This window comes from Moschus berezovskii, chromosome 11, assembly GCF_049115385.1.
Source record: "Moschus berezovskii isolate FMDL1 chromosome 11, NW_MosBer_1.0, whole genome shotgun sequence".
Taxonomy (NCBI): Eukaryota; Metazoa; Chordata; class Mammalia; order Artiodactyla; family Moschidae; genus Moschus; species Moschus berezovskii.
Genome location: NC_142470.1, coordinates 6,122,207 through 6,403,169, shown reverse-complemented (window position 1 = coordinate 6,403,169; position 280,963 = coordinate 6,122,207). Strand labels below are relative to the sequence as shown.

The 280,963-nt window shown below is 53.3% G+C and overlaps 2 protein-coding genes across 6 annotated transcripts; both read left to right on the top strand.

The window, feature by feature from the left end:
• Positions 1–11,179: 11,179 nt before the first annotated feature.
• On the top strand, positions 11,180–66,415 carry NCS1 (neuronal calcium sensor 1). Of its 2 annotated transcripts, none has more exons than XM_055399821.2 (8): positions 11,180–11,532; positions 37,591–37,615; positions 47,557–47,695; positions 48,060–48,138; positions 51,517–51,605; positions 52,080–52,157; positions 54,650–54,767; positions 61,861–65,611. In XM_055399821.2, the coding sequence occupies exons 1-7, from the start codon at positions 11,469–11,471 to the stop codon at positions 54,746–54,748; spliced, it is 573 nt and encodes a 190-aa protein (XP_055255796.1). In that variant the 5' UTR covers positions 11,180–11,468; the 3' UTR covers positions 54,749–54,767; positions 61,861–65,611. The 2 variants fall into 2 exon arrangements, with proteins under 2 accessions (XP_055255796.1, XP_055255795.1); XM_055399820.2 differs by lacking the exon at positions 11,180–11,532 and adding an exon at positions 11,893–12,942 and having other exon boundaries at positions 61,861–66,415.
• A 31,903-nt stretch (positions 66,416–98,318) lies between these two features.
• Positions 98,319–272,216, top strand: HMCN2 (hemicentin 2). 4 transcript variants are annotated; one of them, XM_055399540.2, is made up of 98 exons: positions 98,319–98,639; positions 121,314–121,384; positions 122,986–123,144; positions 123,971–124,093; positions 133,217–133,388; positions 134,017–134,123; positions 135,217–135,337; positions 137,770–138,033; positions 141,101–141,245; positions 141,780–141,901; positions 143,827–144,099; positions 144,991–145,132; positions 145,576–145,703; positions 146,782–146,895; positions 150,567–150,716; positions 160,432–160,620; positions 161,413–161,508; positions 161,799–161,926; positions 163,755–163,899; positions 167,394–167,506; positions 167,630–167,789; positions 168,814–168,979; positions 179,599–179,726; positions 182,128–182,382; positions 183,085–183,171; positions 187,983–188,177; positions 189,133–189,263; positions 189,600–189,747; positions 190,090–190,216; positions 191,198–191,352; positions 192,300–192,578; positions 194,269–194,550; positions 195,204–195,312; positions 195,541–195,710; positions 197,009–197,163; positions 197,615–197,711; positions 198,775–198,870; positions 200,400–200,576; positions 201,568–201,725; positions 202,734–202,857; positions 203,499–203,674; positions 204,924–205,020; positions 205,223–205,342; positions 207,789–207,950; positions 208,756–209,037; positions 210,446–210,613; positions 212,197–212,310; positions 212,727–212,813; positions 216,604–216,795; positions 218,555–218,728; positions 218,841–218,954; positions 219,461–219,603; positions 219,969–220,119; positions 220,703–220,912; positions 223,322–223,435; positions 224,041–224,228; positions 225,442–225,538; positions 226,284–226,445; positions 226,632–226,745; positions 227,483–227,685; positions 228,381–228,462; positions 230,189–230,320; positions 233,260–233,403; positions 233,496–233,655; positions 233,745–233,869; positions 234,731–234,914; positions 237,773–237,870; positions 238,409–238,675; positions 239,429–239,619; positions 240,077–240,158; positions 240,254–240,390; positions 240,993–241,134; positions 241,221–241,365; positions 242,156–242,283; positions 243,108–243,264; positions 244,032–244,153; positions 244,978–245,142; positions 246,428–246,535; positions 246,752–246,886; positions 247,249–247,383; positions 247,936–248,126; positions 249,758–249,971; positions 251,156–251,290; positions 252,485–252,675; positions 254,239–254,320; positions 257,810–258,079; positions 261,074–261,223; positions 263,309–263,446; positions 263,563–263,684; positions 264,029–264,266; positions 264,400–264,462; positions 264,586–264,708; positions 265,361–265,495; positions 266,984–267,112; positions 267,657–267,974; positions 269,126–269,245; positions 270,076–270,202; positions 271,425–272,216. In XM_055399540.2, the coding sequence occupies exons 1-98, from the start codon at positions 98,384–98,386 to the stop codon at positions 271,768–271,770; spliced, it is 15,216 nt and encodes a 5,071-aa protein (XP_055255515.2). In that variant the 5' UTR covers positions 98,319–98,383; the 3' UTR covers positions 271,771–272,216. The 4 variants fall into 4 exon arrangements, with proteins under 4 accessions (XP_055255515.2, XP_055255516.2, XP_055255514.2 ...); XM_055399541.2 differs by having other exon boundaries at positions 218,838–218,954; positions 251,159–251,290; XM_055399539.2 differs by having other exon boundaries at positions 218,838–218,954.
• The last annotated feature ends 8,747 nt before the right edge of the window (positions 272,217–280,963 follow it).

The following is a 280,963-nucleotide window of genomic DNA, read 5'->3' as shown; positions in this document are numbered from 1 at the left end:
ACTCTTAGCACAGAGCATCCAGAGGCTGTGCCAGGTGATTCAGACAGAATTATTAACAAGGCTTTATTTACTCTTCCAGAGTGGCCTGCCGGGAAACCCAGCCACGCAGCAGACCAGGGAAACCCCCGGGCCACATGGGCAGTCAGGGGCCAAGTCCTTACAGGGCCTCCCCCGCCACCCCTTAGACTGCACTGACTTCCACGGTCTTCTCGCCCTTGGAGACAAGTGAGCCCCAGGCCAGCAGCCCATTTGGACGGAGCCGAAAGTGACACCTCCCTTTCCCTCTGCTTTGCTGCCTTCAGTCTGGCCCCAGGCCCCAGGCTCCAGGGGCACTCTGACTCCGGCAGGGCCCTGCCGTCAGCTGGGTGTTCGCAGGTGTCCTTCAAGTAGAGAGAAGGAGGAGAACCACAAGAAGCAGGGGCTGCTGGGCTAGGCCGGAGGTGAGAGAGGCCACGTCCATGGACCTGCGGCCCTCCCGCCCCCAGCCTGGGAGCCAGCTGGCTGCCAGCAATGTGGCGCTTGGGTGGGTATGTTGCTCGGAGTGGGGTGGGGGGAGGAGGGATGTCCCCAGCCCATGTTTAACCCACTGGGGCTTGGCGGGGGTGGGGTGGATGTCAGCCCTAGAAGCAGTTCAGAGTCAGGAGGAGCAGAGGCCATTCTCTTGTAAATGAAGGTGCAGAGAGATGGGGCTGGGGAGTCCGGGAAAGACAGTTCTAGAACTCCACCTCCAAGCTCTCAGCTCTGTGCCCCCCGCCTCCCAGAGTGGCTGGTTCTACATCCTAATGTATGGCATTCTGCTGCTCTGTTCCCAGAATCCAAAGACCTCCTGTGACCCCACCTGCCCTGCTCAGTGGGTTGGGCTTCAAAGGGCAGGCAAGGATCCCATGCTGGGAACAGAGCCCTGGGTCAGGCATCCTCGGCCAGTAGTCAGTGAGGGAATGTGCTTGTCCCTGGGCAGGGGGAGAGGGCGTGTGGTCTGCCCATTGACATATTAGTGATGGCCCAGCGGCCGCGGAAACCGAGGGCTCTCAAGATGCACATCTGATGATTGCCCACTGCTTGCTGGACCCCAAGGAGTGATATCAGGCTGCCTCCCCAAAATGTCAGAGGCCAAACAGATGCAGCCCTCCTGGCCCCCCAGAGGTTTTGGAGGAAGAGGCTTTGCAGAGGTGGAGGTGCTCACTTATTCATGCCTCAGTGTGTGTGTGCATGCCAAGTCGCTTCAGTCATATTGGACTCTTTGTGACCCCATGGACTGCAGCCCCCCAGGCTCCTCTGTCCATGGGATTCTCCAGGCAAGAATACTGGAGTGGGTTGCCATTCTGTTCTCCAGGGATCTTCTCAACCCAGAGGTCGAACCCGGGTCTCCTGCATTGCAGGCAGATTCTTTACCATTAGAGCTACAGGGATTACCTACCGTGCCTTAGTAGGTAGTCCCAAATTGTGTGGATGCCCTGCCTTCTGCCGGCATTGGTGAGCCCTAAAGCCAAGCAGTTACAGAAGATGGGTCTCAGCAGAGCACACACGTCTTTGTACTCAGATTTTGGGATTTTTTAAATTTTTATTTATTTAAAAATATATTTATTTTTAATTGAAGGATAATTGCTTATGTCCTTATCCTTATTGCTTTTATCTTATATCCAACACAATTATCCAGGATTGTGTTCGTTTCTGCCTAGCATCAACATGAATCGGCCATAGATGTACCTACGCCCCTTCTCTCTCAAACCTCCATCCCGCCTCCCCCTCCATCCCGCCGCTCTGACTTGTTTCAGAGCCCCCTGGTTGAGTTCCCAGATTTCAGGATGTTTCTGTACCACACAGTGAACTCACAGGCCAGGGATCAGACAAGCTTGACTAGAATCCCTATGGCCGGTCAGCAGCTGTGTGACTGAGACCCAGCTCCTCAACCTCTCTGGGCCTGGCTGCCTAACCTGCAGGATTTGCCGAGGCCCATGAGTTGGCACTCCGGAAGCACCTGGCGCATGGCCTGGCACACAGCAGCAGTGCAGTGAGCGGTAGCTGCCACTGTTACCGCAGGACTTGCTCTTCACCAAGTTCAAGAGACGCTGAAGGACTCTGAGATGGCCAGGTGTCCCGCTTGCACGCTGGTCAGCTCCGATGCTTCAGGACCGAGCCCCAGCTTGGAACTGTTACACCACCCGGTGTCACAGCTGGAAGGGACAGTGAAGCCCCTCACTGTACAGGTGGGAAAACTGAGATCCGGAGAGCGAGAGCGATTGTCCAAATCTGAACCAGAAGGAGCTTAGTGGGCCTGGAGCCCAGGATAGAGGCCTGGGCTTTATTGTATTCAGTGCGTGGTCAACCTCAAGGAGACAGGTGGATCTAACGTCATGGCCGAAGGGGCATCAAGGGGCTGAAGAGTCACCACCCCCATTCATCAGCGTGTTCTGAGCTTTTGCTGGATTGGGCCCTGGCCAGGCAGCAGTGACAAGACACAAGCAGTGATGCTCTCAGGCGGCTGCTGGGTTGGAGCAGAGATAACTGCTGCATGGGGGCTGGGACCCTGGGAGAGTTGAGCCAGGCCCCAGCGACTGTCAGGCCCTCTCCCAGGAAGCGTCTCTTGGATCTGCCCACAGGAGTCATGGCTCCTGACACTGGCTTTGGCACTCCCAAGGACAAGGAGCAGCTGGGCCTGGCTCGGAAACCAACAGGCATCTCACTGATGTGCTGGGGGTGGGCCAGGGGGTGGACAGCTCGCTGGCACCCAGGGTGGTCACGGGCTCGAGGATTTGTGCCTCCAGGATAGCTATCCCTCTTCTCACTCCTGCTCTGAGCATGTCTGAGCTTGACCCCGGAGAGCCCGCTGGTGTCTGGAGGCTTTACCATGCCCAGCAGAAGCCTCAGGACCCAGCTCCTGCCCCGCAGAGAGAAGCAAACCTCTGTCTGCCTTTCTCCCATCCGCAAGGTGGGCACATTGGACCTGGTGGGCTTCAAATAGAGGCTCCCAGTTTTGAGGATTCTCCAACGCAGTGGTCGCAGGCATTCGGGATGTCTGTCCAGCTCCTCTTTCTGGAGGGTGGACCTCTGAAGCTGGAACTATGGGACCTAACCTCTCTGGCCAGGGCTGATTGGACCAGGCAAACACTTGACTCATGCAAGCCCATCAGATCCTCTCCCGGGATTGGGCTTTGTGACTCAGCCTGGTGGGCAGGAGGGAATAGAAGGCGTAACTGGGCAGCAGGCACAGGGGAATACTGTCTGCAGAGGCAGAAATATCCCCCTGAGAAGTAGGGTCCCGGTCATCAACTGCTAACCTGAACCCCATTCTTCTGGAAAACACATCCAGTTTACTTTGGAGGGAGACCCTCCCTCCTGGAGTGGGAGCAGCCCTGGGGGAGCTGTCCGACCAGCTGCCCTGCCCATCCCCCATCCAGTGTGGTCCCCAGAACCTCCTTGTGACCAGCACACAGTCTCTCTCGGGACTGGAGGTTGCACAAAGGGCTGCAGAGCAGGAGGAAGAGGCCAGAGGACACCCCAGCCTGGAGACAGGGCTTCCTTGTCTCTGCTGCTAAATCCCGCACCCTGGAGAACTCTGGCTCCTGCCTCTCCGCAGCCGGGTCTCTGGTTGTTCCCTTAGTTTCTTGAGCGCTTCTGTGTGTAGACATTGCCAGTTCTGCTACCATCAATGGGCTTCCGTCTCTGGGATCTGGGAGCTCGGGATGTCAGGAATGAACCAGCACTGCCCCAAGGCTGCCCTTACCATGAGGTGCCCCAAGTGCCCGTTTTGCTTCAGCTGGGCTGGGGGCAAGCATGGATTTCTGACCCTCCCCTGACCCCGAGCCTCAGTGCGGTTGGCAAGGGCGGGGAGCATCAGCCAGCAGACTGGTCCCCTTTGCCTGGGTGTGAGGCTCACAGCGGGACAGTAGGAGTGTGCGTGTGTGTATGTGTGAGTGTGTGTGTCTAGCTGCCCACTTATAAGAAGCACCTCACTCGAGACCCTTCCAGAAAGCTTTCCTGGGGAGGTGAGGTTCAGAGAAGGTATGTCTCCCAAGCTCACGGGGCAGAGACTCTGAGGACTACAACACTGCCTGTTAATGGCGAGCAGGAGCGACAGTCATTGCAGGAGCAAAGAGCTACTTTCTCACTTCCCCGGGCGCCCATGATAACTGGAGAGAGGCCTCCATTCCCAGGCCGGTGAGCTCTGCACCCTCTTCTTGTTCACAGACCCACTCATTCAGCTGCTCCTGTGACAGACAGCCTCGCCTTCTGCCCCGGGGAAGCCCCATTGCAAGGCCCATAAGCAGCCCTGAGGGGCAGTGGCCTCCCCAGGGCACCACCATCCCAACTTACCAGTGAGGAGACCAAGCTCAGAGGGGCCCCGGGCCAGACCCTACGGCTGGCATTCACACTCGGTTCAGGGTCCTTTCCACCAATAGTGGCATTAAATGATTTCTCTTTTCCTTTGTCAATAATAATAATTATAATATTATTAAAACATGTATTATTACACATCAATATCAATAATGGCTTCCCAAGTGGCTCAGTGGTAAAGAATCCACCTGCCAATGCAAGTGACACAGGAGACACAGGTTCACTCCCTGGGTCAAGAAGATCTCCTAGAGGAGGAAATGGCAACCCACTCCAGTATTCTTGCCTGAGAAATCCCATGGACAGAGGAGCCTGGTGGGTTACAGTCGATGAGCTCAAAAAGAGTTGGACACAACTTAGAGACTCACGCACATAATAACAATAGCCAGTCTTTACTAAGGAGTGCTAAGTATCTCCATACATCACTTAATTCTCCCAACGATTCTGTGGGGAGGTGGTATTTTCATTATGCCCACTTTCCAGATATGGAAACTGAGGTTTAAAGAGTTTAAGTGGGCTTCCCTCATAGCTCAGCTGGTAAAGAATCTGCCTGCAACGCAGGAGATGCAGGTGTGATTCCTGGGTTGGGAAGATCCCCTGGAGAAAGAAATGGCAACCCATCCGTCTCACCTCTTCATGACATCATTTCTCCCATGGGAGTCAGAACTTGTAAAACAATGGGCTCTTCATGGCCCTTTATTCCATGGGACTTAAGGGAAAAAATAAGCATGAAAATGCTGAAATAAAACAAATGTCTTTTCCTGTAGGCCTTCTCAGAGCCTTTAGTATGCTAATATGCCCTGTTAGATGGGAAGCCCCACGCAAAGCACTGGACTAGGGAACCCTTTTCCCCACTGAGACTAGTTTTTCTGCAGGAGATCCTGGATTATATATTTTTGACAATTATTTTTAAATTTGGAGAAAATCTATGATTAAAAACTACTTAATTAAGAAACCCAGGGGCTTCCCTGGTGGTCCAGTGGTTAAGCTTCCATACTTCCACTGCAGGGGCGGTGGGTTGGCTCCCTGGTCAGGGACCTAAGTTACCACCAGCCACATGACATGAGGAACACTTTTTTTTCAATCTTACAATTGGCATCATCCTAGGATTTTTGAAACTTTTTGTGCTGTTAAATGATCTGTCTCATGTAAGCAGATTCCCTTTCATGCTAGAATTTAGTATCGTTGGACAGGATTCCATGGTATGGATAAATGAATGCCTCGTTTTTTCCGATTTGCACGTTGTTTCCATTTTGTTGTTGTTGTTGTTAGAAATGCCGCTACAGTAGCGTCTTTGCAGCTAAACACTTGTACAGAGCTCTAATTGTTGACTTCGGATAATTTCCTAGAAGTGGAATTGCTGAGTCAGAGAATACGGTGATTTACTGCCAAAATGTTCTTCAGAAAGGTTGTACCAGCTCACACCCTGCCTGGCAGTGTCTGGATGCCCACTTTCTCACTTCTTTGCCAACACTGGGTTATGGGCACTGACTCCTTTTTTTTTTTTTTTGGTTTTGTGTTCCTCTGAAGAGTTGTCAGGGACAACTTTCGTGCTGACAGGAGACGTGCATTCACTCTCCTGTTTCCTCTTTGAACCCTTTCCCCAATTTCTTTATTTTTTATTACTTTTTAATTGGAGGATAATTACTTTACAATATAGTGATGCTTCTTGCCATACATCACCATGAACCGGCCATAGGTATATACCCTCTCCCTCTTGAACCCCATCCCTCTTCCCTGCCCACCCGATCCCGAGCACCGGCTTTGGGCTCCCTGTATCAGGCTCCCACTGGCTATCTATTTAACATATGCTAATGGTATGCTTCAGTGCTATTCTCTCAAATCATTCCACCTCTTTCCTGACCTGTGTCCAAAGATGTGTTCTTTCTGTTCTCATCTCCTTTGCTGCCCTGCATGTAGAATCATCCGTACTCTTTCTAGATTCCATATATATGCAGTCTCAATTTCTATGGAGGTTTTGAGGGCTCATCTTTTTCTTATTAGCTTGAAAGTTCTTTTTCTTTTTTTGGCCTCCATACCTCTCGGCATGTGGGGTCTTAGTTCCCTGACCAGAGATTGAAACTGTGCCCCCTGCTCTGGAATCTCAGCCACTGGATCACCAGGGAAGTTATGAAAGTTCTTTTTTAAAAAATTTATTTATTTTTGGCTGTGCTGGGTCTTTGTTGCTCCGAGGGCTTTTATCTAGTTGTGGCAAGTGGGGGCTACTCTCTAGTTGAGGTGCTTGGGCTTCTCATTTCAGCGGCTTCTCTTATGGCAGAGCACAGGCTCTAGGGCGGGAGGACTTCCGCAGTTGCAGTTACCATGCTTTAGAGCACAGGTTCAGTAGGTGTAGGGCTCGGACTTAGTTGCTTTGTGGCACGTGGGATCTTCCCAGACCAGGGATTGAACCCTGTCCCCCACATTGGCAGGAAGACTGTTTGCACTGAGTCGCCAGGGAAGCCCCTGAAAGTTCTTAGTAGGTTAGAGGTATTAACTCTGTTGTGAGCCCGTACAAAGCATTTTTGATGCTTGCAAATACTTCTCCTGTGAGAAGATCTGCTTCATCTATGATATGGGAAATGATTTGCAAAAGTCACAGTATGTGGGGCTTCCCTGGTGGCTCAGATGGTAAAGAATCTGCCTACAATGTGGGAGACCTGGGTTCAATCCCTGGGTCAGGAAGATCACCTGGAGGAGGAAATGGCAACCCACTCCAGTATTCTTGCCTGGAGAATTCCATGGACAGGGGAGCCTGGCGGGCTAGAGTCTATGGGGTTGCAAAGAGTCGGACATGACTGAACAACTAACATTTACACAACACTTTTACATGGTGCATAAGGGACGTGTTCAGGCCTGAACCTGGGCCTCAGGATGCCTGCTCCAGGCTGGGGGTTCAGTGGGTCCCCTTCCCCTCCTTCCACTCCCCCTCCACTGGGCCAGATTCCAGCATACCCCTGCTCCTAGCAGCTGGCTGTACCTGGGCAGCCCTTGCTGGCCTCCACCTGACTGATGGAATTGGACGGACTTTCTCCGGACACACACACCTCCTTATACGCTTCAGACTGCTTTCTACATGGATATATGGAGCTAATTTGATTATTCTGTATGTGCTGGTTTATGACCTGCTCCTTGCCAGGCTCCCCCTCCCCCAGGGCTCCATCGTGTCCCTTCCCCTCTCTCACTCCCAACCCCCATCTAATCAGTAGGCCTGATTCCCTGGCTCCTCACTGGCCTCTGTCCCTCACTGGCCCCCTCCAATCCACAGCAGCAGAGAGGAACCTCTGAGGTGGAAATCTGGTCGTGAAATCCTGGTTTGAAGCCCAGCTACACATTTTTCTTCACCTTAAACACCCAATTCCTGTAGCAGAAAGAACTGGAACCAGTGCTCTCGCGAGAACGACCAGTACCTCAGAGAGTGGATCTGAGTGCTGAGTCCAGCATGGTTCGGGGGAAGGCCTTTGGGTGTGTGTGGGGACCCTTTGGGCCCAAATCCAGGTCAGGAAAGAGGGGAAGGCTGGCCCCAAGACCCAGCACCTCCCCTCGTGTGTTCCCGCATCATGAGGACCCAGAACGCCCTGCCCAGCCTCGGCCCAGACCAGCTCCTGTGTGTCTCTCTTTCTCTTCCTAATATGTGTTCTTCCCTCTTTCTGGTGACTTGTAGGACACCCCAGCCTCCTGGTGTTCTTCCTACCCCACTGCCCACATCTCCTGTCCCCCCAGCCTGTGCCCCTGGGGCTCAGTTCTCTGACGACACTAGCTCCCTTACTGACCATCCTGTCACAGAACTTTAACTTGTGTCTCTGCCAGCAGGACTCCTCAGGCACTCCCTGCAGCCTGGGAATGCCCGTGAACTCCAGGTGCCTGTATCACTTGCTTCTACAGCATCTCTGCTTGGGCATCTAACAAGCATCTCATACCTCTCACACCCAGAACTGGACTCCTGCTCTTCTCACCTGCAAACCTGACCACTCCCCCACTCCTCAGATCAAATACCAAGCCTTGACCTTGACTCCCTTCTCTCTGTCTCACATCCCCACCCAATCTATTCAGCTATCCCGCCATCTCTGCCTCCAAAATATGACCGAGTCTAACCAGTCCTCTCCATATCCTCCCCGCCACGCTGGGCCCGCCCACCCCCCCCCCCCCACTGATGACTGTGACCTCCCAAAGGCCCCGTTTTCACCCTGCCTGCCTGGCGTCAGTGCTCAGCAGCCCAGGGGGCCAGGTGAGTATCAGCAGAGCCCTGAGTCCGACCTCATCTCCTGCCTCTTCTATACTCTCCCAGCCTTGCCTCGCTGCACCCCTGCCAGGCCACCCAGAGGCCGACTGGGCTCCACTTCAGGGCGACCCCTCCTTCAGGTCCTTGTTCAAACAGCGCATCCTCCCTGCTAGTGAACACCCCACCACCCCCACTTCACACTCCAGCACTTACCACCTCCCTTCTCTGCCTATGTTTTCACCTCTGACATTATATATTTTACTCATGGATTTTATGTTGATTTCACTCTCTGGCACGGCAACCCACTCCAGTATTCTTGCCTGGAGAATCCCAAGGACAGAAGAGCCTGGTGGGCTGTGGTCCATAGGGTCGCAAAGGGTCAGACATGACTGAAGCGACTTAGCACAGTACAGTACTCGTTAACTGTGTGCTCCCCAATAGGAAGAGCTTTGTCTCTATCCTGTGGGGCCTGGCACATAATAGGGGCTCAGGAAAAGTTTGCTGAATGACCCTTCGTGAATCTGGGAAGCCCCCAGGAGCTCCAGGCATTTCTGTGCCTGGTTCATGTCCTTTCATGGCGTTGATTATGAGTGTGATCTGCGGACCACTGCGGGGCAGGCAGGGGAGGAGGGGGTCCCTGAGCTCCCTGAGGAAATGGACCACAGGTTTCCCTGGAATTGAGTTCTCCACCACCACCCCCCCCAGTAAAGTGACATCTTTTTAACACTTACTTACATGTAGTTACTTGGCTGCACCAGGTCTCAGCTGCGGCACGTGGGAATTTTGGTTGCTGCGTGCGAACTCGTAGTTGCAGCATGTGGGATTGAGTTCCCTGGCCAGTCATGGAACCCTAGCCTCCTGCACTAGAAGCACAGAGTCTCGGCCACTGGACCCCCAGGGGAAGCCCTTTAATTGCTACAGCTGTCACTGCCGTCCTTATCTGGCCTCGGTTCGCTTAGTGGCTGCCCCTCCTCCCAGACAGGACACTCAGGCCGGGCTGGTCAGCTCCGAGCCCCTCCCTGGGGTCCATTCTGAGCCAGTCCTTGCAGTTGAGACATCCTGCTCCCAAGTCTAACCCAGGTGACTTCAACGGTGGGCCCAGATCTTGGGGTCCATGCTTTCCCCACTTTCTTGACAGAATGAACTCCAGGAGGCCAGCGATTCCTCCTGGGCCAGAGACCCAGGCAAAGCCTTCAGGGGAAAAGCTGGATTGAACGTGTCTGGAGGGAGGAGGAGGCAACTGGAGCTGCTGGGCAGCAGGATTTCTCTGTCTCCCAGGTTCCTCTGGGCTTCCCGGACCCCCTGAGGTCTGAACACTGTGCCAACATGGGGCTGAGAAGAGACCAAGCCCACCGCCTCATCCCCCCGGGCCTAAGGCAGGGCCACCCTTCCTGCGTCGCTCTGTCCGCCCCCAGGTCTCCAGCACTGGTGTCCCTCCTCTGTCGGCCCTTCGCTCCTTCATAGAGGTTTGCTGAATGGCCACTGCAAGTCAGGGGCCTTCAAGGTGTTGGAGATGCAACTACAGGTAAGACAAGAATCCCTGGGGCCTGGCGGGGTAGCGGGGGCGGGGATAGTACTCTAGCGGAGGGGACAGCAAACCATGATGAAAACAATCTGCTAATGAAATCTGTGACAGTGGCTAAAGAGAAAACAGATGAAGCTGGGGAAGGGCGAGGAAGGATCCCATCACATTGACATTGGAGATGGGGTGGCTGGGGAAGGCCCTGTAGACACTCCCTCACCATTCACTGCCCCACACTGCACCTGTGGCCTCTGTCCAGGCAGGTGGAGCCCTGGCTACTGGTCTGGGCCTCAGGTTAGGCCCAGAGCGCCCCTCCACACTGAGGCCGGAGATGCAGAGAAGGCAGATTTGACCCTGTTAAATCGCGGAGGCCCAGCTCCTTGGGGAGAGGGCAGGCCAGTCCCCACCGGCCCTGGCCCTTCTCGCTCATCACCCCCCGGGATGTGTATGTGCGTGAGAGGCGCTCTCCCTGGGGCTCAGGCCTCCTTCCCTCCTCCAGGTTTTCGGGGCCTTGGACACGTTCCCAGCCGCCCTGCCCCCCTCTCTTCCTCCGGGCTTGGAGGTCACCTTCCCCGAGCCGGTAGGCGCCCCCCGCCACCACACGTGCCATCCTGCGGAGCCCTGTGGTCCCCTCTCCCGCCCCTCGCCCGGTGAGGGCTGGGACCGCGCCGGTCCTGTTCCACGGCATCCCCAGCGCCCCACAAATCCGTGTCGAATGAATGAATGTCTCCGGGCCCGAGCCTCGGCCTCATTCACGTCAGATCTTCCGGGCCCTCCCCGGCCCGGCTCCGCCCTGGGTGGGGCTGGGTGCGGGGGCCGGAGCGCCGCGGACCGCCGCCAGGGAGGTGACGGGGGCGGGAGGGTGACCTCGCCCTCCCGGCCCGGAGACCGATGAAGCCGGGGGTAGGGCGGCGCCCCTCCGCGGGCCCGGCTCGGCGCTGCCCGGGGCCGCCGATCCGCCGGCGCAGGCCCGGCCTGGCGGGCGGGTGCGGAGCGGGAGGTGGCGCCGGGCGCTGAGTGGCGGCTCCGGGTCCACCCCCGGCGCGCCGGTGCGGGCGGGAGGCGGGGAGCGCAGGGGCGGCGGCGAGAGCGCAGCGCAGCAGCGAGCATGTGCCGCGGAGCTCAGTAACCAGGGACGACCGCGGCCACAGCGCGGCCGCGTCGGCGCCCAGCCCAGCGCAGCTCCGCGCCGCGGCGCCCGGAGAGGGCGGCGGCCGGACGGCCCGGGCCTGCCGAGCGGTGCCCCCGCGCCCCGGCCCCGCCGGCCCGGCGCAGACAAAGGCGCGGCCCCGGCCCGGCCCGCCGGCCCCGCCGCGCGCCCGCCCCGGCCCAGCCGCTCCAGCTGGGTGCCCCGACGGGGTCCGGCCCGGGGCGCGGGGGCCGCGGCCGCCGAGGATGGGGAAATCCAACAGCAAGTTGAAGCCTGAAGTTGTGGAGGAGCTGACCAGGAAAACCTACTGTGAGTGCGCGCTCCGGGACCCCCGCCCCGCGCCCCGGGCGCTGCCTCAGCCGGCCCGCGCCCCTCCCCCCCGCGCGCCCCCCGCCCGCGGCCGCTCCGCGCCCCCCGCGCCCGCCCCCGAGGGGCCAGCTCCCCGCCAGGCAGCCACCCCGCCTCGGCCGTTCCCTGCTCTGCCCCCCGCGCCCCGGGGCCCTCGCAAGCTCGCGGCCGCTCCCCCAGCCTCACACCTGGCCCTATTGTTCTAGGGCACCCCCCTACCCCGTCTCCACGCGCGCCCCGAACGTCTGCCGCCTGTCAGCGTGCACGGGGCCACCCCTGGGCCGGGAGGGCAGGCCCAGGCCCCTTCGCGGCCCCCTCCGAGCAGAGCTGTCCAAAAAGGCAGGGATGGGCACGAGCGAGGGGTGGTGGGCGCGGAGGGGGCGCCCGCTAGCGAGGCGGCTCCGGCTGCGCGGAGCCGACTGGCGGCGGGGCGGGTGATTCATGCATCACGATGCCGCTGCTGCTACTGCTGCGAGGTTGGCCTGTCGCCCCCTCCCTGGCCCTGATCGTGTGTTAGGAGGGTGTTGGGAGGGGGGCGAGACTTGCCAGAGAGCTGGCGGCAGCGAAGGGTCCCGGGCGCCCTCTTGGCTGCGGGACTTCCAGGCTGATCTCTCCTCTGGCCCTGATCTCACTTTCCTGGCTGCCATCTCTACTTGCCAGACTGGGAAGTGGGTTTCTGCAGTCCCAGGTGATCTGGCCCGAGGAATCCTGTAACCAGCCATCTGGGGCACCCCTGAGAGGAGGTTCTGCCCATCTCAGATTGTTGCTAGGTCTGTCCCAGTGTGTCTGTCTCCACTCGCCCAACTCCACACCTCTCCAGTTCACTCGCATCTCCAGTTTCTCCATCCCAGACTTCTCCCTTCCCTGCAAGCCTCTGGGAGATGCCCCTGGCACGCCAAGGGTTAATGGTGCTGGATCCTGACCCACAGAGGGTCTCTTTTGGGGGATTTCAAGAAAGACTGCTGAGGGGTGGGGAAGGGCTTCTGCCTGGGGGATCTGACTGGGAAGGGGGCAGAGATTCTGGGCTTGGGTTGGAATTCAGAACCCGTACCTGGGCAGCTGTGCAGATCCGGCAGCTCTGCGCCCTCCCTGGAGGTGGCAGACTGACCACCAGCTGCACCGTTGATGGTGGCTCGGCTTCTGGTGGCGCATTGCACAACCTCTACGCCCCCCACCCCGTTTCATTGATCTTCTGAGCACGTTTGCAGGTCTGCCTGAGCCCACACTTCCACTCCGTGCCCCTTGGTCCCCATGTGCTTGGAATGAAGGGGGCTTTCCTGAGTGGGTGCTCGTCCGCTAGAGGTACTGGCTCTTCTCCAGTGGAATTCTGCAGCACGGCACTCACATCCCAGCAGCTGCTCCTCGAAGGGGGTGAGGCTTGGAGCACTCCATCCTTGTTGCTGTCACCCTCTTTCCGAGCTGGGCAGGTGGTCCTTTCCAGTTTGGCTGCGGTTTTGTGAGGTTTGCTGGGCCTTCCTGCAGGCTCCGTCTGGATGTGACCCGTAGCTGTCGCAGGCTGCGCAGTGGGGCGGGGGTGTCTTTCTGGGCAGAGAGCACGGTGGGCTTCAAAGGAGGGGTGGGCTTGGGTACTCCAGGGTGTCTCCATCATGGGGGGAGCAGGGGAGGTACCTGTGAGCTGAGTGAAGCCCAGGTTCCTGCTCCTGGAGCACATCACGCATCAAGCCTTCACAGTGGTCCCAGGACCCAAGATCCCACAGCACCCCCGTCACCAGGCGATGCCAGGACTTGAACCCAGGCCTGTCCAGCTCCCAAGTTATGTATGTCCTTTGAGAGACCTCAGAACTCATCCTGAGAAATCCAGAGAAGCTTTTCCACTTTCTGGTTTCTAAGCTCATGTTGGTAGACTTGGATGGGAAGGTTCCTGAGGAGGTCATTTTGTCCACTCCCCTTTCTCTGGGCAGATCTAGCAACTTCGGGAGAAGTTGAGTCAACAAGGCCTTGTTGGGAACCAGCCCCGTGGTGCTGGGCCAGGCTGGGCTATTTTTAAAGGCCTTTGGAGACCTGGGACAGTTTCGCTGAGGGAACGAACGTGCCGGGTACTTTTTCTCAGGAGCTCTTACTGGGTTTGGGCTGATGGAGATGGTGGCGGGCTCACGGGCCTTCTGTCTGTCTCCCTTGCCGGTGTCCGCTCCCCCAGGGCAGGCCCTTCCTTCTCTGATTGTGCTGGCACTTAGTAGGGCCACAGGTCTCTATTGAATGAAGAAGCTCCCAGCAGGAACAGTAGAGAAAGCCTCCAGCTGTTTCTAAAGCCCCAGCTGGGCCTCCTGGTGATAGGGCGTGGAGCCATCTGCTCTTTGTTCAAGAGATTCTGTGTTTTGTACAGGGTCCAAAGAGGAGCGCTTAGGGAGGACTCTCAAAGGTCAGAATCTCCTGGAGAGCCCCAGTTAAATACCAAGGTGCCCGGGTCTGGTTGCCTCCCAGATTTCCAATTCTCAGAGTCTGAGCTGGGCCCAGGCATTCGTCTCCTTGATGAGTATCTCTCATGCAGACCTTGGTTCCGAGGATTTCCTGGCTCAAGACCCACAGCTGGTTCTGGGGGTCCCAGCATGTGTCAGCATCACCTGGTGGCCGAGGCCACCACCTCGGGTGACCCACAACCTGCTGCCAAGCCTACAGGGGACCCCCAGGGGACCCCCAGAGGTTCTCGCCTCGGTCAGTGCCAGCTGCCGTCCTTGGTGGGGAGTCTCCTGTTTTAGGAAGAGACGATCTCGGTGGGGGGGGGTGTGTGTGTGTGTAAGCAGGGGCAGTCTTGAAGCCCCCACGCGTGGCCCTCCCTAGGAGCATCTGGATTCAGCCTAGCTGAACCGCTTCATCATTCATTCTTGACACTGCAAAGCAGACTTTTTTCCTCCCCTGCAGATGAGACTTTGTAAGTCATCAGCACCCCGTAACCCAATCCTCACCCCTTTCCGGCACAGTTCACATCCAGGGGCAGCAGGAGGTTTGCAGGAGGTGCAGGCCCTGCCCAGCTGGGACTCAACGAACAGTGCTCAGTGTGGCCAACGGCCTGGTTTCTATCAGGTCTGGCCCGCTTGTGTCCAGCTTGTTGTTGAGGCTGCTGTCAACCCTGTGTGCCCAGGCTATGGGATAGGCCAGCTCTTCACCTAACTGAGCCTCAGTTTCCTCATCTGCAAAATGGGTGTGCTGATTCCGAGGGTATGTGACAAGGCAACAAGATAATTTGCACACAACATGATACAAGGTGAATGGTTGTTGCTATTTAATCGCTCAGTTGTGTCTGACTGTTTTGTGACCCCATGGACTGTAGCCCGCTAGGCTTCTCTGTCCATCGGATTTCCCAGGCAAGAATACTGGAGTGGGTTGCCATTTCCTTCTCCAGGGGATCTTCCTGACCCAGGGATCAAACCCGCGTCTTTTATGTCTCCTGCATTGGCAGGTGGATTCTTTAACTCTGAGCCACCTGGCTCCCTAATGTATGACACACACTTGTCAAGGATTTAAGGATACAAGTTAGTTATCATAATTAACGCATTGTTTTGACTATACAGTTCAGCTTCATCCTGAACTGGTCGCACATATATCTTGCGGGCAAAGTACATCTCATCTCTCTGCAGAGGAATCTTCCATGGCCCTGGTCTTCGTGCCTGGCACTCAGGAGACATAGAATGGTGAGACTTTTGGTTGGCCCGAGTCTTAGCGGCTTCTCCCTGCCCCCTTCCCCCCCTATTTGTTAATTTTGAGGCTTCCCTGATCTACCATTCCCTGAATGCTCACTCTGTGCCGGGCCCAAGGGTGGAGATGTGAGTGAGAGAGAGGTAATTCCTGCCCTCAGGTGGAAACCAGGCAGGTCATCTGGAAAACCAAGCTTGTGGGGCTCAAGCCATTTGTTGTGGTCTGAGCTGCCTCCATTTAAAGGCTTCTGGACGCAAGCCAGCCGTTTCGAGAGGCAGAAAGCTCCACCCCTCTCCCCCTTCCTTCTCTCCTCACGGTCCTCACTGCTCTCCCCGTGGACCCTCTTTCCAAGACTCAGCGGAGGTCGCCTCTCCCTGCCATTCTTGGTCAGCCCGGGCTCTGCCTTGCCCTGGCTCGCCAGCCTTGAGTCTCTTTGGCCTTTTCCCTGATGCCCAGAATGTGAAGGGAGGAGCAACTGGCTGGGTTTTTTTGGGAGCCAGCAGCTAAGGCCTCTGTGACCCAGAGCAAAGAAGGGGATCCCAGGAGTCTGGTTGAGAGATGCTGGTTGTCACCAGTCTCTCTGGCTTTGGGAAGGGTCCAGGAGGGTCCCTTTCTACAGGGTAAGGGATACTCTCTGAGGGCCACTTCCCCATACCAATCTGCTTGGCCAGAGAGGGCAAGATATTGCCTTGGGGGAGGCAGGATCTAAGCACTCATCTTAAGATAAATGAGCGAGTCGGGGTGTGGAGGGCCCCACCACCGGGCAAAGGAGAAGCCACTCAGGAGAAGGAAGGGCCTTGGGAAGGAAGGTGGCTTCTGCAAACCCTCTGCATCCCATGTGCATGCAGGTAAGACCCAGGAGGCTGCTCCCTGACTCCACTGAAAACTGAACAGAGCACCAGCAGGAGGAATTGAGGTTAGACTCAATGCTGTGCTGGGCCTTTGGGCAAGAATTATCAAGTCTGCTGTAAACTCCATATCCTGGAGGATGGGGCTGGGTCCTCATTCACGCTCTCTGACCTTGGGCGAGTCGCTCACCTTCCCTGAGCCCCAGTTTGCTCATCTGCAGTACCTGCCCAAGTGACTCTGCGGGTCTAAAGGGGAGAGGGCTTTGAGGTCCAAGCGTGGGCTGGAGGGGAGCAGGGTTGTTTAGCCACAGAGACTCCGAGAGGGCCGTAGAACCCGGGGGCTGGATGTACTGGGGTTCTGGCCCTTTCCTTGGGCAAGCCTCGTCTCCTGGAGCCTCACTTTCCTCTGGATAAGAGACATCACAGGGGCCCCAGAGTCAGAGGATTTAGCACGCTGCCTGGTTCTGGTGGGGACCCTTTAAACCTCTCCCGGAGGCAGTTGGTCCTTGGAGGCAAGTCCTCCGCCCTCCTGAGCGGGATATTCTCACTGGTTTGCGTTCTGCCCCTTGATGAGAGGAACAGAGGCCAGGGAGGGGCAGGGACTCCCCCAGGGCCCAGGCCCCTCCAAACACCTCTTCCGGCTTTCTGCCTCCTCCAGCTCCATCGGTCACCGCCCCCACCCCAGAGAGTTCTAGCATCTCACATCTCGCAGTGTCAGGGAAAGCTCTTTCTCCTGGTGGCAGCCTCGGGATTGGACGCAGCCTCCTCTGCTCCCAAGGCCATGCCTGAGCCCCTCTGGGGCCGACACAGCTGTCTGGTGCATGGGGCTCGTGCCATCCCTCACCCGAAGACCATCGGAAGGGACTTGGACATTTTCTGAGATGGGTGGGATCGGGGTCCATGGATGGAGGTGGTGGAGACATTAGATTTGGGTTTAGATATCATTTTAGCACATGGTCCAATGAACGGAGGGCTTCCCAGGTGGCTCAGTGGTAAAGAATCCACCTTCTAATGCAGAAGATGCAAGAGACAAGGGTTCGATCTCTGGGTCGGTAAGACCTGCTAGAAAGGAGATGGCAACCCACTCCACTACTCTTGCCTGGAAAATGGACAGAGGAGCCTGGTGGGCTACAGTCCATGAGATCACAGAGTCGGACGCTCCTGAGCATGCATCTTTACCTTTTATCAGTGAGTGGATTGGAGAAGAGGGCTGCAGTCAAAGTCATGTGATCATGGCGATGAACTGGGGGCTCATCAGTAGGGGTGATGTTAAGAACAGATCCTGCATATATTTAGGAGAAAGACTCAATAGGACGTGGTAGGTTTCATTACCTTGTGAATTTGAAATTATATACTCTTTAACTTTAAAAAATCTGACAATTGTGAATGTTTGCCCACATCATTAACTGTTCTTCTAAAACATGATTTTTAAATGATGCATCATATAAGTGCAACATATTTTATTTAATCCCTGGCCGCTGGACAGGTAGATTGCTTTTTTCTCCCCAGTGTAAACAGTGCCATGACAGGCATCTTTGTGCCAAATCTTGGCATAAACATCCCTGTAGTAAATTTTTGCACATGTCTCTTCTTGAAGATAAATTTCCCCAAATGAAGTTGTGGCATTACAGGCTGGGAACATCTTAAAAGGCTTTTGATTGAAAAATTGTTCAGTTGCTCTCCACAAAGTATCAATATGTTCCCATTTATATTTTCAGCAAAAGTGGATGAGGGAGTGCCTATTTCCCTGTATCCTTGCCAGCACCGAGTATTATTGTTTTCTTAATAATTGCCAACTTGATGAAGAAGAAAAAAGTAGCTCGCTATTTCAATATTCATTTCTTTGATTACTATAAAATAAAATCCTAGAATCTTTGAGCTAGAGGAGACTTTGGGGTCATGTAGTTCAATGTCCTCATTTTACTAACGAACAAGTCTAGTACCTGAGAGGTGAAATATCTCTCCCAAGGCCACATGGCAAATACACAGGGCAGGAACCTAGGATGGCTCATTCCCATCGGGTGCCTCCCATGGTGCCATGATGAGTTGACTTTTGGGGTGGAGATGAGGATGTCATTGAAGTTGATAGGGTTCATCTTGTCCTAAATCTCTCGCTGTCAGGTAAGGAAAAACAAACAAATGGAAGTTAAAAAGAGATTCCTTCTTACTGTCATTATGAGATGAAATAATTTGCATTGCATATGGCCTGTCTACCAGGGCAGAAAGTGAGACTGTTAGTCGCTCAGTTGTGTCTGACTCTTTGTGACCCCATGGACTGTAACATCCTGCCAGGCTCCTCTGTCCGTGAAATTCTTCAGGTATGAATATTGGAGTGGATTACCATTCCCTTCTCTATGGGATCTTCCCGACCAAGGGATCAAGCCTGGGTCTCCTGCCTTGCAGGCAGATTCTTTACCATCTGAGCCACAAGGGAAGCCAGGGCAGAGATCATCACAAATTAACATGCCAAGTTTCCAGATAATGTGAAATTGGGGTCAGATCCCAGCCAGGAGTGGGACAGCAGAGTGGTGAGGGCTCAAGGGTAAGTGTGTTGGCTGTGTATCCCTGGGGAGACCCCCGCTTCTCTGAGCTCTGGGTGCCTGGTGTGTGCCCGTCAGCAGGCACAGGAACCGATGCCAGTAAGTGCCAGTAATTGACCTCACGGGATGGAGGCTGATTGGCCATCAGAATCAGGGGACGGTTCATGGCCACCCCCTGGGAGGTCACAGGGTGGAGTGTCACAGGCCCTTGACTGAATTGGGAGCGAGTGGCACATGCAGAAGACTTCCGTGTTTGGCCTGGCGGGTTGGTGGCTAGGTTGTTCTGGGAGGTGGGGAGGGTGGGCCGGCTCCTGAAGGCTAGGTTTTAGGATCCTGCATGGACGTGGGCCTGGGGGAATGGAGACACACCTGCCTGGGGTTCTGTCCCAGAACCACTGCAGCCTGGACAGTGACTGGAATCGCCAGCCCCTTCTGGGCCTCGGTTTCCCTTTCTGTTTGGTGTTCAGATTGCCGGATGGTGAGACTTCCTTCAGGGAAGGCCCTCACCCCCATCCTGGGCCCCAGGGATGGGACGTGCTTGGGCTCCGGCATCCGATGACTCGGCTCGGCCACAGGCACATCCTTCCTCTCCTGAGGCCTCCATTTTCTCATCTGTGAGCGGGGATCATAAGCCCCCCATAGCACAGGGTGTTGTGTGTGAGGTCAGACACGGCGGAGACACTGAATTCGGTGGCTCGCTGGGCGCTCCCTCTGAGCGCATCACTGGTGACGGGGGACGCGTGAGCAGTGACTCGTGAGGATCAGAGGCTGTCGCCACGGCGGGAGTTGGGCCTTAAATCACGTCTGTGGGATGCAGGGCCAGCTTAGGGTTCATGTGTTCGCACCCACTCCTCCCGGGAGCTCTGCATGGCCCCCGCTTTACAGATGAGGAAACTGAGGCTCAGAGGGGACCGCAGCTGGCCCAGGGCACACACCTGGTGAGTGATGTGGTGGGCGGGGAATTGACTCTGGGCCTGGAGGAGGGTCTTGTGCGGCTGGAGGTGGGGGTGCGCCGAGACGCTAAGGGCACGGCTGTGGGTGAGCGTGAGTGAGCGTGGGCGCCGAGAGTGGGTGTTCAGCCCTGGCTTACGGGGGCACGCGCCGAGTGTGAGTGATGGGGTCGCGGCGTGTGTCAGGAGTGGGTGGGCGGCCCGTCGGTGTGTGTGAGGGCAGGTCTGAGCAGGTTGCGATGTAGGTGTGCAAGGGAGAGGGGGCGGGGGCACTTGGGTGGGAGGCAGAAACAGGCCGGGGCTGGGCCAGAACTCACTGCTCAACTGCCTGCCCTGGGGCCAGGTGATGTGGCTGCCACATCTCTCCCTTTCTGCCCTGGCCTCGAGGCTTCGGTCTCTGGGAGCCCCCTGCCCTCGAGCCGTGGAGGAATGAGCAAGGATGCATCCTGTTTACCAAGTGGGCACTTGGTGCTAAGCATGCTGAGTACAGACTTCCTTGCTGTGTTCTCACTGCAGCCTGGGGAGTAGGGACTATTGTGTCCATTTTACAGATGAGGGAAAGAAGGCCCAGGCAGGTTCAGAGACATGCCTAAGATTGCCCAGCCAGTCAGCGGCCAAGATGGGGCTCAGGCTTAGACTTAGACCTTTGTCTTGCCAAAGCCATGCCCTTCCCACCCTGTGCCAACATCCTATCTCTGTGAACCTTAAAACCTTGGAGCTGCTGCTGAAGGTAGTCAGTGTCCCATCAGTGGAGGCATTCAAGCAGCTGCCAGAGTGTCAGACAGTGCCAGGTAGTCTTGGATGCCTGGGCCGGATGGGAGGTTGGATGGTGGGGTGGTGGCAGGACCCTTCCAGCTGGAAACACACACACAGCCCTACTGATCTTATTTATTTTGGGCGGTGCCATGTGGCTTGCAGGATCTTAGTTTCTCCACCAGGGATTGAACCCATGCCCTTGGCAGTGTAAGTGTGGAGTCCAAAGTACTGGACCACCAGGGAATTCCCAGCCCTACTGTTCTTGCTGTTCTGATTTCTGCAGTGGACTGAAGGCAGTTGCATTTGGCTTCCTCTGGGGCAGAGCTGAGGGCTGCAGGAAGGTGGCAGGAGAAGGGCTGGGACCAGTCCAGGGAGCCCTACCAGGAGCGTGCAGTGGGCTGGGCCGCACCCCTGTCTCTGAGCTCTGCCCCATCCATGGGTGGCCTTGGGTTCTGATCTTGTGTGGATCCTGTGCTGACCTCAGGGAAGCCTCCCAGCCTGTGAGCTCTGGAGCAGAGCACCCTATTGTGCAGTGTTCCCTGTTTTGGGGGAGCCCGCAGACTGGGGGCTAGGAAGCTAATCAGGGGCAGCCTGAGGAGGGGCAGCCCAAGGGTGAGGCCGTGGAGGCCCAGAGCGCCCCGGCCATCCTGCCCTGCCCTGCCCCTGCCTGGCATGGGAAGTATCTGTTGGACCAAGGAAGGTGCGGAGTCCTCACGGGGGCTCAGAGACACAGTGACACAGGGAACCGCGGGGTCTGGAGGCCAGGTCGCAGGGCTCTGGGTCACCGTCCACGACTTGAGGGCTGGGACACGTTTGGTGGATATAGGGGTTTGTTCAGTGCCTCTGGGGAAAGCTTGGTTTTCCCACTGTGCTTGTCCACATGTTGCTTTGTTTCGCTTCTCTGATGACCGGGTCGGTGCCCCTGCCCCGCCATCTGCCCAGGAGTCGGAGTCTGGACCCCCCGCTCCAGCCCATGACTCGCTATGGCCTTTGGCGGCCTTTCAGTGTTTCCGTTCCCCATCCATCGCACTCATAAGATGCGGCGTTGCCTTTTCCCAGCCCCCGGGAAGCCTGACCGACAGGGCCCCCAAGGAGGCCGTGCTGCCCATCTCGGGAGCCCGGCAGGGTGCTTGGGATGGGTGCAGGCCAGCTGCTGGCTGACACTCCTGCTCTCACGAGGGGGCCCCGGAAGCTGGCGTGGCATCCAGGCCACACTGAGCTCTGGATTCCCTGGCAGGGGAGGAGGAGGAGGGCAGAGGAATGTGGCTTTGAGCAATGTTTAACCCAAGGCAGAAATAGCACTCTGCTTTTATTTTTTTCATTCCAGGCTTGGGTTTTCAGCTAGGAAGTGGGCTCAGAGTGCCATTCTCTTTCTTCAGCCTTCTCTGGCTCCCCTACTGCTCTCGCCTTCTGGGGGCAGGAAGTGGCCTCTTTTTTATTTTTTTAAACTAGGAAGCTGCTGTGGGAACCAGAAAGGACCCTGGATTTGGAGGAAGGCAGGGTTGGTTGGGTTTACATCCCCAGTTCTCTACTTCCACTGGAAAAGACCCTGGTGCTGGGGAAGATTGAGAGCAGGAGGAGAAGGGGATGACAGAGGATGAGATGGTTGGATGGCACCACTGACTCAGTGGACATGAGTTTGGGCCAACTCTGGGCGGTAGTGAAGGACAGGGAAGCCTGGTGTGCTGTAGTCCATGGGGTCACAAAGACTTTAGACACGACTGAGCGACTGGACAACAACAGCTCCATTTCCCAGGCCTGTGATCACTTCTAATCACCCCTGCTTTCTCTTCCAGGGGTGGGGTAGGAAATAGGATCTGAGATCGAGGGACCTGGTGGGGGTTGGGGAGGGGACAGGATTTGAGACGGCTTGTCAGTAGTGTTGGGAGTTCCCCCTCAGGGACCAGCCGGGCCTGGGTACAACACCCAGCTCCTCTCATCAGCTCTGTGATCTTGGCCAAGCCCTTTCTTATGGAGCCTCCACACTTCATCTGTAAAATGGGCTGGTGATGATAGCCCCATCTCCCGGGGTGGTGGATGGAATGAAGGTGGAAAACATTGGCAAGAGGGCCTGGACATCCTAGACTCGAAAACCCTTTCTCTGAGTCCTGGGGGCCTCATGCATAAAATAGGAAAACGCCCCCTGCTGCGGGCCTGCAGCCGGGTGACATGAGGGTCCTCGCCAGGGATGAGTGGCCACTAGGCCAGCTTTCCATCTGACCCTTCCGTTTGCCTTGTTCCTCTGACCCCGGGGCCCCCAACCCCCGCCCACACTCGGCTTACACAGGCGCCCAAGTCCCCTCCACAGAGGTGCCCGGGGCCCAGCCAGTGCCTGCCCCAGACCTAGCGGTGAGGATACATGTAACCCTCCCTGCTTCCATCCGGCTGTGGGCACCGTGTAGATGGGACCGCATCTGGTCTCACGGTTCACTGCTCCATCCCTGGTCCTTGGATGGAGACGAACACGTTTGTCAGAAGGAAGGAAACAAATCCATCAACGCACACACTAATGGATGAAGGATGTTTCTTCTCATCCATCTTGGGCCTTTGCTGTTTCTTGGCCTGGCCTCCTCCCGCCTCCTGGCCTGGGTGATGAGGGGCTTGCCACATCTGGGGGAGAGGGGCGGACCTCAGAAGGCAGGGGCTGGGAGGCTGGGCCTCCTGCAGGTCAGGCCTAGCGAGGACCCCAGCTCTTCTCTCCTGCTGGGGCTGGGGAGACGAGGAGGGGGTCCAGCCAATCAGCTCGGTCCCTCCTTTGAGGCCCCTCCTGCCCCTGTCTCTTTGTAGGAACCACAAGATTCCTGTTCAAAGGCAGGAGATGGGGCTATTTTTGGCACTGTGGGGGAAAAAAAACGAATGCTTCCCTTCTGTTCAAAAATATATGGTGTGTGTGCTGGGCAGGCGGAGAGCTTGGTGGAGCTCAAAGCCTCTGTTGGCAGGGAGGGGGTCCTGCCCCGGGCCCCTGTGGCCCTGCCACTCTCCATGGCTTGCGCGCCCACACGGCCACGTTGGGCAGTTATTGTTTCCGTGCTAGGCCTGAGCGGAATGGGATCTTAATTAAAACCAACAGTAGTCACCAAAATAAAGGAGAGGAACCTGCCAGCTGCTCCCACCTTGACGTGTGTTTCCTCCGCCCTGGCTCCGTGGAGGGGGCTGGGTGGTCATGAGAAGCGTTCTGGGCATATCTCCGGGAAGGAGGGCCAGCCTGCCATGCGAGAACGGGTGGAGGTCCTGGGTGCCCCTGTGGGCGAGTCTGGCCGAGGGCATCCTGGGGCCACTATGCTACCCTTCACTCCCCAATCCAGAAAGTGTTTGTTTAACAGCCTTCTCATGTCGGGTCATGGGAGTGCCAAGACACAGGGTAGATTGGATGGATGGATTTCTGGCCCTCCTGGTATTCAGTTTAGCAGGGAAACAAGATAGAGTGTTGTGCAATGCAGCGCGAGTCCACCTGGTCTGGGGTGCACCTCTGAGGGCTTCCTGGAGGAGGCAGTGTTTTGGGAGAGAACTCTTTCGGTTGTCACATACGGATGTGAGAGTTGGACCATGAAGAAGGCTGAGCACTGAAGAACTGATGCTTTCGAACTGTGGTGTTGGAGAAGACGCTTGAGAGTCCCTTGGACAGCAAGAGCAAACCAGTCAATCCTATAGGAAATCAACCCTGCATATTCATTGGAAGGATGGATGCTGAAGCTCCAGTACTTTGGCCACCTGATGTGAAGAACATTGGAAAAGACCCTGATGCTGGGAAAGATTGAGGGCAGGAGGAGAAGGGGCCACAGAGGATGAGGTGGCTAGACGGCATCACCGACTCAGTGGACGTGAATCTGAGCGAACTCCGGGAGATGGTGAAGGACAGAGAAGCCTGGCGTGCTGCAGTCTGTGGGGTCGCAAAGAGTCAGACAGGACTTAGCACCTGGACAACAACAAGGGTAGTGTTGCCAGATATGCTAAACAGTTATTCGTTGTTCATGTGAAATCTGAATTTTTATTTGCTCACTTTGGCAGCGTGACCTGAGGGAGATGTAGGAGCTGAGAAGCCATGGGGAGATTTGGGGGGAAGGGTGGTTTATGGGAGATGCTGAGAGTGTTTCACGGAGAAGGAACAGTGCGTTCTGGGTCTGGAGGCATCAAGCTGTGGCAACTCTGAGGCCCTGGAAACCCAGAGGAACAGGGGTGGGAGTGTAGAGGGGGTGCCCCCGGAGCTAGAGGCTGATCGGGGAGCCCCTCGGGGGGCAGCTGACCATCAGGGCAGGGCTCCACCCACAGGCCACACTGGTGGGGCCAGCCTTGGGAGACATGTGTGGACACGGGGCACCGTGAGGGAGAAGGGGGCCCTCCTTGGCCGGAGGAGACGGCCGCGGGTGGTCAGGGTCACAGTCCAGCCTCTGGTGGGTTCTGGTCAGTCTGGCGGGTGTGACTTTCTCAGAGTTCCAGTGCCAGAGTCCAGGACAGTGAATGACCCAACTCATAGCTCTTAAAGGGCCAGAGCTGGAGTCGGAGCCCTCAGAGCCACAAACCCTGGGCTCCTGGGGCTTCATCCTCGCAGGCCCTGGGATGTGTGCCCCGGAACCCTTGGGGGACCCTGAGATGAAGGCCAGCCTGGCGTGTTCCTCCCCTTCCCAGGACAAGGGACAAAGCAAGGAAGTGGGGGCTGTGGGTCAGAGGAGGCAGAAACCGTGTGCCCCGGGACAGGGTGGGTGGGAGGAGGGCGGCTCCGCGGCTTCTCGTCGCCCCCTCCCCTCCCAGGCACTCACGTTAATGGCCCTGGTTGCCTGGCCCTGCCTTTGCGTGCTGTGACACCTGTGTTAATAATAGTAGCGATTGCCAGCTTTTTGGCGTCTTTGCTGTGCTCCATCTGCCTGGATCATAGGCTGCTTCTTCTAAATATTTACTTGGCTGCACTGTCTTAGTAGCGGCATGTGGGATCTTCAGTTTTAGTTGCGGCACGTGGGATCTAGTTCCCTGACCGGGGATTGAACCTGGGCCCTCTGCATTGGGCTTGCAGAGTGTTCGCCACTGGACCACCAGGGATGTCCCGTGGCGCTTCTTCTGGCTTAATGCTTTGTTCCTCTTGAATGTTCCCTGGCCCCTTCTGGTGGTCCCCAGATCTCACCATGCTCTGAACTTTGGACATCAGCAGCCCCAGTGTTGGCAAGCCCTTTCTCTCTGCCTGCTGAGGTCTGATCGCCTTTATAGGTCAGTATAAGCGCCCTATCCTTGGGGAGCATAGAGCATACCCTGACCCCTACTTGGGTCAGTTTCCTGCTTTACATGACAGATAATTAGACAGCCCTGAGGTCCCCTGCTGTAGGTCCGAATCTACAGTTCCATCAGGGCCTTGGAGGACAAAGACTGGTGTCTAGGTCACTGTCGTGTTCCCCGGCTCGTATGAGTGCTCAGAAATTAATTGCTGGATGAACGAAGAGGTGAAAAATCCTGTTCATTCCTTCTAACCACCCTGGAAGAAAGGTTTTGGCACCACCACCACTATCCCCATTTTACAGGTGAGGAGACTGAGGCTCAGAGAGGGGAACTCAGTTTCTGAAGGTCACATAGGAGCTAAAGAATGAATTACTTGACTCAGAAATAGACCCTTCCTGTTGGCCAGGTGCCTCAGTCCCTCCCACAGCCTCTGACCTTGAACCCAGGTCTCCCGCACTGCAGGCGAATTCTTTACCAGCTGAGCCACAAGGGAAGCCCCTGACCTTGGCAGGTGCTTGGAAAATATTCGTGAAATTGGGCTGCACCAAATCCCTGAGCACTCCACTCCATTCTGAAATGTTTGAGAGGTTCTCCCCCAGGAGTCCTGAGAAAATCTTGAATGTCAGCCTTTCCCCAAGGTCTCAAAGGAAGCAGAAGGTGTGGTTCGCATCCTTCAGGAACTACCACTCTTCTGGAAGATTCAGAGTCTGTCAGTAGAGAGGGCTTGAACCAGGGGGTCACTGGAGTCTGTCCTTGGTGTGTGTGTGCACGTGTGTGAATGCATGTGTGAGTGAGTGAACACATGTGTAGTCACCAAGGCCAGTCCATTTATTAGCCAGAAGTAACTGAGTTTCAGACAGTAAAGGTAGGCATGTCTACTTTCCAACTTACCTACCTAAATCAAGCATAACACAAGAACGAATGCGCGCAGAGCGCCTACTCTGTGTTGGATGCTGTTCTATGATTGTGATGTAGGTGGACCCAGATCCTGCCCGCAGATTCAGCCACTGGGGAAGGACAAAATTGGAAGATACAGGCATTCCTTGTACCGTTTCTTTGACATCACTGTTGTGAACATTTTTGCCAGTTCCTTCTAGTCTCTTCGCTATGTATATTGGTTTTAACATGCTCAGTTTTCAGATGAGGTTCAGAGAGGTTAACTGACTCATTTAAGGATGCACAGCTGGAGTGTGGGAGAGCCGGGATTTGAACCTGTGTCAGTGTATCTTGGTCTGGTTCCCTCATCAAAGCAAGTCATTAACAGATCATCAGATACTGTGGACTTCTGCTTCCCAGCCCTGGTGGCCCTTTTCTGGGGATTCAGAGAAGCCAGAGATTCAGGGGTACAGATGGTGAAGTGCAGGAATCAGGCAGAATGTTAAGCAAGGTTATTCTCAGAATACATTTGTGTAATGTTTAAACATCGCACTTCCGGACAAGCTCTGCTGTCACTCAGACCCTGGTTCTGGCTCCAGCTCCACTGCAGACTAACTTTGGTCCTTGGGCAAATGGCTTTACCCCTGGGGTCTCAGTTTCCTGATCTGTATAATGGGGATAATCAAAATCCTTGCCTCACAGCATCATTTGGGCACTGAATGAGCTTCAGGCATGAGACTCGCCTTGTCTAGGACACACACACAGTCATGCCTAATATATGGCAGCTCTTTCGTCTTGCTATTCCTGGAAGCCACGAGACAGATGACATCTTCCTGCAGTTTGACTTGAGAACATTTTGGGAACAGTTATTCAACTTACATAGAAATTAAAATCAATGCATTTTGAAACTTTAATTTTAAAGCAAAACAAACATCTGTAAATGACGAAATAGACTGCAAAATCTATTTGAACTAAGAAAAATTTGAACTAAAACACATGCCTTGAACTACACCTTTTTTCGGTGATTTCCTGGACTCTGCCCCTCTCTCCTGGGGTGGGGAGCCCTGGCCCTGTTCCCTCAGGGGATCTGGGGAGGGCACCTTTGGGGAGACCTTGGAATCCTCCTCCAGGGACAAAGCACTTTCACCTACCTGTGAGTGGGTCAGAGTGAACATTCCTATCCCATTTGTCAGAGGGGAAAACTGAGGCTTGGAGTGGGAAATGAATCACAAAGATTCAAGCTCTGTTTGGGAAATCTGAAAGCCAGAAAGGTCACAGCATTCTGGAGAAAGAAGGGGTCCAGGGGGCCTTACTCTCAGGGGAGGTGCCACCAAGGGACACTTTGATGGACAGGAGCTGCTGCTCCCCAAGTCTCATGCACCCCAGTGCCTGGCCTGCAATAGGTGCTTGGCAGGGGCTTGCTGTGGCCTGGGGGCATGGGGTGGGTGGCCCTCTTCTTGGGGATGACCATCTCCAGGCTAAAGCCTTTCTAACTTTGGGCTCTGGAGTCATGTTGACCTGACCTCCCAAGCCTCGGTTTCTTCACCAGTGAAGTGTGTTGGGGACCCTTCAGCTCTCAGCATAAGGGCTGGTGCAGCCCCAGAACTCAGCCAATGGAGTGGTCTGGGGCTCAGGGAGGAACCTGAGGGGCCACGTGGGATCAGGGGCCTCTGAACTGGGATTTGAGTGTGCTGAGCAGCCTCTCAGGCCTGAGTTCCCTTGAGGGCCTCTCCTCTCTGCATCCAGTCTTAGCCCGGGCCCCACCGCCTGACTCCGCTAGCTACTTGTCCCATCCTGCCACAACGGTGGTGAGACCCCTGATGTTTTCTGCCGATACCGTGACTGTTGGCATGCGAGTCCACGGCTCCATGTGGAGCACTCATCACCTGCGGGGCCCAGCGCCTTCAACCCCTTCTTGTTGGCTGCAGCAGCAGCCCTGTGATGGATGAGGAAGCCACGGCTCAGAGAGGGGACTGCACTGACCGGGGTCACACAGCGACCGCAGAGTGGGTGGACCCGTCTCCGCAGTGGGAGAGAGCCTAGCTTCTTTGGGGCCACGGTCAGGTCCTCCAGGTCTGAGTTCAGGGTAGCGAAGAGCAGGTCTGGGAGCCTGAGGCCTGACTGGCACCCTCCCCACCCAAACCCACCCTCTGTAGTCAGGGAACCGACATCCATCTGGGTTCCTGAGGTCAGGGGGGCCCCAGTGCTCTCCCCAGACCCCCAGTGGGCTCTTCTGCAGACGAAGCAGCCCCAGGACTGCTCAGTTATCTTGCCACCCGGCGCCCTGGCCCCTCTTATTGTGGAGGATGCGGGCGCCGTGATTGGGTAAGGAGCAGGGGCCAGGAGCAGTCAGAGCTGGGTCAGCTCAGGGGTGACTATAAACGTGGCTTCCTGCAAACCCCAGGAGCCTGGGGCTCTGAGGGTCTCTGGAGTCCCGCGTGGAGGGCGGGGTGCAGGGCTGGCGGCTGTAATAGTGGCTCATGGCTCTGGTCTTTATCTCCCCAGGGCTGGCAGTCTGAGGCCCTGGGTCCTCCCCTTCGGTGAGCCTGCACAGAGGGTACAGTGTGGCGAGGCAGGCTGGGGGGGCCCTGCAGGCGGCCGTGGGCCCCCACCAGCTGGAGCTCAGCCAACGAGGGTGGAAATAGCCATGGGGGCCAGGCCGCTGCCCCCCACCCTGGGGGAGGCCTGAGCAGGCTGGGCTCTGGGAGACTGGCTCCTTCTGGGTGAGGGTGAGGGGCTCCCGGAGCGCCCGGGAGTGCTGGGCTGGAGGCCAGGCCTCCTTCCTGATGAAACTCAGGCCAGCCCTGGAGCCCAGCTCCCCCGCAGCTGGGCATTTATGGAAAATAGGCGCAGGGCGGGCTGGAGGGCGCCGGGTCCGCTCTGTGCCCGACCTGGCGGAGGCACGGACCGATCTCATCGCAGGGCAGTGGCCGTGGGAGGCATGCCTTACCTCTCCTCTAGCGGCGGCTCTGCTGGAGGGTCCGTGTCAAGGATGAGCCTGCCTGCCGTCCCTGGCCAAGGTCACCAGGCTGTCTGCTCCAGGGCGGGCACTCACCCTGCAGTCTCCTCTCAGCCTCCTCCTGGTGTTCCCCCTTGGGGCCTCCTGCCTGGGGGCCTGTGAGCCTCCATGGTCATTGACTTGTGGGGGCGTGGAGGTCTCAGGAGCCCCCTGCCCATCCCCCCCGAGGGGAAGCCACAGGTGGCCCCAGGTGAGGGGCAGCCAGGACTCGCCTGCTTCTCCCTGGAGCACCGGTATGTGTCCATGAGGTCTATGCGGGCTCACCCCAGGGCCTGTATGTGACCCATGGGTCTGGGACAGCTTGGGTGGGGAGTGATCAGGGCTTGGGGAGCTTGTGGCTCCTAGGGGATCAGAGAGAGGGCAGCTCACACAGCTCTCAGGCGGCTGGCCCCTACTGGTGGGAAACCTCGGAGGCCTTATTGAACGCTCTTTCTTGTCTTCCCATCCCCCTGGTGCCACTCTTCACACTTGGCACAGCAGGTGATACTTGCCGTGAGCAGCAGGAGGGGCAGGGAAACTGAGGCCCAGACCTGGGAAGTGACAGGTCATGCAGGAAGGGAGCCGTGGAGCCCTGAAATCCACAATGTCCCAAGACCACCATCCTCCCTACGGGCAACTGCCCCTTGGGGGAGGGCGAGGATCCTGCCCCTGGACTGGGGGGGCCAGGCCGCTGCGGTGCAGGGGGCTGTGTCCTGGCCCACTAGCACGTTCCCTCGCTTCTCTGAAGAAGCTTTGCTGGGAGGGGAGGGATGTAGCCAAATTAGGGCCGCTGGCCGCTGCCAGGTGGGGCCCATTTGGGAGGATGGGAAGAGGTTGGTACAGCCCTGGGCTGGGGTTGGGGGGCTCCGGGCTGGCCCTGGATGGTGGCGGTTCTTGTGTTCTTCAGGGAGCCAGGATGGGTGGGACTACCTGGTAAGGCGAGAAGAAGGGGTGCTCACAGGTTGGGGACCCAGGAGGGGAGGTCTGGTCTGGGATGGGGGTGCATTTGGGCCATGAGGTCCATGAGGGGTCCCTGAGCTGTCAAGAGGACCTAGAAGTCTCGAGGGAGGGGTGTGGGGTGCACGTGCTGCCCCCCCAGCCAGAGAGCCCATGAGGAGGGCTCTGGGTGGGGACTCGGAGAACCCCAGTATTTGGAAGCCAAGCAAAGACGGAGAGGCCCAGGGCCTGGGGGGGAAGCTTTGGGGCAGGGTGCACTTCTGGAAGGAGCAGGATCCATGATGTCAGAGGGTGGGATTCTGTGATGAGGGGTTGCGGGTGGCCAGGTCCAAACGGCCCCCATGTTCTCTTTTTGTGTGAATCAGACCGGAGGTTCTCTTTTTGTGTGAATCAAACCGGAGGTTCTCTTTTTGTGTGAATCAAACCCGAGGCGCCTTTGCTGATGGGTTTTCCTTCAGCTGCCGTGGGGCCGGGGGAGGCATGACCAACATTCTTGCAGCCTTTGTCCCTGGAGATGGAAAGGGACCCCTGCAGAACGGCCCCAGAAGCTGCCCACAGGGGGTCCTCCAAGCGCCTCTGTGGGGGCTGCAGCCCCTGCTGTCTGTTCCCACCATGTTTGAGCTGAGCTTCCATCAGGAAAGAGGTATTTTGCTTTAGGGAAATCAAAATCAGACTCAACATTTATGCTGGGCTCCAGGGACCAGCTCTCGTGTTCTTTCCCGGCAGACAGAGCTGTGGGCAAGGGAGGAGGAATACCCGGGAACATGGCTCTGGGTGTGGGAGGGGAGCAGACCCCCACCACAGCCAGGGGTGAAGACGGGGTTGGGGGGCAGGGGCTAGGCCCCGCCTTCCACGCTGAGCCCCCAGCAGGCCTGCTCTAGCTCCGCTGCCCCCTCCGCGCCCCCCCGCCCCCCCCCCGCCCATGCTCAGGGCAGGTCAGCGGGAGGGAGTCCAGTGGACGCCTAGCTGTCCTCTAAGCTGGGAATTTTCTATCCAGCCCTCAAGAAACCCTCCTGATGGCTCTGCCTGCTAGGCATCATCCTTCAGATGAGGACCCTGAGGCACAGAGGATAAGTCGCTTGTTTTGGAGCAAGCCAGTCTACCAGTGGTGGAGACAGGCTGCTGACCCAGAGCCTCTCCCAGTTTGGGCCTTGTGGTCTTAAATACCAGTTTCCCTAATGAGCCTGGGCGCCTGGAGGCAGGAGTGAGCTGGAGAAAGGCAGCTTGTTTTTAAAACTGGCCGGAGCCAGTCATAATGGTGAAGGTAAACAGGCTGTGGGAAATGTGTTTTAGGACGCGTTCCCACCCCAGCCAAGGGGTTTGGTGACGATGTGGGAATCAACAGGGTCTGTTCCGTGCCTCCCACGTCGGGACACTGGGGCTGGGCTTTGAGCGTGATGCTAGGAGAAGCATTTGACCACTGGGGACTTAGCATCCATCTGGGGAAAATGAGGGGGAAAGGGCTTCTAATGAGCCCTCTCTGGGTGCCAGACGTCGCACCGAACACTCTAACTTCATCCCCCTTCTCTCAGAGAGAGGCTGTTATTTGTCCTATCGGTGGCTCAGACTGCCACCTGCAATGCAGGAGACCCGGGTTTGATCCCTGGGTCAGGAAGACCCCCAGAGAAGGGAATGGCTACCCACTCCCGTATTCTTGCTTGGAAAATTTCAAGGATAGAGGAGCCTGGCAGGCGACAGTCTGTGGGGTTGCAGAGTCAGACACGAGTCAGCAACTACCACTTTATCGTTCACAGATGAGCAAGCCAAGGCTCAGAGATGTGAGTTCATTCACCCAGGGGCACACGGCCAGAGCCCTCTCTGTGGTCTGCCCTATTTTTCCAAAGTCCTGTAACCCCTTCTCCCTGGCTTGGCCCTGCAGGCAGCGCCCTGTCTGACCCTCTGTTGTATAGTTGATGGGAAGACAAGACTTCATTTAAACCACGCTTCCCACACACGAAGGGGGTTCCCAAAGAGGGGGCTTCCCAGAAAGGGGACATCCCAGCTGGGACTTGAAAAGTGTTGTAGGGGTTACCCAGGTGACAGGTGAGGGCAAGGGTTCCGGGCAGAAGGAGCAGCTGGTGCAAAGGCCTGGAGGTGGGACTGATTAGAGAAGCTTGAGGGCGTCACAGGACTGGGGTGGGCTGGGAACCGGGGGTTGGTTGCCCTGAAAATGACCTTCATGCATCCCAGGCCCTGAGGCCTGAGCACGGACCTGCCGAGTCCGGGACGCGTGTTAATTTCACACTTGAATGGAGACTCAGAGGGATGGGGGAATGGGACCAAGCGGGGAGCCTGAGCCTGGGAATGTCACTCTAGTGTCTAGGTAGCGGGCGAAGACGGAGGGACCCCATAACTGTCCCTTGCCCCCTTCTCCCTCCTAGCGCCTGTGGTCCTTGGAGCTGCTGGGGGCGTGTCCCCAGCAGGACCCTCAGCTCTTCTGGCGCTGTGAGGGGGTCCCCACCGGCGGTGAGCTGATGAGGCCAAAGCTTCCCCCCAGCATTTTATCGCGAAAGCTCAAGAGCTGCTCTGGGGCCCTGAGCACCGTGTGTCCGTCGTCTCAAAGCGCCAGCTGTCAGCATTTTGCCACGTTTGCTTCCTGTCTCTTTCTAAATACGTGCGTGTATATTTCTGAGCCTCTCGAGGGAGGCTGCAGGCATCCTGATTGTCACCCCTAAATACTTCAGGGCACGTCCCAAGGAAAGAGGACGTGGTCCCACGTCACCTCCGTACCGTAGCTGTTCCTAACGAAATAAGCAGTGAGTCCACCTGGGCGTCTGAGTGCCTGCCTGTGGGCAGCTTCCCCACCACCCTCATCGTATCTCTCACACCCATAGTTGTACTGGTTCAGTTGCTCAGTTGTGTCCGACTTGGTGACCCCGTGCACTTCAGTGTGCCAAGGTTCCTTGTCCTTCACTATCTCCTGGAGTTTGCTCAGACTCAGGTTCGTTGAGTCAGTGATGCCATCCAACCATCTCATCCTCTGATGCCCCCTCCTCCTCCTGCCCTCAGTCTTTCCCAGCATCTTTTCTAATGAGTCAGCTCTTCGCATCAGGTGGCCAAAGTATTGGAGCTTCAGCTTCAGCATCAGTCCTTCAAATGAATATTCAGGACTGATCTCCTTTAGGATGGACTGGTTGGATTTCCTTGCAGTCCAAGGGACTCTCAAGAGTCTTCTCCAACACCACAGTTGGAAAGCATCAATTAGCTTTCTTTATGTTCCAACTCTCACATTTATACATGACCACTGGAAAAACCACAGCTCTGACTAGACGGACCTTTGTTGGCAAAGTGATGTCTCCACTTTTTAATATACTGTCTAGGTTTGTCATAGCTTTTCTTCCAAGGAGCAAGCGTCTTTTAATTTCATGGCTGCAGTCACCGTATGCAGTGATTTTGGAGCCCAAGAAAAGAAAATCTGCCAGTTTCCACTTTTTCCCCATCTATTTGCCATGAAGTGATGGGACCAGATGCCATGATCTTCCTTTTTTGAATGTTGAGTTTTAAGCCAACTTTTTCACTCTCCTCTTTCACCTTCATCAAGAGGCTCTTTAGTTCCTCTTTGCTTTCTGCCACAAGGGTGGTGTCATCTGCACTCATGGTAGCTGGTCTTTCCCTCCAGATTCGGGGCCCAAGCCGGGCATTTCGATGCGACTGATGGCCTTGTCTCTTTAGTTTTTTTTTTTTTTAATCTGAAACAATCCCGTCTCGTTTTCTACCTTTTCGCACCGACATTTAAGTATCCTGGACAGTTGTCTTGTCAAATGTCCCACGTTCTGCATCTGTCTGGTTGTATCTTCATGATTAGACTGGGAGCTGGAATTTGGAGGCAGGCCTGCCTGACCTCTGTGAAGCGGGGGCAGGTGGCCAAGCCCCTCCGAGACCTGCCTGCTGCTCACGCCCCCCCCAACAGACCCCAGGGCTATAGGCAGTGAGGCAGTGGCAGCTGCTGGGCCTGGCATGGGGCCAGGGGATACCTGTTTCCTGCTTAATTAGCTGCGTAAAGCAGGGGCAGGGCCTGTCTCCCCCTTCCCAGCTCATAGCCCGAAGAGCTTGGCCACCTGCTGATCACTCTGTGCTCTGTTGTGGGGGCCCTTGTAATGGGGAAGGGGCAGTCAACTGTGTCTGTGTCTTGAGGGCTTATTGGGTACGGGGGCTGGTGAAGGGCATGGGGGAGGAGGTGGAGGCTGAGAGGGCCTGGGGAGGGGTGCTGCTCGGGGATGGGGCAGGGGCCATGGTCAGGCGAGAGTCGGGCCTTCTGAGCTGGGAGATTCCAGGGAAGCCTCCTCCTTTGACCTTGAAGGGGGCCTGGCCTAAGGGCAGCAGTGGGCCAGCACCCCAGCGCTTGCTACCCTGCTCCTCCTGTTTATATCATATGATACCAAGGTTACACAAGGTCACACAGCTCATTGGATGACTTGAAGTGGGGGTGGTCCACTTGGGCATCCGTCCTGTGCTCTGAAGGCACAGTCCTGGCCCCTGGCCCCACCCAGCCACCTCAGGTAACTCAGCCAAGTAAGTAGGCCTGCCTGAGCCTCAGTCTTCTCATTGGGAAAACAGGATCACACCTATCTATGGGGTTTTATGCTTATGAAGAGCACCAATCATTTTAATCTTCACAACTAGCCCATTTGACAGATGAGGAAACTGAGGCTTAGAGGGAGGAAGTACTTCACCTGGGGACACACAGCTAGTAAGCTGCGGAGCTAGGTTTAAACTCAGGCTGTCCATTCTGGCTCCAGAGTATGAGCCCCTGAGCTCCTGGCTACACTATGATGGATCTCCTGTGTCTCCAGGTTGAATATTTAAGGATCAGTCCCTTGGCTCCTGCTGCCCTTCTCTACCAAGTATGGGTGGTTAGTGTAGGGCTGCCCAGTTTCTGTTAGGCCAGGGAAGATTTCCCTCGCCACGCTCCTGCCTGATTCCCTTCCCACTCTCTTGTTCAGTTGCTCCGTCATGTCAGACTCTTTGCGACCCCATGGACTGCAGCACTCCAGGCCTCCCTGTCCTTCACTATCTCCTGGAGTTTACCCAAACTCATGTTCACTGAGTCGGTGATGCCATCCAACCGTCTCATCCTCTGTTGTCCCTTTCTCTTCCTGCCGTCAATCTTTCCCAGCATCAGGGTCTTTTCTAATGAGTCAGCTCTTCGCATCAGGTGGCCAAAGTATTGGAGCTTCCGCTTCAGCATCAGTCCTTCCAGTGAACATTCGGGACTGATTTCCTTTAGGACGGACTGGTTTGATCTCCTTTCAGTCCAAGGGACTCTCTACCCTCTGCCAAAACTCTCTTGGAAGATTGCATTCTTTTACACCAGGTCTGACTGTTCCTGGTAACCTGCAGCTCTCACTGTTGCCTTGCTGTCTCTCCCTTTTTAAATTGGAGTGTAATTGCTTTACAATGCTGTGTTGGTTTCTGCTGTACAACGTCGAGAATCAGCTATTTGTGTCCATATATCGCCTCCTCCTTGAGCCTCCCGCCCCCACCCATCCCGTCCCTCTAGGTCGTCACAGAGCCTTGAGCTGAGCTCCCTGCTATGTAGGCAGCAGCTTCACTAGCTGTTTCACACACGGTCGTGTATACGTGTTAACGCTGCTCTCTCGGTTCGTCCCTCCCTTTCCTTCCTGCTGTGTCCACAAGTCCGTTCTCTACTGTCTGCGTCTCTATTCCTGCCCTGTGAGTAGGCTCGCCAGTACCGTTTCTCTGGATTCCACACGTGTGTGTTAATATGCGACATTCGTTGTCCCGACCCTGTATGACAGACTCGGCGTTGTGTCCGTGGACAGGGCATCTCCGCCAGCCTCTGTGGGAGGAGAGTGCTGACAAGCGGGGCCTGGTCCCAGGAGCCTGACCACCAGGGCCCGGCTGCGGCGGGGTGGCTGAGCCACAGACTCGAGTGCAGACCCTCGCGCTCCCGCTGCGCGTCCTGCCGCCCTTTGTGCCTCAGTTTCCCCATCTGCAGCCAGGCAGAGTGGCGGCTCCCCTGGGAGCATTGTCAGGGCAGCTGAGCCGAAGCACAGAGGCCCGTCCCGCTCCAGATCGAGGCTCGGGGTGGGCGCTCGGGACTTGGCCCTGTTACGAGCTTGCCCTGAACAGTTTCTTGGACTGTGGCCTCGAGTCTGATCAGACACACGTGGTGAGGTGGATCCCCTTGGGCCTCACTCCCCACTCTGCTGGGAAGGGATTTCAGTCCTTTCACTCAGCTGACTCGCACCCAGCACCCACCTTCCTGTCTGTCCACTCGCCCATTCATTCTTCTCGTCTGTATTGAGCACATCCGAGTGCCAGGCCCTGTGCTGGGGACTCAGGAGTAGTCACACCTGTTCTGACTGGAGTCCCAGGACAGCTGGTGTGGCAGGCACAGTAACTGTTATTCCCGTTTTACAAACAGAACTGAGGCACAGTGCTGGAGGTGCTCTCGCAAGGTCAACCCCCACCCTGTGAATGAGTGAGGCCTTAGAGCTGGTTAGATGTTCTTGTTCAGTGACTTTAGAGAAACTACTGGTTTTGTTCCAACCCAAACTGATTCAGTACTTTTCAGAAAAAAGCTTTTTTTTTTGTTTATTTCACGGTTCAGTAAAGAATGACTATTTGGGCTCGGCTGGAGGTTCTGCTACTTTATATGGCTCGTTCTAGCTTTTGGTTCATGGCTCCGTTCTTACCTTGCCTGTAAGAAGAACCTGGGGCTGAATGCTTTGAGGGGCTGGAGGGCTGAGTGGAGGAAGGGAGGGTGCTGGGTGCTTCCAGGGCGGAGGAGGGGATTCAGCCTTTCTGCCCTGGCCCTCCCTGTGCTGGCAGGGTGGCTGAGTGCCTGGGGACGCCAGTGACTTCTTTGACCATCCTGTCCCCAGGGATGCCAGATGGGGACGACTGATCCTCCGAGTTGGCCCGGGCACACGGTCTTGCCTGCCCTGCCCAGGACAACAGGGAGAGGCCAGCCCCTGCCTGCAAGAGGCTGATCTTGGCAGTCCTCCCAGCAGCGCAGTGGACATCTGGAGGGGATGGGCCGTGGTCGTGCCCTGGGGTCAGGATGGTCAGACTGAGACAGCTCACCAGCTGGGGGTAGGGGAATGCAGGCGTCTTCTTGTTCAGAGCTGGCTGGTGTCCAGAATGTCCAGACATGGGCAGAATGGCTGTGGGTGGGGGCGGGGAGGGCAGGAAGGAGGCTCCCCTGTGTCTGTCTGTCCCCTAGGACACCTCTGTGAGCTAAAAGGCCACTTTTCTCTTTTCTCTTGCAGTTACGGAGAAGGAAGTCCAGCAGTGGTGAGTAGCCGCGTTTTCCCAAAACTGTTGGGTGGGTCGGGGGTGTTGGCTTTGTGCTGATGGGCCGGCAGCCCAGCTGCCCAGGACAGGGGCACGTGGAGGGCCCTCTGAGAGGGGCTTATCCACAAACAGGTTCAGGCAGCCTTGGGTTCAGATCCCTTTGTTCACAAGCAACTGACGTAGATGCGGTTGAACTGTGGTTGGGGGTGGTGGTGGGTTGGTGGTGACCCCATGCTTCAGATGGCATCTCTGAGGACCACCAGTGTTAACTTCAGACCCTGCTCACCCAAGGGAGGGGTTTGAACCAGAAACAAGTCAGGAGACTGGATCCCAGGCCCAGCCTTGTCACTAGATTATCACATGGTCTTGAGAAGTCTCTTACCGTCTCTGGGGTTCAGCCACTCTCTCTATAAAGCGATTGAATAGATCGGATCAAGGATGGTAGATAGTTTTCTTCTTGGATGCCAGCTCTGATCAGTCCATAGTAGCTGCCTGGAGTGCTGTGCTAAGGAGGATTCTGAGGCCGTAAGTCATGGAGCAAACGGAAAGTATAGCAGTGAGGCATCAGTGAGGTCTGTGATGGATTAGTGATGCCTGCCCTGGAGCGGGCAGGGGAGAGTGGTGTACTGTCTGTCATTGCGGAATGTGGAGCCCCCACGGGAGGCTCACTGTTAGGTGAACCTGAGTTGGGGTGGATAGGTGAGCAAGGAGGGGAGCTTGGAGACCTTCTAGAAAGTTTGGTGGCTTCAAAACGGACTCTAGAGCCGCAGCCTTGCCTCTTCCCATCTCTTTGGCCGCTGAGCCTCCATTTCCCCATGTAGGAATGATGAGAGATCGAAGTGGTAATCCCTGTAAAGGTCACAGCACAGGACCCAGGGGCTGACAGCCGTTGACGGTGGTCTTCCCTCCACTGTTCAGACATGTACTCCGTCACAGCAGGCCGCGGAGGCCACGTCTGGGAAGGTTGCAGGCCACGAGACTCCTGGGGGAGCCCTGCCTACACCTCCCTGACCCTGAGTCCAGGCGGCAGAGGCGGAGAGCTGTGGCTGCCCTGCCCAGCTCGGCTGACCGCTTGCCAGAGACCGCGGCCAGGTGGGCAGCACCCGGGTGGTGAGCTGGCCGCAGGCATGGAGGGTGGGCGGGAGCAACGCCTCCCCTCCCTCCTTTCTCCCCCTCCCTCCTTCCTCGCCCACCTCATTTCCCGCCTCGCTGCCCCCCAGGGGGGCATTCCAGAAGTCCTCCTGCTGCTCGGCCTTTGTCCTGCAGACTCACCCGCCTGGACCCGGCCGGCCGCACTCCCGCCTGCCTGCTGTGTTTCTCTTCTGCTTAAAGCCCCTTTGTGGGGACTTCCCTGGTGGTCCAGTGGCTGAGACTCCGTGCTCCCAAGGCAGGGGGTTCCATCCTTGGTCAAGGAACTAGATCCCACACGCGACAATGAAGAGCAAAGATCCTGCACGCCTCCACTAAGACCCGGCGCAGCCAAACAAACAAACAAATGAATATATATGTATATGTTAAAAAGCCCCTCATGGCTTCTTACTGCACTTAGCATGAAGGCCTGACCCCTTGCCTGGCCCTCAAGGCTCCCCGAAGTCTCTGGCCTCACCTGCTGGCTCACTGGGCACCAGCCATACCCGGCTCCTTCCTGCCTCAGGGCCTCCGTTCCGGCTGTTCCCTCAGCCCCAGATCTTGGCATCTTTGCTGCGGCGTCACCTCGTGGGAGAGGTCACACTGACCACCCTCCCAGTCTCTCCAGCGCGGTCCAGGGTGATCTTGTCTGGGGCTGACTTTCACTAGTTTTCACAGAAGGGGAGCCAGGCCCAGGGGTCTTCTGTGACTCTGTGACTGGTCCTGGACCATGCAGTGAGCAGAAGCAGAGCTGGGCAGGTGCCAGGTCCCCCCCGGCGGGCCCAGGTCCCAGGTGGTCAGGAGCGCAAACCAGGCCACAGTGATACGAGGCTGGGCCAGGCCACGTGGGCTCTCACCGCCCACCTGGCTTCATGCTGGTCACCGCCTCGGCTGTCCCCAGCTCTGTATCCGCAAACGGAGAAGGCTGGGGGCTCAGGGAGGTGGGGCCAGTGTCAGGTCCGGGTCCACAGCCATCCCCTTGACCATCTTGACCATCTTATTTCCTGCCCTGAGCACCATTCACCACAATGGAAGATTGAAGACCCCCGATGGGGGCTGAGTAGGAAACCGCAAACAAGACCTTTTTGGCCCCAGGGACCCATTTCATGGGAGACAGTTTTCCCATGGACCAGGAAGCAGGGGGATGGTTTGGGGATGATTTGAGCACATTACATTTATCGTGTGCTTTATTTCTAACCTGATGCTGTCGCTAATCAGACCAGAGGTATAGGTCTGCAGCCCAGAGGTTGGGGACCCCTGCCATAGCAGGTCCCAGGCCCTTACAATCGATTGTGACATTGTGATCACCTGGAGAGTGAAGGGAACATGATCCCGAATGGGAGTAACAGGGCGTAAATAGTGCCCCCAACACAGTTTTGTGATGAAAAATGTGCGGAGGGAACAGAAGATGGGAAGGAAACTGGCCAGAGGCTGGAAGTGGGTGTGTTGGAGGTGGTGGCCTTATGGGTATTTTCTTTCTCTCACATTTTCTATAAGTTTTCCATAATGCTTTTTATTATGTTTATAATAACCAAATAGCCTGATGGCATTGTGACAGAGACAGTGGGCGAGGCGGGAAGAATTCTGCAGCTGCCTCGACAGGGCCAGCTGTCAATCCTGGATCCTTGTCCGCAGTCGCAGCCCTGGGTCAGGAGGCTGCCTCTCCTTAACATCGGCGGCTGCCTCCTGTGGGCCAGGTGCTTAGAACAATGCCGTGGGGTCAGTCTAGGAGCAGCCCATTTTACAGATGAAGAAACTGAGGCTCTGAGACACTTGCCTGGGTCACCCAGCTCTGTGTGTATGTGTGTGTGTGGAGTCTGGGTCCAGCTTGCTGGCCTCCGTGGCCAGGGGTACAGGGGCTCAGCCCTGCCCGCTGTGGCTTTGGGAAATCCTACAAAGCTGAGGGCTGTGGAGGGTGAGAGGTGGGAGGAGTGAGAAGGGGGAGGGGAGAGGTGCAGGGAAGAGGCCCCAACTCAGGGATGTGTTTGAGCCCCTCCTCCGGATCGTCTGAAGGCTGGTCTCCAGGGAGCTGGGAGGGGAATGCCATGGGAAAGGAGGTGTTTGAAAAGATAATGGGGAACAGTTTGCCAGGGCCGCTGCGGCAGGCAGTCCCAGCTGCGTTTGGCTGATTGCAGCTGGGGGTTATGCTTCCTTCTCTATCCACCTATTTATTTGCCACTTTTCACGCTGCAGAAAGCAGCATCCGCCACACTTAACCCTTGGCAGGGAGGTGGGTGGGCATGGAGGGCTCTGCAGGGCTCGCTTCAGGCTGGGTCCCAGGGGACAAGGCCCCATGGGATCCAAGAGCAGCAGGTCCCAGGGAGGCCTGGAAGGCTGGGCCCCTGGGGAATGAGGCCCTGGTGGCCTTGGGGCCACGGGGCCTGCAGAGAACAGGAGCCTGAGCTGGAATCAGACCCACGGGCCACGGCTGGTGTTCATTCCTTCAGGCATCACCCACTCATTCATTAATTCACCCAGTCATTCATTCGTTCATTCGCCGACTCACTCATTCATTCATTCACACCCTCACTCACTCACTCATTCATTCATTCATTCACACCCTCACTCACTCACTCATTCATTCGCCGACTCATTCATTCATTCGTTCACACCCTCACTCATTCACTCATTCATTCCTTCACTCACCCACTCATTCACTCATTCATTTCCTGGTCCATTCATTCAGTAAATCTTTGCTGAGCACCTACTCTGTGCCAGGCACCTTCCCGGCGCTGGGGGCAGTAGGGACTGGGGGAGACGAGGCGCTGGAGTCCCCCAGGGGACCCAGGCTGGCGCAGTGGGGGGCAGACACAGGCCGGTGCCACGGTGGGAGGCGTACAGGAAGGAGTGTTTTGTAAGTGGCATTCAGCCTGCAGTGTTTTTATGAAACGACAGATTTCTTTTCCTTCCCTTTCCCTCTCAAAGAGGCGTCAGAGGCAGCTGTCGCATCTTGGCTTTTCTTCTCTCGTCTCCACCTTGTCGTGGAGAGCTGACTCTCAGGTACAGTCAGCCTCGTCAGACGCCTGTGCTCTGGTGGCTGGAAACCGCGTGTGCGGAGCTCCGGGGCAGGGCTGTGTCCCGGATTCGGTTCCATGGCTTCTCCTCCAATTCCTAAAGAGAGTTAAGACCCCTGCTTCAAAACAAGGTTGTGTGAGGACGCTTCGTGCCTCTCCCCTTCCCCGGCCTGACCTTCGCCAGCATCAATGCCAGGACTTCTGTCGCTTTCACCGTTGGGCTGGAACCAGGCAGAAGGCGCCCAGGAAAATGGGCCGTGGAGGTTTCGGGCCACGGCTGGTGACTGGCCGCACATAGAGGTGGTGGTGGGGCTCCACCTCGGGGCCGCCGTTTGCCGCCGCGACTCGATAGGCATTTACTGAGCCCCTGCTGTGTGGGCTTCCTGCGTAGCTGATCTGTCTGCAATACGGAAGATCTGGGTCAATTCCTGGGTTGGAAAGATCCCCTGGAGAAGGAAATGGCAACCCACTCCAATCTTCTTGCCTGGAGAATCCCATGGACAGAGGAGCCTGACGGGCTGCAGTTTGTGGGATCGCAAGAGTCAGACATGACTTGGCGCTGTATTTACTTTTTGCTGTGTGTCAGAACACCCTGCAGATTCATGGTGAACTAGAAGGTGTGGGGTTCCTACCTCGATAGACGCTGCGATGCTGTCACTGGCCTGTCATCACAGAGGCTACGGGCACCGCTGCGAGGCCCAGGCCAGGGACAGGGTGCTGTGAGTGTGCTCTGGAGCCTGGCTCTGTCTGGGGTGGGCAGAGGGGGCTTCTCTGGGGGAGATGCACTGAAGCGAAGAACAGAAGGGGGAAGGAGGAGGGAAGGAGTGTGCTGGGCTGAAGAAATGCCATGTGGCGGCCCTGAGCCAAGAGGAAATGTAACAGCTCCCAGCCTCAGTTTCTCCATCTGTACAGTGGGTGTAATAATCCCCACTTCCTGGGTTTGTTGGGACGATTTGGTGAAATGGTGCCTGGAAATCACATAGCCCCATGTCTGTGCGTGTGTGCTAAGTCACTTCAGTCATGTCCAACACTTTGCCGCCCCATGGACTGTAACCTGCCAGGCTCCTCTGTCATGGGACTCCGCATGCAAGAATACTGGAATGGGTTGTCATGCCCTCCTCCAGGAGATCTTCCCGACCCAGGGATCGAACCTGCATCTCCTGTGGTTCCTGCATTGCAGGCAGATTCTTTTACTGCTGAGCCACCTGGGAAGCCCAGGTACGTGTTGTTAGGAATCCTGGCCCACTGGAAGGCAGACACTGGGGAAGACCCTCTCTCTGCTCTGTGGGGCGCCCTGGAGACCATCTAGTCCTATGGTCCTCCACTGGAGTGGCTCTGACCCGGGGGGGCGGATATTGACATTGTCTGGAGACACTTTGGGTTGTCATAATTTGGGGTGGGGATGCTTCTGGCATCTAGCAGGGAGAGGCCAGGGAGGCTGTCAAATATTCCATCTCACTGGACAGGCCCCCATGACCAAGAATCATCTGACTCCAGATGTCAGTAGTGCTGGTAGAAAACCCTGATCTAGTCTAAGCCATTTATTTTACCAACAGAAAAACTGTGGGACATTGCGGGGAAGGGCTTTACTTGGGCCCCTCTTACAGTGAGACATGATGAGCCAGGACTGGAGCACAGGGCGGGCTCTGGAGCAGGTTTCCAGGCAGCTGTGTGTCTGAAGCAGAGAGGGAGGTGTGGTGAGGGGAGAGGGAGGAGGCCCCGGGCCTGTTGGAACCTGAGCCAGGGCCGAGGATGGGGGTGCAGTCACGTCCGTCTCTCGTTATCCTGGGATGGAATTCCTGGGCAGGAACTCAGTTAGTAAGCAGCAGCTCCCTTGCGTGCCCGCAGTGGGGAGGGGGTGTGTGCCTGGCGTGTGTCCCGGCTCTGCCAGCCAGGGGATGCTGAGCTGCACCTCGGAACTGGACCTTGGCACGAAGTCCTGGTCTCAGAGCCGTGAGGGCTTGAGGAGCAAATTCAGGGCCCTGGGGGCCCCTGGGGTGTCTGGGACCCGACCTCCTCTCTGCTTCAGCAAGATGGGGTGCCCCCACCTTCTGATGATGGGGTTACAGTGTTTGGAGAGCAAGTCCCTGCCTTTCCATGCAGCTTGGCTCGCAGGAGAGGCAGATGAAGAGAGAGCCTGGGAGGCAGGAGTCCTGGACCGGGCCCTGTGTCTGCTGTGTGACCTTGGGCCCGTCTCTCTCCCTCTCTAGGCCCCTAGTTTCCCATCGATCCATGGCGGGGTGGGAGTGTCCCCGTGGCTCTCTAACCATCTGCCTGGAGTTCTCAGCTTCCAGGCAGGGTCTCCAGGGCTCGGGAAGAATGCCTGCGACACCTCAGCTCTTTTTATTTGTTTATTTTATTTGTTTGTTCATTAATTCATTCATCCAGCTCATTCATTGAGCTCAGTGGACATTTACTGAGCTCCCGTTACGTGCAGGCCCTGGGCCAGGCATGGGGGCACTGTGGTGTCAGGGAGTTGACAGTCGGATGGGGGACACAGCCTGAAGGTATGCGTGGTACAGTGTGGTTCCTGCTGCCCTGGGGCCTTTCCAGGGCTGGGGGAGAGATGAGCAGTGCAGCCCCTGGTAGGGGGGCGGCTGGGCAGACTTCCTGGAGGGAAGCTGGGACCCGGTGGATGAGTGCGTTAGCCAGGTGACGAGGAGGAGAAGGGGGACCCGCAGGTCTGAAGGCTGGGAGGGTGGCTGGCATGGCCAACTCTGGAAAGTGCTGCAGGGTGTGGAATATGGGCCAGGTGGGGGGACAGTGGGCAGGGGAGGCTGGGCCATCGGGCCAGGGTGGGGCTGCTGCTGGTGGCACCAAGGGGGCTGGACCCCACAGGGACAGGGACAGTCTCTGCCAGGGAAACTATACACCCACCCCCAAGCCCAAGGTTCCCCACTGAGACCAACCTCCCTGCAACCCCCAGGAAAGCTGCAGGGCCCCCACTGCCAGCACCCCCTGCAGGCTCACACAGCACTGCCAGCTCCCCGCCCACTGCCCTGCCTTCCCCTCTCGGGGGCCAGGCAGCCACAGGTACCCAGCCAGGAGAGGGCTTTGGGCACCTTTGGGTCTCCCTCTAGTGTTTTTAATAATTGTTTAGAATCACTCAAGTAACACACCGCCCCCTGGGGGGAAATGGGAAGCGCTGGGGGACACCAGGGTAAGTGTGGCCCCCATCTGGGTCTCCAGGGCCTGCTGTGCCCCCACGTGGGTCATCATGTCCTGGCGCCAGGCCTGCTCCCTCCTTGTGCCCAGGGACCCGTCCTGACCTGGGGCCGGGGGTCACAGACCAGGTCTTGGCTCCGAAATACTCCTCCCTGGCTCTTCATCCTGCCCAAGCGTGGAGATTTGCACCTGGAACACGCACCTGGGAAGGATGCTTTGTCGGGGGAACTGGCCTTTTCCTGGTCCCTGCTGTGGGAGGAGCCCTGGCCTCAGTCCATCTGTGAAATGGGGTCACTGAACCCACTGAGCGGGGCTGAGTGGCGATTGCAGGACGAACTACCCACGAGGGCTTAGCCCAGCGCCCAGCATGGGGCTGTTGTCAAAGGTAATGAGACAGGGCAACTGAGCCTGGACCGCCTCCCTGGGCCTCTGGCCCCTCCAGGCGCCCCATGGGTGGGCGGGAGGGCACTTGGAGGCCCAGCCTCCTATATGACCCCTTGCTTGTGAGGGGCACTGCCAATGGTGAGAACTCACACCAGCTGGACCCCGAGCCCCGATGTATCTCCTGGCTTCCTTCCGGTCTCTCCCTCACTCCTAAGAGAACACTGACATGTTAGCAAGAGTATTGTCTTGCTTTCTTTCTGATGTCTGACCTCAATCAGTTAGGCTTCCCAGGCTTCCCTGGTGGCTCAGATGGTAAGGAATCTGCCTGCAAAGCAGGAGACCCAGGTTCTGTCACTGGGTGGGGAAGACCCCTGAAGAAGGGAATGGCTACCTACTCCGGTTCTCTTGCCTGGAGACCCCCAAGGACAGAGGAGCCTGGCGGGCTCCATGGGGTCACAAAGAGTCAGACACACCTGAGCGACTAACACGTTCACGATCGCCGAGGCCCCCTCCTTCCGGTGCCTTGCACGCCTCTTCCCCCAGCCCAGGCCCCTCAGATTGTTCTCCGAGGGTGGGGGCACTGTGGCTTCCCCACAGGCTCCCTGTTGGCCCCCAGTCACGCGTCTCCAGTAGCTTTCCCAGGACCTGATCGGAGAGCGGCCCCAGGTAGACTGGCGAGTGGTGGGGCAGCTGGGGACGTCTTCAGGGCCGGTGTCCCTGAGCATCTGACCCTCTCAGTGGGTGCTTCATACCCTGCCTCAGCTCCAGTCTGGGCTGCGAGGACTTGCAAATCTCTCCATGATGGAGCCTCAGTTTCCTCATCTTTAAAATGGGCATGGGAATTCCTTGGCAGCCCAGGGGTTAGGACTGTACTCTCACTGCCAAGGGCTGGGATTCAATCCCTGGTCGGGAAACTGAAATCCTACATAGTGAAGTTGCTCAGTCGTGTCCGACTCTGCGACTCTGTGAACTGTAGCCCACCAGGCTCCTCTGTCCATGGGATTCTCCAGGCAAGAATACTGGAGTGGGTTGCCTTTTCCTTCTCCAGGGGGTCTTCTGGACCCAGGGATCAAACCCAGGTCTCCTGCATTGCAGGCAGACGCTTTAACCTCTGAGCCACCAGGGCAGACCCCATGCCACACCATAAAAAAAAAAAAAAATGGTGGGATGGCCATCCTCATAATACCTTATTCGTGGGCCTGTTTGGGTGTCCCAAGAGAATCAGGTTTGCAAAGCTACCAGCAGACAGTGGCTGAGCGGAGGTAACAGCTGGTAGCCGATAACAGCTGATCCGTCTCTCTACCCCCATTTGTGCTGGGAATCCTTCTCAGAGGAAGGTATGTTCTGGCTGGAGTTGCCAAGCTCCATGCAGGAGCCAGCTGGTGAACTGATTTAAAAGAGCACTGAGGTCATGATACTAAAGATCATGCCATCGATTATTTTTTATGTCCAGCCCTGTGCCAAGGATGCTTCGTCAGCATCTTGCACAGTCCCCGCATGACGGATGTGACAGCTGTCCCTGTTCATAGAGGAGGCGAGTCAGGCTCAGAGAGGTGAAGGTGGTTGCCCGAGGATGCACAGCCCGCAAATGGCAGAACCGGGATGTGGGCTGCGAAGCCACGTTGCCATCAGCTGGCCGGCTGTCTGGAGGGTCCCATGCTGGGCCCTGGGAATGCAGGGTGGACAGGTCCAGTTGGAACCCCCTGAGGTGTCCTGGGAGATTGCTGGGCTCCTCCTGTGTTGTTTACCCAGTTCCCTGGGAACAGAGGCAGGGGAGCAAGTGTGTGCACACCAGAGGGGGTGCAGGCATGTGGGAGAAGCCAGCTGCCAGGCCCCAGATGGTGGATCTGCCCACCAGCACCACCAGCCTGCCCGGCTCCAGGAGGGGCTCAGTGGAGAAGGTGGGGGAGGCGGGAGTGCCTTGCGCAAGAGCGAGGCTTCGAGGAGGTTGTTTGTGTGGGTTTTGTGTTAGGCGCTTGTGTGGAACAGGGGGCTGAGTGGCCACGTGACTCTTACCCGCTGGGAGAGATGAGGCTCAGAGAGGTGTGGCCACCTTTTGCCAGTCACACAGCTAACAAGAGGCAGGGGTGGGGTGAGCCCAGGCCTGTGATGTCCAGGTCTGTGCTCACGACCCGGTGTGACAGTTTCCCAGGACAGGGCCTCCGGCTTCCCGGGCGCTGGGCGGGAGCTCCCAGCAGGTGGTGATGCTGGAGTCTCTTTCACTGCCCCTCGCCTGGTCTCTACCTCCAGGTACAAGGGCTTCATCAAGGACTGCCCCAGTGGGCAGCTGGACGCGGCAGGCTTCCAGAAGATCTACAAGCAGTTCTTCCCATTTGGGGACCCCACCAAGTTCGCCACGTTTGTTTTCAATGTCTTTGATGAGAACAAGGTGAGCTGGGGATTGATGGGTCCCGCACCAGCCTGGAGTCCCCCCCACCCACCGAAACCAGCCCGGAGTCCCTTCCACCCTCCACAACCAGCCCAGAGCCCCTCCTTCCTGAGGTGTCTCCACACCCATGCTTGCCCTCTGATGTTCCCTTCGGAGAAGGAACACACATATACATATACACAAATGCATGTCCCATTTCTAGTCCTACCCTCCTCCTTCCCATCTTCTCTGAACCTCATCCCTTCCCTCCCATGCTCTGCACTTGGACGTCTGGTACCTGCTGCCGTCCGTCCATCACCACCCGTCGGATGAGGGGCCTGACCAGCACTAACCGAGACCTCACCTGCCCCTCTCTCTCCTGCAGGATGGGCGAATCGAGTTCTCCGAGTTCATCCAGGCTCTGTCGGTGACCTCAAGGGGAACCCTGGATGAGAAGCTGCGGTGTAAGTCCTGCTCCCTGGCGGTCCCAGCCTGGAGGGAGGCCAAACACCCAGGCCCAGGCCGTCTGTCAGGGGCTGACAGTGGCACAGATGTCCTGTCTTTCCAGTTCAGAGGCGGTTTCCCAAGGGTGCCCAGGCAGGAGGAATATGGCTTCTTTAGGTGGGTGGACAGATGGGGCAGGAGCAGAGGGACATTTGAGCAGGTGCAGACATGGGAGGTTCAGAGGTAAAGGAATCTGCCTGCAACCTGACCCAGGTTTGATCCCTGGGTTGGGAAGGCCCCTTGGAGGAGGAAATGGCAACCCACTCTAGTGTTCTTGCCTGGAGAATTCCATGGACAGAGGAGCCTGGCAGTCTATAGTCCATGGGGTCGCAAAGAGACGGACACGACTGAGTGGCTAACACACACAGACGTGGGACCTCAGGCAGGACAGTGTGGAGCTAAAAACTCTGCTTCCAGGGCTGGACCCACGGCTTCGGAGGCTGTTTTGATGACTGATCTCATTCATTCACTTATGTACTGGTTCAGCCAACAGATACTGACCAAACATGGCCATGTGTCCGTGCTAGACAGAGGCCGGGACCCACTGGAGCCAGATAGACAGGCACCTGCCTTCGTGGCTGTCAGCCTAGCATGGGGACATTATCCATAAGATCCCAGAAAACAGCAGCCAAGGCAGGAAGCAGGAGGTGTGAGCTGACTGGACAGGAACTGACCCTGTTGTGTGTTGGGAGCTGAGCTGGGAAGGGGGAAGCTGGCTGGGAGAGGGAGGAGGGACGAGGGCTTGTGGTAACAGCACGTGTGAGGCTCCGAAGAGAGTCAAGAGAAGGATTCAGAGGGGAGAGTGAGGGGATCTGGAGAGAAGATGAAGACCGTGGGCTAGAACTCACTTCTCCCTGAATGCAGAGTTCCAGAGAATAGCAAGGAGAGATAAGAAAGCCTTCCTCAGTGATCAGTGCAAAGAGATAGAGGAAAACTAGAGAGCTCTTCAAGAAAATGAGAGCTACCAAGGGTACATTTCATGCAAAGATGGGCTCGATAAAGGACAGAAATGGTAGGGACCTAACAGAAACAGAAGATGTTAAGAAGAGGTGGCAAGAATACACAGAAGAACTACAAAAAAGGTCTTCATGACCCAGATAACCACGATGGTGTGATCACTCACCTAGAACCAGACATCCTGGAGTGTGAAGTCAAGTGGGCCTAGGAAGCATCACTATGAACAAAGCTAGTGGAGGTGATGGAATTCTAGCTGAGTTATTTCAAATCTGAAAAGATGATGTTATGAAAGTGCTGCACTCAGTATGCCAGCACATTTGGAAAACTCAGCAGCGGCCACAGGACTGGAAAATGTCAGTTTTCATTCCAGTCTCAAAGAAAGGCAATGCCAAGAATGCTCAAACTACCGCACAATTGCACTCATCTCACACGCTTTCTCCAAGCTAGGCTTCAACAGTACGTGAATCAAGAACTTCCAGATGTTCAAGCTGGATTTAGAAAAGGCAGAGGAACCAGAGATCAAACTGTCAACATCCGTTGGATCGTAGAAAAAAGCAAGAGAATTCCAGGAAAACATCTACTTCTGCTTCACTGACTACACGAAAGCCTTTGACTCTGTGGATCACAAAAAAATGTGGAAAATTCTTAAAGAGATGGAAATACCAGACCACCTTACCTGCCTCCTGAGAAACCTGTATTCTAGTCAAGAAGCAACAGTTAGAACTGGACATGGAACAACACACTGGCTCCAAATTGGGAAAGGAGTATGTTAAGGCTATCTATTGTCATCCTGCTTATTTAACTTATATGCAGAGTACATCATGTGAAATGCCGGGCTGGAAGAAGCACAAGCTGGGATCAAGATTGCTGGGAGAAATGTCAATAACCTCAGATATGCAGATGACACCACCCTTATGGTACCATCCTTATGAAGAGGAACTAAAGAACCTCTTGAAGAAAGTGAAAGAAGAAAGTAAAAAAGCTGGCTTAAAACTCAACATTCAAAAAACGAAGATAATGGCATCGGCTCCCAGCACTTCACGGCAGATAGATGGGGAAACAATGAAACAGTGGCTGACTTTATTTTCTTGGGATCCAAAATCACTGCAGACAGTGACTGCAGCCATGAAACTAAAAGATGCTTGCTCTTTGGAAGAAAAACTATGACCAACCTTGACAGCGTATTAGAAAAGTAGAGGCATTACTTTACCAACAAAGGTCTGTCTAGTCAAAGGTATGGTTTTTCCAGTAGTCATGTATGGATGTGAGAGGTAGATCATAAAGAAGGCAGAGTGCCAAAGAATTGATGCTTTTGAACTGTGGTGTTCAAAGAAGACTCTCTGAGAGTCCCTTGGGCTGCACGGAGATCAAACCAGTGAAGCCTAAAGGAAATCAGTCCTGACTATTCATTGGAAAGACTGATGCTGAAGCTGAAGCTCCAATACTTTGGCCACCTAATGCCAAGAGCCAACTCATTAGAAAAGACCCTGATGCTGGGAAAGATTGAAGGCAGGAGGGGAAGGGGATGACAGAAGACGAGATGGTTGGATGGCATCACCAACTCAATGGATATGACTGAGCAAGCTCTGGGAGATGGTGAAGGACAGAGAAGCCTGGCGTGCTGCAGTCCATGAGGTCACAGAGAGTCGGACACAACTGAGCGACTGAACAGCACCACTTCCCACTGAGACATCTTCGCTGATTTGCATCGGCACCAAGGAAGTGCAGCGGTTTCTTTTAGGAATAAGAGAGGGTTTTATTGATGCAGAAGCTCGTCTCCCTTTCCCAGGCATGTGATTTTCTTTTCTAAGGGGACCCTAGCAGGACACAGCATCCGTGTGGAAAAGGAGTGACTGAGAGCAGGCAGAGGCTGGCAGGTGGGGAGGGAGAGCGGTGGCTTGGGAGATCCTCCTGGGGCCTCGGCTCTTGCAGACCTGGCGTCCCCTTTGCATATATATATCTTCAGTAACTCGAGTTGAAATGGTGCCTGTGTCCCTTCTGTGTGTGAGTGTGTCTGTCTCCTCCCGCCTGTGTTGATGTAAATATTCACTGGGCTTCCCAGGTGGCTCAGTGGTAAAGCGTCCGCCTGCTAATGCTGGAGATGTGAGATTGATCCCTGGGTGGGGAAGAGCCCCTGGAGTAGGAAATGGCAACCCACTCCAGTATTCTTGTCTGGGAAATCGCATGGGCAGAGGAGCCTGGTGGGGGCTACAGTCCATGGGGTTGCACAGTCGGAGATGGCTGAGCGACTAGACAACAACAGATATTCATTGACTGGATGAGTGATGGGGCTCTTGGCCGGACTGCATGCTGAGATGCAGGGTGGGACGGCTCCCCTGCCCTGGGCCAGGGGTGACTCCGTCCTGGCTGGCTGATTGCAGGGGCTTTCAAGCTCTACGACTTGGACAACGACGGCTACATCACCAGGAATGAGATGCTGGACATTGTGGACGCCATTTACCAGATGGTGGTAAGAAACTTGGGTTGTATGGGGTGGGAGGAGGCTGTAGGGACATGAAATTTAGTGACTGGGCCTGGCCCAGAGGAAGCACCCTCTGGGGCGGCTCTCCTGCCTGGGGTAAGAGATGGCCAGATGAGGGTCACTGCCCGGGGTTGCTCTGTGCAGATGGGGGCTGGGGTGGATGGGATGTTGTGGAACAAAATTACAGATGGTGAGGGCATTGTAGGGAGTCGGAGGGAGGGAAAGGCAGGCCTCATCTTGGAATTACCCCGGTCTGGGGGGCATATTTTCTGTTTGGCTGTGCCCCAGGTCATGTGGGATCTTAGTTCCCTGACTAGGCCTCACCCTCTGCATTGGAAGTGTGGAGTCTTAACACTGGACCATGTGGGAAGTCCTGGGGTGGGGGAGAGGGCATATTTTTGAGCAAAGGGCCCAAAGTCAGGTGTGGCAGGGGCCAGTCCCTACCTCATCTGTCCCTGGCAGGGGAACACCGTGGAGCTCCCTGAGGAGGAGAACACCCCGGAGAAGAGGGTGGACCGGATCTTCGCCATGATGGACAAGGTGAGACCCCTCGCATAGGCTCCACTGACCACCTGGGGGTCTGGCTCCAGGTAGGCATCATGACTGGTGTGATGTCCACTGGTCTGGCTGGCAGCCATCCCCTTTGAACATCAAGGGCTTTAAATAGATTTGTCCAGCTCTTTCTCTTTGATCCACTAAGATTCTCAGCCTTGTAAATTTTTTGCCATGGACCAGAGATGTTGGTATTCTGGACAGGTTGGCTGTGGACTCCTCAGAATAATGATTTTTAAGTGCATCAGATAAAATCCACAGGGTTAAGAAATGAATTTGTGATGTGAGCTTCTTTATGAATGCGTTGGAAATAATAGAGGTGGGTTCAAGAATCCCGCGGTACCGAAGTGCAGCGGTATGTACGGGTGGTCCTACAGCAGCTGTGACATGTCATGAAAATGCCGAGATCCCCACAGTTGGCAAAGTCACAGGTACTTCCAGTCCCGTGGGGGATTGTCACCTAGATTCATTATGGAAGGAAGGGCTCAATTTTAGTTAGCAGCTAGCAAAAAGGACGACCTCATTTTTTCCCATTTTAGTTCACAGAGCTGCTGAATTCTGTCCGCAGACCCCAGTTTAAGAAACTCTTCTTTCTAAAATGAGTTTGTTATTTTTATTATTATTTTTTTACAGTAGGCCCTTGTTGGTTATTTATTTTAAATATAGCAGTGTGTCCTCGGCAATCCCAAACTCCCAGTCTAGCCCTCCCCGTACCCACCCCTGCCGCCTGGAACCGGGGGAATAATTCATTCTCTCAGTCTGTGAATCTGTTTTGTAAATAAGTATATTCTTATCATTTCTTTTTAAACTTTTTATTTTGTATTGGGGTATAGCCGATTGACAAACGATGTTGGGATGGTTTCAGGTGGACAGCAAAGGGACTCAGCCATACATATAACACGTGTCCATTCTCCCCCAAACTCCCCTCCCATCCAGGCTGCCACATGACACTGAGCAGAGTCCCCTGGGCTATGCAGTAGGGCCTTGTTGGTTACTCATTCTAAGTGGAGCAGTGTATAGGTGTCAGTTCCAAACTCCCAAGCTATTGCTCCCCTGACCCTTCCCCTGCTGGTAACCATACATTCCTTCTCTAAGTCTGTGGGTCTGTTTCTGTTGCATAAATAAGTTCATCTGTATCAATTTTTTAAGCTTTTGCATATAAGCAATATCATATAAGAAACCCTTCTTTATACCAAAGTTTTAAAAGTGTAAATAGCATTGTTTTTAAATAGTAATTGGATAGCAGGATGGTACGGAAACTCAGTATTGCTTGCCTTCAAAAAAGAATACGAATGAGAGTGACCTTGGACTTATTATTGCATCCTGGTTGGGTGCAGGTGCTTGTCCTGAAAGCTTTGAGCCTGAGGCCTGACTTCCTTAATTAAAAAGTGAGATCAGCTCATGTCAGAGAGGCTCAGACACAGAGGCTCAGTCGGCACTGGGCTCCTGGTGACAATCAAAAGGCACGTCCACAGAGTGTGGGCTGAGAATCCTCGATTCTTGCAGAGAGGTTCAGTGTTATTCAACAGCAGGTGTTAAATCCCCCTCCCCGGCCCCTAATCAGACCTCCCTTATTTTGGGAAGCAAAGCACACACTGGGGTCAGATTGCGTGCAAACCCAACTTCCCCAGTTAGCAGCCGGGGGACCCTGGGCCAGGTGACTGAGCTTTGGCATCCTCACCAGTAAAATGTTCATAAGACCAGCCCCTCTTCTTAGACCAGGCACCCGTGTAGCATGAGTGGGGCCCACAGTGGACACCCTCGAGGTTTGCCTGCTGAGTTTGTGGAACCCTCATCACACCATCCCTCTCGGGTGTGGGACGTGGTAGGGGGGGTGGGTGGCCTCCAAGGCCTTTTTCTTTTGCTGTCATGCATTTCCTTGAAAGATGCTCCAGGGGAAGGAATTCTGGCCCAAATCATTTCCTCCCACAAGAGATCCACCAAAGCCCCCTTACATGGGTTCTGCCCAGCCTCCTTGCCGATCTCTGGGGTCCAGTGTATGCTGTCCAGGAATGGCTTAAACATCCTTCCAAGGGTGACCCCAGAGACACGCATCAGGCCCTCAGCCTTGTGGGATTAACACCCTTTGTGGGGACAAACAGCAGCGAGGATGATAACTATGGCCCTTAAGGGCGCTGCCAGTTGGCCAAGCCCTTTACAACAGCTTGAGCTCAAGGAGAGCTCACCCAGTGCCCCAAAGAAGCTGGGCAGTTCTCTCCAGTCCCCAGATGTGAAAACAGGAGCCCTGAGAGGTGGGTCGCCCACCCAAGGTGAGCCAGCCAGGAAGTGCCCGGGTCTGTCTGTGCCCGGCTCCTCCCACCTAATGAGTGGCGTTGCCTCCCTCCTGACCTAACTTTGGAAGCTCTCTGGGGACTAGCCCTGGGCTGGGTTTGGGGAGGGCGTGTCCAGGGTCCAGGCCAGAGGCCCCTGTCCTAGGAGGCTGGCCACCCGCTCCCTTCTACCCACCTCTCTGCTTACAGAACGCCGATGGGAAGCTGACGCTGCAGGAGTTCCAGGAAGGATCCAAGGCGGACCCGTCCATCGTGCAGGCGCTGTCCCTCTATGATGGGCTTGTATAGTCCAAGGCCCAGAGCTGGGGTGAGTGGAGGGGGCCTGGGGGGTGGGGAGGGGGCAAGGGGGCACACCCAGCCAGAGGACACCTGGGTTTGGCAGATAAGTACCTGGGTTTACCAGGGGCCCTTGGGGTCTGCCCAGGTGATACCCAGCTAGCAGGGGGAGGCCCAGGAGGCAGGGCCTTCAGATCAGCCAGGGCTCCTCTGTTTTTGTCGTTTTTATATACCTAGATTCAGCCAGAGACTTGACTTGAATAGAAGTTTCCCTGGGTTGAAAACACTTTGGAAGAACGTCCCAGTTATCAGGCAGGGCCAAGGCCTGGGAGAATAGAAGTTTCTCATCCCTTCTCGGTCAGGGTGGCTGAAGACCTCAGCTACTGACTCTCTTGATCAATAGCTCAAACATGGTTTCTTATTTTTTTTAATCCATAAGCTTTTGGTTTGTTTCTCTTAGTCCAGGATGATAGCCTACAGAGGCTCCTGTTGCTGGCAGAGAACTGACCCCCTCGGTCTTGTCCAGCTGTTAACATTCTCGTACGTGTCTCCTGGATGATGCGTTCTGTTGGCACAGGCCCAAGAGTGGACTTGCTGGAATACAGAACGTGTGTAGTGTATTTAGCTTTAGTCGGTGCTACCGGACAGTTTTCCAGCGTGGTTGCACCATCCCCTACTCCCACTCGTGATGCATGGGTGCTCCCAGTGCTCCGCTTCCTGGCCAGCGCTGGATCTTTTCTGCTTCTTAAACTTCAGCCGTTTTGGTGAGCCTGTGGTGGTAGCTCGTTGTAATCTCTATTTGCATGTTTCTGGCGTGCGCTGAAGTGGGCACATTGGCATATATGAAAGTGAAAGTGAAAATCGCTCAGTCGTGTCAGACTCCTTTGTGATCCTATGGACTGGGCCTGCCAGGCTCCCACTTCTAAGCTCACTCATTTGGCTTGGCAGCCTCACCATGTGCCCCTCTGCACAAGGCTGTCTAACAGCATGGTGACTGGCTTCCTTGGAATTCTCCCGGAAAGAGTACTGGAGTGGGTTGCTGTTCCCTTCTCCAGGGGATCTTCCCAATCCAGGGATCGAACCCAGGTCTCCCACATCGCAGGCGGCTTCTTTACCATCTGAGCAGGGAGGCCCAAGAATACTGGAGTGGGTAGCTTATCCCTTCTCCAGGGATCTTCCCGATCCAGGAATCAAACCAGCGTCTCCTGCATTACAGGCAGATTCTTTACCAGCTGAGCCACCCGGGAAGCTCATGTGTGCATACTCAATTTTGCCATCACCCTATGTGCAGTGCTGTCTGAGTCGTCTGTTGCTGCATACTGATATCTATATCAGGAATTTGGATACAGCTTTTTTTGATGCCTTCGGCTTAAAGTGTGTCATGAGGATACAGCCAAGCTGTCAGGAGGGTGATAAACCATCCCAGTTGCCCCAAGAGTATCCTGGATTTAGCACTGAAAGTCCTATGTGCTGGGAAACCCCTCTGTGTTAGGTAAACTGGGGTGATCACTCACTGTTGGCCAGGGCTGTGGTCTCATCTGAAGGTGTGGCTGGGGGTGACCCACTTCTAAGCTCACTCATTTGGCTTGGCAGCCTCACCATGTGCCCCTCTGCACAAGGCTGTCTAACAGCATGGTGACTGGCTTCCCTGAGGGTGAGATTTCTGGGAGGGAGAGAACCCAGGGTGAAAGCAGTCTTTTTATAACCCGATCTTGAGAAGCAAGATCCCATTGCTTCTTCCTCAAGAATGCCTTCACTACTTTAAGCTATTTGTATTTCTATATACTTTTTAGAATCAACTTATAATTGCCTGTGTGCACACACACACACACACACACACACATACTTGGATTTTGATTTGGATTGAGTTGACTCTCAGCTTCCCAGGTTTTCCGAGTGGTAAAGAACCTGCCTGCCAATGCAGGAGATGTAAGAGACTTGGGTTCAATCCCTGGGTTGGGAAGATCCCCTGGAGGAGGGCATGGCAACCCGCTCCAATATTCTTGCCTGGAGAATCCCATGGACAGAGGAGCCTGGCGGGCTACATCCATAGGGTCGCAGAGTTGGACACGACTGAAGTCACTTAGCATGCATACAAGAGTTGAATCTACTGTCTAACTAGGGGGGAGATTGGCAACTTTATAATGATGGGTGTTTCAATCCATGAAGATGGTATATCTTTCTGGTTCAGTGCAGTTCAGTTCAGTTGCTCAGTCGTGTCCAACTCTTTGCAGCCCCATGGACTGCAGCACGCTAGGCCTCCCTGTCCTTCACCAGCTCCCGGATTTTACTCAAACTCATGTCCATTGAGCCATCCTTTGAATTTTTGTCTTGGTAACATTTTGCTATTTTTAGCTAAAAGGCCTTTCACATCTTTTAATAGATTTATTCCTAGGTATTTGATGTTTTTGATGGTGTTTTAAGTAGTAATTTTAATTGTATTTTCCATTTGTTTCTGGTTTATAGAAATTCAGGTGGTTTTTTTTAACTGATCCTATAACCATGGTCCTGCCAACTTCATTTAGGAAATCTTAGATTCCGCCTCAGATTCTTTTGGGTTGTCTGCACTGTTTCTTCCTTTCCTGTCTCTCTGCCTTTGTTCCTTTCTCCTGCTTCCTTGCTGGTTGGGCCCTCCAGTCTCACAGGAGTGATGAAGGTCTAACTCTCGGGGGAAAGCTTTCAATAGTTTCCCATTAGTTAGGTTATTTGTTATTAGGGTTTGTATTAGTTAGGTTGTTAGATTTGATCAGATTTAGAAAGTTTTCTTCTTTTCTAGTTTTCTAGGAGTTATTTGGTTTTTTTTAATCATTAGTGGTGTTGAATTTTATCAAAAATTCCTGCATTTATCAATATCCTTATATGACTTCTCTCTCTTTCTTTGTTGTTGAGATGATGAACTACACCAGGTGATTTGTGTGTGTGTGAATACACTGTATGGCTCATCCATGGAGTCCTGCCCATTTAAATATTCTATGTTTTTTTTTTCTTCTGTTCTTTTTCAAATTCTTTTCCCATTTAGGTTGCTATATAATATTGAGCAGAGTTCCCTGTGCTATACAGTGGGTCTTTTTGGTTACCTGTTTTAAATATAGCAATGTGTACATGTCAACCCCAAACTCCCTCACTGTCCCTCCCTTCCAGCCTTACCCCCAGGTAACCAAAAGTTCATTCTCTAAGTCTCTGAGTCTGTTTCTGTTTTGTAAATAAATTCATCTGTAATTTTTTTTCCAGTTTTACACAGAAGTGATGCCACATGATATGTGTCTTCCTCTGACTGACTTTCTTCTCTCAGTCAATCTCTGGGTTCATTCATGTTGCCGCAAATGGCGTTATTTCATTGTTTTTATGGCTGAGTAATGTTTCATTGTGTGTGTGCACCACATCTTCTTTATCCATTTATTTGTTGATGGATATTTAGGTTGCTTCCATGTCTTGGCTACTGTAAACAGTGCTGCAGTGAACACTGGGGTGCATATATCCCTTTCTCTGGATATATGCCCAGGAGTGGAATTGTAGGATCATATGGTAGCTCTGTTTTTAGTTTTTTAAGGGACCTCCATACTGTCCTTCATAACAGCTGTACCAATTTACTTTCCCACCAACAGCGTAGGAGGGTTCCCTTTTCTCCATGCCCTCTCCAGCATTTATTACTTGTGGATTTTGTGACGATGGCCCTTCTGACTTACACAAATCGATTTTTGAATGCTAAGCCACTCATGATAAGCTTTTATGTATCATCAGATTTGATTTGCTGATATTTTGTTTAGGAGGCCTGTTTTGAAGCTTCTAGTATTATTTTGCATACTAAATCCTTTTTCATTGAAGGGACATTAGAAAATATGTTTAAAAAGAAAACCTCCATTAAAAATTAGTATTAAAAAAAAGAAACCCTTCATGTATAACCCCGATGGCTCAGTGGGTGGGGGCTCCACCTGCAATGCAGAAGACATAGGGCATGCAGGTTTGCTCCCTGGGAGAGAAGATTCCCCTGGAGGAGGAAATGGCAGCCCACTCCAGCATTCTTGCCTGAAAAGTCCCATGGACAGTGGAGCCTAGTGGGCTATAGTCCAAAGGGTCGCAAAGAGTTGGACACGACTGAATGACTGAACACACACACATATAGCCCAGAAATAACCACTGTGAACATTTTGTGTCTAGAATGATTCAGAAAGAATTGAACACTTACAGAAACTTAATGCTCAGTAACTAGGTCACATAGGAACATAATAATCAAACCAATTTGTAAAGGAACTGTGACAGATATTTCTATAATCTTAGAGATGCTCAGTATGCCGCTCTGAGTCCTGGAGCACATCCTGATCTGTTGTCTAATTTTCAAGGTCCCCTTTTTGTGAATTACCACCAGCGACCTCCTTGGCAACTGTCACCTAACAACTGCTTCATTTCCCCCAGGCCATGGAAAAGTGGTGCAATCATGAGTTTTGATGTATTCCGGGCCAAGGAAAAGTTGTACAGTGTAATTCAGTTCTTTAAAGCATATGATTATTTTTGAATTACCTTATTTGCTTTTGTCTCACAGTTTTCTATGAATATATATGTATACATATTTCCTCAACAACAATGAGTTCATAACCATATGCTGTTGGCTATTTTTCTCTTTTTGTTTTGTTTTTTCAAAGAACAACTTGTAGGAAATACTTATGTTTTCTTTTGGAGACTCAACACTAAGAGGTTTATAACGTGTTTTATCCAACTTGGCTTCACATTCTTTGTGTCTGCACTGGCTTTCCTTTACACAATTTATGTAGCCGTATATCTTACCCTCACCCTCACACGTCGGCCAAGACGGTATAATTTTATTTCCATGACAAGCTTTTCAGGGTGACAAGATTCACTTTTCTAAAGCTCTTCCCGAAAATTGCCCCTTCCCATTTTTTCTCAGACTTTCCCAGATCCTGTCTGATTGTAATCACATCCAACTTGTGTTCCATCATTTTTGTGATTTATTTGCCTTCTGAGATTCCTGATGTATTCTTAGATAAATTATTGTTATATAATTCACTGAATTATTCAGGAACTGAGATCATGCATATTTTCTACATCACTAAATCTTGCTTGAGATCATCCTTTTTAATAGCGGCATGGTGTTCCATTTATGGCTGGACCATACTTTAACCAGTCTTGTGGTATGGGACACTTGGTTGTTGGAAATTTGAGGATGGATTAAAACCATTTTAATTATGGAAACATTCTCAGGCATTAGTAGAGAATACGTAACTCCATGTGCCTATCACCCAGCTTCAGAATCACCGATTCATAGCAATCTTGAACCATTTATACCCTCCCCCACACACCACTCAAACTGGGTTGTTTTGAAGAAACTTCAAGACATCTTATCATTTCATACATAAACATTTCAAAATGTATTTCTAAAACATGATGATTCTTTAAAAAAAATCCATAATACCAAGGATAAAGTGATTCCTTAATGCGCTCCCATCAGCATTTAAATTCCAGTTTCCCATTGTCTCACGGTTTTTTTCTCACTTTGTTTATTGGAATCAGAATTGGAATAAAGGCCACAGATGGCAATTGGTTGGTAGGTCTCTATCTTACTTATCGTTTTTATTAAAGTTTTTTTTGTGTGGACCATCTTAAAATTCTTTATTGAATTTGTTACAGTATCGCTTCTGTTTCACGGGTTTTGTTTTTGTCTGTTTGTTTTGGCTGAGAGGCGTGTGGGATCTTGGCTCCCTGACCAGGGACTGAACCTGCACCGTCTGCACTGGAAGGCAAAGTCTTAACCACTGGGCCACCAGGGAGCCCACTCTTAAGATTACTTTCCTCCCTAAGTTTTCCCCCTTCCCTTTCCGTCTCACTGCTGAGAAGCGCACTCTGTAGGGTTCCCGACAGTACGGGGTTTGCAAACGGCGCCCCCGGGTGCTGTTTACAGACTCCTGTTTCTTGTCCTTCCTGGAAATGGCAGTTGATCTTGCCACTGGATTTGGTCCACTTTTGGTGAGACCGTCTCGTGGCTGGGGGTGTCCGGCAGGCACACGTGATGTCAGTGACATCAGCAGCTCTGATTGCCATCCCCATCCACTCATCAGGTCGTGCAAAATGGTGACGTCCTACAGTTGTCTTTCCTTCATGGCTGGGTGCATCACTTTTATAAAGGGAGACATTCCCTCATCCACTCGTGGGTTATCCCCAGGGTATAGCGTTCACAGGGAGGGCAGGATGGATACTCGATTCTTTATCAGTTTTCAAAACAAGTTGGATTTCCCACATCCTTTAGAGGTGACCAATGATGTTTTATAAAAACAATATGTATAATTATGAATTTAGGGATTTAAATGCATTTGATGAGCTTATTTTGGGGTGGGGGGGAACTGCCAAACTTTTCCACAGTATCTGCATCATTTTATGTTCTTGCCAGCGATGATCAAGGGTTCCACTTTTTCTGTACCCTCACCAACACTTGCTAGTTTTCGGTTTTACCCTAGCATTTGTGAAGTGGTCTTCTTTCTCTCTCTTCTTTTTTGCCTCGCCTCAAGGCGTGGGGATCTTAGTTCCCCGATCAGGGATCAAAGCTGTGGCCCCCTGCCTTGGAAACCCAGAGTCTTAACCACTGGTCCACCAGGGCGGTTCCTCCTTGTGGTCTTGGTTTGCTCTCCCTGGTGACTGATCCTGTCCAGCAGCTTTTCCTGTGCTTGTTGGCCTCTGCTCACTTTGTTCTTAGCGGTTGCACATTCTTCTGTCGCGTGGTTTCTTCCTTATTGATCTGACCCGTCCCTTTCTCGTGGACACTCAGTTTGTTCTCTTCTGTTTAATTTTGCTGTTACAGATGATACTGTCATACGCATCGCATTTATTTCTTACACATACATACTTAAGCACCAAATGTGTGGATCCGAGGGTGTGCACGTTTTTAGGACGTGTTACCTCGTCCTCTAGTTCCAGGGTCCCCAGTCCCCGGGCCATGGACTGGCACTGGTCGGTGGCGTGTTAGGAACCGGGCTGCACAGCATGTAGTGAGCACTTGTTTTCCACGAAACCAGCTCCTGGTGCTGGCAGGGTTCGGGCCTGCAGCTCCAGTTGACTCCCGCCTGCTCTGCCCCTGGCAGCCAGCGCTGAGCCCGCCCCCGCTCCGTGTCTTCCAGATGCCTGGGAACCACTCACCTCCTCCTGTGCCATGAGGCCACCTCCGCCCGACTCCCCCGCCCCCGGCTCCCGTGTCCACCGAGCCTTCCTCCGCATCCACGCCCAGCCGAGCTGCCCGGGAACCGCGAGGCCGGCTCCCCCCTGCCCCGCACCCACCCGCCGCCTGAAGCCACCGGCTCCGATCGCCAACAACCTCTGCTTGTCCCGAAAACGACCACACGGATGGGAAAGGCTCCGGCCCTCTGCAGAGCCCGGGACTCCTCTGCTTTGCAGGAGGGGCCTCTCGGTCTCTGCTGCTCTCCTTGTGTGTGTGCTTTTCTTCGTTTTTGTTTTTATTTCAAACAGACATTGAAAAAGAAAACAAAACAAAACTACCTTCTGTTCTAGAAGATTCCGACTGACAGATGGGGAGAAGGCCTCGGAGAACCCTGCCTCCCACCTTGACCTTTGCAGCCAGAGAGGCCCTGGGAGTCCCGGCCTCGGCTGCGGGGGCTCCGGCATGGGGGGTAATGTGATGTTGCCGCCCTACTCTCCTCGGGCAGCAAAACCGCCTGCTTGGCTAGGATGATTAATTACGATGATGCTGATTTTCTGTGATAACAGTATTGTGCTTTTGGTGGGGAAAGTGAGGTTTTTTTTATATATATATATATATACATATATAATTGATATCTTTTATTTATTGGTTGTTAACTGTTGCTGCTGCCTCCGTGTGTCCAACGGTCCCAGGGATGCGTGGCCCATGGTTTACATGTGCACGCCCCTCGCCCACCTGCCCACACGCTTTGGAGGATGGTGGCCTGCAGTGGCCGAGAAGCCAAAAATTTTTTTTTTTTTTAATTTTAAAAGTTTAGATACTGTGCTTGCTTGATGCTTGGAGAGGGGAAAGGTGGGCTTCTTCAATGGCTAATGCGCTGTTCCCTCTGCCCGAGTGCCTCCTCTCTGGATCTCTGTTCTCTGCTCCCGGTTCATACCTCTCTTCTGTCCTGTATCCTCCTCGGGGTCCATCCCGTCTTTTCTGAGGACAGACAGTGGACAGCTTTGAGCTTCTCGGTTCTCACTTTGGTGTTTGCTGCCGCGAGGTTTGTGCTGAGACTGGGAGCCAGGAAGGTGGGCCGGGGGTGGGGTAGACCGAGAAGCTAGGAGAGGTGACGAGGGAGTGAGCCAACGTTTAAGGGCTGCTACTCTGTCTCCTCGGTGGGCTTTGAGAATTGCTGATCACTCTGCTTTCCTGCCTTCCTGTCTGCCTCGTCCAGAGGACACGGTACCCTTCCCTCCTTTAGCTGAAAAGCCAGGAAGGATGGAGGAGGGCAGGGAGAGATGAGCTGCAGGCAGTCCCATTCAGGTGGCATCTCCAGCTGTGACCTGCCTGTGCTCACGGAAGTTTCGAGCTCTGCCTGCCCCTGAGACAGAGCAGCCCCAGAGTCAGATGACCTTGGAGCAGAGGCTGGAAGCCCAAGGCTGGCCCTTGCTCTTTGATCGTGGGCACCCCCTTGCCCTCTCTGGGCCCCAGCTTCTGCTGCCGCTGCAGACCCAGGGGGACCTGGGCTGGAGGATCTGAAGGCTCTTCTCCATCCCTTCTGATGCAATCTAATTTTAAGCCCGGGTCTCCGGCTGTTGGTGACTCTGTGGTCTGCGGCTAAGTTTCCAGATCCCAGCAGACACGGGGACCATCTGAGCTACCATCTCATCTCTTGGCACATGTCTTCAGGGACACGGCAGCCCCTGGTGGCGTTGTGTGGGGTCAGATGACACACCTTGTCCCTCCCCGCAGAGTTTCCTGGTCCCTCCTGGACTCTGGAGCCAGCTTCCAGGCTCAGAATTTGTCCTCCCCCAGGGAAGGCTTTGGGGGCCAGAAGCAGCCTCCTAGCCTGTGGTAGGGCCAGGCTGGAGTCTAGAATCCCAACTTCTTTTTTGCACAGTCAGCAGCCGACCCCATCCCTGCTTATCCCGGCCCCAGGAGCTGGCGCTCATCCCCCACTGGGAATCGCCCGTGCCATCTACTTTGCACTTTCCCAGGAGGCCAGAGATTCCTTTGGTCCTTAGCCCTCAGCCACCAGATGCTCTGCCAGAGAGCAGCTCTGCCAGTGTGGGCCTTGAGCGTCCACTCCTTAGGCTAAACCACTTAGCCAGCTCCCACCTCTCCTTCCTGACGTTCGCAGACCCTCCACGTCCCCTGGAAGCCCCCCAGACAGACCCTGCATGAGTGGGATCGGTAGTTCCATTTTCATGGGGGACTTTGAAACCTGGGCTCTTTGGGGCCCCTACAGTCCCCTTCCTGCTCAGGCCACTGGCCCAGGAGGCCCGGGACCCATCACCAAATCCTGCAGTTCTTCCTCCTGGCTCTGCCCTGGGGGCCTAGGGTGGGAGGTGAGCTTGGTGACTTGCGACTGGAGGTCAGATGACTTCTGAGACTAGATCTGTGTCTCTGGCCCCGGGGTCAGGAGCGGTTGTGCAGCTGTCCCAGGGGCATCACGGAAAGGGCTTGTGGCTGAGAATTCTCCAGGGTTCAGCATGTAGGTCCCACCAGCTGAGGCATTGATTCCCAGGTGTCCGGGGAGACATGAGTGCCAGGCTTTCCTGCCACCTTCTCGCCTTTGGCCTTTTGATTTGGAGCCACAGGTGTGGCTTAGCAGGAGGTACTGTGGACCCGTGCCCTAGGGACACCTTGGGTTCTTGTCCAGAGACTGTCCAGAGAGTGCTGGATACTGGCTGTTTTTGCCCAAGGTTGTGGACAGCGACAAGCCTGTCCCCTCCTCTAACCAGGCCTCCAGCCTCGGCACCCTGGAACCCTGAGCAGTCTGTGGGCCTCTCTCCCTGCCGCCCTTTCCCACCCGAGGCCCAGCCCCATCAGCTGCTGCTCTCTGGGGCTTCCAGACCTGCCGGAAGCCAGGCTCTTCGCCTCCCCCCGCCCCCGCCATCCCCGCTCCCAGCCCAGGAGCAGGAATCAGCCTCGGGCAGTGCATCTGCAGCAGGCCTGGCTCCTTCCTCATGGTGTCTGCTCCCACTCCGCATTGATGGTCCTTAGGAGAACGTCATGCATTTCCAGTATTCAACCAAGCAATGTTTAGAGTAACATCAAGGCAAACGCATGTCCTCTCCATCCCCTGAAATGCTTTTCATTTTGACAGACACTTCCTAGAGACAGATGCACCTGGGCTTTCGGGGACATTGTCTCTTCTCTCGGGGTTTGGGGGTGGTGGTGGGTGGGAGTCCTGGGTCTCCTGGGAAGTGGCAGCTTCACTGTTAAAGGTGAAAGCTAGGGGTTCCCAGTGGCTTCAGCTTCTAAGTATTGAGGAGAAGGCTGGGAGCGCCCCCTGGTGGTGGTGAGCAGTAAAGACATGTGGGGGACTTGCTCAGCCAAATAGATGGTTTGAGAAGGCTGCAGATGGGGATTTGAGGAGCGGGAGCCCACATCTCACCCAGGCCCTGGGCTTCCAGCCCCAGCTCATTGGCAGCATGTGTCCCACACACCCCTCTTCTAGGTCCACCGCAGGGGTAGCAAGTGAATCAGCATAAGGGCACTGTGATGGGAAGCCTTGCCCCCCACCCCCTTCTTTTTTAATATCTGCGGAATAAACCCAATGGTTGATTTTTGAATGAATAAAAAGGCTTTTGATGAATAAACAGCTGGTCCCAGCTTCTGTCTTAGCATCTAGGCATCTCAGGCCTTATCTGCTCCCTGGGATTGGGACGAACTCAGAATCCTTTCCACCCACCCACCCCGACCCCCACCCTCTGCCCAGGCTGTACATTTCTGTGTTCCCTGTGTCTTTGCCCAGGGAGGGCCACAGGCTCCCAGTCTGACTCAGTGACTGGCTTTCTCCAGGACTCTGGGCAAGTCTCTGCTGCTCCATCTGTCAGATGGGAGTGAGTCTCTGTTCAACCCCTATCATGGGGCTGTTGTGGGGAGCAGCCATGAGTGGAACCATTAGAGCCTTTGGTCAAGGTGAAAGGCCAGTGGAGATGTGAATGGTCATGGTGCCCACCACCCAGAGCCAGTGACTTTGGAAAGGAATTTGGGCAACACTTACCAAAAAAAAAAAGCAGTGTTTCCTGGGTGGTGATTTCCTTTGTCTGCCTCCCCAGTCCCTCTGCACTTCTTTCGGGGTGCTGTCCTGTCTGAATCTGCTGGTGGGTGTCTCAGGGAGGGGCAGGCCCTTGCCCTGGTGGTGCACCTGGCGGGGGGGTGGGACCCCGGGGTGGACAGAAGCGTGTAGCATGCCCAGGCCTCCTCTCGTGCTCCCGTGTATGTCGTCCGTGTCGCGCCAATTAAACGCGCTTCCTGGCTTGTCTTTGCTTCCCTCGTGTGGACTGTTGCTTTGTCTGTTTCTGTCTCGTTTCACTGTAGCTTCTTCTTCCTCCCCTGACACCCTTTCTCTTGCTCAGGGTGTTGTCCGTCTAGTTGCCGGAGGAAGAATGTGCAGAGTGAGAACCTTGGGTGTAGTGAGCAAACCAGAGCGTTTCCAGGAGAGTTTCTGTGGAAGCTGTGGGTTCAGCAGCGTGAACCTCAAGCCCACCCCACGAGGCACTCCCAGCCTTTCCGTTCCCGCCTGTTTCCTCTCTTGCGGGTCTTGACAGGGTTTGAAAACGTGGGCCTGACTGAGTATTGTCAGAATCACCCAGGAGCTTGTGGAAACCCAGGATGCCAGCCTCACCGCCAGAGTTTCTGGTTAACAGAGTTTGAGCTGGGGCTTAGGAATGTACGTTTCTGACAAGTTCCCAGGCCCTGCTGATGCTGCTGGTCTGGGATCACACGCTGCAACCCCTGGGGAGCTATTGACACTGGGGGACAACCAGCTGGGTTCTCAGTTTTATTTTTTTGGCCATGTTATGCGGCTCGTGGGATCCTAGTTCTCCGACCAGGGATTGAACCCAGGCTCTTGATAGTGAAAGCGCTGAGTCCTAACCACTGGACCACCAGGGAATTCCCCAACTGGGTTCTAAAGAGGTGTCCACCCTCTGTTTGCTGGGGATTCAAGCTAAATATTCACCTGCATGTAACTTTTGCACCTGTCATGTGTCAGGCACAAGGGCCCGGAGACTTGTCACTTATTGAGCGGAGGAGTGTTCTGGGAGGGGAGGTGGGTAGCTAAGTAGCCCTGATGGGGGCTCTCAGAAAGGCACCCCAGGGTTTGGCAGTCAGCATGGCTGCCCTCTGCCCCGGAACCTGGGATCTTGGAGGGACCCCCCTCTTTCCCCTCTAGATAAGTGACCAAATGTTTGCTGGACACGCACAGGGTGTTTGGGGGAGGAGGGATCGGAGGAGGGGACAGTCTTTGCTTCTGGAGTTTGCTTCAGAAGCATTAATTAGGAGGACGATAAAAGGCAATGTCACATTAAGAGCATAACTGCTGGTTAGAAATACATTATCGCTCTGGGCCCAAGGCTCCTGAAAGACATGCTCACGTGTAGGCTGGTGAGATCAAGCTAATCTAACGCCAGCATTAGAATGAGCCACCTCCTGCAAAAACAGGCTGTGGTTCAGAGCTGGCTTTGTGAAAGGACTCGTCAGACTACCATGGGAGACAAACCTGGGAGACAAAGCTGCAGGAGGGCCCAGCACAGCTCCCACTTCGGGGTGAAGCAGCCACAGCGAAGAGGGTACAAAGAGGACACGCTCCATGGCCACACCAAGCACCCAGCATCCAGCCTTGCTCAAGACACTAGAACTCCTTCAGACACATACCAAGTCGCTTCAGTCGTGTCCGACTCTTTACAAACCCATGGACTGTAGCCCTCCAGGCTCCTCTGTCCACGGGACTCTCCAGGTAAGAATACTGGAGTGGGTTGCCATGCCCTCCTCCAGGGCATCTTTCCCAACCCAGGGATTGAACCCCCATCTCTTATGTCTCCTGCATTGGCAGATGGGTCCTTTACCACTAGTGCCACCTGGGAAGCCCTCCTCCAGACCTAGGGAAGTGAATCAAAGGCAAATGTGAAGGCAGTGTGGGATGGTAGTTAGGGTGTAGGTTCTAGAATTAGACCCGGTTCTCAGCCAGCCTCCACCACTTGACCTTGGGCACAAGTTGTAACTGACAGGGTCTTCTGGTAAAAATATGGGCTCTAATTAGAGGTAGGTGATGACCCCACAGCCCTTTCCCAGCAATCTTCCCACCAGATGAAATGTTACAACAAAAACAAGTTTTAGGTCAAATTCTGCCAAATGTCCAAATATGTACTAGCATGCAGGTGCGAAAGGTTAAAAACATTTGTCTGTCCAGGGAGTTGGGGGACTCAGGACCCCAGTGACCCCAGAGCACAGTCTCTGGCTTTGGGTTCTCTTCCCAGTTGGTACAGAGATGCTGACTGAGTTCTGGGGCTCTTTCTATCAATCATTAATTTCTATCACCTCACACTTCTATGAAAAATGATTTCTAGCATCCTTTTGTTAATGAATCAACTCTGGGGTGTAGGTTTTAATAGTAACGCATATTTAAAATGTTAATATGACCCCTTCTGGATTCTTAAGCGGGGTGTTTCAAATCCTAAGGGACTGTCTTTGAAGTGGGGACTGGAGGTAATTGACACCTGCACACGTGCTCCAATTCCACGATTCCACTGAAGCACGAGAGCACCCTCTCTCAGGGAAGCCCAGTTCAAAGGCCTGGTGTGAAAGTAGCTGGGGCAGTGATGCCAGAGTATGGTGAGCTCTCAGTGAGTGTAAGCTGTCGCTGGAGGTGGCTCTGGTCTTTTCCAGGTAACCTTAGAAAGTGTCTACAGGGATAAGGTTCAGAGCCTCTGCTTTTGAAGACATGTTGTGGGTCATCATCTCTTGTTCTGGGTCAGGTTGAAGTCTGCACTGACTTCCCCTGGCCCAGCCTACCTTGGGCAACTTCCTGTGGGTTGAGGCCCAAAAGAGGCCCTGCTGCTGCTAAGTCACTTCAGTCGTGTCCGACTCTGTGTGACCCCATAGACAGAAGCCCACCAGGCTCCCCCATCCCTGGGATTCTCCAGGCAAGAACACTGGAGTGGGTTGCCATTCCTTCCTATCTAGGCCACCTGGTTTACCAGTATGGCTCAGACTAGCATAGATGAACCCCCCAATGTGGGCTGATTTCCCTCACCCCATCCCCCATGCCCTCCCCAAACCCCAAACTTATATCTTCAAGACAGAAATGAGTCATCTCCCTAAATCTTACTTCCCAGAGCTGAGCTCAGGGCATCACTAGGCATCAAGAGGAGAGAACAAGAGCAGGCGGTGGGAGGGAGGGTGTGAAGTGCAATGCAGACCCCTGCCCTGATGTGGCCGTCCCTCCTGGCCCTCCTCCTGGGGAGGGCGCCCCCTGCAGTCTGCTTGTCGCTGGTACACGCCCCACTATGGCAGTGCCTGCCTCACATCCAGGCTTCCCTGGTTGCTCAACTGGTGCAGAATCCTCCTGCAATGTGGGAGACTTGGGTTCAATCCCTGGGTCAGGAAGATTCCCTGAAGGAAGGCATGGCAACCCAGTCCAGTATTCTTGGGCTTCCCTGGTAGCTCAGCTGGTAAAGACTCCATCTGTAATGTGGGAGACCTGGGTTTGATCCCTGGGTTGGGAATATGCCCTGGAGAAGGGCGTGGCAACCCACTCCAGTATTCTGGCTTGGCATATGAGCCATCCTGGTAGGCAGGTGGCCCAGATAGGAACTTCCACAGAACCGGGGAAACAGACTCTTGGAGGGCACAAACAAAACCTTGTGCACGTGAGAGCTCGGGAGAAAGGAGCAACGACCCCATAAGACTGAGCCAGACTTGCCTGTGAGTGACTCACATCCAGGAACAGACACTGTGTATCCTCTAGTCCCTTGATCTAGGGGAGCCTGGTCAGGGAGGTGGCATGGAAAAGGGTTTTGAAGGCCTCCTGAGTTTAGGAAAAGTGAGCTCGCATAGGTACGGTAGAGAATTCTGCTTATTCCTGTAGGCTTTACCCCTGCCCTCCCCTCCCCCACCTACGTTTAGCTGTGCCCTGGGCTGCATGGACAAAAGAACTGCATGTCCCAGCTTCTCTTGGAGCTGAATGTGACCATGTGACTCAGTTCTGACCAGTGGAAAGAAAGCAATGAATACAACCTCCGTTCCTTCCCCCTCCTTACCTCTGGCTGGCCCTTGAATTCCAAAACAGATTTCCTGGTGCCTGGCCCCTGATCCCATGGAGGGGCTGCACCAGCCCTGGATCATTTACACTGGAATTGTTAGGAGTGAAATAAACACACTTCCAACATGATTAAGCCATCCGGGGTCTTTGTGTCAACAACCACATTTTAACGTTTTAATTCAACCTTCATACACTGAGTGATTCTCTGGGTCATTTTAAATGAGCTGATGCCACCTACAAATGTTTGCATCTAAACTCTCAATGTTTGCCAAAGTGATTTAGTAAAAAACCAACAGTGCGACATGTTCCCCATGTGGGCTCTTCTGACTCATGCCTTCCCAGTCCCCTCTTCCTTTTTCTTCTTCCTTTCCTGCTGTGTCCCCCTCCACAAGTTCAGGAGGCTGGGGGTCCCAGTGGGAAGGACTCTTGGGGGAAGGGTCTTCTTTGGCTGAAGGGGTAGGGAGTTTGGGGGTGGGGCAGAGCCCTGCCTGGGCCAGCAGGCCCTGTAAGACTTCGTTAGTTGGGTTTTCCCTGGGAAACCACAGTAAGGGTGGGTACTATGCAGGCTGGCCTCACACTGGGCACTGGAAGGACCTTGCCAGGGGTTTCAAGATGGGGGGGACACCAGAGCTCCTCACAGTCCATTTAAAACCCCACCTCCCTTTCCCCAGAGACCTGAAATAAAGCCATCACATAAGCAGATCTTAGAGGTAACAGATGTAATGAAAACAGCTTTAGGGAATTCCCTGGCGGTTCAGTGGTTAGGATTCTGCCCTTTCAAAGCCGGGGCCTGGGTTTAGTACCCTGTCAGGGAACTAAGATCCCAAAAGCCAGTGAGGTGCAGACAAAAAGAAAAACCAAACTAAAACAGCTTTGTTTAGAGACCAGGGAGGAATAGTGGAGAATTGCCATCTGGCTGAGGGTGTCTCATTTCAATCTTTGGAATGTTGGTTGCCCCAGAGGTGAGGGAAGGTCTCTGCCATATTGTGGAAGGAATGCTTCAATTTTTGAGGATCCTGAGGACTCAATTAACATGTTAAGCATCCAAAAACCTTCATGCTTTAAAAGGAGATTTGTGCAACGTCAGAGGCCAGAGCCGGGACCTGGGGTGAAGGGGCAATGGACTGGCCTGGGAGGAGAAGGCAGAGGCTCTCCATCACCAGGCAGGAACCATCTTCATTGTGAGGGAAAACCTCCAGTCCACTCTGAGATCTGAATTCTACACCAAAGCGCATGCCTCAAACCAGCTCACCCAGTGCTGGGTGTTTTCTGAGTGATTTCCAGGCAGCAGCCTTTAGCTGACTGAAGTCCTTGCCTGGCTTCTGCAGGGATGAACTGAGGGTCATATGTGTATACTGTCCAGCCACAAGGTCAGGCCTCAAAAGCAGGACACACCCCAGAGGGTCGTGAACTTCAGCTGCAGATGGGTGATGTCAACCAAGAACCTCACATGGGGTGGGGTTGAGCCCGTCTCCCCACTTGCAGTCACCCGGGGCCTCCTGCAGGAGGAGGGGCAGGGCTGGCCTTCGGGAACGGCAGAATCTAGATGGGGAAACTGCAAGGAGATCCAACCAGTCCATCCTGAAGGAAATCAGTCCTGAATATTCATTGGAAGGACTGATGCTGAAGCTGAAGCTCAGATATTTTCGCCATCTGACGTGGAGAACCTGACTCATTGGAAAGACCCTGATGCTGCGAAAGATTGAAGGCGGGAGGAGAAGGGGACGACAGAGGATGAGATGGTTGGGTGGCATCACCGACCTGACAGACATGAGTTTGGGTGGGCTCTGGGAGCTGGTGATGGACGGGGGGCCTGGCGCGGCTGCGGTCCACGGGGTCGCAGAGAGTCGGACCCGACTGAGCGGCTGTGCTGAGATGGGGAGGTGAGGGAAGGGTGCCCCAGGCCGGAAGCAGCAGCTGCACAGAGGCAGAGGTAGGGTCACAGGGGATAGCCACGCGGGGGAGGGAAGAATGCACCTAGGGGCCACCTCTCCTGTCAGTGAAGCGTCAGATTTTTCCGGGATATGAATCTCTACAGAAAGAAGGGACACAGGCCACCTTCCAGGAGTCGGTACCAGCCCAGACCTGGGCAGTCTGAGCTTACAGCCCTCTTTCTGTGCTTCTTGGGAAGCCTGGCCTCATGGCTCGTCTCTGTAACTCACCCATTCTATCAACTGATTCTAGCACAATAGATCTGGGTAAAGCTAACACCGCACTGAACTGTGTGCTAGGTTCTCAGCCATCATCTTGTTTACTCCTTACAGCAGTGCCCCCTTGAGGCCAATTCTAGCATTACACCCCAACTGATGCTTTCAAACTCGTGTTGGAGAAGACTCTTAAGAGTCCCTTGAACTGCAAGGAAATCAAACCAGTCAATATCGAAGGAAAGAAAGAAAAGAAAGATACCGCTAAGTTGTGTCCGACTCTTGCAGTCCCATGAACTGCAGCCTGCCAGGCTCCTCTGTCCATCTGATTCTCCAGGCAAGCATATTGGCAAGGAGGTCAAACCAGTCAAAATTAAGGAAAATCAACCTTGAATATTCACTGGAAGGACTGATGGCTGAAGCTGAAGTTCCAGTACTTTGGCCACCTGATTTGAAGCCCCAAATTATTGGAAAAGACCCTGATGCTGGGAAAGATTAAGGGCAGAAGGAGAAGGGGGTGACGGAGAATGAGATGGTTGGATTGCATTACCAACTCAATGGACAATGAGTTTGCACAATCTCTGGGAGACGGTGAAAGACAGGGAAGCCTGGCGTGCTGCAGTCCATGAGACTGCAGAGTCAGACACAACTTAACAACTGAACAACAGCAAATGGAGGCCCAGAGAGACGCGGCAGGTCCCTGTCTTACAGTCTGTAAAGGGCCTCCAGGCTGCAATCAAACTCCCTTTGGCCAGACGCCGGGTGTGGGCAGGTAGCTTCTGTTAGGTCCAGATCTGGGCATGGATGGCCGCCTCTGGTCTCTTCCAGATGCTGCTGCTTGGGGAGGTGAGGTGTGCGAGGGAAGGGGGCTTGCCCAGATGGGGTCCATGGAGGTGGGGTGAGGACCGCTCGCCTGGACGGAGAAGCAGCTCAGAGGCAGATTGGGGGAGACAAGGGGAGGGAGGCAGGAGCTGGACCCAGGGAGGAAGGTCCCGCTCACAACCTGCTGGGTGCTGGGGACGGAGGACCCTGAGAATATCCGAGCCCGAGAGCCCATTCCTGCTCAGGGAAGCCAGTCGGGCATGAACTGCAGGAGCAGGTGGGAGGGGTTGGGATGGGCTGCAGGAATGATGGGGTCAGCCAGATAGGGTTCCCAGGTGCCACCTGGACAGGACTGGAGCTGTCAGATGGGGTTGATCATGGGACTCAGCTTGCAGGATGCTGTTGTGAGCATCATGTGACCATAGCAGGGAGAGCTTAGGTGGGGCTGGGCAATCAGGAAGTGCCCACATACAGCTGCTGCCCCCTCCCCTACTCCAGCCACTCCACAGCTACTGTTCTCATCCCCATTTTCAGAAGAGGAAACCGAGCCTCAGAGAGGGTCAGTGACCTCCCTAGAGTCACACAGCAAGTACGTGGAAGAGCAGAGATTTGAGGCCAGGCCTTCCAAATGCAAAGCCAGAGCCACCACTGTGATCCATCAGTTTTGGCCGGGTGCCCTCTCTCTCAGGGTGCCTGGAACCAGCACTTCCCAGAGTCTGGAATTTTCCACCAGGCAGCGGGCTAAGTCTGAATGTGGAGAGATCTCACTTTCTTGACACAAAGGCAGATCTGACCCTGGGCTCCCGGGAGCTGCTGGCTCCCAACCGGGCGTCCTTGGCTGGCCACTCCTTGCCCTGGATGCTCTAGGAAGAAAAAGAGGCGACAAGCCAGCCACTCCCTTGACCCTCACCCTCAGCCTCCTGGCTGGTCTTGGGACAAGGCAGGCGAAGGGTTTCTTCCACAGGGAGGGGTCGGATGGACCATCGCGTGGCTCAGGGAGGCCTGGGATTCCAGGGGCAGGGTGGGGCCTGGGAAAGCCCGCTCTATTCAGCATTTTTTGGCTAGTCTCAAGACATTTTTGAGCCACCCCACTTGCTGTACCATCTGGCTGTAAATTAAACACTGTGGGGAGGCGAAGGGTGAGGGACGATTATTCTCTTCTCCCAAAGTTTTCAGTCTCATAATATAGCTATGTTTCTTTCCCTGGGTTCCAGTCCTGGCTACACCCCTACCAGCTGTGGGTTCTGGGCTAATATGGAATCATGAACCTATCTGAGCCTTAGTTTCCTCATCTGTCGTGTAAGGTTGATAAAAGCTAGAAATCCATTTCTCACAGGGCCATGGGTGAGAATCGATAAAAATGATGTGTCTGAACTCCTTTGTAAATGGAAGCAGTTAATGTTATTGTTGTTATTATCCAGTTCTCCCTGCCCCAAAGTTGCTGCCCTTTCTTTAGTCCAGTTTTGGTCCAGAAATATGGCTCCTAGCTTCTGTTTCTGGCTGCCCCGACCCCTGGAGAAACTGCAGTCCAGATTTCTACCCAGGTCTGAGTCCGAGAGGAAAGTACCTTGAGTCAGGAGCGCCAGCTGAGCCAAGCAGTAGCAGAGGTAGGCTCCCGCTGTGCTAACATCTGCCTTGCTCCAGGTGTCCCCACACCTGCCCAGGGAGCATCCCAGGACCCCAAAATCCTTGCTGTGCAAAAGGGGCGCTTTGTGCACACAGCAGGGAGGAAGCCCCTGCCTCCCGCCAGCAGGGTCCCAGGTGCCCACAGTCTCTGCCTCGCAGGCAAAGCTGCCCTGTGCCTCTAAGGAGGGATTGAGACCTGACCTTGCCCTGAGGCTTCCCGCACCCCCACCCCCACTTTTCTGGAGCCGGAGGATTCAGAGGGGAAGCTGGCCCCAGGGCCTGTGTTGAGTTTGCCTCAGATTCAGCCCTGCTGTCTGGCAGCCTCTGTTAGGAGAATCAATTCTTGGAAATTCCCAGATCAATACCCACTGCAAAGAGGGCTGAGCATCACTCGGACAAGAGGGAAACTTGAGAGCTTCGAAAGACTGCAGGGGATGGAAGAAGGATGACAAAATGCTTCCCATAAAGTGAAATGAAATGATTTGTAACATGTCTCTATGTCTTTACAAGTGGAAGGATCTTCTCCAGGGAACACCAGCCAGGAGGACACACAGCGTCTTACTTCCAGAGCCCTGGTTCCTGCGGTCCACCGCAAGCGGGGTATCCTCGTAACCACACCCTGGCCTCGTGTCAACCAGACGAGGCTCAGATGCAGCGGGAGCACCAGTTGGTGACTCTGAGCAGCTTCTGTCCCTCATCTTTGTGTATGTGTTGTGTGTGTTACAGTAGAAAAAAAATCATATATTTAACACTGTGGTGCAGTGAAGGCGCTACAAAGGTGAAAGACCAAACTAACTGATGTTGATGGAATGGATGGGCTTCAAAGGTCTTACAGATCCATAACAAAAACTCAGGACAGAAGATCATTTTATTCCGTGAAGTCTGAGTGTTGCCTCCTGATACTATGTATTGTTGACTGCCCATCCGCAGTCGTTAACTGAGTGTAAACTCTGAGTTAGACATCAGGCAGCAAAGTTGTTCCTCTCCTGAGCCATTAAAATACTATTTATTTATCTGGCTGTGCAGGATCTTAGTTGCAGTAGGTGGAGCTTAGTTCCCTGACCGGGGATGGAACCCGGGCCCCCTGCTCGAGAGCGTGGAGTTTTAACCACTGGACCCCCAGGGAAGTCCCCGGAGTCACCTTTTATGGAGGTAAATTTCCTATCACACAAAGTTGATCATGAGCCATTTTAATGCATGCAGTTAGGAGGCATTTAGTACCTTCACGTCGTCATGTAGCCATCACCTCTTGTCTGGTTCCAAGATGCTTTCATCACCCTAGGAAGAAGCCCTGTTCCTACTGCAGTCACTCTCCTCGTCCCCCGTCCCCAGCCCTTGGCAGCCACCAGCCCACTTTCTGGCTCCATGTTATCTGCCTCTTCTGGATGTCTCACATAAACAGAATCATGCAGTAGTTGTTCCTTTGTGTTTGGCTCCTTCCACTCAGCATGATGTTCCTGAGGTTCATCCACGCTGTAGCAGGTATCAGGACGCCCTTCCTTTTTAAGTGCTCCCTAAGCTTTGAGATGGGGTTCACCAAGCCCATAGAGGGCTTCCCTGGTGGCTCAGGGGTTCGATCCCTGGGTCGGGGAGATCCCCTGGAGAAGGAAATGGCAACCCACTCCAGTACTCTCACCTGGAAAATTCTATGGATGGAGGATCCTGGTGGGCTACAGTCCATGGGGGTCGCAAAGAGTGGGACATGACTGAGTGACTTCACTTCAAGCCCACAGAGATCCCTGGGAGGGAGGGAAACTCCACTCCAGCGTGGGTTTGATAAAGGACAGAGCCTCCAAGTGGCTCCTGGGATCTGTCAGTGTAAGACCTACACGGATGATGTGCAGAAACTTTGCATGTGGAAAACACCCAACATCCTTTCTTTCTTATTATTATGTTTTATTTTGGCTGCCCTGGGTCTTCCTTGCAGCCCGTGGGCTTTCTCTAATTGGGGTGCGCATTGGCTTCTCTGGCGGCATTTGCGCTCTAGAGCATGTGGGCTCAGTAGCTGAGACACGTGGGCTTTCTCTAGTTGTGGTGCAAGGGCTTAGTTTCCCTGTGGCTTGTGGGATCTTAGTTTCTCGACCAGGGATCGAACCTGCGTCCCTTATAGTGAGAGGCAGAGCCTTAACCACTGGGCCTCCAGCGAAGTCTCCCAACACCCTTTACTTTTGTATCTATATGAGATGATGGATGTTCGCTGAACTTATTATGGTCATCATTTCAGGATGTGTGTAAGTCAAATCATGAAGCTGTCGCCTTAAACTTACACAGTGCTGTGTGTCAATTACACCTCAATAAAACTGGAAGAAAAAAAGAAAGAAAGAAAACACTCAACAAATGATCTCCATTGCCATTCCTCCTCCAGGCAGACCTCCATAGGAAGCTTCACTGTGGTCAGAAGGGCTTTTGTTAAGATAAACTCTAAGAACCAGAGGCTAAAGTCCTGTCCAAGGGACTTTACCTTCAGGGCCTAGGAATTTTAAAGATCTAAAGGTGAAATTTTCTCTCTGCACTGTGCTGGGTGTCACGGCTCACTTGTGCTTTAGTCCCTGTCTTAATTTCAAATGCCCCAGAAAAAAGTTGTGAGTTAAGAATTTGAGGGCAAGGATTTTGGGGGGAGATGATTCGAGGCAACTGATGGCAACAGACTTGGAGGTCAGCATTACTATCACCCTTTTACAGATGAGAAAAGAGAGGCTCAGAGAGGCTGAGTAAAAGGATATTAACATTATAATAGCTGGATTTTTAAATTGTATTTTCTTTTATAAAGATATCTATTTATTTAAGGCACCAGGTCTTAGCTGCAGTATAGCGGATCTAGTTCCCTGACCAAGGATTGAACACTGGCCCTCGTCACTGGGAGCACAGGGTCTTAACTGCTGAACCACCAGGGAAGTCCAAAGTTGTATTTTCTTCAAAGCACTATTTTCCTGGCCAGTATGCACATTGAAAATGTTCAACTTTATTAGTAAGTCAAGAAGTATAGATAAAAATAAGTCTGATACATTTTCATCTACCATATTGGTACAGATTTTTTTTTTGGTACAGATTTTAAGAATAACTTTCAATATTGGGATGGCGGAGGAGAGTAAAGACTTCCTCCCACTGCAGACGGAAGGCTATTTCAGACAATTTACAATATGTATCAGAAGCCATAAATACATACTGTCTTCAACTCAGAAACCTGCTTGTGGAAAATTATCCATTGAAAATTTTGTAAAAATTCAGCTACAGTGTGCTCACTGAATGTGAATAAAAATAATAGAAATTATTATGGTTGCCTTGTGTTGAGAAAAACAATTTAAAAAATGGAAATAATTCTCCAGGCCAGAATAATGGAGTTGATAGCTGTTCCCTTTTCCAGGGGATCTTCCCAACCCAGGGATTGAACCCAGGTCTCCTGCATTGCAGGTTGATTCTTTACCATCTGAGCCATGGGAGAAGCCCCTTATTAACCCTGCCACCTACCAGTCTAGAATGACCTGCCTCTTAGGCCTCTCCTGCCCTCCATGAAGAGGTCAGTTTCCGACTTCATCTGGGAAGCTCTGGAGGGTGTGAACCAAGATGCTGCCTGTAAACTTGCTGCCTCCATTCTCTCAGCCTAATGGCTTTAAGCTCCAGGCAAGTTGCTGCTTATTTGTATTAATTGTTCATCCCTCTTCGCTGCAGAATGGTATGGATGAATATGTGGGGCTTATTTATCCATTCACCCACTGAAGAATATTTGGGTCATTTCTGAGATTTGGTGTTTATGAATAGAGCTGCTATAAGCATTCATGTATGTTTCTGTATGAAGATAAACTTTCATTTCTCTAGAGTCAATACCTCAGAGTGGGACAGTTGGGTCACACAGCAAGTGGATGTTCAATTTCGTGAAAACTGTTAAAACTGTTTTCCGGAGTGCCTGTGCTGTTTTGCTTTTCCACCTGCAGTGAACTAGCATTTAGTGTTGTTGGTTTTTTTTTTTTTTTTAAGTCTTGCTGTTCTACTGGACTTCCCAGATGGCACTGTTGGTAAAGAATCCACCTGCAATGCAGGATACACAAGAGACACAGGTTTGATCCCTGCGTTGGGAAGATTCTCTGGAGAAGGAAATAGCAACCCATCCAGTATTCTTGCCTGGGAAATCCCATGGACAGAGGAGCCTGGTGGGTACCGTCCACAGGGCTTCAGAGTCAGACAGGACTGAGCATGCACGCACTATTCTAGTAGGTGTGTAGTTCATCTCACCATGGCTTTAATGTGCCTTTCCCTGATGTCTAATGATATTGAATGTATTGAACATATGCCTTTCATATGCCCTCTTGGGTTGTTTGCTTTTTTACTGCTGGGTTGTGAGAGTTCTTTATACATTCTGCAGTCAAATCCTCTGCTTCCGAGCTGTACCCCCGAGAGCTCTCTACACATTCTGGATATCAGTCTTTTGATAGGTGTGCAATTTGCCAGTACTTTCTCCAAGTCTGCAGCTTGTCTTTCCATCCTCTCTCATTCAAAAACAAATTTATTTATTTGGCTACCTTGGGTCTTAGTTGCAGCACGTGGGATCTTCATTGCATCATGTGGGAACTTTCATTAGGCACGTGGACTCTCTAGCTTGATGTGGGCTTAGTTGCTGTGACAGGAGGGATCTTAGCTCCAAGACTGGGAATTGAACCCACATACTCTGCATTGCAAGGCAGATTTTTAACCAGCAAGCCACCAGGGAAATTCCTGTCTTTTCATTCTCTTAACCGTCTTTCACAGACTGAATATTTTTTTATTTCTTAGAAACTTTTTATTTTGTATAAAAAGGGGGCTTCCCTGGAAGCTTAGACAGTAAAGAATCTGCCTGCAGTGTAGGAGACCCAGGTTCGATCCCTGGGTTGGGAAGATCCCCTGGAGAAGGGAATGGCAACCCACTCCAGTATTCTCGCCTGGAAAATTCCATGGACAAAAGAGCCTGGTGGACTACAGTCCATGGGATTGCAGAGTCAGACACGACTGAGCTACTAACACTTATTTTGTATTGGAGTATATCCGATTAACAATGCTGTGATAGTTTCAGGTGAACAGCGAAGGGACTCAGCCACATATATATATATACATGTATCCATTACCCCCTAACTCCCCTCCCATCCAGGCTGCCACGTGACATTGAGCAGAGTTCCCTGTGCTCTGCAGTACGTCCTTGTTGGTTATCTGTCTTAAACATAGCAGTGTGTACATGTCCATCCCAAACTCCCTAAGGATCCCTTCCCTCCACATTTCCCCACTAGTAACAGTGAGTTCATTCTCTAAGTATGGAAGTCTGTTTCTATTTTGTAAATAAGTTCATTTGGCTAGTTTCTTTTTTAGATTCTGCATGTAAGCAACATCATAGGATGTTTCTCTTTGTCTGACTTACTTCACTCAGGATGGCAATCTCTAGGTCCATCCATGCTGCTGCAAATGACATTGTATCATTCTTGTTAATGGCTGAGCATTATTTCATTATATATTTGTAACACATCTTCTTTATCCATTCTTCTGACTATGGACATTTAGATTTAGCTAAATGTCTTGGTTATTGTAAGCAGTGTTGCAATGAACATGGGGGTGTATGTATCCTTTCGGGCATTTTTTTCCTCTCTGGATATATGTCCAGAAGTGGGATTATGGGGCCATTTGTTGTTCGGTTGCTAAGTCACGTCTGACTCCTTGTGACCCCATGGACTGCAGCACGCCAGGCTTCCCTGTCCTTGACTATCTCCTGGAGCTTGCTCAAACTCACGTCCATTGCGTCAGTGATGCCATCCAACCATCTCACCCTCTGTCGTCCCCTTTTCCTGCCTTCAATCTTTCCCAGCATCAGTGTCTCTTCCCAGTATCAGGGTCTTTTCTTCAGCTTCAACATTAGTCCTTCCAATGAATACGCAAGGTTGGTTTCCTTTAGGAATGACTGGTTTGATCTTGTTGTCCAAGGGACTCTCAAGAGTCTTCACCAGCACCACAGTTGACTTCTTTATAGGATCCTAAGTAACTCTATTTTTAGTTTGTTAAGGAAGCTCCATTCTGTTCAAAGCCATCCTGACTGGTGTGAGGTGATATCTCATTGTAGTTTTGATTTGCATTTCTCTCATAGTCAGGGACGGTGCATGTCTTTCCGTGTGCCTCTTGGCCATCTGTATGTTTTCTTTGGAGAAATGTCTCTTTAGGTCTTCTGCCCACTTTTTGATTGGATTGTTTATTTTGATGATATTAAGCTTCATGAGCTGTTTGTAGATTTTGGAGACTAATCCCTTGTCAGTCACATCATCTATAAATATTTTCTTTCTGTCTGTGGGTTGTCTTTTTGTTTTGTTTATGGTCTCCTTCGCTGCGCAAAAGCTTTTGAGTTTAATTAGGTCCCCATTTGTTTATTTTTGTTTTTATTTCCATTACTCTGGGAGACGGATCGAAAAAGATACTGCTGCAATTTATGTCAGAGTGTGTTCTGCCTATGTTTTACTCTAGAAGTTTTGTAGTGTCTGGTCTTGTATTAGGTCTCTAATCCATTTTGAGCTTATTTTTTGTGTGTGGTGTTGAAAAATGATCTGGTTTAATTTTTTTTATATGTAGCTGTTTAGTATTCCCAGCACCATTTGTTCCACCATTGTATAATTTTGCTTCGTTTGTTGCAGATTAATTGACCAGAGGTGCTTGGGTTTATTTCTGGGCCTTCTATCCTGTTACATTAATCTATATTTCTGTTTTTGTGCCAGGACCAACCATACTGTCTTGATGACTATAGCTTTGTCAAATTTTAAGATTTTTTGTTCTAGTTCTGTAAAAAAAATGCCATTGGTAATTTGATAGGGATTGCATTGAATTATCTGTCGAGTGTCTTGGGTAGTATAGTCATTTTGATAATATTGATTCTTCTAATCCAGGAACATGGAATATCTTTCCATCTGTTTGTGTTTTCTTCAACACAGAAGAAGCCCCAGATCATGAATATATTATCTTCTATGTTTTTTTTTTAAGTTTTATAGTTTTATGGTTTTTTTTTTATATTTAGATCTACAACTCATTTGAGTTAATTTCTGTATAAAGTGTGAAGTTTAGGTCAAGGATTTGTCGAGTTTTTGCATATGGATATCCAATTGTTCCAAGACTGTCTATTGAATTGCCTTTTCACCTTTGTCAAAAACCCACTGGCCATGATTATGTGTGTCTGTATCTGGACCTTCTATTCTGCTCCACTGATGTATGTAGCTATTCCTTTAGCAGTACCACACTGACTTGATTGATAATTTGCGTGTAGTAAGTCTTAAAACTGACTATCATGAGTCTTTCCATGGTAGCTTTCTTTTTCAAAATAGTTTTGGCTCTTATTTCCCTGTCTTTCAGTATAAGTTTTAGAATTGGTTTGTTTCTATCTTAGAGACTGCTAAGATCTGTGTTGGAATGGCATTAGGTTTACAGATCAATTTGTGCCAAATTGACATCATGGCTATACTGAGTCTTCTAATCCATTAAGACAAGCTGTCTTTTCATTTCTTTTATTTTTTAAACAATTATTCATTTTTGACTGTGCTGGGTCTTCACTGCTGCACGGGCTTCCTCTAGGTGCAGAGAGCAGGGGTTACCGGTTTGTGGTGTGTGGGCTTCTCATTGCAGGGGCTTCCCCTGTTGTGGAGCACTGGCTCTGGGCACACGGGCTTCAGTAGTTGTGGCACATGTACTTAGCAGCTGTGGCCCAAGGGCTTAGCTGCACTGCAGCATGTGGCATCTTCCTGGACCAGCGGTTTAACCAGCGTCCCTTGCATTGCAAGGCAGATCCTGCATCACTGGACCACCAGGGAAGCCCCTGTCCCTTCATGTCTTTAGATTTACTTTGCTTCCTTTCACCCACACTTCATAGTTTTCAGTGTGTGGATCCTATAGCTGTTTTGTCAGATTTATATCTAATTATCACAGTGGTCTAAGTCTATGCCCCAACCAGTAATGCTGAAGAAGCCGAAGTTGAACGGTTCTATGAAGACCTACAGGACCTTTTAGAACTAACAACCAAAAAAGATGTCCTTTTCATTATACGGGACTGGAATGCAAAAGTAGGAAGTCAAGAAACCCCTGGAGTAATAGGCAAATTTGGCCTTGGAGCACGAAATGAAGCAGGGCAAAGGCTAATAGAGTTTTGCCAAGAGAACACACTGGTCATAGCAAACACCCTCTTCCAACAACACAAGAGAAGACTCTACACATGGACATCACCAGATGGTCAACACCGAAATCAGATTGATTATATCCTTTGCAGCCAAAGATGGAGAAGCTCTATACAGTTAGCAAAAACAAGACCAGGAGCTGACTGTGGCTCAGATCATGAACTCCTTATTGCCAAATTCAGACTTAAATTGAAGAAAGTAGGGAAAACCACTAGACCATTCAGATATGACCTAGATCAAATCCCTTATGATTATACAGTGGAAGTAAGAAATAGATTTAAGGGTCTAGATCTGATAGATAGAGTGCCTGGTGAACTCTGGATGGTGGTTCGTGACATTGTACAGGAGACAGGGACCAAGACCATCCCCATGGAAAAGAAATGCAAAAAAGCAAAATGGCTGTCTGAGGAGGCCTTACAAATAGCTGTGAAAAGAAGAGAAGTGAAAAGCAAAGGAGGAAAGGAAAGATATAAGCATCTGAATGCAGAGTTCCAAAGAATAGCAAGGAGAGATAAGAAAGCCTTCCTCAGTGATCAATGCAAAGAAATAGAGGAAAACAACAGAATAGGAAAAACAAGAGATCTTTTCAAGAAAATTAGGGATATCAAGGGAACATTTCATGCAAAGATGGGCTCGATAAAGGACAGAAATGGTATGGACCTAACAGAAGCAGAAGATATTAAGAAGAGGTGGCAAGAATACACAGAAGAACTGTACAAAAAAGATCTTCACGACGAAGATAATCACGATGGCGTGATCACTCACCTGGAACCAGACATCTTGGAATGTGAAGTCAAGTGGGCCTTAGAAAGCATCACTATGAACAAAGCTAGTGGAGGTGATGGAATTCCAATTGAGCTATTTCAAATCCTGAAAGATGATGCAGTGAAAGTGCTGCACTCAATATGCCAGCAAATTTGGAAAACTCAGCAATGGCCACAGGACTGGAAAAGGTCAGTCTTCATTCCAATCCCAAAGAAAGGGAATGCCAAAGAATGCTCGAACTACCACACAATTGCACTCATCTCACACGCTAGTAAAGTCATGCTCAAAATTCTCCAAGCTAGGCTTCAGCAATATGTGAATTGTGAACTTCCAGATGTTCAAGCAGGTTTTAGAAAAGGCAGAGGCACCAGAGATCAAATTGCCAACATCTGCTGGATCATGCAGAAAGCAAGAGAGTTCCAGAAAAACATCTATTTCTGCTTCATTGACTATGCCAAGGCCTTTGACTGTGTGGATCACAATAAACTGTGGAACATTCTGAAAGAGATGGGAATCCCAGACCACCTGACCTGCCTCTTGAGAAACCTGTATGCAGGTCAGGAAGCAACAGTTAGAACTGGTCATGGAACAACAGACTGGTTCCAAATAGGAAAAGGAGTACGTCAAGGTTGTATATTGTCACCCTGCTTATTTAACTTATATGCAGAGTACATCATGAGGAACGCTGGGCTGGAAGAAGCACAAGCTGGAATCAAGATTGCCAGGAGAAATAGCAATAACCTCAGATATGCAGATGACACCACCCTTATGGCAGAAAGTGAAGAGGAATTCAAAGGCCTCTTGATGAAAGTAAAAGAGGAGAGTGAAAAAGTTGGCTTGAAGCTCAACATTCAGAAAACGAAGATCATGGCATCTGGTCCCATCACTTCTTGGGAAATAGATGGGGAAACAGTGGAAACAGTGTCAGACTTCATTTTTTTGGGCTCCAAAATCACTGCAGATGCTGATTGCAGCCATGAAATTAAAAGACGCTTACTCCTTGGAAGGAAAGTTATGACCAGTCTAGATAGCATATTAAAAAGCAGAGACATTACTTTGCCAACCAAGGTCCATCTAGTCAGGGCTATGGTTTTTCCCGTGGTCATGTATGGATGTGAGAGGTGGACTGTGAAGAAAGCTGATCGCCGAAGAATTGATGTTTTTGAACTGTGGTGCTGGAGAAGACTCTTGAGAGTCCCTTGGACTGCAAGGAAATCCAACCAGTCCATTCTAGAGGAGATCAATCCTGGGTGTTCATTGGAAGGACTTATGCTAAAGCTGAAACTCCAATACTTTGGCCACCTCATGCGAAGAGTTGACTCACTGGAAAAGACTCTGATGCTGGGAGTGACTGGGGGTAGGAGGAGACGGGGACGACAGAGAATGAGGTGGCTGGATGGCATCACCGACTCAATGGACATGAGTCTGAGTGAACTCCGGGAGTTGGTGATGGACAGGGAGGCCTTTTGTGTTGTAGTTCATGGGGTCGCTAAGAGTCGGACACGACTGAGCGACTGAACTGAATTGAACTGATCTCATTTTGAGGCACTATTGTAAAACAGCATTTAAAATTTTTAATTTCTAATTGTTCATTCCTAGTACTCTTGCCTGGAAAATCCCATGGACAGAGGAACCTGGTAGACTGCAGTCCGTGGGGTTGCTAAGGGTCGGGCAACTTCACTTTCACTTTTCACCTTCATGCATTGGAGAGGGAAATGGCAACCCACTCCAGTATTCTTACCTGGAGAATCCCAGGGACAGAGGAGCCTAGTGGGCTGCTGTCTCTGGGGTCGCACAGAGTCGGACACGACTGAAGCAACTTAGCAGCAGTAGCAGCGGTATATATAAACAAGATGAATTTTTCTGTGTTGATCTTGACCCTGCCACCTAGGTAAACTCACTTCTTAGTTCTGGGGTTTAGGGGGTTGGGAGTGGGGGTTAAAAAATTCCTTGGAATTTTCTGACAATGTCATCTCAAAAGAAGAGCAGTTTTATTTCTTGCTTTCCAGTCTATAGCTAGCCCCCTCTCCCACTTTTCTTGCCTTATTATGCTGACTAGGACTTCTATTCGGAGAAGGCAATGGCAAGCCACTCCAGTACTCTTGCCTAGAAAATCCCATGGATGGAGCAGCCTGGTAGGCTGCAGTCTGTGGGGTTGCTAAGGGTCGGACACGACTGAGTGACTTCACTTTCACTTTTCACTTTCACACATTGGAGAAGGAAATGGCAACCCACTCCAGTGTTCTTGCCTGGAGAATCCCAGGGACGGGGGAGCCTGGTGGGCTGCTGTCTATGGGGTCACACAGAGTCGGACACGACTGAAGCGACTTAGCAGCAGCAGCAGCAGGACTTCTAACACGATGCTGATAAAGAGTGTGAGAGTGACACTGTTTCCTTGCTCCCAGTCAGAGGGGGAGGGTGTTCAATCTCTCAGCAGTAACTCTGATGCTAACTGTAAGGTGTTTTTTTTTTTTTTTTTTTGTAGATTCCATTTATCAGGGTGGACCAATTCATTTCTGTTTCTATTGCTGAGAGCTTTTTCAAGAATGGATACCACATTTTCTCAAATTCTTTCTCTGAATCAACTGACACAATCACGTGGCTTTTCTTTTTCAGGCTGACCATATGGTGGCTTACTCTGATTGCTTTTGAACACTGAACTAGTCTTACATTTCTGGGATAAACCCAACTTGATATTGGAATATTATTCCCTTTATGTATTTCTGAATTTGTTTGCTGATATTTTGTTGAAGAGTTTTGCATCTCTGCCCATGAGAAATACTGGTCTTTGATTGTATGTCTTTATCCAGTTTTGGTATCAGATGGTGTCATAAAATTAGTTACAAAGTGTTCCTTTCTCTTTTATTGGATAGAATTTCTTTGAATATTTGGTATGATTTACCAGTAAACTATCTGGACAAGGAGGCTTCCTTTTTGGAAGGGTTTTAAATTATAAATTCAATTTCTTTATTAGTTGTAGGATGAGTCAGGTTATCTAATTCTACTTGGGAATGAGCTTTTGTAAAAATTTTTTATTTTTGAGGAATTTGTCCATTTCATCTAAATTATTTGGCTCATGTGTGCAGAATTGTTCTATTATCTATTATTCTTTTAATATCTGTGTGCCTGTAGTGATCTCTTATCTCTCATTCCTGATATTGATAATTTTTTTCCTTTGTCAGTTTTGATTGCAGTTTATCCGTTTTATTGATCTTTGTCAAGAAACAACCTTTGGTTTCACTGATTATCTATCATTTTTCTGATTTCAACTTCACTGATGTCAGCTCTTATCTTTGTTTCTTTCTTTATGCTTTAGATTTATTCTTAAGTCTTTTTCTAGTTTTTTTAAGTGGAAGCCCAGATTATTGATCTGAGATCTTTTTTTTTTCCCAATATGAACATTTAATGCTATAAATGTTCTCCTATACACTTCTTTACCTGCATCCCAAATATTCTGGCACATTGTCTTTTCATTTTTCTTATTGATTTCTAGTTTAATTCCACTATGGGCAGAGAACATACTTTATATATTTTCAGGTTTGTTATGACCCAGGATCTGGTCTCTCTTGGTGCCTGTCCGGGTTGCAATCAAAAGGACAGTGTGTTCTGACGTTGCTGGGCGGAGTGTTCTGTAAATGTCAGTTGGATGCAGGTTCAATTTTTCTGCATTCTTGCTAGTTCTATGAATTAATTACATATGCTGAGTGACCACACAGAGGATTTGTTCAAAGAGGGGACAAAGTTGAGGGACAAGGAGCCTTGGTCATCAAGAGGCAGTCCTCACAGCTGCATTGGTGTCGTTCGTTGCTCTGTCTTGGGAGGCAGACACATATTTGTCTGAATCACCCCAGTCCCTCTGCTTCCTAAAGGGGAGCTCATGGCTAGCAGAGGAGTTTCGGATGTCACCTATGGACATCCAAACACACATATGCCTAAAATCTTATTTTCCATCTCTCCTGACATTGAAAGAATCTGTTTATTTATTCATAGCTGCGCCGGGTCTAGGTACAGCGAGCAGGGATTACTCCCTAGTTGCGGCGCGCAGACTTCTCAGTGCGGTGGCTTCTCTCGTTGCAGAGCACAGGCTCCAGGTGTGTGGGCTCCGTAGTTGCGGCACAAAGGCTTAATTGCCCCATGGCATGTTGGCGTCTCCCCAGACCAGGGAGCGAACCTCTGTCCCCTGCACTGGCAGGTGCATTCGTAACCACTGGACCAGCAAGGAACTCCTCTCATGGCATCTTTGAGGACGGGAACCTGAAACAGTCTGCATCTTCACTTCCTTTCCCCCATGACCTCCTAAGGAACATTCTGCTGTTTTCTCCGAGACTCTGGGCTGATAAAACGTAATGGGTAGAGAAGTTGAGATAAGTCAAAGGGGCTAAATTAAGTTGCGTTTTAAAAAGAGTTCATTGCTATGAAGGAGAAAATACTCGATGTGGGAGGGTGTGGAGAGGAGAAATTTAGAGCTACAGCTGTGAGGATGAAATGACTTCAGGGGAGAAGTGTTGACAGCAGACTTTTACGGAGTTAGGCAAGATGTCAGGAGGTGTAATTCCCCTTCTACCGATACTCCAAGAACCTTCAGTAAAGGCTGACTTGACTCTTTGATGCCTTTGAGTCACACTTGTACTTCTTCGGGCTATGACACCTTGCCGAGTTGGACCTGCAGGTCAGGCAGAGGCCAAGCTGTCATTCAAGGCGTTAATTTAGGGGACACCCTACAGGAGTTTGGGAGAGTAGGGTTTCTTTCTTTCCAGGCCCAGAAGGCACAGAACTACGCTCCCTACGCCAGCAGGGGAGAATTGGCAAGAAGGTTACATGCTGGAATTCAGAGAACTCCTTAATTTTGAAAGTACTGTATTTAAAGTGGATCACTTCCTCCAAAAGCAGGTCATCAACTCCCTCAGCGCACAGTTGTCTGGTTACATCAAAAAATATATTTTCCCCTTTGTCAAGTTCACAGAACTAGGAGGAATCACTTGGTGGGGGGAGGGCTTTAATTAGAAGTGTTTGAGGGAAAAAAGGGGAAACTACCCATCCTAAATCCTGAACCCACCTCCTCCCATCCCTCTCCGCCAGCTCTCTGAATTGTAAATGGGAAGGGGAGAATTAGAACCAATGATAATAATAGCTTGCTGTATCCAACAATTATTGAGTGCTTGCTGAATGCCAGACCATTTCACATGGAGTGAAAGCACCTAGGCCAGGACCTGACATTACGAAGATGCTCAAAACCTGTTTGCTGACTGACTAACACCAGCCAGGTCTACCAAAGTTGCTTCAGTGCTCAGGAATTTCGCTCCTTTTAACGGTAAGTCAGTTGCCATTTCAAGAGAAAGATAAGCCCGTGAAGCCATCTCCTGAATAAAGCAACATTTCTCCACCTTCAGTATTTCAGACTTTCGTTATAAATGGCGGAAGCCCAGCCCAAACAAGCCTAAACAAGAAAAGAGAACTTATCAATTCTTATGATCACACCACAGAAAGTAGGGGGTGGGGAGCAAGGACTCAAAGGGTGATACGCTTCCTTCTCTTCCTCTTTCTGCTTCTTGTCTCTCCTGGCTTCTTTCTCCTACTTCAGGTGGTCTCTCCACCCCCAGAAGTGCAGAATATGACTGCTGGTGTCCCTCCTACTCACAGCCTTCGAGCCCTGTCAGCCCAGAAGCAAGATTCTTCCCCAGTAGAAATATCCCAGGGAAGGATGTTGGTTGGCTCCACGTGGGTCACATGCTCATCTCTAGACCAACCCCAGAAAAGTATTTTGATTGGCTTCACTTGGCTCACATGACCATCTCTAGATCAATCCCTCTAGCTGGAGAGATGGGACAATATGATTAGTTCAGCCTGGGTCATGTGACCTTCTTTGTTGGGGGGCCGTCTGCTGAAATACATTTCCTGAAGCAATGGAGCCCTGCTGTCAATTGTAGGCAACAGAGGCGAACTTTTGCTGATCTCAGCAGTGTAGTTGGGCACTCACACATAAGCCAGGGAGTCATACTTGGTGCTAACCAGGTGGAAACAAGCCCTTCCAGTCCCAGTCGGATGACTAAAGGCTGTGGCTAGTACCACTGCCCCTGCCACACCAGGAACTTGATCTTGCTGCCACTGCCACCAAGGAGCCAGCAGATTTTTTGTGTCTGGCTCTGGACCCAAAGGCCAGCAGAGGGTATCTGATGGGTACAGCTCGTAGTACCTGTGCTTCAACTGCAGGGGAGGGCCGGAGATCAGGTAACGGTATTTTAACATTGTGGCTGGCCGAAACTCAAGGCAAATGTCCACCGCAGGGTATATATCGAGCATTCATGCAACAGCCACTAACCACTTTGTTCCTAAAGCTTCTGCTCCTGCAACGTAAGCCTGTGTCTACTAAATGTCAAATGAGATGTCACCAGATTGCCTTTTGTAGTGGAGTTCACCCCATAAATCTTGGTGCTTGGCACACAGCTCCTCTTCATGCTGAGAAGGTCATGACTTGATGTCTGGGCTGGCAAGTATCATTTCTCTCTTTCAGATTTTCCAAGTGGGGTTTCTTAGGAGACAGTTCCAGGCGCCATTAATTTAAACATCTTTAATCTGATTTATTTTGCAATTCCCTGCTTTAATCAAAGGTCAGCTGTCCCAGCTCAGTTGTTAGGATGAATCTGTTTCCTCGATGGACAGCATCTTCCCGACACTGTGGACCTTTTGCTGGAAATCTCAGGAAGTGAAAGGAGACTTGGGAGCAGGGGTCCTGGGTGGTGGTGAATCCATCATCCTCCCCCAGAGGTTGAGCTCAGCTTTACCCAGAGGCAGAGGAAGGCCCTGGCTGCCCTCCCTAGATCCCCTAATCCTTGTGCGTGCGTGCGTGCAGGCATGTGTGCATGTGTGTGCACTCAGTTGTGTCCGACTCTTCGCAACCTCATGGACTGTAGCCTGCCAGGCTCCTCTGTCCATGGAATTTTCCAGGCAAGAATATTGGAGCGGGTTGCCATTTCCTTCTCCAGGAGATTTTCCTGACCCAGGGATCGAACCTACATCTCTTGTGTCTCCTGCGTTGGCAGGTGGATTCTTTACCAGTTGAGCCACTGGAGAATGCCTTACTCTGTTTTTCCACTTACCCTCCTCAGACAGCCAAGTCCTGCCTTAAAAAAATATTTTTATTGTGGTGAAATACACATACCATAAAATTCACCATGTCAGTTATTTGAAAGCATACAGTTCAGCGACAGTTCATATATTTGTGTTGTACAACCATCGCTGCTATCCAGTTGCAGAACGTTTTCATCACCCCAGAAGGAAACCCCCTTAGCCACTAAGCAGTGGCTCCCCCAGGCCTCCACCCCCAGCCCTGGGCTACCACCGCTGGATAGCCCTGGGCTACCAGTCTGCTTTCCGTCACCATGGATTTGCCTAGTTTACATTCTGGATTTTTCCAGATTCCAGAGATGTGTTCCATATAAATGGAGTCATACCATTATATGGCCTTTTGTGTCTGGCGTCTTTCACAATGTTTTTGAGGTTCATCCACATTGTAGCATGTGTCAGAACTCCTTTCCTTCTCATTGTTGAACAATATGCCATATTTTGGGTTCCCCTGGTAGCTCAACTGCTAAAGAATCCACCTGCAATGCAGGAAACCCAGGTTTGATTTCTGGGAAGTTCCCCTGGAGGAGAGATAGGCTACCCACTTCAGTATTCTTGGGCTTCCCTGGTGGCTCAGACAGTAAAGAATCTGCCTATGGTGCGGGAGACCTGGGTTTTATTCCTAGGCTTGGAAGATCCCTTGGAGGAGGGCATGGCAACCCACTCCAGTATTCTTGCCTGGAGAATCCCCATGGACAGAGGAGCCTGGCGGGCTACAGTCCCTGGGGTCGCAGTCAAACATGACTAAGCACAGGACATGCCGTATTTTGCTTGTCCATTTGTCTGTGATGGACGTTTGGGTTGTTTTCTCCTTTGGGCTGTGTGAATAGTGCCGCTATGAGTGTCCGTGCTGAAGGACAGGCGTGTCTCAGTGAGAAGCTTTTGGCTGCAAGTAACAAAGAATGCAATGTGATTGGCTTAACTCTGAAGGAAAATGCATCATTGCCTATGATGGAAAGGCACACCTAGGGCAGCTCCAAAGAGCCCTTCTCTTTGCTCATTTCTTCCCCACAGGCTGGCTTTCCTCATGGTTTCAGGCTGCAGAGTTACAGGGGGCCTAAGCGGACACGACATCACTGAGTGGAAGGAGAGGGGCTCTTTCTTCCTTGTGCCTCTTTTTCTAGAAGTTTTATAGTTTAACTTTTACACTTTGGCCTACTGATCATCCTAACTTCATTTTTGTGTATGGTGTGAGGTTGGGTCCAGGTTCATAATTTTTTTCCATACAGATATGGGCTGTCTAGTTGATTCAACACTGTTAGCTCGGAAGACTTCCCTTTCCCATCGGCACCTCTGTCAAAAATCAGTTGCTGGGCTTGGGGGAGAATGCAGCTGTTGCTGCTAAGTCGCTTCAATCGTGTCCGACTCTGTGCGACCCCATAGACGGCAGCCCACCAGGCTACCCCATCCCTGGGATTCTCCAGGCAAGAACACTGGAGTGGGTTGCCATTTCCTCCTCCAATGTGTGAAAGTGAAAAGTGAAAGTGAAGTTGCTTAGTTGTGTCCGACTCTCAGCGACCCCATGGACTTCAGTCTACTAGGCTCCTCCGTCCATGGGATTTTCCAGGCAAGAGTACTGGAGTGGGGTGCCATTGCCTTCTCCATTGGGGGAGAATAGATACATGTATATGTATGGCTGAGTCCCTTCGCTGTTCACCTGAAACTACCACAACCTTGTTAATCAGCTACACCCCAATACAAAACAAGAAGTTTAAAGTTTGAAAAAAAAAACCAGTTGCCCATGGATATGCAGATCTATTGCAGGACTCTCTTCTGTTCTATGGGCTGATCCCCTTTTCTTTTTTATAAATTTGAGGATAATTGCTTTACAATGTTGTGTCGGTTTATGTCATAGAGTGGCGTGAATCAGCCAGAAGGATATCATCTTTCATTTTGCCCACACCACTCTGTCTTAACTACTGTTGCTTTCAAATAAGCCTTCAAATCAGACAGTGACCTTGTTCTTTTGTATGTCTCTTCTGAAAACACCCTAGCAGGATACCCTTCACATCCCACTGGCCAGAACTGCATCAACTCCCAATCCCATCACAACCACTGGCCAGGGGACTGGGGACCACATGAGTGAGCTAGCCCATCAGAATTTCACTTGGAGAGGGGAATGATGAGTAGACACCTGAACCCAAAAGTCACAGGTGAAAGCCAAGCTTTCCAGGAGGAAGTGGGGGAAACTTTAGGGTGAAAAGCCAACAGTTTCTGCCCAAATGCACAAAGCAGTTCAGTGGAATTTTTAGTTAGGGGGGAGAGAGAGAGAACAAAAGAATAAAAGGGACAGACAGGAAACCTCAACTCATCCTGGATATTCTTCCCAGCCACTGATGACAATGACAAGGGGACATCATGGCTATAAGTGACAACAAGGCTTGGCATACAGTACAGTGGGCAATGACCCCTTGCCCGTGAGGCGGGCTCCTTCCTCCCTGATGACAGCATCAGCGGCTCGGTGACACTTGAGCTGTATCTGGGGGACGACGGTCGGGTCTGGGTGGTGGGGAGCAGGTCTTGGGGCTCTTGGTGTGGTTTAGCTCCTTTCATTGCTCAGTCTTGGAGGCATGGGTATGAGTAACAGTTCCTGTAACTCTTAAGCTGATCAAATATTTCTTGTGACCACCTCAAACCATTCCTTAGGGCACATGTGACTTGGAGGCTGGTCCCACAGAGGGATGGATTCGGCAGTAAATCACTCAAGTGCCTGGCTGCCTGGAGCCCGCACACCGCTATGATGATTCTGGCTCCCCGGCTCCTCCTTCTTATCCTCAGTAGCTCCATCTTCCTGACTTGTTTGTCAGTTCCTTCAACTCCTCTCTAGTTCTGTCCTCCAGGGCCCTCACTCAATTCTTCAATTCCTTGTAGAAGAGAGAAGCAAGGCTGTGAGATGGTTCCTACCTCTCTGGCCTTGGGTGTGCGATCACACAAGGATGGGCAGACTTATGTACATGATCGCTCCTCTCTCTCCTCTCATTTTCCCCAGGCAGTTTGGTGAAACATGGTAAGCTATGACTTTACAGCATTTCAAAGGTGCTGAGGGTCTGAAACATAAGTCCGAGTCCAGCCCAAGGGCTGCCCACCAGGGTCCACAGTAGCTCTGGAAGTTCTGCTTGTTGGGACTCCTGTACAAGTCATCCGCCCACGTTTCTGGCGCAGGGTGATCAAAGGTCTTAGACAAAGGTGGGCGTGGATGCCAAGTCCAGCCTGGACACGTGACTTTGCCTCTCAGATCCTCAGTTTCCCCATATGTCACATGAAGGGTAAGTATTGATCTCCGTGGTTGTTAGAGGAGATCTAAGGAGGCGTGATGCAGCCTGGCACTCAATAAGGATAGGGCAAATGATCTCCATCATCAGTATTTTTACTCTTTCAGAGGAAAAGAGCAGTTTCCTTCAGGGAGAAGACTGGGGTGGGACAAGGTGAGAGGCAGGTTTTAGAATCACAGAGGCTTGGGACTTCCCTGGTGGTCCAGTGGTTAAGACCTCACCTTCCAACATGTGGGTTTGATCCCTGGTCAGGGAGTTGAGATCCACATGCCTTCTGGCCAAAAAAAACCCAAAACATAAAACAGAAGCAATATTGTAATAAATTCAATAAAAACTTTAAAAATGATCCACAATAAAAAAAAAAAAAAGAATGAGGGAGGCTCTAATACAGCTGAGACTAGGATGCATTTAGGGAGTAGGATGTGAGGAGGGTAAGGAAGGCCCATGGGTGGGGAAGGGGCCACTTTTCTTGGACCAGCCAAGTGTCTAGAGCCCCAGGTTTTGATCCAGCCCCTCAGCTGGTCTTGGATCCCAATGTGGACACAGTAGACAGGCCTGGATTCCCAAGCCAAGGCTGAGAGTGGTGGGAGGAACCATAAGAGTGCATGCCTTCTTCGAGTGGATGGGCCAGACCCACGATGCTCTGCATAGCAAACATGTGGTATGCAAGGAAACAAATAACCCCACTGAGACCGCTCCTTCTGGAAACAGGGGAAAAATGTGGATTATCTGGAGTTCAAAAATGTGGGCTCCCAGGCGGCCAATAAAGTCAAGGTAGTGGGATAGACGCTGATTGATGAGTTTGGTTCTGTTTTCTCTGGCCTTGCTGTGCTCACACTTGGTGCTGTAAGGCCTTTTCACTTGGGTGACCATGGTTACATTTTTGGGAGCACTGAGCACCCAGAGGGGCTCAGTGGGGCCATCCTGGATGCTGGGTGCCTGCCAAAGGCTCCTTTCCATGGCAAGGGGAAGGGAGAGAGAAGCTTTGCTGTGTTGAGGCAAGTTCCCTTGCTTTCTTCCTCTGACTCCAAGGGCCCCTGGAAGTGGTTCTAGATCTCGGGGGGCTGCAAGAACCACTGGAGGTCATCTTGTCGGCCCCCTTCCACCTTGAAGAATCCTACAAATGGGGAAACGAGCCAGAGAAGGCGAGGCTACCAGGCTGTCTGAGGACTCAGAGTCATGGTCCCATGGTTCTGGCAATCTGCCTGAGAAGCATCTTGCTTTCTGTGGGTCCTGTCTTCTCTCGGCTCCTCTGGGGAGAAGGCTTATGGCTTCTTGGCATCTGCAAGCTTGACGCTCTGAACTTGGGCTGCTGTGACCTTTCTGAAAGGCAGACTGGAGCAGGTTGCTTCCCAAAGGGCCGTCTTCAACAGCTCCCAGGGCCTCTGCAGAGACCCCCACGTGTGCCCTTTGTAAGACACGTGAGGCCCTTCAAGAGCCAGCCTCTGTCCTCCCCTCTGCCATTGCTCTCCAGTCGATGGGCTAGCAGTGGGTCTCTCGTGTCCTCCTGCCTTTGCACATGCTGTTCCTGCTTCTCAAATGCCCTTCCCTCTTGTTCTTGAAGGTTTCTCAGGCTCTCCCTGTGGCCTCCTCTGACCCCCTAGGCTCAGCCACTCCTTCCTCTGAGCTCCCAGAGCTCTCGATCATTCCTCTATTAGCACTTATCTCATTGACTCAGAATGATTTGTTTACATGGCTCTTCTCCCCAGGGTAGGAGGCATGCCTTCCACATCTGCATGTCTTCCCTCCCCCAGCAGTGCCTAGCAGAGCGCCGGAAGCCCAGCCTGGGCTCAGCCAGCATACGTGGAGTGAATGGCCAAGGGACGTGTGTGTCCTCAAAGGTCCCCCTGCACGTGGCCTGGAACGTCAGCGCCTGTGAGCCATGCCTGGCTCCTGGTTCCTGTCCCCCTTTGCCTTCTCACAGCTGGGGCCTCTCTTCTCCTTCCAACAGCTGGCCCAGCCCTGCCCAGACTCAGGGGCCAGCCACAGCCTAGCCCAGGGAGATTTAAAGAGCCCGTGTTCAGAAGTGCAGGTGACTCAACCTTCCATGAGCTTGAACGCAAGTTCTGTTGTCACCTGGGTCTAGATTCTTGGTTCCCACCACATCCCATGAGACAGGCAGCTCCCCAGAGACCATTTTCCCCAGATCTTAGTCCTTCTTATGAAAGAGTCTAGAACTAAGTCCTCCTGCTCTAGCCCTAGTCTAGAACTGAGTCCTCCTACTCTAGCCCTAGTCTAGAACTGAGTCCTCCTGGTCTAGCCCTAGTCTAGAACTGAGTCCCTAAGGATATGTGTTGCTTCCGTCCCCATGGCCAGCGCCCAGCCACTGGCCCTCTCTGATACCCGCTGACCCATTTAGGTGGCAAACCTTCCCTGGGAGCCTAGCATGTGCAGGTGAGGGTCTCTGCTGCCACGGAACTCACAGAAGGGGTGGGAGGAGCAGAGATGACACTGGTGATACAGGTGGGCAGGGCTAGGACAAGAGGCCAGATGGGGCTCTGCAGTTGCAGGCAAGGTGCTGCAGTAACCTCAGAGGCGGGGTCTGAGCTGAGATGGAGGGGGCAGGGAGACATTATGAGGAGAAGTGGGGAGGGGGTCTTTTTCCTGGTTGAGGGCTCTGAAAGAGCAGGGTCTGGAGTAATCTACCACCATGCCCCACATACAGACCAGAACCTTCCGTCAGGTCCATGGGGCTGCCTGTGCCTGTCCTGGGAGCAGGGTGTTCCTGGGGAAGGGCTGAAAAGTGAGAGGACTATGGCTGCCTCCCATGGTGCTCCACCCCAGGCAGGCCCATGAAAGCTGTTTCTTCTTTATTTTATTGTTTAGTTGCTAAGTTGGAGAAGGCAATGGCAACCCATTCCAGTATTCTTGCCTGGAGAATCCCATGGACAGAGGAGCCTGGTAAGCTGCAGTCCATGGGGTCGCTAAGAGTCGGGCACGACTGAGCAACTTCACTTTCACTTTTCACTTTCACACATTGGAGAAGGAAATGGCAACCCACTCCAGTGTTCTTGCCTGGAGAATCCCAGGAATGGGGGAGCCTGGTGGGCTGCCATCTATGGGGTTGCACAGAGTCGGACACGAATGAAATGACTTAGCAGCAGCTGCTAAGTCGTGTTCAACTCTTTTATGACCCCATGGACTGTAGCCCACCAGGGTCCTCTGTCCATGGGATTTCCCAGGGAAGGATACTGGAGTGGGTGGCTGTTTCCTTCTCCAGGGAATCTTCCTGACCCAAGGATGGAATCCGCATCTCCTGCATTGGCAGGCAGATTCTCTACCACTGAGCCACCTGGGAAGTCCCTCTTCTTTATTTAATCAGTCGATATTGAGTGGGTCCCCACCATGAGCCAGGGACTGGGCTGGGCACTGGAGGTGGGGGGCGCTGATCTGGGGAACCAAGATGCATTCCTGCCCTCAGAGGACTCACGGGCCAGTCAGGAGAGAGGCATAGGGAGAAGCCACGAGAGCACAGCGTGGGGTTAGCAGTGGTGGGGCCCCAACTCTCTCCAGGTGGTGGGAGGGAGCCCCGTCTGGGAAAGGATGGCCACAGGGGCCCAGATAGCACCACGAGCATCTCACCTGTGTCCCAGAGCCCTCACGTGGGAGCCAGCAAGACCGGTGGGCAGAGGGATAGCCCTGCCGCCTGGGGTCATCAGATGACCTACGGACAAAGTCATAACTCTTAGCAGAGGCAGCAGAACCCAGAGGGTTTGGGATCGTTCTAGTTGAGTCTCTGCTATTTGAGAGCCGAGTGATTTTGGGGCAAATGACTGAGCTTCCCTTTACTCATCTGTAAAATGGGTTGTGTTAACGCCTCCCTCTAGGGTTGCAGCCAGCCCCTGAGGAAACAGTAACTGTGATAAGGCTCAGCAACGTAGTCGCTGCTCAGCTTCTGTGGCTCGATTGTATTAACCGTCCGAAGAGACAATAGCTGCAAAGCACACATCCCTGTGGAAAGAAAGGGAGTTGCATTTTGTGCGTGTGTGTGCGTGTCTGTGTTTGCGTGTGCGTCTGCCTGTCGGAGAGTTTTTAGGGGGTTGGGTGCAGGGAGCCACAAAAGCTAGGGCCGTGGGCAGACCTCCAGGGCAGGGGACGCGCGGTCCCCCTCTCCTGCCCTCGCAGCGGGGCGCGGTCGGCGGGAGGCGCAGGTGTCCAGTGGGTCCCGCGCGTCCCCATCCCTCGCCGCCTTGGCCGGGGCCCCAGCTCCCTTCTGCCGTCCGCCCCGCGTCCTCCTCTAACCTCGGGTCTGGACGGCCGAGCAGTGGGGCCGGGAAAGTTTGAGTCACCGTGGGGGGAGCGGAGGAGGCGGGCCCGTGACCCTGAACGGGGTGGGCTCTAGGACCCGCCTCGGGCTCCCAGCAGGGGGACCCCGCCGCAAACGCAGGTCCCGCGCGCACCGGCCGCGGCGGGACGGAGCGAGAGGCCGGCTGCAGCGCTCCTCGGGTGGCCGCTGGGTGCGAGAGGGCGGTCGCGGTCCCCAGGCCCCGCGCGCCTCCTCCGCGGCAGCCGCAGCCCCTCGGCCGCGCTCAGCATGAGGCCCCGGGCGCCGCTCCTGCGGCTGCTGCTGGCGGTCTCCGCGGCCGCCGCGGCGGCGGTCGGCGAGCCCGGGACGGCGCTGTCCCCTGCCACGGGGGGCGCCACCCTGGCCATCGTCTTCGACGTCACCGGCTCCATGTGGGACGACCTGATGCAGGTGATGGACGGCGCCTCGCGCATTCTGGAGCGCAGCCTGAGCCGCGGCAGCCGGGTCATCGCCAACTACGCGCTGGTGCCCTTCCACGACCCAGGTAGCGCCCCCCGCGCCCCCGGCCTGGCGCCCTGGCGCCGTGCGCTCACCCGCCCGCTCTGCGCCCGGGGCGCACTGAACGCCCGCCGGCGGCACCGCGGCCCGGCAGGGGCGCCTTCCCCACGCGTCGGCTCTGCGCGAGCCCCGGCACCTGGGGCAGGCCTCGCAGCCGCCCCGTCCTCCCCACCGCGCCCCTGCAGCCCCGAACCTGCTCGCCTCTTCTCCCGCGCCTCCCCGCCCGGGTCGTCAGGCGGGTGACGGAGAGGCGGGCGCACTGCCTTCAAAAGCCGCGAGGTCACCTCCCGGCTGTGCGACTTCGGCAAATGACCAGTCTCCGGGAGCCTCCCGGAGCATCACCTTCCCCGCCTTCCCCTCCCGGAGCATCGAAGGGTGAGAACCGCCTCCCAGGCTCGCTGAGATGTTGAGCTGGGGCCTTGGTGTCCAGGGCCTGGCACGTGCGCGCCTCCACTGGGTTTGCCGGTTTGCCCTGTTAGTTCTTAGACTTTGCTCCCATAGTGGGATTCGGGGGCCAAACGCTTCATATTGCCCTTCACCTGTTCTCGAGAGAAAAACAGCAGCCAGGTGTTTTCCTCCACCCAGCTTATTCTCACTGCCAGCCCCCCCCCACCTCAACCCTCTCTCCCCTGCAGGCAGCACCTCGCCCCCTTCAGCAACCCTACCCCGCCCCCTACCTTTGAGCTCAGTGTGAAGGCCATGCCCTTGAAAAGGCTCCTGGGAGACCCCGCTGTGGGGAGTTTCAAGGAAGACAGCTGTGCAGCGGTGGGCTCAGGCTCCCAACCTTGGGAGTGGCAGGACTGCTTGTTCTCCGACATTTTTATTGAAAAACTTCAGACTTACAGCAACATAGGCAGAAAAAAAACACATGAACACCTGTCTGCCCACCACTCAGATCCCGTGATTAATTTTACAACGTTTTGTCATGTCTACATTAGGCACCTCCCTGTTCAGAAGGATAGCTTTCTAAAGCCAAAAATTAAACTAAAAATGGCAGAGTTTTTTGCATAATTGTACTACAAAGTGTTCTTGTTCAGAGGAAATGCACCCAAGGCTAGATAAGCTAGGAAGCCCTGTTAGGAGCGTTTTCCTTCCTTAATCACAGCATCACTAGAGATTTTTGAAAAGTCGGGTATGGGTGGGTGTGACATAATCCCTTACAGCCCTCAGGCTGAGTGTGGAGTCCCTCTGCCTCCAGGAGCTCTGGGCTATGCAAGGCTCTGTAGCTCACAGCCCAGAAGCCAGGGGCCTAGAAAGATTTCTGGGAGCAGCAGAAGCTTGGCTCCCACTTGGAGGTCAGGAAAGAGCGAGGGTAGGGGAATTGTGATATTGTGGGGTGTGCGGTGTGTCCTGGGGGCTTCAGCTCAAACACAGCTCATCCTCTGTCCCCGTAACTTTCTCACTCCCTTTCTAGGTCATTCTTGGGCTTCCAAAGATGATGCATTGAAAGGGCTTAGAGATCATTTAATCCACCCCTACTCTTACAATTGGAGAGACTGAGGCTCTGGACATGGACGGGACTTCCCCAAGGCCACCTTCCAGGCTGACATACTTTCTGACTGATAGTTTGAGCAGACTCAGGGAGATGTTGAGGAACAGGGAAGCCTGGTGTGCTGCAGTTCCATGGGGTCACAAGGAGTCGGACACGACGAGCGGCTGAACAACAGCAATGCGTATTTGTCTCTAAAATGCTTGGCTCTGTTGGCGGGCAGGGGAGCAGCCTGTTGGAAGCAGATACAGTGTCCCGGGATCCATAGTGTCCTCACTGTCCCCTCTCTGGCCGTCATCTTCTTGAAGCCCTCGTACCACCCGCAAGATGTCCTCTCCTCTCTGGATGCTGAGCACATGCGTGACCCTCTAGCCTTCACTTCATCTTCTGCAAAACAAAAAAATCCCACCCCCCTTTCCCATCTCTGCTTCCCAAACCATGCTGGCTACAGACACCCCAGGTCCGGTGGAGGGGGAACCTCAGTGTTCATTGAGTCCTTGCTGTGTGCTCAGTCTTGTGAGGCTCTCAGTGTGAAGCAGGCAGGGTTCACGCCAAGGAGCCAGCAGCCTGCTGGCAACAAGATGGGCGGAGGGTAGCAGGTATCCCTCCTGACGGTTCCTGATGGTTGGTTAGTGTGGGAGGGGACTCATCAAAGGCTCTCTGAGGAATCAGCATTGGAATGGGACCTGAGGAAGATAAAGGGAAATTGATCAGTTTTTGACCCCCTGCCGGGGGATGCTAGGTGCCAAGGATACAGAGGGACGGAGGTCTTCCTAAACACATGGAGCTCGCTGAGTTGTGGTTGACATGTTGGGGCAGGTGTCTGTGGATGTGGAACCTGGGTGCAGGAGGGGTGAGATGGGGCAGCTGGGAGAGGCGAGATTGGTCCAGGCTGTCGTTAGCGAAAGGTAGGGTCTGGCTGCTTGCTGCTCAAAAGCCAATAAACAGGCTGGGTTGGTGGAAAGGAAAGTTTGCTTTATTTCAGATAGCGGCAACTGGGTGGGGGAGGGTGGATGTCCATCCAGTGGTCGACACCCCTCCACCCCCAACCACCACACTGACAGTCACTGGGGAAGAGCTTTTGTAGACGGAGGGAGGGGTTACATGCAGAAATAGCACAGTCGGCTCTGACAGTCATCTTGAAACTGATAGTCGGTGGCCTGACCAGCATCATCTTGGTTGTTTTGGGGGGCGGGAGGAGACGGGGACGACAGAGAATGAGATGGCTGGATGGCATCACCGACTCGATGGACGTGAGTTTGAGTGAACTCCAGGAGTTGGTGATGGACAGGGAGGCCTGGCGTGCTGTGATTCATGGGGTCGCAAAGAGTCGGACACGACTGAGCGACTGAACTGAACTGAGCTGAATCTTCAGTTCCAGGGTCGGTCTGTTTCCATTTCTTTGAGGCACATTCTCAGAACTGGGACAGCTTGTGTCATGGCTACAGTCTGGTCATCATGTAGTTAACTTCTCCACCTGGTGGGGGTTTCAATATCTACAAGGTGGCTCACAGGATATGACTCAGAAAATTATCTAGAGACCTCGAGAAGGAACCAAAGATCTTCGACTACCCTTGATGAGTACATTGTTAATATTTGGTCTCCTTTGACTGTTTCCCCTTATTTCTGCATATTCACACTTCTCTGATTAAACTTAATCTTTGACTGATGTTTTTCCACAGAAAACAGGCAGGCAGAGGACATAGGCGGGGGGCGGTTGGCAAGGGCCATGGTGTCCTGCTCCATTTCACATGACCACGGTCCGAGGGCTCTTAGACCTCCTTCTGTGGGTTTTGAGCGACCCTGAGTGTTTCTGAGCAAGGATTAGAGCTGTGGTTGAGGTTGGGCTATGTCTTTTGACTTGGCCAGTGGAATTCCCTTTGGTGGAAGTGGGGCTGAGAGATTGGGGTTTTAGCTGACAGTTCAGGGCTTTCCTGGTAGCTCAGACAGTAAAGAATCTGCCTGCAAAGCGGGAGACCTGGGTTTGATCCCTGGGTTGGGAAGATTCCCTTGGAGAAGGGAGTGGCAGCGCACTCCAGTGTTCTGGCCTGGAGGATTCCATGGACAGAGGAGCTTGACAGGCTACAGCCCATGGGGTTGCAGAGTCAGAAGCGACTGAGTGACTTTCACTCACTCACTCAGGTCCCAGGGCTGTGTACTGGGAGGATCTTCCTAAAGGAAACCCCTACATTAAACCCCAGAGACCACACTTTGCAAGGCAAGTTTCAAGTGGTTCTGGGTGGCACATGCTTCAAGATAAACCACAACCTGCGCTTTGGAAATGTTTTTTTTTTTCTTTTTTTTTAATGAAAAAAAAAAAAAGGTGTGTTCCCAAATGGCAGAGTTAGAATTTTGCTAATGGTTTTATTTTGGCTGAAATTTAGGTTGTTTTCAGTTTTTCTCTATTAAAATGTCGCGAAAAGCACTCTGGTGTGTAAATCTTTGTCTGCATCTTTGATTGGTCTTTTCGTTGGATTAAAGTCTTGGAAGCAGAATTCCTAGGTCATTATATAAACACACTGAATGGGGGGAGGCAACTCTTCACATTGTTTTCCAAAATGTTTTGGAAGTTTAAACTTCTACCAGAAGCATCTGAGGGGACCGTTTCAGAGCAGCTACCCTCACCCTAGTGTGCTGCGTGTGTGCTCAGATGCTCAGTCTTGTCTGACTCTTTGCGACCCTATGGACTGTAACCCGCCAGGCTCCTCTGTCCATGGGATTTCCCAGGCAAGAATACTGGAGTGGGTTGCCATTTCCTTCTCCAGGGGATCTTCGTGACCCAGGGATCAAACCCATGTCTCCAGCGTTGGCAAGCAAATTCTTTACCGCTGAGCCCTGGGGAAGCCTGAACAGCTAATAAACTGGAAAGAGGCATTGTGTTTTTGTTTTTTTTGTGTGTGTTCAGTTGCATCTGACTCTTTTTGGCCCCGCCAGGCTCTTCTGTTCATTAAATTTTCTAAGCAAGAACACTAGAGTGGGTTGCCATTTCCTATTCCAGAGGATCTTCCAAACCCAGGGATTGAACCCCAGTCTCTTTCATTTCCTCCACTGACAGGCAGATTCTTTACCTCTAGTGCCACCTGGGAATCCCCAGCCCTAGCGATTAGGATAATAATATTCCCCCCAATTCAAAAGATGAAAAGTGATCTTTACTGATTTCAGTTGCTAGTGAGTTTCAGTAAGTTCCTAAGTGTTCACTAGATTTTGTGTGTGTGTGTGAATTTCTTCTTTTGTAAATTGTCATTTCCTTTACTCATTTTTTAGTGGTTTTCTTATCAGTCAGTATGAGGACTTTATATTGATGATATTATTGCTTTTCGTTGTAGGGTTTTGTATGTTGTAGCATTTTTCCTGATTGTTTGCCTCTTAATATTTGTGGTTCTTAATGTTCTGAAGTTTTAAATGTTTATGTAGCAAATCTAGTGACTTTTTCCCTTTGTAAATTTCTTCACTTTCATTCTTAGAAAGATATGATTTTTTCTTATCACAAAATCAGTTAGGTAAATGTTCTGAGTTTTTTCATTTGCTCTCTTTTTTTCTCTTTATGTTTACTTTTTAAACCTGGGATTAAAAAAAATCGGCATATGGTATTAAAAATAACTTGATGTGATTCTTCTAGAACAGGATAATGGTTAGGGTACATTGTATCAGATATTCCTTTCTTTTTCATTCATTTGGATCCTGTCTTTATCCCAAATTACTTTATCTTTCCATTCTGTCCTATTGTATGACAGTTCTTGTGCCAGGGGCACAATACATTCATTATTTGGGTTTATAATGGGGCAAATCCTCCCTCCTATTCTTTAAAAAAATTTTTACCCCCAGCCTTATTGAAGCACAATTGACACATAATATTGTGTTAGTTTAAAATGTCCAGTGTATTGATTTGATACATTTATATATTGCAAAATGATTACCACCATAGCATTGGCTAATGCTTCCATCTTGTCACATAATTGCCATTTCATTTTTATCCTGAGAACATTTGTGATCTACTTTCTTGGCAATATTCAAGGACATAATACAGTATTATTAGTGATAATTACTATGTCCTTCATTCAATTCCCAGAACATATTCATCTCATAACTGGAAGTTTGTACCCTTTGACTAACATCTTATTTCTGCTACTCCCTGACTCCTGGAAACCACCACTTTTCTCTGTTTCTATGAATTTTGATGGTTTTATTTTTTTTTTACATTCTATATATAAATGAGATCATACAGTATTTGCCTTTATCTGACTCATTTCACTTAGCATAATGCCCTCAAGGTCCATCCAAGTTGTCCCAAACAGCAGGATTTCTTTCTTTCTTGTGGTCAAATAATTTTCCGTTGTGTATGTATGCTGTATCATCTTTATTCATTCACAGTTGACCACTTTAATTTTTATCTTTTTTGCCACAGTGTGCAGAAGGATCTTAATTCCCTGACCGGGGATGAAACCAATGACCCCTGCAGTGGAAGTGCAGAGTCTTAACCAGTAGACCACCAGGGAAATCCCAACAGTTTAAAATTTTTAATGAGCTTTTAATTTCAGAACAGTTTTAAATTTACAGTTCCCATATACCCAACATCCAGTTGTCTCTATTATTACCATCTTCCATTATGATGGTGCATTTATCTCAACTGATGCTAGGAAAATTGAAGGCAGGAGGAAAAGGGGATGACAGAGGGTGAGATGGTTGGATGGCATCACCGACTCAAAGGACATGAGTTTGAATAACCTCTGGGAGTTGGTGATGGACAGGGAAGCCTGGCCTGCTGCAGTCCATGGAGTCGCAAAGAGTTGGACATGACTGAGCGACTGAACTGAACAACCCAATATTGAAATATTACTAACTAAAGTCCGTTCTTTATTCAGATTCCCTCAAATTTCCCCTAGTCTGTTTCAGGATCCCATCCAGGATCCTGTGTTACATGTACCTGCCATGTCCCTTAGGCTTCTTTTGGTTGTGATGGTTTTTCAACCTTTCTTTCTGATGATCCTGACAGTTTCAATGTGTATTGCCCATATGTTTTGTCCCTCTGTCGTAATTTGCTGGGTGTTTTTCTCCAGTTAGACTGGGTAATGGGGGGAAGATCACAGAGGAACAGGGCTGTTCTCATCACATCATGTCAAGGGTACATGCTATCGTTGTGACTTATCATTGCTGACGCTGACCTTGATCACCTGGCCGAGGTTGTCACCTGTCTTCACAGAAGCTTACTTTTTTCTTTCTCCGTTTCTGTTCTATCCTCTTTGGAAGAAAGTCATTACATGCAGCCCACACTTAAGAAGTAGGGAGTTGTAATCCACCTCCGTGAATGTGGAGTATTTACAAAAATTGTTTGGAAATCTTCTGCAGGAGAGAGTTGACTCCTCTCCATTTATTTGTTTATTCGATCGTTTGTATGTATCAGTATGGACTCATTGTTTTATTCTTTGGGTTGTATCCAGTACTGCTGGGTTTATTTTGTTGCTCAGGTTTTTCCAACTTTAATCATTGGAAGCACTTTCATTTGGCCTCTATGTACCTTTGACATACACTTACTGTTGTGAGCTATTTTTTAAAGCACTTTCTTACTTTCTGGCACTACAAGCTATTCCAGACTCATGTATTTCCTGCCCCAGTTCTAGAATTAGCTGTTTCTTCAAGGAACATTGGTTCTGTTTATTAAAAGATGGTATTTGATGCCAGCATTAGACACCAGCACCCAAGTGCTTCCCAGGTGGCACAGTGGTAAAGAATTCGCCTGCCAATGCAGGAGACACAGGAGATGTAGTTTTGACCCCTGGGTTGGGAAAATTCCCTGGAGTAGAAAATGGTAACCCACTCCAGTATTCTTGCCTGGAGAATTCCATGGGCAGAGGAGCCTGGCAGGCTGCAGCCCACGGGGTCGCAGAGTTGGACACGACTGAACACACACGTCTCACTTCCCCGAGTGCGAGGTGTGCTTGTTGCTACCGGGTTGTCACTGCCTCTGTATCTTTGGCTGACAAAGCAGGAGATACATGCTGTATGTGTAACTTGTGTATGTACCTATAACTATTTCTGTATTTACCATCTGTATCTAGATTAAGCTGAACGAGTTCATTCTGCAGCCTCCAGCTCTCTTTCATTGCCACGTGTATCCCCCTAACCTCCTACTCTTGCTCATCCGTAACCTCCCCCGCCAACAGTGACTAACCTGGCTCTCTTCACCCACCACCCACTATCACTGACACAACTGTTCAGTGTCAGTGCGCGTTTATGGTGGTTTTAGCACTGCTAACTTGCACCCCGTGGAAAGCAACTTTGTTAACAGGAGTTCTGTCCTTTTCCGTTTAGTCTTGTAGATGCCACTCATTTCCAGAGTTACTTGGCCTGGGACCTTCTTCATGTTCCTTTTTATTCATCTTCATTTTCAAAATATTCTTAAACATGATTCTTTTCAGATGAAAAGTAGAAAAACTTAGTCAACTCCCCCTCCCCCAATTTCCTGCTGTGATTTTGCTCAGAATTGTGTTAAATTTTGATTTGGGGAAGAATTATCATTTAAAAAATTTAATTTTTTCCATGTAGGAGTGCTGTGTGTGTGCTGTGTTAGGTTGCTCAGTCGAGTCTGACTCTTTGTGACCCCATGGGCTGCAGCCCGCCAGGCTACTCTGTCCATGGGATTTCCAGGCAAGAATGCTGGAGTGGGTTGCTATTTCCTTCTCCAGGGGATCTTCCCCACCCAGGGATTAAGCCCACGACTCTTGTGTCTCCTGCACTGGCAGGTGGATTCTTTATCTCTGTTCCACCGTGTTGGAGACCTCTTCCTTTTTTTTTTTTTTTTGCATATTTATTTCCTTTATTGAAAATTTGTAGTCTTTTCCCCTTATAGGTTCCACCCATTTCTTTTTAAGATCATCTGTAAATATTTGGGGTTTTGTATGACTATTTTGACCAGGACTTTTTTTCATTACATTTTTTGCAAATGAGTATTGCTAGTATGTTGGAAAGCAATTTATTTTCATATATTTATTTTGTTTCCAACTTTCTTACTAAAGGGTTTTTAAAAGACTAGTTCTAATTTTTTTTTGAAGGAGTAATGTCTTGAGTTGTCTAGATTGACAACCACAGCCTGTCCAAATTATAATATTGTTTCCTTTTTTCGAATCAAATTTTTCACTCATTTGGAATGTTTTGTAGTATTTAGCAGCTAGAGCTTTCAGAACAGTGTTAAGTAATAGTGATGGCGGAAGTGGGTCTTGTCTTTATTGTATTCTTTTTTGTTGGTTCTTGATTTGAAGTTTTCTTCATCAGATGGAGGAAGATACTCTCATTCTTAATTTACCAAGGGTAGGAAAAACACTCCCAAACAAATAAACCCCAATAGCTCAGTGGGTCTGAGTCTGCGGTGCAAGAGACACAGGACATGTGGGTTTGATTCCTGGGTCAGGAAGATCCCCTGGAGGAGGAAATGGCAACCACTCCAGTATTCCTTACCTGAAAAATTCCATGGACGGAGGAGCCTAGTGGGCTATAATTCAAAGGGTCGCAGAGTCAGATACAACTGAGCACTGAATTGAAATCTGACAAACAATCAAACAAAAAAAGCCAAATGAGGGTGGGTGCTCAATATTAGCCAGTGACTTTCTGGCTTTGCTGAGATGTTTGTGAGATCTTTCGCCTGTTGACCTCTTGATGTGATTCTTTCCTTCTTAACCATTTCCACATTCCTTGCTTAATAATCCACCATGACCAAGCAAGGATTATTCTTTGGTATACAGCTGGATTCTATTTGCCAGTGTCTTGTTTGGGACTTCTCCACTCATTTCAATATGTGTGATCAGTAAGTGATATTCTTTCTTTGTGCTCTTTGTCAAATTTTGGCATCAAGGCTTAGCTCTTTCAGTGAATAAAATTATTGTTTCCTCAAAAAATTACAAATTTAACACATGCTTGTTAAATGTTCTAACACTACTCTCAAGAAATGCAAACACTTTTAATAATTTTGTGTGCTTCTAGACTCTGTGTGTGTGTGTCGTTCACTTATATACATACGTAAACTTCATTTTTTTATTACACAAAAATAAGATGATATTATGCATACTGTTTTGCAACCTGCTTTTCTGCCCCACATAATACATCATGGGTATCTTTTCATGTTAGGAAATATCAATCCACCCTATTGTTTTCATGACTACAGAAGGTGTTACAGGAAGGATCTTAATTTTTTAAATTAATGATTAATTATTTTAAAATTGGGGTTTGGTTGCTTTACATGCTGTGTCAGTTTCTGCTGCACAATGAAGTGAATAAGCTGCGAATATACATATATCCTCTCCCTCATAGACCTCCCTCCCACACCCATTCCCCCAGCCCACCCCTCCAGGTCACCACAGGGCAGGAAGCCGCGCCCCTTGCTCTGTGCAGGAGGTTCCCGCTCCTGTCGGTTTTATGCATGGCAGTGCACTATGTCGGTACCGGTCTCCAGTTCATTCCATCCCTCCTCCCTGCACCGTGTCCACATGGAGAGATCTTCATGTATCTTCTCTTGACTTATCCAGCCATTCTCATGTTGTGGAATAGGTTGCTTTGGGTTTCTTTACAACACACACACACATGTGCAAAAGCATAGCTAGTGGATAGGTTCTCAGAACTGCAGTTGCCATTGTTAAAGCACATGAGCGTTTTTAACTTTAATAGATATCAGCAAACTGTCCTACAAAAGTGCTATACCATCTTGCCCTCTCACCTAGAGAGTATGATACTGTTTTTCCCAACCTTGTTGGCATCCAGGGACATTACTCTTCCTGTTTTTGCTAATCCAAAGTGGTGACCTGTTTTAATTTGTGTATGTCTGATTGAGGGCGAGTTTGAGCATCTTCTCTGGATCACCAGGTGTCCTGCCAGCCTTCCGCAGGGAAGAGGTGGTTTTAGCTGGTCAGCAGCCAGGATTCTTGTCATTGTTTAGTCACTCAGTCATGTCTGACTCTTTCGCAACCCGTGGACTATAGCTCACCAGGCTCCCCTCTGTCCATGGGATTTCCCAGGCAAGAATACTGGAGTGGGTTGCCAATTCTTTCTCCAGGAGATCTTCCCGACCCAGGGATTGAACCTGTGTCTCCTGCATTGGCAGGTGGATTCTTTACCACTGATCCACCAGGGCAGGAGCCAGGATATAGGCAGGCGAAGTGAATGTGTTCAGTAGGCAGAACTGCCCATGAGGTGGGGTGACTCGACTTCTTGCCACATGCTCCAATGTGTTCGTGTGTGTGTGTGTGTGTACCGGTATATACTGTCACCCTGGAGTAACACTGCTATTAACAAACTCCTCATCATGAAACAGATAAATCAGTCTTTGCTCTGAGCAGAAAATCCAGCCCTTTGACCTGCCCCATGGTGCATCTCTCCTTGGACAGGCTTGTCCCTATCACGAGGGCACCTCATCAAAGTGCAGTGTCCCTGTCTGAGCTTTCCAGCATGACTGTGCAGGGCAGGGGTGTGGGGATAGGAGCGGGCTGGGCATGCCTCCGAGGGGAGAAGCAGGAGGATGGGGACACAGTGAGTCTGAGAGTGGGAAGGCTGCCTGCCCGGCAGGCCTGGGGTAGCTAAATGCATTTGGTCCACCCGGTCCCCAGGGATCCCTGACAGACTAACAATTCACTCACTCCATATGTGATTCTCAGGGGATTGCCCGGGAAGGATGGGCCAAGCAGGATGCCAGTTTGGGCTGTGGCACCTTTAGTCAGTCCTGCCAGGCTCCCAGAGAGGGGCCCAAGTCCATTAACCACTGGGTGGTGCCTGTAACAAAAAGGCCTGGGCTTTGAGAGGTGGGGAGACAGGAGTGACCTTTGAGTTGAGATGGGGAAGGGCTGGGTGTGTGGGCGGTGGTGGTGGTTTAATCACCAAGTCGTGTCTGGTTCTTTGTTACCCCGTGGACTGTAGCCCACCAGGCTCCTCTGTCCATGGGATTTCCCAAGCAAGAATACTGAATTGGGTTGTCATTTCCTTCTCCAGGGGATCTTCCCGACCCATAGGTCAAACCTGGGTCTCCTGCCTTGCAGGCAGATTCTTTACCAACTGAGTCACCAGGGAAGCCCTGGGTGTAGGTGGCAGGGGGGTCCATGTAGGACTGGGGGTAGCACAGTGGGCAGAGGGAACAGCACAAACGATGGCTCTGAGGCTGGCAGGAGTGTAGATCTGAACATCTCCCATCTCCCTGAACACGGGGGTCTGGCAGATGTGGATGCTCAAGGCAGAGCCTGAATCCATCATGTGATCAGGGCCCAGGAGACTCTCAGGAGACACGGATTCTAGATTCCTGGATGCCAAGGAGGAAGCCGAGGAAGGTTCTGAGGTTCTGGGGCTATTTTAGCTCTTTGGACAGAACCACAGTTGCTTCCTGCCCTGCCTCATCTGCCTTCAGCGGTGTCTTCAAGGGAGTCCATTCAGCCAGCCCTGGGCTCAGGAACTGTTGTAATCTTAGCAGGCCAGACTTCCTTTTCTCTAGCCCCTGCTTTTTAGACATGGGAGGACTGAGTCCCGGAGTGGGGACACAATTTGCCAACCATGGTGGCAGATGGTGGGACTCTGCGTGGGGCCCCTGCAGTTGGAGGAGGGGGCAATATGATTTTTTTTCTGAGCAAATGTATATTAAGTGCCTAGAACAGAATTGGGTGCTTAATAAATATCAAAACAATGGTAGCTGTCCTTGTCATCATCACCATCATTCTGGGACTCAGTATAACCAATCATGTGGCTTTGAAGCCAATTATGTGGCTTGGGACATTATTCCAGATGGAATTCTAGACATTATTCTAGACTCAGGGAAGAGTCCTGGACGTGAGGTCTTTCTGCGATCAGACTTCTGGTGCCTGACTGTGGCCTTGACCACTGGGACACACAGAGTGGGTGAGGGGCTGGACCATCCATCACCCACATGAAGGACTGGGTGATTCTTCTTGTGCATGATCCTCATGTCCTAGAGGCTCCACACCCTCCTCTTGTCGAGTGGAAAAACTTCCCTATGGAGAGATGGTTCTGGGCCAGGCTCCTGGGACTTGCGTGCTCCAGGACAGCACAAGGAGAACCAAGGTCGTGGGTTTAATATCCTTGGGGCCAGCAAGCCCTGCTCGGAGAGACTGCACACCACATCTGCCCAGCTGTTTGGCAAGTGCCCACCTTCAGTCACGAACCTCCCTCCCCCTCCAGGAACAGGAATTTGGGGCTGGGGAACAAGTGTCAAGTGTCTGCAGCTTCATGCGTGGTTGAGAGCTTGGATCTGGGGTTGGACAGACCCATATTTGAATCCCATCTCTGCAACTTCCTCATTGTAAGATCTTGGGAAGTTTGCTTTCCTTTCCTAGCCCTTGAGTTCTCATCTATAAAACAGAGATAATAAATAGGAGGCTATAGGTTGCTAATGTGTTTTTTTTTTTCTGAGCAAATGTATATTAAGTGCCTAGAACAGAATCAGGTGCTTAATAAATACCAAAACAGTGGTAGCTCTCCTTATCATCATCGTCAACATTATTCTAGGAGACGGAATCGCCAATTAGGTGGCTTTGGAGCCAATTATGTGGATTGGGACATCATTCTAGAAGGAACGTGGTTCTCACAGAATTCTTGTCCTTCCTCGAACCTCAAAATGTGACCTTTTATGGAAACAGGGTAATTGAAGATGTAATTAGTCAAGATGAAGTCATGCAAAAATAGAGTGAACCCTTAATCCAGTGTGACTGGTGTCCTTATAAGGAGAGAAAAGGCACAGGGAGGAGGCCCTGCAGCAGTGGAGGCAGTATTGGAGTGATGCTGTGTCTGCAAGTCAGGGAGCACCAAGGATTGCTGGGACCAGGAGAGGTGAGGAGGAAGACGGCATGGGGCAGATTCTCCTCGAGAGCCTTCAGCGAAAGCATGGGCTGCTGACACCTTGTTGCTGGACTTCTAGTCTCCAGGAATGTGGGAGCATACACTTCTGTTGTTTAAAGTCATCAAGTTTGTGATCTTTTATGATATTAATAGTGACCCCAGGAAACTAGTGGGGCTGCCCCTGTGGCTCAGACGGTAAAGAATCTGCGTGCAATGCAGGAGACCTGGGTTTGATCCCTGGGTTGGGAAGATACCCTGGAGAAGGGAATGGCCACCCATTCCAGTATTCTTGCCTGGAGAATTCCATGGATGGAAGAACCTGGTGGGCTACAATCCACAGGGTTGCAAAGAGTAGGACACAATTGAGCAACTAACACTTTCACTTTCAGGAAACTAGTATAGATATTAACTATACTTACGAGTTGTATGGCCTTCACCAAGGTCTTGGCATCCTCAATTCTAACAGGGAACTGTTATTAGGATTGAGCTAAACTCTGTGAAATAATAAGTGCTCAATGTGTTGAAACTGCTGCTAGGGTCATCAGGCACTTCTACCTCCACCACCTCCACCACCATCATCAATGTCATCAGCATCAGCGTTATCATCAATGTCATCAGCACCATCATCATCACCATCATCACCAGCATCATCATCAACATTATCACCAGCATCAATGTCATCAGCACCATCATCATCAACATCATCACCATCATCACCAGCGTCATCATCAACATCATCACCATCATCAATGTCATCAGCACCATCATCATCAACATCAATACCATCATCACCAGCGTCATCATCTACATCATCACCATCATCAATGTCATCAGCACCATCATCATCAACATCATCACCATCATCATCATCAACATCATCACCAGCAGCAGCAGCAGCAGCACCACCATCACCCACATCAAATCATGCTATGAAGGGCTTTTTATCCAGAGCCAACCCTGCCTTGACCCTCTGAGGGAAGGAGATGGACAGGGGCTTAAGCAAGCCCTCTTAGTGGGCAAACTCACATGGAGACATGCCAGGTGTCCTGCCCTGTCCTGGTACCTCACTTTGTCCTGCTGAAAGGCAGGTCTTGAAATGACCACACTGCCGAAAGCACCCTGTCCTGGAAGCTTAGGGATGGTGAGTGATGATGTGGTGGCAAGTGTCAGGAATGACAAATAAAGCCATGGACCAGCATCAAGGAAAGACAAGAAGGCATCCATCTCTGTCTCACTGCCTGGAGCTGTAGATTGATGGGTGGGCGGGAGAATAGTTGGACAGCAAGGAGGACAGGTGGAAAGAAGACCTTCGTGCCCACATCCCTGTCTGGGCATCTTGATGGCTGGTCCAGCCCTGGAATGATGGGACTGGTCAGTAACAGTCAGTGCCCAGAGGTGGTTTGGGGATTATCTGTTCAGTACAAGGAAGAAATCAAACTAGTTTTGTGCATCAGTATGTCTGTGTATGCAAGTGTGCTTTCCCCTGAGAGCCTTCTTTGTTCAGAACTTGGGGCAGAGCTTTTAAAATGCCCTGTCCTCTACCTCAAAAGGAATGATACACACTTTTGTCTATCTGGCCAGCTCTCCCTTAATATGGCCAATTCCTCTGCACGCCCTGAATAACCACCTTTGGTTTCCTGCCTCATTTTGGATCTGTTTCTCTGAGTGGTGGGCACTGTGTGGCATGCTGTGATGGAAGGCCTGGGGATCAGACATGCTTCACATCCAACAAATAATTGCTGAGTGTTGACTGTATGCCTGGCATTGTGCTGGGCATAGGATAGAAGATAAATGAAACTTTGGTCTTGACTTGAGGCTGCTCAAACAGTGTACTCTAACAGGATTTGTTATGAGTAAATAAAGATTATTCATTTACTCATTTGGACAGTATTTCTTAAGCACTTACCATGTGCCAGGCACTGAGGTTGGCAGGAGGTCTATGATGATGAACAAGAGAAGGGATCACTGTTGGCATGATATAGTCAATCAGTTCTTCTGCCAGATCTTCCCATCTGACCTTGAAGGACTCCTTTCCCCTCTCTGACCTCAGTTTTGCTGTCTTTTTAAAGCTGGGGTCTTTGAATCTCTTCATCCTCAACGTTGTTATGTTTGGCACATAGGTTGGTAGTCAAATCATTTTTCCCCCAAGGGCATTCCTTTTGTTAAAATTTATTTTCTTGATGTATGGTTGCTTTATGGTGTTAGGTTCTGCTGTACAGAAAAGTGATTCAGTTATACAGTTTTTATATTCTTTTCCATTATGGTTTATCACAGGATATTGAATATAGTTCCCTGTGCCATACAGTAGGACCTGTTGCTTATCCATTGTATGTATAATAGTTTGCATTTGCTAATCTCAAGCTTCCAATCCACCCCTCTGTCCTGCAGCCCCTCCCTCTCCCACAAGTCCATTCTCTGTATCTGTGAGTCTGTTCTGTCTCATGGATGAGTTCATTTGTGTCATATTGTAGATTCTATATATAAGTGATATATGGTATTTGTCTTTCTCTTCCAGACTTACTTCGCTTAGTATGATAATCTCTATGTCCATCCATGTTGCTGCAGATGGTATGATTTCATTCTTCTTTATGGCTGAGTAGTATTCCATTGTGTATATATACCACATTTTCTTTCTCTACTCCTCCGTCAGTAGACATTTAGGTTTTTCCTGTATCTTGGCTGTGGTGAATAGTCCTGCTATGAACATAGGGGCCCAAGCCCCTTCTTGAAGGAGACAAGATAGTGGAGGTTAAGGTAGGCAAGATAATGCCCCCCAGATGCCCACAGAACTTGTAAATCTATTACTTGTCATGGCAAAAGGGACTTTGTAGAGGTGGCTAAATTAGGAATCCTGAGATGGAGAGATGACCCTGGATTGTGTGGCTGGGCCCGTTGTAATCACAAGGGTCCTTCTAAGAGGGAGGCAGGAGAATCAGAATAAGTGAAGGAGATGTGATGACAGAGCAGAAGGAGAAGAAGCTATTTTAAGATGCTGCATTACTGGCTTTGAAGATGGAGGGCAAAGACCGTGATCCAAGGAGTGCAGGAAGCTTCCAAAAGCTGGAGAAGATAAGGAAACAAATTCTCCCCTAGAGGCTCAGGAAGGAACACAGCCCTGCCAGCACCTTGATGTTAGGACTCCTGACCTCCAGAAATGAATGTGTGGTGTTTTGAGACACTGAGTTTGTAGTCATTTGTTACAGCAATAACAGAAAACTAACACAGAGTCTGTAAAGTCCTTTCCAGGGATCTCCAGCCCAGGAGTCCTCCAGGGCTCCTGAAATTTCCTGTGTCTTTTGTCTGCCATACAATCCCTGGCTGAGACACCCAGAGGTTAGATGAGGTGGTTCCTGTTGGGGAACGTTGCTGAGGGGTGTGGGGTAGTTGGGATTGGGCAATTCCCCAAAGAATCTTCTTTTCTCTCAGTACAGAATATCTCAGAACAGCCTTGATGATGGAAAGTCAGACTTTAGACTGTAGGTCTGGCATTCTCCCGACCTTCCACTACAGGGCTGCCCATTTTGGTTTTCTCCACCCAGTAAAGTTGTTTAAAAAAAAAAAAAACTGAAAAAATAAAAATGAGGGGAAATCCCAGTGGAAGCTGATGACCTACATTTTAGCTTGACAAGTAGAACCATGGAGAGGATCAACTCCCTTTGACTACTATTATCCTTCCAAGAAACTCCAATACTTTGGCCACCTTTTGCAAAGAACTGACTCATTGGAAAAGACCCTGATGCTGGGAAAGATTGAAGGCAGGAGGGGAAGGGGACAACAGAGGATGAGATGGTTGGATGGCATCACCAACTCTGTGGACATGAGTTTGAGCAAGCTCCAGGAGTTAGTGATGGACAGGGAAGCCTGGTATGCTATAGTCCACGGGGTCACAAAGAATCAGATACAACTGAGCAACTGAACTGAACTGATCCTTCCATGGAAGGAAGAGCAACCCTTAGCTCCCCAAGAAGGAAACAGATGGGCTGCAGAAGAAAGGGCCGTCCTTCCAACTGGAGCACATGTATGATAGCCCTCTTTCTCATGTTGCTCTGAATGGGAGGAACGTGATCAGCCTAGCACTGGTCCAGCCTTCGGAACTGTCAGGTAGCCTGAGAGACTCCCTCTGGTAGATTGTGATGGAGGGGGCAGGGCCTCCCAGATTCAGAACCGGGCACTAGGACTTCCCTGGCAGTCCAATGGTTAAGACTCGGCGCTTGCAATGCAGGGGCCCGGGTTTGATCCCTGGTCGGAGAACTACAGCCATGTAGCAACTGAAATCCTGTCCTGCAACTAAGACCTGGTACAGCCAAATAAAATAAGACCATATATATCACGTTTTGAAAAAAGAACTGGGCACTGCAGAGGCTTCTCTTGGTTTCCAGGCAAGGAGCAGTTGCTGATGATTCCTAAACAGGGTGATATGAGCAAAACTGGCCATGAAGGCAGCTTCTCTGGCATTGACAGTAAATGGATCAGAGGGAGGAATGTCTGCGGATAAGGAGGACAGTGATGGGGTTACTGAATTTGTATCCAGAGTCTTTACAAATGCCCTTCCCTTTGGCCCAGCAAGTCTGCTTATGGGAGTGTATCCCAAGGAAACGATGGAACTAGTGCTTAAATGTGATGAAGATAAAGATGTTCTTAATAATATTGTTCATTATGAAAATTGGAAACATAACAACATGGGCAAGTCTTATCCAAAGGAAATAGTTTGTAGTCATTAAAAATGATTTTGAATGGTGTATTTGACCTTCTGGAGAGATGCTTACAATATGCTGTTCACTGAAAGGTATCAAGTTAAAAAGAGTATGTTATTTATACGTGAACAGAACTTCTGCTACAGTAGTACGCATTTGTATAAGGTTTACAAATATGCATGAACATTTTGAAAGTTATGTGTAAAAATAAGAGTAATGATTTTTGGTTGGTAGAATTCCCTTTTTCTGCATGTCAGGAATTTCTATGTACAGTTCCATAGGAAGCAGTTGTCAAGAGCTCAGATTCTGGAGTTGTATAGGCCTAAGCTAATATTCAACCCTGAAGGAAATCAATTCTGAATATTCACTGGAAGGACTGATGCTGAAGCTGAAGCTCTAATACTTTGGCCACCTCATAGTTAGAGTCAGCTCATTGGAAAAGACCTTGATGCTGGGAAAGATTGAAGGCTAACGGATAAGGGGACGACAGAGGATGAGATGGTTAGACAACCCCACTGACTCAATGGACATGAGTTTGAGCAAGCTCCTAGAGATAGTGAAGGACAGGGAAGCCTGGTGTGCTGCAGTCTGTGGCACCGCAAAGAGCTGGACGTGGCTTAGTGACTGAACACCAATGACAAAACGAATATCCAAGCTCTGCTGCTTACTGGTTTTCTGTCTTTGGGCAAGTTGCTTAGCTTCTCTGGGCTTTCGTTTCTCCTCTGTAATGTGTGGGTAAGAGTTGGATTTGCCAGGCGTGAGGGAGGGTTCAGTGAGCTAATAATGCACAGGCAACATCTTGGCATATGGGCTGATGCATAATGAGTGCTGAGGAAATGTCCGTATCGCTAGTGTCATGTGTTTTTAAATGAATGTATGAAAATGAAAGTGTTAGTTGCTCAGTCGTGTCCAGCTCTTTGTGACCCTGTGGATTGTAGCCCACCAGGCTCCTCTGTCCATGGGATTCTCCAGGCAAGAATACTGGAGAGGGTAGCCATTTCCTTCTCCGGGAGATCTTCCCAGCCCAGGGATTGAAGCTGGATCTCCTGCATTGCAGGCAGGTTTTTTACCGTCTGAGCCACCAGGGAAATCCCTGGATAAGCAACAAGGTCCTAATGTATATCACAGATAGCTATATTTAATATCCTATGATAAACCCCAGGTTGGGAAGATCCTCTGGAAGAGGGCATGGCAACCCACTCCAGTGTGCTTGCCTGGAGAATCCCCATGGACAGAGGAGCCTGGCAGGCTGTAGTCGATGGGGTTGCAAAGAGTCGGACACGACTAAGCGACTAAGTGCACTAAATACTTGATAAACCATGATGGAAAAGAATGTGAAAAAGAATGCATATGCGTAACTGAATCACTTTGCTGTTCAGCAGAAATTAGCACAACATTGTAAATCAACTATACATCAATACAATTTTAAAAAAAGAAAAGGAAGATCAAAGAATCGCGTGTTCAGCTCCTCAGGGCCAACTCCCAGTTGCTGAGCTTTTGGTTCTGAGCCAAGCATAGTGCTTCCCTGCCTGGCTTTGTTGGATTCTCACAATGATGGTTCTCAGCGAGGGGAAACGCCTTGTTTTACAGATGGGGAAACTGAGGCTTGGAACCATGTAGTAAGCTCTGAGAAGCCCTATGGCAGGAGAAGGGTGGAGCCAAAATTCCAACAGATCTGTCTGAGGTCAAGTGAAAGTCGCTCAGTTATGGCTGACTTTGTGACCCCATGGGCTGTACAGTCCATGGAATTCTCCAGGCCCAGAACACTGGAGTGGGTAGTCTTTCCCTTCTCCAGGGCAATCTTTCTAACCCAGGGATTGAACCCAGTCTCCCAAATTTCAGGCAGATTCTTTACCAGCTGAACCACAAGGGAAGCCCAAGAATACTGGAGTGGGTAGCTTATCCCTTTTCCAGGGGATCTTCCCGTCCCAGGAATTGAACCGGGGTCTCCGGCATTGCAGGCGATTTTTTACTAACTGGGCTAGCAGGGAAGCCCGTCTGAGGTCAAAGGCCAAGGTTTTGGCTGAATTAGTCACTGCAGGGTTCAGAAGGAGGGAGGCAGTGGAAAAGATTTGGTAAAAGCCAGAGCAGGCGCAGAAGGAGGCGTTGGACATGGTGAGTAAATATAGAGCAGAGAGGCAGGGGCTACTGGGTAGAAGGTGGGTATAAATAAATATATACACAACGGAATAGTACTTAGCCATAAAAAGAATGAAGTCATGTCATTTGCAGCAACATGGATGGACCTAAGAGATTATCATAACAAGTGAAGAAAGTCAGACAAATACCATATGAAATCACTTATATGTGGAGTCTAAAATACAACCCAAATGAACATATATCTATGAAATAGAAACAGACTCCCAGAAACAGGGATCAGACTTGTGGTTGCAGAAGAAAAGCTGGTGTCCAGACTCTTCCTTGATAATTGTGGATGAATGCTGGATGATTCCACGGGCTTTATTTTCTAAGAACTAAGGTCGGTTGACAAGTTGCCAAGTACAGGAATATTTTTTAGAGAGTGACTGGAATTTAGAATTCTTGAACTAAAAATAGTCCGTTACTAGAATTCACCAAGATCTCAGACAAACTGCTTCCTGAAGAAAGCAGATGTCCACGTCACCGTGCAAACCCCCACTATGCGCATGTCCACACGGTGAGCTGGAATTCTGTCTCTGCTCTCTGTGCACTGGCCACCTTGTCTTATGCTAGCTGTGGCTTTCAGTGACTTCTCTTTAATAAGAGACTTGTTTATTAGGGAAAACTTCAAGTATATACAAAGTGAGCAGAACAGTATAATGAATCCCTGCATCTCATGTGGCTCAATGGTAAAGAACCCACCTTCAGTGCAGGAGACACAGGAGACGTGGGCTCAGTCCCTGGGTTGGGAAGATCCCCTGGAGAAGGAAATGGCAACCCACTCTAGCACTCTTGCCTGGAAGTTTCCATGGACAGAGGAGCCTGGAGGGCTACAGTCCGTGGCGTCACAAAGAGTCTGATACGATGGAGCACGCACACATGGATGTATCTCCACCCCCCAGCGTCACCAAATACCCTGAAAACCTGCCATTCTTGTTTTCTCTCTGCCTCCTTCCCCACTCCACTCCACCACTCCACGATGCTCATTTTTTATGGTTCTTTTCTTATGAGGTAAAATGTACAAACACTGAAGTACTGCAAATCTTTGCTTTACACTTTTGACAACTAGATACACTGGGGGAACCCGCATTCCCATCACAATATAGAGCACTTCTGCCTTCCCCGACAGTTCTCTTGCTCTCCCTATCCCCTAGACAACCCCTGATCTGACTTATTTCAACTTTGGTTAATTCTGCCAGTTCCAGAGCGTTCTATAAGTGGAACCATATAGTAGACACTCGTCTGTGGCTGTCTCCTTTCATGCAGGACTGTCTCTGTGAGATCCATCTGGTTGCCTGTATTGGTAGCTTGTTCTGTTTTCTGGCTGAGTGGTATTTGATTACATGAATGTACCGCAGTTTGTTTATTCATTCACCAGTTGACGGACAGCTGGCTTGTCTCCAGTGCTGGGCTATTGTGAATACAGCTGCTATGAATATTTATTTGATTGAGGACAATTCTTTAAAAAAATTTTTTTTAATCAGAGTATAGTTGTTTTAAAATGTCGTTTTAGTTTCTGCCTGTGTGAATGCTAAGTCACTTCAATTGTGTCTGACTCTTTGTGACCCTATGTGCCGTAGCCCACCAGGCTCCTCTGTCCATGGGATTCTCCTGGCAAGAGTACTGGCGTGGGTTGCCATTTACTTCTCCCGGGGATCTTCCCAACCCAGGGACTGAACCCAAGTCTCCCTGTGTCTCCAGCATTGCAGGCGGATTCTTTACTGCTGAGCCACCAGGGAACCTGACTCTGCAAATGGCACGATTTCATTTCTTTTTACAGCTGATATTCCATTATATATATGTACCACATCTTCTTTATCCATTCCTCTGTTGATGGACGTTTAGTTTGTTTCCATGTCCTGGCTACTGTAAATGGTGTTGCAATAAACATAGGGGTGCGTGTATCTTTTGGAATTATAGTTTTTTTCCAGGGGTTTGCCCAGGAGTGAGATTGCTGGGTCATATGTTAGTTCTACTTTTAGTTTTTTTAAGAACCTCCAGACTGTTCTCCATAGTGGCTGTATCATTTTACATTCCCACCAACAGTGTAGGAGGGTTCCCTTTTCTCCACATCCCCTCCAGCATTTGTTGTCTGTAGATTTTTTGTTGATGGCCAATCTGACCAATATGAGGTGATACCTCATTGTTGTTTTGATTTGCATTTCTCTAACAATTAGTGATGTTGAGCATCTTTTCCTGTTGAGCCTCTTAGCCATCCCGATGTCTTCTTTGGAGAAACATCTGTTTAGGTCCTCTGCCTGCTTTTTGATTGGGTTGTTTGCTTTATTGCTGTTAAGCTGCATGAACTATTTGTGTCTTTCAGAGATGAAACCCTGTCAATTGCTTCATTTGCAAATATTTCCTTCTAGATCTGACCCTGGCAGCTGCTCCCTCACCCCTCCCCACTTTGTGGGGGTCTCTGAGGTCCAGGCCTTGGCTCCTGTCAGTTGCTGCCCAGCCCACAGAGGTTGTGCGTCTGGGGGTTAAGCCCACCTGGTCCTCTCTCTCTTCCCTACAGATATTGGCCCAGTGACCCTCACATCGGACCCAGCGGTGTTTCAGAGGGAGCTGAGAGATCTCTACGTGCAGGTGGGCTGTCCCGCCCCTGGCTGCCGGCCCCTGTGGCCTTCATCCCAGTGCATGCCAGAGGCCCAGGTTACTGCCACACCTAGGGGCCAAGATGGTGCTTCCTATAATGACCTGCCACCAACTCTGCCTGGGGCTCCCCCTCAGCTTGGAGGTCCTGGAGATTCCGTACTGCCTGGGGTTCCTTCCTTTATTCAGTGAACCAAGTACCTACAGGAGTCCCTATGCCTGGCACATAGTAGGTCTTATTATTGACTGCATGAATGCAGGGGTGGAAGGAGCGGGTATGTGACAGCTAAGGGAAGATGTTTGCGTGTTAAGTCGCTCAGTTGTGTCCTACTCTTTGCGACCCCATGGACTGTAGCCCACCAGGCTCCTCTGTCCGTGGGATTCTCCAGGCAAGAGTACTGGAGTGGGTTGCCATGCCCTCCTCCGGGGATCTTCCAAACCCAGGGATGGAACCCGTGTCTCTTGTGTCTCCTGCATTGGCAGGTGAGTTCTTTACCACTAGCACCACCTGGGAAGCCCCAGGGAAGGTGCAAGAGAGGTCAGTTCAGACCCCCAAACCCAGCCGAAGACTGGGTCAGACATCCCATGCCACCTGGGTTTTTTGGCCACACTGAAACCCTGGTTCAGCCTCTCTCTCTCCACCCTGCCAGCTTCCTGAATGCAGGGCGTTTTCTGATGTGTCTAGCTCACTGCCAAGTCCCCCAGGGCCCAGAACAGGGCCCAGCACACAGAATGAATGAGTGAACCAAGGAGAGAAGCGTTTACTGAGATTACCACGTGCACATCCTGATTCTGGTGCTGGGTGTGCAAACCTGGGGAGGCAGAAAGCTCCCAGCTGGTGAGCGGGGAGGGAGGGCCGTGTGCTTGTTTGGGATTGACTCCAAGGTGGGTTTGGTTTTCCCAGTGATATCCCTTCCCAGCTCAGTGATAAAGAACCCACCTGCCTAGGTAGGAGACTTGGGTTCAATCCCTGGGTCCGATCCCTGGGTCAGGAAGATCCTTTGGAGAAGGAACACTCCAGTGTTCTTGCCTGGGAAGTCCCGTGGACTGAGAAGCCTGGCGGGTTACAGTCCATGGAGCTGCAAAGAGCTGGACACGACTGAGTGACCGAGCATGCAGGCACGCACCAGGGCAGGTTAAAGAGAAGGCTTGACAAGGCGGCTGTGAATGTTTTCCTCTGCCCACCCGCCCCTCTCCTTCCCTGGTGACCCGTCTACCCCTCTGTCCTCCAAACCTTGGCTCGCTCATGCCTTCTTTGGCGTACCTGTTAGATGCTTCCGGGGCTCCATCCTTCTCCCCCCACTTGTAGCGCTCATCACCACGGTAATTAAATAACCGTGTTGTGTTTGTTAATGTAAAGTCTGCCTCCCAGCCAGACTCCGTGGGAGGGAGGGACCGTGTCCCTTGGGCGTGAGTGAGTGAGTGCAGGAATGATAGATGGTGCAGGTGAGTCTCAGGGAGGGAGTAGTCGGGCCAGGCCCAACCCCTGGGCTCGCAGGACAGAAGCCACGGAAGGGGATGCCCCCTCCCACCTCCCAGGGGGGGCCCCACGTGGAGGAGGTGGGTAGCAGCTGCTGACCCGCCCTGTCCCGCAGGGAGGCGGGGACTGCCCAGAGATGAGCTTGGGGGCCATCAAGGCTGCCGTGGAGGTGGCCAACCCCGGCTCCTTCATCTACGTCTTCTCCGACGCCCGCGCCAAGGACTACCACAAGAAGGACGAGGTGCTGCGGCTCCTGCAGCTTAAACAGTCGCAGGTGAGCTACCGGCCGGGGCTCCGGGGGCCGCTGGGGTCTCAGAGGGCAGCCCCAGCCCCCGCCGGGAAAGCGGAGCTGGGGCTTCTCCTGCACAGCCTGGGGTCCAGTTCCCACCGGCCGTGCCGGCCAGCCCACTGGTGGAGCCGGGCTGCGAAGTCCAAGTGTGTGCTCATGCTCCGGCCCCGCCCTCCAGGCTCACGCCTCCCTGGCGGGGGCCCACATTTGATACAGACCACACCACTCCTCCGCTCCCTTCACACCCCGTCCGAGTCTGGGCGATCCATCTTCCTCCTGGCATCTCCTCTGCTCCCTGTCATGTCATTCTTCACCCATTGTCTCAGGGTCTGGAAGATGCGTTGGGGTTTTGGCTCCTGGCTGTCACAGCGAGCGGCGGGGGAGGCGGGTTGGGGGGTGTGCAGGGAGGAATCCCTGGGGAAAACCTCAAGAGCTGGGCCTCCTCTCTGGACGGGAGAACTCCTTTGCCCTCTCATCTAGAAGAAACGTGGGTTCTCCGCGGTTCTAGCTCTGCGGCATCCGGGGTCACTTGGAGCAGAGTCGATTTCACTCCCTCCCTTGTAGATTTCATAACGGCTCCTACTGTGTTCCTGGCCCTGTGACGGACACATGACCTGCATTGGTCCTGACCCCCCACAGGGCGGGAAGTCTCATCATTCCCATTTCACAGGTATATCACCCGAGCGAGCCCAGAGAAATGGCAGGACTTCGTCTGGGTCACTCCCTCCGGGTCTGGCCTCTGCCTCCCCACTCCATTCATACCTGAAGGTGGAGAGGACGCCATGAGCCAGGCTGCCCATCTGTCTTCTAGGTGGTTTTTGTGCTGACGGGGGACTGTGGTGACCGCACCCACCCTGGCTACCTGGCCTATGAGGAGATCGCCGCCACCAGCTCCGGGCAGGTGTTCCACCTGGACAAGCAGCAGGTGACCGAGGTGAGCCTGCCCCGACATGCCCGTCCCTGGGCAGCTCTGCCCGTTGGCTGGCTTCCAGGAGCAGTGCCAAGTGCTCGCCTCACAGCAGGAGGCCTGGTGCTCAGGGCTTTCTGGCATCGTCTTGTAGAACCCTCTCAATCACCCCCAAAAGTAGGTGCTGCTGGTTCCTCAGTTTTACCGGTGAAAAAGCGTGGGGCCTGAAGGAATATCCTGGGTTTTAAACCCGGGATACCCAGCAAGTCCAGGCTGGCAGGATGGATCTAGCAAAGCTCGGCAGAGTAGGGTTGTTAAGGGGAGCTTCTCCCCAGAGTCAAGGAGCCTGGGGGTGGCTGGAGGAGCAGCAGGGCCATCAGAGTCAGGCAGTGCTGTTGGGACAGCAAGCCATGCCTGGGGACTTGGCAGGGAGGGGCTTGCTTGATGCTGTGGCCCGACATGCAGGGCCGCCGATGGCCCAGCTGACTGGGTGTCTGTGTCCTGGTCTTGGGCTTGAAGTAGGAGCCCCCTGCCCTCCCCTCCGGGCTCGTGAGTTGCTCAGGTCTCTCCCAGCTTTCCCTCTGCCCGACACGTCCATTCCTCCCCCGGAGCCAGAGGCATCCTTCCAGTGGCATGCTGGTAAATATTTCACGACCATCTCTTTCTGGAAGGAGCAAGAATGTCCATTTCCCTGGTGTAAATACGCCTACTTGGGGTGATTTCAAGCTGCTGTCATAAAGTCATAGAGCATGGGAAGTGATGCTCGTGATCTGCCATCTTGAGCCTGTGTGAGCCAGCTCCTACATCCTACCAGATCCTCTAAAACAAATCTGACCAGCAGGCCCCTCCCCTCTGTCCCCCGGGGAAGGTCCAGACGCTGATCTGAGTTCTGCCTCTCCGAGCCCATCGCCTGGGTTTCCCCACCTTGCCTGCCGCTGCTGTCTCTCTGCTCTTTCTTCAATACCCTGTGTCTTTTCTGACTCAGGGCCTTTGCTCATGAGGCTTGTTTTACCAGCTCCTCCTCCCCAGACTCCTCATCTTCCCAGTCTGAGCGGAATCACGCCTTCCTCGATTTTTGTCAAGATGAAGTCTCCTTTCATACCCCCTCGAAGCGCCCTGGTGGGCTTTATATAATCATAATTTTACAACTGTGTGATTATTTAATGCCATTAGGCTGTGAGATCCCCGGGGGCAGGGCCCTTAAGGTCCCATTTACGGCTGTGTCCCCAGCACCTGGTGCAGCCTCCAGCGTGGAGCAGGTGCTCGGTCAGTCTGTGGACACAGACACCTGGTGAATCGGTGACATGGGGTACCTTGGGCTGGAGGAAGAGGAGAGGGGGAGGAATGGCATCTCAGGCCGCCGTGGCGTGGCCTCCAGCCAGCCCGTGTATTGTATATTTATGTCTCCAGGGCCGTGTTTAGGTTAGCGCCTTCGCTCCCTGTTGACAGATGGCGTTTACGGTTCTCTGCGACACGCCAAGATTTATTTCTTTTGGCATGTCAGTCTGCTCTGGCACTGAGCCGCCCAAGAGAGGGTGGGAAGCATTTCAGAGTGGAGTGATGGCTTGGTCCTTGTTTGGGGGTGCATCTTATCTGGGCAGTTGCTCGGGAACTGGGTTCCTGCCAGCAGCAAGTCAGACTCCAGGCAGCAGGTGAGTTGGTGGCGGACAACTTGCTCAGGTGTGGGGCTGAACTCTCCAAGTCTCTCACTCAGGGCATGGAACCTGGGGCGAGCCCCTGGCTCCTGGCCTTGGTGCCAGCCTTCTGCTGTGGGAGCCTGGCTGGGCAGCACATATCTGATGTACTGGGATCTCCAGTGGTCAGGACTGGTTGCCCCTGGGTAGGGGCCTGGGTCCCTCCCCTCCCTGGAAAGAGCGCCATCATCTGTCAGCTTCTTGCCTTGTACCTGGTCCCTTCCAGATGTTCCCAGACATTTGGCAATGGTCACCACCAACCTCCACCCCCAGGAGAGAGGGAACGGTGCCTTTGCCTGGCTAGAAGCTGCCGAAGTGCCCACAGCCTGCCTGTGTTTGTCCTTTGACCTTTTCAGAGCATGTCTGATGTGCCAGGAGTGGCACATTTTGCACTCACTCTTCTCTTTGTTTATTGAGCACCCACTACACGCTGGGGCAGCTTTAGGTGTGGGGTGCCGAGAGATAATCCATCAAGCTTAGATCTCATGCTTTTAGGCATTTAATTTTCTCTGCCTTTGAGATTCTGGAGTAACGAAAGGAAGGTGAAGATCCTCTCCCCTCTGGCAGAGGTCTTTTGGAGCTCTTGCCATCCTTCAATGGCCAGTGGGGGTGGGCATTAACCAGGGGAAAGGTGAACTGATCCCTCAGACAGTGAGGCGGGGAGGGGGAGGGAAGGTGGAATTAACAGGTGAGGAGACACAGGCCCTGAAGGTGACCCCGTCCTGGATCCTTCCCTAGGGAGGCAGGGTGGTGGGGGTGGGTGGCGGTCAGGTCACATCTGGCTTCAGACCCCACCCTAACTCTGCCACCTGTCTACTGTGTGACCTTGAGCATGGCACTTAACCTCTCTGGGCCTCTGTTTGGTTAAGTTCACAGTTGGGTCATGAGGGCCCCTGCCTGGAGAGATGGTGGCAAGGGTGGGAGGAAGACCCACCCTTGGGAGGGAGCCCTGAGTGAGAGTTAGTGGTGGCCACGGATCTCCAGCCCCATGCTTCGACAGGGAGTGCAGAATACACACTCCAGGGGTCCGGGGAGCCCCTCTCAAGATTAACAGCCCTCTCGGGATAATGTTCTCAGGAAGGTAGAGCCTGGGGACAGTGCCCCGTGATGCCCAGTTGGCAGAGGCCCTCAATTTTCTGATCTGTGGCTCCTGAGGTCCATTCAGTGACCCCCTCCCCGCCCCTGCCTCACTGCCCCAGCTTCCTCAGCCTCTCTGGCTGTCAGATGTCCGGGAGGAGCCTTGGTTGGGAGGAGGGGGCGGTGTTAGTGGTGGTGATTTATCTGCCGTGAAGAGCTGAGCAGCAACCATCTGGCTGGGGTAGCAGCGCCAGATTCTCTCATTCCTTCCCCATCAGCGACAGAGAGACGAGCCCCAGCGCATTGCTGGCTCCCAGGCCCCCTGGTCCTGCTGACATCTGGAAGTCATTACCTTCGCAAATAAACATTAAGCCTGCTTGATGAAGCCTCTCTGCTCAGGAGTGTCCCTAGATTCCTCTCTGAGCCCCGGAGCCATCGCTGGGTCCAGCAGGCTTTGCCCCCAGGCCCGGGCCTGAGGGGGTCTGGTCTTGCTGTGGGCCAGAGGGTCTGCACCCCCAGCTCCGGAGCGGCGATGTGTTACAGGGCAGCCCTCGTGGGTGGGGCGCCTCCTGATGGGGTCGCTGGCCTTCTGGCCCATCTCAGCCCTCTCTCCGTGGCGTGGTTCAGTAGCCTGAACTCTTGGGCATCTTCTCTCCATCAAAACATCCTAGAAAGAGCTTGTCATGACAGTTGCAACACAGTAGCGGGTGTGGGACGCGTCTGGGTAATTGTCAAATGGTGCTGCCACCACCTCCTGCCAGCTTTGCTCAGTTATGATTTCCTCCTGACCCCTGACAAGGCCTGGCCCCGGGGGAAGGGGACAGTGGTCACAGAGCTGTTGCTTTGCTGTGGGGGAGCTGCCTCACTTGGCCAGCATCTGTCCGCCTTTCTAGCTGGGAGCCTTGGCTGCTACGTCCTGTCCACCCCCGCATGGACGAATAATCCTGTCCTCATTTCTTAACCCAAACAGGTGGGATCTTTTTAAGAGAAACATTATTTAGAAAGTCAGGCAAAAACAGAAGAATGAAGTAGCTCCAAATATAAAAACAGAAGAGTTTCAGAACACAGGATTCTTGTCCCGTGATAACTGAAATCTAGCTGTAAAATCTAGGCCCGTGTGTTTCAGCTCGGTCTCATCAAAACGTAGTCATTTTCCAAATCTCGAGCAATTCTTCCAATTCCCTTCTGTTCCCTTTCTCTTCCATGGAAGATCATGTGGTAGGCAGAGTTGAAGGACTGGGATTTTAGCAAGGATGACCAATATGTAGCATGCCAGACACCACTTTCTAATTCCATATCCATGGCAGACATAGCTAATCAATTACAGGCCTTTTTCTAATTGAGTCTGAATGTGGCTTCGCATTTCTCCAAACGGCGTTCCAAGAAGTCACTTCCAGTTGATTAGAGCTGGCAAGCGACAGGATAGCTCTATGGTTGCTCAGGTATATTTTAAAGTCATACTTGTAAAGATATGCCCGTTCCTTTTAGACGATTTTTACTTAAAAATTTTCTATGAGACGTGTCAAAGATATTGAAAAAAAAAAAAAAAAGTACTATCTAGATTTAGCAATTCACATTTTTGCTCCAGCTGCTACATCTCTCTCTTTCTATACTTTTTGTTGGATCATGACACCTTATCCATAAATAATTCAGCGTGGATTAAAAAAATAGACTCCAGCGTAACCCATAGTATCACCTAATATAATGAATAGTACTTTGCGAGTATCATCTGATGCCAAGTCCATATTCAAATTTCTCTATTTGTCCTCAAGATGTTAAATCAGGTTTTAATCAAGGGCTGTGCATTTTATGAGGTTGTTATGTCTGTTAAGTTTCCTTAAATCTGGAGGGGATCCATCCTTTTTTCATGCCACTAGCTTGTTGGAGAGGCGTTGATTATGCGATGTCCTGCGTTCTGGATTCATCTGATTGTTTCCTTATGGTGTCACTAAGTTGTTCGTTTCTCCTCCACTTGTTCCCTCACTCCCTCTAAACTGGAAAGTGAAAGTGTTAGTCACTCAGTCATGTCCGACTCTGTGCGACCCCATGAACCGTAGCCCATCAGGCTCCTCTGTCCATGGAATTCTCCAGGCAAGAATACTAGAGTGGAGATCTTCCTGACCTAGGAATTGAACCCGGGTCTCCTGCACTCCAGGCAGCTTCTTTGCTGTCCGAGCCTGGAAGTTAGCTTTAAGTGACTAATCGGATGGAGGCTGAGCTTTGTGGCAGAAGTGTGTCGTCCTTGGCGCACTGTGTGTGTTTTCTATTACTTCACACCAGGAGGAAAATGATGTCTGATTATCGCCATTACTGATGACCATTTTGGTTGGTTAAAGTGGTGACAGCCAGCTCTTTGCATTACAAACCCTTGTTTTTACCTTTCTGACCCAAGGAGGTCAGTGGGGTCACTTTGGGGGCTCTAGTTCCCCAGAAGCTTTTCATCTCATGGTTTTAGCATTCACTGAGGATGCTTGCCTGAAACAATTATTTTATTAGGAGGTTGCAAAATGATGATTTCCTAATTGCGTCATTCCTTCCACATTTGTTAATGGGCGTTCTCCCACGAAGAAGAGCTTTTGCTTTTCCAAAGGGGTGATTTGGTTCCTCCGAAGTCACAGTTCCTACTGAAAAAATAAGGGTCACACTTCTTTCTCTTTAATTGAGAATTTGCCTTTATTGGTGGCAAATGAGGTTTTATTGTTTTGAAGTTTGATTTTCTTTTTGAGTATTTTTGTGGCACCTAAATTACATGGTGCTTCCCCAGTGGCTCAGATGGTAAAAAAATCCGCCTGCAGCTCAGGAGACCCGGGTTTGGTCCCTGGGTCAGAAGATCCCCTGGAGAAGGGAATGGCTATCCACACCAGTATTCTTGCCTGGAAAATTCCATGGACAGAGGAGCCTGGCAGGCTAAGTCCACAGGGTGACAAAGAGTCAGACAGGACTGAGTAACTAACCTTAGATTGTATAATTCAGTGTAGTTTGATTGATTATAGTCATTATTCTTTTGGAGGCTCAAAATCTCCCAAATTTAGCCAACAGGAGCTCCTTTATGCTGGTTCCTATATCCTTCTGATATGTCTCCATTAGTCTTGTTTTCTTGCCTTGCCACATAGCTTACAGGATCTTAGATCCCCGACCAGGGATTGAACCTGTGTCTTCGGCTGTGAAAACTCAGAACCTTAACCACTAGACTACCAGGGAATTCCCTGTCCCCATTAGTCTTTGAGATCTTCCTTGCTTTATGAAATTACCAGTGGTCCTAGGCTTTCCTTGTATATTGCCTGTCCCAGACCCGAAATCAGGGTAAATCATTTCTCCAAGGAACTCTAGTGGAAAACGGTAGTTAGAAACCACTGGGTTCTGAATTCACTTGGAATAAATTTATATTTAAAGAATATCCATGCAGCTCTCTCTTGGCCATAAAAGGAAAATCTTGGTTGATATTTCCTTCCTTGCTTTATCCTACAAGAGACATAAAATGGTTTCACAACCACAGTATGGCTAGTTCTGGTTGTTATTGTTGATGTTCAGTTGCTAAGTCATATCTGACTCTTTGTGACCCCAATGGACAGCAGCACGCCAGGCTTTCTTCCCTGTCCTTCACTGTCTCCCAGAGTTTGCTCAAATTTATGTCTATTGAGTCGGTGATGCCATCCAACCATCTCATCCTCTGTCACCCCCTTCTCATCCTGCCCTCGGTCTTTCCCAGCATCAGGACCTTTTTCAGTGAGTTGGCTCTTTGCATCAGGTGGCCAAAATATTACAGCTTCGGCTTTAGAATCAGTCCTTCCAATGGATATTCATGGTTGATTCCCTTTAGGATTGACTGGTTTGATCTCCTTGCAGTCCAAGGGACTCTCAAGAGTCTTCTCCAACACCACAATTCAAAAGCATCAGTTCTTCAGCATTCAGCCTTCTTTATGGTCCAGCTCTCACATCCGTTCCTGACTACTGGGAAAACCATAGCTTTGACTATATGGACCTTTGTTGGCAAAGTGATATCTCTGCTTTTGAATATGTTGTCTGAGTAAATAAGTAAGTAAGTAAGTGAAGTCTCTCAGTCGTGTCCGATTCTTTGCGACCCCATGGACTGTAGCCTACCAGGATCTTCCATCCATGGGATTTTCCAGGCAATAGTACTGGAGTGGGTTGCCATTTCCTTCTCCAGGAATATGTTGTCTAGGTTTGTCATAGCTTCCCTTCCAAGGAACAAGCGTCTTTTAATTTCATGGCTGCAGTCACCATCCACAGTGATTTTGGAGCCCAAGAAAATGAAATGTCACTGCTTCCGCTTTCTCCTTCTATTTGCATGAAGTGGTGGGACTGGATTCCATGATCTTAGTTTTCTGAACATTGAGTTTTAAGCCAGGGTTTTCACTCTCCTCTTTCACCTTCATCAAGAGGCTCTTTAGTTCCTCTTCACAGGAGACACAAAACAATTTCACAATCACAATACAACTAGTCCTGCCAACTGCTAACTACTAAATAAAGGTCTCTTTGCACTTTCTCTTTTTGTCCTCAGGGTGCCTCTCACTGAGAAAGTACAGTGGAACCCATCAGTTTCTGATTTACTTGGAGCTAACCCCTTCCCTCATACTGGAGTTATGGTATCAATTTGTTGTACAGTCAGTTCATGTTTCATTTTGATTCTGTTTTAGGGTTTGCACAGGATGCTTCTTGACATAACTTGGCTTGAAAAGAGGTGGTTCAAAACTGGAGAGGTTCCCACCTCCCTCTTTTCTGGTTTTCTTACTGGAACCTGGGTGGCTCAGCTATTGCTAAAGAGGAGGTGTGAGCTGGGTTAGGGTGCGGGTGGAGTTGAGCATTTGTGAGGTGAACTTGAGGACCCTGTTCAAAAGGTGTGTGCTCTGCTGTGTCACACATAGTGAGCAGATGCCCTGAACCCCTTACCCTTCACAGCCACTGAGCCTGGGACATGACAGAGGGTGTCTGCCCACATGGGGCTCCCAGGCCAAGAGAGGTGACGGGCGTGAAACTAACTAGGAGTTGGTTGCTAAGGAAGGGGCAGGAATTTCTGCAAAGAGAAGAGCATTTTTGAGGGGGGGGGGAGCTGCCCAGGGTGGCATGGGTTGGGGGTCCAGACTGGCAAGCATGGGGGCGTCTGGAGCATCATGATCTTGCGTCAGGTTGAAAGGGTCAACCAGAGAACTCAGGGACTTAGAGACTGTGGTAACTATTGGAGAAACAAGATAATTTTGTGTTTACTAGAGACCATCTTGGGCTTCCAGGTGGCACTAGTGGTAAAGAACCCACCTGCCGAGGCAAGAGACATAAGAGACGCAGGTTGGATCCCTGGGTCAGGAAGATCCTCTGGAGGAGGGCATGGCAACCCACTCCAGTATTCTTGCCCGCCGAATCCCATGGACAGAGGAGTCTGGCGGGATACGGTCCATAGGGTCGCAAAGAGTGGGACAAGACTGAAGCGACTTAGCAGGTGGGCAGAGACCATCTTAGATTGGATCCAGGGCTGTTAACATGGGGCCCATGCACGTAGGGGGATGGTCTTTGAGGGGACTTGAGAACCTCCTGAAATCATACTCTAAATGTATGCCCAACTAGTATGATGTTCTGGAGAGTTACCTGTCACCTGGTTTTTCAATGGGACTTGTCCAAAACATAAGATTTTTATTATTTTTTTATTTAATTTAATTTTTTGGGCCATGCCCTGCACAGGGCTTGTGGGATCTTAGTTCCCCGACCAAGGATGGAATCCCAGACCTCAGCTGTCAAACCGTGGAGTCCTAACCACTGGACTGCCAGGGAATTCCCCAAATGTGAGAATAAGCAATTGTACAACCAAGGATATTAGATTTCTCAGTGTTGTGATAAGGGTCAGGAGGAGACTGTCCAATTAGAGACATGGTCCAACTTAGAGAGCATGGTGCCTGGTGGGGGTTGTAGTCTGAGGGCCCTTGGGCAGGGATGGTGAACCACGTTGTCCTGGGTGAGATCCTGGACTTCCAGGGCACATCGGTGTGTGGGAAGCACCAGGAGGGCTTCCTGGAGGAAGTGATGGCTGTCATAGAAATTGGCCACGTGACAAAGGAGGGGCGTCATCCCAGCAGAGGGGTGCCCTCTGCTCCTTCCATCTGAGCTGAGTCCTCTGGATGCCTCCATTCAGGTGTCATAGCTCTGAGACCATAGGCCAAGAGGGAAGTAGTGTGTGAATCAGGTCCAGTGTAGGGCAGGGGGGACTGTGATGGCTTCAAGTGACCTGGAAAGCCTGCATGCTGCCTAAAACCGGGGACCAGATGCTGCACGCAGCTGGTAGCCTGCTGGGACCCACCTCCGGTGGGCCAGACACAGGCAAGGCATCACGGACATCTGCTGGCGTCAGCCTCTTGCTCCTGCCTCCCAGGTGCTGAAGTGGGTGGAGTCAGCCATCCAGGCCTCCAAGGTGCACCTGCTGTCCACGGACCATGAGGAGGGCGGCGAGCACACGTGGAAGATCCCCTTCGACCCCAGCCTGAAGGAGGTCACCATCTCCCTGAGTGGCCCAGGGCCTGAGATCGAAGTACGAGACCCGCTGGGTACGTGTGCCCCGGGGCTGGCCTACTCCTTGGCCCTGAGACTGAAATCAAAGTCCAGGATGGGACAGAGAGGAGGCCGGGAGATTTTGGACATAAGACTCCAGGAGCACCGAGGGTGAGGGAGATGCTGAGTGGAAGGCAGAGAGGGTGAGGATGCAGGGAGGCCATTAGCAGCCCAGCAAAGGGAGTTAAAATGATGACAGTCCCTGGGGCTGCCAGATTCACGTGGCATCTTCCTCTGGGGTCTCTCTTCAGTGGTCTGGAGAGTCGGTGAGGCAAGGATTAGTGGCACAGTGTAGAGATGGGAAGGGGGTGGGCTCTGGGAGGTGGGGTGACTTGCCAGGGTCATCTAGGCTCCATATGATTCGGACCCGGCTGCCTGGTGCCACGGTGCTCCAAGGATGTCCTGAGTACTCTGGTCCAGAGGCCAGGGGTACCGCTGGCACCCGGGAGGGACGAGGATGGAGAGCTGGAGGAGGGAGAGGCCTGGGTACCCCCAGAGGCCTCTTGTCAGTTTCTCTAGGAAGCCTGAGGCAGGCGTTGGAGGGCTGTGGGTTCCTGGGGATGGGGAGGGGTCTCTGTCAACCCCAGAGGGTTGGGAGCTGAGCAGGTCTTGGGGCTTCCACAGGGAGGATCCTGCAGAGGGCTGATGGCCTCAACGTGCTCCTCAGCATCCCTGACTCCGCCAAGGTTGTGGCCTTTAAACCTGAGCATCCCGGGCTGTGGTCCATCAAGGTAGGAGGCCTTGTCTTCCTGGGGTTGGGGAGACCAGCTTCACCAAGCTGAGACATCATCTTCCTCTTGCCTGGGCCCTTGGGAGCCTGGAGCCCTGGGAAGCTGAGGGTTGGCGCATGGTCATATCAATGGAAGTAGAGGGGCAAGATCAGAGGAGGAGTATTCTGCTTTGTGCCAGTGAGAGAAGTGGAATGGTTTTGGGTTAGTGAGGGAACTTCAAAGAAGTACTTGGAGAAACCGCTCGGGTATCCAGAGATGGGCGACAGGGTTGGCTTGTGGTTCAGGCCCCTGTCCTTTGAAGAATACACAGGAGAGGCTAGGGTGACCTTGGGCTCAGAGGCACAGGACTGGCAGGGGAGCAGTGTCTGTTCTAACTTGCCAGGGGCTGGGGGCCTGGAGCTGGGGGCAGGGATCCTGGCCAAGCACCCTGGGATGGGGTGGGCTGCTGTCTTGGAAGCACATGACTCTGGCTGATCAGCAAACAGTTATGGAGCCCCTACTGGGTGCTGGGCTTCCCTGGTGGCTCAGTGGTTAGAAACCTGCCTGCCAAGCAGTAGACTTGGAAGATACAGGTTCAGTCCCAGGTGGAGAAGGAAATGGCAACCCACTCCAGTATTCTTATCTAGGAAATGCTATGGACAGATCTAGGAAATGCTATGGACAGAGGAGCCCAGTGGGCTGTACAGTCCATGGTGTCGCAAAATGTCACACGACTGAGCGATTAAACCAATAGCAACTGGGTGCCAGGCGCAGTGCTGGGCGCCGCAGGCACCGCTGTTCTTCAGGTTCTGAGCGTCTGTGGGCTGAGAGCTCTCATGCCAATGGAGAAGGCAAGGCAGGGCTTGGGGGACCCGTGGTGTTGGGGTGGGGAGCGGGAACAACAGGGCCACTGAGAGAGCCCCCACTGCTTCCTTCCCCTCCCGTGGGGGAGCACTGTGCTGGGTCCCCAGGGGGCGGGTGAGTTACCCACAAGTCTGCAAAGGTGGGAGAATTCCAGCTGCTGACTCCAGGCCGGGTCAGGCCAGCCACCTCCCACCTGGAGCTGGGGGGCTGGGCTCGGACACCCGGTGACGCGAGCCTGGGCCTCGGCTAGGTCTACAGCAGCGGCCGCCATTCGGTCAGGATCACAGGCATCAGCAGCATTGACTTCCGAGCCGGCTTCTCCACTCAGCCCTCCCTGGACCTCAACCACACCATCGAGTGGCCCCTGCAAGGTACGGTGCTCCGGGCCCTGGGGTGCTGCAAGGCCGCCTTCTGCAGGGGTGGGGCTCACCTTTGGGAAGCTGGGGGGTGCAGTTCCGGGGGCAGCCATGAGCCTGTGACTGTGGAGCGGGCTTGCAGGGGTTGGTCCAGCCTCTCTCTCACAGCACAGTGAACTGCACCCAGGGCCAGCACCTTCCCTTTGGGTTCCAGCCAGGGTGACCCTGGGACCATTTACTTTTAGAACTTCCTTCCTGTCCCTCAAGGCCTCCATGAGTTCAGGCTGTCCCCCTAACCTTCCTTTCCCTTTCTCTTTGTCAAGATTTGTCTGTCTAGAGCCCCACTTTTTCCAGTGACCATCAGGCTATTGTTGTTCAGGGGTTAAGTCGTGTCCAACTCTTTGCGACCCCATGAACTGCAGCACATCAGGCTTCCCTGTCCCTCATTATCTCCTGGAGTTTTCTCAAACTCGTGTCCATTGAGTCAGTGATGTCATCCAATCGTCTCATCCTCTGTCGCCACCTTCTCCTCCAGCCTTCAATCTTTCCCAATATCAGGGCTCAGAAATATGGTCTTTTGCCATGGGGCCATTTGGAGGGTTTTGCTGGGACCAGCTGAACAGAGAGATGGGAGGGACTAGGCCAGAGCATATTAAAAAGCAGAGACATCACTTTGCTGACAAAGGTCCATATAGTCAAAAATATGGTTTTCCCTGTAGTCTTGTATGGAAGTGAGAGTTGGGCCATAAAAAAGGCTGATCACCAAAGAATTTATTCTCTCAAATTGTGATGCTGGAGAAGACTCTTGAGAGTCCCCTGGATAGAAGGAGGCCAAACCAGTCAATCCTAAAGGAAATCAACCCTGAATATTCATTGGAAGGATTGATGCTGAAGCTGCAATACTTTGCCCACCTAATGTGAAGAACCAACTGATTGGGAAAGACTCTTGTACTGGGAAAGATTGACAACAGGAGGAGGAAGGGGTGACAGAGGATGAGATGTGTGGTTGGCATCACTGACTCCATGGACACGAGTTTGAGCAAACTCTGGGAGACAGGGAAGGACAGGAAAGCCTGGAAGACTGCAGTCCATGGGGTCTCAAAGAGTGGGACTCAGGGACTGAATGAGAACAAGGCCAGGTCAGGATAACTCTGGCCCACTGAATAGGAACCCCAGAGTGGTGTGTGCTGGGTCCTTAGAGCTTGCTTTTGAGTCTGTATGTCCTCTAATGTTTTTCATTCTTGTCAGCCCTTATGGGTTTCCCTGCCAGGACCCGCAGTGACATTTCCAAAATGAAAAGTGGGCTGCTTGTTCATTCTGTGTTTTTTTTTTGCCAATAGCAAGGAGGTGGGAGGGAGGCAGAGAAACTTAACTCCTGTTCTAAAGCCAAGAGAGATGAGAAATCCTAAGTGAAGTGCTATGGGGGTGGTGGGGGAGAGTTTGAAAGCAGAGTGGTCCTCAGGGACAGTCCCCAGTGGGAGAGGGTGACGGGGGCCATATGTGACCCTCTTTGGTTTCTGCTTTTGATAAAGATGTGGCTCCATCCAAGACATTTTTTAAAAGCGAGGGAAACAACAGGACAATCGCAAGTGTTAAATAATGATTGGCATGCAACCGCAGGGCACCAGGGAGTGGGGGAGGCTGCAGCGAACTGAACGGTGGGGGCCTGGGCCACGGGAGCAGCTGCTCCGTGCCTTTGGCTGGTTGTTACAACATGGGAAGGAAACCCAGCACTAATACACTTGATTTTGCAAAGAAATCTGGACTTCTAGATTTATACATGCCCTTTCTAGACTGTTTGATATTTTTTTTCAGAAGATGGAAGGCATTTCATGGATCACGTCTACCACATCCTCTGGTTCCCAGTTTATGATCAGAGAGAGAGAGAAAAAAAGAAAAGAATAGCTATCTGAAAAGGGAGAGAGCTAACAGTTTCCAAATCAACTTAGAAGATTGTGAAACCCAAGTCCAGTTCTGGCTTTACTGAGATAGTGTGGAAAGTACATTTCCAATGAGATGGGAAGGGAGACCACAGGAAAGCCAACCAGGAGTCAGCATTTCCAAACTGGGGCGTGCATCTCACCTCAGCCTGTCTCGGAACCTGTCGGTTGACAGCCAACACCAGAGTTAATGGGGGATGGGAGGGTGCCCTTTCTCAGTTCTGCTCCGTGAGCGCCCCAGTCTGCAGAGCAGGGGTGATGCAATCATGGGAAGCCATGGGCTGGAGGAGAGTGGTGTTTCAGGACCACGGACAGTAGCAACCCCCCTTCTCTCCTCGTCCCACCCAGCATTCCTTGGCCCGGGGAAGAGAAGGTGAGGGAATGGGTGGTGGTGGACCAAGCAGGCTGGGTCCCTAACCATGGCCCTGAGGTGGGGCCCCTGCTTGGGGAGCCTCATGGAGCCCAGCACAGATGCCAGCACCTCCTTCCCCACACTTTCCTCTGCAGGCGTGCCCATCTCCCTGGTGATCAACTCCACGGGCCTGCGGGTACCTGGCCGCCTGGACTCAGTGGAGCTCTCACACGGTTCAGGACGGTCCCTCCTGACTTTGCCCACGCAGCCCCTCTCCAACGGATCAACCCACCAGCTGTGGGGTGGGCCGCCCTTCCACAGCCCCCAGGAGCGTTTCTACCTCAAGGTGAAGGGCAAGGATCATGAGGGAAACCCTCTCCTCCGTGTCTCTGGAGTTTCCTACCTTGGGGTGACTCCAGGTAAGTAATTGACTCCTACCACCCCCAGCTCCCTGGCTCGCTTGGAGGCTCGTTTCTCCCTGGAAGACTTTCCTGATTCAATTAGATTAGGAAATGTTTATTCATTAAACTGCAGGCTCTGCAATACATTATGCTGAATAGTGAGATGCTTCAGATGCAGTTTTCAGCTCCAGGGTTTACTGCAAAGTCATCTATGCATCCATAAATCCACCCATGCATCTATCCATCCATCCATCCACCTGTGCATTCAAAATTCATTTTATATTAGTCATGGTTCTAGAGATTGTAGACACATCAGTGGGTAGGTTAGTGAATATAAGTATGCCCTTGCATAATCATAATTACTATCATTGTCATAACGATGGTAACACTAACCTAATCACCATTTTGAGCACATCTCATGGGACAATCCTGGGCCAAGCACTTGCCATGCATTTGTTCATTAAATGCTTACACCAGTTCCTTTTTTTTCCCCCTCCTGGTCTAAAGGGTTTCTTTTCATATTCTCTTGCATGCTCCTTTCAAAATCTATCTTTTCAAACCTTTTATTTTGAAATGATCTTGAAGAAGTAAAGTGTGAAGTGTTAGTCACTCAGTTGTGTCCAACTCTTTGCTACCCCATGGACCGTAGTCCACCAGGCGCCTCTGTCCATGGAATTCTCCAGTCAAGAACACCAGAGTGGGTAGCCATTCTCTTCTCCAGGGGTTCTTTCTGGCCCAGGAATTGAACCTTGGTCTCCTGCATTGCAGGCACATTCTTGACAGTCTGAGCCACCAGGGAAGCCCAAGGTTACCATAATAGTAATAAATTTCTTCATTTACCTTCTCCTGTATTAACATCTTTTTTTTCCATTTTTTAAAATTGAAGTTTAATTGCTTTACAGCGCAGTGTTAGTTTCTGCTGTCCAACAACAGGAATCAGCTATATGTATACATGTATCCCCTCCCTCTTGAGCCTCCTTCCCACCCTACCCCACCCCCACCCCTCTAGGTTCTCACAGAGCACTGAGCTGACCTCCCTGTGTTCTTACACCCAGTTCTGAGATGTGTCTCCATTTTATTGCTGGGGAACTGAGACCGCTGACTTCACAGGGTTGCTCGGAGGGTTGCATAAGCTAATGTACAAGCAGGATGGCTCTCAGATGCTTAGAGGTTGTACCCAGTATGTAGGAACCGTGAACCACGCCCTTCCACGTGGTTGCTGGCACTGTGATGTCACTGTAGGCACGAGTTACCTGTGTCCCCCACCTTTGGTCGTGATGTGCTGTTTCCCACATGTGTGGCTTTTACGGGTTTCCCATGTGCCCCAGAGATCTCGGCATCCAGGCTGGAGGCTCCCAGAGAGCAGGGCAGCATCTTTGGCTTTCCAGATCTGCCTCTGGTCCTGGGGAGTGGGGTCTGAGTTCACTGGGCACCAGCCTCCTTACTGGGCTTGCTTCCCTTCTCCTGCCCACTTCCCACTCCGCTGGTAGTAACCCAGGAGGAGCTCAGAGGTGGATGGCACTGACACCCTGCATCCGTGGTGCTGGGGGTCTCAGACTCCCCTGGCCACTTCTCTTAGGGATGCAGAGAGGGTGCTGAGATGCCCGTGCTGAGGTGGGGGACTTTGAGGACCTAAATGGGGCAGGGCATCGCAGGGCTAGGGGCTTGGGGCCCCTTCCTTCAGTCTCCTGGCCTCCACTCCTTGGCTCTGGCCCCCGGGACTCCTCCTGCCTTGGCCTTTGCAGCTTTCAGGAGGCATTTTCAGGCAGGAATCTCAGCAGGGAGCCTAAAGCAGCCTCTATCTCTCTCTCCTCTTTTCTCAGATGGCTCCCAGAGCTGGGGAGTTAAGTTCTGGCTTTTGGTCTCCATGTCAGCTCTAGATTAAAGGATGGGGTGGGGTGGGGGAAGGATGTGGTTTGGCAGGGAAGGGGGGGATTTGCTGGCCCCCACCACCACCTTCCAGGTCTGGAAGGCTGGAAGTTTGATTGGGAGCAAGACACTGGGTTTGGAGACGTGGAGGGTGGCGGGACCTGGGGGTCCCTGGGCTTCTTTCAGCTCAAGGAAGAGGGAGCCAGAGGCTTCCAGTGTGTGGGGGTGAGCCGCAGCTGCCGCGCGCACAGCTGAGGACGTGGCTGGATGGTCCGACACCCCTCTCCCCTGGGATGTGGCAGGGAGCCCGTAACATGATGTCACTGCCGCCCTCCCACCCCCAGCGCTGTGCTCGGAGGAGGTCTGGCCCATTGTCTCACCCTCGGAGTATCTCTGAGGGGGATGAGGGAGAGGGCAGCGCAAGGGTTCCCCACAAGCCTGCGATCACCCAGCAAGGCACGGACGGCCCGAGACTGACCCCGCGGGTCACTTCTCAGACGTTTTCCCTGAAGTGACTCCAAGCGCCAAGGAAAGACTATGTGTCACCCCAAGACCAGGGTCAGGCGGGAGGAGGCACTGGTGTCTCTGATGAGGGTCCCCAGAGGCTCATCCGAAGCTGTGAGATTACATGGAAATCTCTTATTTTATCTCAAAAATGTGTGTGAACTCTGTTTTCACAGCCATGCTCCAACTAGGCTGATTTTTAAATAAAAAAAAAAAGGCTTCCCACCCACAGCTTGTGAGTAAAACTGACCCTGCAGGAGAGGCGAGCCATGCACAGCCCTCCCAGGTCCCTGGAGAGTCCCATCTGGGGAGCATTTAATCAGATTTGAGAGCTGGTTTGACTTCTCTGTCTCCCACACAGTTGACGCAGTGGTGGCACAAGCTGTAAAACCCCCACAGGTCTTCATGGAAGGAGCTGGCCCTGCCACGTGCTTGTGCCAAGGGCTTCCCACTTCCCATCTCTCACCAGCAGCTCACCACAACTCGATGAGGTCACTAATGCCATTAACCCATTTTACAGAGGTGAAAACTGAGGCTTAGGGAGGTGATGCCCCCTGTTCTCAGTGGCTACCAGATGGTGAAGCCAGAGATTGAAGCCCTGCCTTCTGGCCCCTGGGTTATCCTTGTGGGTCTCTGTGTTGCTAGATGTGTCGAGGGCAAGCTCATGGTGGGAGGGCAGGGAGGAATCCTGAGTGCTGGTCCCTGCCCACAGGAGCCCCCCTGGTCAGCATGCCCCCCAGGATCCACGGCTACCTACACCAGCCCCTGCAGGTCTCCTGCTCTGTGCACAGTGCCCTCCCCTTCCGGCTACAGCTGCGGCGGGACGGAGCCAGGCTGGGTGAGGAGAGGCTCTTTCGGTGAGTGGCTCAGGGCTGCCCATTGTCCCCAGTCCCAGGGCTCCTGGGGGGCTGATGCCCTGGAGGGACCTAAGGGGGGGGGTGGATGGCACACCTGGGACCTTGGTCGTCCTGCTGGGCACCTCCCAGCTTGGCCAGGGTTGGGGGAGAGTAGGTCCCTGAGGCTCCCACCACTGCTGGGCCATCACTCCTTGGAGGAGCCATAGGCCTTCCTCAGATTCTGAAAACTCAACCCGTGAAGGCCTGGTTCTGTGCTGGTCAGCGCTGGAAGGACCCTCTGAGACCTTCCCTCCTATGGTTGGAAGCCCGGGGCTCAGAGAGGGTTAGGGCCTTTCTCAGAGTCACACAGGATATCATTGGGATTTGCATGTCCTTAGCTGCCTGTCTTTTCTTACCAAGTCTCTGAGAGGTTTGGGGGCCTCTTTCTGAGCAAGATTCAGGGGGTCAAGCCCCCATCCAGAAGCCTGGATGAGGCTGGGGGACCCTGATAGGGGGCAGTGCAGTTGTGTTTCTCCAGCTGCCCTGTGTTTGCAGGGAGTCAGGGAACAGCAGCTGGGAGATTCCACGGGCCTCCAAGGCCGAAGAAGGCACTTATGAGTGCATGGCAGTCAGCCGGGCTGGGACTGGACAAGCAAAGGCTCAGATCGTCGTCACAGGTCTGTCCCCTTGGGCCCATCCTGACTCTTCCCTGTAGGAGTCCCTCCCAGGCTCTCTCTATCTGTGGGTGAGTGTGCCAGCCAGCTGCTAGGGACCGTCCATCATCCAGAGCCTGATGCCCACACTGCACCTGCCTGCTTGCCTCCGGTTTGGACTGTCTGCCCCACAAATGGCCTATGGTTGCAGGAAGGTTGAGATCCCCAGCTCGGGCTCTGCCTCCCAGTCCCCAGCCTCAATCCCACCCTTGACTTCTTGGTCAGCCCCCAGACCCTTACAAGGGCCACCGTCCACCTTGTCCCCAACCCTGAATGCCTCCAGGTCCTTCCACCATGACAGCATTGAACTCAGGAAGGTTGGAAAAGCCACAGATCCTCTTACAATGAAATTGGCTTTATTTTTAAAATAATGAACCTAAGCTGCCTTGATGGGCTTTCCCAGTGGCTCAGTGGTAAAGAATCCGCCTCTCAGTGCAGGAGACATGGGTTCAATCCCTGGGTTGGGAAGATCCCCTGGAGGAGGAAATGGCAACCCACTCCAGTATTCTTGCCTGGAAAAATCCCATGAACAGAGGAGCCTGGCGGGCTACAGTCCATGGGGTCGCAAAAAAGTCGGACACCACTTAGCAACTAAAGAACAACAAAGCTGCCTGGAAGAAAAGGGGCCCAGTGAACATAGAGGAATCAGTCACTCTGCATTCCTAAACTCACTCAAAATCACTCATGCTCCCTGTAAGAAGACTGGAAAATATAAGCCAACAGAAAGATGGAAATGACCTGTGACCCCTCCACTCTAGAGATGACTTTGACAGCATTTTGCTTTACTTCTTTTTGGACCTTTAACCACGTGTGCATTTTAAGAAAAACAGGATAATATCCTACCTACTTACAACAACCTGATCTGACGTCTGGAGCCAAATTTCCCCATTGGACACCATGGTCATTGGCATGTGAACCTAGCTTTTTCCCTCCAGGTCCTGCAGACCGTCCCTGATTCGGTGGTCTCTGAGCTGTCACTTCTTAATGGTTTTTTCTTACTGAGAGTGTGGGTTTCTAAGGTCTTTCTTCTTTGGGGGCAGTGGCCTTCCTTAGTCCACTTTTGGGGGCTGTTTATACAGAGAATAGATCTGTACTTGTTATTCTTTTCCAGTTGAGGGTGATTTCCAAGACTTTATCCACCAGTGTGGAATTATTGGGGCTTCCCAGGTGGCTCAGCGGTAAAGAATCTGTCTGCCAATGCAGGATAAACTGGCTCAATCTATGGGTCGGAAAGATCCCCTGAAGAATAAAATGGCAACCCTCTCCAGTATTCTTGCCTGGGAAATCCCATGGACAGAGGAGCCTGGCAGGCTACAGTCCATGAGGTCACAAAAAAGCCAGACACAATTTAGTGACTGAGCATGTACGCTCGTGAAATTATTGCTTCAAAGGGTGTGAAGTGTGGGTTGTTTGTTTATTTTAGTTGTTACATCATGTCTGACTCTGAAACCCCATGGATTAGAGCTCACCAGGCTCCTCTGTCCATGGGATTTTCCAGGCAAGAATACTGGAGTGGGTTGCCGTTTCCTTCTCTAGGGGATCTTCCCGACCCAGGGATTGAACCCGCGTCTTCTGTGTTGGCGGGTGGATTCTTTACCACTGAGCTACTGGGAAAGCCCGGAAGAATGGGCTAACTCTTGCTAAATTTTGCCATTGGCTGGTGTATGGAAATCAGGCGTGCATGCATGCACACACACACACACACACAGAGCCCCTGGGGGGGTGTGAGATGGCCATGGGGTGGCATTGTCCGGGCATGGTGAGCAAATGCTGGTGAGCTGCTCTGCTGGGGGAAACAGTGGACTCTGGGGTCTGGACACCGCCAGAGTCTGCAGGATGTCCCCCCCCCTGCCAACCCCTCAGTGTCTCCTGCGCTCCTGTGCCTGCAGACCCCCCGCCGCAGCTGATCCCTGTCCCCAATGTGACCGTGTCCCAAGGAGAGACTGCCATCCTGTCCTGCCTGGTCCTGAGTGAGGCCCCCTACAACCTGACCTGGGTCCGGGACTGGCGAGTCCTGTCGGCCTCGACGGGCAGAGTCACCCAGCTGGCCGACTTATCCCTGGAGGTCAGGAACACCACCCCCAGCGACGGCGGGCGGTACCAGTGCATGGCCAGCAACTCCAATGGAGTCACAAGGGCATCCGTCTGGCTCCTGGTGCGAGGTGAGGTTGCTCACTACCTGGCATTTCTCCAGAAGCCCATCCGTCCATCCCTCTGCTCAGACATCAGCTCTGGCAGGCAGCATCAGCCTTTCCAGAGTTTTCTCAGCCTTCAGAGTAAGAGGATTCTGTAGCCTCCCAGCCTAAGTGTAGTGGTTCAGCACTGTTGGGAAGTTCATCCTCATATCTAGCCTCAATTTCTACTGCTGTTGGCCAAGTCAATTCCACTATGTCCTGTCCTCTTTCCAGGGCATTGAGCACATCCATTGTCCAGCCCTCTCCATATGCAGGGCAGAGATGGGACACCGGAAACCTCTGGAAGCCCAGAGATCAGATGTGCTCAGCAGGGTTTGGGTAGCACTGACCAGCTGAGGGTGGAGGAGGCAGTGAGAGGAAACACGTCCAGAGGGTTAGTGCCTGGATTAGGTACTCACCTGGGATTTAGGTCCACAGGATTTAGACGGATCCTGCTCCTCTAGGGAACTATCTCCCCCAAGCGTAAAAGTGACTGTGTTGGAACAAATTTCACTCTTGTGCCAGTGACTCTGGATTGGCTGCTTAGAGTGTGTTGAGAAATATTCTGAGGCCATATCGAGGCTGCTGGTATAGGAGGGGCTCAGCTCAGAGCAGAAATTCAGGGAGCTCAAGCCTCCCACCAGGGGCTATTGGGAATTCAGGTCCCTGTGTGGCCTGGGGATGTGCCTGGGGGCTGCCTGGTCAACCCCGGTTCCCCGAGAAGCTGCTCCTAAGGATGCAGGTCCCTCAGGGCCCTTTCTTCCTGTGTCTCCGCTGTCCGTGGCTGCGGGGAGGAGCAGGGGGCCCAGGACTGGGTACCTGGGTCAGCATGGCTGCTCCGACAAGCTCTTCCCCACCTGTCCACTCCTTGAACTCTAGAGGCCCCGCAGGTGAGCATCCACACCAGGTCACAGCACTTCTCCCAGGGCATGGAAGTGAGGGTCCGCTGCTCAGCCTCCGGATACCCAGCACCCCTCATCTCCTGGAGCCGCGAGGGTCGCGCCCTGCAGGAGGACAGCAGGTGAGGGCCTCAGGGACCTATCTGGGCCTCAGTCTTCTTAACTGTAGCAAATGGGGGCGTGGCATTTGCCCTGCCTTCTTCCTGATGATGTGAGACTCAGGAGCAAGATCATCTGGGAAACATAGCGATGCCTCATGTGGGCTCTGGAGTCAGGCGTTCCAGCTGCAGAATCCGGCAGACCTGTGCTTGCATTCTGCCTCTGCCATTCAGGCTGTGTGCCTCTGGGCAGGTCACCTTACCTTTCTGAGCCCGATGAATGAAAAAGGAACATAAAAAGTGATGAACCCACAGCCTGAACCCACAGTGGAGCAAGCAGTCAGTGTAAAATGGCGTCACCAGTGATGTTGTTAATTAATCTGCTTTTAATAATGACTGGGGCAACCCCTTGAGACCCAACCTAACTGGCCCCTTCCTGTTGAACACGTTTGGTGGCATGACTCCAGAGTCCGCGTGGATGCCCAGGGAACGCTGATCATTCAGGGGGTGGCCCCAGAGGATGCTGGGAGTTACAGCTGCCAGGCTGCTAATGAGATTGGCAGAGATGAAGAGACGGTCACCCTCTACTATACAGGTACGTCGGTCAAGGGCACCTGCAGAAGAGGGTCCCCAGTCCTGCCTCCCCCAACTCCCTTTCTCCCTCTCGTCCACAGATACTTAAGGGTATCTACTGTGTGGCAGACACTGGGATACAGTAGTGAACACAAGGTCCCCGTCCGGGTAGAGGGTATATTCTAGTGTAAGCAGATAAATAAGGTACTTTCAGGTGGTAAAGGTGTGGGACGAGCACAGAGCAGCATGGTGTGATGGAGTGATGTGTAGCCTGGCGGAGGAGGAAATGTACACACAGGATCAAACCCTTGCCCCAGACGGGAATGGGAACAGCATTTCAGGGAGAGAGATGGGGTGGGGCAAAAGCCTCGAGGTAGGAATGGCCCTTGGGGTCCCCAAGGGGCTGCAAGGAGCAGGAGGCTGGCTGGAGTCAGGGGCCAGGGAGTGGCAGCCAGCCCCTGTGGTGCATTTTAGAACCTTGTAAGATTTCACCTTTGACGCCAGGTTCAAAGAGGACAGTTTAAAAAAAAAGAGTGTAATGTATGTCTGACTCTCTTTGCCGCAAGCAGAGACTACCACAATGCTGTGAATCAACTATACTTCAATAAAAATTATCTTCAAAAATTATATATAAGAAAAAGGAAATATATATTAAAGTGTTCAGAGGCAAAGGGATATCATATTTGGAACTTATTCTCAGCCTTTTGGAAAAAAAAAGAATACAGAGAGAATTCAGTCATGAAAAATGAAACGAATATGGCAAAAATGTTAACATCTGGTGATATGGGTGAAAGGTACATGAGAAACCTTTGTATTATTCTTGCAACTTTCCTTTGTGAAATTACTTTAAAATAAAAAGTTAAAAAAAAAAAAAAAGAGGACAAGAAAGGAGTTTAGTCCCGGGAGTAACTGGTTTTCTAAAAACCGGCCGAGGCTGCATCTTTCTGGGGGTGACTGTCCTGGTTGGTGGCAGGTGGGGAGGAGGCAGGTGCTCAGCCCCACCCGGGCCCCTCTGCCCCTCCCCCAGCTGGGGAAACTGGCGCTGTTGCTCTAGGGAGTCTATGGGTTGGTCCCCAATTCCCCATCTGCTCCCCACACAGACCTACCATCCGTGTCGGCTGTAAACGGCGTGGTGCTGGCTGCCGAAGGGGAAGAGGCGGTGCTGGCATGCGAGGCGACCGGGGTGCCTCCGCCCCGGGTCATCTGGTATCGAGGTACATGGATTGGGTGGGGAGAGGGGCCTGCAGAAGGGGCCTGCGGGGGGCCCTGGAGGATCAGCTCTCAGGACGGTTACAGGGGGCACTCAGAATGGGGTGTCCGGGGAGAATGGACCGTTTCAAGCAGTCCCCGTCACCCCTGGCCCAGTATCCATATGACTGATACAGACTGGCTTTGTGATCAGGAGCAAGATTTAGAGCAGACCAGGTTTGAATTCTGGGCCCCGTGAGTGGCCTCAGACAAGTGGCTTGGCATCTGTGAGCCTGCGTCCTTAACTGGGAAATCAAAGGCAGCTTGTTTTTTTCTAACGTTTCTCCTATTTATCTGCCTGCATCAGGTCTTCATTGCTGCACATAGGCTCTTTAGTTGAGGCAGGTGGGATGCTGCTCCCCGACCAGGGACTGAACCCGAGCCCCTGCAGGTGGGGTGCAGCCCCCCGACCAGGGACTGAACCCAAGCCCCTGCAGGTGGGATGCAGCCCCCCGACCAGGGACTGAACCTGAGCCCCTGCAGGTGGGGTGCTGCTCCCCGACTAGGGATTGAACCCGAGCCCCTGCAGGTGGGATGCTGCTCCCCGACCAGGGACTGAACCCAAGCCCCCGCAGGTGGGATGCAGCCCCCCGACCAGGGACTGAACCCGAGCCCCCGCAGGTTGGGTGCAGCTCCCCGACCAGGGACTGAACCCGAGCCCCCGCAGGTGGGATGCAGCTCCCCGACCAGGGATTGAACCCGAGCCCCTGAAGGTGGGGTGCAGCTCCCTGACCAGGGACTGAACCCGAGCCCCTGCAGGTGGGATGCAGCTCCCCGACCGGGGATTAAACCCGAGCCCCTGCAGGTGGGATGCAGCTCCCCTACCAGAGATTGAACCCGAGCCCCTGCACTGGGAGCTAGAGGTCCCGGCCACTGGACCACCAGGGGAGTGTCTGAGATAGGTTGGTTGTGTGAGGATTAAATGAGTCCATATGTGCAAACTGTTCAGAACAAGCCGGACCGAGGCCTGGGCTCAGGGTCCTTAACGGTGGTGCTGAGGATGCTGTGGTTATCAGAGCGCCAGTAGCCATGCTGAGCGCTCTGTTATGAGGCTCTTCGGAATCAGTGGGTGTGATGAGGATGCTGTGCTTATCAGAGAGCTGGAGGTCGTGCTGAGCGCTCTGTTGTGAGGCTTTTCTGAATCAGTGGGTGTAGAGGGTTTTCCGTGTGTTGGACCCTGAGCCGGAGTTTGAGCAACAGGAGCTGCTCTTGCCCCCACACCAGCGGACCTGGTTCCCGGGGCTCCTACCTCAGACTTTCCAGGGCAGAACCCTGGGCTCCTTCCCAAGCACAGCCCCCTCCCACCCAGCCGCACTCCAGCCTTGGCACCTGTCTGTGATCTCAGCAGAGCTTCACCTTGACACTGACAGGCAGTGTCAGCTCCGAGTTTGAACATTTTGTCTGTGGTCACCAGCTAGTGGCGGCAGAGGCCCCGGGACTCCTTCCTCAGGGCGTGGTCACTGCCTGTCGTGGCCGGGAGCTCTACTAGCCCAGCCCAGGAGCCACCTTTTTAAAGGGGTGTCTCCCAGTGGAATGGCTTCCCAGGTGGCACTAGTGGTAAAGAATCCACCTGCCAATGCAGGAGACGCCAGAGAAGCCAGCTCGATCCCCGGGTCAGGAAAATCCTCTCTGGAGAAGGCAATGGCCACCCAGTCCAGTATTCTTGCCTGGAAAATCCCACAGACAGAGGAGACTGGCAGGCTACAGCCTGTGGGGTCATAAAGAGTCGGACACAGCTGAGCACACACACATACTACCCCTGGAGTGTTATTCAGCCTTAAGAAGGAATGAAACTCAAGTTATACAACAGTGTGAATGCAGTTACTATTGAACTGTATGCTTGAAAATGATTAAGATAATAAATTTTATGACTTTCTTTTTTGCCACAATTAAATTTTTAAATTTGACTCCTATAACAAAGAAAAAAAAATCTGAAAAAAAAATCAGGCCCATAGCAGCTATTGGGTAGAAATTTCCCCCTACTTCTAATTGGCCAAATGAAGAAAAAAATCTTTTATCTGTGACATTTTCAGAGACATTTGCTCTAATATGGGGTAATGATGTGAGAGTTGGACTGTGAAGAAAGCTGATCGCCGAAGAATTGATGCTTTTGAACTGTGGTGATGGAGAAGACTCTTGAGAGTCCCTTGTACCGCAAGGAGATCCAACCAGTCCATTCTAAGGGAGATCGATCCTGGGTGTTCACTGGAAGGACTGATGCTAAAGCTGAAACTCCAATACTTTGGCCACCTCATGCGACGAGTTGACTCACTGGAAAAGACTCTGATGCTGGGAAAGGTTGGGGGCGGGAGGAGAAGGGGACGACTGAGAATGAGATGGCTGGATGGCATCACCGACTCTGTGGACATGAGTTTGAGTGAACTCCGGGAGTTGGTGATGGACAGGGAGGCCTGGCGTGCTGTGATTCATGGGGTCGCGGAGAGTCGGACACGACTGAGCGACTGAACTGAACTGAAGTAGTAAAAACTTAAAAGAAAAGATAAAAAATTTTCTTAATTTGGAAAAAAGGAATGCAATTTTGATACAACATAGATGAACCTCGGAGAAGGCAGTGGCACCCCACTCCAGTACTCTTGCCTGGAAAATCCCATGGACGGAGGAGCCTGATGGGCTGCCGTCTATGGGGTCGCACAGAGTCGAACACGACTAAAGCAGCTTAGCAGCAGATGAACCTTGAAAACATGATGCTAAGTGAAATAAGCCAGACACAGAAGGACAAATATTATATGATTCCACTTAATTGAGTGGGATCTCTTATAAGAAATGCCTAGTATGTGCAAATTTAGAGACAGAGAGGAGAGAGATGGATGCCAGGGGCTTGGGGAGGGGGAAACGGGGAGTCAGTGTTTAATAAGTAGGGCTTCCATTTGAGAAGATGAAACAGTTTTGTGATGGATCGTGGGGAGGCACCGATCCTGCTGAATCTGACGCTCAGTGCTTAAAACGGTGAAATCTTGTCTTATGTGTATTTACCACAATTTTAAAAACAAAAAAAAATTAAGTTGTAAAAAAGGTTCAAAATCAGGGTGCTCCCTCAGGCCTTAGGAGCCTGGAGGGGTGGGAGTCAGGGAACAGTAAGAGAAATGAGAATAAGGGATCAGAGAGGCAGAACTGGGGGGGATGGTGGGGGGCTTCCCCCAGAGCCGACCCAAGCCTCAGTCTGCCCCTGAGCAGAGGGCGGGGACCCCGGAGGGAGACCCAAGCCAGGCGTTCTTGGGTAGTAAGCCTGTCCCATGCAAGGGGGCAGGCTGAGACTCACTCTTGGCCAACAGAGGACTCAGAGAACTGGACTCAAAAGAAAATTTTTAAATTGTGGTAAATTGTGCATAACATTTCCATCACCGTCTTAATCATTTTTAAGTATATTCACATTGCTGTACAACCATCACCACCACCCATCTCCAGAACTCTTTTCATTTAGCAAAACGGAAAGTCTGTACCCATTAAGCAATAGGGGTCCTGATTGCGGAGTGGGGGGTCTTTACCTCACCCATACCCCTCTAAGGTCCCAGCCTTGTGGAGCTGCAGGAACCCGGGGTCAGGAAGGCAGCCTGATCCCCGGGCCTCCTGTGGCAACCATGGGCACCTGCCTAATGTTGTCTCATCTTTGGTCCAGGGGATCTTGAAATGATTCTGGCCTCTGAAGACTCCAGCTCTGGGATGCTGCGGATCCCGGTGGTTCGTGAGAGGGATGCTGGCATCTATACCTGCCGAGCTGTCAATGAGTTGGGCGACGCCTCTGCAGAAATCCGGCTGGAGGTTGGACGTGAGTGTACACCCTGTCCCCACCTGTGCCCCTGCCACCTGCCCTATTTCTGAGCAGGGAGGAGAGAATGCTACGCTGTAACCTGCCAGTGGGGAATTTGCATCATTTGAATCCAGAGCACATGGGACAGGGCTTTTAGAGGGAGATGGTGTATGCGTTACCACTTGCTGTGTAACAAATCGCCCAGAAACTCTGTGGCTTAAAACAGTGAGCATCTATTGATGCACAGTTCTGTAGGGTTAGGATTCTGGTTCTGACTCAGGGTCTCTCACGGGAAGGCACTTATTGCATTGGTCAGGGATGTGGTCATCCACCCTACGTTCATTTATGAGGCTTTTGTCAGGAAGCCTCTGTTCCTTACCCATATGGTCTTCCATGGAAGGGTTCTCATGGCATGGGTTTTCCTAGAGGAAGTGGGTTGAGAGGGATAGAGAGAGAGAACCCAAGATGGAAAAGTTTAGTCGCTCAGTCGCGTCCAACTCTTTGCGACCCCACAGACTATAGCCTACCAGGCTCCTCCGTCCATGGGATTTTCCAGGCAAGGGTACTGGAGTGGGTTGCCATTCCCTTCTCCAGGGGATCTTCCTGACCCAGGGATCGAACCCGGGTCTCCCACACTGTAGGCAGACGCTTTACCATATGAGCCACCAGGGAAGTCTCTGAGCCACCAGGGAAGTAAGTCTTTACAGCCAGTCACAGTCTGGCTATAAGTGACATACCATCACCTATTATATCCTGTAGGTCACATGGACCAACCCTGGTATTGGCGGGTGGGAGAGATCCCTCAAGGGTGAGAGTCCCAGGAAGCAGGGGACATTGCCCACCATGGAAATAGTTTGGTTCCAGCTTGGGCATCGTCATCCCTGAGACCTGAGTTCCAGTTTTGTCTCCATCACTGACCATCTATATACTTTGGTCAAGTCATTGACCCTCAGTTTCCCCATCTGTAAAATGGAGCTGAGGGCTTCCCTGGTGGCTCGGCAGTAAAGAATTTGCTTGCAATACAGGAGAAGTGGGTTCGATCCCTGGGTCAGGAAGATCCCCTGGAGAAGGAAATGGTAACCCATCCCAGTATTCTTGCCTGGGAAATCCCATGGACAGAGGAGCCTGGCAGGCCATAGCCCCTGGGGTCACAAAAGAGTCAGATACAACTTGGCGACTACACAACCACAAAGTGGAGCTGACCACACTCCTTCCTTTGTTGAGTGGCTGTGAGGATTCAGTGACATCAGACACATAACGTTTGGCACTGGGTTTGGCCCATCATGGGTCTTTAATAAATGGAGAAGTGATTATTCCCCTTTTACAGATGGGGAGTCTGGATTCTTCTGTGGCTGGAACATGGCATTGGCTGTGATTGCCATGAGGTCTTGATTCCAGGCCTGGATCCAGGGCACTGGGAATTGCTCGGAAGTTGTGGGCACAGCTCCTTGGCGTGCCGAGCTGGAGCGGATGGGGCTCTGAGGGTCGGCTGTGGCCATGACGGGAAAGACAGGTGCTGAGAGTTTGGGGGAAGTGCGGAGAATGGGGAATGGGCTTGAACGGGCCGGGTGGGATGGCCAGGGGCTCCCCAGGGAGGCTTGATCAGGAGGGTCTGGCCCTGGGGGAGAAGGTGCCATCCTACGCTTGGGGATCCTCCCACGCTTGGGGGTGCCTTTCGTGTTCATTCATCCGTCCTCCAGCACGCCGTCGCCATGTGGCCAGGCCTATGCCCAGACCCTGGGTTGGGAACAACTGCATCAGCCCTTGTGTTGTCCTTGGTGCCAAGAAGAGAGACAGTAAACAGACAATTAGAATGCTCAGCACACTGAGTAATTGGAAGTGGCATCCGTGGGGCCTGTGCCCAGAGAAGGGGGCTAAGCCAGCACCAGAGGCCGGGAAGGCTTCTTGGAGGAGATGATGTCTAAGCTGAACCCAGAAGCAGTTAGGTGACGAGCTGCAAAAAAAGATCTTCACGACCCAGATAACCACAATGGTGTGATCACTCACCTAGAGCCAGACATCCTGGAATGTGAAGTCAAGTGGGCCTTAGGAAGCATCACTACGAACAAAGCTAGTGGAGGTGATGGAATTCCAGTTGAGCTATTTCAAATCCTAAAAGATGATGCAGTGAAAGTGCTGCACTCAATATGCCAGCAAATTTGGAAAACTCAGCAGCGGCCACAGGACTGGAAACGGTCAGTTTTCATTCCAATCCTAAAGAAAGGCAATGCCAAAGAATGCTCAAACTACTGCACAGTTGCACTCATCTCACAGGCTAGTAAAGTCATGCTCAAAATTCTCCAAGTCAGGCTTCAGCAATACGTGAACCGTGAACTTCCAGATGTTTAAGGTGGTTTTAGAAAAGGCAGAGGAACCAGAGATCAAATTGCCAACATCCACTGGATCATCGAAAAAGCTAGAGAGTTCCAGAAAAACATCTATTTCTGCTTTATTGACTATGCCAAAGCCTTCAACTGTGTGGATCACAATAAACTGTGGAAAATTCTGAAAGAGATGGGAATACCAGATCACCTCACCTGCCTCTTGAGGAATCTGTATGCAGGTCAGGAAGCAACAGTTAGAACTGGACATGGAACAACAGACTGGTTCCAAACGGGAAAAGGAGTACGTCAAGGCTGTATATTGTCACCCTGCTTATTTAACTTATATGCAGAATACATCATGAGAAATGCTGGGTTGGAAGAAGCGCAAGCTGGAATCAAGATTGCCGGGAGAAATATCAATAACCTCAGATATGTAGATGACACAACCCTTATGGCAGAAAGTGAAGAGGAACTAGAGAGCCTCTTGAAAGTAAAAGAGGAGAGTGAAAAAGCTGGCTTAAAGCTCAACATTCAAAAACCTAAGATCATGGCATCTGGTCCCATCGCTTCATGGCAAATAGCTGGGGAAACAGTGGAAACAGTGTCAGACTTTATTTTTCTGGGCTCCAAAATCACTGCAGATGGTGATTGCAGTCATGAAATTAAAAGACGCTTACTCCTTGGAACGAAAGTTATGACCAACCTAGACAGCATATTAAAAAGCAGAGACATTACTTTGTCAACAAAGGTCCATCTAATCAAGGCTATGGTTTTTCCAGTAGTCACGTATGGATGTGAGAGTTGGACTATAAAGAAAGCTGAGTGCTGAAGAATTGATGCTTTGAACTGTGGTGTTGGAGAAGACTCTTGAGAGTCCCTTGGACTTCAAGGAGATCCAACCAGTCCATCCTAAAGGAGATCAGTCCTGGGTGTTCATTGGAAGGACTGATGCTGAAGCTGAAACTCCAAAACTTTGGCCACCTGATGCAAAGACCTGATTCATTGGAAAAGACCCTGATGCTGGGAAAGATTGAGGGCAGGTGGAAAAGGGGATGACAGAGGATGAGATGGTTGGATGGCATCACTGACTCAATGGACACAAGTCTGGGTAAACTCCAGGAGTTGGTGATGGACAGGGAGGCCTGGCGTGCTGCGATTCATGGGGTCACAAAGAGCTGGACACGACTGAGCGACTGAACTGAGCTGACGAGCTGCGGGGACAGTGTTCCAGGCAAAGAGAACAGCATGTACAGCTCTCCCCAAGGCAGGAGAAGCCAGGCAGACAGCGGGGCATCGAGGATGGGGAGGGGCGAGACCGAGGCGGTCGGTTGCCCAGCTGAGGGTCACTCCCGGCCTTTGGCTGGGGAGCCCGGTGGAGTCCGGGCTTTGTCCTGAGGAGGCGGTAAGAGGTTTCGAAGGAGAATGATGTGCTCAGACTTTCCCTGTCTGTGTGACTGGGCTCTTGGGTGGGGTGGGGTGGGTGTGGAAAGCCATCGGGCCTGATGATAAAAATGTAATCAGTCTTCCGTGAAATCTGCCCTGTAGCAAGGCCAGCTCCAAGCACTTTTCATGTACTAACCTGTCGTCCTCATAACAGCGCTTTGCAGTGGGTTCCACTGTATCCTCTCATAGATGGAAAACGAGGTTACGTGACTGGTCCAGGGTCGCACAGCTGGCAGGTGGCAGAATCTGAACCCAGGGTCTCGGCTTTTTAGCCTCTGGACTTGGTCCTGACGCTCCCAGCATCAGAAGGCTGGCCGTTGCTTCTCCACTCTGAGCCTCAGGCTGCTCACCTACACAATGTTTGTGGCTGCTGTGTGAGTGAGAAATAGGACAGGCTTGGACAAGAAGGGCTCTGACAGGTGTCTCTGTGATTAGCCGGTGGGTTCTGGGTAGGCAGAGACGGTGCTCCAGGGACGGCTGCCCTGGGCATTGTTACAAGCGGTCCTCCTCTGTTCTGTGTCTGATTCCTTTTCAGCAAAGCCTTATTTCTTTGGGGCTCAGGCCGACCCGCCTGCCTTATCCTGTTCCTTCACCTGTCAGCCGTTGTTCTGGAGGCCATTTCCCCACATCAGAGGGGCGAGGTGGTGGTCACCCCAGAGGCAGGCATCTGGGGCATGGGGCCACCGTGGCCTCTGGCCTTGAGGTCAGGGATGGGGTGGACTGTGGCCCAACACCTGTGTGTCTGGGGAGAACTGGCCTGGCAGTGGTGGTGGGAAATGGAATTTCCTGTTCATTCGGGTGGCAGCTGTGGTGCAGCCTTCCTGGCCACGCTGCCAGAGCCTTGCAGGGCTGAGAATGGGGGCACTGTGCCCACTTCCTGCTGTTCAGCTGGAAACTGGCCTCCTGTAGGAATTGGTGGGTGAGGGGGAGGTACAGAACGGAGGGCAGCCTTCCCCTGACCTGCCAGGGAGTGCCCGCACTGTGGCCCAGCCTTTGAGGGTCTCTCCCCTCTGGGCATGGCATTTGGATCGAGGTCCAGGGCCTGCTGCTTGTTTGGTCAAGTTATTTACCTTCCTGGGCCTTGCCTTCCTCATCTGTAAAATGGGGCTGCTGATGACAGAGGCTCATTCACAAGGTCCTTGAAAGATTTAATGAGAGTGTGTTTCACTCAGAACTTGATTGAAATAAATACTCAGTGTACAGGGGGCCGGGCCAGGTGACAAGGGCCTGGTGTGGCAGAGTGAGACGGAGTGATTGTCACGTGGTTGGTGACCAGGCTACATGGCCATCCCAGTGCCCCCCGTCCCCCCGAGAGCTCAGTGCTCTTTCTACTATTTTAAAACTGCTCTGACCTAAGTTCCCGTCGTCCTGCTGGTTTCTCTTGAAATGGATGTTCACTCAGCCCTCTTTCTGTCTTTATTCTTAGAACTTTTATTTACTTGGCTGCATCGGATCTTAGCTGTGGCACACAGGATCTTCGTTGCGGTGCGTGGGCTTCTCTAGTTGCGGTGTGCTGGCTCAGTAATTGTGGTGCTTGGGGGTTGTTGGCCCATGGCATGCGGGTTCTTAGTTCCCCTACCAGGGACTGAACCTGCGTCCCCTGCCTTGCGAGGCAGATTCATAACCACCGGACCACCAGGGAAGTCCCCGCTCAGCCCTCTGTCTATGGTCTTATTTTCGCCTCTGCTTCTTATTCCTGACTTGGAAGCCTCTGGTTGCTGGGTGGATGAGCAGGGGAGCTGCGGGTGTGCGTCTATGAAAGCAAAGCCCCTCCGGCCAGCCAAGGGGAGCAGGAGAGAAACACAGCTGGGCTCTGGGGCCAGCATCCGGGCTGCTTCTCTCTCAGGCAAGGGCCCAGAGCCCATGACCCTTTTAGGGCTGCTGGACAGGGCTCTGATTTTAATTTCTTTTGCCATCAGGAGAAAAAAAAAGTGAAGAATAATAAGTAGATGAAAATGAACCCAGCCTGGATTGTGTTTGTCTTTTATAAACAGTCATAAAGTACAGTATAAGTTTTGTTTTTTTTTTTTAAGGAGGAGAGTCATCCTGCACTTCTGGCCAGTGGAGCTGAGGCTCTAGGCTCCACCGCAGGGTCTTTCTGTGGGGAAAGGGGTCTTCCCAGGTGGGGGCTGCGGCAGCCATCCTCAGCTCTGTCTCCTTCCAAGAGACCCTGGAATCCCTCTATAAGCAGGGCAGGGCCTGAGGCCAGCCTATCCCATGGTCAGCCTGCCCATCGGCCGAGTCTTTGGGCTTGGGTCCCCCGCCCTCCTTCTGGCCAGGCTGAGTCAAGACTGATTAGAGCTCTGTTTCCCAAGCTGGCACATCCCCACAAGCTCTGACCCGGGGCTCTGGGCCATGGGAACTGGGAGGGTGGTGGAGGAGACTGGGGGGTTGCAGGGTCTCCAGATGATGATAAAGAACCCTAGAACTTTAAGGTACTAAAACTGGGGAGAATATAGTTATCTCTTTCTGGAGGGGGATCCGAGGTCCAGAGTGGTGAAGGGGTTCATCCACAGGTGTCCAGTGGGGCAGAGGCCATGAAGAGGGGGTGGAGAGGGGCCCTGCCCAGGCTTCAGGCTGGTGGCCTTTGCCCGGGGGTCCAAGTAAGAGGAAGTCATCACCTCTGTCAATGTCACTTCCTCGGAGAATCCCTGGGGGTGGAGGGAATGGCTCATCAGTGCTGGTGAGTCTCAGCTTTGGCCACACCCTCCTGCCCTGCCCCCTTCCAGGCTGGTGGCTGGCATCCTTCACGGGGCAGTTTTCTCTTCCTGGCTGCTTCCGGTGCCCCACACAGAGCTACCTCCCTGCAAATGCACTGCAGCTGTCAGATGATGAGCTTAGAGAGCGTGGCGGCTGCTGTTGTGTCTAGCTGTCTCAGGGCACTCACAGCTCCTGCCCCGGAAACCTCTCAAGATCGAGGTAAACAGGGCCATTCCTGGGAAAACCTGGTGGCTGTGGAACTAGCTCATGGTTCCTCCCTGCAGAGGGGCACCTGAGAGTCTGAGGAGGGGGCTTGGAGCCTGAAAGCAGAGGTGGCTGAGACTCATGGATGGGACCCTGGGAAGGGCACAGGCCTGGCAGCCCGCCCAACCTCCAGATGCTGCAGGACCAGCGTGGGCCCCTCATGGGCCCAGCTTTGCATCTCAGTCTCCTGTCTGCACAGTAAAGGGACCAGAAGACCCCCGGCTCTGGTGTGCAGGGTTCTGGGGTCCCGCCTTATTTGGAGACTCCAGTGATGAGCAGGGAGAAGGCTGCATAGGAGACAGAGTCGCAATTTTAGGAGTGAGATCTGATTCTGGAATTTAGCTGACTGCACCTCTGAGAGAGGACTGAAGAGATGCCAAGTTGCCCCTGAGTACCAATGAGATGCAGGGGTGCAGTGGCTGAGAGCCTGGGTCTTAGCAGCAGCTGGATCTGGGCTCTGATCCCAGCCCTACCATTGACTTTGAACTGCACCTGGGGCAGATGTCTTAATCCCTCTGACCCTCAGTTTCCCCATCTGTAAAATGGGCTTTCAAATTGTGGTGCTGGAGAAGACTCTTGGGAGCCCCTTGGACAGCCAGGACATCCAATCAGTCAATCTTAAAGGAAATCAACCCCGAATATTCATTGAAAGGACTGATGCTGAAGCACCAACACTTTGGTCACCTGATGTGAAAAGCCACCTCATTGGTAAAGACCTTGATGCCGGGAAGAGCAAGATTGAGGGCAGGAGGAGCAGGGGCGACAGAGGATGAGATGGTCGGATGGCATCACCAACTCAATGGACATGAGTTTGAGCAAACTCCGGGAGATGGTGAAAGACAGGGAAGCCTGGCGTGCTGCAGTCCATGGAGTTGCAAAGAGTTGGACACGACTTAGTGACTAAATGACAACAAAATGGGGTGAGAATACCCACTTCGTGAGTTTACTGAGACCATGAATGAAGTCATGTTTCTAAAGTACCACCATCATGCCTGTCACTGAGTAGGCATTTCAGATGCTACCCTTTGATGTGACCTGAAAGTCGCTCAGTCATGTCCGACTCTGCGACCCCATGGGCCACACAGTCCATGGCATTCTCCAGGCCAGAATACTGGAGTGGGTAGCCTTTTCCTTCTCCAGGGGATTTTCCCAACCCAGGGACTGAACCCAGGTCTCCCGCATTGCAGGCAGATTCTTTACCAGCTGAGCTACAAGGGAAACCCAGGAAGACTGGAGTGGGTAGCCTATCCCTCCTGCAGCTGATCTTCCCAACCCAGGAATATAACTGGGGTCTCCTGCACTGCAGGCGGAGCTATCAGGGAAGTCCAGAACCCTTTGATAGTTGCTTACTATTATACGTCAACTGTCCCTTCTTGGGGAGAGAGGTGAAGTTCAGGATTGGGAGGAGAATGGGAAGGAGGGTATGCTATTTAATACCCCACATTTGGGAGAAAAAGCAGGGCTCTTTGGCTGTGGAAGGAGAGGGTCAAGAGGCAGCATGAGAAAAACGGGGACTGAGATGCCTACGGGAGGAGGGAGGTTTGAGTTGGGCCCTGCAGTGTGCTGGGTAGAGCCGAGGAGGCAGGCTCTGGGGGCACCTGGCCCTGGAGCTACCTACTAAGGGTGGGGGGAGGGGAATAAGAGAGCTGTATCCCCAGGGCCAGGGCTTTGCAGGACCAGTGACCCCATCTGAGGCACCCGGAGCAGATACTTGCTTGGATTCTCAGTTGCCGCAGCTGCCAGGCCCCAGTGAGAAAGAAAAGCAACTTGCGGGTGGTGTCTGAGCTTGGGTCCAAGGCTGTCTTCCTCCTTGCAGCAATTTTCCAAGTTGTGTTTATATCTCCCTGGAACTCCCCTGCTCCCCAAGGCCAAGAGGGAAATTTGATGTCATGATTTGGATGGATGGGGGAGATTTCTGGAGAGAGACGGCGAGAACAAAGGGGTGGAGGATTTTCCTCTATGCTGGATGTGATGGGTTCGGAACAGGCCGGGGTCCTTCCTGGTCAGGGGTCTGGGGACAGGGCTTTGAGGGCAGTGCCCAGAAGCTGCAGGAAACGGGGCCTGGACCTGTCTGGAGTTGGGCTGCCTTCTGGCTGGCAGATGCATGGAAAGGATTATAAGTCTCTGTTTGGGGAAATAAATTACTTCTATGCCTCCACTCCCCATCATAAAAATAAGACAATGCTTAGGAAAAAAAACTTTGAAAGAAACACTACAAACCATTAACAGTGGCAGGGACATGGGGTGTGAAGTGTGTGGAACAAAAATGAAGGCTAAACCCTTATGTGATGCTTGAATTTTTTTATAATTCAGGTGCCCTTGTTGACGTCTGTTATCCTGGTGTAATTATTATGATGGCTCTTTTCACTCTCCAGTGTCCCATTTGGACCATAGAGTCTAAGGTCAGGTTATTTATAGGCCTGTTTTGACTTTGTAGTAGAGATTTATATGCTTATTGCAAGATGTTCAATAAGCAGAGAAGGATGTAGCAAAGTAAAGATGAGCTGGAACCTCCCAATGAAGTTGGCTGGGGTCGTGGAAATGGTGGCCAGAGTCCAGGAGATGCGCGAAGAGACACTCTGGTGGCCCAGGAGGAAGGCATGGTGGGGGGGGGTGCTTCAGAGCTGGTGGGGTTCCTGTGGTCAGGCATGACTTGCAGCCCCTCCAAGCTGGCTTCCCGGGAGATGTCACCTGCAGGGGCAGGCGTGTTGCTCCCCTGTATGGGTGAACAAGGTGGGGTCCCCGAGATGCCATGTGGGGTCTGAGGACTTCATCCCTCTGAAGGCTGCTCACTCTGCCTCTTCGTTCCCAGGAGCCCTTCAGGGCTGCACCCTGCCAAGCTCAAGTTGGCCCTGGAGCCCTGGATATGAGTTAGGTTCTTGAGGGAGAGGCTGGAAGAGGGAAATCCCCCAGTGAGGGGAGAGGAGGCAGGCCTCGGAACAGTGCCCTTGGGGCCGAGCGGGTCCAGCCACTGGGCAAGGCTGACTGTCACCTCCCTGCAGATGCGCCCCGGCTGTTGGAGCTGCCCCAGGATGTCACCGTGGAACTGGGGAGGAGTGCCCTCCTGGCATGCCGGGCCACGGGTCGCCCACTGCCTACCATCACCTGGCACCGTGGAGATGACCAGCCTCTGGGGCCCGGGGTGGGCAGCAGGACTGGGTGGCCCGATTCAGGAGTGCTGTTCTTTGAAAGTAAGAGACTGGGGCTCGGGGAGGGTGGGCAGGAGAGACAGAACGGCTTCTGACATCCTAAGCCCCCAGACTGGGCCGCTGGGAGCAGTCCACTGACCCCTAGATCTGGCCGTGGGTCAGGCTGATGTAGGGTCATATTTCAGCCGAGTGACTCTGGTCACGTCATTCCCCTGCTCTGAACCAGTCACATTAGTGACAATGACAGTACCTCCCACCCTGGTTTAACAACAGTCAGCCTTAAGGAGCTGCTGTGGGAGTAATGCACGTAAATCCCTTAGCACAGTGTCTGACAATGTGCTAAGCGTCGTATGAAGTGTTGTATGTGATAGCCATCCTCCTCACCATCAACACCACCATCGCCACCACCGTCACCACCCTCACCTCGATAATGACCATCATCACCATCGCCACCACCATCACCACCCTCACCTCGATAATGACCATCATCACCATCACCACCCTCATTACCGTCACCATCATTTTCACTGCTGCGCCAGGCCGGACGCTAAGCACTGTCTTGGTATCATCTACTGATCCCTCCTAGTCATACTACAAGGTGCAGTTACTGATAAATTGTCCCCATTCTACACACGAGCAAGCCTAGGCCTTCTCACCTTCCCAAGGCCCGGCTCTATCCCCTATCCTTCTCCTCCTTGCCATCCCAGCCCTCCTACCTGACCTCTGCAGGGCCAGGCTGTGCCAAGGGCTCTGTTGGCACCTAGGGAGCTGGAGCCTATGGGCTGGAGGCAGGATGTGCTCTGACAGTCAGGTCTGCCTTTTCCTGCCCTTCAGGTGTGGTCCCCGAAGACCAGGCCCTGTATGTCTGCGAAGCTCAGAATGTCTTTGGGAAGGTCCAGGCGGAGGCCCACCTCCTCGTGACTGGACATGGTTGGCTGGTGGATCTGGAGAGGAGGGGTTTGGTGGGGACACTGGGCCCCCCAGGGGGGCCCCCATGGCTGCCCGTCTTTTGGGACAGGAGTATCCACAGCCAGGTTCTCCTAGAGGAGCATCTGGACCCCTACTTTCTGGGTAGTGTGCCCCAAGAAGTGCGCCCTTTGACCCTTTGGGATCCCCAATCCTGATGCCTCTCTGGGTTCCCTGGGGAGGAAACAGAGGGGAGTGAGGGCCTTGGTTCCCACAGGAAGCCAGTGTACTGACACCGTCTCCTCTCCCTGCAGCCCCCCCACAGATCGCCAGCAGCGCCTCCACCGTCCGGGTGCTGGAGAGGCAGCCGGTGTCCCTGCCCTGTGTCATCCTGGCTGGGAGACCCCGCCCCGAGAGGCGCTGGCTCAAGGCCGGCATGCCTGTGAGTGCTGGGCCCCTCTGGGTGCCGCGGGTAGTGTTGTGGGGAGGAAGGAGCTGTCACGTCCACACCTTGGCTTCTGCTTTGCGGTTCCCCTGTTTTGGAGTGTCTTCTCCCTTCCCTGCCTCTTTCCAGAACTTTCTCTGATAATGCACTAATAGCATCCTTCACTCTCTCGAGTCCTTGACCGGAGGAGCTTGTGCTTCACTTGTGCTGCGACTGGGGAGCAGCAGTTTAGTGGGGACACAGACACAAGGCATTTGGCCATCGCCCCCGTTCTGATGGTTCCAGGACAGAGACGAGATCTGTGCAGCTGAGCATTTGCCCAGCCGCCTGGCACGCTGCTGGGCACACAGAGGCTGCTTTACCCATTCCCACTGATTTGCTTTTCTTTATTGTTGCTGTTGTCTAGTCACTAAGTCGTGTCCGACTCTTTGCAACCCTATGGACTGTAGCCCGCCAGGCTCCTCTGTCCATGGGCTTCTCCAGGCAAGAACACTGGAGTCGGTTGCCATTTCCTCCTCCAGGGGATCTTCCTTTCTCAGGGACTGAACCTGAGTCTCCTGCACAGACAGGCGGATTCTTCACCGCTGAGCCACCTGGGTCCCTCTACTTCCCTTCTCTGTTCACTCCGCCTTTCCCTCCATTCTCTGGTCTGGCCTCAGACATCTGAGGTGCTTGTGCCCAGGAAGTTATAAAAAAGGTGCCCTCACCCCAGAAGACACCCCAGAAGATGCTGGACACCCAGGGGAGGTAGCAACTGTGTGGCCAGACTGCTGCCCTGGTCCCATCCCCGCTGTCCCAGCCCCTAACGCCAGAGAACAGACAGTGTCCAACTCGCGGAGCGGGCAGACTTTGTGGAGGCTGATCACGTGGGTGACCCCTCTGCAGGATCACCAGGAGGAGGACCTCCCTGGGCACACAGGCTGGGGCAGGGAGGAGCGTTCCCCAGTAGAATCCGATGGGCATGAGGGGAAGGGGTGGCCCTGGGCCTCATCCACGCCAGGACAGGGAGTGACCGGAGATGCAGAGCCTGTTTTAGCTCAGCGGGGACACTGGGTGGGCCTGCACCTGGCCAGATGCCAGGGACAAAGAGCAGAAGCCCCCTCAAGCTCACTCAGCCCCAAGGGGTCCCAAGACAGCCTGGGAGCCTCTCCCAGAGCCCGAGAGCAGAATTGCAGCCAGGCTTGAGGGATGGAGACAAGGAAGCCCAGAGTGGGCTCACCTGGCGGAATGGTCCTCACCAAGGATGGACTGGCCGGGCACCTCTGCAGAGGGGGCCTCAGGCCCCATTCTGGACCAGCTTCCCCGGCCCCACCCCGGTCCTGATGGGGACACACCTGGCAAGCCAGCAGGAGCCGCTCTCTCTGGGACCACAGCTGATGAGGCCGCACCTCCGCTCCACTCTGCGTGGCTTGGTTCTCTCCCTGAGGACGGGCTGTCTCTCCTCCCTGTGGCCTTGGTGTGGACGGGCCTTGGAGCTCCAGTGCTGACTCAGTGAAGGCTCTGGCCCCAAGCCCACCCTCCCGGGAGGGGCTCCTCTCAGCACCCTTGGGTCAGGTCTCCTGCCCTGGACCAGTAGACCTTGGACAAGCAGGGTCAAGGGTATGCCAGGGGTTAGACCCACCTGGCCCCGAGGGTCTGTGGGGGCTCATGACTATCTGGGAAGGGGTGGGAGTGTCACCCCCAGGCTCCCCACCCTCTGCAAACCCCTGGCCTCTCTACCCAGGCTGTTCCCTGCTGGGCTGGTGGGCAGTGAGGTTTCTGGAGTTCTCTAAGCGGCTTTGAGTGGGGCCCTTGGTCCAAGCTGATTCTTCTTCGCCCCTACCAGCTCCCACCAGGCAGCCGGCATTCCGTCCGGGCAGACGGCAGCCTCCACCTTGACCAGGCGTTGTTGGAGGACGCCGGCAGGTACAGCTGTGTGGTCAGCAACACGGCGGGCTCTCAGCATAGGGACGTGCAGCTGGTTGTCCAGGGTGAGTCCTGGGCTGGTGGCGGGGGGCAGGACGGGATGGGTGAGGGTGCCCAAGGGGAACTTGATCTTGAACACCTTTGTTTAAAGAGATTGCTGGCACACATAGTACATATTCACTGTAGGAAATTTGAAGACTGGACCAAAAAACTGCCCCCCAAACCAAAAAACTCCAAAATAAAACCAACCTTCCATAATACCAGTGACTAAGAAGCACTGGAATAATCTTACATTTGTTGTGAATCTTTCACACTTTATACACACATGAGCTTCACATGTGTGCATATACACAATACACACTGTATATATATATTTATACACATTTATATATTATAAATGTACATATACATTCTAAATATTCTTTATATATGTTGTATATAAGTTATTTTGCATGATATATATTCTATATATAAATTATGTATAAATTCTTCATATACACATACATAGAAATATTTAGAAACCAACTGGAGTAATATTACTGGCTTACAACCCGAGTGTTCCTTGTGACGATATATGGCGTGTTTTCTGCTAATAAGACTCAGAAGCATTGGTTTTGGACTGCGTGTCCCCTGTTTGGATGAACCAGGTGTATCTAACCTGCCCCCCAACCCTGTCCCGTGTCTTACCTGCGTGAACCCCTGGGGATAAACGTCCTGATGCCCCACCCCTGCCCATGTGATTAGGTCTTTCCCTAGCATACACTACTGATGTGGAATTGAGTTTTGACTCATGGAGACTGCACAATTTTTAGGGCTTTTCGTGTATTTGCCCATTTAATTGCCCATCCACAGTGTGGGAGGGTCCCTGCTTCCCTTCACCACCCAACCAGGTTCTTTTTAACATAAAACGAGAAGTTTAAGGCCAGTCAGTTCTGTTTTGTCACTCACCGCGTACATCAATGTCCTCTTTTTGTTTGCTTGTTTCACTTGTTTTATTAAACCCCTGAGGGATGAGTGGGAAGAACTCATCGTTCCCCATTCTGTAGCACAAAACCGAAGCCCAGAAGGAGGCTGGGTCTAGAACCCAACTGTCCTGTCTCTTTATACTTCCAATGAAATACGGTGGCCAAAGGTGGGGTATGTGTCACGTCCAGACCTCTAAGAGGGTCTGTGCATGTTAGTTTTCCTAACCACTCCAAGTGGATGGTTTAAGAGCCGCCACGCTCCGAAGTTAAGGAAGCTGAGGCTCCAAGACGGAAGTAACTCAGCAAATCATACCATCAGCGAGGGCTGCCTCTGCAGAAAGCCTCCCCCTCAATTCCTGCCCTGCACACAGCTCCCTCTGTGGGAGTAGCGATCAAGCTCTGCTCTCCTGGCTCATTTCACTTCCATTCAGCAAATTCTGATTGACTCGCTGGCTTTGGCCACCTGGGAGAATCCAGAAGGGCATTCCCCCGGAGGAACTTAGTGTTACCCTCAGAGCCCTTGGCCTCTGGCCTTCCCTCCTGGGTCTGATTTCTCCATGCCCGGTTCCCTTCCCCTGCTCCTCCTGCAGACACCCCGCCCCCCCGCCCCCACCCTGCCCCGTTTTAATGCCTGAAAATCTGGATGGTTCCCAGGATGGATTCTGCACTTGTTTTCAAGTTCACTGTGTCCTGTGAACATTCTTTTCTGCCACTTCTCATCTGTCCATCCCCAGAGAGTGAGCAGGGAATTGAGGTTAATTTAGCTTTTTTTTTTTTTTTTGCTGATCAAGGAGTACGGATACCAAAAGATTAAGTGATTTATCCAAAGTCCCACAGTGAAGAAATGGCACAGCTGGTTCCTAGACACAGGCTGCCCTCTGTCTGGGACACGAATTTACAGCAGTGGCGGCTGTATTCTCCTGCTAAAATGTTATTTTAAAAAATCGTGATAAAATATACATGATATAAAGCATACCATTTTACCCATTTTAAAGTGTGCAGTTTAGGGGCATAAATTAAGTCACATAAGCGGCATTCGCAGTGTTGCATCACCAAGCTCATTTGCCAGCACGCATGCTCGTGCGCACTGTCGTTTCAGCCGTGTCCGACTCTTTGTCACCTGATGGATCGTAGCCCACCAGGCTCCTCTGTCCATGGGATTCTCCAGGCAAGAATACTGGAGTGGGTTGCCATGCGCTCCTCCAGGGCATCTTCCTGACCCAGGATCGAATCTGTGTCTCTTATGTCTCCTGCATCGGCAGGAGGGTTCTTTACCACTAGCACCATCTGGGAAGACCCTTGCCCAGAATGCAGCAAACCAGAACACTGAGATGCTGAGGTTTACTGCAGAGAAAGGGTGTGTTCACAAGGCAGTCAAGTGAGGAGACAGGAGAATAAGTCTCAGATTGGCCTCCCCAAAGGCCAGAGGCTTAGGATATTTATTGAAGAAGTAGGGTGGTTTTCAGTTCAGTTCAGTTCAGTTCAGTCGCTCAGTCATGTCCAGCTCTTTGCGACCCCATGAATCGCAGCACGCCAGGCCTCCCTGTCCATCACCAGTTCCCGGAGTTCACCCAAACTCATGTCCATCGAGTCGGTGATGCCATCCAGCCATCTCATCCTCTGTCATCCCCTTCTCCTCCTGCCCCCAATCCCTCCCAGCATCAGGGTCTTTTCCAGTGAGTCAGCTCTTCGCATGAGGTGGCCAAAGGCATGGGAAATGCTGACTGCAGGTGGGGAAGGTCAAGGTCACCAGTGTTCTGTGCAGGTGTACCTGGGTGACTTGCTTCTTCATGAGATGCATGTCCAAAAATGGAGACGCCTAGCGTGATCTGCGGGTGGGGCTTTTGGCCCTCTGATGTCAAAAAGTCACTTATCAGACCCCTGTGTAGACACAGTTTTAGGGTCAGTGGTCCCAATCAGTCTAAGCTGGCTTGTACTCTAACTAAACACAGCTGACTTCCAGTTGTTTTCCTGGAAAACAGCTCAGACAAACATCTAATTGTTTAGGCTACACAAAGCTTGGAGGATATGCAATTTGCAATGAAACAATTAAGCGAGCTTGCTCAGTAAAGGCAGGCTCAAGCAGAAGGGTGTGCAGAAAGCTGTAAGATAAGCTCAAGAATTTCTGTTAGTTGCCGGTATTGTTAACCCCATGGGGCTCAGTTTGGGGATGGGTTTTTAACTCCATGGGACACAGTTTCACAGCCATCACCACCATCCTTCTCCAGAACTTTTTCAACGTCCCAAGTTGAAACTGTACCCACCAACTCTGCATTTCCCCTCCCCCAGCCCCTGGCCACCACCGTTCTGCTTCCTGCCTCTATGAATTTGCCTGTTCATAGTGGAATCTTACAGTATTTGTCCTTCCATGTCTGGCTTATTTCACTTTGCATAATATTGTCAAGGTTCATCCATGTTGTACTATGTATCAGATGTTTGTTCCTTTTTTAGGGCTGAATAATATTCCATATGTACACATCACATTCTGTTTATCCATCACCCTCCGATGGCTACTTGGATTGTTTCCATCTTTTGGCTATTGTGAACAATGCTGCTGTGAACTCTGGTTTATGAAATTGGTTTGTTTTTAAAAGTGCCACCTAGAATCCAGCCCACTGCCACCCACCATATCACCAATGAAGGCGTTCCAGCCTCTCTCCCCTGTGTAGCCTCAGGAGTTCCCACCCCCACCATCACCTGGACCAAGGTAGGTGAAGCCTGTTACCATAAAGGTAACCAGAGAGGTAGGCCCAGTGGTCATGGGGAGAGGAGCAGTGCAAGTTGCCTTGGGAGGTGGGCTCTGCTGATGTCACCTGTGACTCTGTTGCAGGAGACCAATGCCCTGGCCTCTGGGGATCCCCACTATAACGTGAGCAAGGACGGCACCCTGGTCATCCCTCGGCCCTCTGTCCAGGACGCAGGGACCTATGTCTGCACGGCCACCAATGCAGTGGGCTTCTCCAGCCAGGAGATGCGGCTTTCTGTCAACAGTGAGTGATGGCCACCCCTGTCCTGGGAGAGGGGCTGGGCAGGTGTGGAGTCAGGGGCATGCACAATCTGACCTCCCCTGCATCTTCCTGGCCCCCTGTCAGCAGCCCTGCCTCTAATTTCTTCCTGTCTGAAAATCAACGCTGTCCTCCCTCTGAGGACTGTCCCCAGCAGTGTGGCCATGCTCTGAGTGGTTCCAGCTCAGTAACTGGATGGGGAGGAGGAGAGACCTTCATATTAACAACCTGGGGGAGACACACGGCCCCACACTGGACTCCCAACCCTCCGCAGCCCCCTTGCCCACCTTTCTCCACAACTCTTTGACTCTTAGTGCCCAGAACCTCTGGCCATCTCTCAGTTTCTTGAATGATCCGTCCTGCCTCAGGGCCTTTGCGTGCACAGTTCCTTCTGTTGACATGCCCTTCCCTCACTTCTGGTCCATTGGCTTCTCCCATCAGTCGGATCTCAGTGCTCTCTGATCCCTCAGGCTGAACTCTCTGGAATGTCCCGTTCATAGTGCCCATCACAACTGCCATTAAATAATTAATTGGGTATTGAACTGTTTGGAACCAGGGTTCTCCTTGGGCCCTAAGCACGGAGGGAGACTGTGCATCAGTTGATGGTTAATCCCATTTATTCCTGAGGATAAATGGGATGATCCAGGCCAAGAAGGGAGAGAAAGAAGGGAGGAAAGGACCTGCCAGAATGTCCCTGGGGAAGGGGAGCAGGATGGAGAGAAGCTAGAGGAACACAGATGTTGGGGCAGGAGACGCTGGGGTCAGCACAGCGAGATGAGTTTCCAGAAGGAGGGTGGGGTGGACAGGCGGAGGGGTGGCTGGGGGAAACCGTCGGATCTGAGTCCAACCCGAAACCTATGCTCTCCTGATACAGCAGGACCCGTCCTCCTCTGCACCTCCGGGGTGGCCGTGCCACCTCAGCTTCCTAGGGGAGCCACATTGGTCCTCTGCGCGCCGCATCCCATGGCTTCCCACCCTGCTCACACTCCCCGCGTGCTTTCACCAACAGCCAAGCCCAGGATCCTCGTGAATGGGTTACACGAAGCAGACAAGCCTCTGAGGGTCACAGCCAATGCTGGTGATGAGGTGACCCTTGACTGTGAGGCCCAGGGCTCTCCACCCCCACTGGTCACCTGGACCAAGGACTCCCGCCCCATGCTGCCCATCAACGACAGGTAACCCCAACTGCATGGCCTCAGGTCTGGGGATGGACAGAGCTTGATGGTTGGGGAAACTGACCTCAAGGTGTCCAGTGACCCAACTGGTGTGTGCAACCCTGTGAACGTCCCCGGGGGGGATAGGCAACTGATTCCACAGGCAGTGCTTTTCACCCATTGGTCCCTAAGGGAGCACGGATGCCCTTCAGAGGGGCGAGGCCTCTAAAGTAACATGCACATGGCCCTTCCCACATAGCCGAGGGTGCTGCCTGTAGGATCGCCTCCTATCTGCTCAGCAGCCCTTGCTACCCGAGTGGAATGAGGCTCAGCCAGGTGGGGTGAGCTGCTCGTGGTCACTCAGCTAGCAAAGGTGGAACGCCGCGGGTGGGACCGCCTTCCTGGGCGAGACACGCGCTCTCCATCCTTGTCTGCTCCTCTGACCTGGTGTCTGGCAGTCAGGCTTTCAGGGGTCCTGGGAGTTGGGGGTAGAGGAAGGCGGCTGTCCTTCAAAGCCGGGTCCAACCCCCTACCCTCAGACAGGGAGGCAGGGCAGGGTGGTTCCCGACAAGGAGGCCTCGGAACTCCTGGAGCCCCTGCCTCTCGTGGGGTGGGGTGGGGTGAGGGGGCAGCTCCAGCTGGTGATGTCAGTTCTGGCGAGGTCTCTGAGACGTTCCAGATGGAGGAGGTCTCGGAGCAGCCTGCGGTGCAGCCTCCACCAACCCCCAACACCCACACACCGGGCTCTGCCTCTCCGAACATCTGTTTGGTGACCCTCCCAGTCCTGGAAGCCTGCACACCTGAATGCTGCTGGGGTCCGGGACCGGGCCAGTTCTGTGCCACCCCCACCCGCATGCCCTCTGGGGTAGTCTGGCGGCTCCATGTCATGGGTGGGAGTGGGGGCCGGAGGAACCTGCCTCTCTCCCCAGAAAGCCCGGTCCTAGCTCCTTGGCTGGACAGCTGCCGGCGGGTGCTTGTTTATTTCTGGCTTGTTACTGAAATGGAGAATCGCAATTCCCATTTGTTCACCCCTCCTTGTTGTGATACGTTAATAGATCAACCGGGAGCCATAAATCTGTGAAAGCTGCTTTTGCAATCCTAGAGTTTTGTTCTGTTCTTTCTCCCTTGCCCCCTCCACTTCTTGCTGGCTTATGGCTTTCTCTTGAGATTTATGAGATTCCGGGAGTTCACCTACAGGAAGAGGCAAAATATGCCTGGGGGCGGGGGCGTTGGGGCTGGGGTGAAGGGCGAAGACTCTGACAATAAATCAGACCTGCCTGTGAATGCTGACTGGTTATGCATTAGCAGTGTGGCCTCAGGTGGCCCCTGGCTCCTCTTGGCCGGTTTCTCCATCTGTAAGGTGGACACGGTTTAAATCCTGCTTTCAAGATACAGTGATGAATGTGCAGTGTTTGGTGCATTGTGAACGGTGGAAAATCACCCCCTTTGATATCATTTTCCTGCTGCTGCTGGAAACTAAAGCATCATTTCCAGCTTTTAAAAATTATCATCATCATATCTATTATCCCATTTAATTCTCACCAACTTTTTTCAATAGGAAAGCTTTATTGAGATATAATTCACATGCTTTCCAATTGTATGTTTTTTTTAGTAAGTTCTGAGTTGTGTAACCATCATCACAATTAATTTTAGAACATTTCCAGCGCCCTCCTCCATGAAAATATCCCCACACTGGTTGGCAGCCACTTCTCATCCTTTCCCCACCCCAGCCCAGCCCTTGGCAACCACTCGTCTGCTTTCTGCCTTTGGGTTGACCTGCTCTGGACAGTTCACATAAATGTAATCATGAACAATGTGACTTTTTGCGTCTGGCTCCTTTCACTGAGAACCATGCTTCTGAGGCTCCTGCGTGTTGTGGCAGGTGTCAGGACGCCGTTCTTTCTTGCGACTGAACAGTGCTCTGCTGTGGCGGTGGGCCACCTTCTGTCGACGCGTCCGCTAGCTGGTGGACGCCGGGCCTGTGTCCTCTTGCTGCAATTGTGAATAATAACTTCACGGACTCTGATTGCGTCTTAGCTTCATTCGTGGGGTCTGTGTCCCTGTGCTTCTTTGGGCCTCCCTGTGGCATCTGACAACTTCCCTGAACAGAACAGAGCTCAGCTTTGTTACCAGACACACAGTTCCCTTGGTCCCATGGCCATTCAGCCAGAAAATGAAGATTTGAAAAACCCGTGAGGCAAGCATGGGCTTCCTGGTAGCTCCGCTGGTAAAGAATCCGCCTGCAATGCGGGAGACTGGGTTTGATCCCTGGGTTGGGAAGACCCCCTAGAGGAGGGCACAGCAACCCCCTCCAGTACTGAGGCCTGGAGAATCCCCATGGACAGAGGAGCCTGGTCAGCCATGTGCTCGAAAAGAGTCAGACACGACTGAGTGACTAGGCACACACAGGGGGAAATGTCTGGAGGAGGGATAGCTAGGGAGTTTGGGGTGGGCGTGGACCCACTGCTGCATTTATCGTGGGTAACAAACAAGGAGCTACTGTATAGCACAGAAAATTCTGCTCAATGTTACCAGACAGCCTGGCTGGGAGGGGAGTTTGGGGGAGAATGGATACATGTATACCTATGGCTGAGTCCCTTTGCTGTCCACCTGAAACTATCACAGCATTGTTAATCGGCTATACCCCACTATAAAATAAAAAGTTAAAAAAAACCCCAAAAACCTGTAGGACGCACACACGAAGCAGTGATGATTTTGGGGAGTGGGTGGGCTTGCTGTCCTCTGCTCTTCCCCACTTCCTCCTCCATCTTTTCCATCTCCCAGAGACACGCTGCCGCTCCCGTCCCACCAAGGCTCAGCTTCAAAGCTGGCATTCTGGTTGCTTCAGAACTTATTCTGATGAGTCGTGGGTGACCATCTGCCTCCAGAGCCTGAGAGAACCTGAGATCCTTCTGCCTGGCAGAGCCACGCCCCTCTTTTGCAGTTGCCCCTTCCTCTGTCCTCTGCTGATAGAGGGTAGGGGGAGGCCTGAACTGCTAGGGTTGCCCACGGCCTCTCTTTCCTGATGCTGTGCCGACCCTGGCCAAGGGGCTGTGGTCAGGGTCACCAGCAGACCTCCAGCGCTGGTGCTCCATGGTGACTCTGGTGCAATCAGAGTTGAGTTCCACAGTGTGGCTGAGCCTCTGAGGCCTCCTCATCTGGGGGAGAGGTTGCCCTCTTCTGCTGGCCATCCTGGAGGCGGGTGGGGTGGGCAGGGTCATGCGCAGTGCACTGAGGGAGGAAACAGAGGCCATGGGGGGTGGGGAACTAGAATCCTGACTTTTCCCTCTCCGGGGCAGGGCCCTAACACACACACACACACACACACGTGCGTGTGCGGAGACACACACAGACTTGCACAGACACCTACAGACATGAATACACATGGCCATGCACACTGACATAGAGACACTCAGTTCAGTTCGGTTGCTCAGTCGTGTCCGACCTTTGCCGCCCCGTGGACTGCAGCATGCCAGGCCTCCCTGTCCATCACCAACTCCCGGAGTTCACTCAAACTCATGTCCATCGAGTCGGTGATGCCATCCAGCCATCTCATTCTCTGTCGTCCCCTTCTCCTCCTGCCCTCAATCTTTCCCAGCATCAGGGTCTTTTCCAACAAGTCAACTTTTCATCAAGTGGCCAATGTATTAGAGCTTCAGCTTCATCATCAGTCCTTCCAATGAATACCTAGGACTGATCTCCTTTAGAATGGACTGGTTGGATCTCCTTGCACTCCAAGGGACTCGCAAGAGTCTTCATCAGCACCACGGTTCAAAAGCACCAATTCTTTGGTGCCCAGCTTTCTTTATGGTCCAACTCTCACATCCACACGTGACTACTAGAAAAAACATAGCTTTGACAAAGCAGACCTTTGTTGGCAAATTAATGTCTCTGCTTTTTAATATGCTGTCTAGGTTTGTCATAGCTTTTCTTCCAAGGAGCAAACATCTTTTAATTTCATGGCTGCAGTCACCATCTGCAATGATTCTGGAGCCCAGGAAAATAAAGTCTGTCACTGTTTCCATTGTTTCCCCATCTATTTGCCATGAAGTGATGGGACCAGATGCCATGATCTTCGTTTTCTGAATGTTGAGTTTTAAGCCAGGTTTTTCACTCTCTTTTTTCATCGAGAGACTCTTCAGTTCCTCTTTCTTTCTGCCATAAGGGTGGTGTCATCTGCGTGTCTGCGTATCTGAGGTTATTGATATTTCTCCCGGCAATCTTGACTCCAGCTGTGACATAGACACAGACGCATTTATGGACAGGCATACAGACACACCAGAGAGGCAGGCATGAGAACACGTGGATACACACAAATCAGGCTTCTGGGCTAAGGCCAAGCAGGCCACTGCTTTCTCTGGAGATTCTAGAGAATATTCTGAACTCAGGAGACTTGACCTTCTGAGTCAGAAAGTCCTAATGGAAAGAAAACATAATAGAAACCTGAATCCCCCTGAAACTCTAAACCACCCACCTGCGTCCACGACCCCTTCTAACGTATTCGTATAGATGCTTTAGAGAATTAAACTGAGTGCATCTCCTCTCTGGCCCTCATCATTGATTTTCCCACATTTTCCCACATTTACCCATTTCCTAGATTCATCCTGATCCATGTCACTGCTTTTCATTTAAAGGGCAAAATAACATTCCGGGCATTCAGCTCTCACGGTTGCTAAGCTCTTCCTCTGTTTGAGGCAGATGCACTGTTGCCAGTTTTTTGTGATAATAAATGGGGCTCTTGGAACATCTTTGCACAAATGCTTCTCTTTATCTCCTGGATCGTTTCCTTGGGGTAGAGCCCCAAAAACCAAGGATTGAGTCCAAGGCTCGGAATGGTCGCCGGGTGCCTCTTACCCTGTGGGACTGCTGTTTGGGAAAAAAAACCACTGGAGTTGTGAATTCAAAATTGAAGTCTACAGGATTTATTGAGTGTCTTTGTGCCCAGGACTGTCTAGGACAGAGAAGACGGGTCCAGGCTGTGTGTGATGTCAGGTGCAAAAGACTTTGAGTACCCTCCCAGCTGTGCCCCCAGCCCCCTGAGTGAACTTGATCAAGACCCTTCCCTCTCTCTGGGCCTCAGTCTTCCCATCTGAGAAATGAGTTGAACAGGCGATAGTGGCTGGAGAGCGCCTAGTGGCTCTGGTCCCTTGACTCAGCCGGGGGATGCTGGGGCGAGGCGGTGTTGCTAGGCAACAATGTTTGTTTGTGGTTCTGATGCGTAGCTGGGACAGCTGCAAGTGCTCCTGGCTCGGGCTCTGGCTCCCGGGGGCAACCAGCCAGGATCCACACAGGGCCAAGCCCTCGGGGCGGGGTGCGGGGAGGGAACAGTGAAAGAATGGAGCATCCAGGGATGCTGCAGGGCGGTGGGACACTCACTCCCCATCCTGGCTCAGAGAAGGGGAGGGGGCTGCAAATGGGTTCTGACGATCCAAGAGAAAAGCTGCTCCCCATTGCAAGCCACTGGCATGGCAGGGACCGCCCAGGGGCTCCCCGTGGGGGTCTTTACCTTGCTGGACCTTCATAACTCATGCTGATTCCTAGCCTTGTGTCTGGGTGGCCGTGCACAACACGACTTCATCCCTCTGGGTCTCAGTTTTCTCTGTGAAAGGGGTGATGACAGGATCAACCCTGCCTTGGGGTGATCTGCCTGCCTTGCAGGTTTGGACTTGGGGAGTTTCAAGTGTACGTGGAAGCACTTAGCTCCACAGTGGTGCATAGGAAGCGCCTGAGTGTTGACAGCCGTCACCTATTAGCCATCTCAGGGTTTATGTTTCACGGGCTCGGGGGATGCGCATTCACCCCTGTGCTCACATATTTTGCTTGGCCCTTCGGTTGGTGTCAGGCCCCTCTTCCTGAATTGCTCCAGCTTGGGGATTCCGTTTGGAACTTCCTTACAAGGGTCTATGATATGCCTGAAGGTCAGAGCGGCCGCTGTGGATGGCTGAAGGTGCTCTTCAGGCTGAATGGTGCTGTGGGGGAGGGGGGCAGTCCTTGCCCCCAGGCTCAGACCCCGCCTTGGCCCTGCAGATGCGTGGCCAGCATGAGGTGACATGCGGTGGGCATCTGTTGAGCACTGCCCGGCTCTGCTGTGCGCTGTGGGTGAGGCTCAGCCTCTGGCCGGCTCAGTTCTGTGGCAGGTGCTGTTCATTCATTTGACAGCCTCCTTCCGGAAGGCTCTGATCGCAGAGGAGGTTGGACGGACCGCTTAGAAACGAGGGCAGCAGGATGGACCCAGCAAGAGGGAATGGGCCAACCACCCAGACTCCCAGCAACCTGAGGACAGGGGGCATTCACTCCGCCCCGCGGTGGCTGGCCCGCCTTGAACCCAGTGACTCTTTGTCAGATGAGTGAACCAGTGGATGAACGAACAATTGGCAGAACTCGGTTCCATAGAATTCAGAGCAGGGGAAGTGTAACTAACCTGCCCGGTCTCATCAGGGAAGGCTTCCCGGAGGAGCTGGAGGCTGCACTGTCCTGAAGGGGATCTGGGGGGCAGGAGAGCAGTGCCGAGACGGGACGGGGTGTGGGAAACACTGTGAGCAAAGGGGTGTGTGTGTGTGTGTGTGTGTGTGTGTGTGGACAGGGACAGCTGGGATTTGCCATCAAATATTTACCAAGCTCCTGTTATGGGCCAGCGCCTGTGCTCAGGGCCGGGGACATGGCAGGAACCTGGGCACACCTGGCCCCTCCCCCCACAGAGCCATCAGAGAGTGACAGGCGGCTGCGGGTGTGATAAATGCCATCGTGGCTCCAAGAGCCTTTGTGTGAGAGCAGGGGTCCACCTCGGGCAGCAGAGGCAGCTGCCTGGAGAGGAGACCCCTAGCTGGGTTGCACCAAAGGTGTGGCCTGGGATTTGCACTTTCTACCCAATGCCCTCTGGCAGGTACGTCCCCCTTGGAGCTCTCAGGGCCCGGGGGCACCGGGCAGGGTAGGTGGGTCTCCCCACCACCGTCCCCCTCCGTCTGCGTGGCTGTGTGAACCTCACAGCTGGCAGCGAAGGCTCGAGCCCAGAGCATGTCATAAACAGGAAATTCCCCTCGAACCTCTCCGTGTTTTCATCTGGGCAGCACTTGGAGCCATCTGGCTTCTCTCGCCGCGATGGGAGTCTGCTGCTGATTACACCACATGCACCCGGCACACGGCTGCCCTCTCCCCACTTCTTCCCACCTGGCCCCTGCCCGTGCCCATCCCTGTGCCCAGAGGTTGTAGCACTCAAACCTCAGGGAGCCTTGGGAACATGGAGAGAGCATGCAAGGGGCATGGGGTTTGCAGAAGGGCTGCCCTGGAAGCCCCAGACCTCCAGGTCCTGTCTGATCCATCCCAGGCCCCACACCTTTGTCCTAAGTTTGGTCTGAGTGGGGTCTGCTCTGTTCCAGGTCTGGGCTAGGTTCTGGGGATACAAAGGCAAATAAGGCGGACAGAAATGTGTTTTCTTAAGGGCCCACGGTTGACGGGTGATCACAGGCCAGTGTGGGGAAAGCTGCGATGGAGGGGTCTCTAGAGGTCTCAGCCTGACCATCTATAAGATGGAGTCTCCCTTCTCTCCATCCCCTCCTCTGTGATATAGCGAGCAGCCTTCCCTTTCTAGGAAATGACCTGGGACTCATCATGAGAAAGACAAGAGGCCTCTTTTATTGTTGAGAATTGTTTCCACTTTTGGAAGTTTCTTTCATTATTGTTTTTTTTTTTTTTTCCCCAGAAGCTCCCACTTCCTATCCTTTTAAGGGCTTGATGAGGGAAGGCGCAAGAGGTCCTTTAGTCTCTAAAGTTCTTAGAAGGACTAGAAGGCAACCTCTCAGATGAAAGGAGTCCAGAGCTGCCTTTTCAAATATGAAGAAGTTGGGGCTCAGAGACGTTGTTTGGAGCAGGATGGGACCTTGGATCCAGAACTCTGGTGCTCAGCCTAGACATCTTTCCACGGGCCCAGGGGCTCCTGCTTGGCTAGTCGAGGTTCGAAGTGAAGTCCCCGAGGGAGCCATGTCACCGCCCCAAGTGTGATTAAGTGTGTATGTTTCAGCTTCACACTGATTTGGCTCGTCCTGTTGGACGTTGACATTATTTAACCTAAAAAGATAAAACACGACCACGGTGGGTGAGAAAAGCCAAGCCAGGGGAGCGGAGCCACACAGGGGAGACGTTTACTTGTCACTGGGACAAACAGACATCTGTGTGGTGTTTTTGCTCCTTTTTCTTCCACTTTGGAGGACTAAGGGATCTGCTGATGGGGGCTGGCAGCGAGCACGTGGACTCACTGGGGGTGGGATTTTTCTAACAGCGGGGTCGTGTATGGAGCACTCACTATGCCCCAGGGACCACGGACTCTGTGTGCATCGTGTCACTTCATACGCACCAGATCCTGGGACCCCAGGTGAGGACACTGAGACTCGGGGAGAGGGAGTCCTTGGCCCAGAGGTCGTGGGTGGGGGGCGATGGCACTTGCTGTCAAAGCCCGGCTCCCGTCGGCTCCTCCGGGTCACTTCTGGGGGGCCGGGGCACTTCTCTGTGTCCTGGGGCAATGCTCCCGAGGCGTGGACCCCAGAGGGTCTTGGTACAACCCTGATTCCAGCCTCCGCCCCCCAGATCTGGCTGGGGCCTGGGAATGTGTATGTTTTGCATGTGGCTGGAAAATTCTGATAAGAAGCCCCGCCCTGCAGCAGGGAGCAATGGCCTCTGTGAGAGCTGATGGTGTGTGAGCCTAGGTATGGCCCCGGAGGCTGGCTCCTAGGCATGGGGGACACATATGTCAGTGTGCAGAGAGCTCTGGTGGTGAAAGAAAGAACAAAGGAAGGAAAGAACGGCTGGAAGACAGGAAAAAATCTAGATGTTGAAATATACACCAAAAGGAAACTAATTAACCAAGTGTGGTAAATTCACACAGAGGACTACTATGCAGCCGTGAAAAGTGAATGAATTACACCCACATACGTATACACTTTGCCGTTTATGTGAGTTTTAAACAATGCAGAATTATGTTGCATGTTGTAATGGATACACTGTCATCACCATGGTAACAGCTGACCTTCATTGAGTGTGTCTCTGTTCTCGGGTCTGGAAGATCCCCTGGAGAAGGGAATGACTACCCACTCCAGTATTCTTGCTGGGAAATTCCAAGAACAAAGGAACCTGGTGGGCTGCAGTCCGTGGGGTTGCAAAGAGTGGGACACGACTGAGCGACTAGCACACATTCACACTGTTCTAGGCACTGTGTTGTGAATTAGGCCTTTCAGTTCTCTGGACATCCCTATGAGGAAGAAGCACCACTGCTGTCTTATTTCCCCCTGCCCTGCAAAGGAGACAACCAAAGCACAGAAAGGTTGAGTGACTTAACAAACATCACACAGCAGGCATGTGGCAGAACAGGGTCGGAGCCAGCTGGCCCCAGCCCAGTGCCTGGGTTCTAGAGACCCCCAGCTGGTGTATCACTCACAGCTGTCCTCAGAGAACTTGCCCCAAGTGCCCACTGGATGCTCAGGGCAAACTAGAGGAGGGGGTTACTAGGCAGGGGGATTATAACCAAACTTTACAGATGGGGAGACAGAGGACCCGCAGGGCAAAGCTAGTGGCCCGAGATTGCACAGAGAGTGAATTGCCAACAATATTGACCTGGTGGATAAGTGTATGCCCGGTACTTTGCTTGCAGCTGCTTAGTAAATGGGGGATGCTGCCATCCCTGTTTTGCATAGAAGGAATCTGAGACTTCGCTGAGAGGGGAGTGGGGACTGGGATTGGAGCCCAGCTGGACCCTGATGAGCACAGGTTGGGGAGGGACTGGCCCTTGGGGGTCCCCCACCCCTATGCTGGCTGCTTGCGCTCAGGGCCGGCCGGGGCCAGAGGCCGCAGCTGCCCTCCCAGTTCTATCGGGGCAGGGGCTTCTCGGAGCCAGCACATATGGGCCAGTGATATCATGTCTGGGGGCTCCCCTGGGGTCCAGTCCAGCTGCGGGAGCCTGGCTGAGGGTCCCAGATCTCTGTGGGATGGGGGCCAGGTGACTTCAGCAGGTGGGCTGGAGTGGGGAGGTCAGTGATGAGGGGCCCTCACAGCTTCCTCCCGAGAGCCCAGCACAGCGCTGGACAGCTGGACACCAAAAAGCACAGGGTTCGGAGTCTGGGTGAACCTGACCCTTAGACGCAGACAGCCTCTGGCCTGCAGCTTCTCCCTGGAAGCCATGGGTCCTCCAAGTGAGGCCTCCTCCCCGCCTCTCAGGGCAGGGTTGAGGGATAGTCGGTGTGTGCATTAGAAGAGGGCGAGTTACTGGCGACCAGGTGCTGAGCCCACGTGGAATCCGTTCACCAGCCCCAGCCACAGCATTCCTTAATGTACCCATTTTACAGATGAGGAAACAGAGGCCCCAGGAGGTGAAGACACTTGCTTTACCCAGCCCAGAATTGGAGTTCAAAGTCAAACCCAGCCAGTGGACTCCTAGCCTAATGCTTTTCGTCTCCTGCACCAGTTGGAGTGGACCTGGCCTTGGCCTGGTGGTTCAGGGAACTGGAAGCAGGGCAGGGCAGCAGTGAAGGGTGGGTGGTGGATATGCCTCAGTCCTGGCCAGCTTCCTGGAGGAGGCCACTGGCTGGGTCATGAGGCCTTTCCAGCAGATGTGGGGTTGGTTGGGGTCTCACCAGTGTCCCTCATTTCCTCAGGCATCACCTCCTTCCGCCGGGCTCCCTGCGTCTGGCTCAGGCCCAGGTCAGTGACAGCGGCCTCTACAAATGCACAGCCAGTAACCCTGCCGGGTCCGCTACTCAGTACTACGTCCTCAGGGTGCAAGGTAGGGCCCTGGCTGGCAGCCCCCGTCACCACGTGGCCCCTGCCCCCATCTTTCTCGGGCCTTTTGGTTTCTCCCCATCCCCGTGCCAGGCTCTGTCACCTTTTCATGGCCCTCCAGTGTGCGCTCCATCTACCTTATTTCCTGTCTTTCCAAGTCTTGTCTCTCCTCCTCCCCACCCCTGTTCCTCCCCTCTCCTGAACCCCTTGGTTGAGCTCAGACAGGCTGTTCAGAGCTCCCCCTGAGAACCGAGGGTGGGACCCCAAGGCGGCAGGGACTTAGGGGCTGGGAGGGCGACCCACAGAGGGGATTCTGGGTCCCAGCCCAGGTGGGGGCCCAGGAGTGGGCGTTCACCCTGGGGGGGTCCAGGTCCCATTCACAGAAGCCACCCAGTGGAGTCACTCCACCAAAGAGGCGGGGAGCCTGTCGCCTCTGAGAGCCCCAGTGAGTCATCTGAGCCCCGGGTCCACCAACCACAGCCCTCAGCCACTCCTCGCCTACACGCCGTTCTCATTTGGCCCACAAGTGAAGAATGATGTCTGCATTTTCTAATGATTGGGGGAGAAAAGGCAAATAATGTGACATATGAAAATTATATGAAACTCAGTTCTTCAGTGTCCGTTAATACAAGGTTTACTGGAGCGCCTCCACACACATTTGGTTACGTAGTGTCTGTGGCTGCCTTCACACTGAAATGGCAAAGTTAGCAGCTGAGACAGAGACCATCTGGCCCGCAGAGCCTAAGATATTTACTCTCCGGCCCTTTCCAGAAGGAGCCAACCCCTGCTCTAGGCTTAACTCCCCATTTTACAGGTGGACAGACTGAGGTTCAGAGAGGGAGGGGCTCAAAGCTTCGCTGTGTGCTGACATGAGTGTATGAGAGAAGGTGGTTCGGATGTTAAAGAACCCGCCCGCAGTGCGGGAGACCTGGGTTCGATCCCTGGTTTGGGAAGATCCCCTGGAGGAGGGCGTGGCAACCCACACCAGTATTCTTGCCTGGAGAATCCCATGGATAGAGGAGCCTGGCGGGTTACAGCCCATGGGGTCGCACAGAGTCAGACACGACTGAGCAACTAAACATAGCATAGCACAGGAGAGAAACAGGGAAGCAGCGGGCAGGAGGATGAACAGAGCCAGATTTGAATGCTGACTCTGCCACCGACTGGCTGTGTGACCTTAGGCCGGCTGCTTGGCCTCGCTGAGCCTTGGATTCCTGTCTATAAAGTAGAGGCAATAACGCCTATCCCACAGTAAGGGTACTGATGACTTCAGGTACTGAGCACAGTGGAAACTGTTAGTATTTTCAGGGGGGTGGTGGGCACCCTGTCCGCCCTTGTGCTCCTGGACAGAGAGGCTATGGGTTGGGGTTAGGGGAGCCAGTCTCTGCTCAGGGGCCAGCTCCCATGGATGGTCTTATCTTCCGGCTCCTCCTCTGAAGCTGGGAAGGGAATGGGTGTCCTCAACTTCCCCTGAGGGCCCAGGACACCTTTCCAAGTCTCTGAGAATTCTCCCAGGCTCACCCAGTCTGGCTGCATGGAAACCACTTGGATTCCTGCTCATCCAGAGCCAGGCTTGGATGAGCTGATCCAGCTCCTGTTAGCCGATACGGAGTGGATGACTCTGGTCAAGTCACATACCTTTCTGAGTCTCAGTTTCCTCATCTGCAAAATGGGTGTGGCATCACCCACCCGTGGGAGGGGCCAACTGGAATGGAGGATGGAAAAGTGACTTGAAAACAGAAAATGTGGAAGAAATGAAACCCATCATCTCCCTCACCCCCACCCCACCCCAGGGAAAGGAAAAGAGCGAGCTGGGAACCCCGAGAGTGGGTCTAAGCCGCTAGTTTTAGGCACCACTGTGGACTAGGCTCCATGCTGGCTGCTCTGATGCCATGTCCTGTTGCACCCGGGGCAACTTTGTGAGCAAGAGAAACCGAGGCCCCGGCCAATGCGGGGTCCTGTGACCTCAAGGGGCAGGGCTAGGATTTGAAGCCTCCCGCTCATGCCTGCTGCCCCCTGGGCCTCGGTGTCCCCATCCCACACCGAGCTGGTGATTCTCACATGGTGCTGGGGGCAAGCCCAGGGGTGGGGATGGGTGCTGGGGCAGGGTGGGGAAGTAAGCCAAGCGTGGAGGAGCGACTCCTTGATGGGAGCACGGTTGTTCAGGGGACAGGGTGATGGCACTCACGCTTGGGAGGGGAGGGGTCCACACAAGGTGTCCTAATGCTGTTTCCTGAAAACCGGGGCGCGATTGGCCTCAGATCAGCCCCGGCCCCCTTGCAGGTTGGTGACGTCCAGGGATGCGGGGAGCCCTGAGCAGGCCGGACCTGCTCTGGGGGTCTGGGCTCTGTGCCCCCCCACGCCCCGAGCCCCTGCCCTGACCCCCCTCCCCGTGGCCCTGTCAGTGCCCCCCCAGGTGCAGCCGGGCCCGCGGGTCCTGAAGGTGCTGGTGGGAGAAGCCGTGGACCTGAACTGCGTGGCCGAGGGCAACCCGGAGCCCCGGGTGACCTGGTCCAAGGATGGGGTGGCCCTGCGGGGTGAGGGGCCCGAGGGCTCCGTCCACTTCGCGGCCATCCAAACCTCCCATGCCGGGACGTACCGCTGCGAGGCGTCCAGCAGTGCCGGGGTGGACGCCTGGGAGCTGGATCTCAGGGTGCTGGGTGAGTGGTCCCCAACCTCCAGAGCTCCCCAGAGCCCCATCTTCTGCAGTCCCCTGCAGCCGTCTGGGCTTCTGAGCTGTTGCACTGCTTCTTCCCACTAGACCTGAGGCCGCATCAGGCAGCTCTTCTCGCCAGCGCCCCCACCCCCCGAGTTGCGGGGGGCGGGGTTCCTTCCTCGGGGTGGGCTGCAGGCGCCCTGGGGTTGCTGACTGAAGAGCAGACGCCTGGGCCTGGGGCCAGCTTCTCCCACTTTCCAGCTGGACAACCATCGGCCAGTCATTTACATTCTCTGACCCCATAAAATGTGTCTAATAATATGTGAGGGGTCAGTGCGAGAATGCGTGTGAAGTGTCTGGTGCATAGAAAGTTCTGGATCCCTGGTGTTAGCCTGTTTGCTTTGATGAATCTGAAACACATGTAGAAAGCTGCTGCTGGAGGGGCCGGAAGCCCAAGCTCAGCCCCCAAGCCTGGGGGGGTTTGTGAGTGGCCCTAGAAGCTGTTCCATGGACCACCTTGGGGTGGGGGGTGGTGAGCTGACACCTCTGGCCCTGAGGCTGAGGGCTGGGGTGCAGGGCTTGCACCACTTATTCCAGCTGAGGCTCTGAAGGGAATGCTCCCTCCCCCCAAGGCCCTGGGCTCCTGGTGGGGAACGCCAGGCTTTGGGTTTGGGGGTGTGAGTGTGGCCACATCACCTCCCACCAGAGCCACCACACTGGGGGTCCGATGAGACCAGCGGCCTACTGGAGAGGGTAGCAGGAGAGAACGCCAGTCTGCCATGCCCTGCCAGAGGTGAGGCTGGGCCCTGGGCGGGCCAGGCAAGGAAGAAAACCCACCCACGTTCCAGCGCCCTGGGTCACTCACTGTGGGCAGTGCCCATGGGTATGGAGGGTTATGGGGTCCCCACTTCTGCCTGCCATGCTGGGCACTTCATCCCATCCACAACCCTATAGGATGGATATTAGCGTTAGCTTTTTCATTAGGGGCAATTTAGGCTCAGAGAGGGTAAGCAGCTTGCCTGAGGTCACATAGCTGGAAGATGACCTAATATGCTTTAACCCCTAGCTCCGTACCCGTTAAGCCCTGAGTCCCTCTGTGCCCAGGGAGTGTAACACCTGGGGCTGAGGAAGGCCCTGGGGTCCTGGGATCAGGGCTTGTGGCTCCCCCAGCCCCAGACTTTCTCACAGAGCATGGAACAGGGTTCTGGGCAAACCATCCCTTGGGGGCCCTTTTCCATCAACAACACAGTGAGGGTTCAAGATGGCCCCCCCGGTCAACTGCCCAGGCAGGTCACATGTCCTTTCTGAGCCTCAGTTTTCTCAGCTGTCCAGTGGGGTCACGCCCGTCCCTCCACAGAGGGCTGCCGTGGACTGCAGGAGTACTAGGTCCCAGCACCGTGCCTGGCACACAGTAGGGGCTTGGGGAAACGTGTTGAATGCGTGGAGCGATTCTACCCTCTGTGAAGCCTCCCAGTGGCACCCAATGGGTGCCAACCCGAATTGCTTCTTCTGGCTTTGGACCAAAATGGCCTAAATGTCTCCTCTGTATGTGGACAGTGTTCTCTTGGAGAGGAGGCATTTGGGTGTCCAGGGAGCAAGTGGCAGCTTACAGGAAGACTGGCAGGAGCTAGGAAAGTGGATTCCAGTTGGCACTGCACTTCCTTGTTGCTCGGGGCCTGGGGAAGTCCTTGGAAAGGGACGGGGGGAGGGGCAGATAGGAGGCAGGTGGGAGCCATGGGCTTCTATGGTAGCTCAGCTGGTAGAGAATGCGCCTGCAATGCTGGAGAGGAGCCAGAGGTTCGAGCCTTGGATTGGGAAGATACCTGGGAGGAGGGCATGGCAACCCACTCCAGTATTCTTGCCTGGAGAATCCCATGGATGGAGGAGCCTGGCGGGCTACAGTCCATGGGGTGGCAAAGAGGCACTCACTCCCGAGCGACTAAACACTTGGAACCCTGGGCACCAACCACCTGAAGGGACCATCTCACTCTTGACCAGGTCGCCACCTTGTGTTAGTATCTGGTAACAGCAAGGAATGTTTACAGCACTCGCGCAGAGTTCAGTTCGGTTCAGTCGCTCAGTCATGTCCGACTCTCTGCGATCCCATGGACTGCAGCACGCTAGGCCTCCCTGTCCACCGCCAACTCCCGGAGCTGTTTGACTCAAAACCAATGAGTTGACTTAAACTCGTGTCCGTTGAGTCGGTGATGCCATCCTCCCACCTTCAATCTTTCCCAGCATCAGGGTCTTTTCAAATGAGTCAGTTCTTTGCATCAGGTGGCCAAAGTATTGGAGTTTCAGTTTCAGCATCAGTTCTTCCAGTGAATATTCAGGCTTGGTTTCCTTTAGGATGGACTGGTTGAATCTCCTTGCAGTCCAAGAGACTCTTAAGAGTCTTCTCCAACACCACAGTTCAAAAGCTTCAATTCATCAGTGCTCAGCTTTATGGTCCAACTCTAACATCCATACGTGACTACAGGAAAAACCATAGCTTTGACCAGACAGACCTTTGTTTGAAAAGTAATGTCTCTGCTTTTTAATATGCTGTCTATGTTGGTCATAATTTTTCTTCCAAGGAGCAAGCATCTTTTAATTTCATGGCTGCAGTCACCATCTGCAGTGATTTTGGAGCCCCAAAAAATAAATAAAAAAAATTTTCAGTCGTTCTTGCACAGGGAGTCCTGATATAGATGCACGCAGAAAATACAGGTTCAATCCCTGGGTTGGGAAGATGCCCTGGAGAAGGAAATGGTAACCCACTCCTGTATTCTTGCCTGGGAAATCCCATGGACAGAGGTGTCTGGCAGGCTACAGCCCTTGGGGTTGCAGAGTCAAATACGACTTAGCAACTAAACAACAGCAGTGGGCCGTGGGAGGTGGGACCACCAACCTCTGCCTTTCGCGAGCCCAGCATCGTGTCTGGTCAGCCAGGGTGTCCTCTGGGCCTAAATTCATCCAGGTCAGCATCATCCAAGTCTCCTTCATTAAAACTGCCTGCTCCCCTCTCCCCGACTGTGCAGTTGCCCTTGGCCTTCTCCCTCTAGCAGGTGACTGCTGGGCACTAACTAGCATTCATCAGCCATGCGACCTTGGGCTCTGATGTGGAAAGGAGAAAGCCCTGAGCACCCGGCTGTGTCCTCTGGGAGCCCTGGTGCCCTGCAGTGGGTGGCACCATCTGCCTCCTCCTTGTGGGGTGCTGCAGAGGCCAGGAGCCTGGTCACCAATCTGCTGGTGATTTGGGACAATCACTGCTCCTCTCTTGACCCCCTTAAAAAGGGAGTGGAGACGAGATGAGTGATTTTCAGAAACAGCCCCGAGTCCCTGGAGTCTTCATTCAGAGCAGTGGTGGAGTTCAGTGGTTAGAGGTTGTTTAGGGGTTAGACGTTTGCATTAAACAATAAAGTTTCAGGGTTCAAAACGCGATGCCCCTCCAGGTCAGCCGCTCTGAGGTCCTGAGCTCTGGGTAGGGGGAGGAGGATGGGCTTGGGTCTTTTGGAGAAGATGAGGCGCTGGGAGGGGCATGTGTGTGTTTGTGGGGGTGTACGTGTGTGTTGTGTGTTCACACATGCATCCCCACCCTGGGGAGCAGGACCCTGGCAGTGGGTCACCTGGATGAGCATTCTAGGCAGGCACAGAGGAGCCTGTGAGAAAACAGGCACGGAGGATTAAGTAGCCCAAAGATCCCAGAGCGTGGGTGGCCGTGGTCCCTCCGTTTCCGAGATGGCCAGTGCACGGAGCCCCCAGCACTTGTCAGTGCTGTTCAGGCAGGGCCTCCTGAGCACCTCGGATGCCTTGAATGTGCCGCATCGTTTGTTTTTTTTAATTATTCATTTTTGGCTGCACTGTCTTTGTTGCTGTGCTGGCTTTCTCTCGTTGCAGCGAGTAGGGGCCGCCCTCCAGGCCCAGCGTGGGGGCTTCTTGTTGCAGCGGCTTCTCTTGTCGCGGAGCACGGGCTCCTGACACCTGGGCTCAGTAGTTGCGGTGCACGGGCCTTTGTTGCTCTGCGGCACGTGCGATCTTCCCGGAGCAGGGATCAAACCCATCGGCAGGTGGATTCTTAACCACTGGACCACCAGGGGAGCCTGGCTGTGCCGCCTCTTGATGTCATTCCCCACCCGGTTCCCCCCAAGTGAGGTGCCCCCTCCTTCCAACAGCAAGGGTAAAAGAGCAAGTGAGGCGGACAGAGTGTCTATACCAAGAGCCCCGAGCTGCCAGGGGAGCGGGCAGGCGCAGTGGGGGCGCAGTTCACGATGACAGTGTTTGGCGATGACTGTGATCCCGACGGGGCTGACGGAGGTGCTGCAGGCTGCCCTCTTCCTGGGCGCTGGTGGAGGCAGGAAGGGAGGTGAGGGCCCAGCAGGCAGGGCCGGAAGTAAGCGTTGCCCTTTGTCCTGAGGCCGCTCGGCACCTCTGCAGAGCTGGGGCTCACGTGACCCGAGCCCGGCTGTGACCACTGGGCGCCTCGCCTCCTGGGCACGTGCGCTGCTAGGAAGACTGGGTCATGCTTTCAGCACTGATCTGAGGACCTACTGTGTGCCCCGGCTGTTTCTATCCCGCACCCATTGTGCGTCAGGCCTTGTGAGCTGACAGTCTGCTGGCAGAGCCAGACTCTGGACAGTGCAACGTGGGGGATGATGGAGAAGGGCGTTCTGGGGGGTCGGGACACTCACGGGGCGGGGGTGTGGCCAGCAGCGCCCACCTCGTGCCTCAGAGGGGAATGAGGCCAGACCGAGCTGGGGCCTCCACCGCTTGTGTGATGATCCAATGGGATGAGACTGGGGCTGAGCATGGAGGGCTGGTTTCTTTCCTGTAGCACCTACTGGGTGCCAGGGGCTGGGGGTGCAACGGGGCCCAAAGCAGAGACCCTGGACCTTGTGGGGAGAGACAGACAATAGACCAAAAAATACATATATAGTGTAAAAAAAAAAGTGCATCTTATATACATTAGGCTTCCCTGATAACTCAGTTGGTAAAGACTGCCTGCAATGCAGGAGACCCCGGTTCGATCCCTGGGTCGGAAAGATCCCCTGGAGAAGGGATAGGCTACCCACTCCAGTATTCTTGGGCTTCCCTTATGGCTCAGCTGGTAAAGAATCTGCCTGCAGTGCGGGAGATCTGGGTTTGATCCCTGGTTTGGAAAGACCCCCTGGAGATGGAAACGGCTACCCACTCCAGTATTCTGGCCTGGAGAATTCCATGGAATCCATGGGGTCACAAAGAGTCAGACACGACTGAGTGACTTTTATTTCATATACATTAGAAAGTTGTAGGTGGGGGGCAAAGGTAGACGCAGGGTAGGGGTCGGGGGGTGAGAGTGCCCGTGAGGGCACAGTTCCGGGGGGGTGGGTCCTCTGAGAAGGTAACCGGCTTCTGGGGGGCGCTGGGAGGCCGTGTGGACGCACAGCCCTGGGTGGGAGGGGCCGGGCGTGTGGGCACCTGCAGCTCTAGGAGCGGCTCTTCCAGCCTGGGGACCAGGACGAGTCTGAGGTCACCCCCTCCTGGAGGGTCAGTGATGTTTGCACCCGGGTTGGGCGGGGGGTACAGTGCAGGTGTGGACCGAGAAGGAGGCAGGGTGTTGGTGCTGATGAGCCGGTGCCCTGCCAGGGACGCCCAAGCCGCAGGTCACGTGGCGGAAGGGCCCGTCGTCCGAGCCGCTGCGTGGCCGGCCCGGCCTGGCGGTGCTGGACGAAGGCTCTCTGTTCCTGGCCTCCGTTTCTCCCTCCGACGGCGGAGACTACGAGTGCCAGGCCACCAACGAGGCGGGCTCCGCGTCCAGGAGAGCCAAGCTGGTGGTCCATGGTGAGTAGGGACCCCAGAGCTGGCTGGTGGGGAGTGGCTTGTACACACCTCCTGATGGTACCCTGGGGTGCCAGGGTGGGGCGGCGTGAGCTCCCTGGCCCAAGAGCTCACCGCCTAGAGGATACAGGTCCTTGCTCCTCTGTCCCTCATGCCTGTCAGGGAGGGCTTGAAGGTGTTGTTGGGAGAGTGCTTTCTTCATGCAGAGAACCCCCCATGGAGACAGTGTAAGGAGACCCTGGAATTCCATAAATGACTTTAAAATGGGCTAGAAGTGAAGCTCCTTTAGAATGCTCACCAATGGTCAAAGCCCACCTCCCACTAAAGCTGCTGAAACTACCTGAGGCTCATATTCGCACTTCCCAAGGCCCACATGTCTCCCTGGTACCCGGCCCCCTCACCCAGGGTGCTGTGTGTGGGGGGAGGGGAGCGCGTCCCTCAACTTGGGCTCACAGAGGGGCTGAGAGAAGCCGTTTTAATAATGGGTTCCTAATGGAACCACCTTCCGCCTCCCCATAACAGGCCACGCCCACTTGCCCTGTAATGACTTGCCTGGGAAGTTTGTTTCAAAGACATACCCAGACGCCACCTAGAGAGACTCTGACTCTATGGGCTGGGGGCAGGGTGGTCCCCTAGGCACCCTCCTTGGTGACCATGACAACCGTTTGGGTGGAGAACTGGATGGAACCAATGGCTCCTGAATCTTGGAGAGCTGAATGTCAGATCGAGCAGAGAGCTCCTGGGCTCAACCAGGGCGAGGTCCCAGGTCCCGTGGTCGTTCCCAGGTCCACACGGCTCTGACAGCCAGGGTCTGGAATGGGCATCCTGGAACCCCAGAAGATGGGGAAATGGGGGGGAGTCGGAACAGCCCTCCAGGCCAGGAAGAACGGCCCAAACGGGGTCCCTGGCCGTGGCTGACCTGCGGAGGGGCAGCTTCTCTGCTTCTGCTTCTCCCAAGTGCCCCCCAGCCTCCGGGAGGACGGGCGCAGGGCCAACGTGTCGGGCATGGCCGGGCAGTCCCTGACGCTGGAGTGTGATGCCAACGGCTTCCCGGCCCCCGAGATCACGTGGCTGAAGAACGGGCGGAAGGTGGGTGTCCCCCAGGGGTGCACGGGCTCGGGGTGGGATATGGACAGAGTGCAGGCCTTCTGGACGGGTTCCTGAATGTAACCAGATGTGGCTGGGAGATGTGGCAAGGTGACAGGTGTCTTTGGGGACACATTGGGGTCTCAGGACCACGGGGGTCCCTTCACTGTGGTCCCACGATGAAGCCTGGAGGGCTGCATGGTGGAGAGGGCACAGCACCATTCTGGGTTCCAGTCACCGACCAGCTCCCTGGGCCTCAGTTTCCTCACTGCTGTTGGGGGCTAGAGGGTGGCCGGACCACCCTCCCCTCACCAGCTCCCTCGGGCCTCTTCTGCTCAGATCCCCGCCGTGGGTGGCCACCGCCTCCTGGATGGAGCCCGGGCCCTCCACTTTCCCAGGATCCAAGAGGGTGACTCTGGCCTCTATTCCTGCCGGGCCGAGAACCAGGCCGGGACCGCCCAGAGGGACTTCGATCTGCTCGTGCTCAGTGAGTGAGACAGAGCTCCCCCAGCTCCCAGGGGGATCTGGCCCTGCGACCCCTCTCCTTTTAGGCGTGGGGGTGGGTACTGCCTGCTGGGAGCTGGGGGCACAGAGGGCCCCATGGCACAGCAGTGTCACTGCTGTTGAACCATGTGATACGAAACAGCAGTTTAGGCTCTGAGGATGCACAGAGCCGGGGCTGCTTGGCCAGGGGTTTGGGGGAGCTTCCCACAAGGGCGGGTGGGAGAAGGGAAGGGTGAGCAGGCAGGGGACCTGCACAGGCAAAGGCCCTGGGGCAGGCAGGGATTGTAGGAGCCGCCCTTCCCGCTCAACCCTTTCTCAACCCTAGTCCCACCTTCGGTGCTTGGAGCCGAAGCTGCCCAGGAGGTGGTGGGCCTGGCTGGTGCAGGGGTCGAGCTGGAGTGCCGGACCTCAGGGGTCCCCACACCCCAGGTGGAATGGACCAAGGACGGGCAGTGAGTGGCCCCCAGCGGGGAGCTTGGGCTGGATGGAGTGTGTGTGTGTGGGGTCCTCTGGGGAGGTGGAACTCTACAGGGATGGGGTTTGCCGTGCATTGTGTGAGCCACCCAGGGCCCAGGCAGAGATCACCCAGGTGAGACCCCTCTTTCCATGGGCAGAGTCTTCTCATTACTCAGCCAGCCTTCCTTTTATTTTTAAAACTTTCTTCAAAAGTACTTTTAAAGGTTTTTAAAAATTTTTTAGGTATTCATATGATGTTTACCATTCTGAAATGGAAGTTTACCATTGCTTCCCTTGTGGCTCAGCTGGTAAAGAATCTGCCTGCAATGCGGGAGACCTGGGTTCAATCCCTGGGTTGGGAAGATCCCCTGGGGAAGGGAAAGGCTGACCGCTCCAGTATTCTGGCCTGGAGAATCCCATGGACTGTATAAGTCCATGGGGTTGCAAGTCAGACACGACTGAACGACTTTCGCTTCACTTTCACTTTGCCGTTCTGCACAATTCAGCATGCGTAGTGCATCCATAGGGTTGCGATCCGTCAGCTCTATCTGGTTCCAGAATATTTCATCACCCCAAAAGAGACCCCACACCCATGAGCAGTCACTCCTCTGTTCCTCGCCCCCAGCCCCTGGCAACCACTAACCTGCTGTCTGTCTCTACAGATTTCCCTCTATTTTGTATGAATTTCTTGCACATGACTTTTCATGACTGGCTTCTTGCCCTTAGCACTCAGCTTTCGAAGTTCCTCCATGCTACAACCACGCTACCTCATTCCTTTTAATGGTTGAATAATATTCCATTGTAGGGAAGGACCACATTTTGTTTACCCATTTATCCATTCATGGGCACTTGGTTTGTTGGTACTTTTCAGCGACTGTGAGTCTTCCAGTCTTCCTTTTCCCAAGCAGTAGGCCCCCTCTGTGCAGCCTGCCCCTGCCAGGGCCTTGGCCTTACTTCTCTCCACCATCTTTTTCCAGACCTGTCTTTCTGGGGGAGCCTCACATCCAGCTTCAGGAGGATGGCCAGGTTCTCAGAATCACCAATAGTCACCTGGGAGATGAGGGATGGTACCAGTGTGTGGCCTTCAGCCCAGCCGGCCAGCAGACCAAGGACTTTCAGCTCAGAATCTACGGTGAGCCCAGCCCCTTCCCATCCTCACCACGGGCTGCCCACTGCGTGGAGTGAGGGTGAGGGCAGAAATGGGAGTCTCTGAGGAGTCCGCCCCCAGTCCAGTAAAACCGGAGGGAGTCGGACAGAGGGAATCTGAAACGTTCCCCAAATCCCATCGTCCCCATCTGAGCTTTCCAAGTTCTCCTATCCCTGGTACACTCCGGATGGTCGTTTCTTTAAATCAAGTCACTTTTCTTTCCACTGAAACCCAGTTACCTAAAAGGATGTTGGCTGTTTCAAAGGCAAGTGGGAACCAGGGTTGCTTGGCCCTCATGGGAGGAAGCTGTGAAAACAAATGCCACCAAACAGGGATGTTGGAAACCCTGAGGCATGAGCTGCCCGCACGTGGTAGAAAGAGCAGGATAGAAAGTGCTGGAAAGGTTAAAACACAGTCACACCAGACACACCAAACCACCTTGTCCTTTGTCACAATTGGGCCAGAGGAGATTTGGGAAGGGCATAACTGTTCTTTTATGAGATGCATGTCTGTGTGTCCCAAGGGTCCTCTTGGGTACCACCCGTGGTGTGTGACCTGTCCTGTGGGACCCCTGATCCAGTTCAGCCCCTTGTTTTACAGATGAGGAGGCTGAACCCCAGAGAAAGTGACCTCTTCAAGTCATACAGCCACTTAGAGGCGGGGGGTGGGGGTGTCCAGAGCCTGACCTGCGGCCCCTGCCCCACCTCCTGCACCTCTTGCAATGGCCAGGCTCGCCTTCCACGTCAGCATGTCCCGAGCTGGCCTCTCCCGTCTGTCCCAGTCCCCCTCCCCGCCCTCTGCAGAGGAAGCTTGTGACGGCTGCGGTGCTGTGACCCACGGGCAGGGGCGTGGGGGCTGCGAGGGGCGGGACGCCAGCCGCCTCGGCGCTGTGCAGGCTCCCTGTGACCTTCTCTCACCCCCACTGTCTTCAGCACCCCCCACCATCTGGGGCTCCAACGAGACGAGCGAGGTGGCCGTCATGGCGGGCCACCCCGTGTGGCTCCTGTGCGAGGCCCGAGGGGTACCCATGCCCGACATCACCTGGTTCAAGGATGGCGACCCCCTGGTCCCCAGCACTGAGGTGGTCTACACCAGAGGTGGGCGGCAGCTGCAGCTGGAGCGGGCCCAGGGCTCGGACGCTGGCACCTACAGCTGCAGGGCCAGCAACGCCGTGGGGGTCATGGAGAAGACCACCCGGCTGGAGGTTTATGGTGAGCAGCCTGGGGGCGTGGCAGGAGCAGGGATCAGCTGGGGTGAGCAGTGGGAGGACTCTGGGCCACAGTGGCCTCCGTCTGGCTCCAAAGGTGGGCAAGGGGAGTGGCCAGAGGCCCAAGATAATGAGATTGAATAGTTATCCCGGGGAGAAGGGTCATCTCATCCAACCTCCCCTGGCCAGAGGGGAAACTAAGGCCAGGAGACAGGTCTGTCTCGGAGCCCAGGGAGAGCCCAGTGGAGAAGTCAGATCTCCCCTCGTGGTTTAGGGCTTTTCAGAAATTTTGCACCCAGACCCCCAAGACCACCACTAATAACTAACTGCTCTTGATTAATCACTTACTGTGGTCCAGACCCCCTGGGGCTTGTCACAGCGATAGCTAATTTCATCTCAGGGACTAGGGCCCTGGTCCCCCAACTAATGGGTGAGTCTAGTGGGCTCTGGGACTGACCCAGGTCACCCTGCTAGGAGGTGAGAGGGCCTGGTTCACACCTAGAGGGTCTGACTATAGATAAAGAGAAAGGGTTAGTCACTCAGTCGTGTCTGACTCTTTGCAACACTATGGCCTGCCAGGCTCCTCTGTCCATGGAATTCTCCAGGCAAGATACTGGAGTGGGTGGCCATTTCCCTCTCCAGGGGATCTTTCCGGCCCAGGGATCGAACTCTGGTCTCCCGCATTGCAGGCAGATTGTTTCCCTGGTCTGAGCCACCAGGGAAGCCCTGACTATAGATGGCGTGCTGTTAACCTGGGCGTTGGCCTGCGTGAAGGGTCTTGGCTCTGAGGGCACGCAGAGAACTCAGAGAACAGGGTGTGTGTCGATGGGCAGGGATGGGTCCGAGCAAGTAAAGTCTGAGAGGGCGGAATGCAGGTCAGTGGGGTCCTTCTGGTTCCTCTTAAAGGGTCAGCTCTGGAGCTCTGATCCCACAAAACACCAATGGCTTGGGTGCTGGAGCCCTGGGGACCCCAAAGGGAAGCTGGGGTGTCTGGGGTCTGCGGGGCCCCTCCAAGAGTGAGCCCAGTTGCCAGCTCAGGGATCTGAGGATCTCCTGGAAGTTGAAGGAAGATGCACGTGTGTTTCCATTACATTTTCAGTGGGAATTGTGACCCACACGAGGTTGAGAAGCCCACCCTTGGTCCTTCGTTGCCCGATGTCTCCTAGCAATGGCTCCATGGGCTTAGCAACCTGGGGGGCCCTCCCAGTGGGAAGAGAGAAGCCCCACTCCTGAGCTACCCACTAGGCCATCCTTGGCTGAGTTAGGAGCCCCCACAGGCTGGGTCATCTGGACTAGGGTCGGCTCACTTCCTTGGACCAAGAAGGGGACCAGTAGGAGCAAAGGCTCTGATCTTGGACCTGGGGGAGCCCATCATCAGGGGTTCAGTGGATATGGAGACCCACTGGGGATATGCAGAGATGAGTGTTCTGCTGAAGATGAGCTCATGGGGGGAGCAAGGCATGGAGAGAAGATGCAGGCAGAGTAGGGGGCAGTGGGTGGGGGGGTGCCACCAAGGGACAGAGGATGGAGAGGGTGCTTCCAGCCAGAGGTTCGGGGGAGGCTCAGAGGAGGAGGTGAGGTCTGAACAGGGCTTTCAGCTAGCAGAGCGGGGAGGAGGCGTTTCACACAGGGTGGGGTCGGGGAGGGGCTTAACCGGGCTACTGGCCCCTAAACAGCCCCCGTCTCTCCCCCAGTCCCACCCACCATTGATGGCACTGGCGAAGGACCTCGAGTGGTGAAGGCCGTGGCCGGGAGGCCCTTGACCCTCAAGTGTGTGGCCAGAGGCTACCCACCCCCCGCCGTCTCCTGGTACCACGAGGGGCTGCCCGTGGTGGAGAGCAACGGGACATGGCTGGAGGCAGGTGGTGGCATGCTGAGCCTGGAGAGCCTGGGGGAGGCGTCCGGAGGCCTGTACAGCTGCGTGGCCAGCAGTGCCGCGGGGGAGGCCGTGCTGCATCACTCCGTGGAGGTGCAAGGTGAGCCCAGGCCTGCCCGCCCGCGCCACTGGGCCGGGGGCCCCTCCTCGCACTCCCGCTGTGTGCGGAGCGGGTGGAAGCTGGGGGAGAAGTGACCAGGGCCTGAGACAGATGAGGGCACTGTGACCTGGGTGGGGGCCCTTCGGAGCTACCGGGTGGACAGGGCAAATTCCCAGATTCAGGGTCCCTGTTCCCTCCCAGGACTCTGGGCTAGGTCACCACCGAGGTGGCGGTGGAGGACCCCTGGTGGAGGACATCTGTCTTCCAGGAGATGCTCCTGGTCAGTGGGAGCTCAAGGGGGAACTAACTCCCTGAGGTCCAAAGCTGGGTTGGTGGGCGCTGGTCCCAGGACAGGTGGGCGGGGCTTTTGCCTGCTTCCTCCCACCACTGATTCCGAGATAAGTCAGGGAACAGGCCGACGGGACTCCTGAGCCCTGGGTCTGGTGGGAAGATGGACACTGAAAACAGACCACTCTGGTGGGGAGGCCGAACTTGGGTGCTCCTGGAAGGCCTTCTGGAGGAGGGGCCACTTACAGGGAGACTAGAAGGGCGAGGTGGAGCTTGGGGCTTCTTCTGGCGGCACAGGGACTTGGGAGGGCTGGAGGCCAGCATTTTCTCAACTCCAGACACCCAATGGTGGCTCCTGTCTGCAGTTGCCCCACAGCTCCTGGTGGCTGAAGGCTTGGGCCAGGTGACCACCCTCGTGGGACAGTCCCTGAACCTTCCCTGCCAGGCTTCAGGCTCCCCAGCGCCCACGATCCAGTGCGTACGGGGTGGGGGAGGCCAGAACTGGGGGGATCGGGGAGTGGGCAAAGAGCATGCTTGGAGGGGTGGGGATGGGAGATACTCCGCCTCTCAGATGTATGAAGGGGGCCACGGAGTCAGGGACGTGAGAGCAGGAGAGCAATGTGCCTGACCTCCTGGCCTGTCCTGTTGCCCCTGCGTGCCCCGGCCTCAGACTGACCTGTTCCCCTCCCCGCCACGCTCTAGGTGGCTGCAGAATGGCCGCCCGGCAGAGGAGCTGCCCGGGGTGCAGGTGGCCTCACAGGGGACCACTCTGCACATCAACCGTGTGGAGCTGGGCCACGCGGGTCTCTTCTCTTGCCAGGCCACCAATGAGGCCGGCACGGCTGGGGCCGAGGTGGAGCTGTCTGTGCACGGTGAGGGGGTCTGGGGTTCCAGGGCCGGGGTGGGTGAAGCCAGAGGGCCATGGTCATCTGTGCCTTTGGCAAGCCTAGTAGACTTGGGCAGGGTGGGGAGCTGGTCTTCTCAGGATGGCATTTCTGGGCTGGACTCCCCAGCTCACCACAGAGACACAGACGTGAGTGGGGTCTCAGCTTCTCACTACACTTGATAACTCCCCAGTCCACAGGCCCACAGTCCTCTCCCCAGCCTCTCCTACCCCTCTTTATACTGATCACACCAAACATCATTCAACTCTTTAAATACATTGGCTTCCTTGCCTCAAGCCTGCAAATGCTGTTTCCTCTGCCTGGAATAGTCTTCTTTGCTTGCTTAGCACCTCTTGATCTTTTAGATCTGTCTTTTTAGATCTTCCTTTCCTCCAGGAAGCCCTCCTTGATTCCAACATGGTTATAATCTGCACTGCTCAGTCCTTCATGACCATCGCAACCCCACCTATTATATTGGCATTGCTTGTTTGGTTGTTCATCTCTCCTGCCCAGCTTGGGAGCTCTGGGGGCAGCACAGAGCTTTCTCTGCTGTGTCCCTGTGCTTAGTGCAGTGAGGGGCACAGTGCACATACGGATGGATGATGGGTGATGCGTGGGTGGGTGGTGGATGGATGGATGGCGGATGAATAGATGGATGATGGATGGATAGATGACGGATGAATGAATGGACAGATGATGGATAGATAGCTGGTGGATGGATGGACGGATGGATGGAAGGATGAATAAATGGGTGGATGATGGATGGATGGATGATGGTTGATGGGTGGATGCAAGATGAATGAAGGGATGGATGATGCATAGATAGATGGTTGATGGATGGTTGATGAGTGATGGATGAATAGAGGAAGGATGGATGATTAGTGGATGGATGGATCATGTACGGTTGGATAGATGGATGATGGATGGACGGTTGATGGATGAATGGATGATGAATGATGAATGGATGATGATAGATGGATGCATGGATCTATGATGGATGAGGGATGGTGAATGGGTGATGGATGATGGATGGATGGATGGATCTGTGATGGATGATAGATGATGGATGGTGGATGGGAGAATTTCAAAGGGAAAGACCTGCTCTGCTGGCTTCCAGCCTGGTGCTCTTCCCCACAAGGCCAGGTGTCTGGAGGGTTGAGTAGGGGGAAGCTAGAGGCCAGCCCCGCAAGGCCACTCCCTCACTACCCAGGCATTGAGGAGGTTTCTGGGTGCCCACTGCACCCCTCCTGAACCTGACTGGGCCTCCCTGCCTCTCCTCTGCCCAGAGCTCCCATCGGTGGTCATAGTTGGGGGTGAGAACATCACAGCCCCTTTCCTGCAGCCGGTGACCCTCCGATGTGCAGGGACTGGGGTTCCTACCCCAAGCCTCCGCTGGTGGAAGGATGGGGTGGCTCTGGCAGCCTCGGGGGGGAGCCTGCAGGTATGTGCAAGGGCCCCAGGGCTGGTGGGACAACTGCACAGGTGGAGCGGCTGCTTTTTAGGGTCCTAGAGAGCCCAAGACGGACCCCGGCAGCCTGAAAGCAGAACAAACAATGTCCACTCATCCTGGAAATGCTCAGTGGATGCTGGGGTGCTGGGTCTGAAGGAGGAAGGGAGCCCTGAGCCTCGACCAGGTCCCCAGAGTTTGGGTGGCCAGAGGGAGAAAGTTGGGGGAGGGTAGTAGCCCCCAAGATCAGGGGAATCGTCTGGAATCTGAAAGCGGGGCTCAGAGCTCCGCCCCGGAACCAAGCTTGTGCCCATCCTTGCTTTCTCCTGCCCTGGGGTCAGCGGTGGCCCGTCCGCTTGCCATTTCCCAGTGTCGCTCTGACTGCCCTGGCCCTGGGCCCCGCCCACCCCCCGGCACACACCTGCCCTTCCTCCTGTCCGCCCAGATTGAGAAGGTGGACCTGAAGGATGAAGGCACCTACACTTGTGTCGCCACGAACCTGGCCGGGGAGAGCAGGAGGGAAGTGACGCTCAGGGTGTTAGGTAAGGAGACTGACCAGGGTGGGGGGTGCTCGAGGGCCCGCGGGGCCACTGCCAGAGGCCAAGATGGCTGGGGTCCGAAAATCAATGTCACGCACTTAACTTTAGATGTCGATGGGACTTCCTTGGCAGTCCAATGGTTAAGACTCTACGCTTCCACTGCAGGGGGCATGGGTTTGATCCCTGGTCGAGGAACTAAGATCCCACATGCTCTGCGGGGCAGCCAATAAGATAAAATAAGTAGAAAGTCATTTACTGTGGCCCCTTTTGGTTGTTTATATATATGTGTGTGTGTATATATATATATATGTAAAATTTTATTTATCTATTTGTGTTTTTTTGGCGGTGCTGATTCTTCCTTGTTGCATGGGCTTTTCCTCTAGCTGCAGCCAGCAGGGGCTACTCTCTCGTTGCGGTTGGCTTCTCATTGCGGTGGCCTCTCTTGTTGGGGTACACGGGTCCTGGGCACGTGGGCTTCAGTGGTTGCGGCCACGTAGGCTCAGCAGTTGCTGCTCACAGGCTCGAGAGCACAGGTTCAGTAGTCGTGGCGCATGGGCTTGGTTGCTACACGCCATGTGGGATCTTCCCAGACCAGGGATTTAACCCACATCTCCTGCATTGGCAGGGGCATTCCTTACCACTAAGCCACCAGGGAAGCCTTCCTTTTGATTGCTTTCTGTTAGACTTTCCGTGGACAACCTGTTCTCATTCATCTGCAACTTTGCTTGCTTTATGCATTTGAGGGTTCATTTAGGTCCTTGGGTATACGGGCACACCCTTGCCCTTGTCACCCCTCATGACTGCCTGGGGTCCCTGGGATCCACGTCCCCTCTGTGCCTGATGCTGGCTGCTCCTGGCAGGGGGGTTGGGTACCAGGGTCATCCTTGTACGATTGAAATAAAGCTTGCCTCCCAGCGCCTTTGTTCTTAGGCAGGAAGGGGGTTCCTTAATCAGCAAGCGTGAGCCGTTGGGGTGCCTTATTGCCCAGGCCCCCTTGGGAAGGCTGGGGGGTTCTTAGCTGCCTGGAGCCTCACCCTGAAAGCCAGGATCTCCTTATCTCCCCTAGTGCCTCCCAACATCGAGCCGGGTCTGGTCAACAAGGCGGTGCTAGAAAATGCCTCCGTGACCTTGGAGTGCCTGGCTTCCGGCGTGCCCTCTCCTGGTAAGTAAGACCCCTCCTCTTGTCTGAAAGACACCTCCAGCCAACCCCAGTTCCCATCTGAAGAGGTCAGCCAGGGCTCCAGGCACGGCTCTGGCTGAGGATGAAATCAGCAGTCCCGCCCCTTCCCTCCCCCATGTTCCCCTCGTCCTTCTCAAGAGCTGTTTATCTCATGCCCTTTACACACCAGGGCCCAGAGCCTTTGCCCTAGTGTCTGAAACAAACCTGCAGGATTTCTGCTGAGTTCGTGATTTCATGGGGCTGCCTCTAGGCTGGGGGGTGAGAATCTTCTCTAGGCCAGCAGTTGAGGAAAGGGCTGGGAGCTGGGGCTGGGTGTGAATGCCCAGCAGACAGGACTGGCCCAGGAAGAGGGTCCATTTCCTGTCCCCCATCGGAACCACGGCAACCCTGCTTTGCCTGGGGTAGTAAGCCCTAGAGGTATTGGCCCTCTGCCAGGGGGGAACCCTGTTCTGGCATGAGCCCTGGCAGGATGGAAGGAAGTTGAAGATACAGTCGGCCCTTATTTATTTATCATCTCCTTATTAACTTTATTTTTAACTGCAGTGAATTAATCTACAATGTTGTGTTCATTTCTGCTGTATAGCAGAGTGGCTCATTTGTACATATATTTGTACATATATTTATTTGTACATATATTTATTTGTACATATACTTGTACATTCTTCATAAATACGCTTTCCCATTGTGGTTTATCATGAGGTATTGAATATAGTTCTCTGTGCTGTACGGTAGGACCTTGTTCCTCCATCCTATACATGATGGCTTACATCTGCTGACCCCAGCCTCCCACTCCATCCCTCTCCCTCCCCCGCACCCCCTTGGCAACCACAAATCTGTTCTCTCTGGCTGTGAGTCTGTTTTTGTTTCGTGGATGGGTTCATTTGTATCATATTTTAGATTCCACATATAAGTGATATCGTATGGTGATATCGTCTGTCTCTTCCTGGCATTTGTCTTTACTTCGCTTAGTATGATCGTGATCATCTCTAGTTCCATCCATGCTGCTGCAAATGGCATCGTTTTGTTCTTTTTTCATGGCTGTGTAATATTCCATTGGATATATGTACCGGATCTTCCTTATCCATCCATCTGTTGATGGACATGTAGGTCGTTTCCTTGTCTCAGAAATTGTGAATAGTGCTGCTGTGAACCTGGCGTCCATGTACCTATTCACAGTCAATCCATAATGACGAGGCTGCTGTTTGGGGGTGTACTGTCTTCTCTTTGAAAGATCTGCCTCGTGGGTGGTCTCCTGGCAGGAGTGAGATGTGAAGGGGCCAGGCTGGCTTTGACTGTTCTTGCTCCTGCTGCCCCAGCCTGTGTCCCTCTCTGCCTTCGATCCCATCTCAGACAACTGCCCGATTCTGCTCCCATCCGCCTTCCTTTCAGGCTTTCTCCAGTGCCTGAAATAAAGTCGCACCATACGGGCACTGTGGAAGCCTCCCTCAGATGCGCAAGACACAGGCGCACTCTGAGAGGCTGGCAGGGACCCTTGCATCTCTCTTCTCCAGATATCTCCTGGTTTAAGGGCCGCCAGCCTGTCTCTGCCTGGAACAGAGTGATGGTGTCAACTGATGGCAGAGTCCTTCTCATTGAGCAAGCCCAGCTTTCTGATGCCGGGAGCTACCGCTGTGTGGCGTCCAATGCGGTGGGCAGCACAGAGCTGCAGTACAGCCTGCGGGTCAATGGTGAGCTGCCCACCACTAGAGGGATTTGTCCTCAAAGTTGTTGCCCATCCGTGTGTCCCCGTCTGTTCCTCCGTCTCTCGTCCATCCATCCTTCCCTTCTTCCATCCACCACCCACCCTTCCACCCACATCCATTCACCCATCAGTCATCCATGCTTCCTTTCATTTACCTTTCCTTCCTTCCATCTATCATTTATCCATCCATCCGTTCATCTATCCATTCCTCCATCTACACATGGGAGCACCCAACTGTCCATCCATGGATTCAACCAACCATTCAGTCCTCCACCATCTAACCATCCAGCTGTCCATCCCCCAACCATCCATCTGTTCAAACATCAATCCCTCCATCTGTCCATCTTCTATCCAACCACATTTGTTGGGTACAGACACAACTCAGAGAGATCGCAGGTTCGCTTCCAGACCACCACAATAAAGCAAATACCAAAATAAAGCAAGTCACATGAGTCTTTTTGGCTTCCCAGGGGATGGAAAAGTTCTGTATACACTGTACTGAGGTCTGTTACATGTGCAATAGCATTGTGTCTAAAACATGGACATACCTTAATTAAAAAGTACTTCGTTGCTAAAAACTGCTATCATCTGAGCCTTGGGTGAGTCATAGTAGCATCAAAGATCACTAATCACCATAACAGGCATTCTCAACCCCTGTGACCCCTACACCATCGGCATGATGATGACCTCATGGTAACCGGGAGGCCCAAGTTCAAGGGCTACTTCTGCCAGCTCCTGGCGGGTCAACCTTGGGCAGGTCACTGGCCCTCTCTAAGCCTTGGTTTCCCATCTGTGGGGTCGGAAGGATGAAACGAGCAGCCTCGAGACCCGGGGAGTGCCCTGCCCTTGTTGGGAGTGGCTGTCCCTGAGCTTTCGTCAGTGGCCATGCACTCCTGCGGGGGTGCCCGGCCAGGGGCCCTGCCTGCTTCACCCTCAGCGGGGCTCAGCCTGTGCCCCGTGTCGCCCCCGCCCCACAGTGCCCCCGCGCATCACGCTGCCGCCTAGCCTCCCGAGCCCCGTGCTGCTTCACAGCCCGGTTCGGCTGACCTGTAACGCCACCGGGGCGCCCAGCCCCGTGCTGATGTGGCTGAAGGATGGAAACCCTGTGTCCACTGCAGGGACCGCTGGTCTCCAGGTCAGTGGGGGTGGGGGGGTTCCAGCTCACCTCTCTGGTGCCTCAGTAAGTGCTAGGAATGGAGGTCAGGGCCTGGGAACACCGGGGGGAGAGGGCAACAGTGATGGCCCAGGGCGGTTGGCTGCCGGGAGGAAGGAGAGCCACTAAAAGGAGTCAGGGGCCAGGTGGTCTCCAGGAACAAGGCCGAACCACCAATATAAGATATAATCATAATATAACGTAGTGTAACATAACGTACATTGCATTATGCAGATGAACAGGGAAGCCTGGCGTGCTGCAGTCCATGGGGTTGCAAAGAGTTGGACACGACTGAGTGACTGAACTGAACTGAACATAACATAATGTTAATGTATGTTAGGAACCAAATATATAATATAAAATTTTCTAGTAACTGCATTAGACTGAGTAAAAAGACACAGGTGAAACCATTTTTAATAATACATTTTAGGGCATGTCCTGACTATCCAGTTATTAGGACTCCATGCTTGCACTGCAAGGGCCAAGGGTTTGATCCCGGGTCAGGGAACTAAGATCCTGCAAGCTGCACAGTGTGGGCAAAATAAATGAATGACTAAACAAAGAAATAAGCAAACAATACCCTTGGACTATATAAAAAGGGAGTATTTAAAAAAGTCCTGCATAAAAAATACATTTTAGTTCACCCAGTATATCCAAAAAGCGTCACTGTATCAAGTGATCATTATAAAACGTCATTAACCAGACATCTTACCTTCTTTTTGTGCAAACCCTTTGAAATCTGTCGTGTATCTTACACCTGGGGACTGGCCGTATCTCAAGGGCTCCCAGCCCCAGCCCTACTCCCCAGGGGACCCTTTCTCAGGACCGGTGGGATTGCCCACCAGCCGGCAGAGGTCCTGAGGCTTGGGTATGCCTCGCATTCATTGCTGGGGGACGCTGGGGGCCTGGGGCAACTGCCCAGATGTACCTACCAGCAATGCCAGCTTGTGAAGGGCATTGATCGCCTGTGGACTTTCTTCTGGGGCACAGGTCTTCCCTGGGGGCCGGGTCCTCATGCTGGCCAGTGCCCGGGCCTCTGACTCTGGCAGCTACTCCTGCGTGGCCGTGAGTGCAGTGGGCGAGGACCGCCGGGACGTCGTCCTGCGTGTCCACAGTGAGTCTCGGGCCCCGGAGGCTGCCGGGTGCAGGCTGGAGGCTCAAGATGGTGGGGCTGGGGCATCCCCAGGGGGTGGATGTGCCAGGTCTGTCCTGAGACTGCATCTGCCTTCATGTAGGGGTGCGTTGGACCCCCCTGAGCCATGTCTTAAACTGTGAACTCCCCTGTCATGGACAGGTGGGCTAGTGGGCCCTTTCTTCAGTGGTAACATCTGATACAACTAAAGTACAAAATCAGGGGTCTTCCCCGGTGGTCCAGTGGTTAAGGCACTGCGCTCCCAATGCAGGGGGCACAGGTTTGATCCCTGATCAGGGAACTAAGATCCCATATGCTGTGCGTGGCCTGGCCTAAGGCCTTAAATAAATAAAGATTAAAGCTTCTTTTTAAAAAATTTATAAAAGTAAAGTACAAACCCATATTCAGAATATTGACGTCATAACCCACCATCCTATTGAGGTTTAGGGGTCTCCTCTGCTGGTCGTTGAGGGGAGGACAAGAGGGCTTCAGTTCAGGGGTGGCCCCCATCCTCACAGCACCTCCCCATCCCCCGTGTTTGCTCCTGGCTGCTGGAGGGGGGTGCCTGACTCAGGACATGACTCACCTGCCTGAGACAGCCCCCGCCCCGCCCCCTCCCGCAGCACCCCCGACCATCCTCGGAGAAGAGCGGAATGTGTCTGTCCTGGCCAACGAGTCCGTGGTCCTGGAGTGCCTGAGCCATGCTGTGCCTCCTCCCGTGCTGAGCTGGCGCAAGGACGGCCGCCCCCTGGAGCCCCGGCCCGGCGTCCACCTCTCTGTAGACAAGGCCTTGCTGGAGGTGTGCGGCCTCCCAGGCCACCAAGGAGGGCCCCACCATGAGTGGAGCTGAGCCCTGACCCTGGCAGGCTGGGACACACCCTCCAACATCAGTTCAGCTCATCTCGACTTGCAGCCCATCCAGTCCCCGGACCCAGCAGAGCTGCTTCCAGACAAACTGGGATGGAGAGCGAAGCCCCAGGACAGCCCTGGGAGCTTCTCTCAGCCCCTTCAGTTCAGTTCAATTCAGTCGCTCAGTCATGTCCAACTCTTTGCGACCCCATGGACCGCAGCACACCAGGCCTCCCTGTCCATCACCAATTCAAACTCATGTCCATTGAGTCGGTGATGCCATCCAACCATCTCATCCTCTGTCGTCCCCTTCTCTTCCCGCCTTCAATCTTTCCCAGCATCAGGGTCTTTTCCAATGAGTCAGTTCTTCGCATCAGGTGGCCAAAGTATTGGAGCTTCAGCTTCAGCATCAGTCCTCCTCAGCCCCTTCCCTCCTCCCAAAGCTTTCCACCTGTTTTTCACTCCTTGCTGGAAAGACTTCTTGCCTTTGGGCATTTAAGGCCCTTCATCCGGCCAGCAAGGCAAGGGTTAATTAGTCTAGAGTCAGCCGGATCTCTTATCCGGCCCCTCCTGACTGTGGCAGTCACCTCCTATCTGGACCTCTCTGGCCTCAGACCTCTCACCTGTGAGCACGGTGACACCTTTCTCCTGGGCTAGCCGGGAGAATTCCAGAGAGTGCCTGTGTGGTCCCCACTTGCCCCAGAGAATAGCTCATCCACATCAGCTAGGGGAAGGGGGTCACAGCGCCAAGGTTTTGGGGAGCAGGCTCTGCTCCAGCCGGCTCCTCCTTCCCCCAGCCCTCTACACTTTGTGATATGATCATTCCTAACTCCGAGCACCTTCAGTTTGGCTTCCTCCACCTATAATACTGCCCCCTCCTTCCTTTCATTCTTCAAAGCCATAGCCCGGCTCCATTATCCCCCAGGTCAGGATCTGACCCCTGAGACAGGGCCCCCTCCACCTTCCCCTTGGGACATGGCTATGGATGTGAAGCGGGGTGAGCTGGCAGGGCCACCAAGCCCCTGGCTCCCAGAAACTTTCCAGTGCCAGAGGTACAGCAGGTGTTACCACTGGTTTAAAAAACCCCAGGTTCCAGGCGGGAGCATGGGCTCGGTGAGGGAAAGTGACGGACCCAGGGTCACACAGATGTGGCACCATCTGCGCTGGACCCCTGATGGGTGGTTTTTGCTCCCGGCCAGGTGGACAGAGCCGAGGTAGGGGATATGGGCCGCTACAGCTGTGAGGCGCTGAATCCAGTGGGCCGCTCAGAGAAGCACTACAACCTCAATGTCTGGGGTGAGGGTCTCCCGGGTTGGGCTGGGCTGGGGTCCCTCCCCGCTGCGTCTGTCAGGGCTGGCTCTCAGGCGCAGTGCGGAGGGCGGTGCTGCCTTGAGCACCTCCGGGACACGCCTTCCCCCACCCCGCCCTCTCCCCGGGGTCTCTTTCTCACCCCAGCCCCCCTTCCTGCCCTCCTCACCTCTGCTCTGTTTTTACTCAGTCCCTCCAGCGTTCCCCTGGCAGGAGCCACGCACCCTAACCGTGACCCAGGGGCACCCCGCCAGGCTCTCCTGCGACTGTTGGGGCGTTCCCTTCCCCAAGATCTCCTGGAAGAAGGACGGTAGGCGCCTGAGCCCCAGGCTTACTGCCCCACCCACGGAGGCTGCTCCCTGCCCTTGCTTCAGACCCTGGCTGGGATGGAGATGGGTGCAGGTGCTGGTTACAGAAGCCCCCCCGCAACCCTCCAGCCCCTTCTCAGCCAGTGAGAGCTAGACTGATCTCAGGGCCTCCCGTCAGAAGTCTCTTCTTCCAGGAAGCCCTCCCTGACCTCTCCCCCAAGTCTAGGGAGAGGACCTCCTTGACGCCGCCCCTGTGTGTTAACTTGTCATGTCACCCACCTTAGTCCTTCAATGTCTGCTCCTCCATGAGTCCCTGAGCCCCGGGAGGCATTGTCTTGGAATTCTGCAGTGGCTTAGCAGTGCCTGGTACAAAACAGATGCTCAGTGAATATTTGGAATTCATTCATTTAACTAGTATTTATTGAGAGCCTGTCTGTGCCAGGTATCATTCTACGTGCTAGAAATGCAGCCGTGGATCAAGACACTCAGATAATAAGTGAGAAACAAGTGCAGGCATACCTTGTTTTAATGCGCTGTGTTTAGAGCTTCACAGGTGTGATGTATTTTACAAATTGAAGGTTTATGGCAACCCTGCCTCCAAAAAGCCTATTGGTGTTATTTTCCCAACAGTATTTGCTCGCTTTGGGTCTCTGTCACATCCTGATCATGCTCACAGTATTTATGACTTCACTGTTATTACTGAGTCTGTTATGGGGATCTGTGATCAGTGATCTCTGACGTTACTGTTGGAGAAAGTTTATGACTTGCTGAGGGTTCAGATGATGGCTAGCATTTTTAAATGTTTTGATTAAGCTATGCACATTGTTTTCCTTTCACATAATATTGTACACTTAACAGATTACAGTATCAACATACATGCACCAGGGAACCACAACTTCACGTGGCTCGCTTCATTTCGATACTTGCTTTATTGCGGCAGTCTGGAACTGAAACTGTGCTATTTCTGAGGTGTGCCTGCAAATGACTTAATACCTGATGTGATAAATGCTATGGAGAAAAATATAGGCCAAAAAGCGGAGAAGATTGCTGGGGGAGGGGTGGGATTTGCAATTTTCAATTGAGTGGTCAGGGACATTTGACAAAGCAGACATGAAGAAGGTGAGGGATGAACATGAGACGACAGTAGGGAAAAGCATTCCAGGCAGAGGTGACAGCAGGTGCAAAGGTCCTGGGGCAGGAATGAGTCAAGTGTGTTTGAAGAACAACAGCAGGGTCAGTGGGGCTGCAGCAGATTCAGCTCGAGATGGTCACCTGAGCTATGATGGCTGGACCAAAGGCTGTTGTAAGGATCCCAGCTTTTACCTTGAGTGAGATGGACTGTTTTAGGAGTCTGGAAAAAGGAGGGACACAATCTGGTTTGTACTTAGCAGGTTCCCGCCAGCATGATAAGAACAGACCATTGGGAACAAGGGTGGGAGCAGGATGCCAGGGAGGGGGCTTCTGCAAGGATTCCAGGCAAGAGAAACTGGCACCTGGACTAGGTGGGTAGGCAGGAGGTATTGAGAGGCGGCCGTAGTCTTCTGGATGCGTTTCAGAGGTGACGCTGGCCGGATTTCCTGATGGCTGGGCTGAGGGGCTAAGGAGAGCGAGGAGTCGAGGATGACTTGCAGTTCTGGCCTGGCGATCGAAAGAGCTGCTACCATCGCTGAGACAGAGAGGCTGTGAGGGCAGGTTTACAGGGCCAGACCCGGAGTTTGCGGCATTTTGATTTTCAGATCTGTCAGACATCCAATGAGGTGTTAAATGGGCAGTCAGACAGAGGTGTCTGGAGCTCAGAGGAGAGGTCTGGGCTAAGAATAAATCTGGAAGTGACGTGACAAGCTGAGTTACCAGGGCAGAGAGCGTGGACAGAAAATAGAATGTAAGAGGGATGAAGCGCGTCGAGTGGCCACCCAGGCCCTCCCCCGGCTGGGACACGTGCGGCTGGATGCTGGGAGCCCAGAGGGCCGCTCCTCCGTGAACAGGCGCCGGGCGATGGAAGATAGCGCCTCCAGGGTTACAAAATCCTTCCCTGCATCGGGGTCTCCTTACTGCCAGGTGTGCCTGCTGCCTGGTCTCCCTCCCTTGATAGACAGATGGGTCATTCACTCAACAGCCTTCACTGAGCCCTATTATATGTCAGGCCCCAGAGAGCCTCCAAGGACCCCAGGGGGAAAGTGAGGCAGGGTCTTCCTTCCAGGACAGCCCAGGCCAGGGCGGGATTCAGACGTGCCACCTGTAGGTAGAGCTGGGTTGGGGAGAAGCTCAGAGTTGCAGGTTATCAAAGGGGGTTCTGGGATCAGATTTGGTGCTCAGGGAAGTCTTCCTGGGGGAGGTGACATTTAGTGGGCATCGGTGGGATGAGCAGGAGTTGGCCAGGATGGATGGGAGGACAGATGTTCAAGGTGGAAGGACCAGGGACCAGGGGCTTCTTTCTCATGCATCCAGGTCAGCCCCTGCCCAGGGAGGGGGCCAGCCTTGGGCAGGTGTCAGCTGTGGGGCGGCTGCTGTATCTGGGACAGGCCCAGCCAGCCCAGGAGGGAAGGTACACCTGTGAGTGCAGCAACGTGGCTGGAAATAGCAGCCAGGACCAGCAGCTGGTGGTGTATGGTGAGTCACAATGGGATGACCTGGACCAGGCGGAGGGGGCTGGAAGGGGTCAGCCTGAAGGGTGGGCAACCAGGCACGCTGGCAGGGCAGACCTCACCCCCCAAACCCAAGCAAAGACAGAAGCTGGATTCTCCTGTCCCCCTTGATTACTGCCATTTTAACTGCCCCCTCCAAGTCAGCTTCTTATAGCTCCTGACCGTGAGAGAGCAAGCAGCTTGATGCCAAGAGATCCCCAATGGCCCAGAGAGAAAAAGGAAACCACAGCTTGAAACAGCTGGAAACTAAAGAAATGTAAAATTGATATAAAGTTCCTATATGTGATGGAAACTCAAGTCTCCATCTACTTATCCTGTGGGGGATAAAATTAAATATCTCAGCCTTATAAAAATCATTCTAGAAAATAAAACCAAGAACACTACTGCCCAACGTCTTGGGGACAATCCCACCTGTGGAACTATCCCCCACCCCCACCTCCAGGCCTACTGTTTAGAAGCCCCCGATTTCTAAGGAAGAAAAGTCCTTATAAATCTTCAGGACCGTGCTGTGAGCTCATTGTCCAAACGGCAGGCCCTCCCGTGATTCCCAGGGTATGGGAGAGGGGGCTGGGGTACAGTGGTGATCCCATTATAAAGATGTAAAGTGGAGGCCCGGACAGGTGAGGTCACCTGGCTAAGGTCACACAGCCAGAGAGAGGCAGGGGGTACACATGCCAGATGGAGGTGAGCCCGAGCCTGGCCTGAGGCGTGGTGGAGGCCCAGCGGCCCCCTTCCCCGCCCCTCCCGGACGTGCTTTCTCCCCACCCCAGTTCCCCCGCAGATTGCCGGCCCCCCGGAGCCCTACGCGGAGGTGTCCGTGGTTCAGGACGAGGAGGCCAGCCTGGAATGCAACGCCACAGGGAAGCCCGCGCCCAGGGTGACGTGGGAGCGGGACGGGTGGCCCGTGGGGGCCGAGCCCGGCCTGCGGCTCCAGAACCACGGCCAGAGTCTGCACGTGGAGCGGGCTCAGCCTGCGCACGCCGGGCGCTACAGCTGCGTGGCCGAGAACGAGGCCGGGAGGGCCGAGCGGAGGTTTTCGCTCTCCGTGCTCGGTGAGGACCGGCAGCCTCCGGGAGGAGGGCAGGAAGCGGCAAGGCGGCCTCCGTCCGTGTTCCTGGGGCCGCCTCCTTGTTCTGCCAGGAGCCAGGCCTCAGGGGAAGCTGGGAACACTGCTCTCAAAAGCAGGACCTGCTCCAAATAGCCCTCATTTCCCTCCCCCCTTCCCATCCCCCCACTTAAAAAAGTTATTTGTTTACTTGTTTGGCTGCACCGGAACTTAGTTGCGACCCGTGGGATCTTTAGTTGTAGCGTGTGGGAACTAGTTCCCTGACCAGGGATCGAACTTGGGACCCCCTGCATTGGGAGCCTGTAGTCTTAATGGCAAGCCACTCCAGTACTCTTGCCTAGAAAAATCCCATGGATGGAGGAGCCTGGTAGGCTGCAGTCCGTGGGGTCACTAAGGGTCAGACACAACTGAGCGACTTCACTTTCACTTTTCACTTTCACACATTGGAGAAGGAAATGGCAACCCACTCCAGTGTTCTTGCCTGGAGAATCCCAGGGAAGGGGGAGCCTGGTGGGCTTCGGTCTATGGGGTCGCACAGAGTCGGACACGACTGAAGTGACTTAGCAGCAGCAGTCTTAGCCACTGGACCACCAGGGAAGTCCCTCCTTCTCTCTCTCCTTTGCTGTTTCCCTGCTCTATTCTGGGCAGTCTTTATCCTGCATGGTTCGTATGTGATGTTGGGATTTGGGCGTCCCTAAGAGATCAGCTAAACTGTCATCTGTTTTAGGAAGCCAGGGTGGCTTCCTGTAGGAGGTGACTTTTAAAGCTGAAATATAAAGGCTAAGTTGGAGTTCATCAGGAGCTGGGGTAAGAGGAAGAGTGTTGGGCAGAGGGAACAGACTCTGCGGAGGCCTGGAGCAGAGTAGCTAGACAGCCTCCTGATTCTAATCTTTTACTGAGCTCCTACTGCATACCTCAGGGTGGAGGTAAGGAGTGGGAAGAGGCAAGGAGAGAGGTGGGCAGGGTCCTTTACGGAGGGCCTTCTTATCATATCTCCAGCATTGCTGGGACCCCAGGCCTCGCCCACCTGTCCCTGCCTGACAGAGTGGGGCTTTCTTTCTGAATGGGACTCTGCTGTGTGGATCTGGGGTCCCATCTGTGTTCTCCGTGGCTCTGATTTCTGTCTCCTTTGCTCAGTTTTGCTCCATACCAGGGTCTGAGCTAAGGGCTTCACACATGTCCTTGTTGGATTCTCCTGGCATTCCTCTGAGGGGTCGGTGAAACTGAGGCCTCAGCCTGATGCCAGAGCCCAGCATGTGGCCACCACTCACCCCCTTCAGTGGGAGCAGCTCTGAGATTGGGGGTGGGGGATCCTTGGGGAGGCCAGTGGGGAGGCAGGAAAGAGCTTACAGCACACATCTGCATTCTGAATGTGGCTTCTTCTCTGTATCTAGTGCCTCCAGAGCTCATTGGCGATTTGGACCCACTGACCAATGTCACAGCCACCCTGCACAGCCCCTTGTCACTGTTCTGTGAAGCCACAGGCATCCCACCACCAGGGGTCCACTGGTTCCGAGGGGAGGAGCCCGTCAGCCCTGGGGAGAACACCTACCTCTTAGCAGGTAAGGTCTGGTCCTCAGCTTCTGCCTCTGTCCATCACGTGCCTGTGATCTCTGATCCTGCCCTGCCCGGCATGGTTGGGATAATCATTTCAACTATTAGTCTCCCAAGAGTGCACCCCAAACTGCTGGTCAGATGAGGTGCTCCAGGGGAAAAAAAAAAGGATTTAGATAAGTCTGGAAAAGGCTTCCTGTTCGATTTTCCTGGAGACCTACAAGAACCACTTGCATAGTCAAGGTTCTGATAAGTCCTGCAGCCAAAAAAAAAAATTCTCACAGAGCTTTTTTAACCTCCCATGGAGCTGCAGCAAACTTTTAGAAATGCTGGTCCAAGCACTTTCTCCTCTGAATACTCATCTTCTTCACAAAGCTGGTTTGTGATGGTTCTTGCTGGAATACAAATGGAGAAACTGAGGCTTAGGAGGCAGTATTCCATCAGAATCTTACAGGGACTTCCAGGCCCACTGAAGCTCAGCCTCAGTGACCCATCAATTATTCCATGCAGTCCAAGCTGGGATGGTAAATAAGTTCCCCCTCGTGTATCACTTCCTGTCACTTGGTAGGGGCTGCAATATTCATCAGATGAGATGAATTCAGAGACTGCATCTGGGACCAGCAGAAAGGAGAGTGGTGATCGATTAGTGATGTCTGCCCTGGGTGCAGGAGTAGCCATGATGACAAGTCCTGTATATCTGCTTTCCTTGGGCTGGTCTTAGGAGATCCTTGTGTTCCTCTGAGAGGAATTGGTTCACCTCTGAGAGGTCCTTGGGAGACGGTGGACTTTCACCAGGTCCATCAGAGTAGAATGGGGTTCTGATCTGAGCCAAGATTACATAAACCATTGCTGTGCTTTCAGCTGTAGCCAATCCACAGAAGAGAGGGTAGCCAGGTGACAGTCTTCTTACTAGAATAGGGTCGTTTACCCTGTGCTTATGTGTGTTTAGTCGCTCAGTCGTGTCCAACTCTTTGCGACCCCATGGACTGTAGCCCGCCAGGCTACTCTGTTCATGGGGATTCTCCAGGCAAGAATACTGGAATGGGTTGCCATGCCCTCCTCCAGGGGATCTTCCCAACCCAGGGACTGAACCCAGGTCTCCCACATTGCACGCAGATTCTTTACCATCTGAGTCACCCGGGAAGCTTAAGAGAAGTTACCCTGGCGTAGGTCTAATATCCAGGCTTTCCTCGTGGCTCAGAATTCACCTGCTAATTCAGGAGATGAGGGCTTGATCCCTGGGTTGGGAAGATCCTCCAGAGGAGGAAATGGCAACCCATTCCAGTTTTCTTGCCTGGGAAATCCCATGGATAGACGAACCTTGCGGACTGCAGTCCCTAGGATTGCAAAAGAGTTGGACATGACTTAGTGACTAAACAACAGCAAGGACTAATGTCCAGAGGGCTCCATCTATCTGTTGAACCTCCGGGTCTGTTTCCCCCTCTGAGGAATGGAACACTGTGGGAGGCAGACACATAAACGTCTAAATATAATGCCCAGCATGCTCCTCTTCCCAGTGGGCAGCCTGGGCTCAGCTGGGGACAGAAGGCTGCTCACAGCTGTGCTTGGAGCCCACTCTCCCCCTTCCCAGGTGGCTGGATGCTGAAGCTGACCCGGGCGCAGGAGCAGGACAGAGGCCTCTACTCCTGCCTGGCCAGCAACGAGGCTGGGGAGGCACGAAGGAACTTCAGCGTGGAGGTCCTGGGTACGTCACCACCCAGTTCTCACGGGCGCCCACCCATCCTTCCCTCCAGCCTGGGAGCCTCTGGGAGTGAACCCAGCACAGATAGGAGGGAGAGACCAAGCCCTGTCTTCTTTGCCTCATCAGCAGCCTCTTCTCTCAGGCTGCCATAGAACTTTCCAGAAACAGCCAGAACCAACCCAAGATGAAAGGGGGCAAAGATTTTTAATACCACCCAACTGCCTTCCTCTGATTGGCACCTTCTCCCAGCGGCACTGGTATTTGCCTCAGGCAGCTGCAGATTTTTATTAGACCCCTGCCCCATGGCAGCAGGTGTGAGGGAACGGGGAAATGGAAGACAGATACAGTGGGCGCTTGGCGTCCTGCTCCGTGGTGGCTCAGCCCGGCCAGTGGGCATCTGTCTTCCCCGCTTCTTGCAGTTCCTCCCAGTATTGAGAAGGAGGACCTGGAGGAGGCAGTCAAGGTCCCCGATGGGGAGACGGCCCATCTGACGTGCAACGTCTCAGGTAAGGGACACACAGTGGACTGGAGGACGGTGAAGGGGCGGCTGTGGGAAGGAGGGGTCCTCAAAGCTCTGGGGCGCCTGCCCACTGCCATGGGGCTCCCTGCAGAGTGTCTCTTGCCATCTTGGACTTTTCACTCTCTATGCCTCTGCCACAGACACTCTTCCCTACTCATCTGACTGCAGAGCTCAGCCTCCAAGGTCCTCAGTTCAGTTCAGTCATGTTGGACTCTTTGCGACCCCATGGACGGCAGCAGGCCAGGCCTCCCTGTCCATCACCAACTCCAGGAGCTTGCTCAAACTCATGTCCATTGAGTTGGTGATGCCATCCAACTATCTCATCCTCTGTTGTCCCCTTTTCCTCCCGCCTTCAATCTTTCCCAGCTTTAGGATCTTTTGCAGTGAGTCAGTTCTTTGCATAAGGTGGCCAAATATTGGAGTTTCAGCTTCAGCATCAGTCCTTCCAGTGAATATTCAGGACTGATCTCATTTAGGATGGACTGGTTGGATCTCCTTGCAGTCCAAGGAACTCTCAAGAGTCTTCTCCAACACCGCAGTTCAAAAACATCAATTCTTCTGCGCTCAGCTTTCTTCACAGTCCAACTCTCACATCCATACATGACCACTGGAAAAACCATAACTTTGACTAGACGGATCTTTGTTGGTAAAGTAATGTCTCTGCTTTTTAATATGTCTAGGTTGGTCATAGCTTTTCTTCCAAGGAGCAAGAGGCTTTTAATTTCATGGCTGCTGTCACCATCTGCAGTGATTTTGGAGCCCCCCAAAATAGTCTCTCACTGTTTCCATTGTTTCACCACCTATTTGCATTAAGTGGTGGGACCGGATGCTGTGATCTTAGTTTTCTGAATGTTGAGCTTTAAGCCAACTTTTTCACTCTCCTCTTTCACTTTGATCAAGAGGCTCTCTAGTTCTTCTTCACTTTCTTCCATAAGGATGGTATCATCTGCATATCTGAGGTTATTGATATTTCTCCTAGCAATCTTATTTCCAGCTTGTGCTTCATCCAGCCCCGCATTTCTCATGATGTACTCTGCGTATAAGTTAAATAAGCAGGGTGACCATATACAGCCTTGATGTATTCCTTTCCCGATTTGGAACCTGTCTGTTGTTCCATGTCCAGTTCTAACTGTTGCTTCTTGACCTGCATGCAGATTTCTCGGAGGCAGGTCAGGTGGGCTGGTATTCCCTTCTTTTAAGAATTTTCCACAGTTTATTGTGATCCACACAGTCAAAGGCTTTGGCATAGTCAATAAAGCAGAAGTAGATGTTTTTCTGGAACTCTCTTGCTTTTTTGATGATCCAGTGGATGTTGGCAATTTGATCTCTGGTTCCTCTGGCTTTTCTAAATCCAGCTTGAACATCTGGAGGTTCATGGTTCATGTACTGTTGAAGCCTGGCTTGGAGAATTTTGAGCATTACTTTGCTAGCGTGTGAGATGAGTGCAATTGTGTGGTAGTTTGAGCATTTTTGGCATTGTCTTTCTTTGGGATTGGAATGAAAACTGACCTTTTCCAATCCTGTGGCCACTGCTGAGTTTTCCAAATTTGCTGGCATATCGAGTGCAGCACTTTCACAGCATCATCTTTTAGGATTTGAAATAGCTCAACTGGAATTCCATCACCTCCACTAGCTTTGTTCATGGTGAGGCTTCCTAAGGCCCACTTGACTTCGCATTCCAGGATGTCTGGCTCTAGGTGAGTGATCACACCGGCATGATTATCTGGGTCATGAAGATCTTTTTTGTAGAGTTCTCCTATGTATTCTTGCCACCTCTTCTTAATATCTTCTGCTTCTGTTAGGTCTATACCATTTCTGTCCTTTATTGTGCCCACCTTTGCATGAAATGTTCCCTTGATATCTCTAATTTTCTTGAAGAGATCTCTAGTCTTTCCCATTCTGTTGTTTTCTTCTATTTCTTTGCATTGATCACTGAGGAAGGCTTTCTTATCTCTCCTTGCTATTCTTTGGAACTCTGCATTCAAATGGGTATATCTTACTTTTTTCCTTTGCCTTTCACTTGTCTTCTTTTCACAGCTATTTATAAGGCCTTCTCAAACAAACATTTTGCCTTTTTGCATTTCTTTTTCTTGGGGATGGCCTTGATCACTGCGTTCTGTACAATGTCACGAACCTCAGTCCATAGTTCTTCAAGCATTCTGTCTCTCAGATCTAATTCCTTGAATCTGTTTGTCACTTCCACTGTATAATCATAAGGGATTTGTTTTAGGTCATACCTGAATGGTCTAGTGGTTTTCGCTACTTCAGTTTAAGTCGGAATTTTGCGATAAGGAGTTCATGATCTGAGCCACAGTCAGCTCCCGGTCTTGTTTTTCCTGACTGTTTAAAGCTTCTCCATCTTTAGCTGCAAAGAATATATAATCAGTCTGATTTCAATATTGATCATCTGGTGATGTCCATGTGTAGAGTCTTCTCTCATGTTGTTGAAAGACGGTGTTTGCTATGACCGGTGCGTTCTCTTGGCAAAACTCTGTTAACCTTTGCCCTGCTTCATTCGGTACTCCAAGGCCAAATTTGCCTGTTACTCCAGGTATCTCTTGACTTCCTATTTTTGCATTCCAATCCCCTGTGATGAAAAGGACATCTGTTTTGGGTGTTAGTTCTGGAAGGTCTTGTAGATCTTCATAGAACCATTCAACTTCAGCTTCTTCAGCATTACTGGCCGGGGCATAGACTTGGATTACCGTGATATTGAACAGTTTGCCTTGGAAACAAACAGAGATCATTCTGTCATTTTTGAGGCTGCTTCCAAGTACTGCATTTTGGACTCATTTGTTGACTGTGAGGGCTAGTCCATTTTTTCTAAGGGATTCCTGCCCACAGTAGTATATATAATGGTCATCTGAATTAAATTCGCCCATTCCAGTGCATTTTAGGTCACTGCTTTCTAAAATGTCGATGTTCACTCTTGCCATCTCCTGTTTGACCACTTCCAATTTGCCTTGATTCATGGACCTGACATTCCAGGCTCCTATGCAATATTGCTGTTTATAGCATCGGACTTTACTTCCATCACCAGTCACTGGGTCTCTTCATTCTTTCTGGAGTCATTGCTGCACTGTTCTCCTACAAAGTCCTAGCAGCCCCCCCGTCCCAGCATTGGCCACGCTGGGCCATAGTGGCCCAGTGACATCTGTCTACCCCGCCAGGCTCTGAGCGCCATGGGAACCAAGGACTATCTTGTCACCCTGGTTCCCCCAGTGCCTGGCAAAGTAGGCTCCCATTAATACTTGTGGCCTGGGAGAGATGGATGGATGGATGGATAGGTAAATGGGTGTATGTATGAATGGACAAAAGGATGGATGGATGGGGTGGGGTGGGTAGATGGATGGATGGATGGGGAGATGAGTGGATGGATGGATGGGTGGATGAGTGGATGGATGGGTAGATGGATGGATGGATGGGGAGATGAGTGGATGGATGGATGGGTGGATGAGTGGATGGATGGGTAGATGGATGGATGGATGGGGAGATGAGTGGATGGATGGAAGAAATAATTTGCCTCTATGTCCTGCCTGTCTGTACCAAGCCATCCCTGCCTACAACCTGGGAAAGGAAACGGTAGCCAAAATCACATAGGAAAGGGTCCAGACCAGGTTTGATGGCTTCTTCTGTGTCTTGCCCTGCCACATGGGCCTCTGGACTGAAATGGAGAATGATGTCTCCCACCCCATCTCGGAACAGCCTCTGACCTCTGGTTTGACCTGGTGAAAGCCTGCTGAATCATTTTACCTGCCTCTCTCCTCTGCATACAGGCCACCCACAGCCCAAGATCACATGGTTCAAAGACGGCCGACCCCTAGTTAGTGGAGACGCCCACCACGTTTCTCCAGATGGAGCCCTCCTGCAGGTTCTCCAGGCCAACCTGTCTAGCGCAGGCCACTACTCCTGCATTGCAGCCAATGCTATAGGGGAGAAGACCAAGCATTTCCAGCTTAGCGTCCTGGGTAAGTACTGAACATCTCCTGGTGACCCTAGGTTCAAGCAGAAGGGAAAACCAAGGTGTCCAGCTCCTTACAGGCAGCTTCCCACAAAGCACTTTACTTTTGTTTCTTCCATGTCAGCAACAACAAAAGTAATAATAGTGGGTATGTTGACTAAACATCTACCACGAGCCAGGCATTTGGACAGGCCTGATTAGTTGACTGGTGGGGGGTGGGGCGGGGGCACCGTGCAGCACATGGGATCTTAGTTACCCGACTAGGGATCGAAGCCAAACCCTGTGTACTGGAAGGCAGAGTCCTAACCACTATACCACCAGGGAGTCCCCCTGACTAACCTAGGAGGTGGGAGATGTGCTTGTCCCCTGGTCACCAATGAAGCTGTGAGGCTTAGAGAGGTGACAAGACTCCAGGCCTCAGGGTGGGGGCTCATACCCAGGCAGTCATTCTCCCAAGAGCCATCAGCAAGAACTGACTCATTAGGAGAAACAGGGTTCTAGAAGATTAGACAGATCTGTTTCTCAAAATGTTGTTGGTAGGACTTCCCAGATGGCTCAGTGGTAAAGAATACGCCTGCAATGCATGTGACACAGGAGACCCGGGTTTGATCCCTGGGTCGGGAAGATCCCCTGGAGGAGGACATGGCAACCCACTCCAGTATTCTTGCCTGGAGAATCCCATGGACCGAGGAACCTGGCAGGCTGCAGTCCATGGGGTCGCAAAGAGTAGGACATGACTGAAGTAACTTAGCATGCACAGCCCACACGAAACTTCCCTAGAGGTCCAGTGGTTAAGAATCTACCAGCCAATGCAAGGGACTCAGGTTCAATCCCTGCTCTTGGAAGATTCCACATGGCCTGGGGCAACTAACCCTGTGTGCCACAACTACTAAGCCTGAGGTCTAGAGCCTGCAAGCTGCAATTACTGGGCCTGCACAGCCTAGAGCCCGAGGTCTGCTACAGGAGAAGCCATGGCAAAGAGACGCTTGTATAGCGTAACTAGAGACTAGCCGCCCCTCGCCACAGCTAGAGAAAGCCGCACGTAGCAACGAAGACCCAGAGCAGCCAAAATCAATTCATAAAAATAAAATAAACCGCTGCTGGTAAAAAGGAGGGTCCCCAGCAAGAGCTGAAAGAGAATATTTGGAGACCAATGAAAGCAGAGCAATTCTACTCAGCAGAGAACCAAACTCCACCCCCAACCTCTGCTCAGAGCAGGGTACACATTGGAACCACACACAGAACTGGGAAGACTCTGGTTAAATTAGTAGATGTCTGGATGTTAAGAGGGGCTTCCCAGGTGGCGCAGTGGTCAAGAATCCACCTGACAATGCAGGAGACGGGGGTTCGATCCCTGAGTCAGGAAGATGCCCTAGAGGAGGAAATGGCAACCCACTCCAGTGTTCTTGCCTGGGAAATCCCATGGACAGAGGAGCCTGGTGCACTGCAGTCCAGGGGGTCATAAAGAGTTGGACACAACTGAACCTGCACACGCATGGATGTTAAGAGCCTATTGTGGAAATAGAGGCAGAGTTGACCAGCTTCCCCTATGATATTGCTTAGCAAGGGAGAGCCTGAGCTCTGAGCTCAGGCCTGAATTGAAGTCTGGCCGCACAGGGCATGGTTCCTCTGAGCCTCGTTTCCCATCTGTGTAATGCAAACAACAGTAGCACCGAAGCCCAGCACCAGGGTCTCAGACTTTTCCGGGTCCTCGGGCCCAGGGTGGGGGATCCCTGTTCAGGAGCACAACCCCTGCCCCACCACAGTGGTTCCCACCATCCTGGGAGTGACGGAGGACAGCGTGGACGAGGAGGTGACCGTGACCATCAACAACCCCATCTCTCTGATCTGCGAAGCCCTGGCCTTTCCCGCCCCCACCATTACCTGGATGAAGGATGGGTCCCCCTTTGAGGCCTCGAGCAACATCCAGCTGCTCCCAGGTGATGCCCTCGAGGGGGTGGGGGGCAAAGGGGGGCCAGGTGACACGTCATCAAGCTGGGTCAGAGGTAGGGAGCCTGGGGGTGACCCTGGCCACTGCCCTACCCCAAGCAGGCACCCACGGGCTGCAGATCCTGAATGCCCAGAAGGAAGACGCGGGCCAGTATACCTGCATGGTCACCAACGAGCTGGGCGAGGCCATGAAGAGCTACCACGTGGAAGTCCTCAGTGAGTCAGGGACCGTCCAGGGCACCAACTGGGTGGGCAGGAGGCTGCCCGGGAATGCCCGGGCTGCACTTGACACCCCAGGCGCCTTCATGTGACTTGTCTCCTCTGATGGTCCCTGGCCAGCCAGGCCAACTCGGTCCATTTAGGGCCTAGAACTTAGGAGGAGGGAACCAGTGAGTTAGGACTGGGTCACGTGGATGCCTAGACCCACAGCAGTCCTGGCTTCCCTCTGCCACTCGCACTGCAGTGCAATAATAGCACCCACAGCTGGAGACCTGGTACCCCCAGAAGGGTCCCCAGAGGTCACCCCAGGAATCCCCTGCCTCAGACCTTTCCTGTCCCATAACCATCTCTCCCCAGGAGCAGGTGGGTTTCTAGGCTCCCTGTTCCTCTGCTCTGGGGAACCAGCGCCCCCATTTCTGGGATGGGCTTAGGGGCCGGGGGGGGTGCAGGGTCTCAGCACCTCTTCTCCTGGCCTGCTCCTCAGACTCCTTTATGGTTTTCAGTTCCCCCTTCCATCTCCAAAGATGACCTCTTTGGGGAGGTCAGCGTGAAGGAAGTGAAGACCAAGGTCAACAGCACCTTGACCCTGGAGTGTGAGTGCCGGGCCGTGCCCCCGCCCACCATCAGCTGGTACAAGGACGGACAGGTGAGCTCAGGAGCCCCTGGCGGCCTCAGAGTCTCAGTCTGGGTCCCCCTCATCTGCAGAACCTTCCAGAAAAGGCAGTTATAGCAGCAGGCCCCAGAACTGCCCTGGGCCCTGCCCCGTCCTTTATATTTTAATAAGAGGTTCAACTCTTTATAGAAAACAAGTCTCACAAGCATGAAACCCTATGTTCACTCACTGAATTCTCTTCTAATTTTTACGTTCTGTGGGTCTGGCGTCACAGAATTGTCAGGGTGCTCTGACCACTTTATGTGTGTTTTAAAACTCGTGTGAAAATGTAAGTACCCTCATCTGGGTGCTTTCTAGCCCTCGTTCCTGACTTCTGTCCCCCCTCTTTCCACCTCCAGCCCGTGACCCCCAACCAGCGTGTCCACATCCTCGGCGAAGGTCGGCTGCTCCAGATCCAGCCCACACAGGTCTCAGATTCTGGGCGATACCTGTGCGTGGCCACCAACGTGGCGGGCGAGGATGATCAGGACTTCAACGTGCTCATCCAGGGTGTGTGGGGCCACGGGGCTGGGGTCAGTGGGACTTGGGGGGTGTCAGTGCTTCTGGGGCAGCCTGGCAGGACGGCTCTGTTCTCATCGCTGTCTGCATGTCTGGCCCCCCTGAACCCTGGCCTGGGCTCTTTCATGAACTGACCTGGGGACCGGGACATCACTGCCCCCCAGGCCTTAGTTTTACGTTTGTAAAACATGGGTGATCAGGGAACTTTCCTGATGGTCCAGTGGTTAGGACTTCCCCTTCCAATGCAGCGGGTGTGGGTTCCTGGTCCAACAACTCAGATCCCATAGGCCTCGTGGCCAAAAAAAAAAAAAAAGCGTAAAAACAGAAGCAATATTGTAACAGATTCAATAAAGACTTTAAAAAAATGGTCTGCATCAGAATAAAAGATCTTTTAAAAAAATTAGTTAATAATAAAGGAAAAAATATCATTTAAAAAAAACTACTTTGATGGAAGGGATTGGCTCAATTGGTGGAATTTCCCTGCCCAGGGGAGGCTGGGACGGGAATCTCTGAGCAGAGGTTCATGCCCATCTCTCAATGGTGTGTCTTGATGGCTTTGTCCCCCACTCCCCAGTACCCCCCATATTCCAGAAGGTGGGTGATGCCACTGCAGACTTTGAGACCCCGTTTGAGGCCCGAGGTGGGGTGACGGAATACCGGGAGATCGTGGAGAACAACCCTGCCTACCTGTACTGTGACACCAATGCGGTGCCAGCCCCGGAGCTCACCTGGTACAGGGAGGACCACCCTCTCTCGATCGAGGACGGGGTGTCTGTTCTGCAAGGTAGGCCAGGGCTGCGTGGAAGACCAGGGCCTTTACAGGCAGGCACCAGGGTCACTCCCACACCAGAGCTGGTCTCCTCTGCCTTTCGGTGTGGCCTGAGGTCTCTTGCCTGCTGCTTGCTCTCTGACCCCAAGCAGGGCATGTGGCCACTCTGCACCTCAGCCACCTTTCATAAACTGGGGCTAGAAGTCCTTTACCTGTTTGAAGGCCAGAACAGGATCCCCTTCTGCCTCTGGTTAGAAGAGAGGTCCTCATCTGTACCACGCCCTCCTCTAGGCTGCAAGATCTATAATGTCCTGGCCCCTTTTTCTGGGGAGAGGGGGCAGTTCCTTTATTAAGACCCCTAATGTTGAAGAAGCTCTCATGGGGCTCTGACGCCCACCCAGGATCCAAGATCATGGCTCGTGTGACCTTAAAAAAAATTATTTGTTTTTAATTGGAGGATAGTCACTTTACAGCATTGGTTTCCGCCATATATCAACACGAGTCAGCCGTAAGCATATGTATGTCCCCTCCCTCTTGAATCGCCTTCACACCTCCCACTCCTCTAGGTTGTCATGTAACCTTTTTATGTCTTTTTCCTGCTTTACATATTTGTTTATTTAAAGTTGGGCTTCCCTGATAGCTCAGTTGGTAAAGAATCTTTTGAAGTTATTTGCTTTTTTGTTAAGCATATAAGCACTTTTTCTTTTTTATGTATATTTAAATTTTTTTCATTTTTGCAATGTTGTACTGGTTTATGCCATGCAAAACATGAACCAGCCATACTCATACAGTACAGTCCTCCCTCCCAAGCCTCCCCCGCACCATTTCATCCGTCCAGGTCTTCCCCGAGTGCCAGGCTGGGCTCCCTGTGCTTCACAGCAACTTCTTACCAGCTCTCCATCTCATGGATATTTGGTATTTACGCTGATGCTACTTTCTCCATTTGTCCCGCTCTCTGCCTCCCCCGCTGTGTCCAGAAGTCCATTCTCTACATCTGCGTCCCCATTCCTTCCCCACAAATAGGTTCACCAGCATCAGTTTTCTAGATCCCATATATATGCGTTAATATACTATATTTGTTTTCCTCTTTTTGACTTACTTCACTATGTATATAACAAGCTCTAGGGTCGTCCATCTCACTAGGACTGACTCAAATCCCTTCTTTTTTATGGCTGAGTATATATTCCATTGTGTTCATGTACCACATGTTTTTATTCACTCATGAGTCGATGGGCATCTAAGTTGCTTCCAGGTCCTGCCTAAACAACTGCTTTATCTTAGATAGTTTTTTATGGGCAGCTTTGAATTAAAGGGCTCTGGGGATGGGGCTTAGAAACTCCTGGCTTCCCTGGCGCGGTCCAGGACTGGGAGGAATCCTAGACACAGAGCCTGGATGGGGTGGTCACCTGGCTTGCGGTCACACGGTGCCCTGCCAGGCGCGGGTCAGTGGTGACGCTGGTGGTAGAGGGAAGAATGAGGTGGGTTGTAGGATGAACAGAGTCATGCCAGGGTTTGGACTTTGGTACTTGTGAAAGAAGGCGACCCCTTGGAGATCTAGGAGAGGCAGTGCTTACAGAAAGATGTACTTGACCCCTTAAACGGCCACTGCCCTCTGACCTGGGGACACAGAGAGCTCAGTCACATGCTGACCCCCCGTCCCACCATTGGCCTCTGACCCTGGCTGCAGAACCCCTAATCCTGGGCCCACAATGGTCATAGTCACAGCCGACCTATATTCTGGCCCTGATCATAGATTAATCTCACGTATTAAGTGACCCCTCCCTTGACCATGGCCACAGCCTCCCTAGTCCAGGCTGTCATCCCTTGGCTCTGCATATAATGAGCCCCTGGTTCTAACCCTACTCACAGCCCATCACATCCTGGGTCAGCCACCCCCCAACCCAGGATCCTGAGTGCACAGTGACCCGAACACCACTCCTGCTAGACACCAGTTCCAGCCCCCTCGATGCCAGAGTCTGGCCCTGGCTGGCTCTCGATCACAGGGGGTCCCAGGTGACGCCCCTCAAGAGCCCGCACCTCCAACTACTCCAGCCTCCTGAGAGCCTCTGCTCAGACATGTGCCCAGCTCTCTGCCTCTTCTCTCTGCCTTCATCAAGGAGCTGGGCTCAGCCCTGCCAGGTACTCTTAGGAAGCCTCAGTTTTTCCATCTGTAAGATGGGAGTAGTGACAGCACACAGAGTCAGAGGCCGGGGAAATGCTCAGCCCAGGGCCTGGCGCAGAGCAAGCCATTACTGCTCTTTAACTGACCCTCTCGACCCATGACCTGGGCACAGCAGGTGCTTCTCTGCATGTCACAGGTTAAATGGGGGGAGTGCGGCGGTGATGTATCCCAGGTCCCCTCCAGGGGAAAGGGCATGTTTCTTGGTTCTTGCTCAGACCTCTGTCTCCCCCATGTCCCCGCAGGAGGCCGGGTCCTGCAGATCCCCCTGGTGCGGGCGGAGGATGCGGGAAGGTACTCGTGCAGGGCCTCCAATGAGGTGGGCGAGGACTGGCTACACTACGAGGTGCTGGTACTGAGTGAGTGGCCCGGCCTGGGGGTGGGTGTGGGGAGGTGGGCTCAGGTCTAAGGCCCCATGAGGGCCCCCCACCTCCAGAAGGGGGCCCAAGTAGAGAGCAGGTGTAGTCCTGCCATTCTCCAAAGTGGATGACTCAGGGCTTTCAAGCTCGGACCCTGAAACCAGACTGGACTGGGTTCAGATTCCAAGTGAGCTGCTTCCTCAGTAAAGAGTCCACCTGCAAGGCAGGAGACATGGGTTCCTTCCTTGGGTTGGGAAGATTCCCCTGGAGAAGGGAATGGCTACCTACGTCAGTATTCTTGCCTGGAGAATCCCAGGGACAGGGGAGCCTGGCGGGCTGCGGTCCATGAGATTGCAAAGAGCTGGACATGGCTGAGTGACTCAGCACGCATGAGCCGCTTGCTAGCCGTGTGACTTTGAGTGAATCACAGCCCTCCCTGCCCTAGATTCCTTAGCCGTTTCAGGGCTCAGAAGGGCTTGGTGGGCAGGGTTCAAGGAGCCCCAGCCAGCACCTGGCACCAAGAGCTCTCATCTCCACGGCCCGCTCCTCCTGGGGCCTCTCCCAAGGAGACTGCCCGCCCCTCACCCTCTTCTCCCTGCCCCCAGCCCCACCTGTGATCCTGGGTGAAACGGAGGAGCTTGTAGAAGAGGTGACCGTCAATGCCAACAGCACCGTTAGCCTGCATTGCCCAGCCCTGGGCAACCCTGCACCCACCATCTTGTGGCTCCAGAACGGTCTGCCTTTCTCCCCAAGCCCACGGCTGCAGGTCCTGGAAGGTGGGCGGATCTTACAGGTGAGGGCGACCCCCTCACCCCTGCTCAGGCTAAAGGCAGTGGCTGACTTTCCTGGCTTGGTTAAGACTCTGCCTTCCTTCCCATAAAGGGCTTGGGTTCAATCCCTGGTTGGGGGGCGGAACTAAGATCCCTCATGCTGCAGGGTGTGGCCAAAAATACTTTTTGTAAAAAACTTATTTAAAAACAAAAACAAAAAAGACTCTGCATTTTCAGTGCTTCCACTGCAAGGGGGCGTGGGTTTGATCCCTGGTTGGAGAACTAGGATCTCACATGCCCTGTGGCAAGATCACAAAAGTAAATAAATAAATAAAGATAGGTGCTGCAGTGACTCAGTTCTCTTTGTCTGGGAACCACCAAACTGCCATCATCTGAAGCTCTTTGCTTGGAACTGTGTTGGAACCCCTGGGATTTAATTCAGGGTTTCCTGGGTCAGGAAGATCCCCTGGAAAAGGGATCGGCTACTCACTCCAGTATTCTTGGGCTTCTCCTGTGGCTCAGCTGGTAAAGAATCTGCCTGCAATGAGGGAGACCTGGGTTTGATCTCTGGGTTGGGAAGATCCCCTGGAGAAGGGAGAGGCTACTCACTCCAGTATTCTGGACTGGAGAATTCCATGGACTGTATAGTCCATGGGGTCGCAAAGAGTCGGACGTGACTGAGAGACTTGCACTTTCACTTTCTTTCACTGTTACTTAATTATTTAATTCACCAAAGAATCGTATGTGAGGAGCTTTGTAGGGCTGCTTGTGGCCCCTGAAAAGGAGCAGAGGCTGTCACACTTGAAGCCAGCATGGCCCAGGGCAGCCTTCCTTAGGTAGGCTGTCAGATGCTCACAGAGCCTTGCAGGCACCTGGGACCTCAGGCAGTACCTCGGGCCCCCAGGCAGCACCTCAGGCCCCCAGCATCCAGACACCCCTACATGGGACCCCTGGAGCCCAGCACAGCACAGAGCACCCTCCTCAGGGCTGGGGGAGGGGACCATTGTCACCACTCAGGTTGCTACAGGGACTCATCTGTCAGCCTCACACCCCCCGAATGTCACAGAAAGCTCTAGCTGGATGTGGGGTGACCTCCCTAAGCATTGCTCCATGTAGACAAAGGTGGTCTTCTGAGGGGGCTCCGCCTGGTGTCTGCCATGCCTGGGATGGGTGGGAGGGAGCCCTCCCAGTTCCTGGGGGGCCCAGAGCCATCGGGCTGGTGACATGCACCCCCAGGTTTCCACGGCGGAAGTGGCTGACGCTGCCAGCTACATGTGTGTGGCCGAGAACCCAGCGGGCTCTGCAGAGAAGCTCTTCACACTCAGGGTGCAAGGTGAGCCGGGTGAGCGGGCAGCCCCCGCGGGTTCCCCAGCTGAGCAGGGGCTGGTCCTCTGGGTCGGCCCTGGCGCACTCCATGGGCTCACCAGGCAGGCAGGCAGGCAGAGTGCTGCAGTCCTTCCAACGTCCTGGGCCCTCGGCCCGTGCCAGCATTACCCCTGGTCAGAGAGCTCTGTGGGACCCTGGCCACTAGACTGTCTTAAGCAACCTCGGAGGCTCTCAGAAAAACAAGGTCTTTCCAGCACCACGATTGATCGCTTACTATGAGGGCATTTACTTTCCTGGGCTCAAAGCCAAGAGGTGGGCCCCGTTTTAGGGCTGTGGAAACAGGCTCAGAGACTCAGTGGGGGTCTCCCCGCCCCAGAGTCAGCCCTCTCAATCTCTGCATTCCTATGATCTGTGCATCTCAGGGGCTGAGAGCTCTGGCTGCAGACATAGGACAAGCTGTGGCCTCAGGGGCAGAGGGATGATGGCGTTGGGCACTCAGGTCTAGGACTCATGCCTGAATTGAGTGGATATTCTGGCCCTGCCACTGAGCAGCTGAGTGACCTTGGAAAAATGACTCTCCCTCTCTGATCTCTGAGCCCTGCGTTCTCCTCTACAAGATGAGGAAGACGAACAGGAGCTGGTTTGAAGTGCCAGGAGCCCCGGAAGGCCCCGTGCGTCACCCTGTGGCCGTCGGCTCCCTGCCGGTCTGCATTGTCACATCTTTCTTTATTTCGGTGGCCCCGCGGGGACAGTCCCGCCACGAATCACAGGTCTGAACCCGGAGCAGATCACCACCACCCTCAACAGCAGCGTCTCCCTGCCCTGTGACGTCCGTGCTCACCCCAGCCCCGAGGTCACTTGGTACAAGGACAGCCAGACCCTCTCTCTGGGAGAAGGGGTCTTCCTCCTGCCTGGTGGGTAAACTGAGGCTGAGGGCCCGGTTCGGAGGCTCTATGGGGAAACTGAGTAGCCTCCCCAAATCTGGGACTAGAACTGGGGGTCTGGGAGGGCTTTAGGATTGTGGGCGTGGGGTCTGGGGATTGGGGCCTATTCACTGGTGCCAAGCGCTGGCTCCCCAACACCCTCCCCACCCCTTGCAGGCACCCACACCCTGCAGCTGGCTCGGGCTCAGCTATCAGACTCTGGGATGTACATGTGTGAGGCTCTCAATGCCGCCGGCCGAGACCAGAAGCTGGTGCAGCTTAGCGTGCTGGGTACATGCCGTCTGTCCCCCCAGCTTCACTGTCCCCCACTCCTTCCATCAGCCCTCGCACCTCTCCATCAGCACAGTCAGGAGAGGGCAGTCGGCTCCGGGGGAGCCTGGGACACACTGTGCCGTCTGCTGCAATGGTGTCTAGGGGCACTGTGGGGTTAGGTTCCTGGCTATTAGACTTGGACGCCCTTGGGTTTGAAAAGCTGTGTGCTTCCTTGCTCTGTGACCTTGGGCAAGCCACTCTCCCTCTCTGAGCCTTGAGTCTCCCATGACTATAAGGTAATGGTTGGTTTAAGGATTAAATGGTGGTATGTGAGCATTTAGCCCAGTGCCAGGGCTTCCCTGGTGGCTCACTGGTAAAGAATCCATCTGACAATGAAGGGTTCAATCCCTGGGTCGGAAAGATCCCCTGCAGGAAGAAACAGAGCCTCACTCCAGTATTCTTGCCTGGGACATCCCATGGACGGAGGAGGCTGGCGGGCCACAGTCCATGGGGTCCCAAGAGTCGACTGAAGTGACTCAGCACGCATGTACCCCAACTGGGAGGCTGAGCCCAGAGAGGGCAAGAGGCACTTCCCAGGTCGCCCAGCGGGCCCTCGGCGTGCTGGCCTGGATCCTCTTAGTCCAGCCCCCTGGGTCAGTGCAACCCCTTTCTCTCCATAGATAGTTAACACTCGGGGGGGTTGGGGAGGATGGGGGACGGCCTCCGCCCCTCACGCGGCTCGCCTTCTGCCCCAGTTCCCCCCACCTTCCGGCAGACACCCAGCAGACCCCAGGATGCGGTCCTAGTGAGCGTGGGGGGCAAGGCCGTCCTGAGCTGCGAGACAGATGCACTCCCCGAGCCGACTGTGGCCTGGCAGAAGGACGGGCAGCCCCTGGTCCTGGCAGAGCGAATCCAAGCTCTGCTGGGTGGGCAGAGGCTGGAGATCCAGGACGCCCAGGTGAGCTGTCTGGTGGTGCGGGTGGCCCTGGGTAGCCTGCGATGTCACCTCCTGATGTACCAGGGGGAGGCAGGCAGCTGGGTGGCAGGATGTGGGGCCTGTTGCCTCCTCAGCCCAAAGAACCCCAGTCCAAGGTGATTAGCAGCCTCGGGGGCGGGAGATGCGGAAAGAGCACCAGAACCCGGGTCTGGCTCAACACTGATGCACAGAACGGCTTCAAGCAGATCCAGGCCCTGCTGCCTGCCTGTTTCCCCAGGATCCAGAAGCCTCTCCAGGCCCCTCTGGTTATGACTCCCAGGGAGTCGGTTCTACCTGCCTACCCCCGTCCCTGGTGTGGATTAGATACTCACAAGTGTTCACTGGGTGAATATTCGCTGTTCCTCTGGAACCGTACCCGGGGCTCCCCTCTCTGGGTACCGCTCCATCCCCACAGCAAGGGAACCTTCTCCCCCTGGCTCAGCTGACACGCAGACCCAGGGGAGGGTGAGGTCTGGGTCCTCTGCACCCACCTTCTCTCATCCTCCTGCATCTCTAGGATTTGGGAAAGGCCAGAAGGTCCCATCTCCCCTTGGGCCTCCCAGGCATGACCAGTATACTTGGGGAGTCCTGCTCTGGAAGGTTCTGGGGCCTGGAGGTTTTTGGGGAGCCCACCCCAGCCGTGTGCACACTCTCATCACATGGTCTCTCTGTCCCAGGTGTCGGATAAAGGTTTATACAGCTGTAGAGTCAGCAATGCAGCCGGGGAGGCCATGCGGGCCTTCAGCCTCACGGTCCAGGGTAAGCTGGGGACCAGCCTGCGAGCACCACTGCAGGACCCCTGGCAGCACATGGTGCTACCAAGGATGGGGAGGGCAGTGGCTGAAAAGGGAAGTGTGTTGCTGAGTGTTTAGGGCACAAGATCTGGAATTGAAAAGAGCCGGATCGGAACAGGACTCCACTGATGACTTGGTCTGAATGGCCTTGTCCCTTTAAGCCTCAGGCTGACCTTCAGTAAAAGGAGCCAGAGACAGGACCTGCCTGTTAGGCAGAAAGCGCCCCATCTGTGGTCTGCCATGACTGTGTCTAGAAATGGCCGGGCCCAGAGCCCAGGATGGGAGCACTGGGACAGAGCCCTAAGAGATCAGACCCTCGGAGTCCTGGGACCATGTCATCCCCACCTGAACCCTGAGGCACCTGCCCTAGCAGCCCAAGATGGAACACAGATGGGCATTTCATTGGGTATGGCTCAAGCTGGGAGTGAAGGGAGAGCTTGTCGGAACTGCCTAGGGAAGCAAGGGATGAAGGCTTGGCCAGATTTTCTTGTGGTCAGATGATGTGTCAGTTAGGGAAAAGACTCAGCGGTGTAACAAAAAGACCCCAAAATATAGTGCATCAAGGAAGAGAGAAGTTTACCTCTCTCATCCAAAAGCCTAGATTGAAGTGAGCTTCTGGGCTGGAGGGTAGCTCTGGACTTACCAAATGCTAATTTAGGGACCAAGATCCTTCCGTCCTATTGATCTCCCATTCCCCGGGGGTTGTCCCTGTCTGCGTTGCATCTTTGGGCTTTTCCAGGTGGCGCTAGGGGTAAAGAAACTGCCCGCCAATGCAGGAGACATAAGAGACTCGGGTTCGATCCCTGAGTAAGAAAGATTCCCTGGAGGAGGGCATGGCAATCCACTCCAGTATCCTTACCTGGAGAATCCCATGGACAGAGGAGCCTGGCGGGCTATAGTCCATGGAGTCGCAAAGAGTAGACACGACTGAAGTGATTCAGCATGCACACGTTGCATTGTATCTCAGCCTGTGAAGCAGAAATGAGCAGACACAGAGAACTTAAGCAGCTGGCCACAGCAGGCTGCAAAGGAGACTGGGAAATGTAGTTTCTACCCGAGTGACCCTGTGCGAGATGGGAAGGACAGGTAGAGACACACCAGCTATCTGCTGCAGATGCCAAAGACTGCAGCTTCTGTACCACGGGGACAGTGAATGGATCCAACCCTGACCATACTGAATACCGGTGTTGAAAATGATTGATACCAGGTCTGCTGCTCAAAGCTCATAGCTCCTTCTTCTGATGGCCACCTTGATGAACAGGGGGAGGGTGGATGTCTGGTCCTTGAGAGAGAAGATGTTTCATCCTGAGCACAGCCATCTGTGTTCCATTGGCAGTGGCTGCCTGTGGTGCATGACTTCATGCCGGCTGAGCAAGAGAGAGTGTTGGGATCGATTGGTGATGTCTGCCCTGGCATAGATTAACGCCTGCTGGTGCAATAGTCACATATTTACCAACCTTGGGCTAAGTGGTCCCCCTCTGGGCTCTGCTTTGTAAATGTTTCAAAATAGCCAGCTGCTGGTCGTATTTACGTTTGTGGATAAAACAACTCATATCCGCATCAATGGCAAAACATAAAAAGTCAGCTTCTAACCACAGGGAAGTGCTTCTCAGGCATCCCTGATCAGCCCAAGAGGAAGGAAGTAGAGGGCAGAGTCATAGGATTCTGGGAATCTGGCTTCTCTCCTGCAGTGCCCCCAACGTTTGAGAACCCAGAGACGGAGACCGTGAGCCAGGTGGCGGGGAGCCCCCTGGTCCTGAGCTGTGATGTGACTGGGGTCCCTGCACCTACTGTCACTTGGCTGAAGGACAGGATGCCTGTCGGTGAGTCCATCAGTCCTTACCATTTTGCTGCCAAGTATTTCTTTGTTTGGGGTTCTTCTGATCTCAGCAGTAAAGAACCTGCCTGCCAATGCAGGAGACACAGGTTAGATCCTCGGGTTGGGAAGATCCCCTGGAGAAGGAAATGGCAACCCACTCCAGTATTCTTGCCTGGGAAATCCCATGGACAGAGGAGCCTGGCGGGCTACAGTCCATGGGGTCACAAAAGAGTCAGACACAGCTTAGCGACTAAAACAACAACAAATTTCTTTATTTAATGAAACGGCAATGAAAGCAGAGGGGATAGTTGGGTTTGTAACTTTACTTGCTTGGCAAAATCAAAAGCTGGCAGCACCTTATTGATCCATTCCCCCATTTGTCTCTCAACCCTGTTGGCCTTGAAATCCCAACATTGAGGACCATTCACATGGGGGCTTGGCGGCTCCTGTGTTTGTGTCCACAGGACAGAAACACAGAGTGGCTGCTGAGAGTACAGCTGGCCTGACCCTGGGCTCCACATTGGCCCCCAAAGCTGCTCCTCCTCCAGCACCTCAGCTCTGTCCAGCCCAGCTGCTGGTCACCCCCATCCAGGCCTTCATCCTCGCCCCACTCTTACTCTCCCCCAACCCACCCGACCACCAGTCAGTAGGTGCCTCGTCTTGTCAACGTAAACAGATCTGGGTCCGGCCCTGCTCTCCACCCTCAGCCTTTCCCATCTCAGCCACTATGGTCCACACCCCTGGGTGAGGGCACAGCCCCTACACTCGTCTCCTGGGCCCTGTCCAGGGCCTCATTGCAGGCTCCATTGGGGCAGAAGGGATGGCAAAGGGCAGGTCTGGGCGTGTCAGTTATCTGTTGAAAATCCTTCCATGGCTGGAGTCCCCAGGACCGCAACCCAGGAGGCCCTTCGGGGCCAGGGCCCACTGGCTGGGAGCAGCCCCCCTCCGTCCTGCTCTGTGCTCCAGACAGACCCAGCTGCTCTCAGCTCCTTGTATATGCCTGTGTCTGTCTGTCTCTCTCAATAACAGCTTTATTGAGATATAATTCACATACTATACAATTCACCCAATTAAAATGTGTAATTCAATTGTTTTTTGTATATTCACAGAGAATACCCACAGTCAATTGTGGAACATTATTTTAACTGTGTATTTTATTTTTCCTTCTTTATTGTAGTATAGTTGTATAGTTGATTTACAATGTTGTGTTAATTTCTGCTGTGTGGCAAAGTGATTCAGTTATATATATGTGTGTGTGTGTATGTGTGTGTGTGTAGGCTTCCCAGGTGGCTCAGTGGTAAAGAATCTTAAAGAATCTGCCTGTCATTACATGAGATGTGAGTTTGATCCCTGGGTGGGGAAGATCCCCTGGAGAAGGAAATGGCAGCCCCCTCCAGTATTCTTGCCTGGAGAATCCCATGGACAGAGGCGTCTGGTTGTCTACTGTCCATGGGGTGCAGAGTCAGACACAACTGAACATGCATGCATGCCCATATATATATACACACACCCACATACTTTTTAATATTCTTTTCCTTTATGGTTTACCATAGGATATTGAACAATTCCCTGTGCTATACAGTAGGACTTTGTTGCTTGTAATTCTGGAACATGTTTATCACCCAAAGGAAGTCCCTTACCATTACCTTCACTCATAGCCGCTCGAGCCTCAGACAGCCCCTAACCTGCTTTGTCTTTATGAATCTGCCTGTGCTGGACACTTCATGTAACACGCGGGATCGCACAACACGTGGCCTCCTGCTCCATTTAGCACCATGTTTTCAAGGCTCATCCATGTTGTAGCATGTGTCAGTTCTTCATCATTTAAGTTTTTTTTCATTCATTTTTATGGTTGAAGCTTCCACTGTGTGGCTCTATCACGTTTTGTTTATCCATCTGCCAGTCGATGGACATTTGTGTTGTTTCCACCTTTGGCTGTGAGGGATAACATGCGTGAATGGTCTTGTACACGTGCGTGGCGTATGCTTTCCTTCCTCTTTGATCTATGCCTGGCAGTGGAGTTGCTCTGGACTCTCTTCTCTCTGGCCTTCCTGGCACATGCTGTTTCCTTCCTGAAATACCCACCTTGGACTCCCTGAACCACCTCCACTTTCACCTGGCTGATTCAGACCCACTTCCAGTCTCAGCTGAGACTCACCTCCTCCAGAAGCCTGGCCTCGTCTCTCCAGGCTCCGTCAGGGTTCCACAGGGCCGGGCACACGGGCTTGTGCCTGTGTCACTGTCTCTGATGAGTTTTGGTCTCCTCGAGGACAGGGGCCACATTTCACCCACCTTTGATTCCTGAGCTCACTGTTGGATTTGTAGTAGTTGCTCAATACATTTTGTGCTGAAGGGCTGGCTGGACAGATGAGGATCTGAGAGAGGGCAGATCAGCCTGGGCTGGTGCAGCCGGAGAAGGCTTTAGGGCAGAGGTGCCGCTGGAGAACACGAGGGGGAGGCATTCCAGTCTGGGGGTGGTGTGCAGCCTGAGCAGAGGCTCAGAGGAGCCCCTTGCTTGACTCACATCAAGGTCAGTGAATGGCTGGTTTACTGTGATCTACGGGGTAGAGGGAAAGATTAGAAAGGAGGTGGGAGATGAGCTGGGCCTGCGAGTCAACAGGAAGAGGATCAAGTCCTAGACAATAAAGGGAGTGGGGAGAAATGTCCCCAGTGAAAGGGTATATGGAAGGGTTGGTTATAAGGACTGGAGCAATCAAAGGCACCCAGGCTGGGGAAGGCTGTGATGTGTCTGGGCCTCAGTTTCCCTGTGAGCATAAGAAAGGGGTGGGTAATTCAAGGGTTCCTGGGGTGTTTCCAGTCTTGTGAGTGGGGATCAACCACCCTCCCAGGGAGTCACGTGACTTTTGCGTCTGGGCCCAATGGTGGCACCTGGGGCGATGGGTCTGAGCAGGTGACATCCAGGCCTGCCCCTCCTTCCTGCAGAGAGCAGCATGGCACATGGCACGGTCTCCCGGGGGGGCCGCCTCCAGCTGAGTCACCTGCAGCCAGACCAGGCTGGTACCTACACGTGCGTGGCCGAGAACGCCCAGGCTGAGGCCCGCAAGGACTTCGTGGTGGCCGTGCTGGGTATGTCTGCACCCTGAGCCCCTCCCATGTCCCACGCTCCCCACACCAGCCCCAGCCTCTGCCCCAGGGCCTCACCACAGCCCCTGCCACAGTGGCCCCCCGGATCCGGAGCTCAGGCGCAACTCAGGAGCACAGCATCCTGGAGGGGCAGGACATGTGGCTGGACTGCGAGGCCGACGGGCAGCCCCCCCCAGACGTGGTCTGGCTTAAGGACGGCGGCCCGCTGGATGACAGCGTGGGCCCCCACCTCCGGTAAGGCCCAGCCGGCACCCTCCTCGTCCCAGGCGGCGAGCCTCCGTGTCCTCACACGCCTGCCTCCCGGCTCTTTCTCCCCGTGACAGGTTCTACCTGGATGGCAGCTCCTTGGTGCTGAAGGGCCTGAGGGCCACGGACTCGGGCGCCTACACCTGCGTGGCCCACAACGCGGCCGGCGAGGACGCCAGGCTCCACACCGTCAATGTGCTGGGTGAGCAGCCGAGGGCGAGGAGAGGCAGGCAGTCCAGACGTCCCAGGATGGCAGCGGCCCGGCCATTACACAAGGCCTCCACTGGGGCATCTGGAGGGTGCAGACAGGGCCCTGATGGGGGATCTGGTGAACCCCCATCCACGCCTCCTCTGTGAGCCAGGCCTGTCTGGCCTCTCTGGGCCTCTGCCTCATCCTCAGGCCAGGGCACAGTGCTCCAGGGGTAAGCGAGCGAGCCAGGGAATAAAGGAGAGACGCCGTGGGTGTCATCCTCACCGGGAGGGGATGTGGCTGCAAGAACCACGTGGCGATTGCCACTTGATGATTGCTGGTGGCAGAGGTCTAGGTATCAGTGCCGTCTCCTGAGACTTCCCTGGGGGGAGCCCACCCCCCCTCCCCTGACCCCCTCGCTCTTGTTGCTGTTCAGTTGCTCGTTTGTGTCCGACTCTTTGAGACCCCGTGGACGGCAGCACGCCAGGCCTGCCTGTCCTTCACCAACTCCCAGAGTTTGGGCAAACTCATTGTCCACTGAGTCTGTGATGCCATCCAACCATATAATCCTCTGTGGCCCACTTTTCCTGCTGCCTTCAATCATCCCAAGCCTCCGGGTCTTTTCCAATGAGTCAGCTCTTTGAATCAGGTGGCCAAAGTATTGGCGCTTCAGCATCAGTCCTTGCAGTGAATATTCAGGGTTGATTTCCTTTAGGATGGACTGGTTGGATCTCCTTGCAGTCCAAGGGACTCTCAAGAGTCTCCTTTGGCACCGCAGTTCGAAAGCATCAGTTCTCTGGCGCTCAGACTTCTTTATGGTCCAGCTCTCTGATCCCATCACTGCTCCTTCTCTCCTCTCTGCCTGCCCACCAGTGCCTCCCACCATCGAGCAGGGGCCAGAGGGTGCAGGGACCCTGGTGCACAGGCTTGGCGATCTGGTGAGCATGAAGTGCCCTGTCCGGGGCTCCCCGCCTATCCACGTGAGCTGGCTCAAGGACGGCCTGCCCCTTCCGCTCTCCCACCGCACCCACCTCCACAGCTCTGGCCGCACCCTCCGGTAAGGCAGTGGTTCCCCAGCCCGCCAGCCAGTACCCCAGACATCCTGCTCAAGCAGCTTGCTTAAAAACACAACTGAATGGCTTTTAGACGGAAAATAATATAAACATATAGAAGTTTTTGACGAGGAGAACGAGAGGACCCAAAATGGAACTCCAGAAATGAAAGTGGCCTCTGCCCTCAGGTTTTCACAGCCCAGTAGGGGAGGCACAGATCCGGGTGATGACATCCGGTTGCACCTGACTCAGCCTAGCCCTGGTAGGAGAAATCAGGGAAGGCTTCCTGGAAGAAGATGCCTGAGCAAAGTCTTCATGCATTCAGCAGCACTTCTTGAGTGCTTGCGGTTCCAGGTGCAGTTCCAGGCACTGGGGTGGAGCAGTGAGCAAAACAAAGCCTGTGCTCTGGCAGTTGTGGGGATGGAAAATAAGCGAGTATAAAAGTGACATGTCACAAGAGATGTGTGCTCGGGTAAGGGAGTAGGAAGTGGGCATGAAGGGCACAGTTTTAAGGTGGCCAGCGGCAGGCACTCAGAGGAGATGACTCTTGAGCAGATGTGAAAGGAGGTGAGAAGGGACGGTGAGTGGATCCCACGGGAAAGAGCTCCCAGGTGGGAAGAGCAGGTGCAAAGGCCCTGAGGTGGGCATGTGGCTGTGCATTCTAGGAACAGAGTTGGAGGGTCGGTGAAGGGAAGGTCTGTCAGGCGACATAGGGCTTTGTAAGTGCTTCAAAAGACTTGGGTTTTCCTAAGGAGAGAAGGGGAGCCCTGGAAGGGTTTTCAGCAGAGAAGCCTCGTGATGTGGCTCGACTTTTGTGTCTGTGGTAGAATATACATAAAAGAGCACTGAAGAATTGATGCTTTTGAACTGTGGGGTTGGAGAAGACTCTTGAGAGTCCCTTGGACTGCAAGGAGATCCAACTAGTCCATCCTGAAGGAAATCAGTCCTGGGTGTCCATTGGAAGGACCGATGTTGAAGGTGAAACTCCAATACTTTGGCCACCTGATGCGAAGAGCTGACTCATTGGAAAAGACTCCGATGCTGGGAAAGATTGAGGGCAGGAGGAGAAAGGGATGACAGAGGATGAGATGGTTGGATGGCATCACCGACTCAATGGACATGAGTTTGAGTGAACTCTAGGAGTTGGTGATGGACAGGGAGGCCTAGCGTGCTGCAGTCCATGGGGTCGCAAAGAGTCGGACACGACTGAGTGACTGAACTGAACTGAACACATAAAAGAAAATCTAGCATTTTTAAGTGTACTGTTCAGTGGCATTAAGGACACTCACGCTGTTGGGCAGCCATCACCATCATCCTTCTCCAGACCTTTGCATCTTCCCAAACTGCCACTCTGCCCCATTAAACACCAGTTCCCCACCCCCACCCCATCTCCTGGCACCTAGCATCGTACTTTCTGTCTCTATGAATTTGCCTTATTCTAAGTCCCTCATGTAAGTGGCATCATGCAACAGCTGTCCTCTGTCACAGGTTTATTTCACTTAGCATCATGTTTTCAAGATTTGTCCGTGTTGTTGTTTAGTCACTAAGTCGTGTCCTACTCTTTTTGCGACCCCTTGGAGCCTGCCAGGCTCCTCTGTCCATGGGGATTTCCCATTACCTATAAGGGTAATGGAGTGGGTTGCCATTTCCTCCTCCAGGGGATCTTCACAACCCTAATATTTCAAACTTTCCACCCTAATATTTAAGGCTGAATAATGTCACGTGGTGTGTGTAGAACACACTTCCTTTATCCTTCCACTCGCTCGTCAGTGGACACTTGGACTGCATCCACATTTCAGCAGTTGTGTGAATAATGCTAGAAAATGTGAATAATGCTGCTGTGGACGTCGTAGTACGCACATCCACTTGAGCTTCTACTTTCATTTCTTTGGGGTTGTGACTTAGGGTGCAGTGTGGACAGCAGACTGTACTGTAGGCAGACTGTAGGGCTGAGAGCTCAGTAGGAGGGTGTTCTGGGGCTTCGATCATAATCCAGGTGAGACACGGTGGGGGGGGGCCTGGGTCAGAACCACGTGACGGGGGTGATGGCGATGGCCCAGCTGGCGGTGTCGTGGAGAGAGGCGAGATGGTGGGAGGAGTTGAGCAGGGCTCTGGGATCTTTATCCGGAAACTGGGAAGGCTGAGTTTCCATTTTCTGAGAGGGGTCCACAGTGGGAGGAGCAGGTTGAGACCTGGGCTCTCTTCCCACATGTTGGTTGGAGAGATTCTTGGACATAAGGAGAGATTCTTGGACATAAGGAAAGATGGAAACCAGGCACTGGATACTCTAGTTGGGAGTTCAGGAAATAGGTGCTTGGAGATGGTCCGCAAACAGGTGGTGCTAGAAGCCAGGATGGGCTGCAGTCCCCGGGGAGCAAGTGCGGGCTGTGCCCAGGTTGCCAGCATTAGGGCGGGTATAACAGACATTTTAGGGTCACTGTGGACGTTGACAAAGGCTACTCAGGAGGAGTGGTCAGGGTGAAAGGAGATTCAACAGACAGTGGGGGTTCAGGCAGTGGAGATGTCTGAGTCCTGAAAGCTGAGCAGGATTGCCTAGAAGAAAGGGGTGGGAACAGCAGGCCGCCCTGGGGAGGGGTGGTGGAGCTTCAGAATTTGGGAAGCAGGAAGTCTGGGTGCAGAGTGAGGTGGGCAGAGAAGGCAGCAGGGGTGGAGGTGGGGCGTCTGGGCTTCATTCTGGGGCTTTAAGCAGAGGCAGCACCTGGTCAGGTGTATGTTTCAGAGCCGCGCCCCTCTGGCCAGTGAGGCGTTGGGGACAGGACGGGACGGAAGAGAAAGGGGTCTGAGTCCCGCTCTCTCTTTCTCCCCCCTCACTCTCGCCCCTCCCTTTGCGCGAGGGCACCAGGATTTCCCAGGTGCAACTGGCCGACTCGGGAACCTTCACCTGTGTGGCCGCGAGCCCAGCAGGCGTGGCCGACAGGCAGTTCGTCTTACAGGTGCAAGGTACGGAGCAGGGGGTGGGCTCCCAGGTCCTTTGGCCTCAGGGGTGAGGTCAAGGCCCTGTCCCCTCCCCTCCCCTCTGAGTGGAACCAGGGGTTGGCCCTCAGGGGTGTCAAGGCAGGACACACACTCAGCCTCCGGTTCATTCGGTCACTCTTTCACTGATCTCACGAGCGGTCCTTGGACACTAGCGTGCCAGGGCCTCACCAGGCCCCGGAATACGGCAGTGAGCAGAGGTGGCTGCTGACACTAGGAGGCCAGTGAGGAAAACAGCTCTGTAGAAAGACAATTAAAATTCCAGGCGACTGTGATGCCAGGTGAAGGAGAGGATGCTAGGGGAGCACTGAGGGGGCACCTCACCTGGCCTCGGGGTTTCAGGGAAGGCTTCCTGGAGGAGGTGAGGTCTAAGTTATGGACTGGAGATGAGAAGGAATAGACCTGGAGAAGGGCACTCTGGCCAATAGTTACAGTCTGTGCAAAGGTCCAGGGGCCACCTGGCATCAAATAAATTGATTCGTGCTCACTCTTTGGCTCTGCACAGTGCCCCCTGTCCTGGAGCCGGCCGAGTTCCAGAATGACGTGGCAGTGGTCCGTGGCTCCCTGGTGTTCCTCCCCTGTGAAGCCCGGGGAAGCCCCTTGCCCTTTGTGTCATGGATGAAAGATGGGGAACCATTGTTGCCCCAGAGCCTAGAGTATGGGCCTGGCCTGCTGCTGGAGGCAGTGGAAGCAGAGGATGCGGGGACCTACTCCTGTGTGGCTGTGAGTGAGGCAGGGGAAGCCAGGAGGCACTTTCAGCTGACGGTGATGGGTGAGTTGCCTGCCCCCAGTGCCAGTTTTTCTGGGCTGGGAGTGGCCAGGGTTCCTCGGGGTGTGGGGGCATTGGAGAAGGTGGTGAGGGAGGTGAGCACCCCAGAGGCTTGGGGCTTAGGGAACAGGTCTCACTGACCTGGCTGCAGTGGCTGGGGACCCAGATTCTTCATTCCCCTGGGGCTGTGCCCCCTAGTCTCATCACCCAAACCTTGTAAAGCAGGAAAAAGGCCACTGAGGTCTCAGGACTCTGGGTCTCAAGCACAAGATTTTGCAAGAGCTGTGCCACATTGAAAAGACACATCTCCTTTCATACTGTTTCCTGGTTGGTTTTAAAGCACAGATAATTGCCCCAGGCAGATGTGCCCATGGTCTGATGCTTCTAGGGCCCTCCAACACCATCACCAGGTCTTCCCTGGTGGTTCAGTGGTAAAGAATCTGCCTGCAATGCAGGAGACCTGGGTTTGATCCCTGGGTTGGGAAGATCCCCTGGAGAAGGAAGTGGCTACCCACTCCAGTATTCTGGCCTGGGAAATCCCAAGGATAAAGGAGCCAGGTGGGCTACAGTCCATGGAGACACAAAGAGTTGGACACAAATGAAGAACTAAACAACAGCAGCAGTAACACCATCACCACCGCCTGTTTGCAGGCCCGTCTGCTGTCAGCATCTGGGTGGTGGGGGAGGGGATGAGCCCCAGCTCCTAGTGCTCCCGGCACGGCCCCCAAGGCTGACCCAGGGTGGGGTGTCTTTCAGATCCCCCCTATATCGAGGACTCAGGCCAGCCCGAAGAGCTGTTGCTGACACCTGGAACCCCCTTGGAGCTCCTGTGTGATGCCCGGGGCACCCCTGCACCCAACATCACCTGGCACAAGGATGGGCAGGCCCTGAGCAGGCCAGAGGATGGCAAAGGGGCCAGGCGGGCGCTCCGGGTGGAGGGTGTGCAGGTGCGGCTGCCCCAGCTGCCACAGGAAGAGGCTGCGGCGGGGAGGGGCGGGGCATGGTGGCGCAGGCAAGGCTCGGCCAAGCTCCGCTTTTGTTTGGGGTGTGAGGATGTGACGATGACCCCCTTGGCCTGGGGCCATGCCCTTGGGAACCCCCAGCCAGGTCTGACCCAAGGCTGATGCGGAAACCAGATTAATCCCTAGCCCAACCAGAAAAGAACTGGTATAGTCAAGGGGGACTTCCTGGGGGAGACGAACTCTGCCCTAGCCCTGAAATAAGGGCGGGGAAGTAAAAAGGAAGGAAAGTCCCAGAGAGGAGAACGGGCTGGTGGCAGAGATCGGGTGGAGGCAACAGGCCTGAGTCTGAGTCCTGGGCAACTTAGCTGTGTAAGTGGGAAGCCAGGTCAGGAGGCGGGCAGGCTGGGGCCAGAGGCTGGGGCTCACCCTGCTCCATCCCCAGGTGAGTGATGCTGGGCTGTACACTTGCCTGGCCCACAGCCCTGCCGGTGAAGTTGAGAAGAGCTTCCGGGTCAGAGTTCAAGGTATGGGGGTGCCAGAGTTGGGGCAGGAGAGGAAGGCAGGATGGGACAGGCAGAGGTGAGTCCATCTCTCACGCCCTCTCTGCCTGCCCCACCAGCCCCTCCAAATGTCATTGGGCCCCATGGCCCCCGCTTTGTGGTTGGCCTGGCCCCGGGACAGCTGGTACTAGAGTGCTCAGTGGAGGCAGACCCGGCTCCGGAGATCGAGTGGCACCGAGAAGGCATCCTGCTGCAGGTGGGTGCCAGGCTGGGCACCCTGGGGCACTGCCTTCTGTCCCTCTTGGGCCCCAGACCCTGGGCAGACTGGCTCCCAGGTGCCAGGAGCCTGTTCGAGGCCAGCACAGCACATACCTGCTCTCCTGACTGTTAAATTATATCTCCACCCTGTTAAATTGTTATATTATTATTACCTCATATTGGTGATGGGGCCACTGAGGCAAGGCTGAGGTTTGCATCCAGGACTTTTGTTGCCTATCTGTACTGTACCTTTGAGCCAGGCCTCGTGACTGTGTGGCCTGGGGCCCGTTCCTGAGGTTCTCTGTGCTCACCCCTGAAATGCGGCCCATTTGTGGCTGTGGATTCAAGGATTGTAGATCTGAGGGAGGCTCCAGCTCCTGCTCTGAGCATGAGCCCCCTGCAACAGGCCTGAAGGAGGAGCTCCAGGGAGGATGCCCTTCCCTCCCAAAGGAGCCTGTTTCCCTAGAGAGTCCTCAGCTGGGCATAAGTGCAGTGGCTGCGGGCCAGTCCCACTGGTTCCATGACCCTGCCACCTGGGGGGCTGGCCAGGGCCAGCCCCGTACTGATGAGGGTCTGTCACCCTGGGGGGGGTCTCTCCAGGCAGATGCCCACACCCAGTTCCCCGAGGAGGGCAGATTCCTCCAGCTGCAGGCACTGAGCACGGCCGACAGCGGCAACTACAGCTGCACCGCCCGCAATGCGGCGGGCAGCACCAGCCTGGCCTTCCATGTGGAGGTCCACAGTGAGTGCTCCCACCCCACCCGCCCTGCCCACCCCCTGGAGAGTGACAGACTCCCAGCACCCGCTCCCTCTGTGCCTCTCCTCCAGCGGTGCCCACCATCCAGCCAGGACCACCTACAGTGAGTGCCTCCGTGAACCAGACGACCCTGCTGCCCTGCCAGGCAGACGGTACCCCCCGGCCCCTCGTGAGCTGGCGAAAGGACGGGGTCCCCCTGGATCTCGGGAGCCCCAGGTGGGTGCTGGCAAGAGAGGGCCTTGGGGAGGGGCTCAGGTACCTCTCTGCAGGTTGTAAATGGAAGCCCACCTGGGCAGTTGAAGCAGGAAGGACATGGGTCTTTTCAGAACCCAAGGACAGGCATGCCCACTGGTTAAGGGCCTGAGAACCCCTGTCTGTCTGTCTGTGTCTGGTTTTGACTCTTGCTTGCTAATCTCTGTTTCCATGTACAGGTTTCAGGTCTCTCTGTCTCTCAGATCAATTTTCTATATCTTCTTTCTCTGCAAACAGGTTAGGGATGCTCCCCCACCAGCCTTCCACCCCGCCCAAGTTATAACTCCTGCATTCACACAAGTTGCAGAGCTGGAGAGCTGTCTGTGAATCCCAGTTCCAAATTCCCAGGGCAGAGAATTCCATTGGCCCACACTGCAGGGCGTGTTTGTCCCCTCCAGTCGGCTGTGGCCATGGGTGGGATCACAGAGTACAGACATGGCCCCTGGGAAAGGGCAGTTGCCAGACCTGATCTAGAGGCTGTTCTCAGAAGGAGTGGGGGTACCACTGCCTGCTGGCTCTTGGGGAGAGGCTGGGTCAAGGTAGGAGCATGGAAGGCCGGAAGCAGCCACTCTCACCCTTTCTGATTCTAGGTTGCCATGTGGGTTGCTGCCCATGGCCATGACCCCCACGCCACCCTGACCTTGGCCTCAAACCTGCAGGACTCCTGAGTTAGCACCCTCTTGCTGGAAAAGTGAGGGACAGAGGGGAGGGTCTTGCTGGAGACACAACCAGGGGTCCCCTCCCTGTGTTCCAGGTTTCAAGTTCTGCCCGAAGGTTCCCTGAGGATCCAGCCAGTCCTCACCCAGGACGCTGGCCACTATCTCTGCCTGGCATCCAACCCTGCAGGTTCCGATCGGCAGGGTCGTGACCTCCGGGTCTTCGGTAGGTAGATGAGGGAAGGTGTGTTTTTTGCCTTCAGCACCTAATCCCTGTCAGGGCCGGATCCTGCTTAGCTTCTGGGTCATCCTAACTGTCGGAGCCAAGAGCAATGGCTTTCAAATGTTTTTTGACTATGAAGCCCATTGGTTAAAAGTTTTGAGTGTATGTACTCAAATATGCATATTTATTTTTATGCAAGCATATACGCTTACTAGAAAGTGAAGTCGCTCAGCCGTGTCCGACTTTGCGACCCCATGGACTGTAGCCTACCAGGCTCCTCCGTCCATGGGATTTTCCAGGCAAGAATACTGGAGTGGGTTGCCACTTCCTTCTCCAGGAAATCTTCCCAACCCAGGCAAGTGTTGTAGGCAGACGCTTTACCATCTGAGCCACCAGGGAACACTTACTACTATACTATTATATTACTGATAAAAGATGTACAAGCTGTATAACACTCAGAATCACTGAGCCAGAGGCTCTAATCTGCTCTTCAATCCGATTGATCACCTTGGTGGAGGCAGCTGAGCCCTGTCCTCAGGCAGGCTGCTGGGGAATTTTGCCCTGGAGGCTTCATTCAAGGAGAGGTAGTTAGGGAGATGCCAACCTCAAGGGTGAGCAAAGGTCCCATCACCCCAGCTTTGGGAGCCCATTGGAAGACCCACTCTGGGAGTTTCTCCTGCCTCCCGGTCCCTGCTTCCTCGGGGGTGGGTTGAAGGGGATAAGAGTAAACCCTGCTCCTCGACTTCATCTCTGGGCACAGCCCCACCAGACCCCCTGCCCCTGCCCACGTTCCACACCCTGTCTCCTGATCACTGCTTTCTCCCCAGAGCCTCCAGCCATTGCCCCTGGCCCCTCCAACCTGACCCTGACCGCTCACACCCCAGCCTCACTGCCTTGTGAGGCCAGTGGCTCCCCCAAGCCCCTCGTGGCCTGGTGGAAGGACGGACAGAAGCTGGACTTCCGCCTGCAGCAGGGCGCCTACAGGTGCTGAGCTGGTCCTTCCGGGGACATTGTGAGATCCTCAGGGTGGAGGAGGGCTTGCCCATTTCACAGATGGGGAGCTGGGTCAGAACCGAGGTAGTGACGTGCTTGGGTCTCACTCACCAAAGCCAGCACCAGAACTTTTGTGTCCGGACCTCAGGGGGCAAGGAGGTCTTTACAGGAGATGCTCGATAGGAGGTGGGGGCATTGGGGACATACAGCCAAATGGAGAATATACGGTCTTTAAAAACCCACCTAGAAGCTTAAATTCATGCTGGCTGAGACTGAACCCATAGCGCCTGTAGCAGCCTTGGTCTCCCTGTTTCTCAAATCTGATCCTGAACTGATCCCTGGGAGGATTAAGGGAGCCAGTTCAGCAATGAATTCACCAGGTATTTGTTGTGTTAGGTGCCAGGTCATCGTGGAGCTTTGTAACGAAACAGGTGTTCAGTGAACACGAGCAGTTCTAATCAGGGCTTTGGGTGTGGTTGTATCGCAGAAGTTATCCTAGGTGGTGACTTTAGAAAACTTTCTAGAATTATGGAGAAACCCAGGTGAAGACATTAAAATTGCCCACAAACTCAACATCTAGACCTTAAGAGGTGGAAAATTCTAGGAGAAACTTTTTGAGTCGGCACTGGAGGCCAGATACAGGAAGGGAAAACAGTCAGGAGACACATGCCCTGCCTCCAAGTTCCCCAGGCAGGGAAGTCATGGCTGGCTGGTTTCAGGTCAGCCAAGCCAGTCACTTAGTCTGTCTGTCTGTCCAGACTCCTGCCCTCCAACACCTTGCTCCTTGAAGCTCCCGGCCCCCAGGACTCAGCCCTGTTTGAGTGTGTGGTGAGCAATGAAGTGGGCGAGGCCCGCAAGCTCTACTGGGTGACGGTTCACGGTGAGTTCACGGTCAGGGGTGAGAGTTAATGGTGAGTTCAGGGTCAGGGCTGACGGTTTACGGGAAGCTCACAGTCAGGGGTGAAGGTTGAGGACAGTGTCTCCCTCTCCTGGGCTCTCTTTCCGCCTGCAAGGACCTGAGGGTTTCCCCGAGTCTTTCTTTGCTTCCTGAATCACCTCCTCCAGGAAGGCCTCTCTGATCCTGCCCTCCCACACTGACATAACCCAACTCCAGCACAGCCTGTGGGAGCTTGTAGGAGAGGCTTCTCCCTAAATCCAGAATGTTCTGAACCAAAATCTGACCTTGTCATCACCTCAGATAAAAGCCCCTCCCACCATGGCTACTGCCCTCAGGATAGAAAGCTCAGTGTCACCTGGGCTCACAAGGTCAGCCCTGCTGGCCCCCAGGTTCAGTTCAGCTTTTTGCTCCTTACCTCGGCGCCTTTGCACATGCTGTTCCCTCTGCAGTGAACACTCTTCCCTTCACCCAGGCAACACCTGCTCTTCCTTCAGATCTCAGGTTAAATGCCATGTCCCCCGAGGGCCTTCTCTGACCTCCCCACCTCTGTGCCCCCACCAAGTGCCCTTGTGTTGTGAAACGCTCCCTGAGATAGCTGGCTAGTATCTCTAGAAATCAGTTCATAACTATCCCCAGGCCCAGCAAAACACAGCTGAGTGAACAGATGTGACTGCCTCTCCGCTGTGCCTCGCCCCGGCCCCTCATCACTGATGTCCCCTGTGTCTTAGTCTGTCCAGCCTTCTCATCCGCTTGGCCCCATGGCTCTGTGTTCCCCCGGGGACCTCAAGCCCTGACTTGTGTTTCAGTGCCTCCCACCATTGCCGACGACCAGACAGACTTCACCGTGACAATGATGGCACCCGTGGTCCTCACGTGCCACAGCACGGGCGTGCCGGCCCCGGTCGTGTCCTGGAGCAAAGCAGGCACCCGGCTGGGGGTGCGAGGGAGCGGCTACCGTGTGTCACCTTCCGGTGAGTAAGGGTGAGCCACGTGGACCTCTGCGGAGGGGACACTAAGGGACACTGGGCAGAGGCCGTGAAAGCAGCCCCCTGGGGCCTGGTGGTTGAGCAGGATGGAAAGTTCTGGCCCGACTCTGCGATTCCCTCATTGTGTGATCTGGGAGAACCCCCTGACCCTCTCTGAGTCTCCCCGTCCAATCCCTGGAGTGTTGATAATCATCAGTCGGTCCCTGATGCTAGCTGGTAAGCCGTTGCTGCTTAAGGACAAAATGAGAGAGATAAGAGCTACTCGAGAGTTTTCACAAAGCTGGTTTTAGCTCATTAGAATTGTCCTTTATTCTGAAATCGTGCTTTTCTTAATAATTTGGGGTTTAAAGTTTTTATGAAATTCAGGTGAAAGTAGATGTGATGTGACTTAAGTAGTAGTAGATGTGACTTCAGTGTCTTTGCTTGTCAAAATAAAAAGTTGGCAACTTTACACGAATTCTCCAAATTAAATGTATTTGTTAGCTGATTGGTTAGGGAAATCCTAAAGTGTGTGAACCGTTGGCCAGATCTGTAGTTGTCCAACTCTTGCAAAGCAATAGAACTCTTCCTTCTGACTAGTGGCTATGAGGAAGCCAGACACGTGAGAGAAGGTAGGTTCTGGTTCCATTTGGAGCTGGGAGTGGGGGGGCGGTGCTGCAGAGTGGTCCAGAGTCAGGCGGACCTCACTTCCCTTGCCCACTCGGGAGGCCCTTAGGGGTCTACAGGGGATGATTTAGAAACCACCTTACCTGACTCTTAAGGTGCAGCCTACAGCCTGGGAAGGTTAAAATGGTGTTCACGGAGCAGCCAAGACACAGGGAGAGAGGCAAAGGGAGGACAGAGGAGGTAACCCAGGAGGGCTTCCTGGGGGAGGCAAATTTTGAGCAGAGCACAAAGATAGCAGGGTGAAGGCCTGTGGAACCTTGGTAAGGTGGAGGCGGACCAGGGATTCCAGGTGGGGCAGTGGCAGATCCTGGCACATCACAGCCAGAAAGGTCTAAAGCCCATTCTGTATGATTCCACATTGTACACCTGGCCCAGAGACTGGAAGATGCAGAGAAAGGAAGGGACCTCCCCATGGTTATGCTCTGGGCAGGGAGAGAGGCAGGCCCAGGTTCCCCCATGCTCCTTACAAATGGGCAGGGAGGCAGGTTGAGTGGCGTGCAACAGAGATACCAGAGTAGGATGTGTAAGAGCCCAGCTGGCTTCTTCCCTGGGATGTCCGTTCCGGGTCCCCTCATCCCTCTCTGTGCCCCATTCCCACCCACAGGGGCCCTGGAAATCGGGCAGGCCCTCCCCATCCACACCGGCCGCTACACCTGCACGGCCCACAACACTGCAGGCATGGCCCACAAGCACGTGGTCCTCACTGTGCAAGGTAAGCGTCCCCAGGCCAGACAGCCGTGGCCCTGGAGGCAGGGGAGCAGGTGGAGGGCTAGGGGATTCTCTGGGAGAAAAGACTCAGCCTGCCTATGTCCTCCATTCCGAGGTTTCCGAAACTCCCTGTTCCCTTTAGAAGCTTCTCTCTCTGGTGCTCAGACACCCCCCGGTAGGAGGTGTCCCCAGGGACCTCTGCCACCCTGTTCCTTTGCAGCCTCTCCCGTTGTGAAGCCTCTGCCCAGTGTGGTCTGGGCGGTGGCCGAGGAGGAGGTGCTACTGCCCTGCGAGGCCTCGGGCATCCCTCGGCCGAGCATCGCCTGGCAGAAGGAGGGGCTCAGCGTGCCTGCAGGTGAGTCCCCTCTTGGGGTCCTCCTTCCCGTCCCGGGGCTGCCCACTCCTGTGGGGAGGTCTGGAAAGCCCGTGCCCTGCCCAGAGGCATGGCACCCACCTCCTGCCCTCCTGTCTTCCCTCACCAGCCCAGAGCCCTTCATTCTGCCTGAGCGCTCGGTGGCTGGGTTGGGGGACTGAGGACGGGGACAGCCCAGAAGGACTCTGGGTCCAGTATCCAGGCTCACTCTGTCCCCCAGTCAGCCTGTGACCACAGCGAGTCACTTGCCTGGTCAGACCAAACCACCCAAACAAGCTTCCTGCCTTCCTCGGGGGTCCTGCTGCCCCACCCACCAGCTCCCAATTCCTCCCCGCCAAATCCAGGGGCCGGTACCCAGGTCCTCCCTGGTGGACAGCTGCGGATTATCCATGTCAGCCCAGAGGATGCTGGGAACTATTTCTGCCTCGCCCAGAACAGCGCAGGCAGTGCCGTGGGGAAGACTCGGCTGGTGGTGCAAGGTGGGCCTGGGGAGGGGGACCAAAGTGGACCCCGGTGAGCTAGGGGCTTTGAGACTCCTGAGAGCCCCTCCGGTCTCTGCCTGGCTCTGGTCCCAGGTGGGACATGTCCCTGCATCCATGCCTATTCCAGCATGGCTGGTGGTTCTAGAAGGAATTCGAGGAACACATCTCCAGTTTTTGCACCCAAGGTCTGGCTTCAGACAGTAACTCCAGTCCTCTCTGCTTCCTCTGGCCTCTCGTGGGAAACAAGTCTGGTTGTTCTTTGTTCCTGTTGGCTTTGCAGTAGCGACAGCCATTTCTGTGGTGTTAGTCCCTGTGTGTGCATGTGTGTGAATGGGGTCACTGCATCACAGCTCCGCCAAATGCGAGAAAATCCCCAGGTTGTGCAGTCCACGGGCAGTGGCTTATGAGCAGGGGACAGTGGGGTGGGGGGAGGGCAGCAGGTGAGGTGGAAGAAGGGGCTGAGGGTGTGCCAAGCGCCAGGGGCACTGGACGGGGGCAGGCCACCCCAGGCCAGTCCCAGTCCCCAAGCGAGCTCCCCTCCCCCCACAGTCCCGCCTGCGATCAAGCCTGGGCTCCCCGACCTGTCCATCACGGAGGGCGCCCACGCCCTCCTGCCCTGCACCGCCAGCGGCAGCCCCGAGCCTAACGTCACCTGGGAAAAGGATGGCCAGCCTGTGTCTGGAGCTGAGGGGAAGTTCACCATCCAGCCTTCCGGGGAGCTGTTGGTGAAAAACTCAGAGGTGAGGGTCAGACCCCTGGGAGCAGAGAGAGATAATAGTGGCAGCAGGAGCGGCAGACACCTGCTGAGAACCTCCTGTGTGTCCTGCTCTGTGCTGAGCCCCGCGCCCTTTCTTAATCCTAGAATCTGCGGAAGTAGGTATTATCACCCCCGCTACAGATGAGGAAGGGTGGCTCAGTGCTAAAGAATCTGCCTGGCCAAGTTTGATCCCTGGGTCAGGAAGATCTCCTGGAGAAGGAAATGGCAACCCACTCCAGTATTCTTGCCTGGGAAATCCCATGGACAGAGGAGCCTGGCGGGCTACAGTCCGCGGGGTCTCAGAGTCAGAAGCAACTTAGTGACTAAAGAACAACAGATGAGGAAACAGGTTCAGAGCGTACCCAGGTGCTCAAGACACGCTGTTGCCAAGAGGCAGAATGGAGATTTGAATCAGGACCTCTGTGACTAGTTCCTGGGGAGGGAAGGAGCCCTGGAAGGAAGGAGAGGGATGCATGGCAATGACTTTATGTCCCCAAACTGCCCCTACTGTTCTCAACCTGAGCCTCGGGCGTGAACGTGACCCAGGCCCCCTTCCCCTATCAGCATGCATCATGTTCTGTAATGACAAAAACTTGCTCTCCAGTCGGATGGGCGGCTGGCTGCTGGACGGGCAAACCTAAGGGAGTCTCGGGCAGGGATCCTGCCACACAGGGAACCAGATGTGCAATGGTGAGAGCCCTGTTGAGATGCCCATCGGGACGTCTCTTCTCAGAGAAAGACTGGCCTCAGGGATGATGGATGAGCGTTCAGTGAATAGTGACTATTACAAGCGTGTGGTCAGGCCTGGATGGTAAAGGCTGAAAATTCAATAAACAATCAAATGAAGAATTTTTTTAAAAAGGGAATTTTATTTGAGCCCAACTGAGGATGATAACCCAGGGGACCTGTTAGACATCAAAGACACAGTCACATACATTTTTAAGACAAAAAAATCATACATCAAAATGAGATACTGGTATTGTAGATAAAGTTCACATACTCCAGGTAAGCACGTACAAAGTGAGCAGCAAGTCACCGTGACCCTCTTAGAGAGCTGGAAAAGAATGCTCTTCTTTTAAGAAGTTATGTCACTAGCGTCAGAGGAAAGAAAAAAGATTGGTCTTTACGGCCGAGCAGGCACATCTGTCTTTGAGGAGGTCTGGTTAATGGGTAATGCACTTTAGGGAGGGGAAGGGAGGCCCAAAAAGACACGGAGACAGAATCTGATTTTTTTTTTTTCTTGTCCTGCCTTAAAATATAAATCTTATTTCATCAAAGCACATAGCCAGGACTTCCCTGGCAGTCCAGAGGTTAAGACCCTGTGCTCCCAAAGCAGGGGGCGCGGGTTCCATCCCTGGGTGGGGAACTAAGATCCGGCAAACCGCACACGGCACAGTCCAAAGAAAGAAAAACAGTGCCTAGTCATATGAAGGTGGCAGGGAGGTGCAACGGTGAAGCCGAGCTATTTGCCAGCTGTGTGAGCTGGGGCAAGTCACTTTGCCTCTCTGGGCAGCATGGTCCACGGGAACCTTCCAGGGAGCAGGTCCCCAGGGAACATTCTGGCTGTTCTGGAGAGGGAGCAGTTCTCAGGCTGATCCATCCCTTTGCCCACAGAGCCAGGACGCTGGCACTTACACCTGTACTGCTGAGAACACCGTGGGCCGTGCCCGCCGCCGAGTGCATCTCACTGTCCTGGCCCTTCCTGTCTTCACCACCCTGCCCGGGGACCGCAGCCTGCGCCTCGGGGACAGGCTGTGGCTTCGCTGTGCGGCCCGGGGCAGCCCTACACCCCGAATAGTCTGGACCGTCAACAACCGGCTGGTCACAGGTCTCGGCCTGCTGGGGGCGGGCGGGACAGGGTCCCGGGGACCCTGAGAGGTTGAAGAGGATGGGGAAGAGGGCGCCAGTCAGCCTGTGGGTTCTGGGTCTCCAGACTTGGCCCTGTCGAGGGGGGGGGACAGGGCAAACACACATGGCCCTACGTGACCAGTCACAGGTCAGACCCGACAAGAAGCCACCTGCAAAAAAGACTCAACCCTGGAGACCTCTGGGCCGGGAACAGGGACCGAACTCTAGCCCAGCCCCTCAGCAAACTCCTTTCCCGGGGGGGTCTTCCCTCCCACCTGCACCCCAGGCGCTATTTCGGGAGGCCCAAGGGTTGGATAGCATCACCGACTCAATGGACACGAACCTGGCAAACTTCGGGAGATAGTGAGGGACAGGGAGGCCTGGCGTGCCTCAGTCCATGGGGTCGCAGAGTCGGACACGATTTAGCGACTAAGCAACAGCAAGGTCTATCCAGGCCCCATGGTATATAGAGTAGGTGCTCCCTAAGTGACTGTTGAATGGATGAATTTCTAAGCCCCTTCCACTGCAAATGATATTTTCAGACCCTCCTAGTCCAAGTACTGGGGAACGTGTGTGGCTGCCGTTTGCACACCTGCAGAAAGCTTTGCCTCAACCCCACAGCTTCCTGGGCAGGGAGCTTGGGAAAGAGCTTCAGCCTCTGTGAGCCCTGCTCTCCATCTTAAAACAGAGAAAACTGTGTGGTCCTGAGGGCAGAATGATTTAATGCAGGAAGCACGCCTGGCAGGGCCTCGCCCAGAGTAAATGGCCCATCAGTGAGCACTTGCCCTTATTCCTGATGTAGGGGCTGTGTCTAATGATGACAGGGAAGTCAAAGGCTGGCCATAGCACCTATCTGTATGTAAATCATGGCATCATCTCTACAAGTGTCTCGTGTTAATAGGTCCCCAAAGACCTACCCTGGCCACTCATCAAACTCAGCGTGAACTTGAAGATGAGAAAAGGCAGGTCCTCAACCGCATCCTCTAACATGGCCTGTGCCTGCCATGATCGGGCCTAACTTGCTTTGGCTTCCAGCAGGGAAAGGGACACTTTGTGCCTTCATGAAGCACCTGCTGGATACCCAGGCCCGAGTTAAGTGTTCTGGGCAGGAGGTCGCGGCACCCTTAGCCCAGAGCTCCTCGGGCATCTCTTTCTCTGCCACAGAAGGGGTGTCCGAGCAGGACGGGGGCAGCACGCTGCAGCGGGTGGCAGTCACCAGAGAGGACAGCGGGACCTACACCTGCTGGGCGGAGAACGGAGTGGGCCGCGTGCAGGCGGTCAGCTTCGTCCACGTGAAGGGTAGGGAGCGGCCCCGTGGGCTTTCTCCAGACTTCTGCTGACCCAGTCTAGTGGTTTTTCTAAGAAACTGGCCTCCTGATCTCTGAACCAGTACCTCTCCACCCTGGTTGGGCTTTGGAATCCCCTGGGGGACTTCATAAAACCCTGAGGCCCAGATTTCACCTGACCAGTAAAGACAAGGCCCGACATCAGTGCTTTTTACCCTCCCCAGATGTCTCGGGCCTTCCCAGGTGGCACTAATGGTAAAGAACCCACCTGCCAAAGCAGGTAGACCTAAGAGATGAGGGTTCAATTCCTGGGTCAGGAAGGTCCCCTGCAGGAGGCTATGGCTACCCACTCCAGTGTTCTTGCCTGGAGAAGCCCTTGGACAGAGGAGCCTGATGGGCTACAGTCCATAGGGTTGTACAGAGTCGGACACAAGTGAAGTGACTTAGCATGCCCAGATGCCCCAAGTGTAGAATGAGATCTGACCCATTGACCTTCAGTACTACCCTCAGCCGAACAGGGTAAGTGTGGGAGGGGGCCAGGGGCCTGGGAAACAAAGTGAGAATCTCACCAGTTTTCCAGTTGCCCCCCCATAGCCCTCCTCTCCCAGTAGCAGCCCAATAACCCTCATGACACCATGACTTGTAGACTCAACTTTAGGATGGAAGGATGGGGCCCAATGGACAGATTGAGCTGCCCGCAGCACCAGGACTCTACTGTTGGTAGATTCAACCTCAGGAAACCAGCAAGGGTGAAAACCGGCACAGGGCAGCCAAGAGTGGTTTAAGCATTGCATGGAATGAGAATCGGAGACGTCTTAGTGTTGCTGTGTCTGACAGAGGTGTCCTAATGATCATGTCATCTTTGTTTTCCAAAGTACCCTACGAGTATATGACACTCATACCATTTCTCCCCTCCTGTGCCTGTCTCAGACATCACTAATCAATCATAGCACTTTTCCCACTTGGCTTCAAATCCTTCTCAGCACGGTGTTCCTGGCAACCACTGCCAAGCTAGTGCACTTGACCCATGACACGGAAGTTGTTTGCTATCCCTAATGTATTGACTTTACATAGCCATGCCGAACCAGCAGAAGCCTTTGTGGGTCGTTGGGGTCTGGCAGGCAGGCCTTTGGGGATGGATTCATGGGAGGCTTAACCTAAAGGGAACCTCCTTTCTGACCCCCCTGTCTGATGTCACCTGACACAGAGGCCCCTGTCCTACAAGGGGAGTCATTTTCCTACCTGGTGGAACCTGTCGGAGGCAGCATCCGGCTGGACTGTGCGGTCCGTGGAGAGCCGGTGCCTGACATCTACTGGATCAAAGACGGCCTTCCGCTGCGGGGCGGCCGGCTCCGGCACCGGCTGCAGAATGGCTCACTGATCATCCGCAGGACGGAGGCAAGGCGGGACCCGGGGCTGGGCTGGGGCCACCCAGGACAAGCTCTGCTCTGATGGCCCAAGACAGTTGTTTAGCAGGTTGGCGCTACCTGATGCAGTCTACAAAGCACTTTCCTGCCCAAACCCAGAGATTCTCCCCCGACTCACTAGGGCGACCTCCAGCCAATGGCTTCATTTCTCTGCGTCTCAAGTACCTTATCCATTCAATGGGGCTAATAATCATCCCACCTCACAGATGTGCAGTGAGAAATCAGTGAGATGATCCACACCAGGTATCTGAGAGTGACTGGCCCCTCGGTAATGCTAATATATATAATCGATAACCACCCCATGGAGCAGAGTAAGCAGATAAGGGTGCCCCATTTGACAGAGGAAGACACTGAGGGTCAGAGAGGCCCCCAGTCAGTAAGCACCTGAGTCAAGGCCTCCCCCCCCAGGTATCCTGATTCCTACTCCATGCTGTTTCCAAAGCCTCGAGTTCAGAGGCAGTCTCTGCTTGCTCACCTTCGCGTCTGTGTCCCAAGTCCCAGTGGCTGCACAGAAACCCACAGTTCGGGGCTGTCATGGACTCACTTTTGAGGTCCTTGATCTCACCCATTTGGGAGCCTGTCTCAGACTGGTATTGAGGCAGCTACGGTAGCAGCAACAGGGCTTCCATGACCTGTGTATTTACAGTGTGGGGCCAGGCACGGTGCCCTGCACTTAGCAAGTGTGATCTCATTTGATGCTCACAACAATCCTATCATCCCCCTTTTAGAGAGGGGGAAACTGAGTGTCCAGAGACACGGTCATGCACTAGTAATGGGTTCAATGTGGTAAGCAGGGAGCCAGAGCCGGTCTCGCCTTGGACTGACGCCCAACTCTGCACTCTTAATTGCATGCCGTGCCTCCCGCTTACAGCCGCTTGGGAGTGGCCTCCCGGCTATGATCTTCTGGGTGTGGACCCTGGCCTTGGCTGCCCCCAGCTCCATCTGATGGCGGTCCTGCCCCTTGGAAGTGAATCTGAGCCAGCATTCTTCCCGAGTTGCCTCATTGCCGTGGTCATGGATATCCTAGGACGAAGTCTTCCCTTTCACCAGGGCCAGGAAGTGCTGCAAACGCTCCCTCCTACCCCGGAAGTCTTGCAGCTGTGCCCCTGAGGAGTCTGCAGTTCAGAAACCTGTTCTTGTCTAACTCAGTGTTGCCCAAACTTTTTTTTTTTTTAAAAAGGCATCCCTAATAATGCTCTGTGGCGTCATAATACTTTTATGTATGTAATTTAGAAGAGGTGGATCTCAAGCATGCTTTGGCAGCATATGGCTCCACTTAGAGCCGTGAACCGCCACCACCCTTAAGCTGCAGGTGTGAAGGGGCAGGAGTTTCCTCTCTGGATTCTATAGAGTAGCAGCCATGGCTGCCCTGCTGATGGAATGTGCAGGCTCCTGGCTGGTTTGGGCTCTCAGCTCCTTCCCGGTTAGGTAGGCCTTGCTCCAGGGGCCCCTTCCTGTGCTCAGCTGTCCCCAGATGCTCCCCGCCGCCCTTGCCCTGCTTTCCTGAATGCCACATCCCCTCCTGTGCCCGCAGATGGACGACGCAGGACAGTACCAGTGCCTGGCAGAGAATGAGCTGGGCGCGGTGGAGAGAGTGGTGGTCCTTGTGCTGCAGAGTGAGTCTCGGGCCCGCCTTTCCTGGCCCTGGGCAGGGGGCACCAGGTGACAGGGATCCTCAGGGGGCAGCTGTGTTGAGGCTGTGGCTGTCTGATGGGACAGGAGGGCCATTCTGAATATTTACTCAGAGCACACAGTTGAAGTCCTATGAATTGTCTCCCTGACGTGGGATGGGAATCAGAGGCTGGTGAGTCCTGGGTACCCAGCAGCCAGGCCTGGGGGAACCTGTTTAGGCAGAACTCAAGGGACTTCCCTGGTGGTCTGCTAGTTAAGTCTCCACGCTTCCAATGCAGGAGGTATGGGTTTGATCCCTGGCTGGTCAATGAAGATCCCACACACTGCATGGCACAGCCAAATAAATTAAGTTAAAAAAAGAACTCAAAACTGTCACCAAGATGATCATGACAGCTCCTACATTTGCCAAGCAGCTTATAACTAACAAAGCACCATGTGAGCCTCAAAATAACCTTATGAAACAGTCTAAATAGGAATTTTTTTAAAGTTTTTATTGGAGTATAGCTGATTTACTAATATAATGTTGTGTTTCTGCTGTACAGTAAAGTGAAACCGTCATGCATACACATATATCCACTCTTTTTTTAAGATTCTTTGCCCATATAGGTCATCCCCCAGAGAGTGCGGGGCGCCCTTTGCTCTGCAGTAGGTCCTCGTTAGTTATCTATTTTACATACGGCAGTGTGTATATGTCAGTCTCCATCTCTGTTTACCCCTCCCCCAACTCTGGAATGAAATAATGCCATTTGCAGCAACATGAATGAACCTAGAGCTTGTCATAGTGAATGAAGTAAATTAGACAGAGAAAGACAAACACCATATGGTATTGCTTATATGTGGAATCAGAAAAACATGGTACAAATGAACTTATTTACAAAACAGAAATAAATAGGGATTTTTAATGAAACTCTGTGTTGAAGATTAACACACCAGGAGGAGGGCACATGTTGCAAGAGCACAACTCAGTGAATTTTCATCACACAATCCAAAAACGGAGCAGTACCAGCTCCCAGACCCTCCCCGCATCACGCCGCCTCCCAGTGCCTACCCCCCTCCCAAGGGAATCACTGTCCAGAGCTGTGCCTTTTAAAAAAATATAGCTCTATTGACACACAATTTATATACCGTAAAATCCACCCATTCATATTAAAAAAAAAGGAGACTCTGTCACATGCTATGGCATGGACGAACCTGGAGGACATTACGTTAAATGAAATAAGCCAGACACGATAATTCTAATTGTATGAGGTCCCTAGAGTAATCAGATTCATAGAGATGGGTAGTAAGATGGTGGGGGCCAAGGGCTGGGTGCGGGGAATGTGGATTAGTGTTCAGTGGATACGGAGTTTCGGTTTGGCAAAATGAAAAAGTTCTGGGGGTAAATGGTGGTGACAGTGGCACGAAACGCAGATACACTCAACACGACTGAGTGGTGTCCTTAAAAATGAGTAAGATGGTAGATTTTATGTTATATGGTTTTTACACAATGTTTTCCCATCCTCACTGCGTGGCATGTGGAATCCTAGCTCCCTGACCAGGGATCGAACCCATACACCCTACACTGGAAGTGTGGAGTCTTAACCACTGGACCTCCAGGGAAGTCCCCACAGGTTTTCAAGTGAGAAAATTCACACACAGGAGCAGAATTGCCGTACTGACTGCGTGAGACTACACATGGCTCCCAAAGATGTGGCCACATCCTAGTCTCCAGGACCTGTGATTTTTATTTTTTTAATTTATTTTTATTTTATGTTGGAATATAGTCGATTGATAGTGTTGTGTTCATTTCAGATGTATAGCAAAGTGATTCAGTTACACACGTATCTCTTCTTTGATCCTTTTCCCATATAATATTATCTTACTTGGAAAAAGAATCTTTGCAGATACAGTTAAGTTAAGGATCTTGAGATAAGGAGGTTGTCTTGAATTGTCTTGGTGAGCTCTGAGTGCCAGCAAGTATTCTTGTAAGAGAGATGCAGAGGGGCATTAGAAAGAGACACACACACAGCAAGAGGAGGGAATGAGATGTTAAGATGGAGGTAGGCGCTGCAGTGATTGCCAGAAGCCCCCCAAAAGCTGTAAGAGGCAATGAACAGCTCCTCCCATGGAGCCCTGGAAGGGGCAGAGCACTTTGACTTTAGCCCCGGGAAACGATTGACCCAGGACTGCTGGCCTCCAGAACTGTGTGAGAACAAATTTTTGCTGTTTTAAACCGTCAGGTCTGTGGCCATTTGTTTCAGCAGCCATGGGAAATGAATATGCTGGCAAATGTTTCCGAGGTGATGACACGCTTCCCCGCTGCAGGGTGAGAGTTCGGCTGGGCCTCACCAGCACTGGGCGTTCTCCATCCTTTTCATTCTAGCCGTTCTGGGGGGTCCATAGTAGTGAGCTGACAGGAATGATTATCTTCAGAGGAGAAACCTGGGGACCAGGGCATGACTCGATGAGAACCACTCACCTGTGGGTGACAGAGTCCACGTCTGCCATGTACCCTGGTGTCAAGCCGCGGCAATTCTAGCAGATGGCAGGGCTTCACTGGAAACAAACTCAGTGTCCTCTAATAGGGACCCAGTTCAGCAAACTGTAACCTGCCCACACAGTGGAACACCAAGTGGTCACTAAAGACGCATATTGAACGCCAGGAAAAGTCCGTTTGATCTGTTATAGAATTAAGGAAGAAGAAAGAGAAAGGGCAATCTGATCACATTCTCATAAGGAAACGCTGTCAAGAAGGAAACACTCCGAAACGAATATTGGAATGGGAGGGCCCTTCGCCTCTGTGTTTTCTAGTCTGTCTGAACGAATACCGGCCACTTGAATACAGGCACACCTCGTTTTATTGTGTTCCGCTTTATTGCACTTTGCCAGTACTGCATTTTTTACAGACTGAAGGCTTGTGGCAGCCCTACGTCGAGCAAGTCTGCTGGCACCATTTTCCCAACAGCATTGGCTCGCTTAGTATCTCTGTGTCACATTGTGATAATTCTCGAACTAGTTCAAACCCTCCCACCAAAAAGATTGTGACTCACTGAAGGCTCAGATGATGGTCAGCGTTTTTAGTCATCAATTATTTTGAAATTAACATATATAGATTGTACTTTTTGGCATAATGCTATTGCACACTTAATAGACTACAGTATTTAGTGTAAACGTCCTTTTTTTTTTCCTTCTCCTTTATTTATTTATTTATTTTTGTCCACACCACATGGCATGCGGGATCTTAAATTCTCTGACCAAGGATCAAACCCATGCACCCTGCAGTGGAAGTGCAGAGTCTTAACCACTGAACTGCCAGGAAATTCCCTAAACATACTTTCTGTATGCACTAGGAAGCCACAAGGTTCACATGATTTGTTTTATTGTGATCCTTGCTTTGTTGCGATGCTCTAGAGCTGAATCTTCAATATCTGCGTGCTCAGCCTGTGTGCAAAAGTACTGAAATGTTCCTGAAAGCTGTCCTGGGCCTCCCGCAGGTGCCCCAGTGTTCCAGGTGAAGCCCCAGGACGTGACAGTGAGATCCGGGGATTCTGTGGCCCTGCGGTGCCAGGCCTCTGGAGAGCCAGTGCCCACGGTGGAGTGGCTGAGAGCAGGCCAGCCCCTGCAGGCCAGCCGGCGGCTCCAGACCCTGCCGGACGGGAGCCTATGGCTGGAGCAAGTGGAGGCCAGAGATGCGGGCCAATATGAGTGCGTCGCTCACAACCTCCTGGGCTCTGCCACAGCCCGGGCGTTCCTGGTCGTGAGAGGTATGGGGCGCCCCTGCCGAGATCTTTACGGATGGGGGTGGAATCCCCTGCCTGATAGGGATCTGTGCGTTGCTTGGGGGGCTCCTGGCTCAGTATCCTGTCAGCTCCCTGACTCTTCTTCTCTTTGCTTGGAGTCATAGACAGAATGAACCAGTTCAGAGGGCCTTAAGAGATCATCTTGTCTACCCTGCCCTTTACACTTGGGGAAACTGAGGCTTTGAAATGCTGAGTGTTTGCCGCTCCTCTTGGATCCTAGCCCTTCCAGCTTAGCTGGCACAGACTGGTGTCCTTTGATTGGACTCAAAGGATTGAGCACGTGCATGCTCAGTCGCTTCAGTTGTATCTTGCGATGCTATGGACTGGAGCCCACCAGGCTCCTCTGTCCATGGGGATTCTCCAGGCAAGAATACTGGAGTGGGTTGCCATGCCCTCTTCCAGGTTTGATCTGCTGATCAAACCTGCGTCTGCCCGCGTCTCCTGCATTGCCAGGCGGGTTCTTTACCCGTTGAGCCACCTGGGAAGCCCCTTGGGCGCACACGCTCCTATAATGTGGCAGAGTAAAGCACGGGTGTCCCCGGTGCCCACCTTGGGGGCTGTGGTGAACTCTGTAAATTAGAGCTGCCCCGAGCTCCGCCCAGCCGTGGTCGGTGGTCAGTAACGGATGCTGCCTCCTGCGGTGACCAGACCCTGACATCTCAGGTCTCCTCAGTCAGCTTCCTTTTCCTTTGGGTCAGATCAAACTTTAAAATTTGGTAAAGGGCTATGCTGAGAAACTGTACTAAAATGGCTGAGATTGCATAAAGGAAAGTCACAAAATATACTCTTTCTGTGCATCTGTAGGGAATACTCCACATCTGTGGCAGAGTCGGACACAACTGAGCGACTTCACTTTCGCTTTTCACTTGCATGCATTGGAGAGGGAAGTAGCAACCCACTCCAGTGCTCTTGCCTGGAGAATCCCAGGGATGGCGGAGCCTGGTGGGCTGCCGTCTATGGGGTCGCACAGAGTTGGACACAACTGAAGCGACTTAGCAGCAGCAGCAGCACATCAGATTAAGGCCCACTTTCCTGACTTCATGTTAACTTGATTACCTCTGTACAGACCCTATCTTCAAATAAGGTCACACGCTCAGGTACTGAGAATTAGGACTTCAACACATCCTTTTAGGAAGATACAGTTCAAACCATAACAGTTTCCTTACTTTTTTAATGGAAACAACTAATTTTTATTATTATATTAACTCATATATGTTAACCGTAGAAGGGCCAGAAAATTTTTTTAAATCCATGAAGATAAAAATAGTAATCAATTATCTCTGGGCATTCAGTTATCAAAAATAGCTCATGTAATTATTGGGGGTATATATTTGTATCCTTTTCTCTGAATGTAAAGATATACATTTTTTTTTTTTTTTTTACAAATGAGTTCAAATGTACAAGTTGTGTTTACAAACTGCCATCTTTCTTACTCTATTATGGAAAATATTCTGTGACAGTAAGCCTAGTCCACACCTTCTGTGATGGTTTCGTATCATTTCATAGGAACATTTTTATTTTTAATAGAAAAAAATTTTTTTGGCTGCACCACATAGCAGTGAGATCTTCCTTGATCAGGGATTGAACCCATGCCGCCTGAGTTGGGAGTGCTGAGTCTTAACCACAGGACCACCAGGGAAGTCCCATAGGAACATTTTTAAAACATAATTGCTGTTGGCTTCATTAAACAAGCAGCAGGTTTTTCTTTTCCAGTTTCCCCTCTGAAAACCGTCGTGTAGTGCACATCTTTGTGTGCTGGCCTGAATATGTCTATAGGATACATTCCTTCCAGCGACGTTGCTAGGTAAAAGATGTCCAAAGTCTTTGAGGCTCTCTACCCCTCTCCAGGATGGAGGGAGCATCCTGGCCTTGTGGGGGACAAGAAGCTGCTGAGTCACCCCACATCTGAGAAAGTTGATAGTGGCTTGTCATCTCTGGCCTCCAGGTTCTGTCCCCTTCTACAGCTGCCAGGGCCATACTGCTGCCTTTTTACCTGCTCTCCCAGTTCCTTCCTTGCCCCCTTATTACAAGGCCAGGGTTAGGTTCATGGCCTTTCCCTATTCCCCCGATAAACCCCAGAGCTGCGGATATTGACAGGAGACATCCCAGATGGGCATCAAATCTCATCAAACCCCAGCAGGCTATGGCACTGCTTCCTGGAATCCAAAATCAACCAGCCCCCTGATTTACCCACTTAGGATCTTGGCAGTTGAGTGTTTTATGTTATTTTTTCGACAGATCACTGGCAATTTCTTGTTAATTTCCCCTGAGGGCTGGTGAGAGGAGAGCCAGGCTAGCTTCTGTTCTCTTGCCCCCTGGAATGCCATCTGTCCAGACGAGACAGCTGGCCCATTAGGCAGAGGAAGCACCCCCCTGTGCCTGTACCATCCATTTGATTAGTGTTCAAGAGGTCTGCTAGCAGACTGCCTGGAGGCTGCTAGAAACCCAGCCCACCCCAGCGGGGCCAGCGGCAGTGTGGCTGGAGCCAGGACTACACTGATGGAGTGGGAGATGTTCGGGTGACGGCGTTTAGTTCCTGGCTCGGTGCCCTGCCTCTCTACTCTGGCTTCTCCAGTGTGCCAGCCACCACCCCCCATCACCTAGCATTTTAGAACCCAACAGGTATTTGGCACATCTGTAGTCCCACCTCCTCATTTTATAGAGGAACCAACTCCAGTGTGGCATGGGAGCCTGATTTGCCCAGCTTTTCAAGAAGGCGTTGGAATGAGAAGCTGCCACCATCTCTGCAAGGGCTTCCTCTTAAATGCCCCCATCTCTCTCAAAGCCAGGATCCCCTCGGTGTTGAATTCATCACCTACGAGCTGTGTGTCCTTGAGCAAGTTCCTGCCTCTCCCTGAGTCTCAGTTTCCTCCTTCAGGAAAATGGACAACAGCACCTGCGTAGCCTTGAGGGCACAGAGGTGGATAGTGTCCCTCTTGTTCTCTTCCTTCCTCACAGGAGAGCCCCGGGGGAGCCGGGGCAGCATGATCGGGGTGATCAACGGCCAGAAATTTGGCGCAGCCGTCCTCAACACCAGCGTGCAACGGGAGGCACGTTCCGGGGTCACCACCATCCGCAGCAGCATCAGCCACATCCCCGCGAGTGTGGGTAAGTGGGGGCCAGAGGACCCTCTGACTCCAGCTGAATCCAAACCAAAGTGGGTGGAGGTGCGGAACACTTCCTCCCCACCCCCCAGCCCCCAACCAAACAAAATAACTGCATTTAAAACCAGCCCGAGGGAGACTTGCCTGGTGGCCCAGTGGCTAAGACTCTACACCCCCAGTGCAGGGGGCCGGGGTTCGATCCCTGGTCAGGGAACTAGATCCTGGATGCTGCAATTAAGACGTGGAGCAGCCAGATACATTTAAAAAAAAAAAATGGCCGGACAGAGTGTGAAATGACCGGGTTTATATGAATGCAGGGTCAGATCGTGACTTTTTGCCCCCATTGATTGACGTGGGAGGTTTTCTCCACTGTTAAGGCAAGAGCTGCCAGGGAAGCCAAGGGATCATCAGTAAGGAGTAAGGGATTCAGGATGGAGGGGACAGACATGGGGAACGTAGAGAATAAAATTATCTAGAAGGCCTGGAGAATCAAGAAATGTCCACTCTCAGATTCATAAAATAGTGTGTTCTCAGCAAATGGGTTTCCCGGGTGGTGCTGGTGCGAAGGCCCCACCTTCCAACGCAGGAGATGCAAGAGATGCAGGCTCTATCCCTGGAGGATGCCCTGGGGGAGGGCATGGCAACCCACTCCAGTATTCTTGCCTGGGAAGTCCCACAGACAGGGGAGGCAGGCGGGCTACAGTCCGCAGGGCCACAAAGAGCGGGGCATGACTAAAGCGACTTAGCAGACACGCACGTAGATGGGATGTTCCGGAGAGACAGTACAAACGCTGCTGTAACAGAGCCTACCATCTCACCCAGCCCAGGGGCTCCTACATCCCCTCACGGGGGTCCAGACACGCACGTAGATGGGGTGTTCCGGAGAGACAGTACAAACACTGCTGTAACAGAGCCTACCATCTCACCCAGCCCAGGGGCTCCTACATCCCCTCACGGGGCTCCAGACACGCACGTAGATGGGATGTTCCGGAGAGACAGTATAAACGCTGCTGTAACAGCCTACCATCTCACCCAGCCCAGGGGCTCCTACATCCCCTCACGGGGGTCCAGACACGCACGTAGATGGGGTGTTCCGGAGAGACAGTATAAATGCTGCTGTAACAGAGCCTACCATCTCACCCAGCCCAGGGGCTCCTACATCCCCTCATGGGGGTCCAGAGCAGGGAGAGGGTCGTGCTGAAAGGAGTTTTGCTACAAGCAGCCCCTCCAGCACTGCCCTTGACCACAGACTGTCAGCCCTGGCTGGGGGGAATGGGGCAGAGCTGTAGGGGGTCACTCCAGGCTGCTGTCGGTAGAGAGCAAGTGAGACACTGCCCAGATGCAGCTGCTTTTCTTCCAGCTGCAGGAGCAGAAGCCGTCGAGAAGCCTCTGGCCCCAGGCCAGGTGCTCAGGCTCTGTTTAGTGGAAGCAGAGACACAGAGGCCAAGAACGTTCTACTCCAGGCACGGGGCTCCAGCTGGCTCCCGTGAACATCAGCCCTCTTGCACCTCTTCTGAGCCAGCAGTTTGGCCGAGAAGCTGGACCATCCCCGGCCCTAAGCCAGCAGGGTTCCCCCTTCCCCCAATCCCAGATCCCACCTGCCCCAAGCGGAGGCTGAGCTTCGTGGGAGATCTGAGAATCCTTGTCCAGGACATTTTTTTTTTTTTTTGGCTCTTTTTTCCAAGTCAGTGATTTAGAACAATCCTGTGTCTCCCAGGCTCTTATGGAAGGTGTCTACAAGTTAGGAGACTTGGTTAATTTCCAACTTGATCCAGCAGGTATACAGTGATGGTCTATATAGTTCTGGGCTCTGTGGTGACCCAGTAGCCCTCAATATTTATTGAATTCAGTTGCATACTAAATGGACTTCTCTGCATAAATATATTTTGCTAATTTTCACAATTAGTCCATGAAGTAGATATTGTCTCCACCGCTTCCCAGGTTCTGGCCCAGGTAATCACAAGGCTGGGCCTGAGCGGTGTGGGGAAGGGACCAATCTCTCCTACTGAGGCAATAGGGAGCCACAGAGGGTCCTTGAGCGGGAGAGCAGCTGCCCTTAGGATCCGACCTCTGTGTCCACCCCATCCAGGGCCTCTGATGCGGGTGCTCGTGGTCACCATTGCCCCCATCTACTGGGCCCTGGCCGGAGAGAGTGGAGACGCCCTGAACGGCCACTCCCTGACGGGTGGCAGCTTCCAGCAGGAGTCGCATGTAGAATTTGCCACAGGTAAGCGGGGGGCTGAGGGGTGGTCTCCCCAGAGGTGGGCCAGGTGTGGCTGAGGTCTGAGTCCTGGGCCTCTCCCCCACGGTGACTCCAGCCTTGGGGGGTGGGGTGGGTTGCAGGGGAGCTGCTCACGATGACCCAGGTGGCCCGGGGCCTGGATCCCAACGGCCTCCTGCTCCTTGACGTGGTGGTCAATGGCATCATCCCCGAGAGCCTAGCGGACGCAGATCTGCAAGTGCAGGTGGGAGGGGCAAGCCCTGGGGTGTGAAGGTGGGGTGGGCGAGAGAGAGTGGGAGGTCCTGCGCCAACGCCCCCACCCCCTCCACTGTCGCCCATGAGCAGCCAAGCCCACGTTCCATCCTGGACCCCCAGCAGGGGCTGGGCCTGGCCTGGCTGGACTCAGGGGAGGACCGGCCCCACAGTGGGAGGATGCTCCTGGTCGAGCTTCCCCGAGAGCCCGAGGGAGCCCAGCTGTTTGGAAGCAGAGCTGAAAGGCCCACGTCCCCAGTTGGGGACTGAGGGTCCCTCGCCCCTTGGAAGTTGGTACCCTGATGTCATCATCCCCCTAACCCCCACCCCACCCAGGACTTCCAAGAGCGGTATGTGCAGACAGGGCCCGGCCGGCTCTTCGTGGGCTCCACGCAGAGCTTCCTGCAGGACAGCCTCCTCTCATTCCTGCGCTGCAACCACAGCATCCAGTACAGCGCGGCCCAGGGCCCCCAGCCCCAGCTGGTGCAGCACCTGCGGGCCTCCGCTATCAGCTCGGCCTTCGACCCCGAGGCTGAGGCCCTGCGCTTCCAGCTCTCCACGGCCCTGCAAGCTGGTGAGGCCCTGTCTGTCTCCCCAGCTCCTAGGGCCCTAGCTAGGGCCCCCAGATGAGCCTGGGCCGTCTCTCACCAGGCCCCTTGGGCCCTGGGGCCTGCGTGAACTCAGGGCCTGTCCCCTTTGCCTTGCAGAAGAGAATGAGGTCGGCTGCCCGGAGGGCTTTGAGCTGGACGCCCAGGGAGAGTTCTGTGTGGGTGAGCACCCTCCCCGCTCCGGCACGGACGAGGGAGGCCTCCTGGCCTAGGAGGGGTGAGCTGGCTGGGCGCATGAACACTTGTCTGGGAGCACGGACCACCAGACTCCTCCCCTCCCCGCAGACAGGGACGAGTGCTCCGACGGCCCCCGGCCTTGCTCCCACTCCTGCCACAACGCACCCGGCCGCTTCTCCTGCTCCTGCCCTGCTGGCTTCGCCCTGGCCAGGGACGAAAGGACCTGCAGAGGTGAGCGGGCGCCGGGTGGGAAGAGGCTCACTGGGGACCTGGCCCAGGTGTGCGCAGGGAGATGCCAGGCTTGGGCCAGGGGGCACACCCCTTGGGGAACGTGAGCCGAGGAGTTCCAATGCCCTGTTCTCACAGAGAACTTGCTCTTTTGAGGGCCTCGGAGCGGGGAGACTCAAGTACTTGGGGGTGAGGGGGATCCTCAAAGATATACACGTGTTCACCGCACGCACACTCCCTGAGAAGCCTTCCCGGCCCTCAGTGGGCATTTCCGGTCAACTGGAAGAGAGCTGACACCCACCTGTCCCCCACTTATCGAAGTTGCTGGACAGCAAAGCTGACCGTGAGCCGCGGTCTAGACACTGATGCCCCACCTGTGTCTTCCATCCCACCAGTGGGTCCTGGCACTGCCCAGTGTCTTCGGGGCACCCAAAGGGCACTGTCTGCAGCCTCACTTCAGATGCCACAGGCCAAGGCCCTGGGCCCCTTGGGGTGGGCTCTGTGCTCCTGGGGGTGTTGAGATGATGACCAGTGCTAACAGGAGGGGCGGGGACCTTTGTGCCAGGGGCATCTGGGGCTGGCGGGACAAAGCCTGTGTGGGTGGGTGAGCTGGGCCTGGGGACAAGTGTTCATGCACCCCACCCCACCTCCCCAGATGTGGACGAGTGTGCGTGGGAGGCCGACCTTTGCCGAGAGGATCAGCGCTGCGTGAACCTACTGGGGTCCTACCACTGCCTGCCCGACTGCAGGCCTGGCTTCCAGGTGGCCGCCGATGGAGCCAGCTGTGAAGGTGATCAGGGCAGGGGGCTGCACTGTCCTGCTCCTGGGAGCCCAGTGGTTGCCAGGGTGCAGCAGAGGGTCTGTCGTGTGTCACTGGGACGCTGGGTCTTCAAGGAAGCTGGAAGTCTTCTTGGCAGAAGGAACCCAGAGAGGCTGGGGAGGAAGCCTGAACTGGGCACAGGAGGCCCAAGTACCCTTGGCAAGTACCCTTCTCCTTTCTGGGCCCCAGGTTTGTCATCTGTCTGACTGATGAAGGGGGGCCAGGTCAGGGATGGCAAACACAGGCTGCCTCTGCAGCCTGGTAATCTCCCCTCATGGGTCGTGGTCCAGCCTCTGCATCCTTCTTAACACAGCTTCTCCAGCTACAGGACTACTGCAGCTGCCCTTCAAGACAAAACCTAGGTGCCCAACCTGGATATGTGACTTATAGGGTCCTTCCTGCCCTAACATTCTAGGCTTTCATGATGGTGGGTCATCGGGCTTCCCTGGTGGCTCAGACGGTGAAAGCATCTGCCTGCAATGCTGGAGACCCAGGTTCGATCCCTGGGTCAGGAAGATCCCCTGGAGAAGGAAATGGCAACCCACTCCAGTACTCTTGCCTGGAAAATTCCATGGAGGGAGGAGCCTGATGGGCTGCAGTCCATGGGGCCACAGAGTCAGACACGACTGAGCGACCTCACTTTCTTTCTTTCTGGTTCCCCCGAGAAAGGCCATCAGTGAGTGGGGAGAGCGTGGCCAATTTGGACTCAGAAGAGGCAGTCACTCCATTTCGGTGACAGTTTGTAGGACTCCTCTGCCTCCTGTCTTCTTCCTGCACTCCCTTCCTTCTTTCTCACCATATTTTGAGCTCTGCCCATGCACCAGGGTCCTAAACCCTTCACATGCACGAGCCAGTTTTCTCCCCGTGACTCCATGAAGGAGTTCTGTCGTGACCCCTTTTTACAGATGAGGAAACTGAGGCTCAGGGAGGGGATGTTCCTGACTCAAGGATCAAGAGACATGGCAGAGTTCAATCCAAACTTGGGGCTCTGCCTCCAAAAGCGTTAAGCCACTCAGTTGTGTCTGGCTCTTTGTGACCCCCATGGACTGTAGCTGGCCCGCCAGGCAATGGGATTTCCCAGGCAAAAATACTGGAGTGGGTTGCCATTCCTTTCTCCAGGGGATCTTCTCCACCCAGGGATGGAACCTGGATCTCCTGCATTGCAGGCAGATTCTTCACTGTCAGAGCCACCAGGGAAGCCCCGTGCCTCCAAAGCCCACCTTTTAAGCCCCTTCCTTCCTTTGAACCCAGACCCTTCTTACCCACTAAAGCTGGTGTAATTAAAAGTTGTGGTTGCAAAGGCTGGCATTCCACCTGCTTGTACTGAAGTTGAAGAAGGAGACAGGGATGAGGCCCAGACGCTGAGAGGGGTGATGTGTCCTGAGGGAGGGTCTCTGGGCTCAGCAGCCCTCTCCCCCTCCCCCCCAACCTGGCCCACCCTTGCTCCTGCCTTTCCAGATGTGGATGAATGTCTCGAGCAGACGGATGAGTGTCACTACAACCAGATTTGTGAGAACATCCCAGGCGGGCACCGCTGCGGCTGCCCCAGGGGCTACCGGGTCCAGGGCCCCGGCCTGCCCTGCCTAGGTACGGGGAGACCCACCCCCTTGCTGGGACCCTGGTCAGCACCCCCAGCTCACAGGCAGGGAGCTGTCATAACAAGGATGGCCGCCGAGTTCAGTAAATAGAAGTAGGAACCATGACCAGTTGTGCGCCAAGCACATGCCCGGCCTGTGCTTTGCCTGCTGCTTCCCACCCCCTGCCCAGCAAGGGCACCTTCCTGGGTGCCTAGGAGGGGGAGGAGAGTGGAGAGAGGTGGGTGGGTCTCAGAGAAGCTTTGCCAGGAATGAGCCCGGAGGCTGACGGGAGGAGCGTGGAGGGACCCATTGAGGGACCGCGGGGTCTGGGGCTCAGGGCTGGGGTAGATGGGAACCTCTTGGAGCACGAGATCCTGGAAGGGGAGAGGAGGCTGGGGGTGCGAAGAGGCAGGGCTTGGTGGCAGGCTGGTGTGCAGGAGGCGAGGCAGCTGGATTCTGGGAAAGGCTGGAGGACAAGAGAGATGGCCAGAGCCAGGTGGAGCAGCCCAACCCTGAGCCACCTGGGCACCCGGCCTGGCCCTGCTCCCCCCCAGATATCAACGAGTGCCTGCAGCTGCCTGGACCCTGCGTCTACCAGTGCCACAACCTCCAGGGCGGCTACCGCTGCCTGTGCCCGCCAGGCCAGGCTCTCCTCCGCGACGGCAAGACTTGCACCCCTCTGGAGCGCAGCGGACCAAACGTGACCACCGTCAGCCACCGGGACCCCCTGGTGGCCTGGCTGCGGGCCCGTGCCCCCAAGCCCGGGGAGTCCTACCATGCCTGGGTCTCCCTCCGACAGGGCCCCAGAGCCCTGAGTGTGGGTCGGGCCTGGTGCCCGCCCGGCTTCATCCGGCAGAACGGCGTCTGCACGGGTGAGACTGAACCCCGCGGGACACACCCCGCTGTGCTGTCTCAGGCCTCCGGGCTGGGCATGTGGGCACCACGCCTGTGTTCAGAAGCCCAGGGTTCACAGGCAAGTGGGATGGGCGATGCAGGCAGACAGCTGCCTCCTCACTACATGGTGTCTCAGAACCCCAGCTGTGACAACGGACAGGGGGCTTCCAAAGCGGGTGGAGCATTCTCCAAACTGTTTGACTTCAGGACTACTTTACCCCCTTGTGGCTCAGCTGGTAAAGAATCCACCTGCAACATAGGAGATCCTGGGTTCGATCCCTGGGTTAGGAAGGTCCCCTGGAGAAGGGAAAGGCTACCCACTCCAGTATTCCGGCCTGGAGAATTCCATGGACTGTATAGTCCCTAGGGTCGCAAAGAGTCGGACACAGTTGCGCGACTTTCACGTTTGCATTACCCAGAGGGAAGGCAAGTGTTCCCAGGAACCCACTTGGAGGAACCGTCCTCTGGGTGCGCAGAGGTGAAGCAGTCAGGGAGGGAAGGAGAATGGTCCAGGTTGACCTGAGAAGGTGAACAGTGACTGGGGAGTGCTACAGAGTCATGCAGGCCGAGGGCCCTTGTGTGGAGGCAGACTGGTGCTGGGCTGCAAACAGGTGAAGGGGGAAGGTAGCGTGGAAGGCAGGTGTATTTCAGCATCACTGCCTGGACAGAACCGTCTGTCCTGGGAGCGCTGTCTGCCCCCCACCCCCACCCCATGGCTTGGTGCACATAGAGCCCAGGGATTCTCCCAACCTCCCCATCCAGGGTTGGGTGGGGCGTGAAAGTGACGTGGCTCAGTCCTGTCCGACTCTTTGCAACCCCATGGGCTGTAGCCTGCCAGGCTCCTCCGTCCGTGGGACTTTCCAGGCAAGAATACTGGAGCGGGTTGCCATTTCCTTCTCCAGGAGATCTTCCGGACCCAGGGACTGAACCCGGGTCTCCTGCATTGCAGGCGGATGCTTTACCGTCTGAGCCACCAGGGAAGGGGCATGGCAGGGAGAAATCCCTGGTGCCTAAGCAGGGGATCTCCCTGGCTTGTCCCAAGCCTGGCGGTGGGCAGGCGTGCGGCCACCTGGGCATTTGTGACTCAGTGTTTCTCTGCCCGCACCCCCCTACCCCACCCCGGGGCCAGACCTGGACGAGTGCCGTGTGAGAAAGCTGTGCCAACATGCCTGCCGAAACACAGAGGGCAGCTACCAGTGCCTCTGCCCCGCGGGTTACCGCCTCCTCCCCAGCGGGAAGAACTGCCAGGGTGAGCAGGAGGGGCGCCGCTCACCCAGTCTGCCCTCTCCAGTCCCCTCTCAGCCACCTCCCACAGGAGGGGCAGGGAGGGGTGCGTGCTGCCCCCTCCCCAGGCGGCCAGAGCCGGGCGGGACCCACACTCCCAGCGGGAGCTAAGAAACTGTTGCGGCAGGTTCTGAGCGCAGCTGGGCTGCGTGTCCCTGGACAACTCGCTGCACCTCTCTGTGCCTGGCCTCCTGGCGAGGTGGGGCTCACACGGCCCCTCCAATAAATGTCTGGACGAGGAGGGTGGGCACAGAGCCCATGCTCAGCAAGGCGGCGGCTTCTGGGAGTAGAAGGGAAGTCCTCTAAGTCCCAGGCCAGCACATTCCCCCTAAGGCGCTCTGCAGCGGCTCAAGCTGCTGCTTCTCTACAAAGCGGCAACCCCCGTGTCTGCCTCGCCAGTCTGCATGCCTCACTGTCTATTGTGGGGGTCACCGAATGGCCTCTGAGAGGGTGGGGCTCCCACGGGGATGGGGGCAGAGAAGGATCACCGGCCGTGGCCTCTCAGGGTCCTAGGGCAGTCATCGTCTCCCTCAGCCTCTCTACCCCAGCTCCAGGCTCAGCGGTCCCCAGAGTGCCCACCTGGGGAGACGGGGAGGTGCCAGGGGCCTGCCAGCTGGGCTGTCACAATGTCAGGCTGGCTGGGGACCGGGCAAGGGGCTGCCCACCTCGCTGTCCTCTGAGGGCATCGCTCTCCCACTTAACCCGCCCCCCGCCGCCTCCCTGGCTCCTGCCTTGGGCTCTTTCCCCTTTGCCTCTTGTCTTCACCCTGCTCTCCTCACCCACTTCCCCGCCCAGACATCAACGAGTGTGAGGAGGACGGCATCGAGTGCGGGCCCAGCCAGATGTGCTTCAACACCCGCGGCAGCTACCAGTGTGTGGACACGCCGTGCCCCGCCACCTACCGCCAGGGCTCCAGCCCCGGGTAAGGGCTGAGCTGGTTGGGGGTGGGGGCAGATGGTCTGCCAAGAGCTGGGCAGCGGGGCACTCTGGCTCCTGGAGAGCCCAACTCCTCCTCCTCCAGGAAGGCCCTGTCTCGGGCCAGAGAGTCAACCCTGCCAGAACTCCTGGGCGGGGCTCCTGAGCTCAAGGGCAACATGCCATCAAGAAAAACACTTTTCCCGCAGCCATTTGGGATGTGAACTCACTTGAACGGTTATCGTTTCCTGCACAGCGCTGCGTCCACTAAGCATGGAGCGCAGGGAGAGGCCAGAGCCGGGAGAGAACTGGGAGGGAGGGGTGCTGGGGGATGGACACACAGGGACACGTGGGAACATGTGAGTCCATTCAGGAAAGCGGACACAGGAACACACGCGCAGGCGCATAAACTCCACCCAGAACCCCACGCAAAACCCGAGGACTCAAACACACACAGCCACACAAACACAAAACACATTTCCTCCAGGTCTCTCACTGTGGCTACAGATACTCTTAAAGATGCACAAATGAAGGGACCTCGGCTGGCAGGAGCTGCAGCTGTCGGGGCAAGGATTTTGGGTGGCAACCTGTCCCAGGCTCTATCAATCACGAAGCGACCTACCCCGGGCTCTATTAATCACGAAGCCTAGGCTGAAGTTTAGGGGTGAGGGGGAGGCGAGAGAGAGCGGGCGCCCTTGGCAAGGTTGAACCCCCTTGGTGGTGGTGATGGTTTAGTCACTAAGTCGTGTCAGACTCCTTGCGAGCCCATGGACTGTAGCCCGTCAGGCTCCTCTGTCCATGGGTTTCTCTAGGCAAGAATACTGGAGTGGGTTGCCATTTCCCTCTCCAGGGGATATTCCCTAGCCAGGGATCAAACCTGGTCTCCCGCATGGCAGGCAGATTCTTTACCAACTGAGCTACGAGAGAAGGCCCCCCTTCCCCCGCTGCAAATCCAAAGCCAGTTCTGGGGTTCCGGCGTGCCTAGAGGGCTTATCACTGGTGGGGGACCTGTTCGGGTGGGGAAGGGCAGGACTCTGGCTTCTTGAGGCCTCAGTTTGCTGCTCTCTAAAATGGGCTAACAGTGACGCTTGTAGAGGCGTGGGGCGTGCGAGGTGGTGGTCGGGCGGCTCACAGCTGAACTGCGGGAGTTGGGGGTGGAGTCTGGTTTATGCGGGCGGCCGCGGCGCGCGGGTGGCAACCCGGAGTCGGCCGCTCTGTCTGTCCCGCAGGACGTGCTTCCGGCGCTGCTCACAGGACTGCAGTTCGGGCGGCCCCTCCACGCTGCAGTACAAGCTGCTGCCGCTGCCCCTGGGCGTGCGCGCCCTCCACGACGTCGCCCGCCTGGCCGCCTTCTCCGAGGCCGGCGTCCCCGCCAACCGCACGGAGCTCAGCGTGCTCGAGCCCGACCCGCGCAGCCCCTTCGCGCTGCGCCCGCTGCGCGCCGGCCACGGCGCCGTCTACACCCGCCGCGCGCTCACCCGCGCCGGCCTCTACCGGCTCACCGTGCGCGCCGCGGCGCCGCGCCACCAGAGCGTCTTCGTCCTGCTCATCGCCGTGTCCCCCTACCCCTACTGAGGGCAGGGGCAGGGGCAGCCACCTCCGGGGATGGGGCCAGAGAGGACCGGACCCGCCCCCGCCCCGCCGCCCAGGTGGTGCCCTTGCCCGTGCCACCAGCTGTGGCAAGCGACGTCATCGTCCCCTGTCCCCGTGCGTCAGCGAGGCCTTCGGCAAACACGCCTCGGCGCGCCAGCCTTGACCCCAGGACAGCGGGAAGCCGAGCGCGCCTAGCTTCCTCCGCCGTGGGGGTGGAGCCCAGCAGGCAGGTGACGGACGCTGTCCTTAGGTGGCGAAGACAGCAGGCAGGCTGGGGTGAAGGAAGCCTGATCGGCTTCTGCGGGCTTTCCGCACGCCCCAGGGGACCCCGGGCCGGGATCCAGCGCCCTGAGATACTTGAGGGGAGCGGGGACCCCCCCCCATACCTGGCATTGTCATCCTGACCCGGGGGTGTGTATGGAAACCATAAAAACGTCTGTGTTTACCACTTTGGTTTCTTCCTCCAGTTATTTTGCTTTGGTAAGGAGGGGCTTTGGGAGGGAGACCACCATCCTTTAGGTCCTGATGGTTCAGTCCCCTGGTGAGATGGGGCTAACACGGCCCTCCCCAGTCAATGGAGCCCGGTCTCCTTATGGATAGGGTGGACCTGGCACCTTTCTGGTCACAGTTTCCTCAGCCAAAAATACGAAAATATGAGACTGCCCCCAACCCAGGGCTGCGGGGATAATTAAATGAAGAAGGAAATGTATGGCACAAACAGCAGCTATCCCTGGTAGCAAAGAGTAAGTCTTAATTTAAAATAATTGCTAACTGTGTTTGAGGAATGGAAACTTTCCTGCCATATTGGTAAACAAGGATGTCACAGTCAGCGGTTGCAGCCCTCCAGTGTGAGCTGGCGAGCCCCAAGGAAGCTCAGGATGTGAAAAACACAGGAAGCTGACCCCAGGTGGCTGAGGTGCCTATGGAAGGACCGAGTTCAGTGAGCCTTGCATCCTTCCTTACATAGAAAAGCACCACATTCCTTAACTTGGGACATCTGGTTTCCTTTCATTAACAATAATCTTTTAATGTTCAGCCTACCTGCCCTTTGTTGCAAAACCTTTATATAACCTGGCTGCTACCCTCGCCTCCTCCAAGCAGTTTTCTCAGGCTAACTTGAGATGCTGCCTCCCAGGCTTGAAGTCCTAAGAGTTGCCATCGAACAAAACATGACTCTCAACTTTTAGGTTATAAATACTTTTAAGTCAACGTATTTAATGAGTTAATTACATTTGATCATTTCATCATCCACTAGAGAGTCATTAGGTCCTACTTATTTGCCAGACAGTGAATGTAAAATTCCTGTGCTTGTGAAGCTTATGTTCCCATGGCAAAGGTTTATACGGCAAGGAAATGAAGAGTGAAACATGTATCCGTCAGTTAGCGAGGGTGCTGGGGAGAAAAACTCAGCTGGGAAGGTGGGGGTTCAGGGGACAATTTTTAATAGGCCATCAGGGTGGGCCTCACTGAGTAGGTGGCATTGGAGCAGAGACCCAAGGAAGGTGGGGGAGACAGCTGTGCAGAAGTTGGTGGAAGGGTGTTCTGGCAGTTCAATTCAGTCACTCAGTCATGTCCAACTCTTTGCGACCCCATGAACCATAGCACGCTAGGCCTCCCTGTCCATCACCAACTCCTGGAGTCCACACAAATCTATGTCCATCGAGTTGGTGATGCCATTCAACCGTCTCATCCTCTGTCATCCCCTTCTCCTCCTGCCCTCAATCTTTCCCAGCATCAGGGTCTTTTCAAATGAGTCAGCTCTTCACATCAGGTGGCCAAAGTATTGGAGTTTCAGCCTCAACATCAGTTCTTCCAATGAACATCCAGGACTGATCTCCTTTAGAATGGACTGGTTGGATTTCCTTGCAGTCCAAGGGACTCTCAAGAATCTTCTCCAACACCACAGTTCAAAAGCGTCAATTCTTCAGCACTCAGCTTTCTTTATAGTCCAACTCTCACATCCATACATGACCACTGGAAAAACCATAGCCTTGACTAGACAGACCTTTGTTGGCAAAGTAATGTCTCTGCTTTTTAATATGCTGTCTAGGTTGGTCATAACTTTCCTTCCAAGGAGTAAGCGTCTTTTAATTTCATGACTGCAATCACCATCTGCAGTGATTTGGAGCCCAGAAAAATAAAGTCAGCCATTGTTTCCACTGTTTCCCCATCTATTTGCCATGAAGTGATGGGACAGGGTGCTATGATCTTCGTTTTCTAAATGTTGAGCTTTAAGCCGACTTTTTCACTCTCCTCTTTCACTTTCATCAAGAGGCTCTTTAGTTCTTCTTCACTTTCTGCCATAAGGGTTGTGTCATCTGCATATCTGAGTTTATTGATATTTCTCCCAGCAACCTTGATTCCAGCTTGTGCTTCCTCCAGCCCAGCGTTTCTCCTGATGTACTCTGCATATAAGTTAAATAAGCAGGGTGACAATATACAACCTTAATGTACTCCTTTTCCTATTTGGAACCAGTCTGTTGTTCCATGTCCAGTTCTAACTGTTGCTTCCTGACCTGCATACAGGTTTTTCCAGAGGCAGGTGAGGTGGTCTGGTATTCCCATCTCTTTCAGAATTTTCCAGTTGATTGTGATCCACACAGTCAAAGGTTTTGGCATAGTCAATAAAGCAGAAATAGATGTTTTTCTGGAACTCACTTGCTTTTTTAATGATCCAGTGGATGCTGGCAATTTGATCTCTGGTTCCTCTGCCTTTTCTAAACCCAGCTTGAACATCAGGCAGAGGGAACGACAAATACCAGGGTGTCCCCCCGGCCCCTGCCCCAGGTAGAAGGATGCGGCAGCTCGGTGGGAGGAAAGGTGGGGATTGTGGCGTATGATCAGAAACAAAAGAGGGTCAGGCAGATTCTGGGGGCCTGTGGGGCCCCTGTAGGGGTCTTGCTTCCACGGAGTGAGCTGATGAGGGACACGATTGGAATGTCTGTGTTTGTACAGACCTGTCTCCAGTGAGCTAGGAGAGGATTCATCAGAAGCCCAGCAATGCTTTTCCTAGAGCTCCCCCTTCCCTGCCCTCCTGCCCGGGCTGCCTGCAGCCCCCTGCCTCAGCAATCGCCCTGTGCCAGCTGTCCTTAAACACAGCCTCTGGCAGAAAGAGGCCATTTCTCTTCCACATGCTTCTGAAGAGGATGGATCCTTTGTCCCAGTTCCCTTTGGTCAGTGTGACACTGACCTCCTCCTTAGCACCCCCAGCCTCTCTGGGCAACAAGAAAAGCAGAGTTATTTCCCACCAAGGGATGCGTGGAGATCAGACTTCATAAATGGAGCCCTCCCAGCCATGCTGGGGTAAACAGAGGAGTCTCTGAGTGAAGGACACTCAGAGGGAACAGGGCCCAGTCCCTTGCCTGATAGGTGACTGGTTAGTGGTTAGACTGGGACTCCCATCAACAGCCCCAACAGAATCTTCCCAAGGGTACTCCCAATTTCAAAGTTTGTTTCTTTTGAACCAGGCTTCCCTGGTGGCTGAAGACAGCAAAGAATCAGCCTGCAATGCAGGAGACCCGGGTTCAATCCATTGGTTGGGAAGATGCCCTGGAGAAGGGAACAGCCACCGACTCCAGTATTCTTGCCAGGAGAGTTCCATGTCCAGAGGAGCCTGGCAGGCACAGTCCATGGGATCATAAATAGTTGGACATGACTGAGCAACTAACCCTTCATTTTCTCTTGAACTGGGGGTCTGTGAGCATCTTCTGTAAAGGACCAAGTAGTGACTCATTTTGGCTTTGGGGAAAATATTAAACTTCTCTGCTGGCCATTGCCCTGCAAACGCAAGCCACAGTCAACACAGAGAAGGGGTGACTGGCTTCCAATAACACTTCATTTCTATTCTAAGTTCGGTTCAGCTCAGTCGCTCAGTCGTGTCCGACTCTTTGCAACCCTGTGGACTGCAGCACGCCAGGCCTCCCTGTCCATCACCAACTCCTGGAGTTTACTCAAACTCATGTCCATTACACTGGTGATGCCATCCAACCGTCTCATCCTCTGTTGTCCCCTTCTCCTCCCGCCTTCAATCTTTCCCAGCATCAGGGTCTTTTCCAGTGAGTCAGTTCTTCACATCAGGTGGCCAGAGTATTGGAGCTTCTGCTTCAGCATCAGTCCTTCCAGTGAATATTCAGGACTGATCTCCTTTAGAATGGACTTGGTGGATCTGCTTGCAGTCCAAGGGACTCTCAAGAGTCTTCTCCAACCCCACAGTTCAAAAGCATCAATTCTTGGGCGCTCAACTTTCTTTATAGTCCAACTCTCACATCCATACCTGACTACTGGAAAAAAACATAGCTTTGACTAGACAGACCTTTGTTGGTTATGCCTCTGCTTTTTAATATACTGTCTAGGTTTTAAAGTTCATACAATTTTCATGTGTTACAAAACAGTCTTTTTTTTAAATCCATTTACAAATGCAAAAAAGCATTCTTAGCCTGCAGGCTTCATGAGAACATATAGGAACCATAGTTTACCAGTCACTGGCTTAAAGCACAGAATTCGCCAATGGTGGAATTTCAGGCTGGGCTGGTGAGAGAGTCCAGGTAGGAGGGAAGAAGGGAAGGAGGAGCTTCCCAGTTCCTCCTCATACCTGCTTTGTCTGGGGCCCACCTGTAAAGACTATCCTTAGACTGAACAACCTTTTTTTGTGCAACCCTAGGGGCCATGGGTCATAACTTGAGCCCTGCCCTTTGCTGGGCTGTTAATATTTTATGGAGTCAGGGACTTTGCCGCTCATGAAAGGGTCAACCCTGGGGACGTGGCATTGAGTGGTGAGAATTGCTGCTCTCTCCCGCCTCCTCTCCCCAGACTCGCACTGGCCCTTCGTGTTTGTCAAAGTACTTGTTGACTGTTCAGTGCCCTGTAGACCTGAGTTTATTTAATTCTCCCAGGAACTCCAGCGATTAAAAAAAAAGGAAAGTAGTATGTCTATTTCTCAGATGGGGAAAGGGGCTCAGAGAAGGTGAGCCACTTGGCCAAGCTCACCTAGCACGCAGGGGAAGAGGACTCAACACAGCCACCAGGCTCCCCTGCCTGCAAGCTCCAAGGAAGGAGGGTGGGAAGGAGACGGCAGGCCAGGAGCAGGATGCAGAGGAGAGACATCAGCAACTCCAGACCTGAGGAGCCGCCAGAGCAGGGTGTGTTCTGTTCACCTCCTCCCGCCCCCATCTCCTACCGGCGACCCCCACTCCACCTTCTCTTCTCTTCAATTTCCCATCTGAAGCTCGGGAACAGAGGCAGGTGGGAGGGAGCAATTGCTGCAAGTCTACCCCAGCCAGGGGCAGACTTGGCCTGGAATCCAGGCTGTGATGCCGAGTCCTGTGCTTCCCAGTCCACCCTCATCTGCAGGATGATCGCCAAGGGGAGGAGGTGCCTCCCAAGGGAGCTCAGCTGGCCCCAGAGGGGTGTTTTCCACTCTGCTTTTCCAGCTGCCGCCGCCATTGGCCAAAGCACCATCCAGCTGCCCAGCCTCCTGCAGCTGCCTGACCTCTGAGGCTGTTCTGAACCATCAGGGGTGGAAAACAGCCCTGCAGGTCACTCATTAAACTCCCTGATGCAGCTTTTCCAAGAAACCACTCCGGACTCCGTGTTCCCTCGAGGTGGGGACAGGCAACCTGGGGTCCAGCCCAGAGGGCACTCCCTGTTCCTGGGGCCAGTGCCCAGATCTGAACAGCAGCAAAGTGGCTTCTGTTGCCAGCCGTGAGATCATCCCAGGGTGCGGGGCTGGGGTCTCTACACACCCAGGCCCCTCTGTGAGCAGCACATGCAGAGCTTCCCCATGTCAGAGGAGAGATGGGGGACAAGAAGGACCTACCCTATGGTCACAAGCTGCATCTATGTTTCTAGGTTCTCGGGGGATTTAACAAGATCACGTCCACTGAGCATGCCCTTCAGTTCAGACAACGGGCCTCAACAGTCAGAGCTGACCCTTAAAAGCTCACCTTGGCTGCATTGTGGAAGGTGCACTGGAGCAGGCGGTGAGCATAGGCAGGAAGACAGGTGGGGCGCCTCCCGCAGAGGTGCAGGTGCAGAGGGATGGTGATCTAAGACAGTGGCAGTGAGGGCACTGCCCTGGTGGTCCAGGGTTAAGAATCCACCTGGCAATGCTGGGGACTCGGGTTTGATCCCTGGTTGGGGCACTAAGATTCTACATGCCGTGAGGCTGCTGAACCCGAGCCACAACTAGAGGAGTCTGCGCGCCGCAATGAAAGATCTCACATGAGGCCATGAAGATCTGAGTGCCACAGCTAAGAGCAGATGCAGCCAGACAAACGAATATTGAAAAAAACAAAACAAAAGAGTGGGGAGGGGGAGAGGAGATCAGAGCCCTCACGCTCATGCACTTTGTCACTGGAGACTTCAGGTGTCTTCCAGGCGCCAGTGTGAGAGACGGCGGCGTAAGACAAGGGACCACCTGGTGGGAGGAAGGGAAGAGTCGAGAAGCAGCCCCGAGGAACAGTGTGTGTGCAGAGACCATAAGACAAGGAACGGCGTGGGACAGTGAAGACACCTAAAGCAGGCCAGCGCTGCTGGAGTGTGGCGGGTGAGGGCAGAAAAGGAAGCACAGGGCGCTAGATTTTATCCTAAGAGGGACGGGGGACCTCAGAGTCTTTATGGAAATCATTTTGATTCATTGGTATTTCACAGTATGTCTCTAAACTTAAAAAATCTTTATAGAAAAGATCTGTTATCATACCATTATCATACTTTGAAAAATCAACAAAAATTCCTTGCTATTATCAAGTATCCTGTCAGTGTTCAAACTTCCAATTCCTCGTAAAGATATTTCTTTTATGATTAAAAACATTCCAGGATCCAAATAAAGTCTACACATCGTGGTTGACTGTGTCCCTTATGTGTCTTCTAACTCAGAGTTCCTCTGTCTCACCGTTTTAATTTTTTCTTAAAAATAAACTTTATTGAGATGTTAATAGAATTATTTAGGGAATGCAAGGCTGCTTTAACATCTGAAAATCAATGTAATTTACCACATTTACAGAATAAAAAGAAAATTATATGATCATCTCAACAGGTGCAGAAAGAAATATTTGACAAAATTCAATACCTACTCATGACAAAAACAGAAACGTGAATTTCTTCAGCTGCGGAAAAGATCTACTAAAAGCCTACAACTAACATCATACTTAATGGTGAGTGACTGAACGCATGGCCCCCTAAGAACATGAGCAAGTGAAGGCTACCAACTCAGGCCGATTCCGTTCACGCTGCACTGGGGTCCTCACCGTTGGAATAAGGCAGGAAAAGGCACAAAGATAACACAGGGAAAAGCACGACTGGCTCTCTCCAGTCAGCACCGTCCACACAGAAAACCCTAAGGTATTTACAAACGTCTACTAAAAGTAATCAGCAAGTTTAGCAAGGTTGCAGCAGATACATCCAATTTACAAAAACTGGTTGTCTTTCTATACATTAGCAACAACCACTTGGAAAATAAAATTTTAAATATCACTTACAATAGTATCAAAAACGTTAAAATACTTCGAAACGAATTTAATGAAAGAAGCAAGACCCACACACTGAAAACCATAAAACAAGTTCAGACATCTGAGTCAAGATGGATCTGTTGGCACTCTGGTTGAAAATGAGGACTTTTGTACCACCCATTAGAGATGCCCCAACCTGTCAGGCGTTACTGTTCTCTAAATGAAAGACTTGGGCACTTGCCTGAGAATAGACTTCCACCTGGCAAGTCATCCAAGGTATTCAATAAAATATCCATCTCAGAGCTGGGCTCTGGAGCAGCCATACCTGTGGCCCCAAGAAGCTCTGTCTCCTCCTCCAGATTCCAGCCGCTCCTCATGATAGCCACACATTCTTTCCCAAACGGAGCTTGTCCACACTCACCTAGTCCACTTACAGCACCTCAGCAGCAGCAGGGACCCTTTTAATTTTAAATTAATTTTATTGGAACATAGCTGCTTTACAATGTTGTGTTAGCTTCTGCTGTACGGTGAAGTGAATCAGTTATGTGTATACATGTAACTCGTTTCTTAGATTTCCTTCCCATTTAGGTCACCACAGAGCATTGAGTAGAGTTCCCTGTGCTATACAGTAGGTTTTCACTAGTTATCTACTAGAGCATATACAGGGGCTTCCCTGTTAGCTTAGTTGGTAAAGAATTCACCTTCAATGCAGGAGACTCCGGTTCGATTCCTGGGTCAGGAAGATCCGCTGGAGATCCCTTTGTGGCTCAGCTGGTAAAGAATCCACCTGCAATGTGTATATATGGCACATTTATGCATTGTATATATGGCAATCCTAATCTCCAAATTCATCCCAGCCCTCACTTCCCCCTTGGTAACCATAAGTTCATTCTCCACATCTGTGACTCGATTTCTGCTTTCATCCATACCATTTTTCTAGATTCCACATGTAAGTGATATTAACGATGTTTGCTTTTCTGACTTACTTCATTCTGTATGATAGTCTCTAGATCCATCCACGCCTCTGCAAATGCCACTATTTTGTTCCTTTTTATGGCTGAGTAATATTCCACTGTATATATGGACCGCATCTTCTTTATCCATTTTTCTGTTGATGGACATTTAGGTTGCTTCCATGTCCTGGTTACTGGAAATAGTGCTGCAATGAACATCAGAGTGCGTGCATCCTTTCGAATTCTGGTTTTCTCTGGATATATGCCCAGGAGTGGAATGGCTGGGTCATACGAGAGCTCTATTTCTAGTTTTTTAAGGAACATCCATATTGTTCTCCATAGTAGATGTGCTATACTTAGTTGCTGAGTCATTCAGTCGTATCCGACTCTTTGCAACCCCATGGGCTGTAGCCCTCCAGGCTCCTTTGTCCATGGGGATTCTCCAGGCAAGAATACTGGAGTGGATTGCCACGCCCTCCTCTAGGGGGTCTTCCCAACCCTGGAATTGAACCAGGGTCTCCTACATTGCAGGTGGATTCCTTACCAGCTGAGCTACCAGGGAAGGCTGTAGCAGTTTACATTCCCACCAACAGGAGGAGGGCTCCCTTTTCCCCACACTCTCTCCAGCATTTATTGTTCGTAGGTTTCTGATAATGGCCATCCTGATCGGTGTGAGGTGACACCTCATTGTCGTGATTGACAGAAATATAGATCAGTGGGACAGGGTGGAAAGTCCAGAGATGAACTTTCACACCTATGGCCACCTAATCTCTGACC

Coding starts and splice junctions, on each gene's coding strand:
- HMCN2 (XM_055399539.2), top strand. CDS start 98,384: ATGAGGCCCCGGGCGCCGCTCCTGCGGCTGCTGCTGGCGGTCTCCGCG. Junction 138,034..141,100: donor CTACCTTGGGGTGACTCCAG/GTAAGTAATTGA, acceptor CCCTGCCCACAG/GAGCCCCCCTGGTCAGCATG. Junction 254,321..257,809: donor GGTGGTCCTTGTGCTGCAGA/GTGAGTCTCGGG, acceptor GGCCTCCCGCAG/GTGCCCCAGTGTTCCAGGTG.
- NCS1 (XM_055399820.2), top strand. CDS start 12,834: ATGAAGGGGGCTTTCCTGAGTGGGTGCTCGTCCGCTAGAGGTACTGGC. Junction 12,943..37,590: donor GCAGCTGCTCCTCGAAGGGG/GTGAGGCTTGGA, acceptor TTTCTCTTGCAG/TTACGGAGAAGGAAGTCCAG. Junction 52,158..54,649: donor TCTTCGCCATGATGGACAAG/GTGAGACCCCTC, acceptor CTCTGCTTACAG/AACGCCGATGGGAAGCTGAC.